The sequence below is a fragment of the Schistocerca piceifrons genome, chromosome 2 (assembly GCF_021461385.2).
Source record: "Schistocerca piceifrons isolate TAMUIC-IGC-003096 chromosome 2, iqSchPice1.1, whole genome shotgun sequence".
NCBI classification, from domain to species: domain Eukaryota; kingdom Metazoa; phylum Arthropoda; class Insecta; order Orthoptera; family Acrididae; genus Schistocerca; species Schistocerca piceifrons.
Genome location: NC_060139.1, coordinates 552,115,085 through 552,403,442, shown reverse-complemented (window position 1 = coordinate 552,403,442; position 288,358 = coordinate 552,115,085). Strand labels below are relative to the sequence as shown.

Here is a 288,358-nt window from a genome sequence, read left to right as displayed (position 1 = left end):
TGAGGATGCAGATAGGAGTGGCGTGTGGTCAGCACACCGCTCTATCGATCGTTACGATGGTTTTCTTTGACCGGAGCCACTACTATTCGGTCGAGTAGCTCCTCAATTGGCATCACGAGGTTGAGTGCACCCCGAAAAATGGCAACAGGGCATGGCGGCCCCGATGGTCACCCATCTAAGTGCCGGCAATGCCCGACAGCGCTTAACTTCGGTGATCTGACAGCATCTAATGAGTTAGTCAAAATGTTCAAATGTGTGTGAAATCCTATGGGACTTAACTGCTGAGGTCATCAGTCCCTAAGCTTACACACTACTTAACCTAAATCATCCTAAGGACAAACACACACTCCCATGCCCGAGGGACGACTCGAACCTCCGCCGGGACCAGCCGCACAGTCCATGACTGCAGCGCCTACACCGCTCGGCTAATCCCGCGAGGCATCTAATGACTTCCGTGTGTGCCACAGGCTTTAAATGTAGTCGCACAGAGAACAAGTCCTTTTGCAGACACAGCCGGTTAGCTTCTGAAATGTTGTGTGGAACATGTTAGGTTGCTGTTTAAACCACAACCTTCCCTGATTTATTCATGCCGGTATGTGGTGTGGAGACGTGAGGTACACCTCAAGTGACAATCATTTCATATAACTACAAACCTTGCATATATTTTTGTAGTGGATGTCCAACTTCCTGCACTTAGCCGTCTCCAATATTTTAGTAATGAAATTTGAACTTAGAAAAAGAAGGAAATGGAAAGCACGCTTACAAGACATAATATAACTGTTTCTCTCACGATGTTGCTTGAATGACAAAGATTATGTTAGTTATCCACTGACCCATGTCAAAAGCGAGGAAACATGAATGAATTGAGAATGTATATATATCTTCAAGGTACATTTCCATATCTATAAATAGGTAAACATTTAATTATTATTAAGGTAATTTCAAGTTTTCCGTGAACACGCAGTTCATCTTCGTTCCCCTCTATCCAACATCTGGTCAGGTTTGGGTATCAATGGTACATCGCCACTTTACTCGGTCTTTCCACCATTCTTCTTCCACAGTTTGGATCCATAGCAGTTTTCTCCTCCTGAAACTCATCTTTATTGTATCAATCCATCTTGTTCTCGGTCTTCCACTTGGCCTCTAGCCCTCAATCTTGAACACCATCATTCTTGGTATACTTCACTCTCCCATGCTCTTCACATGCCCAGACAATTTCAATCCTTTTCAATTTTCTCAGTCAGCTTCTCCACTCCAGTTTCCTTCCTAACACCTTCAGTTTTCACTCTGTCTCTCCTCGTCTTCCCTAGCATACTTATCAGAAACTTCATTTCACTGGATTGTATCCTACTCTCCTCTCTTCTAGTCATAGTTCAAGTCTCTGAGCCGGAAATTAGTATGGGTGAGAAGTAAGTCTTGTATAGCACCAGATTGCACCTCATTGACACTTCCTTTCCCACACCAAGCCCCTCACACACTGGTAAAATGTACTACCCTGTTGTATTCTTTTGCTAATTTCTGTTTCCAAATGAGCATTCTCCATTAACACACTTCCCAAATATTCGAAGTTGTCCACTATTTCAATATCCCGTCCCTTAATATGAATCTGTCCCTTGCCCTCTCTATCCCCTCTGGTTACCACCATGGTCTTGCTTTTCTGTACACTAAATTTCATTCCATATTTCTCGACCTCATCATTTAGGATGTGTATTTGTTCTTGCATCTCCCTACTGCTTGTTCCCCCACACCATAATATCATCAGCAAATTGTTACTGCTTCATCTCCCTTCCTCTATGGGCTTCTTTCGTCTCTTTGACTTTTTCTTCCATCACCATTATAAATAGTGGCGGTGATATCACACTTCCTTGTCTTAGTCCCGTAACATTCTTAAACCATTCAGTTCTTCCAACTGGTGTCTGCATACAACTAGAGCTTTTTTCGTACATTGCCTGGATGACTTCAAGCGTTTGCTTTCCAACTTCCTTTCTCTTCAAGTTTGTCCACACCTTTTCCGTGGGAACACTTTCATATGCTTTCACTAGGTCGAGAAATGTCATCACCAGATGTTTCCCATACTCCCAATGTCTTTCCATTAACTGTCTCATACTAAAGATTTGGTCAACTGTTGATCTACCATGACGAAAGCCATACTGCTCCTCTTCTAACTGCCCTTCCACTTTTTCTCTCATTCATCTTTCCAGTGTCTTCTCCATTATTTATGCTACTTGGGATATGAGTGCGATCCCTCGATAATTGTCACATACTTTCCTGTCACCCTTCTTGAAAATTGGGATTATTATTCCCTTTCCCCATTCTTCAGGTACACATTTGTGGGTCCAAATGTATCTTATTAGTCTAAATAGCCACTGTAGCTCAACTGGTCCAGCTGTCTTTATCATCTCCACAGTAATTTCATCTACCATAGGTGACTTTCCTGTTATATTTTCTCATAGCCAATTGCACTTCTAACATCGTTATATCCTCCTTTTCTTCCAGACCCCTGCCTCCCTGCCGTACTTCTATTCCCTTTTCATTGCCATTCTTCGCATTTACTAATTTATCAAAGTACTCTTTCCATCTTTTCCTTATCTCCTCTGGTTGCATTAATAGCTCTCCGCTTTCCCCTTCCACTAGCTTTGTGTATATTTTTTCCATCCTCATACTCTTTGTAATTCCATATATCATCTTCTTATCACTAGTAACATCTTTTTCCAACTCTCCGGTGAATTTCTCCCAGCTTTTCCTCTATTCTTCTGCTACCATTTTATTACACTTATTTTTACTATCCTGGTATTGCCTTGTACTTTCAGCTGTTCGGTCTCTGTTCCATTCATTCCAGGCTTTCTTCTTTTCTTTTACTGCCTCCTTCACCCTCTCATTCCACCATGGTGTCTTCTTCTCCTTCTTTACCATTCCGGACACTCTGCCACAGGTCTTCTCAGCAGAGCTTACAAACGCTTCTTTGAACTTTCCCCATTCCTCTTCCACATTGCCATACGAGGTGTTAGGGATTTTACGCTTAAGTAACTACTTAAACTTTTCTTGTACCATGTCATCCTCTACTTTCCACAATTTTATTTACCTTTTCCTTTCTTCCTTTATGTCTTTCAATTCGTCGATTCTCATCTTTGCCACCACCACTCGATGGTCTCCACCAAAAGCCTCTCCTCACTCAGTTCATGTGAACTGTTAGGCGAATGCACTGAATTATTTGTGAGACTGCACCATCAACGGTCTTGTTCAAACATTCCACTGATGTTCACGACATCGTCTGCTGCAAGGATCACAGTCAGGCGTAGCGCTATTGCATCACCGCGAAGCGTAACTACGCAACGATAGGTTCCTGTATTATCGTCGTGCCTCGCTGAAGAATACAAGTACTTTTCCACTCTAATGACCTCGTCGCGCCAGAAGCCCTTCCGTTCTTTATTAACTATTGTTACTAATATACACTTCATTTGTTTCAACGATATTAAGATTAAAATTTTGCATTTTAAGAACATCGAAATAACACTAGGTTCAAAATGGCTCTGAGCACTGTGGGACTTAACTGCTGAGGTCATCAGTCCCCTAGAACTTAACCACTAAAACCTAACTTACCTAAGGATAACAAACACATCCAAGCCCGAAGCAGGATTCGAACCTGCGACCATAGCGGTCGCGCGGTTTCAGACTGTAGCGTCTAGAACCGCTCGGCCACTTCATCCGGCATTAGGTCATGAGTGGTTGAGCTACGGCTAATACTTCAAATCCCCGTGTTACATCATCGCTATGCGTTCTTAAAATCCTTGAGCTTTTCACTAAGGAATGTTCTCTTCATTGCATCTGTTGCCGAATCACTTAACGTCTCGTTGCCAGCATCAATCTCTTGAGCACCCATGGCATTCAGTGCGGTCAATGGTGAGGTCTAGTAGATGCACAGATGACCTAGAAACAATACTTAGCTTCAAATACACATTACGTCCCTGGTCAGAAGGAACAGCATCAGAATCCTGCAATGGTCATGTCAGGAAGGCCAACGACTAATTGCCCGTGGATAAGCTATGGACTTGACATCAGTAGGGCTCCGTGCAGTGCTTTGACACTATTCTGCGGTGGAGGAAGCTCGCACTTAGCGTAATTGCAGCGACTCTCACCGAGTTGTGTACGACTTCATACATAATGGTAAAGAGGGATGTACTACAGATTCGTGCAAAGACGGTCATCTAGGAAAACTGGACAGGAGCAGAAATGATTGGTGAACAAGCTAACGCAGTAATCAGTAGAGTTACTTAATTTGTATTTCTCCAGGTGTACGAATACTCATTTCAAATAACGCATCTCTGTGTCAATAAAAATGAGGCTCTCTGAACTAAAGTACAATTGATAGGGTCGTAGATGCTACGCGACATCTGTATAACGTCACATAGTGAAGTGGCTCCGAACGCGAGTGAATCTGTATTGCTGCCATCAGCATTCTGGGGTGTCAGAGCGTGTTCATGGTACAGAGCTGCTGGCGGCGTGGTCCAACGGGTGCACACCATTGGGGCCACAGCGACCATTATTGTCATCTGAAGGAAACTTAGAATTCTGTTGCCAACTTTGACACCTGTTAGATGGTATCAATATCTGACTCCACATCCATCCCCGCCCACCCCACAAACCCCTGCACCACCGTCGTGAAGTATGGAGGAGAGGGCTGCATGCAGGTGACAGTGAAGAGATGGGAGCCGAAACTGAGGCTTGTGCTGAGCTCCCACCTGCGCCCCAGCGTATGCCCTGAGCCCACCCAGAAACACCAGCCCCAAGCGGAGTGCAATCATCCACATTCTGAGGCAGAGCATCAAAGACGAAGGTGCCTCAGTGACTGCAGAGGGGCCCAAGGAGGCGTATGGAACACTCACTGGGAAGAGGGAACCCATCTCCAGGCGATGATAGCCGTCGAGATGGTGACGACTGTGAAGAGACGTAGAATTCCTTCAGCTCTATGACCAGAGACGACATCGTGGGGCCTGCAGGATCTGGAGGCAGCGAGGGCCACTCCTTCCAGGTAGGCAAAGAATCCAAATGCAGAAAGTTTGCAGCAGGATCACATGTGGACGATTTTGGTTCTGGTGACATCTCAGCAGTGCTCTTGGTTCCTGCGGGAGAAAAATAGAACGTCCAAGAAAATTTACAATGGTGCCTCGCTCCTAGCGCCTCTCTCTGCCAATCTTTAAATAATTGTTAACCTTTAAATAATTGTTAATGTGATACTTCTCGTGTCCAGGCGGAGTGGCCATTGCCTGCCATGGGGGTTTAGCAACAGGAGCAAGGTGCACTGGCACCATCCGTGTAACAACTCCTTTGGTGAAATGTCAAATGGCTGGGAACGTAGGAAGACAAGAATAGTAACAGAAATTGATACCATGTGTGGGAGGCACGAACTTTGTCCATCTGCTGCTTAAATGTTCTTACAAAGCGTTCAGCTTCGCCATTAGACTACGGGTGGAATAGTGCGCTCAAGATGTGGTTTAACCTGAAGGCAGTGGAAAATTGTTCAAACTTGGTGGCAACAAATTGTGGTCTGTTGTCAGTCACAATCATTCAGGCAACCCCTCGAGCAAAAGATCGACAAGGCTTTGATTTTGGAACGAGCCGTGGCAGAATGCATAGGAACACCAAAGGAATATTTGCCAATGATGTGAATAATGACCCTATATGCATTCCAGTAATGGGCCATGAAATCAAGCTGCAAATGTTTCTTGAGGTTTCAGTCATGCGAAGAACTGCTGAGACAGGAATTACTGATTACAGCACAGGTCTCGCAAGGAAAAGCCAACTCTTCAGTTTTCGCATATAGACCATGCTAAGTACAATGCCCCCAGTGACCTTGGTGTAGCTAACGAAGCACATCAGGTTTTAGAGCCTGTGGAACAATATCAGTGCGTAGCAAAATGACACTTTCCCGAGCTGCAAGGGCGTCACGATGTGCAAAATATTGACGAGATACAGTGTCACATGTCTGGCTGAAGACGGCCAACCAGTGTGGATGTAGTACAACAGAATCTGCAAATCAGGATCCGTGGCAGTAGCCTGGGCAATTTTTTCGGTGATCAAGCAGAAATATATGCAAAGCATCTGCGTCTAGTGCTTCAATGTAGCAACAAAAAGCAGATGAGTAGTTGAATGTTGATCTGTCCCACCAGGAAGAAACAGCATCTGCTGTGGCATGCGTAGAAGTTGGCCGATACACAATCTCACATTGACAATTTGACGAAAGAAGTGTCTGGCGTGCATTTGTGCTGTGCTAGTTGATTCGACTGAGAGCGGCTAAACAAAGACTGTAGCGGTTTACGGTCACCAAGTAAAATTTTCTGTCAAAGAGATACTGGTAAAACTTACTGAAATCATAAACACTGACATGAACCTGCTTTACAATTTGCGAGTAGTTACATTGAGCTTTGTTCAACAACTTCGAAGCAAAGGCAATCGGCCTGTCAATAGAACCAAATTTATGCGACAAAACTGCACCAATGCCGTAAGAGGAAGAATCCACAGCCAAGATCACAGGTTTGACTGGATCAAAGTGAAAATGGCATCGATGTCTAAGTAAAGCATCTTTCAACTTCCTGACTGAAGACTGACTCTCTTGCGATAAGACAAAAGGAACGTTTTTCCTGGGCAAGTAATGCAAGAGAGCTGCGATTTGAATGGCGTTAGCAATAAATAGGATGTAATACATGAGCTTCCCTAAAACGGAGTGCAATTCCCGCATATTGCGTGCATGTGGAAGGTCACGGATAGCAAACAAATGTGATTGCAATGGGTGAACACCTTCGCTATTAACGATATATCCTAAATATTCAAGTTCTGTGTGAAAAACGCACACAATTCTCTGTTACATTTGAGGCCATCTTCAGACAGTACTTGAAACGGAGCGTGAAGATTGATAATGTGTTCTTCAGGAGACCGATCTGAGACAATGCCATCTAAGTAATTAGAATAAAGAAGAACTTTTGCTGTCAGCGGCTCCACAAAATGCTGAAATAAGGCGGATGGGGAAGCACTGCCAAAGAGCAGTCTCAACTATTTTAAGAGATGAAGATGAGTATTAATGACAAAGACTTCTTGCGACTGCTGGTCCAGACGAATATGCAGGCAAGTGTCGCACAAATCAATCTGGAAACGTAAAGACTGGCACAAAATTTATTCACCAATTCTTCTGGACGTGACAAGGGATAAATTTCAATTATTGACTGAGGATTTAGAGTTCTCTTAAAATCGGCAAACAGCCTGAGTCTGCCTGACTATTGCTTCAGAATAACTGAGGGGACGCCCATTGACTGGCAGTAATGAGTGCTAGGACCCCGTTCTCTTGCAAAGCAGTATGTTCCTGAGCTACCATGTCTCGAAGAGCATGAGGAACAGAACGAACTCTAACAAAGCACGGCAGGGCATTGTCCTTCCTTGTGACATGGGCAAATAAATTATTTGGTTTGCCTAAACCCACAGAAAATAAAGCCAGAAATTACGCACATGACATAGCAACACTGTCCAGAGGATGAAAGGAAGAAAGTACGTTGCCTTGGACGCTTAACCCTAACAAATCAAACGAGTCTAGAGCAACGGGAGGAAAGCCCTGCAAATTTCATTAGTTGCAGGAAGGCTACAATTCCCTCAGACACGGATGTCCTGGCCATTATACGCTATCAGCGTATGGCGAGCTGTGTACAACTTAGGTTCACTAAGCAATTCGTAAGTGCTACCATTGAGGAAAGTCACTGAAGCTGCAGTGTCTAGTTACAAACGGACTGATTATACAGCGGTAGTAAAAGACAAAGAGATTTTTGTCTTCATGTAGCACTGCAGCGGAATTGGGAGCCTTTCCTGAACAGCTATTACACTGTTGTTTTGTGTTGAAGATACTGCGGGGCTTTGAAAACACATTACACACTGTTTGTGACTTAGATTCGCGTGAAGGCGTAGCAGAATGGGGTGCCTCACTATACGTCCTCGTTTTCCGTAAAAAGAGAAAACACCAATTCGCTGCATGCGAGGGGCGAGACAGGCGATCGCGTGCCCCATTACAGCGAGGGCATGACTTCACACCTTGCGACGACCGCGACACGTGTTTACGTACGTGAGCGCTGTGGCTGTGGCCGGCTGAGCCGCTATTTGCGAGCCGGATGAGATGCCTGTTCGTCGCGGCTATCTATTGAACAAACAGGCGCCACGTCGAAACTGTCTACGGTGCTTTTGCAGAAATCTTGATAGTCTAGAATCTGCAGAACCTCTGGCAAAGAGGGTACCGGGTATTTAAGAACCTGTTCCCGAATTCGAGAGTCAGTTAAATTGAGCGTGATATCCGCGCTAACGATTGTATCACTGTAATATTTGCCACAGTCACGTTAGAATCTACTTTGTCTGGCAATGTCTTGCAACAATTCAGTCACACATTGACAGTAAGTCTGTCGTTGTTACTCTTTTTTTTTTTTTTGTCCTCATCAGTCTCCTGACTGGTCTGATGTGGCCCGCCACGAATTCCTCTCGTCATCTCAGAATAGTACTTGCAACCCATGTCCTCAATTATTTGCTTTGTGTAATCCAATCTCTATCTTCCTCTACAGCTCCTCTGAAACCGATAGCTCTTTCAGTTGCGGTTTGAGGTGCTGGGCTATGGGTGTCAAATCTTTTTGAACTAAGGCGCTATCTACATTTGGAAGTTTACAATATCCCACTGGTCCAAGCTGCCTGAAATCCCTTCGCACACTAGATTATTATGCGAGACCAGTGGTGTATTGCTTTGCGAAGGTGAAGGCGATTGCCGCTCTCCTGCAGGAGGATGTAGGTGCAGAAGACAGGTAGGTAATCTTTTGCCACGACTGTATTACCAACCTTACGTGGACATAGTACTGACTCTGTGGAAGACCCATGTATATGTGTCACTTAGAAACTTCAGGAATAGTCCAGTGACCAGGATTCAGCTAGTGTCAAGCAGTAGTCAGACACTGTCCGAATCGCGTAGAAGTGGACGACATCCTCTGCTAACATTGGTGTGTAGGCAGGAATGTTGACTGGCTGGCAGGCTGTGGCTACAACCTGATTACGGTTCTGACCTGCTCTCCATGACGCTGAAGTTCTGAGCCGTAATATTTCCTCCCTCCTAAGATTAATCCACACCACTAGATTACCGCCTAAGAACCGGAGTGAACTCTTCTTTTGTAACTTTTGCCCATTGTGTGCACTCCTTCCCGTTTCATATTTCACTGCATACAAAATCTCACTCTTATGTTTCTCAGACACGGGATCTCTGGGTCCCTAGTTTTGTTTTTGTGGTGTCACCGCCAGACACCACACTTGCTAGGTGGTAGACTTTAAATCGGCCGCGGTCCGTTAGTATACGTCGGACCCGCGTGTCGCCACTATCAGTGATTGCAGACCGAGCGCCGCCACACGGCAGGTCTAGTCTACAGACACTCCCTCGCACTCGCCCCAGTTGGACAGCCGACTTTGCTAGCGATGATTCACTGTCTACATAAGCTCTCATTTGCAGAGACGATAGTTTAGCATAGCCTTCAGCTACGTCATTTGCTACGACCTAGCAAGGCGCCATATTCTTCAAGAATGTATTCTGAACAGACAATATTGTGAATCATGTACCGTCAAAAGTGACGTTCATCACTAATGGATTAAAGTTAAGTATCAAACTAATTACGTCCGCTTTCTCAATTCGAATTCCTTGTCATGTTCCAGACCTCACGTCAGTAGAGTCCTTCCCTCCTCACGCCAGCCTGCGTGAGCTAAAACGCGTGCATTTCGGCCCCCACTAGTAACACGGTGTTGGCTCTTCTGCCAACACAACAGTTTTCACTACTTCGATTTACTCAGCAAGATTGAGACACGGTGCCCATAGTGCCAGTCACCTGAGACACCACACCAGATGTGTCACTTCATAATTCACAGGACAGCACTACACACTCCTTGTACCGCTGACAGAGGTAGCTCAAACCATTCACAGCCACCAATAAATATGGACGCCCTCTTGGCCGACGCAGACAGCGCTGCTATCGAGGTGCGTAAGGTCGCCGCAAGCTACCATCAGCTCCATTCTGTACTGCGATTAACGCCTGCAAGTATTCTGTCTCTTGGACGTGGCTACGGACCTGGAACGCTCTGAGTACTCTGTCCGGCTCTACGTGCATTCGTATTCATTCATCCTTTCCCATTAAGTAAACGATTTCTATCTAACTGTTGTCGTGTCTTTCATTCTTTTCTTTCTGCCTTTAGAACCAACGCTTCACAACAGGATACAACAACAATGACGGCGAGGCTATTCCTTGTTGGTGGATTTTCGCTTTTCTGGGACAGCAACGCTATGGCAACGAAGATAGTATGTGTTTGTTGCAGAGCCTAGGACGAGCACCGTGTTTCCAATCTATTGTGTATTGAATCACGGTCAGTGTTCCGCAGAAATCGTCTCTAAGCCAAGCTTTTCAGTCTCAGGCCCAACAAATTCAACAACTGCTGTCAAGAATGATGCAACTGCAAACAACTCTGTCGGTATTTGTGGCAGCACCCCAAGCTGCGTCGCAAGCACCGCCTGTCTGTACGCCACAGCTCTTAGCAATTCGCCGCACAACTAGAATGGTCTTTTGAATACCGCGCTCAGCTCGACACCCACTTCACTGCACATCATATTCAATGTGTGGATAGAAAAATACATTTTTTTGGCAACAGTAGGGGTCGCGGATATACAAGATGGCAAGTAAACTTTTCCCCACCGGTCACTCACAAAGTGTAAACTATTGAGGACGTAATTGCTGCATTAAACAGATACTTTGATGAACAAGTGAACATGGCTGCTGCTCGTTACACGTTTTTCAGGTTATAGACAACCTCACTGTACTAACAGTGTCTAGCTTATTTAGAAGGCAAGACCAGGTATTACAAGTTTAAGTGTGAATATAGCAGATATTACAGTGACACCGTTATTCCAGAAGCTATCAACCAGAAATTGCCTGGCTCTAGAAACAGTATCCGGACTCAAGTTTGAAGTAGGTGTTAGTTGAGTCACGTAATTCATATGATGCCCCTGCAGTTGACTCTGACTCTCCTCACACTACTGCGGTGCAAAGTAGGGCTCACAGCTAACAAGCTGCTCGCCTGTCTACGCGCCACGTCGTTCCAAATCACAGCCAGGGTAGCGTTGTTGACAACACGACCACCGTGCTACGCAGATGGCACGTGGTGTTAAATCTTGCCCTCAGTGCTTGGCGTAACACAGTGTTTCCCTTGCGGTAAGCACCGAAATATACAAGAGAAAGCCCTAATCTTAACACTATCCTACAAGACACGAAACTCCCTTGCTTTCCCTTTTCGCTTATATTTTCTTCAGTCCGTTCCCCTGTAGCATACTTGCCATTCCATTTATGTAGGGGGACGAACACCAATCTCGACCGAGAGCACTTCCTTACCTGACATTGGCCACTGCTCTAAAACTAAGATCGGTACGGGATATACCTTATTCAGCTCCCCTAGTGGCACCTTCCAGACTGTTTTCACTTACGCCTGAAACGTCTATCTACGCGTTTTTGTTACTGGCCATTACGGAGACCATTCGTTATGCCATACAGACGTTCGAGCTCGTACTGATCCTCTTACACTACCAAAGAGTGTTGCAGAAACTACAACATCCGGCATTTGACAAGTAGACTAACAGATATGCGGTGGATGCCATGATAGACGCAATGACATTAGGCACAGACGTCCGCTTTCTGTGGATAAATGGCCATCATGGCATTCTCCATGATGACACTCTTAACCATCTGGCTGAGGAGCATTAAGAACACCGAATCCCTATACGGATCCCGATCTCAAATCGACGTTTAAGAAAGCTACTTATCACCACTGGAGCTGTAAATGGCACATATACCAACACCAGAACGCTGGCCACGTGGCACCCATACAACCACACGTCTCTTCTCAACCATTGTTCTTCTCGGTGAAGCATAGTAGGCAACATGTGACTCCTGTCACCCGAATGGGGGTGAGACACTTGTGTTACCGCACCCAGCTACACTGGTTAGAAGTTATCGCTTCTTCACAATGCGATAACGGCCCAACGCCACTGCAGGATTTGAACTACATCGTATTGGCTTGTACCAAACAAACGGAAGCACAAGAGACCCTGTACAGGAAATCGATGCAAGGTTTTACCCGCTCCCGACACGTTTAATTGCATTACTTTACCGATCTGATACACACTTCGGTAACAAAAGCCATGACATAGCTCCTAATATTGTGTAGACCTCCTTTTGCTCTGCACAATGCAGCAGCTCGACATGGTACGGGCTCAACAAGTCGTTGGAACTACTCTACAGAAATATTGAGCCACGCTGCGTCTATTGCAGTATATAATTGCAAAACTGTTGACGATTCACGATTTTATCCTAAATCGTCGATGGGTTTCATGTCAGGCAATCAGAGTCGCAAACTCATTCGTTCGAATTGTCCAGAATGTTCTTCAAACTAATTTCGAACAATTGTAGCTCAGCTATTTGACATCGTTGTTTGGGAATATGAAGTGCATGAAGGGCTGAAAATGGTATCCAAGCAGCAAAACATAACCATTTCCAGTGAATGATGGGTTCAATTGGATCAGAGGATCCAGTCCATTCCTTGTAAACACAGCCATAACCATTTTGGAACTACCACAAGCTTTCACAGTGCCATGTTGAAACATGGATCCATGGCATCGAGTGACCTGAGCCGCACTCGAACTCTACCATCAGCTCTTACCAACTGAAATCGGGATTCATTTGACCAGTCCACGGTTTTCTTGTAGTCTAGCATCCAACTGACATGAAGCGTGAGATCCCAGGTGATGCCTTGCAGTTAGCAGAGACACTCGTGTCAGTCGCCTTAACGCCAAATTAAGTTCTTCGTTCGTCTCAAATGGATTTCTACGCTTATTTCACGCGTTATTGCTTGACTGTTAGCACACGCGACTGTTCTCGGTCGTTAAGCGAAGGTCATCGGCCACTGCGTTGTCCGTGGTGGGAGGTAATGCCTGAAAACTGGTATTTTCGGCACACTCTTGACACTGTGGATCTCGAAATATTGAATTTCCTAACGATTTCCGAAGTAATAATAATTTTATTGGAGCCAAATAGCTATACAAGTTCAAAGTACGATTATAATAATACACGGAATTAGAAATTTTACGTATTGTGCTTCGCACAATTTATCGATCGTGTCGTTTTAGTATAGATTTCTAAGTGGCAACGTTTGCATATTCGGTGACACAGTTTACACTCACACATTACGTTAGTTCATGATGTGACGTGTTGTTGCAAACTTGGTAGAGAAAACCGTGGACTGTCATTCTGGTGACCACGTTCTTTTTCTTTCGGTCAATCATGGCGCCTGTGCTGTAAAATTCTGAAGGTACATCTTCGTATTTTTCCTTCAATGTTTTCAGTGCTGGTGTTGGGTCAGCATCTGGTGTACAAGTCTGGATCGTGTTGTTTCGGACAATCCAATTGCTTTCTTTCTATAGGTCGCCTTCACTCTTTCTGGTCTCATAAGATTTTCCATCGTGAGATGCGGTTCTATGATTTGCATGCCGTACGTCTGTACTGCATGGGTTTTGGCTGTGAATTGTTCCTTTGCTGTCTCTAGGCTGAGGGATCTAATGAGTTCTCAGTCATTGATAACCACTATTGCTTGCATTGCTTTCTCTGTTTCATGTTCCGTGAAACATTTTGCACTTGTTTGTATTGACAACCTTAGCTGCTTTAAGTCAGGTGCGATTTACAGCTTTCTCTCCCGTATGAAGAGCGCAGCTGATGCAGATGCTCTTCCTCCATTTCCGAGCACCATCATTTCTGTTTTTGTCACTTTATTTAGATGCCGTGTTCGACACACCAATCTTCTATATCATTTATTGTTTCCTGTAGCTTTGCAATGTCCTTTGAGCCAATTACAATATCGTCTGCATACGGGCATATCCCTCTCCCGTGTCCTCCGTCGCCTTAGTCGCCTTAGTGCGTGTAAGTACAATTTGATCGAGGACTATTTAAAAAGCGCCTGTATCCTGGTTTAAATTATAATTTATTGTGGATGTTGTAGTCTCATGGTACCAAACCGGCTCGAAAACTAGGTTATAATTTTGTGTTTTTATTTTCCATTACGACCTTCTATTTGCAAACTTCCAGTTTGAAACTAAAAGTTGCTATGAATATCGTTTTCCCATGAAAGAAGCCTGGATAGTAAACTGGGTCGTAATTTTGTGTTTTTGTTATACTTTAACAACTTATGTTTGTAGTTCAAAGTCTCATCATTTTGTATTGTGAAATGAAACTTGGCATATTTTAACTGGTCACTTTGTGTTTTTATTTCACATTAAGAACTTACGTTTGTATATTATTGTTCTACTGGGAAATTCAGAACTATGTTAACATGACACTGTAATATTTACTGCTGGCTGTATGTTCATTGCTGCCAAAAGCCAAAACCAAGAATTAAGAAAAAGCGAAAACCACAACCGCAGCTTGCTCCTTATTCAAACTGTTAGTCTATGCACGTCAATGCCATCCTTTCAGAGTAAAGTAGCGCTAATCATCGTGCCAATTCAGGGCCAAAATCAGTGCCGAATAAGTTTCAGAACCCTTGTCCTCTTCAGCAATAAGCAAACAAACTTTTTGTCACTTTGCAGATTGCTAATAGCAACGTGCGCATGCAGTTTGATACGACAGGTTTAGTGAAAATTTTTAACAGACGCACGTATGAACTATTACGAACGCTTAAGTTGTCCAAATCACTAACAAAAACTCTCAGCTTATCTTGTTTGTGGCCTGCCTGCCACTTGTCGCAGAATCACAAAGACAGTTTCATTCACAGTGTTGTGTTCAAATGCCAATCAAAACATTTTTGCATTGATTCATTCGATCTTATTGGATTGAAAATTTAGGACAATGTACTTTGTGCGAGTCTTTCTGTGCATCAGGACAGTTGTTTCTTTAAGCTTTGTACAGACTACAGTTATCTTTTTCAGAATCGACAAGACAAAGCAACCAGTTTTGATGTTTACATTAGAATGAAGGAAAATGTACAACCTCGGTTTTACAGGGCACGGTCCGTCCCTCGCGCAATTACAGACCACTATTAACCTGACAGGACAACTCCGTAATTACTCTAGCAACAGCTGGGCAATGGGCATCTCCTCTTCGTAGTCCTCACGAAACTATCTGGCAAATAAAGATTCTGGGGTGATATCAAGTCGACGGTGAATCCACTGGCTCATTTCCCCTACCACGCCCTGATGAACTGAAGGTTAAGCTAGCAGCGGGTCGCCTCTTTTCTAAAATAGATTTACGGGCTGCCTATTTGCAGATTCCATTGGAGGAGTCACCTTTGTTCTCTCCCTCTAATTGAGATCGAGTACTTCGGTCATTTAATCAACGCTCAGAGCATCCATCACTCGGCGTCCCATTTAATAGAGATGCATGACCTTCCAGCATCTCACAACATAAGTGAACTTCAGGCGGTACTATGAAACCTCACTTATTACATTCGTTACATTCCGAATTCAGCGCACATTGCGCTCGCTGCCAGTGCACAGATTACGCAGGTAAAATGTTCCTTTGTATAATCTCGGGAGTGTCAAAGTGTTTTTCAGCTATTGAAGGACGTTCTGTTGTGTGATGAGTGTTTAATAAATTTTGATTCCGCTTATCTGTGCAAGCGTTCGACGCTTCTCGTTCAGGTTTGGCGCAGTGGTTCTACAGAGAGTTCCAAGCCCTTGAACAAGACTCAGTACAATTATTTCCAACTAGGGAAGGGAGCTACTGCCATTATCTACGATGTGGCAGAATTCACAAAGTATTTTCACGTAGAGGAAGTTTAACTTTGTGGCAGATCAAAATCCACTGCCGTCGTTATTTTAGCTCTTGCTAGCCATTCCCACCACACACAGTGCGGATCTACAATGCTGGTATTTCATATTGTCGAATTACCAGATGAAATCATGTACCGGGTGACAGCCAAACATTCCAATGCAGTTACCCTCTCTCGATTATCAGCTGGTGATCGTAGTGTATCCGACTCGTATGAAGATACTTGTTTCCATACTGATGTGCGGGACTGTGACACTTTCGATGGATTCCCCATCGATATTCGTCACTTGCTCAGGCGATGGCTGTGGACTCCACTCTAAAATTTCTACTGCTATACATCCGCAACTGTTGGCCACATACTGTTGAAGCTGATCACAATGCAGTGGTTCGCCGATACTTTGCGCATCGATGTCTTCTCTGTACAAAAGGGTGTCATCCTGCTTAATCGGATGGCGATTACTCGCGTGTGATGGCTCCGCAGTCTCCACAGAACACAAATGTTCGCACAAAGCAGTCTGGCGCCACTGTACGTGCGTCGGGATGGACTCACAGACGGAACAGTCGACCTCTCATTTTCAGGCAGCTGCGGAGTTCCAACCTGCTCTGGTTGACAGCTTCCTCAATTTTCCCAAGCCCAGCGCCCTTTGTCAGAGACTAGACATTCATTTTGCAGGTCTATCTTGGGACACCCCGTCGGTTAATTGTTGTGAACGCCACCGTCGAGACGGCACCATCGGTGAGGCAGCCCATGGACGTCGACGCCGTCACCATAGGCGTGCTCACAGTAAACATATGTATTATTTAAAGTTCTTTTTTACGCTGTAATGTTGCTGCTGCAGCTTCGACAAGATTTCTTCATTTCACTGTGAATTTGTTTTAGCAATTTGTACCATCAGTGACAGCACATGGAAAAATAAGTCAAGGCTTTCACGATGTTAGATAAAAAATACAAACGTAGGAATTATTCTAATGCTTTCGTACCTCAGTCTGCAAAAACGGAACACTTACAGGATCACTTTGTTGTCCGATTATCTCTCAGTCCGTCTCTTGAGACACTCTTTCTCAGGAACAGGTAGATGGATCAGGTTGGAATTTATGCCACGTACTAAGAGCAATAGCCCCCAAGCGATGTAATAAATGTACTCGTACGCATCTAAGTCAGTAGAAAAAATCAGTGTCATTTATGTCACATATTTCGATACTTGCAAACTCACTCATCGAAACCTATACGGTACTTCTCGTTCACCTAGAATCACGAAATTCGGCAAGAGCCCAGGCTTTGCAGTAAAATTAAAGGAAAAATCTGAAAATCGTTGATTTTTAATTACATCGACAGTCTGTCTGTCGGTCTGTCTGTCTACTAAGAACCCTTTTTCTCATAAATGGGTAGACACAAAGCTTAAATTTGTCCTGGCCCCTTTGCCAGAGCGACCGCTACGGTCGCAGGTTCGAATCCTGCCTCGGGCATGGATGCATGTGATGTCCTTAGGTTGGTTAGGTTTAATTAGTTCCAAGTTCTAGGGGACTGATGACCTCAGCAGTTAAGTCCCATAGTGCTCAGAGCCATTTGAACCATTTGAACCCTTTGCCAGATATCGCCACAGATCCTATAATTCTTTCTTCCTATGCCACACTGTCTGTTGAAGCCTGGATTGCAAACGGCCATTGTGGACATTTTGGAACTACAAGGGCTAACGCGATTATAGCCAACGTTTTTTCTAACTTTGGTATTCAGTGCGGTACTATTTTTTTTCACAAATTACTTACAAATTTGGTCCAAATTTAACACTTAAGTAATCATTTCAATTTAATTTTCGCTTTCAATACGAGTTCCTAGACCTGTGTTTGATGGCAACCTCACCTGATTGAGTGAAGATAAGACGCATCTTTAACTACCTAACACTCTCACTTTAAAGATGTTAGTATTGTGCTTATACGTTTCGACGGCTGTTTCTTTGCGAAATATGAAGTAGTAAAACATATCTTTCTAGTTTTAACGGGAATGTAAATCTCTGAACTAATTTTTGAAATTTCGTGCGGTTTGAAGTATGAGCTTCAGTATCTGTTCTATCATAATAGCATTAATTATTCAAATTTAAAAACATAAATGATGCATCTGCGCATAGGATCGCATATAATTACGCTCACTTTTTCAGCGAATTCGGTATTCTATCCACAGATGGAAACAGTATGCATTTGTGCATCGAAAATCAAGTAGATGTAAAGCCACGAATGTGGTGCTTTAAAAGGTCCCGATGAAATTAAGCATAAGCGTTTTCCAGATACTCTAGTGCACTATTATTGCGTTCATCCTTTTACCCATCGTATTATGCGCAGTTGTAAACGTCAGAACATATACTGATCGGAGCTCAACCACTGTAACATGAACATACATCAAGTAGTTGCTATGTTAACTACTCAAGCACAATTAAAACCAAGTTTGATAAACATACTTAGAAACTCTAAGAATTGCGAGTTAGTTCACCGCACTTTTTGAACATATTTTGAATTTCGTATTTTATGTGTAGGTACTCAGCGCAGTTACATATCGCGTAGGTAATGTTTCCAATATCAACGATAGACATCGTTTTGATTTAATTTCAAATAAAAAGATCATTACAGTGGTTGGTCCTCACAGTTCTACCACACAGTAGCCATACTCAAAAGCTGCTGCAAACACTGGGTTATTCTTCGTGTTTCGTCAGTAAATATCGTTGGACTGACTATCGGACCAAAGTGTACCGATGTATGTATTTTTTGTCACATCAAATTACATTTTAAATATCTTGTTGCCTCTTATGAGAACCAAAAAAACGTTTTACATTGTTAACGACGACATGTCACAAAAACATCTCTAGAAACACTGGAAGAAAAGTCCCTGCCCGACTAAGGAGACACACCAGTCTCTCTGATTGCTGACAGAAATTGTGTTCAGATCGTCTCCAAGTGTTTAAAAATATTAGATTTACAAATGGTTCCTTCTGTTGGAATGTCAGATAATTCAGTAAGAGATAGAACAGTATTTCAACTTACAAATACGTGTGTTTTCCGGTAGATAGACTTACAGAGGCACTACAGAAACTCTCAAAAGCATGTAAATAATCTATTGTAAGATTTTATTTTATGGGAAACTGAGTAATGCACAACTAAATTTTGAAAGAATTTATCACCAACTAATATTTTTTTGCTTCTGAGAACTTTTCCTTTTTTCCTCCAAGCGTTACACTGTTAACAGTCGTTGTACCTGATTCTTGTCCTGTGATTATCGTCTGCCCTATATGTTTACTCTTCCCATCATCCACACACAAATAAAATATCGTGAAATGAAGTGCGTCCATCTTGGCGGCAAATGAATGCCGCAGATGCGGGTGATCCATCGCTCAGGGAATATGGCGTTTCCAATGTGCTATAAATTCGTCAGTAAAGGAATGTTGCCAGTCTTTTCACCACAGACACCATTTCCATTATTAATAATTCGTTTTGCATTACGTTTGCTCACGTGAATACTGTAAATTTTTTTGGTAAAGCTATAGACTCGTAGATTGGTTTCTTTTGGTAAAATAAATATAATTTTCCCCATTAGGCTTATGATGTGTCTGAGAATGAAACACTACAATCAGTGAACGAAGGTTGCTGGCTGGATGCAGGTATGGAAGTATAAACGGTCTAGTTCTGTTAATGTGACCACCTGTTAAAAACTTAAATAACAAAGAGTGTCAATGATGTTCTGAAAGGTACCGACAGGAATGCAGTGGAGTGCTAGCTGCGCTAGGTTTCACGGTTGAGGATTCATGGCGTGAACAGCACCACTGAGGTGGTCCCACAGATTCTCGATTGAGTTTAAATCCGGGCAGTTTGGTGGCAAGGACAGTTCGCTAGAACTCATTCTGGTGTTCTTAGAATGACGCACGTATAGTGCGAACTGTGTCATACGTTGCACTGCTCTATTGGTAGATGTCATTGTCCCATGGAAAAGCAAACGGCATGTGTAGGTAGACATGATCTCCAAGGATAAAGGAATCCATTGTGACTTCCAGAATGACGAAGTCACCCACGGAATGCCATGAAGACATTCCGCAGGCCCTCGCATTTTGGTTGTAGGGTCTCTGCTTTCGGATGGTTCACGCTGTACATGCCAGCGGCAGTCTGTCGGATGGAGCATAAAAAGTGATTCATCTGAATAGGCCACCTGTCGCTACTCACTGGACGTCCAGTTGCAGTATTATGATGCAAATTCTAGCCTACGTTCCTGATGAGCAGTCAGCATGGATGCATGAATCGGGGGCTTACTGTGGAGGCCCGCAGGTAGAAAAATTCTCTGAACGGTCTTGGGGAGAAACTGTTGGTAGCCCCTTTGTTCATATAGGCGGTCAGCCGCTCAACAGTTGCACGCCTATTCGCCCGTACATATCTTAACAACTGACGTTTACCCCAGTCACGTATCGTCAAAAATTTTTCAAATGGCTCTAAGAACCATGGGACTTAACATCTGAGGTCACCAGTCCCGTAGACTTAAAACTACTTAAACCTAACTAACCTAAGGACATCACACACATCCATGCCCGGGGCAGGATTCGAACCTGCGACCGCAGCAGCAGCGCAGTTTCGGACTGAAGCGCCTAGAACCACTCGGCCACAGGGGCCAGCCACGTATCGTTCGTGGTGCACCAGTTGCCTCGGCGCCTGTTTTGGATAGCAACATTTTGCCATGCACTGTATAGTTTAACCACGTCGGCACGCGAACAGTTAGCCATCCAAAAACCCTCCCACCCTTGGCCAGAAAAGCAATGACTGCGACCTTTTGGGCGTCAGACAAATCGCTTTTTTCCCGCTTTACAACAACTACCACACTGTTTTTCGTGTCTCCGACACGCTTTATATACCCACCACTGCTAGTGCTGCCACCTGACGTCTGTGAGTGTTTATTGTACGTTGCCCTCGAACAAAGGCAGTGGACACGTTAATGTGACTGGACCGTGTGACCTCCTACGCATCACAGACATGTTCTGCAGGGCACTCAAGGATCCGTACATTCTTCAATGAGTTTGAAGTGTGTACTGCAGTATGGGGTCTTGCAGTATCCTGCTGGAATATGCCATTTGAGACTCTTGCCGCGAATGACATGACTACAGGGTTTACTATTCTTACCGCATACCTGCAACTATTTATGCACCCTTCTACAAGCAGCAAATTAGTCCTGTTGTCATGTTCAGCAGTTCCCAATATCATGATTCCGGAAGTTCTACCGGTATAGGTCTCGAAAATCGCTGCTTGGTGTGACCTTGGGCCGGGTAGTTTGCGGACTTACTAGCCACTATCAGAACTGCATAAACTGAAGCGAGACTCATCACTGAACGCCATAGAGTGCTAATCAGCGTCGCGGTTGATACCATTCAAGTACTTGTTGTCTGTCGTATCTATCAGCGGTAAACAACGCATGCAAACTTGAGAACTCCACATAGCTTGTAATATCCTCTTCCCGACGGTTCTGCCCATTACTTCCGTCCTGACTTAGAGTGTTGCCACCCGTCAATTCGTCACTCAGTCTAGTAATCCTATTACATTCTAGTGGTACAGTCCTCCTGGAGGGGACTGTGCCTGCTGATCAATGTTCAAAATATGTCGAAAACCTGTATGTAGACGTCTTCTGGGCAACTTCTAACGAGACGTCTGTCTGCAAACTGCCAGTAACGTTAGACGCTAGACCCAGGCCATTCTTCACCTGTAAGAGTGTTTCTCTCTGTACTGAAATTATTGAAGTTATGTTCATGTAATGACAAAATTTTAATCGTCAAATTCAACAGGTACGTACATGCTGGAGTGTCAGTGCAGTAGCACTCGGTCAAGGCGTTAATGATGCAAGATTTTCCATTTCCGTCAGTGTACCAGTTCTGACCTAACGATCATAGAGGGCGTTCAGTGCACAAGGGAGTCAAGTCAAAGAGTTCTGAGAATAGCAGATACATAGTTTAAGGTGAATAATAAATTTGAGGAAAACGATTATATTTTAAAAAGTTTTAATGATACAAAATTTTTCGTATAATGTATTCTCATAATGAAGAAGGGTAAATTTAAGTCTATTATATGGTAACTAGGATATAAAATTAAAATTCTGAACTTAATTCTTTCGTGCACTGAATACGTTGTACTTTTATCTTCCTCTTTATTCTAGCCTTTAGATTCTATTAAGGAAATAGTAAGGGAAATACGTTTGTTCAATACATGATTATAATTTTATTCCTTGTACCTGCTTATAGTGAACGCGGTTCAGGCTCATAGGAAAGTACTCACTTTTGCCTACTTGCCCCTGCAATGCTGAGGATGTCACACCACTGGTTCTTGGAAAAAATGGTGTAATACATTGCAGTAAATCCTCCATGTACCTTTTATTCGCTTTTGTCACTGATCACCGTTGGTTATAAAGAGGGCACCCCCACAGGATGTACAGATATTTGTCATGGAATGGTAGGGCTTCTTCGTAAGTCAACTTCGTTAAATTGCACATCTCCGTTAAAAGTTTGTTTAAACAACAAGGTAAAAGGCGACTGTATTTTATAATGTAACCATGTCATTGTCAGCCACTCGATGGCATACCCAACAACCATTTTTTTCTGTTCAATACTGGATTATCCAAGATTTGTAGGACAGGAAATCTGAAAATCTCATTTCAGTGGCCTCAAATCGGGAGGGCATTACCTTTGCCTGCCTTTGTTTAGTATGCAAATGTGCGAAATTTTCCTGCTAGCTTTCTCCAGTAAACCATTAGCTAAGTAAGAATTTCCTAATATCAAAACTTTGCTATCAATGCCTGAGGCTACACCTCGGATGTTGACATAAATTGATGAGATACATAGCTATTCTAACATTCCTGTTTTGTCCAGTACAAGAGTCTGAATATACACTGAAAAGCCAAAGAAACTGACACAACTACCTAACATCGTGTAGGGCACCCGTGAGCACGCAGAAGTGCCGCAACACGACGTAGCGTGGACTCGACTAAAGTCTGAAGTAGCACTTGGGGGGGGGGGGGGGGAATGACACCATTAATGTGTAAGAGTAGGAGGGGATGGAGATCTCTTCTGAACAACACGTTGCAAGGAATCCCAATTACGATCAATACTGTTCATGTCTAGGGAGTTTGGTGGCCAACGGAAGAAGAGTGTTTCTTGAGCCACTGTGTAGCAGTTCTGGATGTGTGGGGTGTCGCATTACCCTGTTGGAATTGCCCAAGTCTGTCGGAATGTCACAACGGATATGAATGGATGCAGGTGATCAGACAGGATTCTTACGTACGTGTCATCTATCAGAGTTGTATCTAGACGTATTAGGGGTCCCATATCACTCCAATTATACTCGTCTCATACTACTACGGAGCCTCCACCAGCTTGAAGAGTCCTTTGCTGACATGCAGGTTCCATAGATTCATGAGGTTGTCTCCATACCCGTACAAGTCCAACCGATTGATACAATTTGAAACGAGATTCTTTCTGACCAGGCAACACGTTTCCAGTCGTTAACAGCCCAATGTCGATGTTGACGGACCAGAGCGAGTTAAGCTTTGTGCCGAGCGGTCTTCACGGGCGCACGAGTGGGCCTCGGCTCCGAAAGTCCACATCAATGATGTTTCGTTGAATAGTTCACACGCTGACACTTGTTGATGATCCAGCATTGAAATCAACAGCAAATTGCGAAAGAGCTGCACTTCTGTCACGTTGAGCGAGTCTCTTCAGTCGTCGTTGGTCCTGTTCTCGAATGATCTTTTTCTGGCCGCAGCGATGTGTGAGATTTGATGTTTTACCGGATTCCTAATATTCACGGTACACTCGCGATTTGGTCGTGTGGGAAGATTCCCATTCCGTCCCTACCTCGGAGATGCTGTGTCCCATCGCTCGTGCGCCGACTATAACACCATGTTCAAACTCACTTACATATTGATAACCTGCCGTTGTAGCAGCAGTAACCGATCTACCAACTGCACCAGACGCTTGTTGTCTTATATAGGTGTTGCCAATCGCAGCGCCGTATTCTGCCTGCTTACACATCTGTATTTGAATATGCGTACCTGTATCAGTTTCCTTGGCGCTTCAGTGTATGACTGTTTTATCATGTGTAGAGGTTACACACCCTTACTCAACTGAGCCCAATCGTTGAGAAAAATTTGAAGCTAGCTCTTCAGGATTTCCCGAGCCATCGATTTGCGGAGACTTCATAATCTGACCTGATGGAACACATTGGAGTGCAACAGTAGTCACTAAGTTTCCAGAAGAAATGAAAATATGTTCCCTCTCTTTTTCTTTAAGCTGATAGTGACAGTGCTACTTGCTGGAGGGGACGTTAACTGGAAGGCTTTTACCTGGAACTCTTGCGCCCTTCGTTTTCGATTACTGCTGCCCATAATTCCGCTGGCGTTGCCTAATTCTCTTCCACTTCTCAGATTGTCGAGAACGTATTCTTCTTCTGTACTCTGCTCCATCTTGATTTCAGACCTTATTGTCATGTGGTGCAGAAGTACCACCTTCCTCGGCACCTGTGTCCTCTCCTGCAGCAAAGGGAAAATGTGCTAGTATCACGTGCAATGACTGTGAAGTTGCCTTACAGTGAAGTTCAAGATTCCAATCTGGTTATTAGCTCTTTTTTAATTCTCATTTACCAAATTTACTAAGTAATTATTAACTTACCTGAACTAGGACGCTGATATTTCGATACAACATATGCTTCAGATACGTAACTCATGGCGATCCGTCCGCTTCAATTAGAGTTCACACACCAACAAAGCAAACAATGAAAACTGTGACATTGGATTTGTTCCCATTAAACTCTGGACAAAAGATTGCTTCCTTCCATACTCAAAAGTTCTGCCAGTCGTAGAGCAGTTTTTACTACGTCTAGATATGAATCTCTTATGCTTTGAAAGCAACTTAATAAGTAGAACTGGAAAGTGAGATAAGTCTAAAATGACCAAATGGGGACTTGAGTCTCTTGTGTTCTGAACGCCGCATATAATTCTGATACGAAAACCACTCTAATACTGAGGTTTCCTCTGTAAGCAATGAGAACGCTTGTTGTGGATTTTTGGGAGGGACGGGAAAGTCAACATATGGTCACGGTACAGAAGTATGACTACAGAGAATATGAAATTTATCTGAGTGGGGCACGCACCCACGTTAATGGATCGCAGGCCACTGCAGTTCTTCGATGGATTCAAAGAGAGAAGAAACCACGGAGACAGAGACCTGACTGTTGGTCGGCTCTCTCATAATAAAACATGAGAGTGCACCAAGGGTGCCAATAACTGAGCACCCTGTTCATAAAAAGTCCCGAAGAGATCATTATCCAGCAGCCGCTGTCAAATGACTGATGATGCTGACAATGAAAAGCCGAATTTCGATGTCACCGTACATGCTCTTTACGACCATGAAAATATATGTCCGAAAAGGTACATGGGTCTTAGCTTGATCATCGCTTCACTCTTCGAATAAATCTACGATTAGCTCTTCCATCTGGACAAAAATAGCTTAGCGCCTGTGTGAAGGTGTTGCTTTCAATTTATAACCAGTGACAGTGAAAGGATGCAGGGCGCTTTGAGTTAATATTTTTTACGTCGGAAGGCATAGGACACTTACACAGGGTTATTTCGTCACATATTTTCTCAGTTCGTAATATCGCGATCTAAAAAACTTATGTGTACATAAAAATTGATGTTTGTTAAAAGCACAATTACACTCATTCGTATCTGGTTCTCTGCTAGCGAGAAAGCACCTGTAAAATTATGGAGAGATCCTGCCACACAGCCTTTCATCACACATCGCGGCGGCGTATATGAAAATGCGTGGAATTGTTTTACATATTTCATATTACAGCACAGAGTTTGGAATTACAATCTCGTTAAATTCACGTATGAAAATCCCTTGTGGCCAGTCCACTGTTACAGACTGATTTGTTATTCCGCTGTAAATATGCGCGGCTACTGCACGCAACCGTTTTTCCACGTCTACTAAAAACTGAATTTAGCATTCCACCCCAAAAATCCCACGTAACGGAACACTTGCCGAATAAAAGTCACTATATTTTGATGAATGTACTACAAATAAAACATGTATTCCGAATTTGGTGAATCACCCGTAAAACTAGAGAAACCGGGAAGAACGTGTTAGGAACTAGACTAATGAACAGTCTGCTCATGCATTCACCTAATGAGGGAACTCTGATAAATAACCTTTCTTTCCATTTTACATGTGTGTGTGCGTTTGTATTGATAATTTTCCTCACATGGTATGTGGTAATAGATGTAATTAAATGTATAGGATTCATTACCTGTGAAATATTAAATACTACACAATACCATTAAAAGTTATTACCAATAAGATAACTTTCCCAAATTCAGTGAAATATGGCACATGGCTGAATGTACACGTAGACGCGAATTAGGAATTCATCTTATTTTACAGCCATATTCCGTCCTTACATTCCTGAATGATTTGTTGTGTGTATTTTTATTTACAACCTTTTTCTCAGTTATGAAGCCTCCTAGCATCAGAGAGAATCTGTGGCACGAGGATTCAGCAATGATGACGACTGTGAGTGGGTAGTGGGTTGCCGGACGCCAGGACTCACACGCAGGGCCCTCTGCAGAGAGAGGCAGTGGAGAACACCGGCCTCTGCATGCTTAAAGCCAGTTTTCATGCAGTCCGCTTAATTAAGAGCGGATTAACGCGAGATTAGCGAGCCGCGAAAAGGGGAAAATGGACCTCTGGCACCACAGGAATCTTCTCTCCCGCTCTATTTAATTTAAGAGCGACTGCAGGTTAGGTACGCCAAAACAGAGGAATTACTTTGTTTAAAAGACACAATTAGCTTTAACGATCTCACTAAAGTTTTTGGAACCGGACGACAGTTAATCTAATTAACTCTATTTCCTGGTTAGCGATCATTATTATAGCTGAAATATAACCAGCACCTTTTTGAAAGAATTATCCGATATCACAGCGTTGCCTATGGATCGCCCGATTGGCGTAAACATAATATTTACTGAGATCTAATCCTTCACAGCTCTTATGAATGCTGCTGGTGAATATTACGCTCCTGCGTAGGAAAATAGGGCCCTGGCAACAACGACTAATGTGCAGTTCAATGAAGCCATGGTAACTATCACTGGGACTTTTAGAACTACTCCCATTCAGTGGTGACCTGTGCTAGCTAGTATTGGTCCGCAAGATGAAAGGAGAAAAGCATTTGCTAAATGTCATTGTCATAAGATGCACCAACAACTCGTCTGAAATCTTGCAAACCTCCCTAGATTACTCACAAACTGTCAGTTCTTTCGACATGATCCCCAAGTGGCGAAAACGCTCGAATAAATATCCACCCAGCTGCGCTCACCTGCTTCAAGATTCAACAGAGAAGGTACAGTGACTCTAGCTACTGCCCCAAGCCTAGTAGAAACACAGCTTAATTAGGACGTTGGAAGGGAGGTATGGCTACAGCTTGAAAAAGAGGGGTGCCTGTTCGTCTGATGATGCGCCTGCGAAATGGAGAAGCAAAGAATACAACACTTCGCTAAGTAGTACCCACATCGCCCATTTGATGGTGATTTGGGGACTGTAAGTCAACTTACTCAGAGTGCTCTGGACTGGTTGTCACATTTGAATATTTCCGTTTGATTGGTTCAAATGGCTCTGAGCACTATGGGACTTATCTGAGGTCATCAGTCCCCTAGAACTTAGAACTACGTAAACCTAACTAACCTAAGAACATCACACACACACATTCGAACCTGCAACCGTAGCGGGCGCGCGGTTCCAGACTATAGCGCCTAGAACCGCTCGGCCACACCGGCCGGCTTTCCGTTTGATTATAGATACTTTCGTGTACTTGTGAAACCATACGAGAAAGTAAAAGAAAATTCAGATTCTGATATCCTTTGTCTACTATCGACTGTTCGACGCAATCATTGATGATATTGCCTGAGCTATTCTTTGTGTTTATGTTTCTCTCCAAAGTCTGTGTTCTGGCTCTTACCCAAACAACTCATCAATTCTGCCACTGGCGGTAACGTTTGGTTTGAACACTATGGTGCTTTATTAGATATGGTGCTAGAGGTATCAGTACACTCTTGAGTGCCAGCGACTAGAGATTCACTGTAGTCAATAACGTTCAAAGTGAATATGTAAGTCAACTTGGAATCAAAAACACGAAACAATTTACTTCCACACTTAAAGTTTCCTTGAGAAGGTAATCATCACACATGTCAAAAAACGTTAGTATCGACACTGGATAGGTGATCAGAAATATGGTCCTGTGGTTTGACACGTTAGAATTTGACAGGCTACACCTATATTAAATCAATTCCCTTATTAATTCCCCATTCATCAGAACGTACTTCAAACAACTATGAATATTGATTAATTTTTTCTTCATTACAGTTACAGTGAACGTTTGATTTTTAACATCCTTTTACTGCTTTCGTCTGTCCAGCATTTAGTTCCAGCCTTACTCGAAATAAGTCACCTAATATATTTTCTGTTAATGGACACTAACCACTGGATACAAATTTCATTGTTTATTCAGTTTCTGTCACATTTAGATTCAAAAATTTTTATTTGCGGTGACTAGTATCAGACTCCATTGCCCATTCTCAAGCCATTGCCTACAAATTATACATAGCTATTAATGTAACCTTTGAAAATTTTTATATTCCATAATAATTTACCAACTCCAATTAGTGTATTTAGTAATACATACCTTCGTTATAAATGACAACGTGCATTTACACCAGTGCACACATACAATAGCCATAACGGTAATTTTCATAGATGTTCAGAATACTACTCCTTATTCAGGATGCAGGAACTTCACTAACACAAGTAGTGTAAGTTACGTGTTATACCAAAGGTCCATTTTATGACCATGTCGAAGAGACCTCGAAAGAGGTCGTAACGGCTACCTGTGACATTCTTACACGTTACAAAGCTTTGCATGCTTCTTGCTTCTACAGTGTTAATCATCCATTGTTCATTAAGAAGTACTAATCAATGTATAGATTTCACGACATATAATACATCTGATAAACATTTGCAATGTTCTAACTAAAACTGTCAAAAGTTTGGAAGATTTAAAATGTAGCGTCATAGTGAGGTGTCATCAAACATTTGACATGACTGTAATCCGAGGTCGAAATGTAACTATAAAAATATAAAAACGACACGTAGCCAGTAATGAATAGACTAACGCATTTAAAGTATGCCGTGCTATAGATGGAGTGAAGAACGATGGTAGTCGAGTATAGGCTTGTTTTGCGTACAAACGTCACTCATTCTGGGTGTTCGGTTGTATTCTGAGGGCTAATCTCTGCATGCCATAGCCAATGCGAGCATTAAGCGTGATCGTAGCGAGTTAGTTAGTGAATTTTTAATCCATTTGTTTGCAAGCTGTTGTCGCTGATGGCATGTACAATGTTTGTTCCCCATTGCTTGTAAGACGACAGTGCCCCTGTTCACACGGCTCGCATCACCCAGAGCTGGCTGGTTTTGTGAGCATGATGATCAACTGTCACGTTTCTCCTGCCCGCTACAGTCACCAGATCCCTATATTTTTGAGCTTTGGTGGTCTACATTGGTCTTCATTATCATTACCTGAACTTGTGATTATTTTTCAGGAAGAATTGTGCAAGGATTCCCTTTAAAATGATACACACATGTATTTATTCATTCAGAGTCGAGTGGAAGCTGTTTATGATGCCAACGGGTTTCCTACGCCGTATTCGGCACTGTAATGTGTTGTATTTTCGGTGGTTTCATAATTTTTGCCCATCCATTGTGTATCAGGTTTTCACGTCTTGTCGGCGTCATTGTGAAATGATCCATATTGTCATTAGGCTGCAGTGGTTTTCGTGAGGCACAGAACCGCTGAATCACAGAGGCCCGTCAGGGATTAGGATCCCACACAATAGCACCACTTCTGGCTTACCCTGGCCTGTTTATTCGCTGAATTAGAGTTGTAGTCACTATTACATCAATCAGCCGGTTGATGTTTCTCCTGCTAAAATACACTGTAGTACGTCGTGTAACATCTGGTGCGAACCCCAGCGGAAGGTGTAGTACCGTCTGAGTCTATAATGGGTGCTATCGTGTCAGATGCGAGTGCATCAGGACCCAGTCGGAAAAATGGTAAACATATACGATAAATAAATTTGGTAAAGAGCCTTGCATGTTAAAGTACCCCTCTCGGGACCAAGAGGTGCGTCAAACGTGAGTAGTAGGGGAATGGCGGCCTCAGTGCAATTTTGATATCAAATTGATATGCAAATTAATTAAATTGATTGATTAATCACCCCACCCCCCGACCATCCTCACCCACCCTCGACCCAAACCATGCTCACCCCCACCCCCCCAGATAACGTTCGATATTTTTCTCAGCCTGCATGTGTGTCCCAGCCCCCCCTCTCACTCCCCTCCACCACCTCCGTCACCCACCCGACCCATTGTCGGGAATTTCGAATTTTGGCAGAAATTTCAAATTTTGGCAGGAATTTCGAATTTTCGTGGGGATTTCTATCAGGGCTAAGCTGTCATTCCACCCCACAAGCACGCAGGAACTGACGTGAAATTAAAATCGCCAGTACCCTTCCTGGGACTCAAATCCTAGTACTCCTGGGCGGAAATCACAAGTGTACCCCCCCACCTAACACAATTAAACCACCAGAAGCACTTGGAATTGACTGGAAATTAAAGATGGCTGTGACCTTTCTGGGACTCAAACCCGGATTCTGCTGGATGGAAAGCCCAAATGCAACACATAACGCACGGAAACTGTCCAAATGCGGGAGAGGAAGGATAGGTTAGTGTACTTTTTATTTTTGGTTGGCAAACTGATGCAAAGATCGATCCTAATTACATAATTTATCACAAAGATCAGGCCTAATTACACAACTACACGCAGAGTGCTACACAAGGACGACATAAAATCGCAATAGAACTAAAAAACTGACGATACCATACAGCTCGTGTTATCATGGCGGGAAAAAATTTCGCAGTAACACTAAAAATTTGTGACAGACACACTCAAACTTTACCTACACTTACAAGCTGGCGGGAAGAAGGCCGGAGTATACAGTACTATATTTGTTTTTATTGTGGGAAATACATTCAACTGACGAGAGGCTGCTGTTGGACAAAGAGAAGTTTAAAAAGTGTATCAAATGTTTGACGACAAAGTTCACTATAGATCCCTGTCCAAAAACCATCCTTCAGCCCAGGTAATAAAAAACCAACACACGCTACCACAACTGATGGAAAAAATGCATCACAGTTTCAATAACACTTCGAAATTGTTGTGAAATAACCAGAACTCTTAATGAACAGGTCATAATTCAGCACATGTACTGGGGGAAAATCATCATCCTAAAAGACTGCAGAGTGCAGAGGGGGTGGTAGTTGAATGTGCATTCTTCTCGATTTACAATCACAACCTGCCAGAAACCATGGCCTTCTCACTCCCACTCATGCCTCCCCCTCCCCCTGTGTGATGCCCCACCGAGAGCCATGCACTCGGTTTTCCAACATCTGGCCGCTGCCTTAAGGCAATGTGATATGTCTGCGTAAGCAGAAGAAACTAAAGACCAAAGTCCGAAAACAATTTATTGGACTGTTCAATTAACCAAACCAAATTCTCCAAGTGTAACACCAACACAAAATAGGGATCCGTCTTCGAATCACAGCTACATACAAGAATAATATAGAAAACAACTGAAATAATTTCCTACTAGTCTCCGTCAGAGACTTCTTCGATATACCAAGCCTAATCCAAAGATCAGCGAGAAGATCTAAGCCGGGCTGGCGGGGCGGCAGCTATCCGTGTCTGCTGGCGGTCGATGAACTGCCGATGTGCGGTTTTTTTTTCTTTCCTTTATTGTGATTTCATTCCCCTGCCCCATATGGGCAGGGGAGGGCTGTCTGTGGCACAATCCGCCGCTCTTCAGCCGAGTGACATAACAACTGAAAATAAGAATAAAATGTTACATACATAAGGTGAGAAAGGGGAACTTAAAACAGAATAATGGGAGAAAATGGAGGTAAAAAATAAACTAACACGGAGACGTTCATGGAGGACAGTTAAAAGTCACCAGAAAGTTAAAAAACACAGTTCGTGAGTCTTCAAAACTCAGAGAAGACACTGAATCGACATGCACACGTTAAAAGTCGGCCACAGTATTAAAAACACTCTGGAACAACACAGTTAAAACCCACTTGGAGCACACACGACGAAGAATAAAACTGCCAGGCGGGAACTGCCGAGGGAAAGGGCAGAGAGGATGGAAAATGAGGGGAGAGCATGGGGCAGCAGGGGAAGCAGCGGGATGAAGAGAGGAGGGGCATCAGTCGGTTCATGAAGAGGCAGGAGACACGTGGGGCGGGAGAGGAAGAGGGGAGCAGGAGGGAGCGCAGAGACACTGAAAGGAGGCACAAGAGATGGAGGGGGAGTAGGAGAGGGAAGCCACTCAGGAGGGAGGGGTAGGAGAGGGAGCCCTGAGGAGAAGGCAGGAAGATGGGGTTAGAGTTGGTAGGAAGGGTAGATGTCAGGGCGAAGCTCATCATCCGGGAGGGGTAGACAGTGGAAGTTGTGTTGGGAAAGGACATGGAGGGCGTGGAGATGGAGAGAGGGTGGGACACAACGGTAAAGGCGCGGCAACTGGTTGGGGGTGGAGAGGAAGGCAGACACCAGGGGGTGAGGGGGATCAAGGCAGCGGACAATATATAGCGTGCAGATGTGTTCAAGGAAAAGGAGAAGGTGGGGGAAGAGGACGAGGTCGTAGAGGATGTGCATGGGGGATGGAAGGCAGATGCGGAAGGCGAGGCAGAGCGCATGACGTTCGGGGAATTGGAGGGCTTTATAGAACTGGGGAGGGGCGGAAATCCAAGCTATGCTGGCATAACAGAGGATGGGGTGGATCAAGGATTTGTAGGTGTGAAGGATGGTGGAAGCATGCAAACCCCACGTCCGGCCGGACAGGAGTTTCAGGAGGCGGAGGTGGTTGTGAGCTTTGTTTTGGATGGTAAGGAGATGGGGAGTCCAGGTGAGGTGGCGGTCGAGTGTGAGGCCAAGGTATTTGAGGGTAGGAGTGAGGTGGATAGAATGGCCATAAATGGTGAGGTAGAAATCATGGAGGCAGAAGGAGCGGGTGGTGCGGCCTATGATGATCGCCTGGGTCTTGGAGGGATTAACACGGAGGAACCACTGGTTATACCAAGCGGTGAATTGGTCAAGGTGGATTTGGAGGGTACGTTGGGACCGTTGAAGGGTAGGATAAAGGGCTAGGAAGGCGGTGTCATCAGCAAACTGGAGATGAACAGGAGGGAGAGGTTTGGGCATATCAGCAGTGTACAGGAGATAGAGGAGAGGGGAAAGGACAGAACCTTGGGGCACGCTGGCAGAGGGATAGAAAGTACGGGAGTTGGAATTGTGGATAGTCACATAGGAGGGACGATGGGAGAGGAAGGAAGCAACGAGACGGACGAAGTTGATGGGGAGAGCATAGGTCTGGAGTTTGAAGTGGAGCCGATGTGCGACCGAGCGCCGGCCTTTATAGCGCTTCGGCAGATGAGTACCTCGGAACTATTTTCCATCACGTGGTTTGACGTGCGAACATAGTTCCGGGATCTGCTGCGACCTCTTCCTTATGTTTATGTGGGCCGGTAGTGGCTCCTGGTGGCCGCTGGTGTCTTTGCTGTGGTGTTGTTGTTGTGGTTGTTGTTCTGGCCGTTCATCAATATTGCCCGTCGATTGCGTAGTGCTTCGGTGTGCCTGCGAGGCGGGCAACCGCGGCTGCTGATACTCTAGGCGCCGTGATGTCTGGTGGAGAAGGCCACAGCACAATGTTCCTATCATGCACAATAGCGTGTATAGTCAACTAAACAAAAGGAGATAAAAGGACAGTCATCTCAAGTGAAACTTGTTTGTTTAAAATATAGCGACAAAACCCCCAGACAGAGCAGCTGTGTTCAGCGACCACCACAGCAGACACGCCCCCTCTTCCTCGTGCGCAGTAGCCGTATTTAACATCAATGCATCTATGATTAAGCATCTAATAAAACAAGCTAAACACATTTGTGACAGTAATAAATGTCCTCTTTCCACGAAAATGGGTCGAGCCCATTTTCTTTTAGTTTTATGAGCAAAATCGATATAGTTTTCATATTCGACTGCCCTCACATCTCATTATTTTGTGCCATCCAGCGAAGCGTACCGCCACCGATCACAAATGATCAGCAGAGACATGCACACCATGCTTAAAATCAGGGAAAAGAGCTTCGACTGTTTTTATTCTAGAACTACCGATGACCGCAGAATGTACTCATTATTTCGGTACCGTCATCAGAATAAAGAAAAAATGACAATTTAAACTTCAAAGAAAAAAATCTATATTAAGCAATTTCTTCCAGCTTGTAGAACAAATTACATGACCTGATGCGTCTCTCGCATTCAGTGTCTGCAAATAAACTCTCATGCACATGTGTATTACAAACATTTCAGACAATTTTTCAAGCCATTGGCACACATGTTGGAAAAAAACATTCACATGACGTTTGACGTCAACAAGCTTTTTTTTACACTATGACAGGTCCCCTTTTACCAATGCGATGCTATATCATAGTAGTGTTTACGAAACCAATCGGGAGAGCCTATCTCGCCCTGTCTAGGTGGGATATTGAAATATCATTAAAAGATACCGCAACAACGAAAAAAAAAAAAATGCTTGTCAAGAATCATTCCTTGGAGACCTAGGAATCATTTTCAAAAGACAGGCGGCACATCATTGACATCAATGTGATAGGCTAATTAATTATTTTGATCATGAAAGTCACTTTGTATGGGGAGTATTTCCACGTTCTTTTTGACGAACACTATTCAGAAATGACATCTGAAGCGGACCACAGAGTGTTTCTGCAACTGTCAACATACATTTCACGTAAGGACCGCGCTATTAAAAAATACGAACATAACGCCTGTTACCATCAACCAACATAAAAATCGATCTTGATTCTACAGGCACACACAGTCGCTGACTGTTATGCTCTCAGGCAGAAATGCTGTCTGAAATACAGTAGGCCAGCCGGACGCTGTGGCCGAGCGGTTCTAGGCGCTTCAGTTCGGAACCGCGCTGCTGCTACGGTCGCAAGTTCGAATCCTGCCTAGGGCATGGATGTGCTATGTCCTTGCCGGCCGCGGTGGTCTCGCGGTTCTAGGCGCGCAGTCCGGAACCGTGCGACTGCTGCGGTCGCAGGTTCGAATCCTGCCTCGGGCATGGATGTGTGTGATGTCCTTAGGTTAGTTAGGTTTAAGTAGTTCTAAGTTCTAGGGGACTGATGACCACAGCAGTTGAATCCCATAGTGCTACATCTACATCTACATCTACATTGATACTCCGCAAGCCACCCAACGGTGTGTGGCGGAGGGCACTTTACGTGCCACTGTCATTACCTCCCTTTCCTGTTCCAGTCGCGTATGGTTCGCGGGAAGAACGACTGTCTGAAAGCCTCCGTGCGCGCTCTAATCTCTCTAATTTTACATTCGTGATCTCCTCGGGAAGTATAAGTAGGGGGAAGCAATATATTCGATACCTCATCCAGAAACGCACCCTCTCGAAACCTGGCGAGCAAGCTACACCGCGATGCAGAGCGCCTCTCTTGCAGAGTCTGCCACTTGAGTTTATTAAACATCTCCGTAACGCTATCACGGTTACCAAATAACCCAGTGACGAAACGCGCCGCTCTTCTTTGGATCTTCTCTATCTCCTCCGTCAACCCGACCTGGTACGGATCCCACACTGATGAGCAATACTCAAGTATAGGTCGAACGAGTGTTTTGTAAGCCACCTCCTTTGTTGATGGACTACATTTTCTAAGCACTCTCCCAATGAATCTCAACCTGGTACCCGCCTTACCAACAATTAGTTTTATATGATCATTCCACTTCAAATCGTTCCGTACGCATACTCCCAGATATTTTACAGAAGTAACTGCTACCAGTGTTTGTTCCGCTATCATATAATCATACAATAAAGGATCCTTCTTTCTATGTATTCGCAATACATTACATTTGTCTATGTTAAGGGTCAGTTGCCACTCCCTGCACCAAGTGCCTATCCGCTGCAGATCTTCCTGTATTTCGCTACAATTTTCTAATGCAGCAACTTCTCTGTATACTACAGCATCATCCGCGAAAAGCCGCATGGAACTTCCGACACTATCTACTAAGTCATTTATATATATTGTGAAAAGCAATGGTCCCATAACACTCCCCTGTGGCACGCCAGAGGTTACTTTAACGTCTGTAGACGTCTCTCCATTGATAACAACATGCTGTGTTCTGTTTGCTAAAAACTCTTCAATCCAGCCACACAGCTGGTCTGATATTCCGTAGGCTCTTACTTTGTTTATCAGGCGACAGTGCGGAACTGTATCGAACGCCTTCCGGAAGTCAAGAAAAATAGCATCTACCTGGGAGCCTGTATCTAATATTTTCTGGGTCTCATGAACAAATAAGGCGAGTTGGGTCTCACACGATCGCTGTTTCCGGAATCCATGTTGATTCCTACATAGTAGATTCTGGGTTTCCAGAAATGACATGATACGCGAGCAAAAAACATGTTCTAAAATTCTACAAGAGATCGACGTAAGAGATATAGGTCTATAGTTTTGCGCATCTGCTCGACGACCCTTCTTGAAGACTGGGACTATCTGTGCTCTTTTCCAATCATTTGGAACCCTCCGTTCCTCTAGAGACTTGCGGTACACGGCTGTTAGAAGGGGGGCAAGTTCTTTCGCGTACTCTGTGTAGAATCGAATTGGTATCCCGTCAGGTCCAGTGGACTTTCCTCTATTGAGTGATTCCAGTTGCTTTTCTATTCCTTGGACACTTATTTCGATGTCAGCCATTTTTTCGTTTGTGCGAGGATTTAGAGAAGGAACTGCAGTGCGGTCTTCCTCTGTGAAACAGCTTTGGAAAAATGTGTTTAGTATTTCAGCTTTACGCGAGTCATCCTCTGTTTCAATGCCATCATCATCCCGTAGTGTCTGGATATGCTGTTTCGAGCCACTTACTGATTTAACGTAAGACCAGAACTTCCTAGGATTTTCTGTCAAGTCGGTACATAGAATTTTACTTTCGAATTCAATGAACGCTTCACGCATAGCCCTCCTTACACTAACTTTGACATCGTTTAGCTTCTGTTTGTCTGAGAGGTTTTGGCTGCGTTTAAACTTGGAGTGGAGCTCTCTTTGCTTTCGCAGTAGTTTCCTAACTTTGTTGTTGTACCACGGTGGGTTTTTCCCGTCCCTCACAGTTTTACTCGGCACGTACCTGTCTAAAACGCATTTTACGATTGCCTTGAACTTTTTCCATAAACACTCAACATTGTCAGTGTCGGAACAGAAATTTTCGTTTTGATCTGTTAGGTAGTCTGAAATCTGCCTTCTATTACTCTTGCTAAACAGATAAACCTTCCTCCCTTTTTTTATATTCCTATTAACTTCCATATTCAGGGATGCTGCAACGGCCTTATGATCACTGATTCCCTGCTCTGTACATACAGATTCGAAAAGTTCGGGTCTGTTTGTTATCAGTAGGTCCAATATGTTATCTCCACGAGTCGGTTCTCTGTTTAATTGCTCGAGGTAATTTTCGGATAGTGCACTCAGTATAATGTCACTCGATGCTCTGTCCCTACCACCCGTCCTAAACATCTGAGTGTCCCAGTCTATATCTGGTAAATTGAAATCTCTACCTAAGACTATAACATGCTGAGAAAATTTATGTGAAATGTATTCCAAATTTTCTCTCAGTTGTTCTGCCACTAATGCTGCTGAGTCGGGAGGTCGGTAAAAGGAGCCAATTATTAACCTAGTTCGGTTGTTTAGTGTAACCTCCACCCATAATAATTCACAGGAACTATCCACTTCTACTTCACTACAGGATAAACTACTACTAACAGCGATGAACACTCCACCACCGGTTGCATGCAATCTATCCTTTCTAAACACCGTCTGTACCTTTGTAAAAATTTCGGCAGAATTTATCTCTGGCTTAAGCCAGCTTTCTGTACCTATAACGATTTCAGCTTCGGTGCTTTCTATCAGCGCTTGAAGTTCCGGTACTTTACCAACGCAGCTTCGACAGTTGACAATTGGAATACCGATTGCTGCTTGTTCCCCGCATGTCCTGACTTTGCCCCGCACCCGTTGAGGCTGTTGCCCTTTCTGTACTTGCCCAAGGCCATCTAACCTAAAAAACCGCCCAGCCCACGCCACACAACCCCTGCTACCCGTGTAGCCGCTTGTTGCGTGTAGTGGACTCCTGACCTATCCAGCGGAACCCGAAACCCCACCACCCTATGGCGCAAGTCGAGGAATCTGCAGCCCACACGGTCGCAGAACCGTCTCAGCCTCTGATTCAGACCCTCCACTCGGCTCTGTACCAAAGGTCCGCAGTCAGTCCTGTCGACGATGCTGCAGATGGTGAGCTCTGCTTTCATCCCGGTAGCGAGACTAGCAGCCTTCACCAAATCAGATAGCCGCCGGAAGCCAGAGAGGATTTCCTCCGATCCATAGCGACACACATCATTGGTGCCGACATGAGCGACCACCTGCAGATGGGTGCACCCTGTACCCTTCATGGCATCCGGAAGGACCCTTTCCACATCTGGAATGACTCCCCCCGGTATGCACACGGAGTGCACATTGGTTTTCTTCCCCTCTCTTGCTGCCATTTCCCTAAGGGGCCCCATTACGCTATGTCCTTAGGTTAGTTAGGTTTAGGTAGTTCTAAGTCTAGTGGACTGATGTTAAGTCCAATCGTGCTAAAAGCCATTTGAACCATTTTTTGCTGTAAGCAAATTTGGAATAAAGTCTATCTATTCAACCACATATTTGGGTTGGATCCTGTAGAGACAACTTTTAATGCTTACAGCTATTGGTGACTCACATTCGTGGCACTCTCGTATCTCTAAACGAGTCACCTTTCTTCTTTTCGAACCTATTTGCTATGAATCCAATACACCACGAACTCCAGCGCTGTTTTTAGACAGTCTCTCTGCATGTTATAACTGCTCCTCAATCTCTGCCCCGCCATTCTTGTAGCTTAGTCCATGCGTCGTCCCACATTAAGTCTGACCTGTACGAAAGTCGGAGAGTGACATATCTAAGACTTTGTGCATCCTGTGAAAAAACAACAGGACGAGCTGAGTTAGTGAGACAGGAGCGCGTTTTGAGCACTCAGTGGAAATGGGAACATGGCGACACAGCTCCGACAACCGTGTACAGTGTCATAGGCCAGCACCAAACGAAGATCTCCCTTGCAACACGAGATAGTAGAAGAAAGAGTATGATCAGTTACAGTGGTGTTGCTAGTTGGGAAAATTAGGAAGACTACACATCATACATGGCATGGAGGAAGAATGAAGATTTTGTGACACATCTCCAACTTACGTATAGGTAGTCCGAAGGAGATCTGTGTCTCTCAGTGTGCATTCATGTGTATCACCCAAACCTATATGTGGTAATCCTGTTAAATATATGGGTGCCGGATCATCGGAGCAGGTGGTTTGTGATCAGAGTCGCTTCCACAGACTGGTCTTAAGTTTCATCACCTGTACTGTAGGATGACAATATCCAGCAGACTGTCAATCACACGAGAGGGTTCCTGTAATTCTCCTTCATAAGCAGTTTCATACATTGTATTTTTCGGTTGTACCACACCCAATCAGTGTACAACGCCATTCGCTTTGTTTTTTCTACCATGACTTAGAGATCCGTGCTAGCTGACTCACAACCGACATTAACACGTTTTGATACTCTGGCACTCATAAAAAACTGAACACTGCATGGCATAAGCTATACAGCTACCACACTACAGGCTGGTAGAAATAAATCACAGACGCGATATTTCTCATCAAAAATGAGGAAGACATCGCAACTTACGGATACTATAACTATTCGATAGTGATTTACCTGTACACTTAATCGCATCTTTGCATCGGAATTGTAGCAGATGTCTCGGTGCTCCATTTCGAGAAGCACTGTTCCTTCATTTTGCAGTATTGAACATGATTACTATTCCAGTGTTGCCATCGCCGGAAGATGCTGTTCACAACACGCATGAGGTAGTACATATAAAAAGAGATACTTTTATCTTATTAGTGATAAAATATAAGAAAAATAAAAATAAAAGCATGTGTAGGGTATCGCATCATATGGAAATAGGTTCAAATGGTTCAAATGGCTCTGAGCACTATGAGACTTAACTGCTGTGGTCATCAGTCCCCTAGAACTTAGAACTACTTAAACCTAACTAACCTAAGGACATCACACACATCCATGCCTGAGGCAAGATTCGAACCTGCGACCGTAGCGGTCACGCGGTTCCAGACTGTATCGCCTAGAACCGCACGGCCTCTCCGGCCGGCTATGGAAATAGGACGAGACTGTAGCAATGAGGAACGCTTCCAAACAACTGCTTTAAGTTGATGACCTCTACATTTGATCCCATGTTCCACAGCAACAAGTAGCGGATGTCCAGTGTTCCATCAAGGTTCCCTCCATCTCAACGGAGTGGTGTCGGTCATTATGCGCTAATCAACAGCATACTGAGTGGATGGTCAGGATTGGAAAGCCACCACTGATATGGAGCGATGTAAAGTAAGGTACACTGCGGTTGATAGCGAGATCAGTTTTAGAAATTTTACTCAGAAGTCGGAGTGAGCAATAGTCACCACATCTGCAACCTGTGTACAAGCATAGTGAGCTGAGTTAATGCTACATGAGCGTGTTTTGACCACTCGGTGGACTTTGGAACATGTTGTCGTAGCTCTGCCACCAGTGTACGATGTGTAACGGTCAGTGTCAAATGAAGCCTGCTCCTGCAACACGACAGTACGATCAGTTTTGGGGGTGTTCCCTGCTCAGAAAATTAGGAAGACTCAACATCGAAGCAGATCTATGTCCCTCAGGATCCAATCACGTGTATCGCCAAAAATTTTAGCTTCGGTATTCTGTACCATCTAGCAGAGGAAAATTACGAACTGTAAAACCTCTGTTATTTTCATCCGATAGATTTTTACCGCATCTCTTTCTTCCGTTATATCGAAAACTAGTACCATCCACGTGCCGGCATCGAGCATATGCGGCGATCCTATTGAATATACAGGTATTTATCCATTGGAGCAGGTGGAAATTGATCGACGTCACTCACACAGACCGGTGTAAAGTTTCATCGCTTATACTGTACAAGAGCCTTCTCCCACATGTTATCAGTCACAGGAGGGTAGTTCTGCCCTGTAGCTTGATACATCTCATTTTATACTGTAACATATTTTGTACATTGGCATACATTTTTTCCACTACACAATTTCAACGTCTGTGTCAGATTATAAACTGACGTATGGTCCATTGCCTCCCCCAGGGAACTAGACATAGGTGTGAATCACATTATGTGGCAATAAACAGCGTACCTGTACTGTTACGGTGTAAAAGACATCATCGATGTACTGTAATAATAAGCATCGTAGTGGATAGTGTGATCAATTTTAGCAATTTTATTGTAATTTCAGCACTGACCAATGTTGCGGCAGTATGTTTGTCAGTTTCTGTATAATCGCTAAACAGCTCCTCCACTACTTTGCGAGTACCATCACAAACGAAAGTAGATGACAGTGCATTGTTAATTCTCGAACATATACACCAAAGTACACTAACAGTGACTTACATATTTCTAGCACTTCGACCATAGTGCGTAACTTACGATCTTTCTCTATGTGGATGGGAGTCACAGGGCATTCTCGCATTCTTAGGATAAAGATAGAGACCGAAAGATCTCCTCGCACTGTCTTTGACCAAGGCTCCTTGCAGCTGACCAGAAGTAGACCGCTACATTCCACCTTTTGTGTAGTAGTACGAACTGTGGCTGTAACTGCTGTCGCCCACCCATCCAAGAGCACACGATTTCTCCACATGCAAAAATGTCAAGGAGGTTTGTACCCCCTACAGTAGATATGAAACTGTTGTGATGATATAACATACGGTTAGGAACAAGAAACGGGTGGTTTTTAAACATGATGGAGCTCCAGACAGACGGAGTTTGCTACGTTTTACGTAAATCAACTGCGCTAGCAATTCTGAAGTATTGTTCTAGTGTCTGGGGTCATTACCAATAAGGTATTCGTAAGAGGGAAAAGGCTACAGTGTTCTGCACTTGAAACACGCTATTATGTTAGATCATTGTGGTTTCCAACCTGTTAGTCATATGAAATGCAACGCTGTTACTACTTAAATGTAAGAAATATATTTCCATGGCGTTATGCATTCTCCTTGCATGTTCCTCAACGATAAACTATCGTGATAAACTGTAAAATGAAAAACTACTTCCTTGAAACGTAGTTTCCCTGTGATACACGTACAAAACAGCTTTCCAGAGGTGTATAGCCCCCACTATTCACATCCAATCACGGCTCAGAAATTATACTATGCTGGCACCAGCCCTATATAAACTAATCTTTAGGAACGGGGAATTCCTCTTGCAAAGAAAGGAACAAACGCATAGTAGCGGTGTTTGGTATGTGAAATGAAACATCATTCCGCCACTAACTTCGTAAACAGTCCATCTTTCAAGCAGATGTGTATCTGGAGATTGTAGTACCTCACAAACACCTGTCGCTAACTTAGAATCACCGTAGTTATGTAACTGAAGACTCGATTTTATGTTCAAGATGCGGTAGGGGAATGTTGTACATCGCATAAATCTTTGCTCACCTAGAGGAAAGTGTCGAAACAGGATGTAAGTTAAAGATCACAAGTAGACTACAATCTGACCTATACAAGCATGACTCACGCCGCGTCCTCACACCTTTAGTTCTGCCAGTACCTCGTCTCCTACCCTCCAACCTTCACAGAAGCTCTTCTACGAGTTTGAGTCCTGGTCTGGCACACAGTTTTAATCTCCCAGGAAGTTTCATATCAGCGCACACTCCGCTGCAGGGTGAAAATCTCTTTCTGGAAACATCCCCCAGACTGTGGCTAAGCCATGTCTCCGCAATATCCATTCTTCCTGGAGTGCTAATTCTGCGAGGTTTTCAGAAGTGCTTCTGTGAAGTTTGGAAGGTAGGAGACGAGGTACGGCAGAAGTAAAGCCGTGAAGACAGGGCGTGAGTCGTGCTTGGGTAGCTCAGATGTTACAGCAACTGCCCGCGAAATGCAAAGTCCCGAGTTTGGTTGGTTGGCGGGGGGAGGGGAAGGGACCAAACTGCGAGGTAATCGGTCCTTTTTTCCCAGTAAAATAATGACACAAGCGGAAGAAGAAAAGGAAGGAGACGTACAGTACGGTAACAGGAGAAAGGAAGAACCAGAAGAACGACAGAAGGATAACCAATACTAGTATGGACAAAACAGGAAAAGAAAACCACATAGAGAAGGAAGAAACAGGGAGAAAGGGGAAAAACAAGAGAGCAGATGACTGTGGCTGGCCGACCACGAGAATAAAAAGGAACATCCAGCTACTCTGCGTCATATTAAAATGTCCACCCTAAGAGCATTAGAGTGCAGAACACAAAGGGGCAAAGGACATGCTCTAAAACTTATATAGAATGATGAAACACACCGTCACGTATGAAATAAAACTAAATTAGCCGATGAGGCGTTGTCAGCTAAAATTAATGACAACAAGTCCGGGAACTCCAGAGTCTGTTGCAGGGCAGCCAAAGAAAGAGAGCTCACCGAGATATGGGCCACTGCCAGCCGGGCGCAGCACAGAGGTGGGACATCACGGTGCAGGAGGTAGCCGTGTGTCACCCAAGCAAAACCAATGCAGAGCCAGCAGAGAAACACAAAGTCCCAGCGAGAGGCCGGCGTGGAGGACTGCCACACATTCATAGTCTCCTTAATGGCATGTAGTTTGTTGTGAGTGATGGGGTTATGACATTTTGTCTCCAAAAGCTGCAAAACCTTAGCGCGTAGTACTGAATGCAGGTCAGCTGAAGAGACGCCGATCTGCATAAGAGGTTTCCACCATATTTTATCGTAGATAAACCTGCAAGGAGAATGTATGCCCTGCGATTGAAATATATATCTTAAATTCAGGTAGTAACAGCGTTGCATTTCGTGTGACTAACAGGACGGAAATCGCAATGATCTAACATTATAGCGTGTTTTAAGTGAAGAACATTATAGCCTTAGGAGCTCCACTCCAAGTTTAAACGCAGCCAAAACCTCTCAGACAAACAGAAGCTAAACGATGTCAAAGTTAGCGTAAGGAGGGCTATGCGTGAAGCGTTCATTGAATTCGAAAGTAAAATTCTATGTACCGACTTGACAGAAAATCCTAGGAAGTTCTGGTCTTACGTTAAATCAGTAAGTGGCTCGAAACAGCATATCCAGACACTACGGGATGATGATGGCATTGAAACAGAGGATGACACGCGTAAAGTTGAAATACTAAACACCTTTTTCCAAAGCTGTTTCACAGAGGAAGACCGCACTGCAGTTCCTTCTCTAAATCCTCGCACAAACGAAAAAATGGCTGACATCGAAATAAGTGTCCAAGGAATAGAAAAGCAACTGGAATCACTCAATAGAGGAAAGTCCACTGGACCTGACGGGATACCAATTCGATTCTACACAGAGTACGCGAAAGAACTTGCCCCCCTTCTAACAGCCGTGTACCGCAAGTCTCTATTGGAACGGAGGGTTCCAAATGATTGGAAAAGAGCACAGATAGTCCCAGTCTTCAAGAAGGGTCGTCGAGCAGATGCGCAAAACTATAGACCTATATCTCTGACGTCGATCACTTGTAGAATTTTAGAACATGTTTTTTGCTCGCGTATCATGTCATTTCTGGAAACCCAGAATCTACTATGTAGGAATCAACATGGATTCCGGAAACAGCGATCGTGTGAGACCCAACTCGCCTTATTTGTTCATGAGACCCAGAAAATATTAGATACAGGCTCCCAGGTAGATGCTATTTTTCTTGACTTCCGGAAGGCGTTCGATACAGTTCCGTACTGTCGCCTGATAAACAAAGTAAGAGCCTACGGAATATCAGACCAGCTGTGTGGCTGGATTGAAGAGTTTTTAGCAAACAGAACACAGCATGTTGTTATCAATGGAGAGACGTCTACAGACGTTAAAGTAACGTCTGGCGTGCCACAGGGGAGTGTTATGGGACCATTGCTTTTCACAATATATATAAATGACTTAGTAGATAGTGTCGGAAGTTCCATGCGGCTTTTCGCGGATGATGCTGTAGTATACAGAGAAGTTGCTGCATTAGAAAATTGTAGCGAAATACAGGAAGATCTGCAGCGGATAGGCACTTGGTGCAGGGAGTGGCAACTGACCCTTAACATAGACAAATGTAATGTATTGCGAATACATAGAAAGAAGGATCCTTTATTGTATGATTATATGATAGCGGAACAAACACTGGTAGCAGTTACTTCTGTAAAATATCTGGGAGTATGCGTACGGAACGATTTGAAGTGGAATGATCATATAAAACTAATTGTTGGTAAGGCGGGTACCAGGTTGAGATTCATTGGGAGAGTGCTTAGAAAATGTAGTCCATCAACAAAGGAGGTGGCTTACAAAACACTCGTTCGACCTATACTTGAGTATTGCTCATCAGTGTGGGATCCGTACCAGGTCGGGTTGACGGAGGAGATAGAGAAGATCCAAAGAAGAGCGGCGCGTTTCGTCACTGGGTTATTTGGTAACCGTGATAGCGTTACGGAGATGTTTAATAAACTCAAGTGGCAGACTCTGCAAGAGAGGCGCTCTGCATCGCGGTGTAGCTTGCTCGCCAGGTTTCGAGAGGGTGCGTTTCTGGATGAGGTATCGAATATATTGCTTCCCCCTACTTATACTTCCCGAGGAGATCACGAATGTAAAATTAGAGAGATTAGAGCGCGCACGGAGGCTTTCAGACAGTCGTTCTTCCCGCGAACCATACGCGACTGGAACAGGAAAGGGAGGTAATGACAGTGGCACGTAAAGTGCCCTCCGCCACACACCGTTGGGTGGCTTGCGGAGTATCAATGTAGATGTAGATGTAGATGTAGAATGTGTTGTTGCTCTCTCTTACCAATACCTTGTTGGTAATGACCCCAGACACTAGAATAGTATTTCAGAATTGCTAGCGCAGTTGATTTAAGTAAAACGTAGCAAACTCCGTCTGTCTGGAACTCTATAATGCATGAAAACAATCCGTTTCTTGTTCCTAACAGTCTGTTACATCATCAAAACAGTTTCATATCTACTGTACACCGATAATGGGTGCTAACCTCCCCGACATTCCCGCATGTGGAGAAATCTTGTGCTCTTGTATGGGTGGGGGACAGCAGTTAACAGCCTTGGTTTGTACTGCTCCTACATGAAAGGTGGAATGTATTAGTCTACTTCTGGTCAGATGCAAGGAGCCTTGGTCAAAGACAGTGCGAGGAGATCTTTCGGTGTCTATCTTTATCCTAAGAATGTGAGAATGCCCTGTGACTCCCATCCACATAGAGAAAGATCGTAAGTTACACACTATGATCGAAGTGCTCAGATATGCAGGTCACTGTTGGTATACCTTGTTGTATATGTTCTAGAATTAACAACGAATGAACATAACTGCACTGTCATCCACTTTCATTCAGGATGGTACTCAAAAAGTAGTAGAGGGGCTGTTTAGTGGTAGTACAGATAATGACAAGCATACTGCCTCATCATTGGTCAGTGCTGAATTTACAATAACATTGCTAAAAATTGACCACACTGTCAACTATGATGCTTATTATTACAGTACATTGATGATATCTTTTCCATCGCAACAGTACAAAAAATGATTCAAATGGCTCTGAGCACTATGGGACTTAACTGCTGTGGTAATCAGTCCCCTAGAACTTAGAACTACTTAAACCTAACTAACCTAAGGACATCACACACATCCATGCCCGAGGCAGGTTCCTGACTGTAGCGCCTTGAACCGCTCGGCCCAACAGTACAGCTACGCTGTTTATTACCACATAATGTTATTTACACCATGTGATGTCTAGTTTCCTGGGGGAGTCAATGAACCAAACGTGTTAATGTCAGTTTATAATCTGACAGACATTGAAATCGTGGAGGAAAACAATGTATGGCAGTGTACAAAGTGTGTTATAGTAGAAAAGACAATGTATCAAACAACAAAACAATGTCCCCTCTCCTGCGACTGATAATATGTGGGAGAAGGTTCTTGTACAGTATAGGCGATGAAACTTTACACCGGTCTGTGTGAGCGACGTCGATCACTTTCCACCTGCTCCAATGGATAAATACCTGTATATTCAATAGGATCGTCGCATATGCTCGATGCCGGCACGTGGATGGTATTCGTTTTCGATATAACGGAAGAGAGAGATGCGGTAAAAATCTATCGGATGAAAATAACAGAGGTTTTACAGTTCGTAATTTTCCTCTGCTAGATGGTACAGAATACCGAAGCTAAAATTTTTGGCGATACACGTGATTGGATCCTGAGGGACATAGATCTGCTTCTATGTTGAGTCTTCCTAATTTTCTGAGCAGGGAACACCCCCAAAACTGATCGTACTGTCGTGTTGCAGTAGCAGGCTTCATTTGACACTGACCGTTACACATCGTACACTGGTGGCAGAGCTACGACAACATGTTCCAAAGTCCACCGAGTGGTCAAAACACGCTCATGTAGCATTAACTCAGCTCACTATGCTTGTACACAGGTTGCAGATGTGGTGACTATTGCTCACTCCGACTTCTGAGTAAAATTTCTGAAACTGATCTCGCTATCAACCGCAGTGTACCTTACATTACATCGCTCCATATCAGTGGTGGCTTTCCAATCCTGACCATCCACTCAGTATGCTGTTGATTAGCGCATAATGACCGTCACCACTCCGTTGAGATGGAGGGAACCTTGATGGAACATTGGACATCCGCTACTTGTTGTTGTGGCACACGGGTTTCAATGCAGAGGTCATCACCTTAACAAAGTTGTTTTGAAGCGCTCCTCATTGCTACAGACTCGTACTATTTCCATATGCTCCGATACCCTACACATGTTTTTATTTATTTTTAATTTTTTTTCTCCAATAAGACAACAGTACCTCTTTTTGTATGCGCTACCTCATGCACGTTGTGAACAGCATCTTCCGGCGATGTCAACACTGGAATAGTAGTCATGTCATGACTACCAAATGAAGGAACAATACTTTTTCGAAATGGAGTACCGAGACATCCGCTACAATTTCGATGGGAGGATGAGTTTAACTGTACAGGTAACCACCTTCCAATAGTTATTGGAAGCTCTCTACAATACCGCAAACTCTTGCAGTTACCATATGTTGGTCTTCCACATTATTTTCAATGAGAAACTCCATGTTTGTGTTTTATTGCTACCCGCCTGTGGTTAGGTAGCAGTATAGTTTATCCCATGCGATGTTCACTTTTCTGTGAGAGCAAGAGAATCAAGACGTCTTAATGTTGGTTGAGCATCAGCTAACACTGATCTCTACAGATCTCTTTGTGTTGGTAGAAAAAACAAAGTGTATGGTGGTGTACACTGATTGGGTGTGTTACAGCCGAAAAAAGCGATACATTAAACTGCGTATGAAGGAGAAATACAGGAACCAACTCGTGTGATTGGATATGGTCATCCTACAGTACAGGTGATGAAATTTTACACCGGTCTGTGGAAGCGACTTTGATCATGAACCACCTGCTCCATTGAACCAATACCCATATATTAAACAGGATTGCCACATATGTTTGAGTGATAGACATGAATGCACACTGAGAGACATAGATCTCCCTCGGACTACCTTTATGTAGGTTGGAGATTTTTCACAAAATCTTCGTCCTTCCTCCATGTATGTGTGATGTGTAGTTCTTCCTAATTTTCCTAACAAGAAACACCACTGTAACTGCTCATACTCTCTCTTCTACTACCTCGAGTTGCAAGAGACAGCTTCGTCTGGGCTGGGCTGTACATGGTTTGCGGAATGATGACACCGTGTTCCCATTTCCACTGAGTGGTCAAAACGCGCTCCTCGCGAATTAACTCAGCTCGCCCTGTTTCCCCAAAGGTTGCACAAGGTCTTAGATATGGAGCTCTCCGAGGTCTGTACAGGTCCTCAAATTGGGACAAACACATGGACTAAGCTACAAGGAGGGCGGGGCAGAGATTGAGGAGCAGTTACAAGATGCAGTGGGACTGTCTAAAAACAGCAATAGATTTCTTGGTGTATGGGATTGGTAGCACATAGGTTTGAGGTAAAAACGTGACTCTTTTCGAAATACGAGAGTGGGACGAATATGATTCACCACTGCTTGTAATCATTAAAAGACGTCTCCGCAGGAATAGATAGACTTGATTCCAAATTGCAGACTACATTTCGGGCAGCATTTCTGCCTGGAAGGGTAACACTATCTGTGACTGTGTGTGCCTGTAGACTCAAGACCACTTTTTATGTAGGGTGATAGTAACATAGGTGTTACAATCGTGATTCTTAATGGCGCGGTCCTTACGCGAAATGTACGTTGTGAGTTGTAGAATCGCTCTGTGGTCAGCTTCAGATGTCATTTGTCAATCGTGTTCCTCGAAAAGAAAGTCATGTTCCGTCCATGGACTCCATGTTGTCCTTTTTGGCGAGTTTAATCTGACTGCTAAAAAAAAAACTCGCCATACAAAGTGACTCTTTTGATCAATTTAATTAATTAGTCTATCAAACTAATATAAATCATGTGCCGCCTGGCTGGTGGAAGAGATGGCTAGGGTGCCATGGATTGATCCTTGACAAGCGTTTCTTTCGTTTTTCTTTTTTTTTTCTTTGCGGCGATATCTCTTAATTAAATTTCAATCCCCCACCTACACAGGGGGAGATAGGCTCTCACGATTTGTTTCGTAAACGCTAGTATGATATAGCATAGCACTGGTAAAAGGGGACCTGGCACAGTGTGCAAAACAGGTAAGTTCTCTTGAATTACAACTTCTTGCTGTCAAACGTTATATGAATGTGTTTTTTTCCGACATGAGTGCCAGTGGTGTAAAAAATTGTCTGAAGGTTTTGTAATAAAGACACTGAAGGCGAGAGATGTCGTGTAATTTGTTCAACAAACTGGATGGATTTGCTTGGAGTTTAAATTCTCGCTTTTTCTTTAATCTGATGGCGGTTTCAGAGTAACGAGGACATTCTGCGGTGATCGGTAGCTTTCGCATCAAAACAGTCTTAAGTTTCCTGATTTCATGCCAAGCGGACGTGTCTCTGCTAATCATCAGTTATTGATGGTGGTGCACGTCGATGGACGTCACAAAATAATTAGATGCGACTGCCGTCGAACATAAAAACAATAACTATTTTGCTCAAAAAACTAAAAGAAAATGGACTTTACCAATTTTGGTGGAATGAGGAAATTTATTATTGCCCAAATGTGTATTGCTTTTTTTTAACAGATGCTTAATTATAGATGCATTGATATCAGATACAATTGTTCTCCATCGCCGAATGGCGGGCTGCTGTGAGCGAGGATGAGGGGGTCGTGTCAACTGCGGTGGTCGCCGACACAGCTTCTCTCTGTCCCAGGGGCGGCGTGAGGGGGCTCTGTTGCTATATTTTAAATGAACAAGTTGCACTTGATGTGGCCGTCTTTTTGTATCTCTCACTGTTTAGTTGACTGTTCATGCTATTGAGGCCAGATAGTAGAAAGCCGAGTACGGGTAGTGTTCTTAGAGGGTGGTAGCAGGTTCATGAGACGCTCGGCGAAGTATCGTAGAGGAGGGGAGGGGGAATGTGAATGTGAGGGGAAGCGAGAAGGCCTAGGTTTTCGGCAGTTTGTGATTGTACTTAGAGAAGAATGCACATCCAACTACCAACCCTCTGCACACTGCAATCTTTTAGGATGACAATTTTCCCCCCAGTACATGTGCTGCATTATGACCCATTCATTACAAGTGCTAGTTTTTTCACGACAATTTCCAAGTGTAATTGGAACTGTGACACTTTTTTTTTCCTCCTGTTGTGGTTAACATGTATTGGCTTCGATTACCTGGTCTGCAGTATGGTTTTTGAGCCGGCATCTGTAGTAAACTCTGTCATGAAATCGCGATAGATACTGTATTCTTAGAGGTAATACACTTTTTGCGCTCCTCTCTGTCCAACACCAGCCTCTTGTCAGTTGAATGTATTTCCCACCAAAAGGATAAAGATAGCATCTTACACACCCGCCTTTTTTCCCTCCACCTTGTAGGTGTAGGGTAAAGTTTTAGTGTGTCTGTCGCTAGTGTCGAGTGGTATTGAGACATTTTTTTCCAGAATGATAACATAAATTGTATGGTATCGTCAGTTTTTGAGTAGTATTGCGATTTTATGTAGTCCTTGTGTAGCACTATGCATATTGTTGTTTAACTAGGCCTGATATTTGTGATAAATTATGTAATTAGGATCGATCTTCGGGTCAGTTTCCCAATCAAAAATAAAAAAGTACAGTAACCCAACTTTCCTCTCCCGCATCTGGACAGTTTTCATGTGTTCGGGGTTGCATTTGGGCTTTCCACTTGCTAGAATCAGGGTTCGAGTCCCAGAAAGATTACAGCCATTTCTAATTTCCTGTCAATACCAAATATCTCTGGTGGTTTAATTGTGTTTGGGGGGGGGGGGGGTTACACTTAGGTTCTCTGCCCAGGAGGACCAGGGTTTGAGTCCCAGAAAGCATACTGCCAATTTAGTTTCCCACCAATTCTCGGATGGGGTGGGGGGTGGAGTGGGATTTCAGCAAAGCCCTGGGACAAAGAAATCCCCACGAATATTCGAAATTCCTATCAAAATTCGAAATTCTTATCAAAATTTGAAATTCCCGCCAAAGAGTGGGTTTGGTGTGTGTGTGGGGGGGGGGGGGGTTAGGGATGGGATGGTTGCTGGTGGCTGGGGCACACGTGCAGGCTGAGAAAAACATGTGATGTCATCCAGGGGCGTGGGTGACGTGGTAGGGGGCGGGGCTGGGCAGGGGAGGTCAGGGATAGGGGTGATAATTGACCAATTTAATTAATTTGCATATCAATTTGATATCAAAATTGCACTGAGGCCGCCATATCCCTACTACTGGCACGGACAGAATCAGTCCGCGGGGTTAACGACAAAGGTAGCTTTCCTGGCCAGCTTGGATGTGGCTCTTAGGCGGTTTCCAAAACCCACTACGTGGATACTACACTGGTACCCAAGTCACACCTCAGTTACACGAATTGCAAACATTTAGGAAAAGAAACTTTTGCTCACTTTCACAAAAGTACACTACACGCTGACATTTTGTGTACAAGTATGTGGTCATGGGGATAACGGCTTGACGGTAGGAAGCTGAAATACACTCCTGGAAATGGAAAAAAGAACACATTGATACCGGTGTGTCAGTCCCACCATACTTGCTCCGGACACTGCGAGAGGGCTGTACAAGCAATGATCACACGCACGGCACAGCGGACACACCAGGAACCGCGGTGTTGGCCGTCGAATGGCGCTAGCTGCGCAGCATTTGTGCACCGCCGCCGTCAGTGTCAGCCAGTTTGCCGTGGCATACGGAGCTCCATCGCAGTCTTTAACACTGGTAGCATGCCGCGACAGCGTGGACGTGAACCGTATGTGCAGTTGACGGACTTTGAGCGAGGGCGTATAGTGGGCATGCGGGAGGCCGGGTGGACGTACCGCCGAATTGCTCAACACGTGGGGCGTGAGGTCTCCACAGTACATCGATGTTGTCGCCAGTGGTCGGCGGAAGGTGCACGTGCCCGTCGACCTGGGACCGGACCGCAGCGACGCACGGATGCACGCCAAGACCGTAGGATCCTACGCAGTGCCGTAGGGGACCGCACCGCCACTTGCCAGCAAATTAGGGACACTGTTGCTCCTGGGGTATCGGCGAGGACCATTCGCAACCGTCTCCATGAAGTTGGGCTACGGTCCCGCACACCGTTAGGCCGTCTTCCGCTCACGCTCCAACATCGTGCAGCCCGCCTCCAGTGGTGTCGCGACAGGCGTGAATGGAGGGACGAATGGAGACGTGTCGTCTTCAGCGATGAGAGTCGCTTCTGCCTTGGTGCGAATGATGGTCGTATGCGTGTTTGGCGCCGTGCAGGTGAGCGCCACAATCAGGACTGCATACGACCGAGGCACACAGGGTCAACACCCGGCATCATGGTGTGGGGAGCGATCTCCTACACTGGCCGTACACCACTGGTGATCGTCGAGGGGACACTGAATAGTGCACGGTACATCCAAACCGTCATCGAACCCATCGTTCTACCATTCCTAGACCGGCAAGGGAACTTGCTGTTCCAACAGGACAATGCACGTCCGCATGTATCCCGTGCCACCCAACGTGCTCTAGAAGGTGTAAGTCAACTACCCTGGCCAGCAAGATCTCCGGATCTGTCCCCCATTGAGCATGTTTGGGACTGGATGAAGCGTCGTCTCACGCGGTCTGCACGTCCAGCACGAACGCTGGTCCAACTGAGGCGCCCGGTGGAAATGTCATGGCAAGCCGTTCTACAGGACTACATCCAGCATCTCTACGATCGTCTCCATGAGGGAATAGCAGCCGGCATTGCTGCGAAAGGTGGATATACACTGTACTAGTGCCGACATTGTGCATGCTCTGTTGCCTGTGTCTATGTGCCTGTGGTTCTGTCAGTGTGATCATGTGATGTATCTGACCCCAGGAATGTGTCAATAAAGTTTCCCCTTCCTGGGACAATGAATTCACGGTGTTCTTATTTCAATTTCCAGGAGTGTATAACAGCTAGTAGATTCTCACTGTCTTTACATTAAAATTATACGTCGTGTCTTGTTATCATAATCCCAGATCAGGAATGGGAAAATTAAAAGAAAATTGAACGAGGAGATTAGCTTCCTAGCTCACCCGTTCTCCATTCAGGAGCTACAAGATGCCATCAAAGATTTGAAAAACAATAAGGCCGCTGGCCTCGACGATCTGAGATCTGAGCAAATAAAACATTTTGGACCGGGAGTACAAGCATGGATCCTAGAGCTAATGAATAACTGTATTACAACAATGCAAATTCCTAAACTGTGGAGGAAAGCCCGGGTTATTGCGTTACTAAAACCAGGGAAAGACCCAGCTGAAGCTAAAAATTTCCGGCCTGTCTCACTGCTTTGTCATTTATTTAAAGTGCTGGAGCGAATGATCCTCAAACGCATAGCTGATTATGTGGACAAAGTCCTCATTAACGAACAAGCTGGATTCCGACCAGGAAAATCATGCTGTGGCCAAATCCTGAATATCACACAGTACATCGAAGACGGCTATCAGAGAGGTGAAGTAACTGGGGTCGCATTCCTGGATCTCAGTGCTGCATATGACACAGTTAACCATAAGTTGCTTACCCAGAAAGTGTATAATGTCACTAAGGACTACACCCTTTCTATGTTCGTGCAATGTATGCTACAGAACAGACGCTACTATGTAACCTTACAATCTAAAAACAGCCGATGGAGGACACAGAAAAATGGACTTGCACAGGGCAGTGTTTTGGCTCCAATATTATTTAACATCTATACCAATGATCTTCCCACCAGCCACCAGACACGAATGTTCATATATGCTGATGATGCAGCAGTGGCCACACAGGATAAAACCTTTGAACAAGTGGAGGAGAATCTCACAGGAGCCTTAACAGAACTTGCTACCTATTACGACGGCAATAATCTCAAACCAAACCCCAGTAAATCACAAGTATCCGCCTTCCATCTTAGGAGCAAACAAGCCAAACGGAAACTCCGAGTCATGTGGCAAGGGGAAGAGCTGAAACATACAAACAGCCCAAAATACCTGGGAGTAACATTGGACAGAGCACTTACTTTTAAGCAGCACTGTCACAACACTAAAAAGAAGGTCTGTGCCAGGAACAACATACTGCGGAAGCTAACAGGTTCATCGTGGGGAGCTCAACCACATGTTTTGCGCACCACAGGTCTGGTGCTGAGTATCTCAGCTGCGGAATATGCGGCGCCAGTTTGGAGGAACTCTGCCCACGCTAAGCAAGTTGATGTCGCCGTAAACGAAACTGTACGTATTGCCACAGGATGCCTCAAACCAACTCCCACAGACATCATTTACCCCATCATAGGCATAGCACCACCCACTATCCGCAGACAAGTAGCCGCCGAGATCGAAAGATCAAAACAAAAGAATGATCCTCGACACCCGATGTATATGCACCGAAAACAACGTGTCCGGCTGAAATCCCGCAGGAGTTTCATGGAAACTACTGAAGAGCTCGCCACCAAGCCCGTCGCAAGGCGGCTATCTCTCTGGGAAGAAATGGTGCCACACTCCACAATGGAACTACTTGAGGAGGGATCTGCAGGATTTCAACTACCTTTTACAACTTGGAGGTCATTAAACCGGCTGCGCACTGGAGTAACTGGGTGCAAATCAAACCTATTTAAATGGGGTTACAGTGATAGCGATAGGTGTGAATGCGGAGCAATACAGGACTTGGACCACCTACTGATCTGCCCAGACATGTCTATGACATGCACTAAAGATGATATTTTGAAAGTCAATGACAAAGCAATCTACGTTGCTAATTACTGGGAAGGGAAGATATAATTGGTGCATCCGGACACGGAAGAAGAAGAAATAATCCCAAACTGATGAGTATAATCGTGACTAGGCCATGTGAAGTATTGTATCTGTGAAATATTATACATGTATATTTCATGAATTTACTGTGAGAAGGCTATTTCAAGTTTAAGTTGACCTGCTACCTGGCGGCACTATATTTTGCTACTGACACTGTCTAAATCAAATTTATTTTGTTAATTTGTTCTGTTAAAAATAAAAAATGAATGATGTTATTCCAAGACATGTACATATAGAACTGCTAGGTCACTAACTTATGCCAGTTTTTCGAGAGATTTCGAAGTGGCCACCACGCCATTGTACAAATAAGAAGACGCTCTCTTTTGGACAGAGATGTTTGGAGGTGCCAATGGAAGACTTGATCCTTTGTTTGCAGCACGTGGTATAACGGTCGCACAGTGGCGTGATAACTTTTCTTTGTACTGTTGTAACAATTTCAAAATATGAATTAATCATTTTGGAAACTATGAAAACAAATTAATGGTATGTAATTGACTGCCGGTGATCGCATCATCGGGAAATCTCAAATATCTTTTACAGAGCAGTGGAAGAAAGTCTAGTTACAGCGTCAATGATTCTGAATGTGGAACTTCTAAAAGTGCATCAGGGCATCCCATCAGTTAACCATGTCAAATACGTTCACAACCACGTGCCGATGGGTGGCTAAGGTAGAAGAAAAAGAAGGCACAGCCACTCTAGCAAGAACGACTGTGTGCGGAAGGTCTATGGGGATCCATAAGTGTGGAACCATCCTTCGGAAACAATAACAGGTGGGTAAACAGAAATTTGAAGCAAAGTAGTGTTATATTGGAGAATCGGAAAACCTGTGAGGCTATGTTAACAACGTTGTGGTCATTTTGTAAATCACTACTGGATGTGTCCAGAATGAGATTTTCACTCTGCAGCGGAGTGTGCGCTGATATGAAACTTCCTGGCAGATTAAAACTGTGTGCCCGACCGAGACTCGAACTCGGGACCTTTGCCTTTCGCGGGCAAGTGCTCTACCAACTTTTTTTTATTTTTTTATTTTATTTTATTTTTTTTCTTTATTTTTATTTTTTTTTTAATTAAAGAGTGTTCAGTTATGAGTAGGTGGAGACAAGGCGGGCAGGGGTCGGAACCCGAGGTCCGGCCGCGATGTCTCCCCCCTCCCGTCCCTGAATCACTCCCTCAAAGTAGCTTTTATATTTATTTTTATTTTATTATTAAGATTTTTTTTTTAGCAGGAACAGGGTAAATTAACAAAAGATCTTTATTGGTACAAGCTTAAATACAACAGAAATGCCATCCTTCCGGCAAAAATAACATAGGACATTATACTCGTGCCAGGCGAGCAATTGTTTTTTTTTTGTTTTTATGAACAAGGTGTAGGAAAAAAAGAATAATAATCCTGATGTAAGCAAGAGGTGTGAAGCAATATACAGTGGAGTGAGGGAAAATCCACTGTGTTCTGGTATAGTGCATAAACGAAAGGAGGCGCGTGTCCATGCGCCTACTCCACTGTGGGTTACAATATATAAAGTAGCGCGGGGAGTCTCAGATGCCAGCAGGGGGGGCGGGAGTGTTGTCGGCGTGTGGCATCATCCAACTGAGCGGGGGTGACGTAAAGATCGCATGTAGGTAATTGGCGAAGGAGGCGCGGTAGCGCGGTCGGTGTTCGACTTGACTGTGGGCGGTTTGTAAGTACTGCCAGAAATCAAGGCGTGATTTGTCGCCATCATTATACATGTAGGTGATTGTCCACCCCTTGACCCATACAATTGCATGATTTTTGGCGGCGGGGAAATAAGTATTCTCAGGATGGATAAAAGTCCATGGGTCAATCGAGTCCGGCGGAACACGGAGGTAACAGGCAACGAACTGTCGGGCCAGTTTCCAGACGTCACTGGTGGCAGCACAAGTCAGTTGATGGACATCGTCATCCACGAGGTGGCAAATGGAACAAAGTGGAGAGTCCAGTAGTCCGACGGCGTGAAGGCGATGATTTGTGGCGAATTTTTCATTTGCGACTTGGTACCATGTTGCCCGGACGTGGGAGGGAAGAAAAGGCTGGTGGATATGACACCAAACCGTGGGCCACCGCTTGGACGGATGTCTGACTTCAATATTGTTGCTGGATATGGAACGAAGCAGTGGGGTGTAAAAATCTTTAGGTTGAGGAGAACGCGTGGTCGGTAAGTGTGTGTGAGCGTAACTGAAGTCGACGATGAAATCATAAATGTGCGCCAGATGGTGCTTGATGTGTCCTACTGGTACTGGTGGTGTTATGGTTGCGGGTACAAGAATTTCCAGCAAGCTGCGCGTAAGGGAGGTGCCCCCGTGCCACTACTTGTGCATGGTGGACATGTACAAGGACGCCGCTCGGAGTCGCACATTGACAAGGCCGAGGCCTCCCGCTCGCGTGGGAAGGGTGAGCGTGTCGTAGCGGGACCTTAAAGAGCGTACCGGCCGTAAGGAAGTATCCGAAGGCAGCCTGGAGGCTGCGTCCAATTGTTGATGGCAGCGGGAGGAACTGTGCGATGTGGACCATTCTGGACGCCACATACTGATTGAGGTATTGGACACGTTGTAAAGAATCGAGTCGTCGGAGAAGATTTTGTCTCACCGTCGTGCGGATAGTTTGCAATGCACGCCGAAAATTGATGGCAGCGGAGCGGCGCACGGTGGAGGTGAAAATAATACCAAGGTATCGTAGTTTTTGTACACACGGGAGAGGTGCTAAGTCGGCGTGTGAGAGGCCGCGTCCAATGGACATCGCCGCGGATTTAGCCACATTCATGGTACTGCCCGCTGCAGTGCCGTACGTTGATAGCAAATCAAGTACCGTGTGTGTTTCACTCCGTGAGCGGATCAAGAGGAGGAGGTCGTCCGCATACGCACGACATTTAAAACTGTGCTGTCACAGGGTGAGACCAGAAAGGTGGCTAGTCAGACTCCCGATGAGTGGCTCCCGGCTCATGGCATAGAGTAGGGTCGAAAGTGGGCAGCCTTGCCGTACGGAACGCCGGATAGCCACTGGTCCCGCCACACGGCCATTAACCTGAATCAGCGATTCGGCTGTGCCGTACAGGCGCCGGATAACGTCGATAAAGGCTGGTGGAAAACCCATACGGTTCATCACTGAGAAGAGAAAAAGATGCCGCACTTTGTCGAATGCGCTGCCAAAATCAATGGCAACCACTGCGGCGCGGAGTTTGCACGCCGCTGCCAGTGCAATTAAATCGCGATATTCTCCTGTGGCCGTTTGTATATTAACTGAGCCGCCCGGAGTTGTCTGTTCCGGGGATAGAATGCTAGGCAGGACCTTGCGGCATCGCGTTGCCAGTAGGCGTGTAAAAATTTTATAGTCTGCGTTTAGCAAGGTCAGGGGACGGTAATGTGCTGTCGTCACGCCTGGTGTCGGTTTGTGGATGGGTATAGTAATTCCCGTGACGAAGGACGGCGGTACGGCGTTCCCCATCGTCAGCAGTTCGTGGAACATCATTGTCCACCGTGACGCCATTAGTGTGAGGAAAGCGCGAGAAAATTCTATCGGCAATCCGTCGACACCAGGTGACTTATTCAGGGCGCCTTTTTTGATGGCATCGTGGACTTCGTCACGCGTAATTGGCTCCATCATCTCGTCCGCTTCGTCGTTGGTAAGGGTGCGAGTTACGTGTAGTAAACACAGACTCCTCAGCGTGGTTGTCGGTGGTCTCCTCCTGGTACATTGTGCGGTAGTGGTCGACAAAGGCACTGACGATTTCGGCCTGGCAAGTGACGTGCTGGCCGTGACAGGTGTTGATCTCGGTGATGAGTTGTTGTCGTCGATGTTTCCTGTCGGAGGCGATATGATGCATGGTGGGATGTTCTTGTTCCGCTGAATCTTGACATCGGGTTCGCACCATAGCCCCCTGCAGTCTACGGCGTGTCAACGTTACAATTTGCGCCTTAATCCTGCTGCGTTCCCTCTGGGTGTCGGGGGTGGGCGGTTGGGCGTCCAGGTCGCGGAGAACGGCGTAGAAATAGTCGGTAGTGTGCCGGCGCCACGCAGCTACTTCCTTTCCATACTGTATCAAAGTACGGCGAATGGCAGGTTTGGCACATTCCAGCCACCAGGTCAAGGTCGTGCAGTATGTAGGTAAGCGACGTTCACAGGTGGCCCATGTCTCGGTAACACGTTGAAGACATTCGGGATCATTAAGATGGGTGGTGTTTAGCTTCCACGGTGCACGACTACGCCAGACCACTTGTTTGGGGAAGAGAATGTTGCAGATGTAGGCGCAGTGGTCCGAAAAGGCCAGGGGTCAAAGTTCTGCACCTTGGACTGCAGGTGTGAGTTCCCGAGAGACGTAAATTCTATCAAGGCGGCTCGCGGAGTGACTCGTCTGGTAAGTATGTCCAGGTGCGTCGCCGTGCTGAACTTCCCAAGTGTCGCGGAGCAACAGATCTCGGACGACAAGACGCAGTTCTTGACAGGTGTTGTAGTAGGGCACTTGATCTTTAGGGTGCAAGACACAATTAAAATCACCCCCAAACAAGTAATGGTCACAGCGTCCAAGAAACAAAGGAGCGATTTCTTCTGAATAGAAGAGGGCCCTGTCGCGTCTGCGAGTGGAGCCTGACGGATCGTATATGTTGACGATACGCGTCCCCATGACGGTGACGGCCATGCCTCTGGCAGATGGAAGGTACGTGAGATCGGTCACTGGAATGCCTTCTCTGGCGTACATGGCTACGCCGCGTCCCAGGTGGTCACCAGGAGAAGGATAAGTGTTATATCCCGCGACGTCTGGAAGTGTGGCCAAGTGTACTTCCTGTAATAGTGCAATATCGACGTCTGACACCCATATCATCTCTCGCAGCAGTTGAAGTTTCACGGGTGAGCTAATGGTGTTAGTGTTGATCGTTGCTATTCGGTAGGTTTGGAGCCGTACCCCGACGTGGAGGGGTACTCCACCGGCGGAGAACGATGAGGGGCGAGGCAACGGCGAGTCGTGCCGGACGCCACCTGACGGCTAAGCCATGTCTCCGCAATATCCTTTCTTTCAGGAGTGCTAGTTCTGCAAGGTTCGCAGGAGAGCTTCTGTAAAGTTTGGAAGGTAGGACACGAGGTACTGCCAGAAGTAGAGCTGTGAATACCGGACGTGAGTCGTGCTTCGGTAGCTCAGTTGGTAGAGCATTTGCCCGCGAAAGGCAAAGGTCCCGAGTTCGAGTCTCGGTCGGGCACACAGTTTTAATCTGCCTGGAAGTTTCATATCAGCGCACACTCCGCTGCAGAGTGAAAATCTCATTCTGGAAACATCCCCCATGCTGTGGCTAAGCCATGTCTCCGCAATATCCTTTCTTTCAGGAGTGCTAGTTCTGCAAGGTTCGCAGGAGAGCTTCTGTAAAGTTTGGAAGGTAGGAGACGAGGTACTGGCAGAAGTAAAGCTGTGAGTAGCGGGCGTGAGTCGTGCTTCGGTAGCTCAGTTGGTAGAGCACTTGTCCGCGAAAGGCAAAGGTCCCGAGTTCGAGTCTCGGTCGGGCACACAGTTTTAATCTGCCTGGAAGTTTCATATCAGCGCACACTCCGCTGCAGAGTGAAAATCTCATTCTGGAAACATCCCCCATGCTGTGGCTAAGCCATGTCTCCGCCATATCCTTTCTTTCAGGAGTGCTAGTTCTGCAAGGTTCGCAGGAGAGCTTCTGTAAAGTTTGGAAGGTAGGAGACGAGGTACTGGCAGAAGTAAAGCTGTGAGTAGCGGGCGTGAGTCGTGCTTCGGTAGCTCAGTTGGTAGAGCACTTGTCCGCGAAAGGCAAGGGTCCCGAGTTCGAGTCTCGGTCGGGCACACAGTTTTAATCTGCCAGGAAGTTTCACTACTGGATGTGAGTGGGGGTGTTGTTCAGCAGGTTGTAAGATAGTTTTTTTTGCAATAAGGTGCATGTACCTCTCTCCTAGTATCACGGCATTCTCAATTCGGCTTATCTCTACGCCATCAGCTTTCACCTTACCACCAACGAACAAACATCAGTCTTAACTTGAGATCAGAGAAAAGTATGGCGAAAGAAGAGACTCCTTTTTTTGGTGTATGATTAACTATCTATTTGGTGTCACATCACCCAATTACGATTTGAAAAATATGTGTTTCATCAAAGATGGCGATTTAAAAGTTTCTGCCATCTTGGTAACATAGCCTCGAAGCTAGCTGATTCTACTTGACCTGAAAATTTCTGTTTATCCATATTTTTTCGTTGTAGAGAAGTGTTTCCTTTCCTATAGACCATAAAAAAAGGAAGCAAAGCATTCTAGCCCTGATGAACCAATTGGGAACGACTCAACGCCGTGTCATCGTCTGACAAATGCCTCTTTGGATGCGGTATTAAATGGCGAAAGGTCAGCACATCGCTCTCCCGACCATTGCTGACTTCGCAAATTTATTTCTCTGTCAAGTGCGAGGGTTGTTCCGAAAGTAAGGCCAGATCGATCAGGAAATGAAAACCACAGTGCAATTAAAAAATTATTTTTCGCAACACTTAGCCACGCCTTCCAGCTACCTCTATAAATAGTCGCCGCTCCTACCTTGGCAACTGTCGTGGCGCTGTACAAACTTTCCAGTACCCTCGTCGTAGAAAGTAACCGCCTGTGCTTTACACTAGTTCTCTACGCTGGTTTACCTTTCGTTGTTTGCGCCAGAATGTTGTCTTCGTAGCCAGCGGTTCATGTGAGCAGAGATGAACAACGGAAGGAGCCAATTAAGGGGTCTTTGGTGGGTGATCGAACACTTCTCATCGAAAACGTTACAGGAGATCTTCATTATCCCTGGAGAATGCGGCTCATATATATGAGTGTAATGGGCAGGGGCACTATGTATATAGTGGAATATAGTCGGTACAATAAGTTGCAAATGTGGGCCTCACAGGAGGCGTTCCAGGGATAAGTGCCTGCAGTCGCTCTATCCTCCGTGTTCCTCGGTGGCTCAGATGGATAGAGCATCTGTCATGTAAGCAGGAGTTCCCGGGCTTGAGTCCTGGTTGGGGCACAAATTTTCAACTGTCCCCGTTGACTTATATCAACGACTGTATGCAGCTATGGTTGTTCATTTCATTGTATAATTTCGCTGAAAAATATCTTGAAGAAAGAAACGCATGACATTTATGTTATGTGGGCTGCATAGCTTCAGGCAAAATCTCACCAGATCCACATACTTAGCGGAAGACACAGTTGTTTCAGGCATTTCTACGTAATCACTTTGCGCTTTCTGAACTGAAAAGAGCGACGTGAAGCGATCGGCAGGCACTCTAAAGACACTACCCAACACATCTGTGCAAAGTTCCATCGGATTTTCAAAGTGGTTTCCATTTCGCGCCTGGCGGACCTTATTTTCCCAATACACCTCGTTGCTACTCAATTAGTATCACAGGGCTGAGAGCACACAGTTTCAGTGATCCCTCAAGCAAAACTTCGTGGCAATATTTCGAATCGATTTCTTGTCCCCTCAATAGCAGCCAGAGACGCTGACCACATATTTATTGAGGTGGACCTATGGACCAAATGTGTTACTTAATTATGATTGATTTGTATGATTGTTTTATTTCATGATTACATTTTTCCTTTTCCCATCGACTGGCCATGGTCGCAAGGTATGAGTGTTGTTTATTCCATCATATGGGAATTAATACATATGTTAATACGTTGCCCTGATTGAGCCATGGTGCTTGGTTGAAAGTATCGCTCACAGGTTCGTTAGAGAGCTTCGGCGGATTTCGGATGGGAAAGAGTGAGCAGCAACTCGAAGAGAGTGGAAGGGTGCGAAAAGTGTTGAGGCAAGCGAGGCCGCAGGCAGATAGGGGGAGCTCCGCTCTGTGAAGGGCGGTTCTTTGTGGAGTGGCAGCCGAGGCGAGAGGACGCGTGAGCCCAGCTGGGGAGGCGCGCTGTGCTGCTGTCAGTCCGTTGCCGCCTTCCTGTTGGCGTGTGTTCGTGCGTTATATTTGTACGCCGATATCACCGCTTGATACGAGGGCGGAGTGGCAGCCTTCACGTTTTATCCTTTCATACAACTCCGATTTTGTCCATTATAAACGGGTTTTGTGAAAGTCTGCGACTGTGGAAATAGAGGGTTTGTTTATAAATAATTTTTATGCAACCACTCACGATTTTCTTTTGTTCATGTTTCACACGACACCTTTCAGGAAGTGATTCCCATTTTCGATGTGTGAGACTCTGCTTTATTTAATTGACTTTTCTGCGATTTATGGAAAACGCGCAATTTTTGTTTAGTTGTCGATTTTTATACATAGTTACTGGCGAAATTTGGAAGACTTGTGGACGGTGGACATCATGCTGATCATTTCTTGTGCTGGACTCACAACAGTTAAAAACCGACTTCATCGTTGCATTTTATGCTTCAGAACAATTAAAAACCGATTTAGTTGTTGCTTTTTATGCGGTTTCTACCCTCAGGAACGTTGAAAACCAATGTTTCCTGTCCGATGTGGCACGACCATACCAAAAGTTTTAACGCCAAATATGTGCCGTCATGCACATTGCACAGTTCGGATGGCATAATGTGTAACTCACCACAGACGGCCAGGGTGGCCGAGCGGTTCTAGGCGCTACAGTCCGGAACCGCGCGACCGCTACGGTCGCAGATTCGAATCCTTCCTCGGGCATGGGTGTGTGTGATGTCCTTAGGTTAGTTAGGTTTAAGTAGTTCTACGTTCTAGGGCACTGATGACAGAAGTTAAGTCCCATAGTGCTCAGAGCCATCTGAACCATTTAACTCACCATAGCTATCGTATTGCGATTCCTCTGTGATTTGTAGGCGAAATCATTTACATTATGACGCTTACAGTGTCGTGCCGTGGGAAAATTTGCATATTTTTTCCCATTACGTTTCCTCCTTCTTTGATAGAATATTCATTTCAATTCGAGTACTGAGCAACGATTCCTTTTCTTAGAGCGTTTTGAAACTGGACCACTAGTTATAATCAAACTGCTGTAGCAAGCTAGATGCTGACGTAATACGGTATCTCAGTCACTGTACCAGTTCAGTCGGTTTGGTAGTCTCGGCGTCAAGAACGATGGCGAAATTACAGACTCACTGTGGCTTGTATTCTGCAGGTGCTAGCCAAACAAAGTTTCACGCTTGCTGCTGTAATATAAGCTAAAGTTGTTCTAATTGTAGCCCAGTAGAAGTTCATGGATCGAGGTAAATGTGCTGTGCACCGAACCACAACGAGCAGAGCAAATAGTGGCCCTAAATAATGAGACGAGTGACCTGTGTTCCGCTGCCTTTGCGCGCTGGCGGTGGGCACGCGACGTGGCGAGAAGCGACGTCGCGGTCGTCCCAGTTTCAGCCCCCACCCCTACCCCACCCCTACCCCCTTCAAGACCCTCCACCCCCACCTGCCGCAGCCAGCTGGTGCCTCTAATTGAGTTAGTAGACCCGCGACGAAATTTGCTGGAAAATTCGTTCCCCTCCTCCGCCACCGCATCAAGCAGCTAGCGTGGGCGTTGCACCGGCCTGGCCACAACAAGAGGTTTCCAAACTTCAGTGTAGCTTCATCGGCCACCCTAAAAAACAGGATCCCCAGAACCATGTGAATGATAAAACTTTGCGAGACGTTTTTGCTCGCGGAAAAACAGAAGATGCTTTATAAATATAGGTAGCAGGGCCCAGTCACTTACGAATATTCTCTATATCAATTAACTAATTTTCGAGGCTGTTTGGGGTCATCTTGAGTTGAAGCATGAACAAGACGCAAAACGATGTCCGCAGCGCGATGTTGGTTACAGAATCTTACTATTCTGTAACAGGAACATGGGAAACAAATATAATTATCTCGTGTGTTGCTTCTGTAGTGGGTTGTGTCGCCAAAAGGATTTATTTACGTTTTGACGAAATTCCTGTGTAAATAGCACTCACTAAAGGTGAGCACGAGAAAGTCTCAGAGAGTAGTTAATGGATATAATCATAAAAAAGTATTTCGTAAGTGTCTGGTTGCAGTTATCTGTATTTATATTGAATTGATACACGGTATATTTACTAAGATGGTATCTGTTCTTTCGGACATGTCGGAAAGAACAGATACCATCGGTGACCAAGCAGCTCGTTAGAATGGTTCAAATGGCTCTGAGTACTATGGGACTCAACTTCTGAGGTCATTAGTCCCCTAGAATGTAGAACTAGTTGAAACTAACTAACCTAAGGACATCACACACATCCATGCCCGAGGCAGGATTCGAACCTGCGACCGTAGTGGTCTCGCGGTTCCAGACTGCAGCACCTAGAACCGCACGGCCACTTCGGCCGGCCTCGTTAGAATGAAATTACAATGAAATGAACACCCTTAGCTGCATACAGGCGTTGACATACGGCAACGGGGACAGATGAAAATGTGTGCCCCGACAGGGACTCGAACCCGGGATCTCCTGCTTACGTGGCAGACGCTCTATCCATCTGAGCCACCGAGGACACAGAGGATAGCGCGACTGCAGGGTTTCGCGGGAAGGGTGCCAGTGATAAATCCCTGCAGTCACGCTATCCTGTGTATCCTCGGTGGCTCAGATGGATAGAGTGTCTGCCACGTAAGCATGAGATCCCGGTTTCGAGTCCCCGTCGGGGCACACATATTCATCTGTCCCCGTTGACGTATGTCAACGCCTGTAAGCAGCTAAGGGTGTTCATTTCATTGTAATTTAATACACAGTCATGGTGTTTTACAATATCCGCAATGAAGAAACATTTTATGTTTTGTTTTGATATAAAAACTGGCGGTTATTTGCGAAACATATCACCTGACCAACCTGAAGTACGTGATTCACAGAACTGCAACACATGTACCTAAACCCTCAGAAGTCTTGATGAAAGTTGCTTCCCTATACATCTTCTCACCTATGTAAGGAATTTCCACTATTCGTGGAGGTTTTTCTAGCGATATCGGATACTCCATTCGTTTTAAAGAACGCATTTTATTTTGCAGCAAGACCCATTTTGTTCAGCACAGAGAAGCCGACCCTCATCACTGACGCTTTCTACAACTAACACTATCACCTGGATATGGACGAATTGGGATAGAATGTCATGTGAACACCGTGAGGAGTCTCTATAACGTAGTGCCCAGGTTAGGCGGGATAGTCAGACGATCCCGCACGAATGTTATACGTTTAATAAAAGCAGTTCCTCTGCTTGACATAAACGCCGTAAGGGAACAAGTAAAAACTTGTTTAATTATTAGTTTTTACGTAGCCTAAAACGGTATCCAGTCGCAGTCGACATTATAAGATGTGTAACACCAACAGCTTCCAAACCTACAGTTGTTTGTAAACCGTCGGTACACGGAATATACAGGAGTCGGGGCCGCCAGAGTGTTGACAGCAGAACTACCAACTCTGGAGTCTGATATAAGATTGGAAGCTCACTTATTATTCTGTTCGTCAGATCACATTTTCACGTAGTAAACAGGATCAGCCAGCAGTTATTCCGTCTTCGCCTTATATTCTGCTTTGTCGATAACCACTGTGGTACTTTCTTTAGATGCCCAGTGAGCTACCTTATACACTGCGGTGATGAAAATCGTGCGATAGCGATAGCACACATACAGATGGCCATAGCGCCACGAACAAAAGGTATAAAAGGGCACTGTATTGGCAGAACTCTGATATTTACTCAGAACTGATTCATCTGCAAGGGTTTCCGACGTGATTATGAGCGCACGAAAGGAATCAACAGACCTTGAACGCGGAATGGTAGTTCGACCTAGACGCATGGGACACTCCATTTTGCAAATCGTTAGGGAATTCAATATTCCGAGATCCAAGGTCTCAAGAGTGTGCCGAGAATAACACATTTCAGGTACTACCTCTCACCACGCGCGGAGCAGTGGGTGACAGCCTTCACTTGAAGGCCAAGAGCATCGGCATTTTCGTGGATTTGTTGGTACCAATAGACAAGCAACGCTACGTGAAATAAACGCGAAATCAATGTGGAACGTATGAGAAACTTTTCCGTTAGGATAGTGCGACGAAATTTGGAGTTAACGGCCTATGGCCGCAGACGAGCGACGCTAGTGCCTTTGCTAACAGCACGACATCGCATGCAGCTCCACTCCTGGGCTCGGGATCACATCGGTGGCATCCTAGACGATTGGAAAACCGTGGCCTGGTAAAGATGAGTCCCGATTTCAGTTGGCAGTAGATGATGGTAGGGTTCGAGTGTGGCGCAGACCACCGCGAAGCCATAAATCCAAATTGTTGACAAGGCACTGTGCAAGCTGGTGGTCGCTTCATAATGGTGTGGGCTGTGCTTACAGGGAACGGACCAGATCCTCTAGTCCAATTGAACCGATCATTGACTGGAGATGGTTATGTTGGAGACCATTTTCAGTCATTGATTGACTCCATGCTCCCAAACAACAACGGAATTGCTATTGATGACAGTGCGCCCTGTCACCGAGCCACAATTCTTCGCCACCCTGGTCTCCCAACATGAATCCCTTCGAACATTTATCGAACATAATCGAGAAGTAAGATCGTGCACAAAATCTTGCACCGACAATACATTAGTAGTTATCGACAGCTACAGACACAACATGGCTCAATATTTCGGCAGGCGACTACAAACAAATTGTTGAGGCCATGTCACGTCGAGTTGATGCACTACGCTGGGCCAAATGAGTTCCTAACGATATTAGCAGCTATCTCACGGCTTTTGTCACCTCACTGAAATACATTCGGTTCTCTTGGGTTCATTAAGAGCTTTTCTTTGCTTAACAGATGTATTTAGTCTTCTGTGAACATTCTATTTCAGATAATTAGGAAAATGGTTCAAATGGCTCTGAGCACTAACTGCTGTGGAAATCAGTCCCCTAGAACTTAGAACTACTTAAATCTAACTAACCTAAGGACATCACAGACATCCATGTCAGAGGCAGCGCGGTTCCGGACTGTAGCGCCTAGAGCCGCTCGGCCACACCGGTCGGCGATAGTTAGGAAGTTAATACCTGTGTTCAGCGCACTTAGAAATTCTCTTAATATCCTTACCACTGGTTCTGAGACGATAGCAACTTCTATTTTGCCCACTTTCTTCATGACTCTATCGTTTTTCTCTTTTTTATTTCAGTACATTAAAACTGATACATTCCACCACGATTAAGCGTTATTGTAACCATACTGTTTCAGTTCTCAGGTGGGAGAAAAGCAAAAAAGGAAAACTCCGCTTTCTGGACCTGACGGGCCAAGTGGAACCGACCGACCGCCGTGTCATCCTCTGACAATTGCCTCACCTGATACGGTGTGGAGGGGTGTAGGTTCAGCACACCGCTCTCCCGACCATTGTCACCTTCTTGACCTCGGAGCCGACGCTTTTCACTCACGTAACTCGTCAGTTCGCCTCACGAGGCTGAGTGCACCCTGCTCCAGTCCTCTCACCAAACAGGAAAAATATCTGGCAGTGCCAGTAATCGAACTCGGATCTTCCACACAGCGTCCAGACACGCTGACTTCTGACGATTGGAAACTGTCTCTGACAGGCGATATCATCGAGAAATGCAGACGTATTGCTTTAGAAGTGACATAGCTTACATCTCTGAGTTTTTCTTGAATTTTTTCACCATGGAGTATGTTTTAACTAGTTCTCATGAACTTAGTTAAAACGCCATCGTCAAACTTCACACTTGTCACAAAATAGCCCACGAAAATCCTCGATTTTTCTATCGCCACTGATCTTATGTAACAGTTTCCACTTAATAGTTCAGAACATGCTAGTACACTTCCGGAAAAAAATTAGTGCATCTGGAAAGATGACACCGGTTTTGGTCTGATGACAGCATACGCCATCTGGGGGATAGTAGTTGTACTGATAATTGTTTCACGTCGTCCGCCAACAGATAGCGTAGTGGCACACCTACCAGAGCGCCATGTATATCTACCCTTTAATGGGGAATGCGCACAGGCAGAAGGCTCTGGCTGGTGCAAACGTGTGAAGCAAGCAGTCAACCATGCCACGGAGACGCTAGTTTGAAAGAGGTCAGACTGTGGCCTTCCGAGTAGTGCGATGGTCCTTTCGGAGAACTGCTATACGAGTAGGACGTACTGCGTCAGTTATTCAGCGATGCTGTTATCAGTGATCACGCTTAGAAGAGGTTCTGGACGTTCATGTTCACGTTCAAAAGAATACGCTCGCCTATATACTGTCCGTGAAACTCAAGGTGCTCTGTATAACGTGCAGCATCTCCCCTGTCCAGCACGATCTCTGGTCTTGTCTCCGATCGAGCACGTGTGATATATGATGGAGCTAGATGTGACTCGTGTGACCCGTCAACCACAACTCTTACAGAACTATGTGAAAAGATTGAGCAGGCGAGGCAAAGCGTATCCCAGGACAGTACTTCCCCTTTGTACGACCAACTGGTGGCCAGAGTCAGCGCCGAATTGTGCTAAACGAGAAGATGGAAGCTTAGACATGAATGGTGAGGTGCCCTCTGCAGTCACATAGAGACTCTGAATTCCGAAGCGCTATTACCCGAGCTCGGCCTGAAGTGAAGACTCGTACAAACAGATCCCCTCCAAGCCTAACTAATAACTCGTAGCTCTAATTGACGTTGCTGCAGGAGTAGTCACAGGACAACCACGTAAACATTTGTCAACGCTCACCTCCTTACGTTCCCACGGCTGCAGTTTCGTGTTCTGTCAATCACACTCAAGTTGAAGGCCATCGCAAGACAGATTGTAATTCATTCACATATGACCGCATGAAAGATATCTTGTAGGGAAAAGGGGAAAAACGAAAGTGAATGGTTCACAAATCACTGTAACTTCAATTGTGGTATAGAAAAGAAATACTCAGTTTTTCCGCCGGCCGAAGTGGCCGTGCGATTAAAGGCGCTGCAGTCTGGAACCGCAAGACCGCTACGGTCGCAGGTTCGAATCCTGCCTCGGGCATGGATGTTTGTGATGTCCTTAGGTTAGTTAGGTTTATCTAGTTCTAAGTTCTAGGGGACTAATGACCTCAGCAGTTGAGTCCCATAGTGCTCAGAGCCATTTGAACTCAGTTTTTCCAGTAGCCAAATGGTCAAAGGTACTTCTTTCACTCCTTTGACCTGATAACACTCCATTGGTCCTGGGTAACCAAGCATGATAAGTGTTTGCACTTCAGTTGTGAACAGTGGGCGCCCTCTTCGTGAAGATGACAAAAACTACACGTCCATCTAGACTTTCCCTACGAGAGCGATAATACCGCTCGCAAAAGACGCCCTGGTTCAAGAATTTTACGCTGTTGAAAGTATGCTCTGCATGCACTGGGTTATTTAATGTTTCACTGTCACAGAAGACATTTTTCAACTTAAATATTTTGTATTTTCTTATAATAGGTTTTATAGTTCTTATAACAGCACTGTTCTGTGTCACATGTCTTGTGATAACGATTTTCTAACATGGTGTTTGGGATATTTCCCTTCTTTTCTAGGGTTTTCTTAACTTTTACGCTTGTATAAAGCCTGTATCTGTCTTTCTTTCAGGTTGACGGATCGTATTTCTACATGGATCATAATTCATTCATTTCAGGTTGCTTCCCTAACCACTGGGATCATTTCCAAAATTTTGGTCTTTCTGTAACACGCAGTACAGTGGAATAGTGGGGACCGCTACGTCATTTTGTTTTATTCGCGTTGCTGGTTGCATCAAATTGATAATGTCCGGTGGTACTAAATGAGGTGATTGCAAATTAAGTGAAATAATTTTCTTTCTTTTTTTCTTTAAATAAAAAGCAGTCTCTTCTTTCAAGAGAATTATAGCGGCTGTGGACGGAAGTGGAAATATGACTACATTGACTTCGACTTCTACGCGTATCACATTGCACAGAAATAGATATTTCTTCTGCTTACATATTTATCGTGGACACTTTTCCAGTAAGTGGTTCCAGAACTCCAGAAGCAATCTTACACAGCACTTACTTCCACAATGAAAACACGATAGTTTACATACTGTTTCACGCTGCCGCGCCTCTTCATAAAAATGTACCCTCATTGAAGCAGAAGGAAACTTCTAGTGTAAGTGCTAACGACCAATTTTCCGTGTGCTGTTCGCATTAAGACGCAGTTAAGAGGCGAGTATCCCTTCCATTGTGCGGTATTTCAGTCCATGGCCACAAGCGTAAATCCTGCAGCTTCACTGCTGCAACGAAGCGGACCCCTGCAGTTCCAGTGGCGACTTGCAGCGAAGTAGTTCTCAGGTGCAGCTGTGATTACAGTCGTAATCAACGTACAGTTTAATGCGCTCTAACTCAGTCCCTGTCTAGAGACAACGGCGGTACACTCCTGCCAGAGACGGCGAACTCGAGAAGATCCCAACTGACTCGTCTGCGCTCTACCACAGAGACTGTGAGCAGTGACCCAGACGCAGAAATCATAAAATCGGTAACAGAAAACAGCGAACGATCTAAGGCGTTCTGGTGGACCATAGAATTGAAGGAGTATCGACGTGCAGCAAATGTGAAAGATTAGACTGAATGCTTGATTGTTTTAAATTACTCTTCGCTATCGTCAGTCACTGGCGTAATATGACGCGTTCATCCATCTACCCCTATCTGCAGCCGATCTATTGATTTCTGAGTAATGTCTACATGCGAAATCCTACATGAGCAGTTAATATATTACCCTCTGTCGATCGTTCCTCCGTCACTTTCATTATTCGTGGCTACATTGGTACTCACTAATGTCCAGCTAATGTGCCCTTTCCTCTGGACTTCACAATTAAATTTGATTGTGTTTTCCTGTACAACATCTACCCTAAATTTATGGTATATCTTAATTCTTTAAATCCTTTCTCTCCATTAATCATTTCTCTTCTTCCTACCTTGATTACTACAGCAATAAATTGTGGTTTGGCAGGAACAAATGAAGAAATTGTTAAAGCTTCAGTAACAATTGTGAGTTCCAAGCAAGAACAATTACTTTCTTTCATTTAGGAACTCCAGCTCTATACAGTTTTAAATTACGGCTTCATTTATATTTTGATGTATACCACTTATTGAAAATATTCATGAAATGCCGACAGTACAGTGTTTCTTGAGAATAAAATTGTCTAGGTCCAAACGGTTTTACTCACCAAATACCCACAATGATGGTATACACATTCAGGAAATTTATTTCCATTATTAAAAAGTACAATGTTAACGAAGAAACACCTGAAAGTTAGCTGAAACTATATGTAATCACGGAGCATGTGTTAAATGTGACGAAAATTAATATGTTCATTGAAGTTGGTTTTATGAAGAAGAATTCTTACAGTTGCTTCTTCAGAATTATTATTCACAAATATGATACATGCAGTTTTGTGGCTACCGAGGTATTACGTTACAACTGTGAAAGGAGAACAATATCAGAGGCCTCTAAGGACTAAAAAAGCACAAACTCACAAGTCGTCACTTCAAAGAACGAAATGGTACAGTTCCCTACATTAACAAGTGTAACTGTCACATACCGGTGAATTATATGTTTCCCCTCAAATGTAAAGGTCCAAAACCTAGTTTGGAGTTCGAAAAGAACACACCCATACCCAAATTTATCACCTCTTACGAGAGAGGAAGTTTAACACATTATACATTCACTAAAGAAGAAACCCAGTGTGGTGACGCGGCTGTTAGCACACTGGGCTCTCTTTGGGGAGGACGACGTTTCACATTCGCGCCCTGCCATCCAGATTTAGGTTTCCCGTGATTTCCCTAATTTGGGCACGGCCGATTTCCTTCCGTAATCTGAGCTTGTGTTCCGTCTCTAATGATCTCGATGTTGGTGGGACATTAAACACTAATCTTCCTTCCCCTTCACTATAGCAAAACAAGGCGCTAAGCGAAGATTTGATTGTAGCCGAAATGTGGAACAATGAAAGAAATAACACTACTGATAAACTGATGTAATCCGCAACATTTGGGAAGGTGATGAATTTCCACGCTACTGTAGCTCCGCGTTGATTCACCCTCTTCATATGAAAGCTTGCAGAATGGCACTAGACAGTGAATATTGCACCTCTCTCGTCTTAATAAGGCACAAAATCATTTCGAATGCGCTTTAGACTAGGACAGAAAAACAGCAGTACTCAAAACTGGAGAACAACAAAGAGGGTTCAGGAAAGGATCTCCAATGTGTTCTCTCTTATCTGAAATGTAGACGTAAAGAATTTGTGGAAACAGTGGCAGATTTCAAATCGGCTTGCGATTAAATTGCCAGAATAACTCCCCTCGGAATCCTCAAAGAAATGGGCTTGCAAAAAAAAAAAAAAGGGGCTACTACCCCACAGACTGTTGCTGTCACCACCTCCAAAGTGAATTTCATTGCAGAAATTTCAGCTGATTTTGTAATCAGGTTGGGAGTCAGGCAAGGGACTTCCTTCAGACTTTTCAACTATATACTTGAAAAGTCATACGCGAGTGGTGAAAACGAGTAGGTCACACACGTGTTGAAAATGGAATCAGGTTTGGCGGTAGAAACATAAAAATGAATGTTGATTGCCTGGCTTTCGTCGATGACCTCGCAATTTTTTCTCGTTCGCTAGAGGCAGAAGCAGAACAATTCAAAGAACTGATGACACAGGCAGCAAAGGTACCACTCCATATCTCCTATGAGGAAAATGAATTTCTTGTAAGGATCAAGTAACTACCCACCGTAACTGAGTCATAAGAAGAAGAATCGACCAGTGGGAAAAATTTTAATATATAGGAGAGTGGACAGGGCCAAAGCTTTTTGAGAAAGAAACCTTTCCATCACGGATCACAATAAATAGTAACAGAATGTCGAGTAAACAAAAGTGTCTGTAAGAAGAAGTCAGTATTAGTTAATGCCATGGCATTACTGCACAGTAATACAACAGGAGGCCCTATGTGATGCACAATGCCTTTCTGACAATGGAAAAGGTCAGATCATTCAAAAATGGCTCTGAGCACTATGGGACTTAATGTATGAGGTCATCAGTCCCCTAGAACCTAGAACTACTTAAACCTAACCAACCGAAGGACATCACACACATCCACGCCCTAGGAAGAATTCGAACATGCGACCGCAGCGGTCGCGCGGTTCCAGACTGTAGCGCCTAGAACCGCTCGGCCACACCGGCCGGGTCAGATCAATCAATCAGAAACAAGAAAAAGGAACATTTTGAGGAAAATCCTACACCCGATCAAAGAAGTTTTTCCCCTCTGCACCTACTACCATTCCTCCCAGCTCAATCTGTGAGTGGTGTGTGGAAAAATGTGTGTCTATAAACCTTCTCGTTAGCCCCAATTTTCTCATTGCGGTAATTTGGCGAGACGTATCCAGAAGAAGTGGAAAAGCGAACGCCTCTTAGCCTACTTTATAGAATAGCCCTTTCTCCGCTTATTCCTTCCACTAAGCGATCTGCCACTAAAAGTACAGTCTTGGAGATGTAACATTTGTATATTTCTGGTTTTGAAATGCAGTTTGCTCATAATCATCAGCACGTCTTTCTCACAGTTACATTTAATTGCCGGATGTTGTGGCCGAATGGTTCTAGGCGCTTCAGTCTGGAACCGCGCGACCGCTACGATCGCAGGTTCGAATCCTGCGTCGGGTATGATTGTGTGTGATGTCCTTAGGTTAGTTAGGTTTAAATATTTCTAAGTTCTAGGGGACTGATGACCTCAGATGTTAAGTCCCATAGTGCTCAGAGCCATTTGAACCATTTGAACATTTCATTACAATTTGGCGATCTTCCAACAATATACTCACGCCTCGTGATTGTACTATAGTAGAAAAATCCTTTTCTACATCTACAAAATTGGCAGGTTCCTATGACTTCTGCGTGACAGCAAAGAACCCCTATTAGTAAAAAAAAAAAATAATTTGCACTCTGAGGGTCAAGGACCTTCGATAGCAGGGTGATGCATATCTTCTATCATATAATCAGCGCATATGCGCCCAGTGGAGACTTTTTTCAAACAAAAATTCTTATTTCCAAAGCTTGAAACGAATTGCAATTTTGAAACTTTAGGCAGCATGAGGATGGGATTTATCTGGTACACACACATATCAAGCGTCCACATACAGAATTCCAGATCAAAGTTTTAACTGACTGAAGTTTGTTTGAATTATTCATTGGAGTTTTGTGAAAAATACATTTTTTTTCTAGCAACATAATAAATTTCTTGCAGTGTTATAGAGCTGTCCATAGGAACATTTACAAAGGAAAACGGTGCAGCAGCTTCGCAGATCAGCAATGCATGGCTACTGTAAGGGTACCTAGAGGTTGGTGGTTTATTCACAGAATTGTTAATTGCCCCCCCCCCCCATGCTGTTAGAGAGTGGACAGCCCATGAAATTGTATTTCAACAATAGTAGCATATATCTTCTCCCACATGGGAAGTGCGCATGCTTGTAGTGATACATACCTTTAGGTAACAAACACAGTATCTACACTTCGATTCTACTAGTAGTGTTACAGTTTCTACGTGACATGTGGACGGGATTTGCTGCCATTTGTCTACTACACATAAGCCGACCTGTCAGTTCTTAGTGGGTGGGCTACATTCTCTTAAAGGATGCCGGCAAATAAATCTGAGCCCGACGTATTGTGTTGCTTTATGCATCCCACTTCAGTTCACTGCAGATGCTTACTCCTATTATTTTAGTGCAGTTAACTTTTCAGGCGATAGTGCTGAGGATTTATAGTCCTATGTATGTGCAACAGTTACATTTATTTGACTCTCAGCTCAACTACCAGACCCTGCACCACCACCAGTCACCAATTCTCCACAGTCTTCCTGCAATTCGCTACCACCTTCTGAAGTTGTGGGGCACTGCTGGTTTGAGCTTCAGAAACGCTGATATCAGTGTCACCGCTTTCTTATCTGTGGTGTCATACTACAGCTGAGACCAACGTGCGTGTTATATCTCGCTAACTACAGCACCAGCACTTCCTCATACGAAAGGCCATTCCAGAAACCACGTGACAGGGCCAAGTGTAGAATGAAGAGAGAGGACTGGGAGTCATGTCATATCGGCATCAGTACCGCCTTATTTCCTAACAGCCAGGTATGATAAAGTGCCTGAACTGTTTAAAATACCGAAACATTTCTGGATTATGCTTGCTTTATTGACTTCCAAAAACTCATTTAAGGACTGGCACATCAGTTAAATTAGCAATTTTCTACCTTTATTGTTATTTTGACACCTTATACAAAGGAAGGCCAGTAGCGACAATACTACTCCGCTCTTCGGCCACAGATAATATATTTATTACAAGTGGAGATATCGAAAAATGAAACAACACGGTGGATAGACAACAGTAGGCACACAAATTTAAAAATACATGAAGTCGTTCACAAGTGCAGCGTCCAAAGAAAAACGTTCAGCACTCGGGCACTAACAGAAACGGCACACGTGAACGAAGGAGCACAAATGACGAAACACTGAATCACTAACACGATGGCCCATACAAAACACTGGCGACGATCTCCAGCGCGCGAATGTTTCTTCACTTTACGAGTAGGAGTCCGAGGACCTGCCAAAAGGGGAAAAGGTGGGAGAGGAGGGAGAGGGGAGGGTGTAGATGCCAGTGGCAGAGGAGATGGGAGAGGAAGGAAAGATGGTAGGGGGGTAGAGGAAGCCCAGGGGTGGGAGGGGGGAGGAAGGGAGGAGGGAGAGAAGGGAGAGAGGGTGCCCTAAGCAAAAACCATAGGGTGTGGAAGGGGAGGATCAAAGTTGGTAGGAGGGGTAGATGGAGGGGATGAGGCTATCATCATGGAGGGGGAGTTGGTGGAAGCCACCTTGGACAAGGGTATGGAGAGTGAAGAGATGGAGAGCAGGTGGGACATGCGAATACAGGTGCGGCAGTAGACGGGGGTGGGAAAGGATGGGAGAGACAAGTGGGTGAGAGGGATAAAGTTTATGGGAGGTGTAGAGGATCCATATCCATTCGAGGAAAAGGAGGAAGTGTGGGAACAGAGGGAGGTCATACAGGATCTGTATGGGGGAGTGGAGACGGATGTGATAGGCGAGGCGGAGCACATGGTGCTCTAGAATTTGAAGGGATTTGTAAAAGGTTGGAGGGGTGGATATACATGCAGGGTGGGTGTAGCAGAGGTTAGGGCGGATGAGGGATTTATAGGTGTGGAGGATGGTGGAGGGGTCCAGATCCCATGTGCAGCCAGAAAGGAGCTTGAAGAGTCGGAGGTGGGAGCGTGCCTTGGCTTGGATTGTCCGGAGATGGGGGGTCCAGAAGAGGCGACGGTCAAGGGAGACGCCAAGGTACTTGAGGGTGGGGGTTAGGGTGAGAGGATGGCCATAAATGGTGATATAGAAGTCGAGGAAACGGGAAGAAGGGGTGGTTTTGCCTACAATGATCGCCTGGGTCTTGGAAGGATTGATCTTGAGCAACCACTGGTTTCACCAAGTGGTGAACTGGTAAATGTGGGATTGGAGAGGGTGTTGCGAGAGTTTGCAGGGTGGGGGCGAGGGCAATGAAGGCGGTGTCATCGGCATACTGGAGAAGGTGGGCAGGGCGTGGAGGCAGCGACATGTCCGCCGTATACAGAAGGTAGAGAAGAGGGGAGGGGATGGAACCTTGGGGCACACCGTCACAGGGGTAGACGGTGTAGGAATCGGTGTTATGGATGGTGATGTAGGAAGGACGTTGCGAAAGAAAGGACCCGATCAGATGGACGTATTTGATAGGAAGGGCGAAGGTTTGGAGCTTGAAGGGGAGACCAGAATGCTATACACGGTTGTAAGCACGCTGAAGGTCGGAGGAGAGGAAGATGGTGGACCAATGGGAGTTGAGCTGTTTGGAGAGAAGATGAATGAGGTGAAAGAGAAGGTCTTCGGCAGAGATGGACTGTCGAAAGCCACAATGGGTAGCAGGAAGGAGGCAGTGCTGGCGGAGATGCTGGTGGATGCGTCGGGTAAGAATGGACTCCAGGACCTTGCTGAAGACTGAGGTAAGACTGATAGGACAGTAGGAGGAGACAGTGGATGGCGGTTTGTCAGGTTTGAGGAACATCAGGATATGGGAGGTTTTCCACAGGTTGGAGTAGTAGCTGGTAGGGGGGGGGGGTTAGATCTGGTAAGGTGGTGGAAGGCAGACCAGTACTTGGACGTGTTGATAGGAAGTGTAGCATTAAGATGGGTGCATGTCTGTCGCCAGTCCCAGCATTCTTAGTCGTGAGCAAGTGCCTGATGTGTCGTTGTAGTTGCCGGTGGTATCGTAGTGTTTATGGGTCACGCGTGTGAAGTAAGGCATGGTAGAGATGGCGGGATTCATGGAAGAGGAGGACAGCCTGTGGGGGTAAAGTGGGATGGGGCAGGTGGATGTGGATGGTAGGGACGTGGGCCTCCATGGCGTCAGACAAGATCGTTGGAGAAATGAGGCATCATGGGTAACATCATCAGGGTGGTGATAGGCAAGGAGGTGGCTATCGACCTGGGTAGAAAGGGCATCCCGGTAGGATTCCAGTCGACACAGGAATAATCATGGACGTATTTTGGGGGAGGGTCGATGCAAGTGTCGGGATGGGGGCGAAGACCGTCTGAAATGGTGAGGACAGGGAGATGGTCAGTGCCAAAACAGTCAAGGACGTCCACTGCTATGTGACCCCGACGTCAGGAGTGGTACTCGATTTGGGGTGGGTGTGCTGGGAAATGGGAGTGAGGTCACCTTGGAGGGTTGAGAGAAACCGATGCCACCACTGTAACTGGGCGGCGGAATGTTGAGGTCAGCTACAGTCACTTAGGAGGAGAAAGTACAGTCGATGTGGGAAAGGAAATCAAATGGAATAGGGCAGACATAGATGGTGGCGCATGTAATGGTAAGGCTGGGGAAAAAGAGACTGAAAATCAGGTGTTCTGTGGGGTCAGTAAGAAGGGGTTGGAGCCGAACAGGGATCTGGCGGTGGTGGCCGATGACTACCCCCACCACAGGCTATCAGGAGGGGATTATTGGGGTGGTGGAAGAGGTAGGTGTGTACAGTATGCTGGGGCTGAAGAAAGGTTTCGTTGAGGAGGAAGGCATCCATGCAGTGGGTCGTGAGGGGGTGCGGGAGGAGGTTCTTATTGGCTGGAAGGGAACAGATGATATTGCACAAGACACAGTGCTGTCGCACCATGACAGGGATTTAGACAAGGGTGTCGAGATGGGAGAAGGTGAAATGGGCTTGGTTATGGGAATAGGTGGCATAGGTGTTGAGGTGGAAGACGTATCGAGTGGCGAGGGTTATCTGCTGGAAGGTGTGGGGGCGCTGGAATGGGTGGACATTCTGGTGACAAACCTGATGATGTCCTCAGCAGTGAGGGGGGGACGAAGGGAATTGCCAGGAGGGGTGGGGGCGTCTGGAGGGCGGATGGGGATGGTGAGTTAAGGAGTGGTGGGGGGCGGGCTTTGCACTTCTGGGAGTAGGAAGGGTGCGGGAGGTTGCAGGTGTTGCAGCTGTTGCAGGAAGGAGGGGACTGGGATGCTGCTGGAGGAAGTGCGCCTGTTTGCAGTGTGGGCAGATGGGGGCCTTGTGGCACTCAGATGTCTGGTGTGCATTATAACGCAGGCATCTCTGGCAGTGGAGGGATTGAGGAGGGGAGTTGGAGGGGTCGACTTTGTACCAGCGATGGAAAACGAGGGCCCCCTCCTACAAGAGAAGGTCGATGGTTGGGGTGTGTTCAGAGAACACCCACAGTAAAATGGGTGGGACTGGTAGGGTTAAAAATCGGGAGTACCTCCCGTATTTCTAGGTACGGGTGTGCCTTAAGCCCCACCAACACCTCCTCTGCCATGTTCGTCAGACTAAGCTGAGTGATCACAGCAGTGAGGGTCAGCGGGTGATGCAGTGGTTGGGGTTGGCGGGAGAGGGATGGGGAAGGAGCAGTGCTAAGGGAGGTATTGGGGCCAAAGTGGGGACTGAGGATTCTGGAGAGGATGTTGGAGTGAAGGGTGGGGCTAGTGGAGGTGATGAGAATGGAGTCTTGGCGGGGAGTGAGAAGGGAGATGGGGGCTCCGGGAAAGTGCTGGCAGAAGAGCAGGGTGAGGTTCCAGGCTTAGAGGAGTGTGGGATCTGGATGGGACAGGAGGTATTTGTAGGAGAAGGGGGAAGAGGAAGAGGAAAAGGAGGTGGTAGAAGGGGCAGGTGGGGAGACATCCATGGCATCCACAGGGGAGGGGGAGGAGGAAGGGGCTGGGATTTTTGGGAGTGAAGGAGGTGGTGATGCCGCTGGGATGCTTAACCATGAGAGAAGGGTGAGAAGGGGTGTGGGGGACAGGAGTACCTGGGAGATGGTGGGATGTGGCAGGTCACAATTTCGGCGCTGGAGCTGGTGTTCATGATGATAACATGGAAGGCGATGGAGATGGCAATGGCGATGGCGACAGAGACAGTTGTGCATGGTGGTGTGGGCGCCAGAGCTGGTGTTCACGATGATAATGTGGAAGGCGATGGAGATGGCAATGGCGATGGCGACAGAGACAGTTGTGCATGGCCCGCCTCAGAAACGGTGGCAACAGGGTGAGGGAGGGAAGGGAAGGGATCAGACGAGGCGGCAAGGGGGAAGGAGCCGGGGATGGGGTGACAAAGAGTGCAGGAGAGGAGAGGGTGAGAAGTGGGGGGAGGACGGGGGGTGACTGGGCCCACTATGTAATCATGGTGGTGGCGGCGGACAGGGAGGTATAGATGATAGTGGTGGTGGTGGTAGTGGTGGTGGGCGTAATCATGATTAGAAGGGAATAAGAGAAAGACAGGACTGGACAAAACGAAAGAAGAAAAGGAACTCATTAAGACAGATGAAAGCAGACAAAGACGCTGACTGCGGCTGAAGCCCCACTCTGCTGCCGCCAGCGGGAAGGCGACTTAAGGGGCTGCTGGGCTGCTGGGATGGCTGGGACAGCTAGGACAGCTGGGACGGCTGAGACAGCGGGGCTGCTGCTGCTGCTGCTGCTGGCTGGATCGCTGGCCAGCAGGTGGGCTGGATGGCTAGGCTGGCTGGACAGCTAGGCTGGCTGGCTGGCTGGCTGGCTGGACAGCTAGGCTGGCTTGCTGGACAGCTGGCTGGCTGGACAGCTGGCTGGCTGGACGGCTAGGCTGGCTGGCTGGATTGCTAGGCTGGCTGGCTGGACGGCTAGGCTGGCTGGATGGCTAGGCTGGCTGGACCGCTAGGTTGGCTGGCTGGACGGCTAGGCTGGCTGGCTGGACAGTTAGGCTGGCTGGACGGCTAGGCTGACTGGACAGCTATGCTGGCTGGACAGCTGGCTGGCTGGACGGCTAGGTTGGCTGGCTGGACAGCTAGGCTGGCTGGCTGGACGGCTAGGCTGGCTGGCTGGACGGCTAGGCTGGCTGGCTGGACGGCTAGGCTGGCTGGCTGGATGGCTAGACTGGCTGGATGGCTAGGCTGGCTGGATGGCTAGGCTGTCTGATCGTGGAACACCTAACACTTCGATAAATACCTACGCACTCATTTAAAGGCGGTACTCTTCCGAGTTACTGCCAGAGATGTCAAATTGGCAAATTTACCACTGTCACCAGCAGATGACTACACTGTAGGAACGAGTACTCCTGTCACCAGCAGATGGCTGCACTGTAGAAAACGACGGAAGTCCGTTCTTTGTATAACGATTATCTTTGAGGTTACTTCTGCCATCAATAGATGTTTGCACTGTAGAACGATGCACAGGCCATTCTTTTATCAAAATAGTTCTACCTGTCACTATCAGATGGCTCCACTGTTAAAAATGCAACAAAGTTGTAAATAAATTATTACCTACATCTAGTATGTTAAAATATTCTAAAAGTGTGCAACGTTTACACAGGTTATGCTGGACTCAGATGACTTAAACAACATGAAGATATGCTACAAGTCTCAGATCAAGTAATTTGATGTCACAATGTTGCATTCTAAAAGAAAGTGCAAGTTAATTTCCACATATATACACATTCACTAAATAAGTTCCCAAAATTCTATAGTATGTATCTGAATGGTAGTGCTTTCTAAGCCCAATAACAGATGAAATTTTATAAGGCAGGCCTAATACACATTAAATGAAACATTTTTGCTTTTAAATTGTTCTCATGTAGATTCGAAACCCGGATTACTACACTTTCAGCTACTTTTTAATGTCACTGAGCTACCCACTCCCCCCACCTAAAATACATGCTCATAAACCATCGCAAATAGTGAAATTCTTAGGAGTTTCTGTAGGTTAGCGAATAACACAGGCAAATATTCGCTTAAAAATCTTTATTACTACAATTCCTACATATACATTTACGAAATGCGCGAGAAGAGTAACGAGACTGACAACATTGCGAGCAATCTGGCAACGCTGTGTTGTTTTACTTGTGTAGATCGGTGTGTTCTTCCCTTCCATTTGCTCAATCAGATTTTCAGCTCCGAACAGATATTGCGTGAGTTTTGAGAAAGCTATCAGTGAAGTTATGTTTTTGTTGTATATTACGAAAACGGAACAGTGGAATTTAGAGCAAAGCTGTGCCATCATGTTTTGTGTTAAACTTCGGGCATCCACGACTGTGACCTCTGAAAAGTTGGAGCAGGCCTACAGGGAACATTTCTTATCGGGGACATAAGATTTTCGCTGCCACAAATCAGTTTTAGAAGGACGAGGACAACTTGAACCTCGATCAGGGTGACCTTAAACCTCGAAATTATGCATTTTGGTGATATTAGACCGACGTTCGACAGTAAGGATGATGGTTCATCTGTTAAACTTAAGTATTGCCACTGTACATCAAATTTTGAACGAAGTTTTGCATATCTGAAAAGTTTGTGCCAACATTGTGCAGGAAAACTTGACAACTGAGCAGAAAAACAGTTGAAGAAACATGTTCATTGACCACGAGTCGCGTGATGAGAGGTGATGAATTCTGCGTTTTTTGGTATGATCCTGAGACAAGGTGGCAAAATGAGGAGTGGCAAACAGACATCTCCTCGACCGAAGAAAGGTCAAATGAGCAAATCAAAGATTAACAGTATGGGTATTGTGCTTAAAGAGTTTGTTCCTCCAGGACAAACTGTCAACCAAGTGTTTTACAAAGAAGTCCTCTAAAGACTCAGGAAAATCGTGAATCGAGACTGACCGGACATTGCAGACAAATGAATGGTGCACATCATAACGCTCCATATCATATCGAAAATTCCGTCAAGGAATTCTTACTTCAAAACTCATTCTTGTTGTTTCAGGCCACCTATTCATCCCATCTGAGTCCTTGTGAGTTTCTTCTATCACTGAAATTGAAAGCTCCCTTAAAATAACGTCATTTTTGGACTCTGGAGAACATTCAAAAGAATATGACTGTCACGTTAAAGACCCCTTAAACTGAAGCTGTTCAGCGCTGCTACCAAGACTAGAAACAACGACTCTACTGGTGTACAGCTGCCGAAGGGAACTACTTTGATGGGGACAATATTGTTGTTTTTAAAAAAAATAGAAACTTTGATAGATAAAAATCAGTGTCATTACTTATTTTACCTACTTGATACACACTGAAAACAATCCTTTCTTTATGTTTATGCTTAATGCCGTCTAGACTAATTTTCTACTTTGTAGGATGGCAGGTAAAATGAATGTTAATTTGCAAGAGATCTTGTGCGTTGTAACAAGTAGATGGATATACTTCGATGACACTGAGCAGATTTGCCTATCAAAATGTACAGTATGTAATGCAAAGGGATGACAGTCGATTCGGCGGTACTAACACACCGAACCCAAATCTTGCATGTCAAAAGGTGAAAAAAGCTGGAGGAAGAAACGCTTTAGATTGGGGACCGACTCAAGTTGCGCCGTTATGACCCACATACGACAGTGGGCTTCTAACAAGGGTCGGTGACCCATGGCGAGAGAGACAACAAACGCGCTGGGATAAACATCAAGGGGAGCAGGTAGCGGCCCAGCGCTGCCTGCGACGGATAAATTATTTAGAAAATGTCGCTGGGGAATTTCCAGATGGGTACAAACAGGCCAGAGACGCAGTTAAAAGAGAAACACAGTTACTGGCCACGTGAAAGGTTCTGTGGTGCTCTCATGATGTAGGTGTGTAACATTTAGGCATCAGGAGTGGGCGTTAAATGTCTGATTGGCTGAAATAAACTCGGAAGGAGTAGAAGTGGCGATATTTCGGCGCAGTTTAAAGGTAGGCCCTTTGAGATTGGCCCGGGTAGTTTCCATGAGATGAAAGAAACGCTCCCATTGGTCTGAAAAAGCCGTGACGCGAAGCACCAAAGGACACAGGTATAGGACAGTTTTGGGACTCACTTCTGAACCAGCGTCAAGTTTAGAGCAGGGTGCATCACGCTCTGTAAGACACCAAAAGAGGAATTTTGTGTGAACATTGCTTTCCGTTTGGCTGATATTCAGCTAGAAATTAGCTGAAGGGTCGTTGAGCTCCGCTAGCAGAGAAACGAAACAGCCATATAGTTAACTGTTCTTGCGAGAGCTGAGACGGCGTTGAAGTATGCACGCTGCTCCATCCATGCACGTGTATATCGACATATTTTCCAGACTAGGGATGAGTGCGTGTTTTCTCTCCTAATGAGAAACATAGGGCAATTTCAGTGGATAAAATGAGTAATGATTTTGATTATCTTTTTATAGGATTTTCAGAGGGCGAGAGCAGCTATGCAGCTAACAACACGTCGCAGCTAAGCATAAATGACGCTGACAGAGGCGTAAAATTATTGGATCACCAGCTTGTGTCCATTGTGAACGTAAGCAACCTTCAGTAATCTTTTGCACATCTTGTCACAAAAACCAACCATCCTCCGTAGACTTGATTGTCATCCTAAATACTACCGAACTGAGAACTGGCATCAGATGATTTGACGTAATATTGGCCAATTCAGCCAGTGCTTCCATCTCTCGATGTAAGAAAAATCTTGTTGAGAACTTTCTATTTAAATTTAATATTGATGTGTTCAGGGTTATATCTGCTAATCAGGACATAACACGTTATCTTGACAAAAGTCCCCAAATTGTCATGTCACAATCTAAACCAGTGTGCTTCATTGATAAATTACAGAAATTAAAAAATAATTGTACAGCTAAACACCGATGTGCTCTGTCGTAGAACAAGGGTCCACTCCTAATTCCAGTAATTTATTTTAGTCACGCTAACGCACTAACAGGGTGTTTTTGCTGATGTCTGACGAATCTGAAAAGGAGTGGAGTGTCAGAGCATCTCTTTAAATCTACATTCGAATTTTTTCTTCGTCCAGTAATTTGACAGAAACAAATAAGGTACGTTCTCGAGTTCCAATGTGTGTCTATTTCTTTCCCATAAAACATCTGTTTTATGGCTTCCACTATTAATTTCGTTCCCTCTTGAAAATCTTCTAGCTGAGAGTACTATAACACTATGCTGATGCTGACGTCCACACTTTCCAGTCCAGAAGAATTACTGCCCCACTACATTCTGATAGATAACTCCATCATCTATAAACAACCTACGTCTAAATAAATACCCTGCAACCCGCTGTATTGTGCGTGATGGAGGCTATATCATACCAGCATTATCAATTTCCATTCCATGCCCCCTCTTAGCCGGCCGAAGTGGCCGTGCGGTTAAAGGCGCTGCAGTCTGGAACCGCAAGACCGCTACGGTCGCAGGTTCGAATCCTGCCTCGGGCATGGATGTTTGTGATGTCCTTAGGTTAGTTAGGTTTAACTAGTTCTAAGTTCTAGGGGACTAATGACCTCAGCAGTTGAGTCCCATAGTGCTCAGAGCCAGCCCCCTCTTATGCATTGACTAAATAAAAAATGACTGCCTATATACACTGTTGTTGTTGTTGTTGTGGTCTTCAGTCCTGAGACTGGTTTGATGCAGCTCTCGATGCTACTCTATCTTGTGCAAGCTTCTTCATCTTCCAGTACCTACTGCAACCTACATCCTCCTAATCTGCTTAGTGTATTCATCTCTAGATCTCCCTCTACGATTTCTCCCCCCACGCTGCCCTCCAATACTAAATTGGTGATCCCTTGATGCCTCAGAATATGTCCTACAAAGCGATCCCTTCTTCTAGTCAAGTTGTGCCACAAACTTCTCTTCTCCCCATTCCTATTCAATACCTCCTCATTAGTTCTGTGATCAACCCATCTAATCTTCAGCATTCTTCTGTAGCACCACATTACAAAAGCTTCTATTCTCTTCTTGTCCAAACTATTTATGTCCATGTTTCTCTTCCATACATGGCTACACTCCATACAAATACTTTCAGAAACGACTTACTGACACTTACATGTTTACTCGATGTTAACAGATTTCTCTTCTTCAGAAACACTTTCCTTGCCATTGCCAGTCTACATTTTATATCCTCTCTACTTCACCATCATCAGTTAACTTGCTCCCCAAATAGCAAAACTCCTTTACTACTTTAAGTGTCTCATTTCCTAATCTAATTCGCTCAGCATCACCTGACTTAATTCGACTACATTCCATTATCCTCCTTTTGCTTTTGTTGATGTTCATCTTATATCCTCCTTTCAAGACACTATCCATTCCGTTCAACAGCTCTTCCAAGTCCTTAGCTGTCTCTGGCAGAATTACAATGTCATTAGGGAACCTCAAAGTTTTTATTTCTTCTCCATGGATTTTAATACCTACTCCGAATTATTTTGTTTCCTTCACTGCTTGCTCAATATACAGATCGAATAACACTGGGGAGAGGCTACAACCCTGTCTCACTCCCTTCCTAACCACTGCTTCCCTTTCATGCTTCTCGACCCTTATAACTGCCATCTGGTTTCTGTACAAATTGTAAATAGCCTTTCGCTCCCTTTATTTTACCCCTGCCACCTTCAGAATTTGAAAGAGAGTATTCCAGTCAACTTTGTCAAAAACTTTCATAAGTCTACAAATGCTAGAAACGTGGGTTTGCCTTTCCTTAATCTAGCTTCTAAGGTAAGTCGCAGGGTCAGTATTGCCTCAAGTGTTCCGATATTTCTACGGCTTCTACTAGTTTTTCCATGCGTCTTATGTGTATAAATTTTTCATATTAGGTGCATTGTGCTGCCACCTACTGCCAGGTACTCCATATCAGCGACCTCAGTAGTCATTAGACACTGTGAAAGAGCAGAATGGGGTACTTCGCGAACCTCACGGAATTCGAAAATGGTCAGGTGATTGGGTGTCACTTGTGTCAGACGTCTGTACGCGAGATTTTCACACTCCTGAACATCCCTAGATCCATTGTTTCCGATGTGATAGAGAAGTGAAGACGTGAAGGAAGAGGTATAGCACAAAAGCTTAAAGGCCGACCCCGTCTGTTGCCTGACAGAGATCGCCGACAGTGGAAGAGGGTCGTATTGTGTAATACGCAGACATCCATCCAGACCATCACACAGGAATCCCAAACTGCATCAGGATCCACTGCAATTACTATGACAGTTATGCGAGAGGTGAGAAAACTTGCATTTCATGGTCGAGCGGCTGCTCATAAGCCACACATCACACCGGTAAACGCCAAACGACGCCTCGCTTGGTGTAAGAAGCGTAAACATTGGACGACTGAACAGTGGAAAAACGTTGTGTGAAGTGACGAACCACGGTACACAATGTGGCGATCCAATGGGAGGGTGTGGGTATGGCGAATGCCCGGTGAACGTCATCTGCCAGCGTGTGTAGTGCCAAAAGTAAAATTCTGAGAGGGTGGCGTTATGGTGTGTTTGTGTTTTTCATGTTGTTTTGCGTGACACTATCACAGAACAGGGCTATATTGATGTTTTAAGCACATTCTTGCTTTCCACTGTTGAAGAGTAATTGGGGGATGGCGATTGCATCTTCCAACGCTATCGAGAACCTGTTCATAATGCTCGTCCTGTGGCGGAGTGGTTTCACAATAATAACATTCCTGTAATGGACTGGACTGCACAGAGTCCTGCCTGCGATGTTTGGAACGCCGACGTTGTACCAGACCTCACCGATCGACATCGATACCTCTCCTAAGTGCAGCATTCCCTGAAGAATGGGCTGCCATTACGCAAGATACCTTCTAGAACCTGATTGAACGTATTCATGCGAGAGTGGAAGCTGCCATCAAGGCTAAGGACGGGCCAACACCATATTGAATTCCAGTATTACCGATCGAGGGCTCCACGAACTTGTAAGTCATTTTGAGCCAGGTGTCCGGATACTTTTGATCACATAGAGTATTTCCATACATAATCCAATCTCTACTATGCTCCGCTAGAAATACTTCATATTTTCTGTCACATATTCGAAAGGAGTATACTGACCTAATGCGATATTAATAGTCACATGATGTGGGTGATTCATAGGTCAGCCTCAAGCAACTAAGTAACGCGTTTTTATCAGTATAACGGATATAGTGACCGCCAAATTCGACGCGCCTTCAAGCAGAAGACAACACCACAGCCGACACCTGATGATGATCCACCGAAAGCGGCAGCCTACACACCATACGCGGGCAACGTATCTGGAAAAATAGGCAGGATTCTAGGACGTCATATCATCAAATGCGTCTACCGCCAGTCGCCAAAGATCAAGTCCCTTGTATGGACAGTGAAGGACGATTTAGGACTCCGGACATCTGGAGTTTATTTCATACTGTGCGAATGTGGGAAATCATACGTGGGGCAAACAATTCGCACGATCGAGGAAAGGTGTACTGAACATAAACGGCACACCGCTCTCCAACAGCCTACAAAATCTACAATCCCAGAACATTGCCTCGAGGCAAATCATCGTACGGAATACGATAACACAGAAGTCCTGCACAACACATCCCGCTTTTCGGGCTGTGTATACAAGGAAGCAATTGAAATCCGGCTGCACGAGAACCTTATTAACAAGGACAACGGATTTCAACTCAGCCAAGCGTTGAAACAAGGGACTTGATCTGCAGGAGCAGCGGAAACGGGGCACCACACCCGCCAAAGGTGGCATGCGTACTGACGCCCATCAGTCACCTCGTCAGCGCAAGCTACCCCCACCACCGCCGCCTGCACATCCCTTGGTCCACACGCGGAGTCAGTGGAGGGGAGAGGCGACAGGTATATATACCACACCACCCGCCGGCCTAGGACCACACCACCCGCCGACCTATGACGCGAAACTACATCACACTACCGCCGACCGAACCGACGTACATTCCCTACCGGAGGGAACACAGACCAGACGTGTTAGACATGGCCCTCATCAATGGCATAACAACGACACTCAACGTTGCCGTTGAAAACGATCTGCCCTCAAATCACCAACCCGTTATACTGTACATTGAAGAAACACTGCAGCACATGGAACAACGCGGGATGTTAGACTACAGGCGCGCGAATTGGACCCAGTTCAAGGAAACGCTTGACAGTCGCATCCCACCCACCCACGCGACTAACGAGACAGCCCAAATTGACGAGGCGGTCGAAACCCTCACCGGCGCCGTCCAGGACGCAATAGCCGACACCATACCAATCCGCACGCCACAACAACGCAGTGCTGCCCTGCCCCAGGAAAACATGGGCCTAATCTCATTGAGGAACCGCCTCAGGAGACATTGGCAGCGTACCAGGCGCCAGCACTTCAAACAGCACATTAACAGGCTCCAGGGTATAATCCGGGAAAAAATACAAACATTTGAGACACAACAATGGGACCAGAAACTCGAAGGGCTGGACACCACGCGACCTGGCGTGTGCCAACTAGCCCGACACTTCACCAGGGAGAAATTGTACACCCCCACGTTACAAGGGACTGACGAAGCAGCATATTCTGCGGAAGAAAAAGCGCAACTGATGGCCCTCACACTCGCAGCGTCATTCACACCGAACCTGGATCTCTCAGACCCAGCGTTCACACTTGCTACGGACCAGGAGGTCACACACACCTTGGCCCGACCAGCGCGCAACAACATCCGAAGTACAGCAGAAGTCAAATGGACCATCATGCATACCACCGCTAGGAAGGCCCCTGGTCACGATGGCATTCAAAACCGTGCCCTCCAGGAGTTCACGGACAAAGCACCAACACTTCCCCGCCTTTTGGAAGACGGCCAAGGTCCTGATGTTCAGGAAGCCGGGGAAAGACCACTCCCTCCCACAAAATTACCGACCCATCACTCTGCTGAGCGCGCTCAGCAAGATCGTTGAGAAGGTAATATTAAAACGACTCACCAGGCACTGCATCACAAACGACACCCTGAGACCGGAGCAATTCGGTTTCAGGAATCACCACTCAACAACACAGCAACTCCTCCGTGTCGTTGAATACATAACACACGGATACAACACAAACAAGGCAACTGGAGCGGTGTTCCTGAACATCGAAAAGGCTTTCGATCGTCTATGGCACAACGGCCTAATACGCAAACTTAGCGACGCAGGGTTCCCCGACGGGCTCGTACATCTCATACACTCATATCTCACGGACAGGAGTTTCAACACCGACGTGCGGGGCAAACAATCGACACGACATGGTATACAGGCAGGAGAACCCCAAGGAAGTGTCCTAGGGCCCTTACTGTTTAACCTCTACATTAACGACCTCCCAACTACACATAACACGACGGTAGCAATCTACGCGGATGACACTGCCATCCTTGCGCAAGATTGGAAGCCGTCTCATTAACTCACGACTATAGACTGCACTCAGAACGGCGAAGCCTTGGCTGGTGAAATGGCGTGTTAGAGTAAACGTCGACAAGTGCGAGGCCGTTCTGTTCGCTAGAAGACCGAAGCAACTGCGCAAACATCAGCACTGCAACCCAATAACACTACACACACGCCCAATACGTTTCCGCGAGAGGGTCAAATACCTCGGTGTCTGGCTGGACAGGAAACTACTCTGGGGGGACCACATTCAACACGTGACCAACAAAGCTAACGCGAGGCTCAAACAACTCTACCCTATGCTTAACAGGCGTAGCACACTGAACAGGAGGGTGTCTAGGTCCATGTACATGATACTTATTAGATCCCTAATGACGTACGCAACCCCTGTCTGGGGATACGCTACGCCAACTCGCCTGCGCCGTCTGCAGCTCATACAGAACAAACTACTGAAAATCATAAGCAACGCTCCGCGCTACACACGCATCGCGGACCTTCACCGGGAATACCGGCTACATACTATCTTGCAGGTATTCCAAAAACTCTCCACACGACTGTACAATAACACGAGACACTCGCACAACCCGTTTATTCTTTCTCTGGGTAACTACGACCACAACCATAGATGGAAGCATAACAGACCAAAGACATTACTGGCTAGGAACTAAACATCTATGGCCCATAGAACGCTAATACGACAGTACTGGCGAGCCCCTGCAACACAGTTATTACTGGAAACCCAGATGTTCGACTAGCCGAAAAACAGGCAACCGCAGGGAAACCGTACTGTACACAGCACGCAAACCAGCCACACACACCCCCTACACCGCCTGTGAGCCGAACTATGACCGATCGCTCACTAATCTACAACGACCTTGAACTGTTGCAGGGACGCAGCAACTGCAGCAAGCGCCGCAACAAGCTCCAACAACGACAAAGGAACGCAGGAACGCAGCAACTGCAGCAAACGCCGCAACAAGCCCCAAGAACGACAAAGGTAACGATGCACGATACCTCGAACTAAGACAACCACACCTTGCATGCACTGTCGCAGATAGCAAGCCGCTACTGCCCTTACTACCCGTCCTACTGTCGCAGAGGTTTTTTTCCCTTCGCTCTTGCCTTGGCACTTTTTTTCCTCTGTCATTACAACCGCTACCCTTCAATCGTTTTCGACCACCTCTATCTCCTGATGGACCATGTTAATGAGTAATCTTACCCAGACGCATGGACAACATCACAGCCAGCATCCTGTGACGCCTGATTCAAAAACTAACATGTTTACGGAGGTGATAGTAGAACTTTTGGTTTGGTCACCACGTTGGTGTGGGCGTGGAGGGGCCCCATCCTTTGGGAAACGGCCTAGGACGTCAGTCAACAGGAGTAACCTGATGATGATGGCACGTTACGCTGTCGAAAATTCGTTCTACAACGACCAGTCAACCCGGCTGCATGCCCGAGAGACCTTCAAACATGGGGTGCTGTTAGATGTTAGGTAGCCACAAAATATCGTGCTCTATACAAACCCACTAGCTATGGGTCATCTACGCAAAGCCATTTCAATGGCCTAGGTTAGTGGCCCTTTTTGGCGTCACCTAATTCCGCTTCATATGGATTTATTATATTTTCTCGAAATTGATACCACTGCCTCCACACCATTTTCTCATAATATGCCTCTTGACGCTGCGGTAATGCTCCGACGTATGAGAACTGGCAGTTGTGTCGTGGCATAATGTCTCTAGAGCGTCTAGTCGTCTCCTCTTTGAAGTTCAGACAAAAAAAACGCAGTTGATATCCGTTTGACCTATGGCAGCGCCGGCCGGAGTGGCAGTGCGGTTCTAGGCGCTACAGTCTGGAGCCGAGCCACCACTACGGTCGCAGGTTCTAATCCTGCCTCGGGCATGGATGTGTGTGATGTCTTTTACAGGGTGGTCCATTGATAGGAACCAGGCCAAATATCTCACGAAATAAGCATCAAACGAAAAAACTACAAAGAACGAAACTCGTCTAGCTCGAAGGGGGAAACCAGTTGGCGCTATGGTTGGCCCGCTAGATGGCGCTGCCATAGGTCAAACGGATAACAGATGCGTTTTTTTACATAGGAACCTCCATTTATATTACATATTTGTGTAGTACTTAAAGAAATATGAATGTTTTAGTTGGACCACTTTCTTCGCTTTGTGATAGATGGCGCTGTAATAGTCACGTAATATTCCGCAAGTGCGGACGGTATTTGCTTCGTGATACATTACCCGTGTTAAAATTGACCGTTTACCAATTGCGGAAAAGATCGATATCGTGTTGATGTATGGCTATTGTGATCACGATGCCCAACGGGCGTGTGCTATGTATGCTGCTCGGTATCCTGGGCGACATCATCCAAGTGTCCGGACCGTTAGCCAGATAGTTATGTTATTTAAGGAAGCAGGAAGTGTTCAGCCACATTTGAAACGTCAGCCACGACCTGCAATAAATGATGATGCCCAAGTAGGTGTTTTAGCTGCTGTCGCGGCTAATCCGCACATCATTAGCAGGCAAATTGCGCGAGAATCGGGAATCTAAAAAACGTCGGTGTTGAGAATGAATGCTACATCAACATCCACTGCACCCGTGCCATATTTCTATGCACCAGGAATTGCATTGCGACAACTTTGAACGTCGTGTACAGTTCTGCCAATGGGCACAAGAGAAATTACGGGACGATGACAGATTTTTTGCACGCGTTCCATTTAGCGACGAAGTGTCATTCACCAACAGCGGTAACGTAAACCGGCATAATATGCACTATTGGGCAACGGAAAATCCACAGTAGCTGCGACCAGTAGAACATAAGCGACCTTGGCGGGTTAATGTATGGCGCGGCATTATGGGAGGAAGGATAATTGGCCCCCATTTTGTCGATGGCCATCTAAATAGTGCTATGTATGCTGACTCCCTACGTAGTGTTCTACCGATGTTACTACAAGATGTTTCACTGCATGACAGAATGGCGATGTACTTCCAGCATGATGTATGTCATGCACATAGCTCGCGCGCGGTTGAAGCGGTATTGAATAGTATATTTCATGACAGGTGGATTGGTCGTCGAAGCACCATCCCATGGCCCGCACGTTCACCGGATCTGACGTCCCCGGATTTGTTTCTGTGGGGAAAGTTGAAGGATATTTGCTATCGTGATCCACCGACAACGCTTGACAACATGCGTCAGCGCATTGTCAATGCATGTGCGAACATCACGGAAGGCGAACTACTCGCTGTTGAGAGGAATGCCGTTACACGTATTGCCAAATGCAGTGAGGTTGATGGACAGCATTTTAAGCATTTATTGCATTAATGTGGTATTTACAGGTAATCACGCTGTAACAGCATGCGTTCTCAGATATGATAAGTTCACAAAGCTACATGTATCACATTGGAACAACCGAAATAAAATGTCCAAACGTACCTACGTTCTGTATTTTAATTTTAAAAAATGCGCCTGACGGCTCCTAGGAGCCACACAGTGTGTATTTCTGATCGCTGCAGTAGCGAAACGTAAAGAAATGGAGAGCCGTCCACCGTAATCGGAGCGTTAGTTCATGAGTGACGCATTCTTCGACGATCGTTATGTCGGAATGAGGAACAAACATGTCATTGCTGTATATGAGTTTTGTCCTCTTTACGTTTGCGGCTAAAATACCTCTATACAGGTTGTAATAGTATGTCAGGGCGCTGGCAATCTAATAGCATATCATTCCTGGCGATTAAAGAAACATTTTACGATATTAAAATACAAGACTGGTGGCATCTAGCAATGTACAGGGCACGGGTCGTAAGTGGATTGCACGCAGTTGCGCCGTTGTGGTGCTGGGTAGGAGGAGGAGGAACAAGCTTGGAGATAGATGCAAATCCGTTTTGGAGTGCGGTGGGCTGAGAAATGAAGAGGGGAGGTAGATTATCTGTTCCCATGTGTGCTTTGCCATGCTGTGGTCGCTAGTGTCTGCGGCGAGCCGTATATGACCTTCAAGCCAGTGGACTTGCTACGGAAGAATACATGTTTATAACACTTTACTCTCAAGTGGAAAAGCCTGTACCTCCGATGCTACATCGGCGTTACTTTTATTTCTATTATTAGGTGGCTAGATACCTTAGAGCATATAAATTATGCAGAATATCAAATGCACATTGCAAATTCGCGCACAGTTTATGTTTTAAGAGGAGATAGGAGGCAATTTTTATCCTTTTCAGCCAATGCTATTTCACCCCTTGAGTAGGTACACTTTTCAAAACAACTATAAGTGTTAAAACTGTGAAATTTTTACTGAATGTATATAACATATAGTCCTGCATTTACAAGTAAAGTGAACAAAATAGTTCTTATAGATTGGAAATTTTTTTTATTCTTTCACTAATAAAATTTCACTTTTTTAAATACATTAATTATTACAAAACAGTTTCTGTATGGTCAGTGGTTCTCAATTAACTTGTAATAACTTACAACCATTCTTAGTAAAACTGATCAAATTTAATGTTTCTAATCCAATTAGTTTAGAAAATAATGGTACCTTGAATTCAAAAAATATATTTTCGATAAAAGTCAATTTAATGTTTAGTGTTGCAATTTTAGTGTAGTTATTGATGAGAATTACTTCTCATTAATATTTTCCTGCATCATACTGAGTATCATCTGAATCATATTGATCTTTTTTTCTTGTCTTGGTCCTTCTTCATTTCTGTCTAGCTTCTTTTGTGTATTTCAAATCAACAGTTTCCACTTTTCGGATTTTCTCTTTAGCTATTTGCATCGAGCTTTTTGCAGTATTTCCACTAGATTTAATGCCCAATACTTCCAAAACATCCAATTTTCTCGTTACACCATCATTCAAGCATAAAATAGCACCATAAACACAATTTTTGAGTGTTAAGATCTGAAAAAATACCGTTTTCGTTAACCGGGCCCAAATGACAGAACTCGCACAGTCATTTAAATTTTGCGTTTTCCCATGAAGACATTTCATCAACAATGTATCTTTACAAAGACCTCTAAATGTAGGTTTGGTGTCGTTCATTACTGTTGCATGTAAGGAATGTTTGTGGTTATAAACTGAAGAGCCAAGGAAACTGGTACACCTGCCTAATACCGTGTAAGGTCCCACGAGCACGCAGAAGTGCAGCAACAAGATGTAGCATGGGCTCGACGAATGTCTGAAATAGTGCTGGAGGGAACTGACACCATGAATTCTGCAGGACTTTCCATAAATCCATAAGAGTACGAGGGGGTGGAGATCACTTCTGAACAGCACGTTGCAAGGCATCCCAGATATGCACAATACATGTAATTTTCATGTCTGGGGATTTTTTTTTTTTTTTTTTTTTTTTGCCTGTTGAAGTGTTTAAACTCGGAAGAGTGTTCCTGGAGCCACTCTGTAGCAACTCTGGACGTGTCGGGTGTGGCAATTTCCTGCTGGAATTGTCCAAGTTGGGGGGGGGGGGGTGATTAGGTTGTTTGGGGGAGAAGACCAGAAGACCAGATAGCAAGGTCATCGGTCTCATTGGATTAGGAAAGGACGGGGAAGGAAGTCGGCCGTGCCCTTTCAAATGAACCATTAGCCTAGAGCGATTTAAGGAAATCGCGGAAAACCTAAATCAGGATGGCCGAACGCGGGATTGAACTGTTGTCCTACGGAATGCGAGTCCAGTGTGCTAGCCGCTGCGCTCGGTGTCCAAGTCCGTCGGAGTGCACAGTGGACATAAATGGATGCAGGTGATCAGACAGGATGGTTACGTACCTGTCACCCGTCAGAGTCGCATCTAGACTTATTAGAGGTCCCGTATCACTCTAACTGCACACGCCCCACACCATTACAGAGCCTCCACCGGTTTGAACAGTCCCCTACTGACATACAGGGTCCATGGAATCATCAGGTAGTCTCTATACCTGTACATTTCCATGCGCTCGATGCAATTTGAAACGAGACTCGTCCGATCAGACAACTTGTTTCCAATCATTAACAGTCCAATGTCGGTACTGACGGGCCCAGGCGAGGCGTAAAACTTTGTGTCGTGCAGTCATAAAGGATACATGAGTGGGCATCCGCCTCAGAAAGCCCATATCGATGATGTTTCGATGAATAGTTCGCACGCTGACACTTGATGGTGGCCGAGCACAGAAATCTGCAGCAGTCTGGTGAATAGTTGCACTTCTGTCACACTGAACGATTTTCTTCAGTCATCGTTATTCCTGCTCTTGCTGGATCTTTTACCGGCCGCAGCGATGTCGGAGATTTGATGTTTTATCGTGTTCCTGATGTTCGCAGCGCACTTAAATCTTGATAACCTGCCACTGTAGCAGCTGTAACCGATCGAACAACTGCGCCAGACACTTGTCTTATATAGGCGTTGCCGATCGCAACACTGTATTCTACCTGTTTACATACCACCGGATTTCAATACGCATGCTTATACCAGGTTCTTTGGCGCTTCGGTATATGTAGCACTTCTACTGTACTTATACCAAGTATCAGGATCATTCGGGCAAATACAGTAATAAGGTTTTCATTTGTGAAAAGCTTATGGAAAAAGTTAGCACATCCAGTTTTTTTCATGTTTTCTAAATTCCCAACATTTCTTCTTATGGCCAAGCAATAATAATTCTGTAATTTATTTTAATATTTGTCAGGCGATATTTACCACCTATCTTCTTACAATCTTCCAGTATCTTTTTCCCTTTTGATTTAATAATCTTCTCAACATGGACCCCATTCTCCCCTGGACATGCCAAATTCATTCTTATTTAGAAATTGTTACATTAGGACGATAGGGTTGTTCTGCACATATCTGGTCATAAGCCTTGCTGTCACCGTCCCCTACATACTGAGTGTATCTGACACCTCTGTTTTCCAGTGAACGATTAAAAATCCAGACGACTCCTGCTACTTCCATCCCACCACTTGGAAAACTGTAATTCCTCTGACAGTTACGTTCATCCTCTTTCTCAGTTTCACTATCACAAGATTTACATACTTGCTTAGTGTCACTACATCAATTATCTTTCCTGTATCTAATGACATAGCTGTCGCGACACCATTTAGTGAAGTGTAGCCACTACTAGCTACCATCAAAATATGCACAAATACCACCACTTTCCGTGTCATCACTTTCCTTGAGTGCTTCTTCAGCTGTTTCCTTCACTGAGATGGTACAAGCTTCAGTAACATAGAGTTTTCCTTCCCCCATCCCTTTACCAATAGGTCTCCGACCATAAACTAACCTTATGTTGTTCTCATAGTAATTATTATTTGCCATTTATCATGTAGCAACTGCACACATTTTGTACAACATCAAGTATGACACAATCCTTTTGTGAAGACACTAACTCTCTCCCAAGGATACATCGCAACCACCTATTCTGCACTCCAAACGAGTGTTCATCACCACAAGTTGACTGGGAAGAAACTCCTTGAACACTGCAGTTTCTTTCTTGAGGTGCTGATTATCTTTAGGTGTAACATTCTTGGTTCCTTTGACCCACTAACTTCATTTACCTTTATGTATTTACTTCCTCTGACTTTTAATTTAGGCAAGAATTTCAGTACTAGTGGCGTTTTATGAAAACGTGCGAAGTCATAGATAACAGAAGTCAGCACTCACTTCACTCGCACCAAACTTCACAACGTACAACCACTAGCGCTCGAAAATAATAACAAACACGATCGGAATGATGAGTATCGACATTAGATATACAGTAGGAAACCTTCACACGATATAACAATAGAAGCAGGAAATTACAATGAATGAAAAAACGTGTGTATTATCTCTGCATGGTGCAAAAATGAAGACGTGGTGTTTAAATACCAGATCCTACAGGAAAACCATCATAACTCACGAAAAAATTGTCGTATCCAGGCATTTCAAATGCCCAGAAATGTAAAAATCGATATTTTGAGACAGTTTTCCTCCTGTTTCCCCTTAAGACTGAAACAAGGAATACAGGTTTTGCAGATGTAAATGGTATTTACTGAAGACTAATTTTAATGGAGAATTTGTTAAAAGGCGATAATATCGGAAAAAACGATTTCATCAACAACAGAGAGGGTCACTAAACAGGTTTTTAAACTGATTACAGTAGCCACATAATTACAACGAGAAATTGTGTATGTTTACCGACAGACAATTTTTGGACGCACCATTCACGAATGGTACAGGGACGGGTGGCGCTAGCAGCAGAGGAAAATATATAAGCTTGACATATCTTAGGAGTGAAAACTATATCTTTGATCGCTACTATCATGTTCGACAATGCTGTATGTACCCTTATACGCAAAAGGTGGGAACACTCAATGGCTGTTTTAGAGGTACAGTTGTTATGCTGTGGGGATGCATAATGCTGCATGAGCGCATTGACTCCTAACCTTAGAACACGGTACTCTCACAGGTCAACATTCTTGTGAAACTGTACTCCCTCCCCTATGCGACCTTTCAGGGGCTCATGCTCCTGACTGTAGTTTTATGGGTGACAATTAGGTACTGCAGCAAACAGCGCACCTGGAAGAGTCCTTGGAACGAGAGGATCTGCGGTGGAAAGACTGGCCGGCCCATTCCCCCGACTTAACACTAGGATGCATGGTGCCGAAAACACACATGAGTGCATATGCAGGGCCTCCAAGGCCCTGCCCTAACTTAAAATTTTCCTCTTTTCATACAATCATTATTTGGAGTTAAATTTATTTCTGTCAAATTTACTGTCACATTGAAAGATTCCTAAGATACAGTAACAGGATCTGGTGGGCCTGATTAACATTTCATTATTTTTTTAAAAAACTCTAAGAGTGAATTTTTATTAGTTACATCCATTTACATTCAACATATACTAATAATTTTATTAATTCTCCTATAAGTTTCAGTTTACATTTTATAACATTTATTACAACCAATTTCTTCAATTAAAACATACTCATTATTCACAATATTATGTATATAGGCAATATTTTGACAAAAAGTTATTATTCATTGTTCAAATTAAATTGCATTTTCCTTAGTTTTCAACATGTGACAAACAAGAAGCACAAAGAACACCACTATGTTCCTTACAAATGTTGGTTTTACACTTCATGCATGTCATAGCACTTTTCCTGTGTTTATTATATGAACAATAATTGCATCTTCTTCTTTTTTGACAAAAAGTTATTATTCATTGTTTACATAAAATTGCATTTTTCTTAGTTTTCAATATGTGACAAACAAGAAGCATAAAGAACACCACTATGTTCCTTACAAATGTTTGTTTTACACTTAATGCATGTCATAACACTTTTCCTGTGTTTATTATATGAACAATAATTGCATCATCTGGTCTAGCGGTTCTGGCGCTGCAGTCCGGAACCGCGGGACTGCTACGGTCGCAGGTTCGAATCCTGCCTCGGGCATGGGTGTGTGTGATGTCCTTAGGTTAGTTAGGTTTAAGTAGTTCTAAGTTCTAGGGGACTTATGACCTAAGATGTTGAGTCTCATAGTGCTCAGAGCCATTTGAACCAATAATTGCATCTTCTACTTTTTCCTGAAACAGGTAGTTGATTCGACAATATGACATCTTTTTGAACACCACATCTTTCGCATAGAATCAACGATTTTCTTTGGAAGATTAGAGATCTGAATACGAAGTTCCATTAGTGGTCTTACCAATTCCTCTGTAAATCTCTTAGGAACAAATGCCTTTTATCACTTCTTCCACTATGGTATGTCAAATGTTGGGCAGAAAATAAAATTTCACTGTTCATTGCTGCGACGTCCATCATATTCATCCATAATGCAAATGGCCACCTTCTTGTTTGTCTCTTGCGAGTGTAATAACGAATTTTCTGGTGCATTTGATCTACTCCACCCTTCATAGAGTTATAGAACTTTATTATATCTGGTTTCTTTTTTGCATGAGTTTCATCAATGTTTCTGTCGTGATGCATTGTGCTAATGAGAACTACAGACTTTTTCTTTTTGGGAACATAACTCACCATTGTAATGTCATCTCTAAATGTAAACAAACAGGAATGAATCGCTCTTGCGGCAGATGGTTTCATCTGATTAGGAATTTCTGGTTTATTTTGTTTGATTGTTCACACCACTGTAATTTGCTTCTGAAGTGTCTCTTCTGCCAGCTGCACGCTAGTAAAGAAATTGTCAACAGTAATATTTTTTGATGATCCCTCAATTCTTTTAGTAAGATCTTTCACCACATTCAATCCAAAATTTTTCTGAATAGGTTCATGAGGCTTTCTTCCCGTGTAAACAATTCCGTCTAAAGAATATGCAGATGTAGCATCACATAACCAAAATACTTTTATGCCATGCTTGGCTGGTTTAGAGGGCATATACTGGGTGAAGCTGCATCTTCCACTGAATCGGACTAGCTGTTCATCAACTGTGAGCGGATCATTGGGAACCATTCTATTTCTACACTTGTCAAGAAATAGTTCCCATACATAGAGAACAGCTGCAGATCGAGCTTCACGGGTACGCCTGTCATCAAATCTAATCATTCTCCTTATATCCTCGAATCTATTTACTGACATGGTGGCATTATATGTAGGATTTGCCTTTTCATCCAAGAATAATTCTCTAATAGGGACATCTCAACTCTTCTCAAACCAGAAAGCAGTAAAAGACTAAGAAAACCCTCCATTTCAGGAAGCGAAACATTTTTCCACGTTTTACCACATAAAGCAGCCACTCTTCTGCCTTCAATATTTGTGCAGTTGATGATTTCCTCTAGTATTACCTTGGAGATGAAATAGTCCCAGGCATCCTTAGGTTTACAGGTTTTCAAACCACGGGCTGGACCAGGTGCCTTCTTTACGATATTATGAACAGGCGTACGAAAAGTTGCGGGGGGATCTAATTTCCAAATCGTTCCATTCCGACTGATGTATGCCTTCTATACCTTTTTATGGTGGTTCTTCATTTTCAGACTTTGATAAAGTAATATTATCGGAAGGACTGTCATCTGCCTCAATTTTCACATCTGCAGGTTCATTGGCTGATTATTCACTACTTGCATCTTCAAAAATATTTCCTTCCTCGCAAGAATCATCTTCTTCAAACCACTGAGCCACAACATTTTAAAAATTAGCTGCATTTGCACGTACTGACTCTCTTGCTTTGCTTGTCGAAGCCATAGCAAAAGGTTTGTTTCTCGAACAGCAGCTTGTGCAGCACTAAACGAGTAATACTCGTAACAATATGGGCCTTGCAGCAACACACAAACTACAGTAACAATGAGGCTGACAAGAGCAGCACAGGATAACAATACTATGCAATAATAAAATATTATTTTTTAGTTATACTATTACTATTACAGCAACTGCTGCTGTTGGCACTCCTGATGCTGGAAATACCACTACAGTTATTGTTGAATTAATAACTGCTTCCAAACAAATGTTGAAGACAATATAGGCCAAAGAACATTTGTAAATGTGTGAGGGCTTCTGAAGCCCTGCTTATGCATTCACAGTGTATGGGAAAACATATTGAATTATACAAAAGCTTAAAAAGGTATCTCTTTCAGACTTGATAGGAGGAATGTCACAGTGTTAGTGAAATAGTACTGGAAAGCTGTTTGAAATCAGACAAATAATTACAGAATTTTTTTAGAAATGAAGACATACAAGGGCCTCGGAGGCACTGTATATGCATCCTAGGGTTAAATCCTATCGACTATATGTGGGATGCGTTTAGGAGATGTACTGCTGCATGTCAACATGCACCAGCGACCGTGCAGCAGTTGTCGGCCGAGCTGTAGCTGGAATGGAACGCCCTTCCACAAGAACTCGTTATCGACCATGTTGTTAGCATAGGAGCACGCTGCAAACTGTAGAGCAGGCGTGCTCAGCAGGCGGCTAGGTGAGCACAAGAGCTCACACTCGCTCGCCGCCTGAATAGTGAGCTCTCGCAGTAAAATGTTGCTGTTAGACCTCATTATGTAGTACAGTGTGCGCAAAGTGCATGGTTTCAATGCTAGAGACCATTTATTCAATCACACTTTGTTACAGAGACTGCGATCTGATACACGCTGTACCACGCAGCCACATTTACAGTACGTATGGTTTCCTCCTACAGGGTGGTACTGATCCTTATACGTCATACCCTAACGCCCTCTCATTCTATAGTAATTGTCAATGTTGTGTGAGATTCACTTCTCTTGCTGACTCACCTTGTAGAGCTGGTTCGTCCAAACTGTGCCCCTGGGGATTGTCTGGCCATGGGTTGCATTAAACCGCGTCGGACAGACATAAGAAAAATTTTCAGGTGCGTTATTTTTTGCCACTTTCTGAAAAGCCGTCACAAACGCTCTCCTGGGCAGCAAAGTGTCATTAAGAGTCATTCTTTGTTTTGTGTTTTTAATGGATGCGAAAATATATATTGTAGTTTGATCTATGTTTTCAATTAATTAAAACGCAAATATTCCAATAGATAAAAATTTACTTTGCGATCACATTTCGCTGTCCTTTCCAGAGGAACTGGGGAACTGGTGGGGGGGGGGGGGGGGGGAGGGGCGGGAAACGCACCTAAAACCAGTCGTTTTTGTTACTTTTTTTTTTGAGTTTCAATGAATGAAACAATTAATTGTTAAAGTGATAAAAGTGTTTTGAAAACAGGATTGTACAAAATTAACTGTATATTGTTTTTTTGACGTGGTAGGAGCAGGAAACAGGTGGTCAAAGTTTGCCCGGTAGTTACAAATACTCGCTCAGAATTGCGAAAGCAGGGAAACTCTTAGCGGCTGGGAATTTCATCAAGGATTGCCTGGTCTACTCGGCGGCTTTTATTTGTCCAGCACACCTCACAGAAAAATTTGAAAAACTAGCTCTTTCACCGCAAACATTTGCTCGCCTAGTCGAAGATAGGGCCTTAGATATTGGAGCAGCAATTAATGGAGAGAGCGGCAAACTACATTTCATTTTCTATCGCTCTTGACGAGTCCGCAGGAGTTGCGGACATATCTCAGCTCGTCATATTCATTCGAGGTGTCGACGACAATTGCGTGCCACCGAAGAGTTTCTCGACCTTATACCATTAAAAGACACAACCACGGGTTTGGATACTTTTTTTTTTTTTTTTTTTTTTTGCCGCGCGGGATTAGCCGAGCGGTCTGGGGCGCTGCAGTCATAGACTATGCGGCTGGTCCCGGAAGAGGTTCGAGTCCTCCCTCGGGCATGGGTGTGTGTGTTTGTCATTAGGATAATTTAGGTTAAGTAGTGTGTAAGCTTAGGGACTGATGACCTTAGCAGTTAAGTCCCATAAGATTTCACACACATCTGAACATCTGGATATTTTTCTAGCCGTGGAAAACGTGTTAAAGTCAGTGTGTTTAAAATGGGAACGCCTGACCATTGTAAGAACAGATGGAGCCCCTGCGCTACGAGAGATACGCATTGGATTCCTGGGTTACGTCAGGTCAAAAATGGCTGAAGTCGGCTGTTACTTATTCGCGGCAGTGCATTGTCTGATATGCGCTCGCGTGGATTCACATATCGCCAGTTTAAAGAATTTCTGGCTGATATCGAAGCGGAATACCCGGACATCCCCTACCACGCCGAAGTAAGATGGCTGAGCAGAGAAAAAGTGCTTCATCGGTTTTTCTCCTTGAGGGGCGAAATAAATACCTTTTTGGAAATGAAATTACATCCAGAGGACTTACTTTGTGACCCTAAGTGGTTGGCGAATTTGGCTTTCTTGAGTGACTTTACTGGTCACTTAAATACTTTGAACATTTGACTCCAAACTAAGTGGTTGGCGAATTTTGCTTTCTTGAGTGACCTTACTGGTCATTTAAATACTTTGAACATTTCACTCCAAGGCGAAAATCACTCTGTTGTTGATTTAGTGCAGACGATTCAAGCATTAAAAAAAAACTTATTTTGTGGGAAAAACAGTTGCGCGAGAATAATTGTGGACACTTTCCTGCACTAGACAGCGTTAAAGAAGATGTGGATTTTTCAGACTGTGTTCAAATCATATGCGAATTACAAGAACAGTTTGAAAACATATTTTTGGGGATAAGTGAGCTTCAACCGGCCTTAGATATATTTGTTAGCCCGTTTTCCCTTCGGGCAGAGGACGTCTCACAAGTGCTTCAACTGAGCTGATTGACCTGAAGTGCGATATCCGACTGAAGAATCGCTTCCTTATATGTAAAACTTTGGATGACCTTTACAGATGTCTTCCATGAGAGAAATATCCTCTTTTGCACAAGCACGCGGCCGAAGTTCTCTCAATGTTTGGTTGCACGTATATTTGTGAGCACTTTTTCTCTCGTTGCTAAAACTAAGAACCGTTTATTACTTGGCGATAAAAATTTGACTAATTCTTTGGGTTATCAGCCACGGAATATTGTACCATACCTAGACAAAATCGTTTCCTCGAAAAAGAACAAAGTGTAAAATGTTAATTGTCTTCTTTAACAATGTTGACTGTAAGAATTAAAGAGCTTCATAATCTATTTTTAATAAGTTGTCAAACTTGGTCAGTTAAAATTATTACATACAAATCAGCAAACTGAGGATCCAATTTCTAAACTCTGAAAAGGTATACAAAAAGCTGTAGCACGCAGTATAACAAAGAATATTTACTGGTAACTATTAACAGTAAGAATGAGACTCTATATCCCTTACATAAAATTATTTCTAAAATAGAATATTTATGATTCTAGTTCATTTAAGAAACAGATATATTTTTCAGAAGGCGTCTATTGTACATATGACGAGTGCGTATGTACAGTACTAATAGAATCAACCTGTGGGTCAGAAAACTACTGTTGTTCTTCGATTTTTGTTTTGGATATTGTTTTCTAAAGCTTTGCGTAGTAATTCTGCCACACGAACACTAGTTGTTGCCTAAATAGTAAATGGTGTGCTTGTTTTACTGCTCATCGACCACTTTTACAGAGCCGCGCTTCCTCTGTTATTTTGTTTACGTTTGATCTGACTGCGGAGCAGTCCAGCGCAGAGCAGTGCTGTGTTGTGCGGTCTCACACGTTCCGCAGCTGTCTCTCTCGCTCCTATGCCGACACTAGCGACACACGGTCGCGGACGGGCGCTGAACTACACTGCCTTGCGCCCGCGCCCGCCGGCCGGAATTCTTGGATGAGCTTGTTGTAGACCAGGGGCGGGCTGGAGTCCTGCACGTGTGCGGTGCACTTGCACGCGTGCAGTTAACAAGTGTTCTGCGTGCACACAGGGGCAAAGTGGCCACCCGCTTATCTCCCCTCCCCACCATACCTTCTGTCCGCTCCTTCCTCTGTAATGCGTTTTGTTTCCTAGTTTGCTTTATTGAATGAAGGAATATGGTTAGTAGGAGTGCTTGAAAGAAATCATGGATTGAAAGAGTACCTATTACCTACGATAAGATTTATTTAATTATCACAGGTGGAATTTACAATTCGTTTAATATCTGGAACAAAATTCCTACATACAGACAAACGCAAACAGTTACGTAAATTTTCATCACTGATGTTTGCTCTTAAGCGAGACTTATTACTTCAGAAAATGGTTTTCTAGCTCTCGCTATATTAAGCGCAATCTTATAACTTACACGTACCGCTGGGTTATTATTTTTGTCATCCTAAAAAACTGAAAACAGTGCTCCATAAAATGTTAAATCAGTTAGGTGAGAGACATGAAAGAAAGTCCCAGATCTCTCGTGACAAGAACAACTACGGCAGATTCATCTAGTATCGTCAGATCGCTCTTCTTAAGCTCAGTCAATTTTCCCATCCACTCAGAATCCGACGATAAATTGTACTCGTCCTTGTGAGATTTATTATAATGGCCTTCAATACTAAACTTTCGCTGACCAGCGAGAATAAAAAATGGTTCAAATGTCTCTGAGCACTATAGGACTTAACATCTGAGGTCATCAGTCCCCTAGAACTTAGAACTACTTAAACCTAACTAACCTGAGGACATCACACACGTCCATGCCCCAGGCAGGATTCGAACCTGTGACCGTAACAGTCGCGCGGTTCCAGACTGACGCGCCTAGAACCGCTCGGCCGGCCCAGCGAGAATACTGCCACATATTAAACATTTCGAATTTTCACGTTTTTGCACAAAAAAATGGTTCCCCCATTACTTTTTAAAAGATAGCAAATCTCCACTTCTCCGTTTCCTTGATTCACTCTGCATTTTCCGGTTCTTGAAATACAACGTTCACTACGTAATGGTCGCTTCCCATCAACGTCCGCAGCTTAGCCTGGTACTACACTACCGCAACCTGCCGGCTGTCGCCACAGCCCCGGTCGACGATTGCACGCGAGCAGCACACGTGCAGCGCTGTGCGCTCATGAGCCGCGTGCAACGTTTGCCCGCCCTTGTTGTAGACGATGTGATACAGTGTTGTACACAATGGTTCCGTATTCGAATCGAGAGCTTGCCGACATGGTGTTTACTTACGGAAAGGCAAATGTCAATGGCCAGCGGGCAGCAAGGTTGTATCAGAAGACCTGTCCCCACTGACAACAACCACAGCATTCAATGTTAGCAACAGTGTTTCGCCGTTTATCCGATATAGGGTCGTCTCAGGGAGCCGGAAATCATGAAGGACGTACCCGAAATGTTCAGACACCGGACTTGGAGGAAAATGTTATTAACACTGTGGAAGGCGACCGCCGTGTCAATACCAGGCAGTTGGCCCCCCCCCAGTACGGGGTAAAACAGACGACCGTGTGGAACATCCTCCATGACGATTGTTACTACCCTTATCACTTGCAGCGTGTAGAGGGCTTACTAGCGACAGCCTTTCCACATCCGTAGTATTTTTGCCTCTGGTATCTTCATCTGGCAGCCACGATTCCTGGATTTGTATCATCCATACTGGCCGGCCGTGGTAGCCGAGCGGTTCTAGGCGCTACAGTCTGGAACCGCGCGACTGCTACGGTCGCAGGTTCGAATCTTGCCTCGGGCATGGATGTGTGTGATGTCCTTAGGTTAGTTAGGTTTAAGTAGTTCTAAGTCTAGGGGACTGATGACCTCAGAAGTTAAGTCCCATAGTGCTCAGAGCCACTTGAACCATTTATCATCCATACTATTCGCAGATGAAGCCACCTTTATGTGGAGAGGTATCTTCAAGGTGCCTTTTTCCGATTTCCCCCCCCCCCCACCTCTTCCCCTCCTTTTTCCCCTCTATTACTCACCGTGAGTTCGCCGGTTACTCACTAGTGAGAAGTGAGCGTGAGCCGGCTCGATCGGGCAGATCGATGGACAGGTCAGTTGTAGAGCTTATAGTACCGATCATACATCCTATTAAGGGTCTTGCTGCACGTTTGTAACCATCATAAATCGCCGGACTTTAGTGTAATTACTGTCCGTGAATGCAAGTGTCGTCCCACTGCGTATTCCTTTCCCTTGCCTGCTGTACCGCACTGTAGCATTTTGTTCTATGGAAGGACCAAGTTTCATCGAGTATTTTACTGGTCAATGACACTACATGCGAAAGTTACTTTCCGCCTTGAGTTTTGTACACCAGTGGAATTACAATAGGCATTGTCTGCCTCAAATTTTGTGGATAGTAGGGCCAGAGAAGCACCAACGTTAAGAGATTAATTAAAAGGAGATCTCGAGCGTCATAGTCATGTAGTTTTTTTTATTACTTTCCAATGATTGGGAGGCAGACTCATAGCAGATCAGTCATCATTATTCAACGTTTTGGTTACAAAACATAAATGCTATGATAAAATAGTCATAGTGACTGTAAGTAATTTGCACGATAAAGATTTTGGACAGGACAATGAATAAAAAAAGGACAGAGCATGTAAATGCATGTTTAGGAACTGGCGGGTGACAGGATTTTAGTTAGACAATGAGGGCTTTGGTTGGTGATTTCCTACGGATGCTTTAGTAGGATGATGTATGCTATCAGGACTGGGTAGTCTCTGAGATTATCTCATAGGCTGACGAAAGAAGGTAATTACGGTTCGTCTGGAAAAGAATGTGAACCGTTTGGAGGTGATTTGATGGCGAGATGTTCTCCTGTAGGTGCTGCAATGTCAGTGTTTTCAAGAACGAGGGATGCACTGCATTCTTAAGATTCAAGTTATTAAAAAACTAGGCCGCATGAAAGTACTGGAAATGGTAAGCAAAGTTTATAAGCCGTTAACTGGATATAGCTGGAAAAGGCAAAGAATATGGAGGGAGTGGCAAACACGAGAAGAGCGAACGTTCATGCAACGTTTACACAACTAATCGTCATACCATCTGCAGATGGTGTTTCGGGATGTTGACACTACGTTTGACCTATTAGAAGTTTTGTAGTGGATTTCGTTTTCGACAATTTGTAAATTTGGATTGAGTGTTAGTTCGATTTATAGGTTTTAGTTTGATGGATTGGTATTTTGTGGACTGTTAGGCAGCGTTGAATGAGTCGGAATGCATGAGTATTTTTTCAGTAATTCTTGCTTGTGTTTTGGAAAACGTTGATAAAGGGACACCATTGATCACACAATGAACGCTTATTACCGAGATGGAATTAGATCATTCGGTCGAATGATGAATGGGTCCTACAGCGAGATAATCGATGTTTCACAGGCTAGCGGAAATAGTTTTGCTAGAATTTGCTAAAATACTTCTAGAGATATCTCAAAGAAACATTATATGATGGAGCCATGATTAGAGGCTATGTTGTTTTTTTCCAACAGTACATTTTATATTTCGTAAGTAATGTGTTCCAATCAGATTATGGTACGGAATGTAAGTATGTGTGATTAGTAGCGAGGAACACAGCTGATGCATCAGTGCATTAACTGGTATACGGGATCGTGGTTTGTTAGGTGCTGGGATTATCACTCTTGGTGAAGACATCTTAGAAAACGAAAAGATGGGCTTAAGAAACGTTTTTAGGAAGAAGCTGACTCTTAGGAAGAAGCTGACTTTTGCAACGAACAGGCGGTGGATAAAAATACGGAAACACCAAAAACACAACACATTACCATGCCCAATAAGGTGTAAGAAAACCATTGGCATTCAAAAGCTCTTCCAGTCGTCTCGGAATGGGTAAATACAGATCCTGTATGGTTTTCAAAGGGCCTCATACACCATTCTTCCTACAAAGTAATGGCAAGTTGAGGAAAAGATGATGGAGACGGATAGCGGTCACACGCTCTTCTCTCCAAAGCAGACGGCAAAGCCTCGTTAATTTTGGGATCCGGTGACTGATGGCCAGGGGAGACGCCACAATTCACCCTCGTGCTCACAAAACGAGCCCTGGGCGGTGCAAGCTGTGTGAGCAGGGACCACTCAACAGTGACTTTCGACCGCGTTGCAACTTGGAGGATGATATTTTTCCGCATTCCTTGTATATTGTATGTCTCGGAGATGGTGGCTCTTGAAATAACAGACACACTATGTTGGTTACGGAAGCACCCGCCACAATTTTCCCACGTTCAGTTCATTTAGTTCTGATATAATGCGCTCCAAAGCACACAGAACACTGGTTTGACCACGCCTGACACTGCCAATGTGCTGATGACAGATCTGCTAACCACACAGGCGCGTTAGCCACTAAGCCACCTTGCCACTGTGGTTCACAGAACTGCACGGATTAATCTGGAATGCCTCCCTCCCCGATCCAAATTCTCATGCCACCCCAGTGTACTTGAAATTTCCCCTTAAAAATTAACAGAACTGCCGAGGCTCTCCATGTTCTGGAATGGCACCTCAGCATAGAATGTAAAGTAGGCCGGGGCGGCAATAAGAATTTGCGTCGAGGAGCGTGGCGTGGCAGTGCAATTCGTGCAGTTGTGTGAACCGCTGTGAAATGGTGGTTTAGTGGTTGACACCTGCCTGGTAAGCAGGAGACCTGAGCCCGATTCTCCACCTTGGTGCTAACTTTCACTTACTGTTTCAGTCTACATGCATAAAATCATATCTGTATGAGACCAGTGAAGTCTCTGAAATTGTGTCATTTGATTAGCGTCTAGTTACTGTAGCTAAATGTCATCTAAGGTATCATTAATAAAAGTTTGGTTTTGATTAAGAAATATGTGTGGTGGTTCCTCCGGCAATAGAACATTGGTCGGGATCTGTTATTCATTGTTATGCCTATGATGGTAGCTGAAAGGTGAAATTATTTTCCTACTATTTCACATCTGTTTCTCTCAATTATCAATCCATTTCATTGTAACTCTAGTTTTATTATCCTAGTTGGTTTACTGTTTTCATAGCTAATGATAATTACTGTTTCAGATGTAAATGTGGAGTAAATACGGTAACCTCCAAGTTTCTGGAATTTTGGCTCATGACCTAAGACTTTTTCTCGCACCCCTTTTCCCTAAAAACAACTGCGTTTCACATGAGTAGTTGCTCGTTTGTATGACCTTCATACTACAAATGGCAATATTTTATTTAATAAATTCTTTCAGATTGCTACATACGTAATGCCATGAACATCTCTCCGTCTAGGAACTAAAATAATACTTGATGGCTCTGTATTTGTAACCATTTTCCATTCGCATTACATTTAATCGGAATGGATGTACCGTGTAACGTTCGTACCGCACGATCATACCTACTACTGGAAACTGTATTTTAATGTGTAAACTATATTGATCATTACCCACACTTGTTTCAGATACGCAATTAAATGAAGCTATATTCACACTTTATATGGGCACGACATGTTGTAGTCCCTCTGCAAAATCTCTTTGTGCTTTCTGTAAAACCATTAAAATTTGATGTGGATTAAATAAAGTTTCAGTCAATTGCTCACGAATAGCGTGATGTTCTGATTCATGAAAAGTTTCGACCTTATTCCTTACATTGTATGTTCGATCTTTTAGAGTTCTTAATAATGTAGCTATTACCACATTCTCATCTAGTTTACTTAACTAAGTTTAATTTTCTCTACATCACTATTTAAGACATTCATGGTGTCCTGCGCATGTTGTTCTATTTCTGTTGTTAAGTTCCGTACATTTTTAGTACGACTAAGTATCCCATGTTCTATGTTTCCTATGCGTGTTGTACGCCAGTCTGCTTTTGCTTTGTATCTTCCTATAGCTCCTGTAGATATCCAACTGTCTACATTGTTGATATCTTCACTATCCACTGTTCCAAATACAGTTTCTAACAGTTTCCCTCCTGCATCTAACCAATTTTTATTTTTACGTGTTGGCTTTCATGTTAGTATTTCTGTCAGTTGCAGCTGAGCACACAATTCCTAATACTTTCTCTGCATGTTTTCCAATACTCCTTACTTCTCTGCTCCTTTTTGTAACGCTAAAACTCTGTCGTGTAATTTCGCACGTCTTTCCTTATTTCCCAAAATTGAAAACGTAACGCGACTGTCCATCTGAGACTTGTTAGTATAACCATAGCGTCTGGTATAACATCCGTTTGCCTATCAAATAAAATTCCATTCCACAGGTGTTGATTCGGTATAACATCTGATCTGAAAAACTATAGTAGCAGGAGTAGTAGTAGTAGTAGTAGTAACATTATGCTCAGATAATTTCTTCTGGATAATATCTTGGCACGCTACCTGAAAGACAAGTAAGTACTGTGAATTCCTTCTCTTCTTTAAGCAACTACACGAACACAGTACATGACAAGTAAAGAAAATTAAGATTAACCTAAGAAATACATGTGCATTCCATATGAACATTTATATTATTTTCACATAGACCTTAGTAGATAAGGTAGGTTTTTCTTTTTCCGTGATCATTCTTCTCTTTCCGCAACGGTTCAAGTAATTTATGACAACCTATCAATCATACCTCTAAACGGTTTTACTTTATTTACATGAACTCTAGATTCTCTAGTTGGCAACTGCAATTTCACGTCAACTGGCAAAGTACTTTCGATAACTTGGAAAGGCCCATCATATTTGGTTAAAAACTTTTTCGTTTTTCCGTCTGGGGTATAAAGAGTACCTAATAATATCCGTTTTCCCAATCTGTATTGCCCATTCTAAATTTAGTCGCGCGTTGCCCAAAACTTTTTTGCTTCTCTAAAGCTACTGTGTTGGCACACTTTTTCTTTTGCCAAATCTTCTTAAATTTCTTCATAGAATTCTTCACTGGGTCACACTGTAGACCTAGCCTAAGTTGAACTACTTCAAAAGGTGATGAGACTTTCCGCCCATGTATTATACAGTGAGGCAAAAGTCTAGTTCCTGAGTGCCTTCTGAATCACTGCACTGACGACAAAACTTAAATATACGTCTTAACCCGAATGCTGTGCATTCAGGTAGGATGTTTGTCGTCGAATCTGTAACTTCTCCTTGTGTTCCACATCACAACTTCCGTTCAGACTCCACGCAGAAACATATACACTATGTGATCCGAAGTATCCGGACAACTGTCTGAAAATGAGTTACGAGTTCGTGGAGCCCTCCATCGATAATCCTGGAATTCAGTAGGGTGTTGGTCGACCCTAAGCCTTGATGACAGCTTCCACTCTCTCAGGCATACGTTCAGTCATGTGCTGGAAGGTTTCTAGGGGAATGGTTGCCCATTTTTCACGCAGTGCTGCACTGAGGAGAGGTATCGATGTCGGTCGGTGAGGCCTGGCACGAAGTCGGCGTTCCAAAACATCCCAGAGCTGTTCTATAGGATTCAGGTCAGGGTACTGTGCGGGCCAGTCCATTACAGGGATGTTATTGTCGTGTAACCACTCCACCAGAGACCGTGCATTATCAACAGGTGCTCGATCGTGTTGAAAGATGCAATCGCCATTCCCGAATTGTTCTTCAACAGTGGATAGCAAGAAGGCGCTTAAAACATCAATGTAGGCCTGTGCTGTGATAGTGAAACACAGAACAAAAGGGAGTGCAAGCCCCCCCCCCCCCCAAGAAAATCACGATCATGAAAAACACGAAGACAGGTACTCATTTTCATTAGCAGTTTCATTTATTTCATTAAGCATTAGGCAGTGTTTTTCGTTTGGAATCACTAAGTTCTTTTTATTCAACTCTTTTGGGTTTTGACCGAATTATAATTATTTCTTTGCTCAAGCCAGCATTGACCATGTGCCGACAGCCGTGGTGTTATTTCACTTGAGGAACGCTTTGTATTTGTTTGAATATGGTGATTTTTTAAATTCGTGAGCATAAGGATGCTGACAACAGTTTCATTTCTCCGTATAAGGAGGTTGATTATTTCGAGTAATAAATGTCTGACAGAACCAAGCTAAAATTTGCATCTGATCTGTCAGAGCTGTAGCACTCATCGGTTAGCTCGTAATCTTTAATTGAATTGCGTGTTTAGATGGTGAGATTTAAATTTTTTTCCCTCATTGCTGCACAGCTTGACTTCCACGTGTGCAAAAAGCGAATATGCTCTATTCATAGTGCTTAAGAGTGTGTAGGATAAATAATTTCATGCAGAATGAGCCCCAATGCACATAAAAATTTTCCAATGTTAGGGAATTTGGAATAACCGCCTGTGCAGCACAACCTCTTGCTTCTGTGTGATTTAATAGTGATGGCGGAAGTTCTATTCTTTCCTGCTACTATGTTGCGCATGTCTATCTTAAAATTAATGCTGGATTATTCGCCACTTTTTGTGTGCATTCGAACCGTATTATCAGGATCTGATATTTCCATAGTTTGATATTAGGACTTTGATCCAGTTTGAAAAGCATCCTAGGCAGTCGACAATCCACGCATGCTGGCTAAGAGTTAGAAGAAAGTTACCTTAATTACTTGCTTCCTCGTTTCGATACCCCAGGGCAAATATCAAACTCCACGATGTATGGCAGTTTGCTTTACTATTTTTGTGCAATTGTAGGCAGTCCTGAGCACTAGTTTTGTACCTGCTGACACCTTTAAAAGATAAATAGTAATCTTGCAGTTGCCATGATTAGAGTCAAAGCAGTACTTCTGGAGAAGCAGTTAGATTTAGAAGTGTTGTGCATCCAAACGACTTTTCCTTTCAGTAAACACCCTGTTTTACATCTGCACCACAATTACAGCGTTGCACAATGGCTTTCTATTCCTTGGTGTTGAAAATGATATGTATTTTGGAGATAAATAATTTATTCGTATAATTCTAAGGGTTTATCTCTTTTGCGTATGGGCGAAGTGTGCTCTTGCAGTTCATTATATGTACGATACAGTTTCTTTACACATTCGATGTAGTTTTGTTCACACATCACTCTTAAACGTTTGGAGTAATCAGGCGATGCATAAGATGCCTCACTTTGTGACAAATATTTCAGCAAACATGAGCGATTCACAAGGGGACACCTGGGAAAAATATCTCCTAGTCAAAATGGCAAGTCAAAGCGGCTTTAATTAGCTGGATAGCACAAGGGACCCAGGGAATGAGTTTTTTCAGGAGACACACAATGATTTAACAAGGGACACGCGAAGTCCACCCGACCCCAGAACAGGAAGACTGCAGCGTCAAAGCGACGGCAGCCCCAGAAATGTCACACAGAGGGACTCAGGACAGTACCATCCGAAGCGAGATCTCCAGCCAAAGGTGCTTTCGAAATAAACGGTTTCCTAGCGCATAACATGCAACAGCTTCGGACACAGAGTAAGACAGATGAAGTACAGAAAGCAAATCAAGGTTAGAAAACTGAAGAGAACACGGATCTGAATGTGAAGTACATGTATTTATTGCAGAAACCTAGGGTACTACACAGGACATACAGTTTAGATTATATTGTATGTACGAGGGTAAGTCAATTATTATCCGCAATTCCGTTATATTTTTGTTTATTTTGGTGGTACTGTCGTTTAACGTTGATGGCTCATGGCTGCTCCGCTGTCTATTTGCAACAAAGAAGAGCAACGGTCAGTGATCCGTTTTTTTGTGGTCGGAAGGCGTATCAGAAGCCGGAATTCATCGAAGGCTTTCGGTACAATACGGGAACAATATTTTGCCGCAACGGAGTGTCTAAGAATGGATTGAAAAATTCCGAAATAGTCCCACATGTGTTACACACGATGAAGGAGCCGAACGACCGTTTACCGCCACAAATGAAGAAACCATTGAGCGTTCACGTGAAATGATTCTCTTAGACGATTAACTATTGACAAAATGGCACATTGTCTGCAAATTAGTCACGGCTTGCCTATGAAATCATCCACAACAGACTCGGGTTTCATAAAGTTTGTGCAAAATGGGTCCCAAAACAATTCACACAGCTGCATAAACAAACGCACTTGGACATGTGCAAAAAACATTTCGGTCACTATGGTAGCAAGGGGGACAACAAACGCGCTTGGACATGTGCAAAAAACATTTGGGTCACTATGGTAGCAAAGGGGACAACTTCTCTGACAGGATCATTACTGGTGACGAAACACGGATCCATCATTAAGAGTCAGAGAGTAAACGGCAGAGTATGGAATGGAAACATTCAAATTCGCCGTGCAGAAAAATTTCAAGACCCAACCGTCCGCAGGAAAACTGATGCTTACGGCTTTTTGAGACGCACTTGGTCCAGTACTGGAACATTATGGGGAAAGGGGCACAACAATGTACGTTACAGTAAGAGGCTTACTGACAGTCCTGCAATTCTATGCAAACGCCGAGGATTGCTGTCAAAAGGTGTTGTGTTTTTGCACGACAATGCCCGTCCGCATACTGCCGTCCACACTGCTGAAACGCTCCAGAAACTCAAATTTGAAGTACTGGATCATCTTCCAATAGTCTCGATCTTGCCCCTTTTGACCATCATTTGTCTGGTCCACTCAAACAGGCATTAAGGGGCCGTCGATTTGCCTCGGACGAAGCAGTGAAAGAAGCGGTGCATTCCTGGCTCGCAGCTCAACCGAGAACCTTCTTTCATGAGGGCATCAGGAAGCTTGTACAACGATGGACCAAGTGCGTTGAAACGAAAGGAGACTATGTCGAAAAATAATCTTCTTGTAAGTTTCCTACTTGAATACAGTAAAATTTTATAACTAATTATAATAATTGTCTTACCGTCGTACGTTTCTCCCAGATGATCCATAGCTAGGAGATTCTCCAGGATGTGGAACATTTCAGAGAACAAGAGTGAACCATAAATATTTAAAAAATAAGGACTGATATGCCGATGTACCTCATACAGATCCAAATGAAAATCCACAGGATTTGGAAATGGTCAAAAGAAATCTTACTGATATTTTTATTTAAAAGGATATAAAACTTGCACCAAATATTCAATGTTCAATACATTTAGATGCATATGATAATTCTTAGGCTATTGCAGCCATGCATCGTGAAATAAACTAGTAATATTCAAGTAGCACTTGCCAGGCAACACGAAGATCGAGTGAACATCCTGGAGAACGATGTAGCAGTGTGAATGGACAGCACATTAAAAATCTGACATGAGCACGTGGGACCTTCCAAAAAGTAAATAAAGAACAGACTAAACTGCCACAAAATAAACCAGTGCACTGCATGACATGAGGATGTATCAGAGAAGTCTGACGCGGAGCTCAGTTAGATCACTGACAGATTAGAAGATTTGGCATTGTAGTGTGGGAAATTCAGACTGCACGCATCCTATTTACACTAACAAGAGTAATGGGACCCAGTCACTTCTCTGATTTAAAGTAACGGAACTGGATATAAACTGTAGAAACTTCGAGATGCTGTATTAATTCCAGCATAATGTTGATCACAACAGGTAAGCACAAGATGACTCGGAAGACTGTGTGAGTTCACATGTGAGTAGTAGGGCAATATCTATTGTGGTGCATTTTGTTTATGTGGTGTGCATACATTCAGGTGCAAGTATACAACCAGTGAGAAACCTATTGTTTCGTTAAATGATTTTAAAAACCCAGGGGGTTCATTTATGACCCCTTGGGGATGACGTGTCCTTCTGAGAAACTCCTCTCATACCGCCTCACTACTGTGATTACTTCCTGGTGGCATCAGGTGGTGGCAACCCTTTGATACTGAAGTCTGGGAAATTGCTGCTCTCTCTCTCTCTCTCTCTCTCTCTCTCTCTCTCTCTTTCTCTCTCTCTCTCTTTCTCTCTCTCTCTCACCCTCTCACTCACTCAACAAGAGGCTACTTCATAGACAGTGAGCATCTAAGATGTATCGCAGGAAACTACTGTAACCTTGTTTTGTCCTAAAAAAAAATGTCGTGTGACGAGGGCCTCCAATCGGGCAGATTGCTCGCCTGGTGCAAGTCTTTCGATTTGACGACACTTCGGCGACCTACGCGTCGATGGGGATGAAATGATGATGATTAGGACAACGCAACACTCAGTCCCTGAGCGGAGAAAATCTCCGACCCAGCTGGGAATCGAACTCGGACCCTAGGGATTGACAGTCTGTCGGGCTGACCACTCAGCTACCAGGGGTGGACTTGTTTTGTATATATACTGGATACCTGGTAAATCCCCAGCCCTTCCCCAAGTGCTGGGCTGTGGATGGCTTGGAAACAGTCCATTTTCACTAGCCCTCACTGTCAAACTGACTGACTAATTAATTAAATCAATACCCTCTGCGTGAAACAGTTATCCCTTGCTTCCTATTGGTGGACACTAGGCCTGGCGTATTTGTGAAATATTCTGCAGCAGTCCTGGATTAGACCCCACAACTGCCTGGTTGTCAAACCCTAGTCTTCCCCCTTTTGGATTTTCCTTGTCAAATATTTGTGGACACTGATCGTTTGCCGAGAAATCTGCTGCATTTGAGAAGCTCAGTGGTATTTCAGGCCTTAAGCCAGAAATTTCCATTCGTTCCAGCCACCAGTTACCTCTGCAATGCCAATGGACACCATGGACTACTTCCACTATACACCTGGATGCCAAGCAGAGTCGTGCCACAAAACCAGTTACTTCTTTGTCAGCATAATTAAAATTAAATTTTATAATCACAGCAGCAGTCTGGTGGCATTTCACAATCAGCAAGGTATCGGAATACCTTCTCCTGGTGACAGTTACTCTGGAAATAGTGATTTCCCATATAAATCTATAGCCTTCTTATGACTGGACATAATTTTCCAGTAATCTCTTCCAGATCCCTTATGGTTATTGATGCATTGAATTTTCAGTTTCCCCCTTTACGAATGGACATAGCTTCAACCACATCATTTTCTTTACACATGATGGAACATTGACCACAGTTAACTTCACACTACACCACATAAATATTACAGACAAGCAGTGCAGTCATCGTTTATATGTGCATAGCATTCAAAAAAATTCGGTACATCCACATCACCATATTGTGTAGCTGTTTCCAAAGTGAATCCATCATCCCTTATGCTCTGATATACATGTCAGTGCATTGAAATCCCTCTATCCACCACTTATGGCTAGACAGAATAGTAGTATGATCACTTACACTTACATCTTGTGGTATGTTGGAACACTAAGCACAGTAACCTTATGTTCCAGCAGCATAACATTCCCGAAAAGTGTTTATTTATAGGTGAATATCATATGAGAAATTAAGGTATGTCGACACTCACACCAGCTTGGTGTCGTATTGCACGACCTACTATAGCTTCCCATTAGCAAAACCCACCTGCCACAGCTTCGTTATAGCTTAGTCGTCGAGGAATAAAGATCGTAGTTACAGTTAACAAAACCTCGCTTCTTTTATCTATGTTATGTATGTGCTTGGACGATAGTCGACGTTTGCCAGAGCTGGAAGAACTTATATCCTCACCCAACACACAGACCCATGCTAATTCTCTCAAACTCCCATCATGTTTCATCAGCGCTGTTCCATGGCTGGAAGACATTCCAGTCCTCCATCCGTCACTGTCTAGGTAGAGAGCTATGACAACGAGAAAAATAGCACACTAACTTATAGTAGGAAATTCAAAAACACATATAGTATAAGCGGACAGAACAAATAAATTTCGAAACAGAACACCTGTAATTCGTCGATACCGAATCACAATCTATAAATTTACCCGTGTCCTCGTCATAATCTTCTTTACAATATTCCTTAATTACTACGATAGAAATATTACAATGTGATGATGTCAGAGTCTTTGTTAACACCTCTCTCTCTCTCTCTCTCTGTCTCTCTCTCGTTATTTTTGTAATATCCAACAGAGTAAAACCATGAACTACAAAAGCTTCGCTAATGTCTCATGGCAGAGATCTCAATAAGATTTAACTGCATCTCTCTCTTCCCATACACTTTAAATTGATACCGTCTGTATGATGCAGGCAGTCAGCGCTCGAAGTCCATTCCATGGCTCTGTGTACAATAAAGTTTTGCCACCTGTACTGGAGGAAGATCATATCTCAGAGACTTCCAGTCACAATAGAGAGTTTCTTTACTGTAACAAATCTAAGCAGTATATGACTACAGCTGTGTAGACAGACATACATTTTGTTTTTCTACCATGACAATGAGGTCTGTGTCAGGTGCTGAACCAACATTAATACATTCTGATCAATTGATGCTTACAGAAGGCTGAACATCACATGGTGAAAATTAAGCTGATACCAAAATACGCAGAATGGCTGATACAATCACAGAGGTGGTGCTTCTGATTGACAAAAATGTGGAAGACATCTCAGTATATGGAAACTGGAAGAGTTTGCGGGACTTTGAAGCGTATCCAAATAGCTATCCAAAGGTCCACGGTGACAGCTTAGCAAATGCCTCAGTGTTCTGTTTTTTAAGAGACCCAGAGAATTGATTTCTTTTATTGGTGAACATAATGCAACCAGATATGTGATTGCTGTTTCAGTGTCCTAAGTGATAGTCATCCTCACCTCCAAATTTTGAGACACTGCATCTTTCATTTTTATGTCTTACAATGCATAACTGGAAGTGAAACAAGGGGCTATTCTACAGTAGTTGAACCCATAGAGTAAACGTAGTATGCACTATGAGTTGTTAGCCCCACAGTAGAGGCAAGGAATGAATTTCATACACCAGAGCGAGCATGTAAGTACTCTCACCCCTCCACAATTTTGTCATATTTCCACCATTTACTCATTTACCTCAATTTTCGTAAATTTACCAGATTTTCTTCGATTTCAACACATTTTGCCAGATTATTCATAGTCCAACCCACCAATTTCGCCAACCTGTCACTTCAAAAAAATGACACATCACGTCGATTTGGTGATTCTGTCCATGGATGACATTGCTGCATGGCTCTCAGTTTCTATATCATTACGAAACCACTCCCTCCAGTACTCTGTGAGGGTCATATGCATTTGGACATATCACAAACACCGTTACAATATCTACAACACATGGCACAAATACTTCTTAGTGTAGGAAATAGCCATCAGCACAGAGGAGGTGCAAAAACCACGTTCCTTAGCTGAAACACTTTATAAAGCAGATAAGATTTTATTACGACTTGCCATCTCCCCGTATGTAGATGGGAGAAGCAAAATATTCATGTAGTTGTACGATAAAGTCAGAGATTCAAAGATGTAGCACTCTGCCCTCTATTTCGAAAAGAGCTATATCTTCAGTCTCCAGATTTCACCATGAATGCTGCATATTTAGAAGAACAAGGAAAAACGTAGGAGTTATGAACAATGGAGCTCCAAATGGAGAATACATATTTCTATAGAACTGTTATATTGTTTGGATTCCATAAAGAAAGTACTGGGAAGAGAGAATTGATCGTTAAACATAAACACACGCTCCTAAGGCTACTCAGTTCTGCACTTATGCATACTATAATGTTAAAGCAGTGTGGTTTCCAATATTTTAGTTATGAGGAATGATATGCTGTTAATACTCCAATGCTGGAAATTTATTTTCCACACATGACAAACTTTAAGAAGATAAATCTACTACCTTCCACTCCAAAGGAAAAATGTAATCTAGATTACTTGTCACCCCTGCACTATATAGCTTTCCAGAGGTATATAGCACCCACTGTTCACATGAGATTACAGTTCAGAAATTATGCTAAGCTCGCATCAATTCTACAGAATGATCGTTAGAGTCGGAAAATGCATGAAACAACATTTAATGAGGAAACAGACAAACTCTTAGCAACAGAGTTTGATATGTGCAATTACATGCCATGTTGCACCAACTGCATGAAAAGAACACAGTCTCTTCCACAGACAATATCTGTCAGGCAAATGTACACACAGAGACTGCAATACCTCGAAAGCGTGTCACTAACTTAGAATCACCTTAGTTATCAAACTGAAGACTCGATATATGTCCAAGATGTGGCAGGGAAATGGAATACTTGGTATACATCTTCATTCGTCTAGAGAAGGGTGCCAAAGTAGCTTTTCCATTTGTTTGATGGGCATGATGCATCACACATATGTTGGAAGTTCACTGCTGATTGTAGTATGGAGAGGTTTGCTGTTAACGATTGCAGGTAGACAGCACTGTAAGTCACACACAGAAGACACAGTTGTATACGAGGTGAGTGTAGGTTACACCGCACGACTGATACAGCCCGAGAGAACAATGGAAAAAATGGTTAAATGTGAGATAAATGACTTGTTACAACATTCTCCTCTCTCTGGAATGTATCATCAGTCTACCATTAAATCGTACTCGTTACAACCTCTCTCAACCGCTTCCTCCACCTATTTTCTATCATCCTTTAACGTAAACGCATGTTAATTTAGAGGCAGATGGTTCTCTTTTCCTGGAAAGCATTCAAGACAACAGTCAACTTGTATATATCCCTGTTACCTCAACAGACATACAGCATAATGTTGTTAAAAACTATGTAGAAACTCTTCTCTATGGTAATTGTTAGCTGACACCATATGATTGTGAATGCTAGAGAGTTCATGGAAACACTGTGTGAATACAATTTCTTAGAGTTTAAAACATGTAAATTGTCTTGCATGTTTTCAATCATGCAATCCATTCTGTAGTTGGATATTGCTACCCCCAAGCTAGTAATACTATGGTCTTTAGTCAAGAACACTTTATAGAAATCTAGAAAGTGTTTCCCATAACTTTGAGGTCACTCCTGGCCTTGTGATCCGACATATATAAATTTATTACTCTACATTTGATGGTGATCCACACTGAACAATCTATTCCAGCCGTCTTGTCGTTGTCCACGAAAAATTACTGTTTCTCTTTTTCACACTGATACCTTGTCAAGTCTTGCTTCCATATACTAGTTCCCATGTACAAGAACTTTTTTGCACCAAGCACCTGTGTAAGTACTCCATCCTGCTCCCTGAATTTCCCTGCATCTTGGCGTATTTTGCGCCAGTTTATACGTATCTTCCATCAAGTTTAATAGTTTTACTGATTTTATGTCAAGAATTTTGCTTGTAAATATAGTACAGTTGTCAACACCTAGCGCAGTTGCGCCATTTTTCCGTATGTGTGTGTGTGTGTGTGTGTGTGTGTGTGTGTGTGTGTGTTTGTGTGTGTGTGAGTGCGTGTGCGTGTGCGTGTGTGTGTGCGTACAGATCACAAGCCCAGGTGAGACTCCAGAGTTATCAGGAAGTGTCTTTAGCTACTGAGCACTGTATTAGCAGATTGGTGGCCACAAAATGCGACTACAGAATGGGTCACATGCTTGAATCTTTGAAAGACTGTTCATGTGTTTTAAACTCTAACAATCAAGTGGTGTTAGCTAACAAATGCCTTGCAGAACAGTTGCTGCATGGTTTGTTATCAACACTGTGCTGTATTTCTGTTGAAGAAAGAGGGATACACACAAGGTGACTGCTGTCTTGTATGCTTCCCTACAAAAAAAGAACTATCAGTCTCTAAACTGACATGGATCTACGTTAAAGGATTATAGAAAGCAGATGGAATAATCGGTTGAGACAAGTTATAATGAAGCAGACTGATGATGCATTCTAGGGCAGGGTGATGTTGTAGTAGGTCATATATCACATATTTAACCATTTAATCCGTTGTTCTCTTAAGCTATATGTGTTGTGTGGTATAACCAGCATATGCCTTGTATACTATTGCGTGTTCTGTGTGACTTAGAGAACTATCTACCAACAATAGGTAACAGCAAATACCTCCCCCCCCCCCCATACCACAGTCAGCATGTAGCCCCCTCTTCCTAATCGGCCTACTGGATTGCAATATAAGTGACCGTGATCACATATGCGTAATGAAATTTTACCTTGAGTAAGTCTATCGTTATGGAAGAGAAATAATGCCAGTTAGTAGGAGAAAAGTACATAACAGACCCCTCTGAAGTAACAATCTATTCTAAATTTAACCTGACACTTATAGTAATTTTGGAGTGGGTGGAATTTAGTGCGGTCGCTCATGAACCACACAGGGGGAAAAAGATACCTGAAAGTGTACAACAGAGCCCTCTGAAGGAAGAATCTGTTCTAAATGTAATTTAAATACTGATAATAATTTTGAAATGGCTGTAATTTAGCGTAGTCGCTCATGAACAACACAGGGGGAAATAGATACCTTAAAGGGCACAACAGAGCCGTCTGAAGGAAGAAACTATTCTAAATATAATCTAAATACTGATAATACTTTTGAAATTGGTGGAATTTAGTGCAATCGCTCACAAACCATACAGGGGGAGAGGGTACCACTTAACATTTAATACAAAGACAAGTAATTAGTAAAAAAGCAAATAGTCGCCAGCCCACTAGGGCAATGAATGTCCAGAATCTTAAGGGTGTCAATGGCTAAGAAAATTAAGCAAATAATCAATGGTATGTCAACAGAAGGTTGTCACGCTTTTACAAAATAAACAGTTCACGAGAAAATAAATGAGTCACAAAGCATGAGTTTACGGTTGCTTAATCTGGAATACTAAATTTTGAAAGTAAAGTTAAATGAAGTCGCTGGTTAAATAAATGACTGACTGCTACTGAACCTTTGTTACATATAAATGACTTTCAGTGACCTGAGCATAATGTAATGTCAAATTTGGAAGAAGGAAGCAATTTACTTTTAATTATTGAAAGATTAAACTAATTAGCAACTGATTTACTTTTAACATATTAAATGTAAAGTACTTACCAAGCCAGCAAGGGTCACTTCCTAAGCCAAATACAGAATAAATGAAATTGTGCACCCTTAATTTGTGCTGTATATTTAGTGATCAGCTTTTTAAAAAATTTTACGTTACCTTGAGTGAATGAAGTTAATCCTCAAAATTGCACATTCGTTAAGCCTTTGCTATGCAGCACAAGAATGAACTGTTACTGAGGCAGCAAAATTTAGACTGAAAATGGTCATTAGCAAACAAATAAAACTGGTAGTAGATAGTTAATCAGTTTTCTTATTTTATGACGTTCTGTAATTACATGGAAAGGAAAGGCACTCTTCTTCTCAGTAATGACAACACAGGTGCCCTGCAAGTTTTAACTATTGCAGGTTATGATTCAAGAAAGTTAGTCAAAGTTTGTGAAAGAAACGCCACTGGGTAATGCCTGTACAACTTTAGTTATACCCTGTCAGTTAACAGCCTCTCGTCATTGTTGCTGCGGTAGACAATGAAAAATGTAACCAATGACAATGCTGAGCTGCTGTTGCTGCTGTTTGGGAATCATGAGTGGTCTCCAGAGCCTTGGATAGTTATGGAACAGGCCATAGTTAGAACTTCAGCTTCCTTTGCATTTTAATTCCTACTGCACTCTCAGTACTCGCAGGTTAACGAAGTTGGTGCACCTACGCTGACATGATCATAGCCACATGCTTAAGTGCAGAACTGTGTAGCGTTAGGGGTGTGTGTTTATGTGTCTACTTTACAGTAACAAGGAGTGCTAACCTCCTCAGCATGCACACATGTTCTCTCTGACACATCAGGAAGTAAAAGGAGGCGCAATGGCTTACCACATTACAGTACAGTAAAAACAACAAATTCACTTTTATTTAAACAAATACCACTCCACATTTCCGTTACAAGATGTATGGAGAAGCACTCAATTCCATATGCAGATTCAGTCAGCATGTAAACACACACACTTACTCCTCAGTCCAGTCCACAGTAGTTGCCATGATTACATGGAAACTTCTATAGGCCGTTGCCGCCGATTGTCTTTACACACATATCTCCTGGCACCCACATGCTGATTATACCAGGTGCTCAGAGGCTGGAGAGACTGGCACTGTAACAACCAACCTGTCAACGGGTTAGTTTACAATGGCAGACTAGAGTGGATAATCATCCAGCACAAACACTTGCCATATTGATTCTCCTCAAATTTCTACATAAAAAACCTATCACAGTCGCACACACATCACGGCGAAGGCTGTCAAATACATACTGAGTAGTAGTTCGCTATTCACCTGTCCAGAGGGCGACATGGTTAGGATAACTGTACACTCATTCCCCACAGGCCTGGTTTAGGGGCCTAGTGGTGACTCGCGCCTTGAGCCAGAAATTACCATTTGTTCAGGGCATGGGCTACCTCTTGTATGCTCCTGGATGTCAAGCAGACTCATCCCATAAGACCAGCCTCTTATTTATGAGTGAATTAAAATTAAATATTACGATACAGTACCAACCTGGTGAGCTTTGACAACGAATGAAATATGGGAAACACCTTCTGATGACTGTGGCTCTGGAAACATTGATTTCCCATATAAATCTATATTCTGCTTATGATTGGACATAATTTTTTAGAAAACCATTTCACAGCCCTTATCGCTATTGATGTTTTGAATTTGCTGTTTACCAGTTTTCCACATCCAATATATTCCTCCCTTAGGAACATACATAGCCTCAACCACATCACTTTCTTTACACATAATGGATCACTGGCCACAGTAACTTTAGACTACAACACATAGACATTAGAGACATGCAATGCAATTATCGTTTATATGTGTAGCATTCAAAAAAATTCTGGTGAGGAGGGTTTGAGAGGAGGGGACTGGAGAGAGGAGTGATGGGGAGGTTGTGTCGTCTCCTGGTAGTATTGTGAACTAACTGAGTCAGTATCTATACAGCACACCAAGCACATAGAGCAGGTGCTTCCACTGTCCTGGTGTGGGAGGTGTGTGTTTCAGAGTGGAATAGGAAGTGAGTCTAGTATCACGTTTTAAAGGGAGCTTGGTATCAAATTTTAAAGGAAGCCAACATCCAGCATCATGCATTCCTCCCAGTCCAGGACTCTATACTCATAGGGTTGCTGGTTGTCCATCACATGTGCTGTCATGCAAAGACATGATGTCTCAGCTAGTGCATCCCTGGTGGGCATGAAACCGATGCATAATGTGATTGGAAGGTTTTTTCCGCAAGATATGGATTGTGGTGATTCTTTCAAGTGAGCTTTTTTCCTGCAAATTGTGGTATTCCACACAGTAAACAAATCTGATGAAATATTTCCCACCAAATTCGCAAGTGACCAATCAAAAGGGCTGTAACATTTCTGGGGATCCGATGGGTTGTGGGATTAATGCAGTAAGGGTTTTGACCTAACTGCAGCAGTATCAAACATTAGGATAATAGGTGATGTCACAAGAGTGGAGGCACCGCATTTGTGCTGTTTCTCATTAACTATTTTATGTCTTATGTGGCACAGAGTTGTCTGGAGTGGAGGTGGAGCAGTGGGAGAGCAGTAGAGCTAATGATTATTGTGTCGATTGACACTCATTTCAGTTTTGTGTCATGAGATCCTTCCTCTCCATCACAGACTGAGTCTTTGCCGGCCAAATTGTGGATGGGGGTGAGGAGGGGGAAAGTGGGAGAGGGAAATGGGGGCTGAGGGTTCCCCAGGAGGGCGTGGGGGAAAGAAGCTCACATCTGAAAAGTGAATATTTTTCCAGGGAGGTGATGAGGGGAGGGGAGGGATGGTGACTTTCAGACATATGTATTATCCTCAGGGGTTCGGAAAAAACCCCAAACTGTCGTAAATTAATTAACAGAACAATACGTTTGCCCCAGAACGTCTGCTTGCCGCAGAATGTATGCAACCTGCACAAACAAAATGCACCAGAATAGACATAGCTCTACTACTTCCTTGGTCTAGGTGCTGTTCTGTTCTGGCGTTCATAGCAGTCAGTCACGCAATGTTTAGTTGTGTGTGCTGTAGCATATTCTTGCATAACCACAAGTGCCAAAACGAAGAACAAGAATGCAAGACCACAGAAGGCAGTGAAACAAAGTCATTCAATGATGCACTGATTAGAACCGCACCACAATAGGAGCGGCATCTAGCTGAGGAGAATATAAGCGCGGATCCTGCCAGCCTCGGCGGACATTAGTGGAGTATTAGCATGGCCTAACAGACAGTGCTACAATATCAGATTGTAGTGATCCATATCCATTGCTTGTTTGGACATTGTGTATAGCAAGGACTCGGATTTATGTTGCAAGTCGCCCATCGCTTGCGATAACTTTGAATTCTCAAGTTAAGTATTGTCAACCTGCTTTATTGATATAAAACTAATAATGTTATTTACTTCAATTGTACAGCAATCTGAGACTGCAGCATCCTTTAGGCACCCTATATGAGATGAGTGGGCAAGACCCCACATTTGGCAACGAGGAATCAACACCAGTGACGAGGACTCAACATTTTAGTGACGAGGTATTAGAAACAAACCCTGTGACTTTTTTGTGTTTTTGCTGGGGCGTTAATTCTCTCTTGTCTTTACTTTGCAGTGGCGCTTATTGCTTTCGCAGTTTCTTGTAGTTTTTGCTAATCAGTGTTTTCAGGTGTGTTTTACAGAAAATTTCTTGGATTTTATTATTATTTGGTTTCATTACCTTCTCTGTTTGTTACATTTGTGTCTTCGAACATTCCCCCCCCCCTCCACCTGTCTCGCCCACTGCACTGGTGCGACAGCCACAAGCATTAGATACCACACAGCTAATGCAGATGTTTCAGTTTCAGATGCAGCAAATACTACACTGCTCAACACGGTGCAGCAGCTACTCACCAACACTGCGCCCCTGACGGAACAAGCACCGCCCACTACAGCTGCTGTACCACCTTTGTCGGCTGTTTATTGAACAAGGCGATGAATAGCTCGAATGACTGTACCAGTTCGATGCCCCTATGCTACTTCACAACAGCCCAGGTACTGCGAAACTCCATGACTAGTATCCATAGTTGGAAGTGCAGGGTTCAGTTTAATTCAAAAATTCCTAAGCCACTCCGAGTGAACTTACATATGACAGTGTTATCTCTCGACTGAACTACAAAAAAACTGCATAGGCCATGGAAACTCATCCAGTTTTCAACATTTTGCTCAGTGTCAGCTAGACCATCAGAGATAGTGCACCATGAGATCCTGCTACTAATAAGGGCAGTACACCGTTCGCCTGTTAAATATTTTTACGAGTTTTTTCATTTAGCTTTGTAGTTACTAGTTTATTTTTGTAATTTCTTGCGTGTTCAGGTACTTACTGGGCACAACCTTTTATTTCAATAACAGTTTAGTGTACAGTACCACTGTTGCTATTGACCCTTGTATCGTACAGGCTTTTGTTTGTTTGGGTAGAACAACTCTGTGTTGGTTAGACCATCAGTAAGAGAGCATTTCGATTTCATGTTGCTAATAAGGTGAGTACACCATTCGTTTGTTGCATACTTTTATGAGATTCAAACAGGAGCGACTGCAGTAATGAATAGGAACTGTGATTGTTGTGTACAGATGTGAGCTGGGTTGGTGACCCTCTGCTCACAGCTCCAGGCTGCGTTGACTTCCATCACACAGCTTGAGGCTGCTGCCAAGGGGTATCACTGTGGAGGATCGAATGCGGGGATGCAAGGGACATTGAGCACTTCCCACGTGTTCTCCGATCAGTCCACTGCTGTGACCACCCCAGGTACTAACTGCACTGAGGTTGACCCCTCACCCGTGGTCGAGTGGGAGATCATTCCAAAGTCCGTCAGGCAGCGAAAAACTTTCTGAAGGGCCGATCGTTGGGCCTCCCTGGTTCGTTTGATGAACAAGTTTCAGGCGTTATCTGTGGCTGACGATATCTCTGAGCCAGATGCAGTCGTCCACCCTGTTGCAGAGGAAGCATCTCGGCCCGCAAGGTCTGGGCATTCACAGAGGGTGGGTTTGCTGGTAGTTGGTTCTTTTTGTCCAAAAGAACAGTCACCATATCCATATAAGAACATAGTTCTGGCAATACCGGCCACGACCTTCTTCTGTGCAGATGCACACATATTCCCTGAACTCTTACGGGATTTAGTAAGAATGTCTTCCACGAGTAATGAGTGTGTTGGGGTCGAACTCTACTAATGTAGTGTGTGGACATACAAGGTGACAATGTGGGTCTTGCAGGAGGCATCTGCAAGATAGTCCCTTCAGTCGCACTATTCTCTGCGCCCTCGGTGGCTCAGATGGATAGAGCATCTGCCACGTAAGCAGGAGAACCTGGGTTCGAGTCCTGGTCGGTACATACATTTTCATCTGTCCCCATTGATATATATCAACGCCCGTCAGCAGCTGTAGGCATTAATACACAATTCTAATTTCGTTCTAGATGGCTGCAGGTCATCAATGGTGTCTTCTTTCGGACATGTTTGAAAGAACAGACACCATATCCGTATAAGTATAGAGTATTTCCTGTGGCAGGAGACAGGAAACATATTTCAAGGAGTGAACATTACTATTTATTCTGTTCTTACAAGAAACTGAATAAAATTAGCGAAGTGTTCAAAATGCCTGCCTTCATCTTTTCTAAGCTGTTTATAGTAGTTAAATTGCGTTCCTATTTTCTTATTTATTACTAAACCTACTCCAGTGTTACCCCTGTTTGATTGCAGTATGCATCACAGCTGCATACCAGTGACTGATGCAATCGTTCATCGATACTGGACGTGATGCCAACATCTTCATGTGTTGTAGCCTGTGTACCCTTGCAACTAAGTCTTCTACTGACTCTACTGGGGTTTCATACACCAAATTCTATGTGAATGCTTTGCAACACGTGTGTTACAGCGAAAATGCTTGTGGATGGGACTGCATCGAATCTCTCTAAGACATCCCCTTCAAATCGTAAAATGTGTATTCTTCACATGCGACCTAAGCCGTTCTGACATTTGAAACGAACTATTTCACCTAAACGCCAGTAAATAACCACAAACGTAGAATGGTGTGGCTTATCCCTATTTTGAGATCTTTGTCGATGGATATGTAAAGCTGCGTGCCCATTTTCTCTTGACTCAATATAACAGAAATGCATGTCGCCCGCTAGGATCAAGTGAATTTCTTCATGATGCGGCCCAACCCCACAAGAGGAACTGAAGACATGAACGAAAAAAATGGATTACGCCACAGCATTTGTAAATGGAGAAAAATATGGTTGTGTAAATTAGGTTGGAAAATATATATATTTTTTATTCTTATTTTTTAGCAGGACTCCATACGGTATGCACCAGTTATTGTTTCTGATCTGTCATATCCTTTACATTGGAACGTAATATAAAAAATAACAATTACTAAAGAAGAAACATAATGTCTGAAGATTTGTTTTGTACACTATCAAACACCCACGACCACAATTACCACTGACTGTAGTAAAAAGTGCTTTAAAAGGGAAAATTGGTGGTAACACATCACGTATGGCTCAAGGAGATCGAGCCAATGGCCACCATCATAGTCTGATATCGCAAAACAATGCATCACTTGATGAAAGCAATTACCATAACAGAATTAGAAGTTTTTGTATATTCTGAGTCCGTTTTCAGATTTTCATAGACAGTACTAGCCTGTTTAACACGGAAGTTCAGTTTTGCCTCTAGTTCTTTCTTTGTATGACCTTTTTTCTCGCAAGAAATTTGCGTCATAAGGTGATAACAAACTTGACAGGTGCCAATACGTGGCTTGCAATGCCTATATTGAAAACTGAGAAAATATTTTACAATAAATGCCAAGGCTAAGAGGCTCCTTGTTGCTGTCTTTGCACTTATCTCGATAAAGACTGTACATCTTGCCAATGTTAAATCTGCACACAGATACGGCATGTTGGGATTCTTTTTCATGGAATAGTAACTTCACTGCGTAGGAAAAGTATTTACTCGTACAGGAGCCCATGAAAATTCGCGGTGCTTCCCGCTACATTTATTTGGGCGACTGTTACGTCTCCCCCGCTTACCCGCCTTAAATAAAATATTTAGCTTTCAATGACATGTTTCACATAAATCTATCATTGTGATTGTACGTCTAGTGTTTTGTTGCCTAATGAAACGCAGAAACTATCTTCATGAGTTCCAGATGTTTTCCATTGCTTATACTGAAGACTACTAGATAAGCTTTCTTACAAATCTGAGCGCCTACTTCACCTACAATAACCTTAAAGATTTTGGTTGTCTGCCGCCCCTTTCTCTCTCGATCATCAGCACACCTCCGCTTGACAGGATTCATATTCACACATTCAAGTATATAAAAATTTTGAAACTCGTAGTTACTTAGATTTCGGAAATCACGAAACAACTTCTCCCGTATACCTACAGGCACAATATCGAAGCTGTTTCTCAAATAGACTCGATCTGAACTTTGTGATTTTGCCTTTTTCACTGCAGCCTTATAATTACTGTACTCTTTACCACGGGTTCGCTTCTTCTTCTCAAATTCTTTGAGCCAATTCTGTGGAATACGCTTCAGACAGTGATTAATATTAGATATGGATTATATTTCGTGTTTATGCTTTTATTAATTCCTATATAATTACCTTTTCAAATTACAGTTAATTACCTGCTGTCTGTTTATCATGTGGCACAGTACCGGTTATCCTGTTGCACAGCTATTCACCTTCTTTCCGCTGGAGGGAAGCCAGAGTGTAGCAGAAGGTTAGCCCTTTTTCACATTACGGAAAGCAAGGAATAATCCGCACTGTAATACACCCTAATATTATGTTTATGGGTGATGCCAATGTTAATTTCGATAGTTCCTATGCCCAGAAACAGATGGTAGCACTTATCTCTAAGTTTTTACTTTAGGGTTATCCCGTTTTTTCTCGCATGTCTTCAGTCACGAATGAGTGCTGTGTTCCTGACACGTGTATTTAATTTCCCATCTGCCGTTTCTGCAGGTAGCTGTTTCCACAGTGTTGCTCTGACAGGCGTGGACGCGTTCGGTGCCATCTAACGCCCAGAATGTACTCATGGATGTACCTCTTTTTTAGGCTAATATCAGTGTCCAATGAGAGGTTCAGGCAGGCAGGTGCTAGAGGTCCAAAACTCACAAAATTCTCACAACAGGGATGTAAATAATAATTTTACCATATTTAACCAAAATATTGGTGGATTAAAGAAAAAAGTAGATTCTCAGAAAAGTAAAGTAAAAAATAATCTTACCAATTTTCACCAGAATATTCCGGGATAGAAGAATAAGGTAGATGAGCTCCTGGTTTGTTTAGATGACATTGAATCTAATAATCTAATACATATACTGTGCCTGTCTGAACATCATATTGTGTCTCATATGGAAAAGGTAAATATCAGTTGTTATAAACAAGCTGCACATATGAGTAGAGAGAATAAGGTGGGAGGAGGAGTTGCCACATATGTCAAAAGTTACCACTGTGTAGAAAGCTTAGATACAATAAAGTTTTTCTAGAGCAACATGTGCCTGTGCAAGTGCCTGTCAACTTAAACTGAAGGAAGGTTCTATTATAATTGTAACAGTATATAGGTCCCCTTCAGGAAACTTTCATTTCTTCCTGGAAAACTTGGATGCCTTGTTGTGCTATCTGCCAGACAGGGGAAAGCAAATTATTATTTGTGGGGACTTCAATGTTGATTCATTGAAAGAGTGTAATAGGAAGAATGACCTGGAAGTCTTGCTCAGTTCTTTCAATTTGACGTCTGTCATTAATTTTCCTACTCGGGTAGTAAAGGACAGCAGCACATTGATAGGTTACACTTTTATAGACCAAGATAGGTTTAAAAACATAAATTCTTGTCCTGTTGAGAATGGGCTTTCTGATCATGATGCTCAGCTAGTTACAGTATATGACATAGCTCCATTCAGTAACTCAAAACTACCCTCCAAAGTTGTGCATTCAATTAGTGACTCAACAATTAGAAATTTCAGAGAAAATCTTCAGCAGTTAGACTGGGATGAGGTATACAAGGAACCCGATGCTAATTTAAAATATAACTTATTTCATGATGCAGTTGTAAGAGAATTTGAAAACTCTTTCCCCAAGAAAGTAGTTAAATCTAATTATAAGAAACTATGCAAAAAACCTTGGCATACTAAGGTAATAAAAATATCTTGTAACCACAAAAAGGAACTGTATCCAACAACAAGAAAGAGTAGTGACCCAGAAACAGCCAAATATTATAATAATTACTGTGCTACATTAAGAAAGGTTATTAAAAGGTCGAGAAGCACGTGCATCATGTGTGAGATTAATACCTCTGATAGCAAAATCAAAACAATTTGGAATGTTATTATAAGGGAGCAGGACAACCAAGAGTACAGGTTGACGGCATCACCATCAAAGCGAATGGAAAATTGATAAACAACAAGCTGGAAGTCGAAAACATTTTGAATAATCATTTTTTAAATTTTGTACGGAAAATGGGATCTAAATGTTCATTAGAAGAAGCAAGGCAGTTAATGGAAGAGGCCTTACCCACACCATTTGATACAATGGTAATTTCACCCACCTCTCCATCTGAAATTAGGAAGATAATAAACTCTCTCAAGAATAAAAGCTCACATGGGATTGATTACATTTACAGCAGGATAATAAAAGCTTGTTCCCAAGAAATAAGTAGGATTTTAAGCCACATAAATAATAGCTCTCTGAAGAAGGGCATTTTCCAAGATAGACTGAAGAATTCCATTGTTATACCACTGCATAAAAAAGGGGATAAGTCTGATGTCAACAACTACTGCCCAATCTCTCTTCTGACTGCCTTATCCAAAATTCTTGAAAAAGTAATGTATTGTAGAGTAGCTTCACACCTTCGTAAAAATAAAGTTTTAACAAAACGTCAGTTTGGTTTCCAGAAGGGTTTTTCAACGGAATATGCTGTATATACTTTCACTAATGAAATATTAAATGCTCTGAGTAACCAGAAGTCACATGTTGGGATTTTTTATAATCTATCAAAGGCTTTTGATTGTGTAAATCGTGGAACACTTCTAGATAAGCTCAAGTACTGTGGTATGAATGGGACAGTGCTCAAATGGTTTAAATCATACCTAACTCGAAGCGTGCAGAAAGTTGAAATAAACATTTCACATAATATGCAAAAAACTGGTGATTTCTCAAACTGGGGAACAATCAAGAATGGGGTGCCGCAAGGTTCGGTCTTGGGTCCTCTGCTGTTCTTAATTTATAATAATGACTTGCCATTCTATATTCACGAAGATGCAAAGCTGGTTCTTTTTGTCGATGATACAAGTATAGCTATCACACCTGACAGACGAGAATGAACTGGTGAAATTGTAAACGATGTTTTTCAGAAAATCATTGTGGTTCGCTGCAAAATGGGCTCTCATTAAACTTTCACAAAACACAGTATATACAGTTCTACACAGTAAATGGAATGACCCCATTAATAAATATAGACTTCGATCAGAAATCGATACCTAAAGTAGAATATTCAAAGTTTCTAGGTGTATGCATTGATGAGGGGTTGAACTGGAAAAAACACACTGAGGATCTGCTGAAACGCTTGAGTTCAGCTACTTATGCTACTAGGTTCATTGCATATTTTGGCGATATACATCTGAGTAAATTAGCTTACCACGTCTATTTTCATTCTCTGCTTTCGTATGGCATCACATTCTGGGGTAACTCTTCATTGAGTAAAAGAGTGTTCCTTGCACAAAAGCGTGTATTCAGAATAATTGCAGGAGCTCATCCAAGATCATCCTGCAGACACTTATTTAAAGAGCTAGAAATCTTCACTGTAGCCTCACAATATATGTATTCATTTATGAATTTTGTTATTAACAGTCCAAACGAATTCAAAAGTAATAGCAGTGGACATGGCTACAACACTAGGAGAAAGGATGATCTTCACTACTCAAGGTTAAATCAAACTTTGGCTCAGAAGGGGGTAAATTATGCTGCCACAATAGTCTTTGATCACTTACCTAATACCATCAAAAGTCTGACAGATAGCCATATAGTATTTAAAAGGAAACTAAAAGAATTTCTTAATGGCGACTCCTTCTACACATTAGATGAATTTTTGGATATAATAAGTGGGTAATTTCTCAACCTCCACAAAAAAAGAAAAAAATTAGTGTGTCATGTAATATCTTGTATAGACAACTTTTAATAACCTGACACATTCCACATCATTACGAAGTGTCATACTCATGATCTATGGGACAAGTACTAATCTAATCTAATCTAATCTAATTCTATCAGGTCTATTGCAAGGGTTCCGCCTGCGCTCTGTTGGTGTACTTGCTCACATTGACTGCGAAAGGATGACCAACGGCAAGCGCCAGAGCATGCAACTTCGACAGTCTGTAGCGTCATTGCATGTCGTTTCCGGACACAGGTTCCTACACTCAATTTGTTCCTCAAGGCACCCCTCGAAGTTGTAAGTATCGTTTTGTAACACTCTGTATATACACATATATTAATTTTGTTTCTTTTGTCAATATTCATGTGGAGAAAAGGTTTATATGTCGGCCAAGGTTTCCAGTGTCATTTTCATTTGTGCTATTGGTATACATTGGACTGTATATATCATCAATAATATGTGTTTCTTCGATCAATCTCCGTGTGGAGAAAATTTTTTTAATGTTGGCCACTATGCCCAGTCTCATTTTTATTTGTGTAATCACTATACAATGAAAGTGGATAAATCATCATTTATTGATGTTACCTTTATCACTCTCAGTATGGAGGTATTGGAAATAAAGGGAGTTAGTTAAAAATTTGGACTAACTAAAGTCTGCGACTGTGGAAGCTGAGGGTTTGTTTATAAATAATTTTTCCGCGACCACTCACGATTTTCTTTGGTTCATATTTCACATGACACCTTTCGGGAAGTGATTCCCATTTTCCAGTGTGTTTTCTCTTTCTACTACGACACTTTTACATAACGTTTTCGATGTGTGAGATTCTGCTTTGTATTGTTGGCTTTACTGCGACTTATGAAAATCGATTTTCATACACAGCTACTGCCTAAATTTGGATGAACTTGTACTTAGTTTTCTTATGGTCCATCTGTACACCACCTCACACATATTAATCATCACACACAATTTTCAGTGCACAGTATACATCGAGAATAACTTACATAAACAAACAGTTACAAAGATTTTTATAGGTGCAGTTAACAGAGATAATGTTGCAGGTCTTCCACAGATATTCTTTTGTATGGAAGATATTTATCTTAACAATGTGGATTATAATTTGCTTACATCTGTTTTACAGTGGTACTTATTTGTATGTGTGGCTATTTTTATTTGAGTATATTGTCGAAGCATCTGAAGAAATTCACCGATTCATTTTTAAGTTCTTTGTTTGACATTGTGACCTTGTATTTTCTGTAGAGTGAATATAACTTCAGGTCTTCTAACAAATCCATGTCGTATTCATTATTTAGTTGGTAGAACACTTCATTTTGCTCTACTTTTCCAAATAAATGTCCTGTATGACGTAGCGTTTGGCTATTGGTGATGTTGTGTGTCCTTTTTGTCTGTGTGTTTGTCATAGGTAGAACATATAGCATTGCTAGCATGTTACTTTCTGTATGATCACACTTCAAATAATGAATTAGTTTTTGTTGCGGTTTATTACATGTAAAAAAAATAACTTTCACTTTGTTATTTTTTTAAATATTTTCTATCTTCTGTGATTTATTGCCGATATATGGGATGTTGTCCTTTTTAAAAAATTTCTTCTGTGGTGCACTTCGTGTTTCGATCTTTATTCACTTTGTCCAGGACTGTGTCAACCATGTCACACTATAATTATTGGCAACTGCATTCTGTTTGAAGATGTTTATTTCATGTTGTATTTTTCTAGGATCAAAGCTATTTTAGTTGCCACCCGCCCTCCCTGTACAAGCAAAATAACAAAACCAGCCTTGTAATAATAATTGACAACCTCCACCCCCCCCCTCCCAATGTACCATGGACCTTGCCGTTGGTGGGGAGGCTAGCGTGTCTCAGCGACAGAGATAGCTGTACGTAGGTGCAACCACAATGGAGAGGTATCTGTTGAGATGCTAGACAAACGTGTGGTCCCTAAAGAGGGGCAGCAGCCTTTTCAGTAGTTGCAGGGTCAACAGTCTGGTAGATTGCCTGATCTGCCGTTGCGACATTAGCCAAAACGGCCTTCTTGCGAACAGCTGAAAGCAAGGGGAAACTACAGCCGTAATTTTTCCCGATGGCATGCAGCTTTAGTGTATGGTTAAATGATGATTGCGTCCTTTGTGTAAAATATTCTGGTGATAAAATACTCCCCCACTCGGATATCCGGGCGGGGACTCTTCAGGAGGACGTCGTTATCCGCAGAAATAAAACTGCCGGTCTACGAATCAGAGCATGGAATGTCAGAAACCATAATCGGACAGGTAGATTAGAAAATTTAAAAAGTGAAATGAATAGGTTGAAGATAGATATCGCGGGAATTAGTGAAGTTCGGTGGCAGTAGGAGCAAGACTTCTCGTCAGGTGAATACAGTGTTATAAATACAAAATAAAGTAGGAGTAATGCTGGAGTAAATAACGAATAAAAAATAGTAGCGCGGGTAGGCTACTACAATCAGCATAGTAAACGCATTATTGTAGCCAAGATAGACACGAAGCCCATGACTACCACAGTATTACAAGTTCATATGCCATCTAGTTCCGCAGATGATGAAGAGATTGAAGAAATGTATGATGAGATAAAAGAGGTCATTCAGATAATGAGGGAAGACGAAAATTTATTAGTCATGAGGGACTGGAATTCGATAGTAGGAAAAGGAAAAGTTGTAGGTGAATATGGAATGGGGGTAAGGAATGAAAGTGAAGCCACCTGGTAGAATTTTGTGCAGAGCATAACTTACTCACAGCTAACACTTGGTTTAAGAATCATAAAAGAAGGCCGTATACGTGAAAGAGGTCTGGAGACGCTGGAAGGTTTCAGATATATTATATAATGATAAGACAGAGATTTGGAAACCGTGCTTTAAATTGTAAGACATTTACAGGTGCAGATGTGGTCTCTGACTACAATTCATTGCCTGTGGACCGTAGACTAAAAGTGAAGAAACTTCAAAAAGTTAGGAATTTAAGGAGATCGGACCTAGAATAACTGAAAGAACCAGAGGTTATAGAGAGTTTCAGTGAGAGCATTAGGGAATTATTGACAAGAAGTGGTAGCTTTCAGAGATGAAACAGTGAGGGCAGCAGAGGATCAAGTATGTAAAAATACGAGGGCTAGTAGAAATTCTTAGGCAACAGAAGAAATATTTAATATAACTAATAAATGAAATTAAAAAAGCAGTAAACGAAGCAGGCAAAAAGGAATACAAACGTCTCAAACATGAGATCGAGAGGAAGTGCAAAATGGCTAAGGAGGGATAGCCAGAGGAGACATGTGAGGATGTAGAGGCATATATCACTAGAGGTAAGATATATACTGTCTACAGGAAAATTAAGGAGACCTTTGGAAAAAACAGAACCCTTTGTATGAATCTCAAGAGCTCAGCTGGAATACCAGTTCTAAGCAAAGAAGGAAAGGCAGAAAGGTGGAAGGAGTATTTAGGGGTCTATACAATGGCGATGTACTGGAGGGCAATATTATGAAAATGAAAGAGGACCTAGATGAAGATGAAATGGGAGATATGATACTGAGTGAAGAGTTTGACAGAACTTGAAAGATCTGAGGCGAAACAAGGCCCAAAGAGTAGCCTTGGGCGACCCAGTCATGACAAACCATCTGGTGAGCCAGATGAATGAGACAAGCAAAATACTCTCAGACTTCAAATAGAATATAATAATTCCAATCTCAAAGAAAGCAGGTCTTGACAGATGCGAAAATTACCGAACTATCAGCTTAATAAGTCACAGCTTCAAAACACAAACACGAATTTTTGACAGAAGAATGGAAAAACTGGGGAAGATCAGTTTGGATTCTGTAGAAATGAAACAATTGAGGCACCCTACGTCTTATCTTGGAATATAGATTAAGGAAAGGCAAACCTACATTTCTAGCATTTGTATACTTAGAGAAACCTTTGACAATGTTGACTGGAATACTGTCTTTAAAATTTTGACGGTGGCAAGGGTCAAATACAAAGACCGGAAGGCAATTTACAATTTGTACAGAAACCAGATGGCAGTTATAAGAGTCGAGGGGCACAAATGGGAAGCAGTGGTTTGGAAGGGAGTTAGACAGGGTTGTAACCTATCCCCGACGTTATTCTATCTGCATATTGAGCAAGCAGTAAAGGAAACAAAATGAAAATTTAGAGTTGGAATTAAAATCAATGGAGAAGAAATAAAAACTTTGAGATTTGCCGACACTGTAATTCTGTCAGAGACAGCAAAGGACATGGAAGGGCATCTGAATGGAATGGACAGTTTCTTGAAAGGAGGATGTAAGATGACCATCAACAAAAGAAAAACGACGGTAATGGAATGTAGTCTAATTAAGTCAGGTGATGATGAGGGATTTAGATTAGGAAATAAGGCAAAGTAGTAGATGAATTTTGGTATTTGGGGAGCAAAATAATTGATGAAGGTCGAAGTAGAGAGAATATAAAATGTAGACTGCCTATGCCAAGGAAAGCGTTTCTGAAGCAGGAAATTTGTTAACATCGAGCATAGTTTTAAGTGTCAGGAAGTCTTTTCTGAAAGTATTTGTATGGAGTGTAGCCGTGTATGGAAATGAAACATGAACAATAAATAGACAAGAAGAGAATAGAAGCTTTCGAAATGTGGTGCTACAGAAGAATGGTGAAGATTAGATGGATAGGTCACGTAACTAATGATGAGGTACTAAATAGAATTGGGGGGAAGAGGAATTTGTGCCCCAACTTGACTAGAATAGGGGATCGATTGGTAGGACATGTTCTGAGGCATCAAGGGATCACCAATTTAGTGTTGGAGGGCAGCGTGAACGGTAAAAATAGTAGAGGGAGGCCAAGAAATGAATACACTAAGCAGATTCAGAAGGATTTAGGTTGCAGTAGATACTTGGCGGTGAAGATGCTTGCACAGGATAGAGTAGCATAGAGAGGTGCATCAAACCAGTCTCTGGACTAAAGACAACAACAACAATAACAATAATATTGTATTTGAATAATGTCTTGTGTTTGCATATTCCTCATTTAACTTTTCATTCCCCTTCCCCCTCTTCCCCCCATCCCTCCCCTCTTCCACTCCCCAGTAATACACTCTTACACCGCTATACTTGTAGATATACTCACGTGCTAACGGCTTAATGGTTCACTTTAAAAGAGTATATTGTACTGGAAAAAATGGTCACCATGTGTTAATATAATTTTGAATATCATTAGTTTTATTATATTTACTATTGTAGTAACATCCCACCCCTTCCCTATTTGTTCCTTTCCATCCCACTATACCACACTTCTCTCCAGTTCCTTGGGCCTCCACCCCACTGGGTTTGTTTATTTTAATACTGTCGCTTCTCCTCCCTCCTTAACGCAAATAATTCAACATCTGTCTCATCTTTCCTCTGCCTCCCCCCCCCCCCCCCTATGTCTATCTGTCTATCCCCAGTCGACAGTAACACAAATGGAAAATTTGTAATTTATGATGTTTTGTGTTTTAGACAAGGCCCATCTGTGGTCCCAGTAGCTTTCAGATTAGTAATCCATTTTAAATTTGATTCCCAACTAAAAGAGTAGCCTATATGTATCTTTTCAATTATATGTGGGTTATGCACACAATGTTTCTTCTTCAAGTAACATGTATTTGAATAATATTATGGTAGTTGCATATTGTATTTCAATAATGTTATGTATTTGCATATTGCACAATTCATTCCCCCTTCCTCCTCTTCCTCCCGCCCACATTCAGCTCCCAGTAACATGCTCTAATGACACTGTTATACTTGTAAACATACTTCTGGGTTTTCAGCTCAATGGTCTACATTTAAAGAGAATAACGTGCTGAAAGAAACATGGTTATTACTATCACAATGTAATTTTCAATATCATTGTGTTTGTGGAAATGAACCATTCTCCCCCCCCCCTCTTCCTTCTTTGTTCCCTCCATCCTGTCATGCTAACCTTTCTTCCAGTTCCTCAGTTCTTCACCCCAAACCCTTGCCCCCTCCTGCCATCCCTTGCCTATTTTACCACTCTCCTTGCACTGTCTCTCCCCGCCCCCCCCAACTAATGCATCATCTGTCTCATCCGCCCCCTTGGTGTCTCCCCACAGAACTCCCCCCCCCCCTTAATATTCCTGTCTATCCCCAGTCCACCCTGGCATGGTGGTTGGATAATTTACTGTTTTCTGATAAAGTTTTGTTTTTTGAGATGACACATCTGTGGTCTCAATAGGTCGAAGTTTGCTTGCTTTTTTTGGAAAATACCAATTAAAAATTGTAGTATCTTCCTTTATAGTGATAGCCTTTATATTCCTCTCTCTCTCTCTCTCTCTCTCTCTCTCTCTCTCTCTTTCTCTCTCTTGATGAAGTATTTGAACATTGTACCTAACATGCTGTACGATCTTTGTACATGTCCCATGACAGGTTTTGACTCATAACGTATTCTATGTTTTATTTTTTCACTGACGATGTGATAAATTAAAAAAATAAAAAGAAATAATTTAGTAAGGAATGTTTACGTCGTTTTGTATTTTACAATTTATTTTTGTCTTGGAACATCTGGTCCTGGAGTCTGCTGCCTTCAGTCTGTAGTATTTATGTACATCAGCTTTCCTACTTTGTATTTTGTGTAAATTTTTCCACTGTTATCTGATGACGACTACTCAAAACGCGTCATAAATAATTTTTTTAGCTATCAAGACGTTTCCATGGAAACTGTAGAAACTGTAGAACGCTTGGATTCCAATATATCATACGATAACACCTTTTATTTTGGGGTAGCACTGGACGTCACCGTTATGTTTCCGAGACCAAAAGCGTGCACGCAACTGATTTCATATGTGAATACAAGAGTATTTACATGTGCTTGTTGCTAATAATTGGGTACTGTGTGCTTGACAATATATTTATGCCATAACGGAATTTATTATAAATCATATAAAAGTTTTTCTACCCATTTTCTGCTGAACTGACAGAATGAATACTGAGCGTAAGAATAATTCATGTAACACACAATGACGCAAAGTGGTACTCATTTGCTAGAAGTGTGAAAAGTTTACGCATTAGTAAAATTGAGGTTAAGACGAACCTGAAGTATTTATAGAATGTAATATTCTAAACATCAGACAAAATGAGTTGTAAGTAATATTCGTATTCTTATGGACTTAGAGTAACATTATCAACATAAATAACCATTGTAAACCCTCCTCTTCATTACACTTCACTGGTATCATCTATATTACATACATATTTGAATGTCTATGACTGACTATATTAATTAATTTTAAAATTGTTTCATGTTGTTGAGGGTTACCTAACTTATAGTCTAGGCAGTTAACATTAAATTTAAGTGTACCAAATCTTGTGTGAAATATTTATCTTATATATTCCACAACGAATTAACAAAGTGTCTGTTCTAATCTGCGTTGTATCATTATCAGGGTACAGTTTTGATGTATACTTTAAGTCAAATGGAACTGATGGATTTATACACTTAATTTAACTTTTATTTGAATTGGAAAAGGCACAGGTATGTTTAAAATACGTTCTTCCTAATTCCTTCCGAAAGCTGTCTTCCGAGAACATATTACAAATAGTTTGGAGTAAATCATTAGATGATGCGTCTATATACGAAATACATTTTGTGGAGAAGCAACTATGTCCTTCCCTTCGTCTCTAGCTAATGTAGTAAGGTTTCCGTCTGCAGCGACGAATTGTTCTGATTGTGAGAGCCAGCACTCGCTCGTACTGACCGTACTCAGCACAGCCACACGACGTCACAGTCATTGCTCTGTCATTCGAAAGGAATAATAATTCTTTGTGTAATAACTTCACTATCACTACTTTATATTATATGAAGAATTATGGCATTTGATAAATTTTCAAAAAGGTAAAGTAAAATATTTTTCAAGCTATTGCACGTTTTACGATATTTTTTTATGAATGGCAAGAAGCAGAGACAGAAATTTTCAATTTGACATAAACCCGTAATCGTACATAACATATGTCTTCATTAGATTCATTATTCTATATTTACAATACTTATGAACAGTTTCTGTAAAAACTAATGCTACTGAAAATTATGTAGAATGTGTGTACGTTTTAAGCTTCAGGTTTTGCCATACTATTTGAAAATTTTAATATACTCAAGGGCATTGGAGATGTAGTATACTTTTGATTATTCTATCGCAAATTTTTCAGGCGCAGTTAACAGTTGAAGAATCCTTTCACGACTCTCAGACGGTGGCGTTACGTCTTTAATAATTTTCTGTTCAACTTACCTTGCAAGATATGGTGATACTTTTTACTGTGTTTTACTCACAGTAAGTTCCCTTTCCATTTGAAAATTGTTGGGTCACTGCAAATTACGCGATAGGAAAGCAGTTATCGGTTTTTATGAGTATGGTTATTTCATGCAGATGCATGCACTGTACGTTCACAGCTTCCCTATGTCGTGCGCGCTCCTGAACGAAATATACTCCTGTGAACCACTAGAGAGGAAGACGTGGGTATGGCAAGAGAGAGTCTCGAAATCTCTCCACGGCCTTTGGTGGGTAAGCGTTTCTGAAATATTCATTCTGATCAGTAGTGGATTGGAGTTTCAGGATGACTTAGTAACAGTCGTACAAATTAACCGTTTTTCGTAGTACCGTCCCTCTTGGATACTGCATGAAAATTAGAGCTATTTACGTGTGAATAACTGGGTTAGAGTATTGTAGCATACGAGGGAAATCCACTTTCAGACGAGCAATGATGACTGAACTCGACCGATGGCAGTTTACAAGGCAACTTTCAGAGTTATGTAAACGGTGAAACAATCTAATTATGAAAGACGATTGTTTGGACATACCCGAGAGAAACCTTTTCAGAGTATATCCAATTTATCTACAACAGTGTATTAACAATATTAAAAAAAGTGTTTTTTCCTTCCTGTTAATAGACTTTCATTAGAGAGCAGCCCCACAGAGAAGTTGCAACTTTCATGGCAGACACAGGGAAGGAGCGAACAGCACGGTCGTATGGGGATGCTGTTTCTCCCTTTATTTTTCGGATGCCATTAAAACAGTATGTGCTGCCACGTCAGCATTAGTAAGTGTGTAACTGGACAAATGGAGAGCAGACTGGTTACGGACAGAAACGAAGCTGTAAACACCACTAGGCCGGAGAATAGGACGCGAATTGAACTGTTTCGTCCTTTTCTTTATGGTTTAAGTCAAAACGTCCCTTTTTATCTTTTTGCAAATCCGCAGTCTCTCTTGTCAAGTTCATGTTCGTACATCGGATAGTTTTGTCAGTACCCTCTCCTATTTAAACTGCTCGTGGGCATACTCACTGAAACGAGATTGTGCATCTGCGTTGTCTCATTTGTGATGCACCTCGTGTAGGGTATTTAGCTTACTTATGACTGATTCGTAACTCAACCTTGCAAATTCGTCGTTTCTAAAGTAAGTGGGCATATTGAGGAAATCATTTCGCTGGCGCTTTTCTGGCCTATGTCCGAGATAACTGTCTAGCCTGAGACTACAGTGGCGCTCCCGCCAGATGTGTAGCACTGCAATCTGAAACTGAACCGCCACCACTTTGGCTGGTCGCTATCCACTACGGCGGTTTCGGCTGCTTATCAGTAGCCGGCTGGCGGGCGCGAAGCAGTCACAAGGCACGGCCCACGGCGGCGAAGACAGCGAGCGACAGCACGGCGCGGGCGCCGGCAGCAGTAACTGCAGCTGGGCCGAGGCGGCCCGTCCCGTTACACGCGTCGTGCCCGCACGTGTACACGTGGCCGCTGGCCCACGATGCGGACCCGCCTCCGGAGACGCAGCGCCGCTCCACGTCGGCCCCGCGGTCAGCTGAAACCCAACACGTGGTCTATGCACTGCTGTTCCTTACGCCCAAACAAAAGATAAATGCCTGCAATCAGTAGACATAAGGGCCACCTTTAGCACAGAATACTGTTTTCTCATACAGACTCAAATACCAGGTGACCAAAAAGTCAGCATAAATTTGAAAACTGAATAAATCACGGAATAATGTAGATCTCCTCGTACCCCTCTGTGTGTTCATATCGCCATTCCCCCTCTGTATTTCCATTCCCTCCCTCTTCCGTTTGCCCATCCCTCTTCCCTCCTCTCTCTAACCTTGAACATTATTTATTGGTATCGCAAAAGAAAGATTGATTTGAAATCGCTTAAAATCAATGGATAGATCGTCTAGGATCATTAGTATACAGGCTTTGAGAGAGACCTTTGCAGCTGCTGGACCTGTGACAACAGAAACTTCAGCGACAGTATTTCGCACAATTTTAATCTGCGAACGTGAAGCTGTACAAAGTTTCGGACGATTCAGATTCGGTAGTAGCGCTTTAATCGTAGGCCCATAATCCAGAATACAACATCCCTACTCTCTGTTAAAATTGACTGAGACGAAGAAAACAAGACAGTAAACTGTTGTCCGCAGCTCGTGGTCGTGCGGTAGCGTTCTCGCTTCCCGCGCCCGGGTTCCCGGATTCGATTCCCGGCGGGGTCAGGGATTTTCTCTGCCTTGTGATGACTGGGTGTTGTGTGATGTCCTTAGGTTAGTTGGGTTTAAGTTGTTCTAAGTTCTAGGGGACTGATGACCATAAATGTTAAGTCACATAGTGCTCAGAGCCATTTGAGCCATTTTTTTGTAAGATGTTCTGTATAGAGTTTAATACGGCTCTAGGTTGTGCAGAGAATGTAAGGATGATTTGCGGATGCGCAGAAACGCAGGTATAACTTTGGTGCCACGAGACACTTTCTGAATGAAATCGGGCCAGGGAGGACCTACCTTTCATCAGATGACTGTAAATTGTTCGTATCGTAATCTGCATGATTCTTGTACTTGTTTCGCAAAATGTTTTTATCATTTTGTTACACTTATGTCCAACAGAAGTAGATTTATTTTAAGTAACTGTGTATTTGCAATTTATGAAGTGTGCATTCTTTGTTGTTTGAACTCCTTGATGTATGGCAAGAAACTTAGTTTTTTAATGTACATATGAAAACAGCAAAAGAATATGTTGAAATCCTAAATTACTATAATATGAATATGTTTATGTAAGAATTATGTTTGTTAAAAGCTAGTTTACGCTTAGGGCACTTGTATTTGTAACATGTAAACGCTGTAGGGAAGTCCCTCCGCAAAGAAAGTGGCATGGTGCGATGTAAAAGGTGGCTTTGGCGGTCGAACTGAGCTGCCCCTTTGTGTGAACGGCACGCAGTATGTGGCTAGCCTTAGCACGCTACACCTCGACGGTGCTAAGAGAGGCAACTGGAAGCTGCATTAGAAGGGATTTGCCTCGGATGTGGATCTGGCTATTATTTGATATTCAAGCAATAATTGAATGGCTCTAATATGTTGAAAATCCGACGCCAAGAAGAGATTTTATAGAGAATTCACGCATCAAGAGCCGTGAATACAGTTAGCTGCCATTTCACCTGCCACTAATCTTCGCCACTGCTTTACAGACTTCATTCATTCAGTTATGTAATGTATATAGGCATGAACCAGTTAATTTGTGAGTTGTTTTGATAATAATCACAAAAAATGTCAATTCGTATTCGAAACCATAGCTTCAAACTTGATCACGAACATACGCAGAGTCCTGAATTAAGTGCTATTAAAACAGAGTATCCTGATTTAAATGACAATTCTGGCATTCATGTATTAAAAAGTGATTTTTTGTATAAAGTAAAAGGAGGAGCAAAAGTTAAAAAAAGAGCAAAATTTGGAAGCTTTGTATATGGACTGCTCCATGTGAAATTGTTAAGGTAGGAAGTTGAAGTACAAAAATTTAAAGATCAACCAATAAGAAACTGAAAACCTTAATTATTTAGTGGCTAAAAACCATAAAAGTGAAGTTCAATAGTCTTTTGCTAAAGTATCCTTAGTTTATTATAAAATATTGCCAAGAATACCTGCTTCACAGGTGATTAAAGTACAAGTACATATAAATCTTAAATGTACTGATTTGTGGTAGTACTATTAGAAGTGAAGTTATGCACATGTTCAAATATAGTGTAGTTTTGGTACCTATAATGAATGGTTCTTTTGAAGTTTATTAAGCCCGATGTTGCATTTTATTACCTTGCAAGGTAATTTAAGTGAATGATTAGGTTTATGAAATTTTACTTTTTCAATAATCAAATAACCTTGGCTACTGAAACTATACCAGTTTATGGGTCCACATCATATTGTCCTCCTATTAAGAAAAAATGAACTATTAATGTTACTATGGAAAACTGCTATATGTAGAGGAGCTTAACCAGTGTATTTAAGGTGTTATTCATCTTTATTTGCGTTATTCATGTCAGTCAAGATAGAAGCATTTTGATTAAGTAATGCTAATGATTATGGCCGTCATTAGTATGAGCTCGGTGCAGTTTGCTGCCCGTAATTGACTGGTGTTTGTGTTAATGGTAACTGCTGCTACACAAAGTACAGAATGCACCGTGTCAGTTTATATATTGTTCGCTGTTCAAAGGGAAGTCTCAACAAAAGGAACTTCAGTAACGAATATCCAATTTTCTCAAATACATATTTCCAAATTAATGTGCCTAATTAGGCGGGCGACCGTTAACTTTTTCACTTACTTACAATTTCACCACTTCTGTTAACTCCCAAGGTTAAGGCCCGTTTTGTTTTACTGTCGACTTCACAAAATATTAAATTATAGTTCGATACCCTTTTTCATTAGACACACGTACAGTTGAACTTTGAAATGTTCTCAGTGTGTAACTTTAGCGTATTTCACGGTACGTTAGTATTATAAGCAGCTTTTCCCGTGGCAGAACTAAGGGTTCAGTCATTAGGGGGTTGGGTTGGGTTGGGTTGATATGGGTGGGGGGGGGGGGGGGGGGAAGGAGACCAAACTGCGAGGTAATCGGTCTCATCGGATAGGGAAGGATGGGGAAGGAAGTCGGCCGTGCCCTTGCAAAGGAAATCGTCTAAAAATTGAAAACACATTCTAGATGTATTATTGTCCCAGAATTTAGATTAACTGGTTTTCCTGGAAGCTTTGCGTGTGTAACGGCCAATCAATATTTCGACAATATCTATGGCTTCCACTATTCGTTCGTTATGTCCTCGTATACCAACTCTCTCTCTGTCTTTCAATGCGTAGTATTCGATCATGTGTTTGTGTACTTGTGATCGGACCGCCACTGCGTTTGTTCCGTTCGTCTCAATATACCCTACTGGAGAAAAACAGTACACCTGGAAAGATGATGTAGATATAGATCCGATGACGGCATGTACCATCTGGGGAATAGTAAATATACTGATAATGGTTTCAACATCATCTCGCAATGTAGAGCGCAGAGGTGTAGCTACTGGATCGCCATATGAGTCTACCCTTTAACAGGGAGTGCTCATTGCTAGGAGGCTCAGTGTTGTGTAGACGTGTGTAACATGCAGGCGACTATGCCAAGGAGATGCACTCGTGCTTTCTACAGCCAACTGAGCGGGTTGGAAAGGGGTTTCAGACTGTGGCAGGGTTGTCCTTTCGGAGAACTGCCACACAAGTTGGGCGTACTGTGTCAGTTGTGCTACGATGCCGGTACCAGTTGTCTCTTGAACATTCTCACACCTGTAGACGCGGTTCTGGACGTCCGCGAAGCACAGACGTCAGCTGGGTTCATCGTACTGTTACGGCAGTTGTGGCAGGTCGTACAGCTACCGGAGCAGGGTTTGTGAGCACAGCACGAACTGTTACGAACCGGTTATTTGCAACGGAACTGCGATTACACCCAACTATAGCCCGTCTTCCACTCACTTCACAGCATCGACCTGACGGCTCCACTAGTGCCATCAGAGGAACACCTGGAAGATGGAATGGCGCACCGTAGTCTACAGCGATGAAAGCAGATTCTGTCTGCAAACAAGTGATGGTCGAGTGCGCTTGCAATGTGGATTTGGTAGCGCTGTCTCGAACAGTGCATTCGTCCAGGACACACTGACTGAAGCAGAAGCATATGAAATTTTAATTTAAAAAATGCAGTTAACGTAAATTATGTAATTATCCGTCGGAAACCAAGAAGCAAGAAAAAAGTAAGGACGTTGCAGGGTTTCAGACCATAGTTTGTGTCTACCTTCAACTGTGTGCCAGCAGTTTTTCAGTACCTCCATGACATTCTTCCACAGGTCAAACAAACGGAGGATCATTTCTGCAGCCATTCTCTATACACATCCGCTATTAGTCGTATTTGATACTGGTCTCACACACGTGAGCAATTTTCTAGGACACATTGCACCATTCTTTTGTGAGCAATCTGCTTTCTAAACTGATTCCATTTTGCCAGTAACATGCCTCTGAACAGAAGTCTGCCACCATCATAGTGCGACGATGGTAGTAGCCAAAACATGCTACGTGAAGTAAAATATAAAAGGTCATTAAGCGATATAGATGGTATAATTCATAAAGTTTATTATGCTCACATACTCTTACCACGACTTGTTTCGTTTTTTAATAAATCCAGTTCATTAATTATCGTACTGCTTACCTGCTCAGTAGTCTTCCTTAGGGTGACTGAATATTTTATCGTACTATCTTTAAAATAATACAGTTTTGGCGCTATGTCTTCACTGCAAACTGTAAATCTGCTAGAAGAGCTCTCACCACGAGTAGACGAATTTTGTTTTGGAATAATGACATCACACAATGCTGTAACCACTGCTTTTCTTTTGCTTGAACTTTTATGTGAAGATTTGTTGGTACTAATCAAAGCTGTAATTGGTGACCCCTAATTATGTTTATTTTCCTTTTATCTTTTGTGTGCAGCGGTATTTATCTCCTCTCCCTTTTGTTGAAATAGCCACATCGTCTGGTTTCCCCGAGTTCATTTCATCGCTTTTCTTCTTCTTGTACTCCTCTCTCTCCCTCTCTCTCTCTGTGTATCTCTCTCTCTGTCTCTTTCTCTCTCCCTCTGTCCCTCTGTTTCACTCTCTGTCTCTCTCTCTTCCTGTGTGTGTGTGTGTGTGTATACGTGTGTGCGTGTGTGTGTCTGTCTGTGTCGGTCTGTGTGGTGATAAACATGCGCGCAGTCCGGAACCGCGTGACTGCTACGGTCGCTGGTTCGAATCCTGCCTCGGGCATGGATGTGTGTGATGTCCTTAGGTTAGTTAGGTTTAAGTAGTTCTAAGTTCTAGGGGACTGATGACCACAGCTGTTAAGTCCCACAGTGCTCAGGGCCATTTGATAAACATGTATTGTATCGTCATTTTTTCAAGTGGTTTCGGTATCTGATGCTGCCTTGCCTTTGGTTATAATAAGACGTGAATACAATGAAAGTAAACTTGGTGTTATAAGAATAGTATTTAAATCTTCTAACGTATAAACGCACTTTTTGACAAGGGCGAGGGCTTAGTGTCACAAAACCTATATGTACATTGTTGTAATCACCCACATACGACCCCGGCTGCATATACTTAGAGACTACATTCACAAACATAATTAAAATACTGGAAGATGTTATGAAATATTCTCCGTAATAAATGTATTTCTCATTTGTAACATTTTAAAATTAAATATAGTTTCTGTTGTACTGATAGAATTTGCAGACTGGGGAATATAATGATCGAATATAAATATCAAAACTCGCCTGAGAGAACATTTAGCAGTTAATAGATTGTTGAAATGGTTTGCAATAAATAACAACTATATTAACTTCGCCCTCAAAAACAAACTGTCCTACAGGAAGTGTTTACCAACATGAAAACGTTTACATATTTATTTTTCTTTTTTTGAGAGAATGGAGAAGAAGGTAGTCAATATTTTATGTTTAAAAAAATGGTTCAAATGGCTCTGAGCACTATGGGACTTAACATCTGTGGTCATCAGTCCCCTAGAACTTAGAACTACTTAAACCTAACTAACCTAAGAACATCACACACATCCATGCCCGAGGCAGGACTCGAACCTGCGACCGTAGCAGTCGCGCTGTTCCGGACTGAGCGCCTAGAACCGCTAGACCACCGCGGCCGGCTTTTATGTTTAGCAAGATACCAAGAAACTCATGTTTCTAGACAGATTTGCAGTTAATGACCACTACGAGATTACTTTCATCCTGAAACGTAAACAATGTTTCCATTAGCATGCAGACATTTGTGTGATTACGTTTTCCAAGATGCTATATTATTATTGTTTCGCAGGGAAACTGATTCTAAAGAACTGAAACATACAACTTGATTCAGCTAAGCGCTTCACCCCAGATATTTTCTGAACTGTATAAGATTTCATAATTCTGTTGTCACCTGTGTGAATTCTGCAAAAGTCATCATTACAATACCTGAAGTCTGTTTTCATAGCTAAACGAATTACAGAGGTATTGGAATCAAATTGCCTTTTATAAATGGAGCTATAGTGGTTTCTGCTACTTCTATTTTATTTCTAAAAGACTTAAATGCAATGGCGTTTCACTCGTCAAAATCCGATTAGTAGTTTCGGAGAAACTACAATATTTAGATCTTATGATTTGTCTGTTTTCAATATGAAACAAATCGTTGTCTTACGTGGAAGTTCGTGTAATTAAGACGAACTGTCGCATTAGGTTGTTGCTTCTCCAACTTGATGTAGGTAATAAGAGTGTTTAAAAATTGAATACTGGAGAAAATACTAATTTGAAACCAATACTAGTCACACTTGACTGCATATGGTTGGACCGACACACCAACTGGAAGGAAGAAAGGACGCGACATTAACAGCTCTTCTCCTGTCAGCGTCGGTTAGACCATCAGTGAGACAGTACCCCGTGTTCCTGCTGCTAATAAGGCGAGTACAGCGTTCGTTTGTTATATATTTCTGCGAGCTTCAAACAGGACCGACTTACTTCCTGTATCTGTGTAGTCAGCAGTTTATTTTTGAAAATTTTTGCGTCTTTGAATCGTTAATTTCGTGCGTGTTTTCATCAGGCACAGTCCCACGTTTGTTAACTGTTTAGTGTATATCTTTCGCCGTCTTTAGTATGGATAGGGACTGTGACTGCAATGCAGAAATGCGAGCTGAGTTGGTGACCCTTTGCTCACAGCTTCAAGCTGTGCTGGCTTCCGCCACAGCAAAAACTGACATTGTTATTGTAAATTGACGTAGCTGTGTTGGGAAGGAATCAGTGCTCCAAGAGCTAAAAGAAAGCACTGAAGCTCAAATCGTTATAGGTACGGAAAACTGGTTAAAGCCGGAAATAAGTTCAGCCGAAATTCTTTCAAAGGACCTAATCGTGTTCCGAAAGGACAGATTAAATACATTCGATGGTAAAGTAGTTATTGCTATTAGAAGTAGTTTACCTTGTAGTGAAATAGAAGTAGATAGTTCCTGGGAGTTAATATGGGTAGAGGTTATACTTGACAACCGGAATAAATTAATAACTGATTTGTTTCACCGATATCCTGACTCAGATGCTGAAGTTGCTGAACAGTTCAAAGAAAACTTGAGTCTTATTTCAAATAGGCACCGTACTCATACAATTTTAATTGATGATGGCTTTAATCTGTCCTCGATATGTTGGGAAATGTATATGTTTAAAGCCAGCGGTAGGAGTAAAACATCCTCCGAAATTGTACTGAACGCTTTCTCGAAGTGTAAATGATTGATAAAACATACTCAACCTATTAGCAACACATAATCCTGAGCAAACAGAGAGCATCATGACGGATACAGAGATTAGTGACCACAAGGCAGTTGTAGTGAGACTGAATACCGTAACATCCAAACCCACTAAAAATAAAAATAAAATAAAACAGATAGAAATTAGCTAGACGCCTCTCTGAGAGACAGTCTCCACTCCTTCCGATCTGACTATGTACACGTAGACCAGATGTGATTTCAATTAAAAGAAATTGTATCGATGGCAGTTAAGAGATATAAGTGCCACATAAATTAATAAGCGATGGTCCTGGTCCCCCCTGGTACACTAAATGGGTCAGAACACTCTCGCAAATGCCAAATTTAAAAGAACGTAAAATCCACAAGACTGGCAAAGTTTTGCAGAAGTTCGAAAGGTAGCGCGTACTTCAATTACGAGATGCTTTTAATAGTTTCCACAACAAAACTGTCTCGAAATCTGGCAGACAATCCAAATAGATTCTGGTCATAAGTACACCAGCCGCAAGATACAATCAGTGCCTTCACTGGGCCATAACAATGGTTATGCCACTGATGACAGTGTCAATAAAGCAGAATTACTAAACACGGTTTTCCAAAACTCATTCACCGAAGCGAACTAAGTAAGTACTCCAGAATTCGAATCTAGAACAACTGTCAACATGAGTAGCTTAGAAGTAAATATCCTCGGCGTAGTGAAGCAGCTTAAATCGCCTAATAAAGGCAAGGCCTCTGGTCATATTGCATACCAGTCAGGTTCCTCTCAGAATATGCTGATACAGAGCTTCATATCTAACAATAGTATACAACCACTCGCTCGCGGAAAGATCTGTGTACCTGAGGACTGGAAAGTTGCACAAATCACACCAATGTCCAAGAAACGAAATAGGAGCAATCGGCTGAGTTACTGACACGTTTCATTAACGACGAATTGCAGTAGGATTTTGGAACATATTCTGTGTTCGAACATAACGAATTACCTCGAAAAAAAACGATTTATTGGCTAATAGTCAGCACGGATTCAGGAAAAATCGTTTTTGTAAAACACAGCTAGCTCCCTATTCTCACGACGTAATGAGTTCTGTCGACAGGGATCGTCAAACTGAATCCGTATTTTTATATTTCCAGAAGGCTTTCTATACCGATCCTCACAACCGTCTTCTAATCAAGTTGCGTGCCTATGGATTATCGTCACAGTTGTGAATGGATTCGTGAGTTCCTGTCAGGTAGGTCACAATTCGTAGTAACTGGCAGAAAGTCATCGAGTAAAACACAAGTAATTTCTGGCGTTCCCCAAGGAAATGTTATAGACCGTTTTCTGTTCCTGATCAACATAAACGACATAGGAGACAATCTGAGCAGCGCTCTTAGACTGTTTGCAGATGATGCTGTAATTCACCGATTTGTAAGGTCATCAGATTATCACAACCAAATGCAAAATGATTTAGACGAGGTATCTGTATGGTGCAAAAAGTGGAAATCGACTCTATATAATGAAAAGTGTGATGTTATCCACATAAGCATGAAAGGAAATCCGAAAAATTTCGGTTACACGATAAATCACACAAGTCTGAAGGTTGTAAATTTAGCTACATACTTAACGGATTACAATTACAAACAACGTCAATTGCAACAATCACATAGACAATGCTGTTGCTAAAGCAAACCTAAGACTGCGATTTACTGATAGAACACTTAGAAAATACAACAGATCGACTAAAGAGTCTGCGTACACCACGCTTGTCCACCCTCTTCTGGAGTACTGCTGTGTCCTGTGGGATCCGCATCCGATGAGACCAAAAAGGTCAAAGAAGGGCAGCTTGTATTGTACTTTAGTGAAATAGGGGAGGGCGTGTAACGGACATGATGCATCAGCTTGGGTGGCAGTCTTTAACACAAAGGGGGTTTTTTGTTGCTGCAGAATCTTCACATGAAATTTCAGTCACCAACTTTCTCGTCCGATTGAGGGAATATTCTGTTGGCTCTCACTTATATAGCGAAAAATGATCATCATGATAAAATAAGACAAATCAGAGCTCGCATAAAGTGATTTATGTGCTTGTTTTCCCGGCGATGTTACAGAATGGAACCGTAGAGAAATGACTTGGAGGTGATTCGGGGGTTCGATGAACCCTGTGCCACGCACTTCATTGTGAACAGCAGATTAATCATGTAGATTTAGATGACAGTGTTGTCGACGTGACGTTAAACTCTGATCTTCTTTCCTCTCACGTCACCTCTGGCTTCTGCTAGAGTCTTGAAAGAAAGGCGCATGACGAAAATTCAATGCTTTTGTAGAACAAAGAAATTAATTATAAGGGTTAGCAATATTAACTTCAAGTCATGAATTAATGTCAACAAACACACTCATATTGCGAAGTTACATTGGCAACTACAATAAAAAGAAAACTACAGAAGGTTTGGTTTTGTGTCCTTTGCTTTTTCACCTCTGAAGGATATGGTGGCTGTAGGAGAGCGCCATTAGACAGTTGGGTGCTTATTTGATTTTCTATGATTTTTCATTCCATATGGCTGGAAGAACTGCGGAAGGCAACGGAATACCACCGCAGATTATCTTCCCTGCATAATGCAGTCTCCATTTTATGCACAAAAAATGGCTTCCTCTCATGTTAAATCAGTGTCCGGAGGTAAAATAGTCCCCCATTCGGATCTCCGGGGGGGACAACTTGAAAGGAGGCAAAAAATCAAAACGAGAATTGGTACCTGGAATGTCAGAACTCTGCTACAAGCAGGAAAACTAGAAAACCTTAAAAGAGAGATGGAAAAGAATCATATGGACCTCGTAGGAGTTGCTGAAGTAAGATGGAATGGACATGGAGAGTTGCAGTCAGATGAATATGTATTCTACTACTCAGGAGGAGAAGTAAAAGGAATTAATGGAGTAGGAATGATTATGACAAAGGAATTGGCTAAATGTGTGGAATATGTAGACTATGCAAATGACCGGGTTATTGGTGTAAGGCTGAAAGGAGCACAAAAAGATTTACTGATTGTTCAGGTGTATATGCCAACTTCAGAACATGATGACCGAATTGTAGAGGAAACGTACAATGTAATAGAGAGAATAATGGACGAAAATAAAAAATGCTGCAAAATAGTAATGGGAGACTGGAACGCCATTGTGGGAGAGGGGAAAGAGGGAAACATAGTAGGCAGTCATGGTCTTGGAAAGAGAAATGACAGAGGTGAATGGTTAATTGACTTCTGCAGGGAAAGGAAGCTGATAGTGGCAAACACATGGTTCAAGAACCATAAGAGGAGGCTCTACACTTGGAAATCACCAGGGGATAAATATAGAAACCAAATCGATTTTATACTGGTAGAAGAAAGATACAGGAATGGAATCAAGAAGGTGCACACATTACCAGGTGCAGATATTAATAGTGACCACAACTTACTTATGAAAGAAATAGAAATAAGAATGAAAAAACTGAAAAAGGCGACAATGGTGAAGAAATGGGATCTAGAGAAGATAAGGTCCAACAAAGAGCAAATTACAGAAATGCTGTCTCGGGACTTTCTAAACACATTACGAGACAAAGAAGCACCTGATAATGCCAACGAGTACTGGAATATGCTGAAAGAAGGTATCATTAAAGCAGGACAGCAAAATATAGGATATGTAAAAGGGAAAAGGTCAAAAAAACCATGGGTCACACAAGAAATGGTTTCCAAGATGGAGGAGAGAAGAAAATTGAAAAACAAGAACACTGAAGATGCAAGAAAGATATACCGAAGGTTAAATAACGAACTGCGAAGAGAAACAGAGCAGGCTAGGAAAAAATGGCTAAAAGAGGAATGTGATGAAATTGAAGAACTGGACAGGAAAGGAAGATACGACTTACTATACAACAGAGTAAAGACTATGACATGGGAACAAAACAGAGCAGGAAGTGCTACTATGCAAATTTTGAGTAAAGACGAAGAGGTAGCGTATAAAGATCGTGACGATGTCCTCCAGAGATGGGAAGAATATATAAAAGAGCTATATGACACAAATAGCAAACCAGAAACTCTGGAACTTGAATCACACAACAGTGTAAGTGATGAAGAGAAAGGACCGACCATCATAATGGAAGAAGTAAAGTCTGCTATTGCTGCAATGAAAAATGGCAAAGCAGTAGGTACAGATACAATACCGGGAGAAATACTAAAATGCTTGAACCACAATGGAATAAGAGAAATATTGAGGTTATGTAATAAAATATATGACAGTGGTGAATGGCCTGAGGACTTTTTGACAACAGTAATGATTCCATTGCCGAAAAAACAAGGAACCAAGAAATGCAGCGAGCACAGGACAATCAGCCTCATTTCACATGCAGCCAAAGTGATGTTAAGAATAATTAATAAAAGACTTGAAAAAGTAATAGAGGAGAATCTCGGCGAGGAGCAGTTTGGCTTTAGACGGAATACGGGCACCAGAGATGCAATAGGGCTCCTACGAATCTTAGGGGAAAGGTTTATTGAAAAAGGAAGAGACCTATATATGTGCTTCATCGATTTAGAAAAGGCATTTGACAATGTGGTTTGGGACAAGCTGGCGACTATTATGAGGGAAAAGAGAGTGGAATGGAAAACCAGAAGACTTATAAACTCATTGTACCTTAATCAAAAAGTATCAGTTAAAGTGAGAGGAGAAAGTACAAACTGGATCAGACTAGGGAAAGGAGTAAGACAAGGATGCTGTTTATCACCTACTCTTTTCAACCCGTACTTGGAAAATATGATTGACCAATGCTCATTAGATGACAAAGGAGTAGAAATTGGAGGAAGAAGAGTAGGGTGCTTGAGATTTGCTGATGACATGGTCCTTCTAGCCACAGGGGAAAAAGAATTACAGGATTTGGTGGACACCATTGCAACTAACGGAAAAAAATATCGAATGAAAATTAACACAAATAAAACAAAAGTATTGGCAATAGGAGGAAATAAGGAACTAAAAATTGTGCTGAATGGAGAAAAACTAGAACAGGTGCAAAATTTTAAGTATCTTGGAAGCAGGATAGACACCGACTGGAAGTGCACCACAGAAATTAAAACAAGGATAGCAATGGCAAAAGAGGCGTTTTATAAGAAAAGGAGAATCTTCTGCAGCGGTATGGACAGAGAACTCAGAAAGAGACTCATAAAATGTCTTGTATGGAGTGTTCTTCTATATGGCGCTGAAACATGGACTATGAGGAAAAAAGACAGAGAAAGGCTGGAGGCTTTTGAGATCTGGACATGGCGGAAGATGGAAGGAATATGTTGGATGGACAGAGTAAAAAATGAAGAGATACTGAGAAGAGTGGGAGAGAAAAGGCAGTTACTAGATGTAATAAAGAGAAGAAAAAGAAATTGGATTGGGCATATATTAAGAAAGAATGACGGACTGATAAAAACAGTTTTAGAAGGTTATGTAGAAGGGAAAAGGAAGCGAGGAAGGAAGAGATTCCAGATACTGGATGACATGATGGACGGTACAACATACAGCAGCCTTAAGAAGGAAGCAATGGATCGCAGAAAATGGAGAGGCAAAGGACCTGCTAATATAGCAGATAACTGATGATGATGATGGCTGGAGAGTTCAGAGGAAGATCTTGTTCGTTGAGTTTCCTTCGTTCCAAATCCCGGGATTTGCCTTACGGCTGAGAGAAAAACCTCTCGATCGAAAAAGCCGTAGCTGGGATTGGTAGCCTGTTGTTCGGATTATACATCTTATATTGCTTCAGGGGTCTTGATAATTTGTGATCTTGGAATTGTTTTGATGAAGATTTCAATCTAATTCCTTAAAAGGTGAAAAAACTTGAAAAACTAGTCGATGTAGGGAATATTCTCTTCTTCTGTAGGAGTTGATTTAAGTAATTTTGCTCAATAAATTGTTCTTTCTATCGCGTTGCTACATTACACCAAATCCCTGTAGGTGTTCTTGGTCTCATGACAGTTTCATTGATTTCTTCAATTCCCAGAAGATTCTATTAAAGTGAATTCCATACTGCTTCGAAAATGATGTGGGGAGGAATGCATATTTTAATTTATGAAAATTAAATATTCTAAGATCATGTTGCCAGAGTGATTTTGTAAGTCCGTTGTTACGTAGTACGTTGAGCCCAAATGTAGTGATTTGCTCTTTTATTCTGTCCAGCATGTTCTTGGTTTTAAGTGTTTCCTGAAGGGAGTGTTTTAGGAAGTCATAGTGTAGGTCTCTGGCTATTCGAAGCATCCTTCCGTAGGCAGAGAATTTTTTTTTTTTTTTTTTGTTTGATGACATAATCCATGCTTGAGATCCACAGTCGAGAATAGATCGGACAAATATTTTGTATGTGAGAAGGGCAACTGATTGCTCCACTCCACATGTTCGGTATTCCTTGAGACGTACTAACTTAAGTCCAATTTAAGGTTGTTTAGTCATTTATGCCGTGTTTTTCTGCCATTTTAGGAGTTCATCTAGATACATTCTAAGATATTTAACGTTTGGTTGTGGAGTGGATTTCTTGTCTCCAAAGTCGAGTGTTGAGTTTCTGGTGATCTTGTTATTGTCGATTAATAATATTTCTGGGTTTGAACTGGATAAGTTACATTTCGGTTGGATTAGGTCGAATTCTCCATTTACTGAGACAGGTTTCAAGTTTGCTGATGTAACTGTTGACTTGTTCAATGATTGCATTGCAGATGGGTGCATGACACCATTAACTGGTGTCACCCGCGTACACAGCTATGTCTTCATTCCAGCAACTGGGTCTTGGAATGCCAGCTGTATATATCGTATATAACAATTAGGAAATGGTGGAAACTTAGGGGACTCCCGCTTTGGGTGTGAGGTAGGACGGTTTTTGATCCCCAACTCGTACTTCCCTATTTCCAGTGAGGTTTTCTATTAATTGTAGTATTTCGGATTGGTAGTTATATGTTATCATTCTGTGAAGAAGTCCTGCATGTCATACAGTATCAAAGGCGCGTTCTATGTCCAGAAAGAGGGCACCAGACGCGTCTTAAGTTGCAGGCTTCTTCTACATTCCTAGTCCTAATAGCGGATTATCAGTGCTGTGACTGTTTCTGAAACCATCTTGTTCATGTGGAATAATGCTGTTCTCTTCTGCAAACTGTTGTAATCTGTTATTAATTATTACTTCAAAGATTTTGCCAAATACTGGAAGAAATATAATTGGACTGTATGAATTATGGTTGTTTTTGTGTTTCCCACGTTTCGGAATCATTCAAATACGCACATGTTTCCATTTAGGTGGTATAGTTTTCGGAGTTAAGGCTGCATTCAATAAAGATTTCAGTGTTTGAGGAACTTTCTTTGCTAGAAGTACTACTAGATGAAATCGTTTGATGGTGTCACTTCCGGTAATTTTTTTGCCGATTAGTATGGCAGAGGCTATCTCACACACTATTATTTCTTTCAAGATAATAATAATTTCCACGCAGTTGTCATCTTTTGAATGATGTATATTTTTTGAGTACATCGCGGAACATTTCAGCCTCCTCCCTTTGGTTCGTCATGTGGTCATCGGTTTGTAAAGCCTGTCCTTCGGTGACGATTTTACCCTTGATTCCTTGAATTTATTTCAAAAGAAATACGTGGGTAACTTCCTTGTGATTCAGGTTCCCATCTGTTTGGGCTGAGTTGGCGAATCTCTGATCTAGCTTGATCGTTAAGAAGATCCCATTTCGTTTTTGTCCTTTCATTAGATTGTTTGATTTATCTATAAATTCTTTTCCTTTGATTAGGTTAAGAAGATGTATAGGAAACCTGTCCTTATGATCTGTGATCGTTTTCTTTCGTAAATTGTTAGTGACAGAAGATTGTATCGTTTGGACGACTAGCTGGTTATAGTTGTCAAGGTTTTCTGTAGTGTTAATGGCTGTCGAGTTCGGATTTTTGTGTGAAACTTCTGTTCTGATGTTTTCTATATTAAGCATTTGGTATCGCCGAAAGTTTTCTTGTTGCGCTTGTCGTTTTTACGTGCGTAATAGCCGTTGTTTTCATGATGATGTGGAGATAGTCACTGGAAATGCTATCTCGTATTTCCAATCCACTGCAGTGACTGGCAATCTGTGGTGTGCAAATAATGTGATAAACTCTAGTGGTTCCAGTGTGAGTGATGAAAGTAGATGAACATTTTCTAGGTGGATCAGAATATCGTTTAGAGATCCACTGAGGATATCGCCGTTTTTGTTGTTGGTTTATGTCACCAAAAACAGTATATCTGGCGTTAAGGTCCCCTGTGATGATTGCTGACCCAAGAAAAGAGATGTCACGAAAGAGATCTATTGCAAAATAGTCAGTGAGAGGTGCATATACAGTTTCGAAGGAGACCGGTTTCATGTATTTTCCTATTATTTTTAGGACAATTGCTTGGTGGATGTTCAGTTTTTCTAGTAAATCAAGTCTTATAGTGGCCAGTTGTTTTGTATGTAAGATGGCGACTTCTCCATGTGAACATCTTGCTCTGCCAGTTTTGGATTTGTCTAACCTGTGGCATACATAATCGAGAACTCTTATGTCTTTGCCGGAGCATTTCGTTTCGGCAATTCCAATAATTGTAACGTTTTGTCCTCGAACTCATTTTTCTAGGAGCACTTTTCCAGCACACAAACTATTTGCGTTGGAAAAGCATATAGTTGAAGTGTCTTTTCTAGAGGTAAATGTGAACAGATCACCAAACCCGTAGAGCGTAGCAAGAGGTTTGAATTGGGGAGTTGAGTCTGGCCGTTTGCCGATATAGACGTGTAGGCTGTAATTTTAATAGCCCGCTGGAGAAACTTTCTGGAAACAATTTTTATCGTTTCAGTAGTGAGGGTTCTACGTTCCGGAAAAATGTTGAATACCACAGTGGTGAACACATGCAAAAATTTTCAGCTTGTGAGTATTCCTGCACAAGGTAAGTGGGTTCGTCAATGTAGTCGATCTTCCCAGTTCTGTCGCCAGAGATTGATTGTTTCAGCCTTTATGAGCAGCTTCGATCGGTAGCGAGGTGAGTACCATTGCAGTAGCTGCATTTAAGTGTTTCTTTTTCTGAATCTAGAAAATCAGGTGATGTCCACTACGTTTCTCACATTTGGGTTCGCTGGGACAGTTTTCGGAGGTGTGCTGAAAACTGTTGCATTTTTTGCATTGTGTGGATTGCGGAGGTAGTGGGCTGGATGGTTCAGCCTTATGTATTACGCAATGCACCCTGAAGTGGCGTGCAAGAAGCTTGCTATGATTTCCTTGTGACCAGAGATGATACGTATTTTTTTGATGGGTCGTTTTGCGAGTCGCGTATGGATGCGCGTTGCTTTTTTGAATTGGCATCTGCATCTTTAGTTCTCCTCGACTACCTCATTCGTCATGATTGACATTAGCGAAGGAAACAGTTAGGAAGAGTCTATGTGGTTTACAATGAGGTTGTGGTTTACTATGTGCGTTTATTGTCTCGATAATAGCTGAAGAAACTGCATAAAGGTGGGAATTAGAGGAGATGGGACCTGGATAAACTGACAAAACCAGAGCTTGTACAGAGTTTCAGGCAGAGCATAAGGGAACAATTGACAGCAATGGGGGAAAGAAATACAGCAGAAGAAGAATGGGTAGCTCTGAGGGATGAAGTAGTGAAGGCAGCAGAGGAGCAAGTAGGTAAAAAGACGAGGGCTAGTAGAAAACCATGGGTAATAGAAGAAATATTGAATTTAATCGATGAAAGAAGAAAATATAAAAATGCAGTACATGAAGCAGGCAAAAAGGAATACAAACGTCTCAAAAATCAGATCGACAGGAAGTGCAAAATGGCTAAGCAGGGATGGCTAGAGGACAAATGTAAGAATGTTGAGGCTTATCTCACTACGGGTAAGATAGATACTGACTACAGGAAAATTAAAGAGACCTTTGAAGAAAAGAGAACCACTTGTATGAATATCAAGAGCTCCGATGGAAACCCAGTTCTAAGCAAAGAAAGGAATGCAGAAAGGTGGAAGGAGAATAGAGGGTCTATACAACGGCGATGTACTTGCGGACAATATTATGGAAATGGAAGAGAATGTAGATGAAGATGAAGATGAAATGGGAGATACGATATTGCGTGAAGAGTTTGACAGAGCACTGAAAGATCTGAGTCGAAACAATGCCCCGGGAGTAGACATCATTCCATTAGAACTACTGACGGCCTTGGGAGAGCCAGTCCTGACACAACTCTACAATCTGCTGAGCAAGATCAATGAGACAGGCGAAATACCCTCAGACTTCAAGAAGAATATAATAATTCCAATCCCAAAGAAAGCAGGTGTTGACAGATGTGAAAATTACCGAACTATCAATTTAATAAGTCACAGCTGCAAAATACTAACACGAATTCTTTAGAGACGAATGGAAAAACTGACAGAAGCCGACCTCGGGGAAGATCAGTTTGGATTCCGTAGAAATATTGGAACACATGAGGCAATACTGACCTTACAACTTATCTTAGAAGAAAGATTAAGGAAAGGCAAACCTACGTTTCTAGCATTTGTAGACTTAGAGAAAGCTTTTGACAATGTTTACTGGAATACTCTCTTTCAAATTCTAAAGGTGGCTGGAGTAAAATACAGGGAGCGAAAGGCTATTTACAACTTGTACAGAAAGCAGATGGCTGTTATAAGAGTCGAGAGACATGAAAGGGAACCAATGGTTGGGAAGGGAGTGAGACAGGGTTGTAGCCTCTCCCCGATGTTATTCAATCTGTATGTTGAGCAAGCAGTAAAGGAAACAAAAGAAAAATTCGGAGTAGGTATTAAAATCCATGGAGAAGAAATAAAAACTTTGAGCTTCGCCGATGACATTGTAATTCTGTCAGAGACAGCAAAGGACTTGGAAGAGCAGTTGAACGGAATGGACAGTGTCTTGAAAGGAGGATATAAGATGAACATCAACAAAAGAAAAGGAGGATAATGGAATGTAGTCGAATTAAGTCCGGTGATGCTGAGGGAATTAGATTAGGAAATGAGACACTTAAAGTAGTAAAGGAGTTTTGCTATTTGGGGAGCAAAATAACTGAGGATGGTCGAAGTAGAGAGGATATAAAATGTAAACTGGCAATGGCAAAGGAAGCGTTTTTGAAGAAGAGAGATTTGTTAACATCGAGTTTAGATTTAAGTGTCAGGAAAACTGTCAGGAAGTCGTTTCTGAAAGTATTTGTATGGAAGTGAAACATGGACGATAAGTAGTTTGGACAAGAAGAGAATAGAAGCTTTTCAAATGTGGTGCTACAGAAGAATGCTGTAGATTGGATGGGTAGATCACATAACTAATGAGGAGGTATTGAATAGAATTGGGGAGAAGAGGAGTTTGTGGCACAACTTGACGAGAAGAAGGGACCGATTGGTAGGACATGTTCTGAGGTATCAAGGGATCACAAATTTAGCATTGGAGGGCAGCGTGGAGGGTAAAAATTGTAGAGGGCGACCAAGAGATGAATACACTAAGCAGATTGAGAAGGATGTAGGCTGCAGTAGGCACTGGGGAACTTGCACAGGATAGGGTAGCATGGAGAGCTGCATCAAACCAGTCTCAGGGCTGAAGACCACAACAAAAACAATAACTTCCGGTCTGTAAGTGGCGGCAACAGGTTTTTTTGAGTTTGGCTTCAAAGTCAGTTTGGTAAGTGGTGAATTTGACACTGTTCCTTTTGAAGTTTATGTCAATCACAAATTGTGGAAGGCTACATTGTTTTTGTGCTGCACGAAAAGACTTAGCGGTTTCCTTGGGGTCCAGATTTTCAATGATTATAATTCTAGGTTGAGTGTTCAAATAAAGTTTTAAAGGGTTCTTACCGGATTCTGTGGACGCAGCGGAGTTACATTTCGAGTTACGTTTTGAAAACTTTCGTCGTTGTGTATCTTTAGAAATTCCGTTTCATAAGGAGAAGCGTTGGTTTGACAACGAATGTTTGTCTGTGGGTCGGACTGAAATTGTTGAGGTTGCTGAGATTGCTCCCTAAATCTCCGTCCTTAAGTTAGGATGTCCAGATTACTAAGCCTAACTATTTCTCAAGCAGCGGCGACGCCGACGATGTATATTGAACAGAATGTGTCGACCCTTCTGGACGCCGTGCGCCAAATATTACAATCAATGCAGTATAATACACCTGCGTGCGCTAGGTGCTCTGTGAAGGAACAGTGTAATTGTTCTTTGCTAAGCTATCCCCTTAGAGGTAAAAAAAAAAGAAGGTAGATGGCGCTATAGACTTACGCTGTAGGTTGTTTTGAAGCCAGACTGGGCGGGGCATGCCGCCATCTTAAATAGCTCAAAACATTAGCAGGCTACTGTTTGCGATTGCTTCTTGCTCATTATTTCTATCGTGTGCACGCGACATCTGTCTCTAATACTAAAAATTACGGTGCTTACATGAACAACATCGTGTAAGGACGGCAATTTCGAGCGTTTTTCTGTTACTGAATGCGTATTTGCTCTAGTAATACGACACATTTGGCCTCGTTAATGTAACTTGTTTTTATTGTTATACCAAGTAACTAAGAAGAGAAGGATGTGATATGAAAAGGATGCTTTCGAAATGGATTTTATTCGACTTGTACTTTATTCATAACGATAGCAAATGAAGCTGGAACTAAATAACCAAAGCTTGTTTGATTACTGGCACTGCTTCTTGTTCGTCACATTTTCAGCTTTCAACTCGTACGCACAACGTTTTTAATGCTCACGTTTGCAACAATCTTACCTACGTTTTCTTTATTAGCTCATAAACGTGTGCAGTGAGGGAAGAAACAAGGTGTGCTTTCGCATCTTGTGAATGCCAATAAGGTGAACAATTATTAAAATGTCAAAGAAACAGAACTGCGTAGAAAGTATATCTCCATACAAAATACAGTTCTTGTTTTATTATACTGTCAGTGCATTAGTCTCATTGTAGTTTCTTACACTTTGAAATCTTATCTTTGACTTGTCATTCAGTGTGTAGGCTCAAATGGCTATGAGCACTGCGGGACTTAACATCTGTGGTCATCAGTCCCCTAGAACTTAGGACTACTTAAACCTAACTAACCTAAGGACATCACACACATCCTTGCCCGAGGTAGAATTCCAACCTGCGACCGTAGCGGTCACGCGTTTCCAGACTGAAGCACCTAGAACTGCACAGTCACACCGGCCGGCATTCAGTGTGTAGCCAATGATAGCAATTTACAGGGTAAAAAAAAGATATAGTACTTTAAACATCTTCCATCATTGTCGAATGCTACAAACGTGGTTAAGGGAATGGTCTCAAAACCCAAGACCCCATGAAACTGATATTTTGCTTCAATTCTATTAGTACGTAAGTGTTTTTTTTTAGTAATGATAGTCTAAATTGTATAAGATGTAGGCCTATTGTTCCTGATCTATATTAACGACATAGGAGACGATCTGAATAGCCGTCTTAGATTGTTTGCTGATGATGCTGTCATTTACCGTCTTGTAAAGTCATCAGATGACCAAAACGACTTGCAAAATCATTTGGATAAGATATCTGTTTGGTGCGAAAAGTGGCAATTCACCCTGAATAAGGAAAAGTGTGAAGTTATTCGCATGAGTACTAAAAGAAATCAGCTAAATTTCGATTACGCGATAAGTCACACAAATCTGAAGGCTGTAAATTCAACTAAATACTTAGGGATCAAGATTAGAAATAACCTAAATTGGAACGATCACATAGATAATATTGTGGGTAGAGCAAACCAAACACTGCGATTCATTGGCAGAACACTTAGAAGGTGCAACGGTTCTACTAAAGAGACTGCTTATACCACGCTTGTCCGCCCTATTCTGGAGTACTGCTGTGCGGTGTGGGATCAGCATCATGTGGGACTGACGGATGACATCGAAAAAGTACAAAGAAGGGCAGCTCGTTTCGCATTATGGCGAAATAGGGGAGAGAGTGTCACAGACATATGTGGAGTGGCAATCATCAAAACGCGTTTTTCGTTGCGACGGGAACTTCTCATGAAATTTCAATCACCAGTTTTCTCTTCCGATTTCGAAAACATTCTGTTGGCACCCAACAACATAGGGAGAAATGATCATCACGATAAAATAAGAGAAATTAGGGCTCGCACAGAAAAATTTAATGCTCGTTTTTCCCGCGTGCCGTTCGAGAGTGGAACGATAGACAGACAGCTTGAATGTGGTTCATTGAACCCTCTGCCAGGCACGTTATTGTGAATAGCAGAGTAATCACGTAGATGTAGATGTAATCCTACCTTTCCAACAGTAACCTATTTCCTCCATTTCCCGGAGTATTTCCCGCCAGTAGTTCTGGCAGTTTGTCAGGAGTACCTAACGTAGCACAATTGGAATGTGAGTCTACTTTGATCATTTGATTGATCTTACTTTTGATTTCGTTTTGTGGTTTTCGAAGTCCGACTATATAAGCCCATACAATGATTTGTGTTATATCAGTAGTTAGTTAGTTTCATGTTCCAAGTATAATTTGCACTGCAACTCCTAAAGATGTGGAACAATCCATCATATATTGGCATCTTTTTTGTTAATATGCCTCCATGCTCATAATTTAATAGTTTTTTCGTTTTTTAATTAAAGATAAACTGATGGTAATCATTAATTCCTACCCATCACCATTTACACATTACAGTAACAGACAATTTTCTGGGGAATGGAGGGAGTTATCAAAGAGAAATGTTTTCAATTTAGTTTCAGACTTTACTTTGCTGTCTGTCAGTCATTTTATCTCAATGGGTAAGTGATCAAAATTTTTGGTTGCGGCTTTGTGAGCCCCTGTTTGTGCTACATTTTTTCCTTCTCGTATTGTACTTATTTACTTGACTGTTCGTGTAGAAATACAGTAGAAGAAGAATGGGCAGCTCTGAGGGATGAAGTAGTAAAGGCAGCAGAGAGTAAAGTAGGTAAAAAGACGAGGGCTAGTAGAAATCCTTGGGTAACAGAAGAAATATTGAATTTAATTGATGAAAGGAGAAAATATAAAAATGCAGTAAATGAAGCAGGCAAAAAGGAATACAAACGTCTCAAAAATCAGATCGACAGGAAGAGCAAAATGGCTAAGCAGGGATGGATAGAGGACAAATGTAAGGATGTTGAGGCTTATCTCACTACGGGTAAGATAGATACTGACTACAGGAAAATTAAAGAGACCTTTGGAGAAAAGAGAACCACTTGTATGAATATCAAGAGCTCCGATGGAAACCCAGTTCTAAACAAAGAAGCGAAAGCAGAAAGGTGGAAGGAGTATATGGATGGTCTATACAAGGGCGACGTATTAGAGGACAATATTCTGGAAATGGAGGAGAATTTAGATGACGACGAAATGGGAGATACAATACTGCGTGAAGAGTTTGACAGAGCACTGAAAGACCTGAGTCGAAACAATGCCCCGGGAGTAGACATCATTCCATTAGAACTACTGACGGCCTTGGGAGAGCCAGTCCTGACACAACTCTACAATCTGCTGAGCAAGATCAATGAGACAGGCGAAATACCCTCAGACTTCAAGAAGAATATAATAATTCCAATCCCAAAGAAAGCAGGTGTTGACAGATGTGAAAATTACCGAACTATCAATTTAATAATTCACAGCTGCAAAATACTAACACGAATTCTTTAGAGACGAATGGAAAAACTGACAGAAGCCGACCTCGGGGAAGATCAGTTTGGATTCCGTAGAAATATTGGAACACATGAGGCAATACTGACCTTACAACTTATCTTAGAAGAAAGATTAAGGAAAGGCAAACCTACGTTTCTAGCATTTGTAGACTTAGAGAAAGCTTTTGACAATGTTTACTGGAATACTCTCTTTCAAATTCTAAAGGTGGCTGGAGTAAAATACAGGGAGCGAAAGGCTATTTACAACTTGTACAGAAAGCAGATGGCTGTTATAAGAGTCGAGAGACATGAAAGGGAACAGTGGTTGGGAAGGGAGTGAGACAGGGTTGTAGCCTCTCCCCGATGTTATTCAATCTGTATGTTGAGCAAGCAGTAAAGGAAACAAAAGAAAAATTCGGAGTAGGTATTAAAATCCATGGAGAAGAAATAAAAACTTTGAGCTTCGCCGATGACATTGTAATTCTGTCAGAGACAGCAAAGGACTTGGATGAGCAGTTGAACGGAATGGACAGTGTCTTGAAAGGAGGATATAAGATGAACATCAACAAAAGAAAAGGAGGATAATGGAATGTAGTCGAATTAAGTCAGGTGATGCTGAGGAAATTAGATTAGGAAATGAGACACTTAAAGTAGTAAAGGAGTTTTGCTATTTGGGGAGCAAAATAACTGAGGATGGTCGAAGTAGAGAGGATATAAAATGTAAACTGGCAATGGCAAAGGAAGCGTTTTTGAAGAAGAGAGATTTGTTAACATCGAGTTTAGATTTAAGTGTCAGGAAAACTGTCAGGAAGTCGTTTCTGAAAGTATTTGTATGGAAGTGAAACATGGACGATAAGTAGTTTGGACAAGAAGAGAATAGAAGCTTTTCAAATGTGGTGCTACAGAAGAATGCTGTAGATTGGATGGGTAGATCACATAACTAATGAGGAGGTATTGAATAGAATTGGGGAGAAGAGGAGTTTGTGGCACAACTTGACGAGAAGAAGGGACCGGTTGGTAGGACATGTTCTGAGGTATCAAGGGATCACAAATTTAGCATTGGAGGGCAGCGTGGAGGGTAAAAATTGTAGAGGGCGACCAAGAGATGAATACACTAAGCAGATTGAGAAGGATGTAGGCTGCAGTAGGCACTGGGGAACTTGCACAGGATAGGGTAGCATGGAGAGCTGCATCAAACCAGTCTCAGGGCTGAAGACCACAACAAAAACAATAGCTTCCGGTCTGTAAGTGGCGGCAACAGGTTTTTTTGAGTTTGGCTTCAAAGTCAGTTTGGTAAGTGGTGAATTTGACACTGTTCCTTTTGAAGTTCATGTCAATCACAAATTGTGGAAGGCTACATTGTTTTTGTGCTGCACGAAAAGACTTAGCGGTTTCCTTGGGGTCCAGATTTTCAATGATTATAATTCTAGGTTGAGTGTTCAAATAAAGTTTTAAAGGGTCCTTACCGGATTCTGTGGACGCAGCGGAGTTACATTTCGAGTTACGTTTTGAAAACTTTCGTCGTTGTGTATCTTTAGAAATTCCGTTTCATAAGGAGTATAGATTTAAGTGTCAGGAAGTCGTTTCTGAAAGTATTTGTATGGAAGTGAAACATGGACGATAAATAGTTTAGACAAGAAGAGAATAGAAGCTTTCGAAATGTGGTGCTACAGAAGAATGTTGAATATTAGATGGGTAGGTCAAATAACTAATGAGGAGGTATTGAATAGAATTGGGGAGGAGTTTGTGGCACAACTTGACAAGAAGAAGGGACCGGTTGGTAGGACATGTTCTGAAGCATCAAGGGATCACAAATTTAGCATTGGAGGGCAGTGCGGAGGGTAAAAATCGTAGAGACCAAGAGATGAATACACTAAGCAGATTCAGAAGGACGTAGGTTGCAGTAAGTGCTGGGAGATGAAGAAGCTTGCACAGGATAGAGTAGCATGGAGAGCTGCATCAAACCAGTCTCAGGACTGAAGACCAAAACAACAACAACAACCGATTTTTTCAGACTAACCAGCACTCAGTACATACAAACAGCACGGATAGAATGAGAGCTGATTTCCCTGTGCCCCATTTATAGCAGTGTTGTGGCGCTGAAATACCGATTCTTCCTTATTCGATGTGACATGTTTTCTTATTTGGGTATTTAGTTGTGAATCTGTACTACTACACGGGTAGAATCAGCTGCTCTGTCTGAGTTTCGTGAAACCAGCAAAGCATTTAAAAATACAATGAGTAAGAATTTCATATTCTCTCTCTTACTACAAGCAAACTATTAGACCTACAGAAAAGATTGTAGGAATTTTACTGTAGTTACATTTCTTACAGGGCTACGTTTCCGCTAGAGGGCATAGTTTTCGAATTATTGAAGAAAAACGCGCAAAAGTGATCTTCAAACGCATTTTTCTTCAACAACTCGGGAAACTGGGGTCTCCGTCAAAAACATATTCTAGTACAGAATGTAAGTACATTATATTTCCTACATTATATTTCCAATTCATTTTTTTTTTTTTCATTTGGACTGATAGTTGCCACATAGCTAGCGAGAGAGTTTGAAAACTCGCATGTGGGTTTTGGAGGGGTTATGGATTACATAAAATTCATATACAGGGGAACCTGACCCGTTTAAAGTAAAGTCGTAGTTTAACGTTATTACCAAATATCTTAGAAATTTCTTGACTAACTTGCTTTACTGCAGTAAACGTTTAGGCAGTCATAGGTTACACATTTTAATATATATTTTTGGCAAAAACCTCGGAAAGTTCTGGACTGATTTAGTTCAAATTTTTAGGCAATACTCTAATAAACTTTTGGGGGATAGGCATGGGCCACATATTCATCAGTACGTCCTTATTTCTCGAAATCTAAGATCTTGAAAAATTTGCCTGCACGTTTAATAGCCTGCACGATGTCATTAACGTGATCTTACGCAGATTTATTATTTTTTTTCTTTTAATCTTTTGGCACTTACGACCTCTAGTGGTAGTAACATTCTAGAACACACTGGAAACTTTATTGCAGAATGTAGAGATTTTATGTGAAGTAAAAGCCACCAATTTCTACACAAAGTGTCAACACTCACATAAAAATCTTCAGACATAGTGCCACAACTCACACTCGGTTTCCAAAATCATTTACGCTGGGAGGCTGCACTTTTTGAGAACTGCTTTGGAAAAGGTACGCCAAAGTTAAATAACAGCAAAACTTTCCCAAATAGGAAATTTGGAAAGTATTTCATAATCACTTAGCCAAATGAGCCACACTATTTCGGTTTAAAGTAATAGTAAACAAACGAGCAGATTACTGGAATTAACACGACGAATTTATTAAAGTCAAACGGAATCAAGTATCTTGAATGCTGCATCGTTTCCTGCTGGTTTATTTCACTCCAGAATGATACTTCTGAGGACAACTTACTTTAACACTGTTTGCAGTTAACTGTACGCCAGAGATAATCTAGAGTCACTCGTCTCTGTTGTCTGTCCTGGAAAGAATACACTGTACGTCCAAAAAGTTTAGAGTCTGATTAAGTCCCATTTTAGAGTCTTAATTTATTTCTGGCGTTTGAGAAATGTCAGTGTCATGGTGACAGCTTGGCGTAGCAGCTGTAGGCAGCAGACGTGGATCATATTAGTCAGTTGTGAGCAAGCAGTGTTAAATAGTGGACGTGTGGTCGTAGTGTGTCAACGTTATTGTGCCACAAATACCAATGGAGCAACATCTATAAATCAAGGGTTCAAGACATCTCCAGAATGTTTTGAAGAAGAGAAAAGTGTCTGCAAAATTCGACTCTGGTACAAAAACAACGACGAGCGGATGCCTCCCGCACCTCGCCTGAAATGTAAAACGCGAGAAAAGCATCACGGGCGTCGAGACTTGGTGTTATCGATACAAACCTACCACAAAACGACAAAGTAGAGATTTTCACAGGAAGTTTCACCGACTTGACGATATAACCGACATTTAAGCCCCTGTGATGCGCGAGCTTAATAACATCCCAAAGGACTATACTGACGGCTTCCCTTGATTGTTTGAACATTGTGTATGTTGTACTCAGTTGGGTGGGAGCTATGTAGCGCGCCTGAACCATTAAAACCACCGTTATAACTTTTTTCCGCTTTTTATTAATTCACCCTCGAAACTTTTTGAACTGGTGGAATAGACTAACAGCAACACCGTGTGCTCTTTTTCCCGTCAAATATGCCGACTCTCTCTCTGCACACTCACGGCGTGTGTGTTGGAAGTTGAACTGACAGTACTTTTTGTCAGCCCGTTTCATGCCAGTACACCTATTTTTTGTTATCTTCTTATGTTCTTATTCGTTTTTTGAAACGCATAGATACTTTCAATTCTTTCGTTCAGCATGACTTCCATTTGTGTCAGGATTACCTGATGATAGACTATCACCTGTCGTTCGTTTCATTTACATGGCCATACATGTCCCTCGTCACAACGGCTGAGATTCGTGCACACCATGTGTTTGTGAATCTTGTAAAACTTGAGTACTTGTAGTTCAAATTTTTGTGTGCTCTGTTGTATCAGCTGATGTAAATATAGCAAGTCGTCTAAAATTATAAACTGAGTGGTATACAAAACCAGCGGTCGTAAACCTGGAGCACGAATTTGCTCCGGGTCTTTCTCACACCCTTGCCTCATAAGGCCGTTGGCCGCACGTTGTCGATATAGGAAAAGGCTACGTATATATTTTTACTAAACATTTAATGTTGCATTTATACTGTTCCAAAAATGTCTTACCAACGTAATTGCTGTGCCAAGCCATTTCTTATAATTTTTCTTCAAGACAGCACGAAGACGTTCCTTATTTATTTGTATAAGGTGGTTTCATTTTAGTAATTTGTTCATCGTCCTCTTTTCAGCGTCAATATTATACTGGTGACCTTCCTTCTGCCACCATTAATTTAGGGATATCTTTCCCATTAAACTCCCTTATGCAGTATAACTATTCGTTTAATGGCATTTTGGGCTACACTATGCGATCAAAAGTTCCGGACACCTGGCTGAAAATAACTTACAAGTTTGTGGCAACCCACCGCGGTAATGCTGGAATTCTGTATGCCATACGTTCAACCAGGTGCTGGAAAGTTTCTTGAGGAATGGAGCCCATTCTTCACGTAGTGCTGCACTGAGGAGAGGTATCGATGTCGGTCGGTGAGGCCTGGCACGAAGTCGGCGTTTCAAAACATCCCAAAGGGATTCTCTAGCGTTCAGATCAGGACTCTGTGCAGGCCAGTCCATTACGGAGATGTTATTGTCGTGTAACAACTCCGCCACTGACCGTGCATTATGAACAGGTGCTCGATCGTGTTGAAAGATTCAACCGCCATTCCCGATTTGCCCTTCAACAGTGGAAAGCAAGAAGGTGCATAAAATATCAATGTAGGCCTGTGCTGTGATAGTGCCACGTAAAACAAGGGCTCCAAGGCCCCTCCATGGAAACCACGACCACACCATAGCACCACCGCCTCCGAATTTTATTGTTGGAGCTACCCCACACTGGCAGATGACGTTCACCATACATTCACCGTACCCACACCCTGTCATCGGAACGCCACATTGCTATCGTCATTCGTCAACCCACACAACGGTTTTCCACTCTTCAGTCGTTCAATGTTTACGCTCCTTACACCAAGCGAGGCGTCGTTTGGCATTTACTGACGTGATGTGTGGTTTATGAGCAGCCATGAAATCTACGTTTTCTCACCCTCCGCATAGCTGCCTCAGTACTTGCAGTGGATCCTGTTGCAGTTTGGAATTCCTGTTTGATGGTCTGGATAGATGTCTGCCTATTACACATTACAATCCTATTCAACTGTCGGCGGTCTCTGTCAGTCAACATACGAGGTCGGCCTGTACGCTTTTGTGCTGTACCTGTCCCTTCGCTTTTGCACTTCACTATGACATCGGAAACAGTGGGCATAGGGATGTTTAGGAGTGTGGAAATCTCGTGTACAGACGTATGATGCAAGTGACACCCAATCACCTGACAATGTTCGAAGTCCATGAGTTCCGCGGAGCACCCCATTCTGCTCTCTCACGATATCTAATGACTACTGAGGTCGCTGATGTAGAGTACCTCGCAGTAGGTGGCAGCATAATGCACCTAATAGGAGAAACGTATGTAACGTATGTTTTTGGGGGTGTCCGGATACTTTTGATCGCATAGTGTAGATCCGATGTGCTAACCATCAGCAGTGGATTATTTCCATTGAGACGGCTTTTTTGTCTCTATAAACCACGAACGTCTGCCACACATCTCACACTCATACACAGGCAATGGGCAACCTATATGTTGTTTTCATTTCGCTAATAAATTAAACTTAATTGACACAACACTTTATTTGAACTTCAAGAAATGATATGAGCAGTGAAATGAACTGTCATTGCGGTTTCTTCACAAATGAATCACTTTTCTGTATCGCTATACAGGGTGTCTTCGAAAAGTAATGAGACTGATTTTTTTATTTCCGTACCGAAGAATTTCATTCTTTTTAGAGATCAAAGTTATCTTCTTGATAATTGACAGATACATACCAAAAAAGGTGATTCGTAGAAGTTCTGGAATTCTGTAATATCTGTCACGTGCTCGGTTACGCTCTTAGAGATATTATACGTATAAGAGGCAGTGAAATGAAAACGAGACAGATGGGGGAAAAATAAGTAAACTAATTATCTCTTCGAAAGTAATCGGTGTAACTGGTAATACATATCCCACTGTGCGACAGGACGGTCAGTGTCTTCATGAAAAATATTTGCCGTTGTCTAAGCAAACATGATGTACCCAGGCGTGCACTGCTCCATCCAAAGCAACTCGACAGCCACGAATGTCTTTCTTCAGGGTGCCTAATATATGGAAATCGTAAGGTGACAGATCGGGACTGTGGTCCCATCCACATGTTGTCAAGATACACTACTGGCCATTAAAATTGCCACACCAAGAAGAAATGCAGATGATAAACGGGTATCCATTGGACAAATATATTATACTAGAACTGACATGTGATTACATTTTCATGCAATTTGGGTGCATAGATCCTGAGAAATCAGTACCCATAACACCCACCTCTGGCCGTAATAACGGCCATGATACGCCTGGGCATTGAGTCAAACAGAGCTTGGATAGCGTATATAGTTACAGCTGCTCACGCAGCTTCAAAACGAAACCACAGTTCATCAAGAGTAGTGACTGACGTATTGTGATGAGCCAGTTGCTCACCCACCATTGGCCAGACGTTTACAGTTGGTGAGAGATCTGGAGAACGTGCTGGCCAGGGCAGCATTCGAATATTTTCTGTATCCAGAAAGACCCGTACAGGACCTGCAACATGCGGTCGTGCATTATCCAGCAGAAATGTAGGGTTTCGCAGGGATCCAATGAAGGGTAGTAACACATCTGAAATGTAACGTCCACTGTTCAAAGTGCCGTCATTGCGAACAAGAGATGTGTAACCAATGGCACCCCATACCATCACGCCGGGTGATATGCCAGTATGGCGTTGACGAATAAACGCTTCCAATGTGCGTTCACCGCGATATCGCCAAACACGGAGGCGACCATCATGATTCTGTAAACAGAACCTGGATTCATCTGAAAAAATGACGTTTTGCCATTCGTGCACCCAGGTTCGTCGTTGAGTAAACCATCGCAGGCGCTCCTGTCTGTGACGCAGCGTCAAGGGTAACCGCAGCCATGGTCTCCGACCTGATAGTCCATGCTGCTGCAAACGTCGTCGAACTGTTCGTGCAGATGGTTGTTGTCTTGCAAACGTCTCCATCTGTTGACTCAGGGATCGAGACGTGGCTGCACGATCCGTTACAGCCATGTGCATAAGATGCCTGTCATCTCGACTGCTAGTGATACGAGGCCGTTGGGATCCAGCACGGCGTTCCGTATTACCCTCCTGAACCCACTGATTCCATATTCTGCTAACAGTCATCGGATCTCGACCAAAGTGAGTAGCAATGTCGCGATACGATAAACCGCAATCTCGATAGGCTACAATCCGACCTTTATCAAAGTCGGAAACGTGATGGTACGCATTTCTCCTCCTTACACGAGGCATCACAATAACCTTTCACCAGGCAACACCGGTCAACTACTGTTTGTGTATGAGAAATTGGTTGGAAACTTTCCTCATGCCAGCACGTTGTAGGTGTCACCACCGGCGCCAACCTTGTGTGAATGCTCTGAAAAGCTAATAATTTGCATATCACAGCATCTTCTTCCTGTCGGTTAAATTTCGTGCCTGTAGCATGTTATCTTCGTGGTGTAGCAGTTTTAATAGCCAGTAGTATAGTTTCGCTACAGAAATTACACTGGGAAGCTCTTACACATCCCCTTCCTCATGCGATTTCCACATTTGTGGAGTCCTGAACTCATTCGTGGCCGTCTGTTTGCTTAGGACGAAGAGATGCGCGCGTGGATGCATTCATGGTTCCTTAGCAACAGCAGACATTTTTCCATGAAGGGATTGACCGTCACAATGAGATGAATGTATTAACATCTATGACGACTACTTTGAAATAATAATCAGGTTACTTATTTTTTTAGAACTCTATCGGTTTCATTTGATTTCCCCTTACACAAAGCACCGAAGTTACGGCCTTTCAAATGGTTTTAGAGCCGGGTGAACATACAGAGGTTACAAGGACTACGATCTGCTGAAATGGGAGCTGAAAAGCCCCAGGAATGCCATTTCTTTCCAAAAATTCGCTGATGCGGATTGCCGTGTGGCAGTACGCTTTCTCATGGTGCAGCATTTAAGTGCGTGCGGCCACCCTTTCTTGTGAGTCAAGGGACGTGTTTTACTGTCAGTTTGCTCTGGAAGCGCATATACTATATGGATGATACTCCTGATTATCGAAAAGAATGAATATTGCGTTCGATCATTCTCGCTTTCTTGGAGCGAAGAGAGTTTGCATTATTCCACTCACGACAATTTTTTTTTCCGCGGTCATTTTCAAATGTCCATGACTCTTCACCTCTGATTCTGGCTCCCTCTGAAGGTGGACTAGAGATCAGACAAATGTTCTTCCGATTAATATGAAAGACTTTTGGGTATGGTACTGGGTCATATTGTAAATAACTGTTACTGATAAAACCAAAGTTTCGGCAGCTGTTTAGATTACGACGTAACGTCATGCTCAGCATAGCAATTATGACAAAATACACTGAACGTCAGAATATATTAACAGATCCAGATGAAGTTCAGTGTAACCGTGGCCGAAACGTTTGTTTCAGGAGCAATAGCATTTTTTACAGTGTGACGTAGTACCACACCTACACTCATGCTCATAAATTAAGGATAATGCTGATACATGGTGAAAAAACGCTCTGGTGGGCGGTCTGCGGGTTTAAATCACCTCGGGGTGTGACCATGCGGTGCATCTGACCTGCCGTCGTCGCACGGTGGCGCTGGCAGCAATCCACATATGCAGAGGTGTGTTGGTGTATGTCAGAGTACGGTGCAGCGAGTAAGTGTGCGGCCATTTCAGACGTGCTAATGGTGACTGTGTGTTGAAAATGGCTCAGAGAACACATATTGATGACGTTATGAGGGGCAGAATACTAGGGCGACTGGAGGCTGGTCAAACACAGCGGGTAGTAGCACGGGCCATCCGTGTGCCACAAAGTGTGATCTGAAGATTATGGCAACCATTTCTGCAGACAGGAAACGTGTCCAGGCGCTACAGTACGGGACGTCCACAGTGCACAACACCACAAAAAGACCAATATCTCACCATCAGTGCCCGCAGACGGCCACGAGGTACTGCAGGTAGCCGTGCTCCGGACCTTACCACAGCCACTGGATTAGTTGTCTCCAGATACACAGCCTACAGACGACTGAACAGACATGGTTTATTCGCCCGGAGACCTGTAAGGTGCATTCCACTGACCTCTGGTCACAGGAGAGCCCATAAAGCCTGGTGTCAAGAACACAGTACATGGCCATTGGAACAGTGGTCCCAGGTTATGTTCACGGACGAGTCCAGGTATAGTCTGAACAGTGATTCCCTCCGGCTTTTCATCTGGCGTGAACCAGGAACCAGATACCAGCCCCTCAATGTCCTTGAAAGTGACCTGTGTGGAGGTCGTGGTTTGATGGTGTGGGGTGGGATTATGATTGGTGCACGTATACCCTATCATGTCTTTGACAGAGAAACTGTAACTGGTCAGTTGTATCGGGACGCCATTTTGCACCAGTATGTCCGCCTTTCCAGGGGTGCAGTGGGTCCCACCTTCCTCCTGACGTATGATAACGCACGGCTCCACCGAGCTGCCATCGTGGAGGAGTACCTTGAAACAGAAGATATCAGGCGAATGGAGTGGCCTGCCTGTTGTCCAGACCTAAACCCCATCGAGCACATCTGGGATGCCCTCGGTCGACGTATCCCTGCACTTCTTCAAACCCCTACGACACTTCAGGAGCTTCGACAGGCACAGGTGCAAGAATGGAGGGCAACACCCCAGCAGCTGCTCGACCACCTGATACAGAGTATGCCAACCCGTTTTGCGGCCTGTGTACGTGTGCGTGGTGATCATATCCCATACTGATTTAGGGGTACATGCGCAGAAAACATTGGCGTTTTGTAGCACATGTGCTTCGTGACGGTTTTCTCAACTTATCACCAATACCGTGGACGTACAGATCTGTGTCGTGTGTGCTCCCTATGTGCTTTTGCGACGAGCGCCAGTTTTGTGTAGTGCCACATTGTGTGGCACCACATTCTGCTACTATCCTTAATTTATCAGCATGAGTGTAGAAACCGTTTATACCAACTGATTCAGGTGGCGGAAGATTATGCAGCTACATACTTCCTATTGCTGTTCTGCTCAGTCTTGGGGTTCATTCGAACCGCGTATGCGCACTCTTGTCGTTTGTCCAAGTGCCTTGTTAAAATATGAGGCACTCTAAATATGTAGGAATTTAGCACACAACTAATAATCTTCACCGTTAATCGTCGATTTGACTCCATGACACATTTAACATTTTCCACATTGTCACCCCCTTGTGGTAGAAATCTTTTCTCAGAAGCTTCGCTTTTCGTTTCGTCCCGAACTGTTAACAAGTATGTTGTACATTCCGACACACGTGTCTTGTTTAGGGAGTGTTCTCCATAAATCATGTGTAACTTTTTCTAAGACACAGTAGTAAACTCGCCAAGCATCACACAAAATTTTGTGGCGTGGCGTTGTCCGTTCAGTGTTCGTATCTCATTTGCCTTACACAACTCATTTCAAACGCTGTCATCACTCGTGTAGCCCGCCCGATTAGCTTCCTAACACACTTCATGTTAACCGCAGAATGCAGGCTTTCACGGCCGGTATTTACAAAACAGCCGATAATTCTTTCATGCTATAATTTTATGTGTATAAGGCTGTGGTTCAAGGCAAAAATTCTCTGCCTAACGCTACATCCTCCAACGCTGGAGACATAATCAGAGGTTTCAGCGAAGGCAATAACAGACTCGAACAAGTTTTGCAAGTCGAACTGTATATAAATAAGCGAGCAAGTCAGGGACTGATGACCACATCTGTTAAGTCCCATAGTGCTCAGAGCCATTTTCGAGCAAGTCAGTTCGTGACGTTTTCAGACCGCTGCTTAAGGTCCATAGCATACGCGGGCGCAACACCGCGATCGTAGGCAGCTGTCTGATGACGTCACAAACCGACCGCTGCGTGAATACATAGAAAACCTTCGGCTTACTGAACTTGATCGAGTCTGAACTGCTTTCCGAATCGTTTAACCATCTGATGACGACTTCAACATCAGAAGAAAAAGCGTTAGGCAGAGAATTGTGCATTGGATCACGGCCTTATAATCATAAAATAAATGTCAACGTCAGCAATTACACCTCGTATTAACTCCCCGCTTGCTCTGAACACTGTGCCCCATTCTATCTACACCCCTCACCCCTCCTTCACACCACCCGCCTGTAGACTCTTTTCTGCACCATGCACTATGCGATATGCAGTAGCTTGCCTGTACATGGTAGACGTTCAAATTCTACACCATTCTGCTCATTCGTTATCGTAACAAAATACATCTTCATTGTCTGTCATCACCTAGCCTTTCAGTTTTAAATGTATGAACACCTTCTGTATTTTATGTGAATCATTAAATACTGCCCACACAGGCGAGGTAAAGGAATGTTTCGCCCAGTTCGGTAGCTGCCATTAACTGTGTCCGCCATATCTTTGCTGTATGAGGGTAAATTTTGTGCCCGTGTTCGGTGGCCGATCAGAGCAGTATAACAGAGATCAGTCCACGCTTACATATTCGGGGCAGGAAGAAGTGCCCCAGCCGGCAGAAGTGACCGAGCGGTTCTAGGCGCTACAGTCTGGAGCCGCGCGACCGCTACGGTCGCAGGTTCGAATCCTGCCGCGGGCATGGATGTGTGTGACGTCCTTAGGTTAGTTAGGTTTAATTAGTTCTAAGTTCTAGGGGACTGATGACCTCAGAAGTTAAGTCCCATAGTGCTCAGAGCCATTTGAACCATTTGAACAAGTGCCCCAAAACTTTAAACGTCATATGTATCTTTCAGTCATCATCAGTTGGCAACATGTCTTGGAGATAATGTTATGACAGAGAGTAAACAGTAGTACTGTGTGTGTGAAATCTTATGGGACTTAACCGCTAACGTCATCAGTCCCTAAGCTTACACACTACTTAGCCTAAATTATCCTAAGGACAAACAAACACACACACACACACACACACACACACACACACATGCCCGAGGGAGGACTCGAACCTCCGCCGGGATCAGCCGTACAGTCCATGACTGCAGCGCCCCAGACCGCTCGGCTAATCCCGCTCGGCAAACAGTTGTACTGCGGCGCGTGTTGCTCGTGTTTTGTTATAGTTTTCACAACAGTGATGTAGAAATATCGTGCTTAATCCCGTCTTTATGAAGTTTTAAATTCACGAATAAAAAATGAAAACGCGTACCCGTAGCAGGCGGACTAGTTGCGCAATTAACCTTCCCAGTACCCCGAAGCAAGGAGTATCAGGCGGCTCACCCCACAGTTAATTAATCTAGCCAAACACCGCTTGGGCGGTTCGCCCTGCAGCCTAGTTGTCGAACTGTGGAGAACAACGCTGGCTGGTTCACAGGGTGATTGAGATAAACTGTTCAGTTATTGCGAGACAAACATATCGTAAATTTCGGCAAACAACTCTCCACTGATGGACATAGTGGGTCTTTTCAGAGCTACATTAATTACAGTGATTCGGGTAACAATTTCGCTTTTTAAAATATAAGTATAGTGATTTCTGTTGATATCAATAAACAGTCGAAATCGGGTATAGTGATGTCAGAGGGACCGACGGCTTACGGTCGTTATTGCCGATAGTCGCACAAACCGAATTTTTCCTCCGATATTTGATAAAAATTTTGTGAATTTTTCCTTTCACTTTTGAAAAAAAATTTGTATCTGTAAATTTTAGGCTGTCATGAAGTTAACTCTTCAAAAGTAGGAGAGATACAGTACTCCTACAGTGTTTACAATATAGTATTTGTGGAGAAGGAATGAAGGGAAATTTTTGTTTGTTTATGTAGTACGTACAGCAATAAAATACCAGCAGAATGTGAAAAACCTGTAATAAGTGAAGAAAGAAGCAGCAACAATGTAAATTTTCACTCTGCAGCGGTGTGTGCGCTGTTATGAAACTTCCTGGCAGATTAAAACTTGTGTCCCGGACCAAGACTCGAACTCTGGACCTTTGCCTTAGGTCCCGAGTTCGAGTCTCGGTCCGGCACACAGTTTTAATCTGCCAGGAAGTTTCATAACAGCGCGCACACCGCTGCAGAGTGAAAATTTCATTCTGGAAACATCCCCCAGGTCGTGGCAAAGCCATGTCTCCGCAATATCCTTTCTTTCAGGAGTGCTAGTTCTGCAAGGTTCGCAGGAGAGCTTCTGTAAAGTTTGGAAGGTAGGAGACGAGGTACTGGAAGAAGTAAAGCTGTGAGGACGGGGCATGAGTCGTGCTTCGGTAGCTCAGATGGTAGAGCACTTGCCCGCGAAAGGTAAAGGTCCCGAGTTCGAGTCTCGGTCCGGCACACAGTTTTAATCTGCCAGGAAGTTTCACAACAATGTAAATTGTTCAGTAATGTCAAATACTCTTTTTGGTAATGAACCAGATGAAATGTTGAGCCTGTTTGAAACTTACTGTAAGTGTGTACAGCATAAGAGTCATCGATGATGCAACTTCGTTCCATTTATGTATTACAAAAATTAATCATCAGCAGCAAATGAGAACACAGTTTTTTATGCGTAAATCATAGGAAAGTTTACACTTTCTCCTATACCTCTCTTTAAAATGTTGTACAAATGTGATGCACTGTACCTAACACATTGATGACATCCAACACACACAACCACAAAACATCAGTAACGAATGCTTTGTCAATCCACTTCCGTACCTTCAAAAAATAATATATTGGCATTTAATTTTCTAGTTTACTAGAGTCTCAGCAAAGGCAGTGTTGTTTAGTTTCCAAAAACCTGTTTAATTTTAAAATGTAATGCAGTAACACACAGTAGTTCTGTTCCATTTAAGATGGTCCGTTATATTTGTTTGTTTTTAGCATCTAAGATGTGTGTACGCATCTTGCATTTAACGACATATTCATTTTAACGGCCGATTTGAAACCAACAATTCTCAGAAAACAAGAGCTTGAAAATAAGCGTTATATTGTTGTTACTAATACCAAATGCGCAATAAATCAACATTGGGCGTATAGCCCACATATTTCTCCGAGAACATAATAAAAAATAAGTCGTTTTATATGGTAAGTCGCTATAAGCGATGTCGTACTACGCGATTTTTTTTTTAAATACAGCGTTATGTGGGATTTAGACGGGACCGTAAGATTTCGCTGTTACAGGCAACACCTCTTTAGAAGCGATGTCACCGCAAACGGTATCGACGGTGTATCTGAAAGTCAGGAGCTGAAGTAGATGTCACACACCAAAAACCGAAAGAAGATTCGGATAAAATTATGTTATTTAAAACTTGGGGTTTATCCGTTTTGAACACCAAACCAGTAGCTATCATCTGATAAAATTTATGATTTCATATTAAAATAAGAAATACTCCACGACAGATAAGGACCAAAGCATATGATGCACCACCATGGTGTTTGTCTAGAAAAATGGAAATGTAGAAGTGCAGATTTAATTCTGTGTATGTCACTCACGTATATCGATTATAGGTTACTAAGAAAGAAAACATCCAAGAGAAATTAGGTTACCGTATTTCATTAACTTACGGAGAGTGCAGAAGTAACTATAACAGAACAGCTGAGTTTCGCGCACAAAAGTATCCTGGTCTTGTCCCATAGATGACCTATCAGGACTACAGAAGACGCAAGCAGTTCTGTTGTTCGGTTCCGATAAAAGGCCAGGACAAGGAAAGCTACTGAAAAATATTTTACAAAACGAGGAGCGTCTTCCGTGGCCCATAAAAAACAATTTATGAGCAAATCAATGAGGTGTTTTGACTGGAGTGCTGTCCAATATGTCGGTGTAACACGGGAACTGTGATAGAAAGAGGAGGTATATTTAGAGAGAGAGTGCAACACGTGAAATGGACATATGAGATAAGTAATTACGTTGCGTTACACAAGGTGAATTGGAATGGATAAATACTAGAGACAAGATGGGGAAAGGGAATTCGCTAGAATACTGTCTGACAAGAGGATCCACTAGGACTGGCGACTGGGAACAGGCCCAGAGGAAAAGAAGGTACCAGCTAATTGGCGAAATCAACACGAAAGCATCATCTGCAGCTAGGAAAGGGATCGCCGAAAACTAAGTGTATTGGAGGATGGGGAACTTGCAATACCTACCTAATAGGCAGAATATGTCACCACCACCACCACCACCAATAGCAACACCAACACCATCAATACTATAGTCGTAGCCACTGCCATCATCGTTATTATTCAGAACATGTGTCATAAAGTTGGGCCCAGTACCGTAGATGCATTCCAATGATACAAAAATCAATATACAGAGAAAGAATTATATGAACACCGAAAAATATTGCTGTAAGTCTGTAGTACGTTACAAAAGAAAAAACAGCAGGTGACAGGTAAATCAAGCGATGACGGAAGACACGTTACGACTTAACGTCGTCAAAATAATTAGAGACGTTGGGAAAGAAATTTGAATCATACTGTCCCATAATTCATCTTTTACTAGTTAGGAAAAGCGTAGTAAAACTGGATCACGAAATGGAGTATTTTCCGCTCTGTTGAAAAGCGAGTGCCGTTTCTCAATCAGTATGCCACAAGTTATTCTCAAAAGAGGGTATTAAAACGAATTTTAAGAACTCTGACGGTAGTCACGTCCTTGCATCATCCAATAGCTAATAGTAGACGATGCATTCTGTGGCTACGATACGCGAATTTCGTCGCCTGACCTGATGTTATCATGCCATATGCACCCATACAGCAACGACAATACTGTGAACAAATAGTGGCCTTGGTGTTGAACTTTACTATCGAACTACAAGTAACGCAGAATTCAGTGGGTGCAAAAATACGAGCTGCCAGCGAAGTTCTCGTGCCGTGCAAAACAGATCCCCAGCTGGACGTCTTCTGTGTTTACGACGCTGGCATGGAGCGTCGGCTGTGAGGCGCTAAGTGGTGCGAGAAGGCCATGCTGACGTCACAGCGACAGCGTGTTCCTATTCGCCATGTTGTTCTCTCGAGCACCGGCAGATGTCTCCATAGACAGCCGCCTACGCAGTATCCATTCCGCTCGGCAAACAGACGTCAATCACACGGAAACCAGAGCAAACCTACAGCACTGCAAAGACAGAGGCCCATCTCCGTAGTCAGAATTTAGACTGCGTGATGTTACAATGCGTCGTTGCAACAAAGACAGACTTTATCTAGAATGTGTATCTTGGGCCCTTGTGTTCTCGCATGATCTTTTTTTAATGAATCCATCTTTGTTATGCAGGTATTAATGAGCCGATCACCCGCTTTGATCTTATTTTCTTCTGTGTTAATGCTTCTCAACAACGTGTACTACACTCAGTGGCCTCGAAACCTGTTTTATACATTCTGTTCGTCATCTCCCACTTTCGGTATGCACATTAACTGAACACTAATGCTGTGCTCTTCACGCACATAATCAAAGCCTTTGTCCAGAAAATTATTTCCGCTCTCTTAAACTAGTGTTCTCAGTATCTCCATACTTCCATCTTCTATGCGATATATTATGTCTCCACATAAATGTTATTAACTACATCATTGTCTCTCGCCGCATTTCAAATGTTTCAAGTTCATTTTTCGCTAGTTTTTCACTAAGTCATCTTTCATCTCGACAGAATGCTATCCTCTAAAGGCGAAATTTCAGGAACTTCCTCCTACGTTCCATACCAATACTGATACAAGTAGGATGATTCACCAAAGCTATTTCCACCCTCAACAGTACGCTTCCATATGTTTCTTTCCTAAACTACCCACGCAATTCTCCTTCCTGTGTTGATTATCTGTATTGGTTATGCAAGTCTGCAGGCTTTCGTGGCCATTGGCACTGAAGGTAAAATCTTCTGGGTTATTAGGTCATGTCATGTTTCTTCTAAAATGTTCGATGTTTCGACCCCTCTGCTAGCATCCTCCTCAGGATCTTTTGGTGTCCACTACTGCTAGAACACTGTCAGAGACGATTTTTTTTTCTTTATTGAATTTCGAATCCCCCAGAAGGAGGCGGGCTGGCAGCAACTTATTACAGTGCTCTACAGCCTACAGACTTTTTAAAAACGTAAGAAGAAAAGAAACAAGAAAAACAGGTGATAAAATGGTGACTTAAATTGTAAAAACTGTGGAAAATTGTGGAAAGTTAAATCATAAAGCAAAGGGGTGGAAATGTAAATAAAATACACAGGAATCAGACAAGTAACATAGTAGACACACAACTAAAACAACATGGCGACAGTCTGGTTTCTGTTCACCAGAGATAAAAAGTCACACCCAGCGACAGTATGATGGCCATTCGCAACAATTCCCAAAAGACACACAACGCTGAACACCCACTGTAAAACACTCACTGTAAAACACTGCACAAAAATGTCGGCACAAAGATGGCGCTTCCTAGCCAAGGGCAGATGGGGGGGGGGGGGGGGGACCTGGATGAGGGGGAAAACAAGGAGGGAGGAGAGGAAAAAACGAAAGGGGGGAACCAAAGGAGGGAGAGGACTCATAAGGGGGGAGAGGGGCAGGACAGATGCGAGAGGGTATGGGAAAAGGCAGAGGAGGGAAATGCAAAAGGGGAGAGAAGGGGGCCAGAGAGAGGGTAGGTGGGGAAAAAAAGAGGATGTAAGAGGGGGAGAGGGAGCCTGGGAAAAGGACAGAGGAAAGGAGGGGGAGTGAAGATCAGAGTTGATAGGAGGGATAAATGTAGGGAGAAAGGGCACCATTTGGGAGGGGGAGTTGATGGAAGCCACCTTGGGAAAGGAGATGAAGGGTGTAGAGATGGAGGGTAGGGGGGACACAACAGTGAAGATGTGGCAGGGGGCGGGGATGGGAGAGGAGAGGAGCAACCAGGGGGTGAGGGGGATCAAGGTGGCGGGAGGTGTAGAGTATGCAGATATGTTCGAGGAATAGGAGCAGATGGGGGAAAGGAATGAGGTCATAGAGGATCCACGTGGGGGGCGGGAGGCATATACGGAAGGCGAGGTGGAGTGCATGACGCTCAAGGATCTGGAGGGACTTATAGAATTTGGGAGGGAGGCAGATATCCAGGCAGGACTGGCATAACAGAGGATGGGACGGATTAAGGATTTGTAGGTGTGGAGGATGATAGAGGGGTGCAAACCCATGTCCGGCCAGAGAGGAGTTTGAGGAGTCGGAGGCGGTTGTTGGCTTTGGATTGGATGGAGCAGAGATGAGGGATCCAGGTGAGGTGACGGTCAATGGCGAGGCCAAGGTAGGTGAGGGTGGGGGTGAGGCGGACAGGACGGATGCAGACGGTAAGGCAGAAATCCAGGAGCCAGAAGGAGCGAGTGGTACGACCTATGATGATTGCCTGGGTCTTGGAAGGATTGAATTTCAGGAGCCACTGGTTACACCATGCGGCAAAAGGTCAAGGTGATTCTGGAGAAGACGTTGGGACCGTTGGAGGGTACATTTACATCTACATGATTGCTCTGCAATTCACATTTAAGTGCTTGGCAGAGGGTTCATCGAACCACAATCATACTATCTCTCTACCATTCCACTCCCGAACAGCGCGCGGGAAAATCGAACACCTAAACCTTTCTGTTCGAGCTCTGATTTCTCTTATTTTATTTTGATGATCATTCCTACCTATGTAGGTTGGGCTCAACAAAATATTTTCGCATTCGGAAGAGAAAGTTGGTGACTGAAATTTCGTAAATAGATCTCGTCGCGACGAAAAACGTCTTTGCTTTAATGACTTCAATCCCAACTCGCGTATCATATCTGCCACACTCGCTCCCCTATTACGTGATAATACAAAACGAGCTGCCCTTTTTTGCACCCTTTCGATGTCCTCCCTCAATCCCACCTGGTAAGGATCCCACACCGTGCAGCAATATTCTAACAGAAGACGAACGAGTGTAGTGTGTCTCTTTAGTGGACTTGCATCTTCTAAGTATCCTGCCAATGAAACGCAACCTTTGGCTCACCTACCCCACAATATTGTCTATGTGGTCTTTCCAACTGAAGCTGTTCGTAATTTTAACACCCAGGTGCTTAGTTGAATTGACAGACTTGAGAATTGTACTATTTATCGAGTAATCGAATTCCAATGGATTTCTTTTGGAACTCATGTGGATCACCTCACACTTTTCGTTATTTAGCGTCAACTGCCACCTGCCACACCATACAGCAATCTTTTCTAAATCGCTTTGCAACTGATACTGGTCTTCGGATGACCTTACTAGACTGTAAATTACAGCATCATCTGCGAACAACCTAATAGAACTGCTCAGATTGTCACCCTGTTCATTTATATAGATCAGGAACAGCAGAGGTCCCAGGACGCTTCCCTGGGGAACACCTGATGTCACTTCAATTTTACTCGATGATGGGTAGGAGCGAGGGCGAGGAATGTGGTGTCATCAGCATATATTGCAAGAGGTGTACTGGAGGGGTGGGGGTGGGGTTGGGGCATATCTGCCGTGTACAGGAGGTAGAGGAGAGGGGAGAGGACAGAGCCCTGGGGCACACCTGCAGAGGGGTAGAAGGTGTGGGAATTGGCATTAGGGATGGTCAGAGGCGATTTTTTTTCTTTATTGTTATCTTTAAACCTGTTGACAGGCAGGCCAGCAGCAGCATACTACGCTGCTCTTTGGCCTCAGAGAAACACAAAAGATACAAATGAAGACAATGTGAGATAAAAATATGGGGGACATATAAACGGAGATAAACACTTTATAAAATACATGGAGCCGTTCACAGGTGTAGAGTCCAAGATAAAATGAGTTCAGACACTTGGACACATACATAGACGAAAATTGTCACACGTGAACGTAGGTACACAGAACGAATAACACTGAACCACTTAAGCACAAAACGACGGCACACACAGAACACGAGGCGTTGATCTCCAGCGCGCGAATGTTCACTAACCGTGTATGAGTCCAGGGACTTGCCAAGAGAGGAGGAGGGGGGGTGGGAGAGGGAGAGGGAGAGGGGAGAGCAGATGCCATGGGCATGGGAGATAGGGGGATGGAGGAACGGGGAGGGGAAGCCCAGGGGAAGAGGGGTGGAGGGAGGGGATGGGGGAAAAGGAAAGAGAAGGGAGGGAGAGTGCCTAAAGAAAGGACACAGGAAGTGGGGGGAGGATCAAATTTGATAGGAGGGGTAGATGGAGGGCAGGAGTACATCATCAGGGAGGGGGAGCTGGCGGAAGCAACCTTGGGAGAGGGTAAGGAGGGTGCAGAGATAGAGAATGGGTGGGACGTGGGAATACAGGCGCAGCAGCGGGTGGGGGTGGGAGAGGATGGGCGAGACAAGTGGGTGAGGAGGATCGAGTTTGCAGGAGGTGTACAGCATCCATATCCTTTCAAGGAAAAGGAGGAGGTGGGGGAACAGAATGAGATCATACAGGATCCGCGTGAGGGAGGGGAGGCGGATGCGATAGGCGAGGCAGAGAGCATGGCGTTCAAGGATTTGAAGGGATTTATAAAAGGTTGGCTTGGATTGTCCGGAGATGGCGGGTCCAGGAGAGGCGACGATAAAGGGTGACGCCAAGGTACTTGAGGGTGGGGGTGAGGGTGATTGGATGGCCATAGATGGTGAGATAGAAATCAAGGAGGCGGAAGGAAGGGGTGGTTTTGCCTACAATGATCGCCTGGGTTTTGGAGGGATTGACCTTGAGCAACCACTGGTTGCACCAAGTAGTGAACCGGTCAAGATGGAATTGGAGGTGTTGGGAACGCTGCAGGGTGGGGGCAAGGGCAAGGAAGGCGGTGACACCGGCAAACTGGAGAAGGTGGATGGGGGATGACGGTGGCGGCATGTCCGCCGTATACAAAAGGTACAGAAGGGGGGAGAGGACGGAGCCTTGGGGCACACCGGCGAAGGGAAAAAAGGTGTAGGAATCTGTGTTATGGATGGTTACGTAGGAAGGACGGTGGGAGAAAAAGGAGCCGATCAGACGGACATAGTTAATGAGAAGGGCGAAGGTTTGAAGCTTGAAGAGGAGACCGGATTGCCATACACGGTCATAAGCTAGTTCGAGGTCCAGAGAGAGGAAGATTGCAGAGCGACGGGAATTAAGCTGATCGGAAAGAAGATGTGTGAGGTGAAGGAGAAGATCGGCAGAGGAAAAGGACGGGCGAAAGCCACACTGGGTAACGGGAAGGAGGCAGTGCTGGCGGAGATGCTGGTGGATTCGTTGCGTGAGGATGGATTCCAGGACCTTGCTGAAGACCGAGGTAAGACTGATGGGACGGTAGGAGGAGACGGCGGACGGCGGTAACCAGGTTTGAGGAACATCAGGATACGGGAGGTTTTCCACAGGTCGGGTTAGTAACCAGTGGACAGGACTACATTGTAGAGCCTGGCCAGGGTGGAGAGGAAAGAAACAGGAGCTTGACGAAGGTGACAGTAGGTGACACGATCGTGACCAGGAGCGGTGTTGCGTTTTGTGCGGAGTGTAGCAATGAGATCCTGTGTAGTGATAGGGGCATTGAGTTCCGTGTGTGCCATGTTGTCCAAGTACTGCAAACCAAGTGTGAGGGGAGGGACAGAGGTGTCAGTTCGATCGCGGACTTCCTGGAAGAGGGAGCAATCGAACTAGGGATCATCAGGGATGGAAAACACATTGGAGAGGAAGGATTCAAAGTGATTGGCCTTATAAGGGTGTCTGGGAAGGGCAGATCATCATGGAGAAGAGGATAGTAGGAGGAGGGTTTAGTTCGAGTAAGGCGACAGAAGGCTGACCAGAACTTGGACGAGTTGATAGGTAGGGTAGCATTTAAACGGGTGCATGTCTGTCGCCAGTCCCGGCGTTTTTTAGCCGCGAGCAAATTACGAATGTGTCGCTGTAGTTGCCAGTGGCGTCGTAGTGTGTCCGGGTCACGTGTGTGAGGAAAGGCACGGTAGAGATGACGGGATTCACGGAGGAGGAGGACGGCCTTTAGGGGTGAGGTAGGACGGTGGGGGTGGATGACGACAGTAGGGACATGGGCCTCGACGGCCTGAGACGAGGTCTGCTGGAGAAAGGAGGCGGCATGGGTTACATTGTTAGGGTGGTGGTAGGTGAAGGGGTGGCTATCGACCTGGGTGGAGAGGGTATCCCAGTAGGCATTCCAGTTGGCACGGAAATAGTCATGGACGTCCTTGGGGGGAGGGTCATTACGAAGGTTGGGGCGGGGGCGACGACCGTCTGAAACGGTGAGGAGGACAGGGAGGTGGTCGCTACCAATAGGCTCCAGGACATCCACCGTTATACCGTTATACGGCCAAGGAGGTTAGGGGAGGAAAGGATAACATAGGGAGTGGAGTTGGATCCAGGACTGTTGTGCTGCGGGAAGGGGATGATGTCGCCTTGAAGGGAGGAGAGGAACCGATGCCACCGCCGTAGCTGGGCGGCGGAACGACTATGGATGTTGAGGTCGGCGGCGATCACGTAGGAGGAGAAGTACGGTCAATGAGGGAGAGGAAGTCGAAGGGAAGTGGGGCGTTGGGCGAACATAGATGGTGGCGCACGTGACGGTAAGGCCGGAGAAGAAGAAACTAAGGATCAGGTGTTCGGTGGGGCTGGGAAGGAGAGGTTGGAGCCGAACGGGGATCTGGTGGTGGTGACCAATGGCATCTCCGCCACGCGCAAACGGTAGGGGATTATCGGAGCGGTGAAGGAGGTAGGGTGAAGTGTGGACGGTGTGGTGGGGTTGGAGGAAGGTTTCATTGAGGAGGAAGGCATCCACACGGTGGGTGGCAAGGGTGTGCAGGAAGTGGTTCTTCTTGGCGGGAAGGCAGCGGATGTTGTTGAAGTCAGAGGCGAGTGTGGCGTCCACTTATAAAGGGTGAGTTTTCTGGCGTTTGTGCTGGAGTAGAGAAAGTATTGGTTAAAATTCATATGACTACCATTGGTGGGCCGTAATCATAGGCTAATGCAGAAGAAGGGGCGTTGGTAGCTCATCTTTTGTGGATACCATTGGCGGTCATCGTCATTGGACAGAAATATTTTTCTTTTTTTTCCTTTATTGTTATTTTTAAACCTGTTTACAGGCAGACCAGTAGCAGCATTCTACGCTGCTCTCTGGCCTCTGAGAAACACAAAAGTTACAAATGAAGACATTGAGAGAAAAAACATGGTGGACATAGAAACGGAGACAAACACTTTTTAAAATACATGGAACCGTTCACGGGCGTAGAGTCCAAGATAAAATTTGTTCAGACACTTGGTCACAGACAGAGACGAAAATTGTCACACGTGAACATTGATGCACAAAACGAATAACACTGAACCACTTAAACTCAAAACGACGGCACACACAGAACACGAGGCATTGATCTCCGGCACGCGAATGTTCACTAACCGTGTACGAGTCCGGGGACCTGCCAAGAGAGGAGGAGGGGGTGGGAGAGGGAGAGGGGGGAGCAGATGCCATTGGCAGGGGAGATAGGGGGAAGGGAGGAAGGGGGAGGGGAACCACGGGGGTAGAGGGGTGGAGGGAGGGGATGGGGGAAAAGGAAAGAGATGGGAGGGAGAGTGCCTAAAGGAAAGGACACAGAAAGTGGGGGGGAGGATCAAAGTTGATAGGAGGGGTACATCATCAGGGAGGGGGAGCTGGCGGAAGCAACCTTGGGAGAGGGTAAGGAGGGTGGAGAGATGGGGACTTGGTGGGACGTGGGAATACAGGTGCGGCAGTGGGCAGGGGTGGGAGAGGATGGGTGAGACAAGCAGATGAGGAGTATCAAGTTTGTGGGAGGTGTACAGGATCCGTAGCCTTTCAAGGAAAAGGAGGAGGTGAGGGAAGGGGATGAGATCATACAGGATCCGCGTGGGGGAGGGGTGACGGATGTGATAGGCGAGACGGAGAGCATGGCATTCAAGGATTTGGAGGGATTTATAAAAGGTAGGGGGGGCAAAGATCCAGGCTGGATGGGCATAACAAAGGATAGGGCGGATGAGGAATTTATAGGTGTGGAGGATGGTGGAGGAGTCCAGATCCCACATACGGCCAGAAAGGAGCATGAGGAGACAGAGTCGGGAGCGTGCCTTGGCTTGGATTGTCCATAGATGGGGAGTCCACGAGAGGTGACAGTCAAGGGAGACGCAAAGGTACTTAAGGGTGGCAGTGAGGGCGATAGGACGGCCATAGATGGTGAGATAGAAACCAAGGAGGAGGAAGGAAGGGGTGGTTTTGCCTACAATGATCGCATGGGTTTTGGAGGGATTGACCTTGAGCAACCACTGGTTGCACCAAGCGGTGAACCAGTCAAGATGGGATTGGAGAAGGTATTGGGAGCGCTGCAGGGTGGGGGCAACTTCAAGGAAGGCAGTGTCATTGGCAAACTGGAGGAGGCGGATGGGGGGTGACGGTGGCGGCATGTCCGCCATATACAAAAGGTACAGAAGGGTGGAGAGGAGGGAGCCTTGGGGCACACCAGCGGAGGGGAAAAAGGTGTAGGAATCTGTGTTATGGATGGTTACGTAGGAAGGACGGTGGGAGAAAAAGGAGCCGAACAGACGGACGTAGTTAATGGATAGGTCGAAGGTTTGGAGCTTGAAGAGGAGACCGGAATGCCATACACGGTCATAAGCTCTTTCGAGGTCCAGGGAGAAGAAGATTGTGGAGCGATGGGAATTAAGCTGGTCGGAAAGGAGATGAGTGAGGTGAAGGAGAAGATCGTCGGAAGAGAAGGACGGCCGAAAGCCACACTGGGTAACGGGAAGGAGGCATTGCTGGCGGAGATGCTGGTGGATGCGGGGGGGTGACGATAGATTCCAGGACCTAGCTGAAGACGGAGGTAAGGCTGATGGGATGGTAGGAGGAGAGTGGGGACGGCGGTTTGCCAGGTTTAAGGAACATCACGATACGAGAGGTTTTCCACAGCTTGGGGTAGTAACCGGTGGACAGGACTACATTGTAGAGCCTGGCCAGGGTAGAGAGGAAAGAAACAGGAGCTTCACGAAGGTGACAGTAGGTGACACGATCGTGACCAGGAGCGGTGTTGCGTTTTGTGCGGAGCGTAGCAATGAGATCCTGTGTAGTGATAGGGGCATTGAGTTCCGTGTGTGCCATGTTGTCCAAGTACTGGGAACCAGGTGAGAGGGGAGGGATAGAGGTGTCAGTTCGATTGTGGACATCCGGGAAGAGGGAGTAATGGAACTGGGGATCATCGGGGATGGAAAACACATTGGAGAGGTAGGATTCAAAGTGATTGGCCTTACCATGGGAGTCACGGAAGGGCAGATCATCATGGAGAAGAGGATAGTAGGGGGAGGGTTTAGTTCCGGTAAGGCGACAGATGGGTGACCAAAAGTTGGACGAGTTGATAGGTAGGGTAGCATTGAAACTGGTGCATGTCTGTCGCCAGTCCCGGCGTTTCTTAGCCGCGAGCAAATTACGAATGTGTCGCTGTAGTTGCCGGTGGCGTTGTAGTGTGTCCGGGTCACACGTGCGGAGGAAGGCACGATAGATACGGCGGGATTCACGGAGGAGGAGGACAGTCTGTGGGGCTAAGGTAGGACGGTGGGGGTGGATGGCAACAGTAGGGCCTGAGACGAGGTCTGCTGGAGAAAGGAGGCGGCATGGGTTACATTGTTAGGGTGGTGGTAGGTGAAGGGGTGGCTATCGACCTGGGTGGAGAGGGTATCCCAGTAGGCATTCCAATTGGCACGGAAATAGTCATGGACGTACTTGGGGGGAGGGTCATTACGAGGGTTGGGGCGGGGGCGACGACCGTCTGAAACGATGAGGAGGACAGGGAGGTGGTCGCTACCAATAGGCTCCAGGACATCCACCGTTATGCAGCCAAGGAGGTTAGGGGAGGAAAGGATAACATCAGGAGTGGAGTTGGATTCGGGACCTGTGTGCTGGGGGATGGGGTCGCCTTGAAGGGAGGAGTGGAACCGATGCCACCGCCGTAACTGGGCGGCGGAACGACTATGGATGTTGAGATCGGCGGCGATCACGTAGGAGGAGAAGGTACGGTCAATGTGTGAGAGGCAGTCGAAGGGAAGTGGGGCGTTGGGCGGACATAGATGGTGGCGCACGTGACGGTAAGTCCGGGGAAGAAGAAACTAAGGATCAGGTGTTCAGTGGGGTTGTGAATGAGAGGTTGGAGCCGAACGGGGATCTGGTGGTGGTGACCAATGGCATCTCCGCCACGCGCAATCGGTAGGGGATTATCGGAGCGGTGAAGGAGGTAGGGTGAAGTGTGGACGGTGTGGTGGGGTTGGAGGATGGTTTCATTGAGGAGGAAGGCATCCACGTGGTGGGTGGCAAGGGTGTGCAGGAAGTGGTTCTTCTTGGCGGGAAGGCAGCGGATTTTGTTGAAGTCAGAGGCGAGTGTGGCGTCCACTTATAAAGTGGGAGTTTTCTGGCGTTCGTGCTGGAGTAGAGATAGTATTGGTTAAAATTCAAATGGCTACCATTGATGGGCCGTAGTCATAGGCTAATGCAGAGGAAGGGGCGTTGGTAGCTCATCTTTTGTGGATACCATCGGCGGTCATCGTCATTGGACAGAGAGGCGCTATTCCACATTTATGCTGCAGAAGGGTTATTGGTTGGAATGACTGCTAGCGCTATTGGTTGGTCGTTATCAGTGGCTAGATTCGAAACGGACAGAGCAAGAGAGGGGGAATGTTTACCCAAAATATTATTGTCCGCCGAGGTGATTTGCAGCGCGTTGTTTACACCGCGGTCGCGTATTTACTTCCTTGATGGCGGGGAGCCACGATGCCGGAAGCCTATAGCCGTCCTCTCTATTGAAATTAGATACATTCTTAGAAATTTCAACCGCTTCTCGGACCTTTCTTCTATAAATGTTTGTTTCTTTAGTCAGTGCACGTACGTTACTAAAATCGATGTCAAAGCCACAGTTCTCGTGATGTTCCGCTACTGCCGATTTTGCAGTTTGTTTTAGCCGCATGTGCAGTCCTGTTCTTTAATTCGTTCTTTAACAGTTGGTCCTGTTTCACCTATGTACACTCTGCCGCAGCCACATGACACTTGATAGACGCCTGCATTGTGTAGGTAATCAGGTGCATCCGTTTCCCGTCGGAAAAAGTCTTTTGCTTTGGCTAAAGAAGGATGTCCAAATACAATTTTTCTTTAAAATTTTGCTTATGCGGTCAGTGACCCCAGAAACGAACGGTAACCTGACAGAGTGAGAAGGCGGTTCCTCGTCATTCTTATTGTTGTTGTTGTTGTAGTAGTTGTTGTCTTCAGTCATGAGACTGGTTTGATGCAACTCTCCATGCTACTCTATCCTGTGCAAGCTTCTTCATCTCTCACTACCTACGGCATCCTACATCCTTCTGAATGTGCTTAAATATTTCTCCGAAAAGCCCTATCGATTGAATAACTATCATACCCACTTGCCTTTAATGTCCTCTTTAAAAAATTCAACTCCGATTCTCAGTTGTCGTCATCGCTGATACGGAAGGCACGTGAAGACAGTGTTGAATACTGCTTGCTTCTGGACTCGGTGGTGGTGCGAAGTGGTATCTAAATACCTGTTTTGTTAGTCGGGTTTCGGTACACTCTGCGACCTAGAGTGCTATCAGATCTTCTGTGTACCAACACATCTAGGAACGAGAGACCGACCTCACTCTCAACCTCCAAGGTGAATTTTATTTTGGGGTGAATTCCATTTAAGAAATTGTGGAACGCATGAAGTCCTTCTTCGCCGTGTGGCCAAATAACAAATGTATCGTCCACATAGCGGAGCCAGCAAGAAGGCTTCAAAGGAGCACTACTTAACGTTTGTTGCTCAAACTGTTCCATAAAAACGTCATCTACAGCTGGCGAAATAGCAAGGCCGTCAGCCCGTTCATAGAATTCAACATTGTATTTAAAATAGCTCGAAGGAAGACATAGTTAAATTAAGTCACAAACATCTGGAGCAACATTCTCTCTTATGATCTCGATTGTATCTGATACTGGGACGATAGTAAATAACGATGCCACATCGAAGCTAACAAGAATGTCACCTTCATACATCCTCGGTGTGAGTATAATTTCTAAGAAATGTTTCGAATCTTTTATAAAAGTATTTGTTTTATCAACTAGATGTCTGTTTGCCAGATAAATGATGTGCTAAAAAATAAGTCGGCGAGTTAATCCCACTGACTATAGGCCTCAAAGGAACCGATTCCTTCTGTATTTTTGGTAGTCCGTGCATTCTGGGTGAGACAGGTATTCGAGGTGTTAGATTCTTTGTACTAGAGCTGTCCAGTCTGGAGTCTGATATCAGGTTTTTCACTTTCCGAACGATTCTGTTCGTCGGATCGCTTTATAAGTGGACGCGACACTCGTCTCTCACAGTGTTCTAGCAATAGTGGACACCAAAAGATCCTGAGGAAAATCGCAGCAGAGGGGTCGAAACGTCGAACATTTTAGAAGAAACATGACGCGGCCTAATAACCCAGAAGATTTTATCTTCATCTATATTGTTTATTAGAAAGTAGACTTTTTCTCTTTGTTGCTTCTCGTCACTTTCGTATATTCGTTTATTATCCTCTTTTCCCAAAATACTTCCCAGTTATTCAACAAATTCTCTATGTCTTCCTAATTTTTACTGATAAAGATTACTTCGTCTGAAAAATTTAGTATTGGGTTCTCCCACACTCACATTTTTATTCCCGTTCTGATGTTGTTTTGACCTCCCATGGTGCTTCTTCAGAGTGAAAAACCAATAACGTCGTCCATAACCTTCATCACTACTTTACACGTCTCTTAACCTGTTTCTCTCTCTATCTCTCTTTTAAATCATTATTATTATTATTATTATTATTATTATTATTACTATCGAGCGAAGTGGCGTAATGGTTAGTGTAATGGACTCGCATTCGAGAGTACAACAATTCAAATCCGCGTCTGGGTTTCCTCTGAGTCCCTTAGATTGTTCCATTGAAATGCCGACATTATTTTTATGAAAGCATACGGCCGACCTTCCCCACTCTTTAAAGAATCTAAGCTTGTGCTCCATCTTTAATGCCCTCGGCGTCGACGGCACATTAAATCCTAAGCCTCCTTCGTTCTTTCTTATTACTCTTTCCTCTTTTTCTCTTTCTCTCTCTCTCTCTCTCTCTCTCTCTCTCTCTCTCTCTCTCTCTCTCTCTCTTACTCACTCACTCTATCTGCCTCTTAAAAAAATACACATCGGACTCGTATTCGGAATAAGGGGATTCACATACACATCCATGTACCGTGGTTTAGGTTTTCCTTGACTTTTCCTTATCAGTTGAGGAACACTGAAATCTGTTATGTTCCACATAGTTGTTCTATCTGAGTTTCTGTTCCATGTCTAATGATGTTGTCGTCGACAGGACGTTAAAACCTAAAATTTCTCCCATATCTCCCTTGGACACCACTTCATTAGCTAATATAGTAGTTCATCCTCGTTCTTGATCCCTACCAGACGTTTCGCGCTACGCTGTCGAAAGATTCATCTAGCTCAACAAATACTACATTGATATTCAAATTTTCCTAAGTTGTTCCCTCCAGCACTAAGGGCAGCGTTCTTCCTGCTGTATATTTATCCAATCGAAATCAATGTAATTGTTATTATGTTTCTCCTAGTCTTATTTCTTTTACTTAAAAAAAATTGTTCTATCCAGTTAATTAATTTACAGATCTCCGCTTCAGTTTGTACTAATATTTATTCAAACCATGGCCAGTTTCGGGATATTAAAATCGCATCTTCAGGTGTATGAAATGATTGTATTTGGTAGTGGTTGGCGTTCCTACCGTGCGGCTGCCCGGCGGCGGACTGGAGCTCTTGCAGTGACTGAACCGACTGCCTGTTAAGTGTTACCAAATACAATAATTTCATACACATTCTAACACCGGATTTTAATATCTCGAAACGTGTCGAGGTTTGAATAAATATTAGTACAGTTGAAGAGGCTCTCCTTAAATTAAATCTCATGCATCTCAGTTGCGGATGCCCTATGTACCAAATCTTGTTTAGCCACTAATACATAAGTGAGAGACGTCACACAGATTAGTGGGCAGTTCTGCACAGAAGAGCCATAAAAACTGGTACAGTTGCCTAATATCGTGTAGGGCCCCCACGAGTACACAGAGTGCTGCAACACGACGTGGCATGGACTCGACGTGTGTCTGAAGTAGTGCTGGAGGGAACTGACACCATGAATCCTGCAGGGCTGTCGATAAATCCGTAAGAGTACGACGGGGTGGAGATCTCTTCTGAACAGCACGTTGCAAGGCATCGCAGATGTTCTCAATAATGTTCATGTCTGGGGAGTTTGGTGGCCAGCGGAAGTGTTTAAACCTAGAAGAGTGTTCCTGGACAACTTGTGTGGTATCGCATTGTCCTGCTGGAATTGCCCAAGTCCGTCAGAAAGCCAAATAGATATGAATGGATGCAGGTGATCAGACAGGAAGCTTACGTAGGTGCCACCTGTCAGAGTCGTATCTATATGTATCATGGATCCCATATAATTAAATTGCACCGCTCCACACAATTATAGAGCCTCCACAAACTTGAACAGTCCCCCGTTAGCCTGCAGGGTCCATGGATTCATGAGGTTGTCTTCATACCCTTACTCGCCCATCCGCTCGATACAATTTGAAACGAGACTCGTCCGACCAGGCAACATGTTTCCAGTCATCAACAGTCCAATTTCGGTGTTCACGGGCCCAAACAAGGCGTAAAACGTTGTGTCGTGAGTGATCAAAGGTACACGTTTGGGACCTCGGCTCCGAAAGCCAACATCGATGATGTTTCGTCGATTGGTTCCGACGCTGACTCTTAGTGATGCCCGAGCATTGAAATCTGCAGCAATTTGCGGATGGGTTGGACTTCTGTCACGTTGAACGATTCTCTTCAGTCGTCGTTGGTCCCGTTCCTGCATGATCTTTGTCCGGCCGCAGCGATGCGTAAGATTTGCGTTCAAACTCACTGAAATCTTGATAACCTGCCATTGTAGCAGCAGTAACCGATCTAACAACTGTACCAGACACGTATTGTCTAATGTAGGCGTTGCCGACCGCAACTTCGATTACATAACTCTGTATTTGAATACACATGCCTACACCAGTTCTTTGGTGATTCAGTATATATTAAAACTGCGGAAGCCTCAGTATGGTTTATGGTGGAGGGCACTTCTATTAGCTTTATTATTTTCACCATTCTCTCAGCCACTTGTCAGTGATGTGCAGGAAGAACGAATGGCGCTAAACTTCCTTATGTTTTGTTTTCCACTGTGGTAGTTTTGGGAGACAATCGTGGGATGAATTAATATACATTCCATCTCTTTTTAGAACACATACTCACGAAATTTCAACAGCAAACATTGCACGATACGCATCTCCTCCTTTGTAGCGACTACAATTGGAGTATCTTGAACGTCTCATAACGCTGAAATGTTTGCTGTACGGGCCCCTGTCGAATAACTGCCGCTGTTCGGGGCTTCTTTTCTATCTCTTCTGCTAATCCTACTTGGTAATGATCCCACACTGATATTTATCGTTAGGCAATCTATGCTGGTTGTTGTAAAGAAGGTTTCGTTCTACAGGAACGTCATAATGCGTGAGCATGAAACATGTTCCGTAATTCTGCAATACCGATATTGACGTTCAAGGTGGTCTTAATGGCTTGGTCAGTAGTCTCATGAAATAAAGGAAACGAGAGTTGCAATACCATTACTAGCCTTCAAAGTATTCGCAATAGCTAGAACACACTTCTGACACTGGTAAAACTGTTGGAAATGTTTATTGTCGAATCGCTCGAAGGACTGTGGTCACGCGCGCATTGTTAGATACCCACAAGGTGTGTGTGCTCAGCTTCCTCGTTCAGCACAAGTTGACTGACGCGTAGCACGCTCGCTGTTCTCACGATTTATCGCCGGCAGACTACTTCCTGTCTCCCCCTCTGAAAGGCTTACGCTTCGCAGACACTACTGGTGACAACGGTGCTTCCAGCAGTTCCACAATGAGCGTTTTCTGACAGTTTCTAGCAGCTGAACGACCGAAAAAAAAAATGGTTCAGGTGGCTCTAAGCACTTTGGGACTTAACATCTGAGGTCATCAGTCCCCTAGACGTAGATCTACTTAAACCTAACTGACCTAAGGACATCACACAGACCCATGCCCGAGGCAGGGTTGGAACCTGCGACCGTAGTAGTCGCGCGGTTCTGGACTGAAGCACCTAGAACCGCTCGGCCACAGCAGCCGGCTTGAACGACCGATGTCAGAAGTTTGTTGTATCTAATGGTGATCCAGCAAGGATATTTTGTTTGTAACTGTTGTTTCCTTTATTTTCTTAGACCAGTCACCGAACATTTCAAGCGAACCTTGCATAATTACGTGTATCATTTCGACGACCTTTCTAAAGCGCGAATGACCAATGTTCTTTTCTTTCCAATCGCTTGGTACATCTTCATCTGGATATAGACTCCTCAAGCCAACATACGGTACCCTGTACCACGACTAATAATTTCCTTTCCTGTTCCACTAGCAAACAGAGCGAGGGAAATACGACTATCTATATACCTTCGTATTAGCCCTAATTTCTGGTATCTTATTTCCGTGGTCCTTACGTGAAATGTTTGTTGGCAGCAGTAGAATCGTACGCCAATCAGTTTCAAACGCCGGCCGTCTAAGTTTTCTCTGGAGTGTTCCTCTAAAAGAGCTTCGCTCCTTCTCCAGGAATTGCCACCTGAGTTGCTGAAGGCTCTCCATAATAGTTGCGTATTGTTCAGATCTACCAGTAACGAAACTAGCAGCCCGCCTCTGAATTGCTTCGATGTCTTTCTTTAATCCTACCTGATACGGATACCAAACACTCGGAAAGTACCCTAGAGTAGGTTGCACTAGCGCGTTGCAGCCCACCCTGTCCTCGAGATAATTTATGTATGTAGTAAATAAAAGTGGTCCTGTCACACATCTAAGAGGCACTCCTGATGATGACCGTGTCTGATGAACACTCGCCTTCGATGATAACATACAAGTTTCTATTACTTAAGTCTTCGAGCCTAGGAACCTCTTCCATATGATCGTACTTTCATTAACAGTCTGCACTGGGGCACGGTGTCAAATGCCACCAGGATATCTAGAAATATGGAATCTGCCTGTTGTCCTTCATCCATAGTTCGCAGTATGTCGCGTTCGGAAAGGGCATGCCGAGTTTCGCAAGAGTGATACCTTCTAAAAGTATGCAGATTCGTGGCCCTGAGCTTCACGATCCCAAGGAAATTTATTGTATTCGAACTGAGAATACGTTCAAGGATACTGCAGCAGACCGATGTTAGGGATATTGGTCAGTAGTTCATCGGGTCCGTTCTTTTGCCCTTTTGATGTACAGGAGTCACCTGCTCTTTTCTCCTTTTGCTTGGAAGTTCGCCCTGGGCGAGAGATCCGCGATAAATTGAACATAGGTAAGTGGCCAGTGCCTCTCTGTAAAATCAACTTGGAAACCCATCCCGAGCTGATCACTAAATTCTTTTCAGCTCACTCAGTTTTTTTTTCTATGCTAGGGATGCCTATCACAAAGAAGCCCATTCGGGAGTCTATTCGATGGTCAAAGAATAGTAAGTTTTTACCATTTTTCTGCGTGAAAGATCAGTTAACCATGAAATTAACAACTTCGGCTTTCATTTTGCTATCTTTGACTGCGACATCAGACAGGTCAATGGGTGACTGGATGGAAGCCTAAGACCTGCTTAGCGATTTTACTAGAACCACAATTTTCTCGGGTTGTCTGCCTTATCTTTTGTTAAGGTATGCGGGTGCTAGTTGTGTGCTTTGCGCGCAGATCTTTTCAGAGACACCCGAATCTCTATTAATCTCTGCCTGTCTTTATTTGCGCGTTCTGTTTTGAACCCAGAGTGGAACAGTCTCTGCTTTCTGAGTATTTTGCTATTTTCTTTGTTAAACGATGGTCAGTCTTTTCTGTCCTTGTTCTATTTACTGGATTACTTGAACTAAGTGGTGTCAATTCATTGTCTGACTGAAACACGCATCTTTGTTTCAGCTACCTACATAATGCTGCTGATAGAAGGGCGAAAAGTTCTTTTGCAAAATGTCTATAGAATGTTCAAGGTGCCTCACCCGGTGCACATTTCAGTATTGACCGATTTCAGTCGATTTGCTATTCCATGAAAATCAAGCTCAATATTAACCATTTTGCTGCTCGAGCTATAGTTGAAAGAAAGAACCATGTCACGATTTTGCGTGGTGGAACGATTTCAAAATGCTGTATTCAGTATTTCGTCTCTCTCTCTCTCTCTCTCTCTCTCTCTCTCTCTCTCTCTCCTCTTCCATTTCGGTGGCGTTACGATCACTGAGTGAATGAATATATTTCGATCCGCTGACTTCAAGTAAGACCAAAGTGTCTTATTATTTATGAACACGTCCGTTGACAAAATTTTACTTCCGGAGTCATTGAACACATCACATATTGCTTTTCTTACGCTCATTTTCTCTTCTTTCCTCTTTTCTTTGTGACCTAGCCTGAGCTTATTCCCTTCAATCTTTGATGAAGCTCTATTTGCTTTCCTAGTAGCTTTATAACAAGGCTATTTTACCACAGCAGTTGTTTAACAACACGTCACAACCTAGCACGGCTAACGTGTATTGCACAATGCTTCTGAATGTCATCCGTTTTTGCTCCTCATCTTCGTCCTTTTGGTGTTAACTTCTAAACTACTTTGCCGATCATTTCCTTGTTACGTAAAACCGCCTCCCTACCTTTCTTCATACACTACTGGCCATTAAAATTGCTACACCAAGAAGAAATGCAGATGATAAACGCGTATTCATTGGACAAATATATTATACTAGAACTGACATGTGATATCATTTTCACACAAAATGGCTCTGAGCATTATGGGACTCAACTGCTGCGGTCATTAGTCCCCTAGAACTTAGAACTAGTTAAACCTAACTAACCTAAGCACATCACAAACATCCATGCCCGAGGCAGGATTCGAACCTGCGACCGTAGCGGTCTTGCGGTTCCAGACTGCAGCGCCTTTAACCGCACGGCCACTTCGGCCGGCCTCATTTTCACACAATTTGGGTGCATATATCCTGAGAAAACAGTACCCAGAACAACCACCTCGGGCCGTAATAACGGCCTTATACGCCTGGTCATTGAGTCAAACAGAGCTTGGATGGCGTATACTGGTACAGCTGCCCATGCAGCTTCAACACGATACCACAGTTCATCAGGAGTAGTGACTGGCGTATTGTGACGAGCCAGTTGCTCGGTCACCATTGACCACAGGTTTTCAGTTGGTGAGAGATCTGGAGAATGTGCTGGCCAGGACAGCAGTCGAACATTTTCTGTATCCAGAAAGGCCCGTACAGGACCTGCAACATGCGGTCTTGCATTATCCTGCTGAAATGTAAGGTATCGCAGGGATCATATGAAGGGTAGAGCAAATGGTCGTAACACATCTGAAATGTAACGTCCACTGTTCAGAGTGCGAACAAGAGGTGACCGAGACGTGTAACCAATGGCACCCCATATCATCACGCCAGGAGATACGCCAGTATGGCGATGACGAATACACGCTTCCAATGTTCGTTCACCGCGATGTCGCCAAACACGGATTCAACCTTCATGATGCTGTAAAAAGAATCTGGATTCATCCGAAAAAATGACGTTTTGCCATTCGTGCACCCAGGTTCGTCGTTGAGTACATCATCGCAGGCGCTCCTGTCTGTGATGCAGCGTGAAGGGTAACCACAGCTATGGTCTCCGAGCTGATAGTCCATGTGGCTGCAAACGTCGTCGAACCGTTCGTGCAGATGATTGTTGCCTTGCAAACGTCCCCATCTGTTGACTCAGGGATTGAGACGTGGCTGCACAATCCGTGACAGCCATGCGGATAAGATTCATGTCATCTCGACTGCTAGTGATACGATGCCGTTGGATTCCAGCACTGCGTTCCGTATGACCCTCCTGAACCCACCGATTCGATATTCCGCCAACAGTCATTGGATCTCGACCAACGCGAGCAGCAATGTCGCGATACGATAAACTGCAATCTCTATAGGCTACAATCCGACCTTTATCAAAGTCGGAAACGTGATTGTACGCATTTCTCCTCCTTACACTTGGTATCACAACAACGTTTCACCAGGCAACGCCTGTCAACTGCTGTTTGTGTATGAGAAATTAATTGGAAATTTTCCTCATGTCAGCACGTTGTAGATGTCGCCACCGGCGCCAACCTTGTGTGAATGCTCTGAAAAGCTAATCATTTGTATATCAGAGCATCTTCTTCCTGTAGGTTAGATTTCGCGTCTGTAGCACCTCATCTTCGTGGTGCAGCGGTTTTAATTGCCGGTAGTGTATTCCTTGTAACTCCTGGAGACAATGATGCTGTAGCAGCCTCAAAATCACTAATGCCCGTCTCCACATAAACTGATTCGGAAAGCTGCAGTCTGTTACTAGGAGGTCTTAAGAATGAGTTTCACGAAACGGTTATCTATCTGCTCGAAGTAATTTTCCTACAAATCGTACGAAACAAACTCACACGAATCTCTCTCCCAAGTACAATTTCTAATCACACAACACTGCCCTTTTACCGCTGGCAAATTTGCGGTATTTCCCTATTACAATGACATGGTTGGGAAAATAACTCGGCTGTTTTCCTTCTCTGAAGCGCTCTATCGCAATGGTTCTTCTTACAGATAGTTTTTAAAAGCGTCTGAGTACCATGTTTGGCCAACTTGTGATGCTTACCTTTACCCAGATTCTGATTGTGAGATAAACTAACTAGATACTATAGAGTTTTTTAGATTTCTGGGCAAAAGAGATCTCAACACAAGTTTTCTGGGTTGACAAAAAAAAAAATACAACATTCACAACCTCTGCTTATTGTAATTTAGCGTAAAACACGTGGTTCATGGGATGTCTATTAATGTAAATTCTAAGGTTAACCCAGTCCGTTGGCAGCTGGTGTGCTGAAAACTCATTGTTCGAGCAGTTCGCCGTTTAAAGCAGATAAAGGTTACATTAAGCAGAGTCAGAATCGCAGTGGTACCAAAAATGAGACACTCATGGTTATGATTTTACTGCGCTGAATATCGTAGTACTTCCTCACATGTTGTATCATCTGCGCCGCGCTAATATGGCCATTCTGCATGGCTATAGGTTCATACAGTAAATCGGGAAGATTTGAATGTGTTCTTTGGATAGGTTAGGTTCTAGGTTGGCAATATGTCCAATGGTTTTTCTGGTCAGCACAATGAGGACTGTGTCAGATATATTATTGTGATCCCAGTGCTAGTAGATGCAAGATAGAAAGTAGTTACAGCTATATCACAGACTGTTCAACTATCAATTAAACCGCTACCTCGGAGTTGAAACCTAGTCATTTCCTTCCTTCTGCCCTCGATATGCTACTCTATGAACGTCTGCTCGAGCCTTAGCACTTCATTCCTTACTTCCCATCCATTGTACATCAACCTCAGCGTTTATTGCTGACTGTTTAGTACGACGCACTCCTGCCTGGAGAACAGTACTCATATCGTCTCTACTCCTTGGTATGGCACCTGATAATGCTAAGAAATTTCTCATACATCTCTTAAATTTTTCACAAAGTTTTATATAGGCTCTCTCTTCCTCCCATTTAAGGCCTTATAATTGTGGAAAGTGATAGTATGTTCCTTCCATACACAACCTTGAAAGGTGACAGCCCACTGCTATCATACATTTCTGAGTTATATGCAGTCACGAAACGAGGCAGATAAATGTCCCAGTCGTTATGGATACTAATTATACACTCCTGGAAATTGAAATAAGAACACCGTGAATTCATTGTCCCAGGAAGGGGAAACTTTATTGACACATTCCTGGGGACAGATACATCACATGATCACACTGACAGAACCACAGGCACATAGACACAGGCAACAGAGCATGCACAATGTCGGCACTAGTACAGTGTATATCCACCTTTCGCAGCAATGCAGGCTGCTATTCTCCCATGGAGACGATCGTAGAGATGCTGGATGTAGTCCTGTGGAACGGCTTGCCATGCCATTTCCACCTGGCGCTTCAGTTGGACCAGCGTTCGTGCTGGACGTGCAGACCGCGTGAGACGACGCTTCATCCAGTCCCAAACATGCTCAATGGGGGACAGATCCGGAGATCTTGCTGGCCAGGGTAGTTGACTTACACCTTCTAGAGCACGTTGGGTGGCACGGGATACATGCGGACGTGCATTGTCCTGTTGGAACAGCAAGTTCCCTTGCCGGTCTAGGAATGGTAGAACGATGGGTTCGATGACGGTTTGGATGTACCGTGCGCTATTCAGTGTCCCCTCGACGATCACCAGTGGTGTACGGCCAGTGTAGGAGATCGCTCCCCACACCATGATGCCGGGTGTTGGCCCTGTGTGCCTCGGTCGTATGCAGTCCTGATTGTGGCGCTCACCTGCACGGCGCCAAACACGCATACCACCATCATTGGCACCAAGGCAGAAGCGATTCTCATCGCTGAAGACGACACGTCTCCATTCGTCCCTCCATTCACGCCTGTCGCGACACCACTGGAGGCGGGCTGCACGATGTTGGGGCGGGAGCGGAAGACGGCCTAACGGTGTGCGGGACCGTAGCCCAGCTTCATGGAGACGGTTGCGAATGTTCCTCGCCGATACCCCAGGAGCAACAGTGTCCCTAATTTGCTGGGAAGTGGCGGTGCGGTCCCCTACGGCACTGCGTAGGATCCTACGGTCTTGGCGTGCATCCGTGCGTCGCCGCGGTCCGGTCCCAGGTCGACGGGCACGTGCACCTTCCGCCGACCACTGGCGACAACATCGATGTACTGTGGAGACCTCACGCCCCACGTGTTGAGCAATTCGGCGGTACGTCCACCCGGCCTTCCGCATGCCCACTATACGCCCTCGCTCAAAGTCCGTCAACTGCACATACGGTTCACGTCCACGCTGTCGCGGCATGCTACCAGTGTTAAAGACTGCGATGGAGCTCCGTATGCCACGGCAAACTGGCTGACACTGACGGCGGCGGTGCACAAATGCTGCGCAGCTAGCGCCATTCGACGGCCAACACCGCGGTTCCTGGTGTGTCCGCTGTGCCGTGCGTGTGATCATTGCTTGTACAGCCCTCTCGCAGTGTCCGGAGCAAGTATGGTGGGTCTGACACACCGGTGTCAATGTGTTCTTTTTTCCATTTCCAGGAGTGTATAATGGCTTAACAGTTTACCAATGGTAATGTGAATGCACTTAGTTCTCCCATTCGTTTGTGGTTGCTGATGATTACTTCTGTGCTTCCAGATTTTCAGTAGGGGACATAATTCCTTCATTGATCTGCACATGAGGTTGGTACCTTGATCCTTAATTACTGTACAGAAAACACCAAACTTCAATAACTAGTTATTCACCATCGCTTGCAGTACTGTACTCCCTTACTTTGAATGGCAACCATTATCATGTAACAAAAAGGATAGTTCGGCGATATTTAACATGTAATGGTTATCCACCTGTGCTAGGTCCAATAGTCCCAAGATGTCCATCCCCGCCATTTCAGATGGATTGGCTGCCTCTCGTAATGCTTGAACTGGTACATGTTGATGGCTCAAATGGGTACGTGGTGCACATGGCATGCAGATCTTCACATACGAGTCATCATTCCATTTTTACACCCTGCACTAGCATCAGTCAGTTATCCTATGAACTCTTATCCTTCATCGTCTGCGTCCTAATAAGACAAGATTGTGCGCTTCTCCTAATGATTCTGCTTTTAGTACTGCAGGTACTACAATCCATGGCCCAGACTTCAATACTCTCACGTAGTAGCCCATTGTGCATAATTAACTGCGGCTCTGGTTTGATTAGCTGTCAGTCCCTGTCAGCAGCTTGTGCCTACTACCAATCTGTAAAGCTTCATCTCAGTGCTTGTACAACACCAGTCTTGCTGCTTAAACCATCTGCATTGTCATACTTCTTGCCTGGTTTGTAAAGTACCCCAAAATCGAATTTGCTTAATTTCAGTGCCTGTCAAGTCAACCAACTCAAAGGATCCTTCAACACTAATAGGCATTTTAATGCCACATGATCATTTACAACTCTGAATTTTCTGCAATACATGTAAGAATGAAAGTAAGAGATACCATATATTACACCCAACATTTTCTTCCCTGTGGGCCAGTAACTTCAGTCAGCTAACTTAACTGTCAGGATGCATAAGCTATTGGGAATTCTTTCTCATCTACTATCTGGTCTAAATGCATCTTATAGTCTGGTTTCTCATGCCACAGGACAGAAAAAATTATTCTTTGTAATTTGGAAATATTAAAGAACTAGTTGTTAGGGTCACCTTCTACTTCTCGATTGTGGGTTGACAGTCAGTTGCCTACTGGAATTTTACACATCTCCTTAATGCGTCAATGGTCTGGGAATGTTAACAAATCCCTCACAAAGTTTCAATAATAATTCAATAATCCTAAATCTGACTGTAATCGTTTTATAGTCTATAGTGGGAGAAGGTCAAACAGTGCACGTATCCATTTTAGGAAAAAGACACTACCTGATAATCAACGTAACGTCTATCACCTGCTGAATGTTAAACACTTCATATATCCATTGCACAATCTCTTCCAGTCTTTGGAAAAAAAATCATGTTATCTAAGCTGACCATACACTTATATAATTTCAACACTTTCGATACTCTATGTACCAATTTTTTGAATGTTGCCAGCACGTCGTTAAGCACAAGTGACATCTGTTGATATTTTTAGTGACCCCAGAGAATGGTAAACGCAGTCTTCCACCAGCCATCCGGTACCACTTCCAACATCTGGTAACCACGTTTTAAATACATTGTGGAAATGCACTTGCATTGACACAAGCTATTGTTTCTGTCATATTAAGTGTAGTATAGCATCCAAAACTGTTCTAGTAATTAAATAACGGTAACTGCAACACGGCCCGCGTTTTTTCGTGCCATCTGACGATGTTTTGAGTAAAATGACAACTACTACTCCCCAACGATTATTACTCTCTTCAATAATATCATTCCACTGCTTATTGATAAATTCGTCGATTACTGACTCTGAATGATGAAGTATTCTGTACAGCTGACTTGTCCCACATAATGATTCTGTGTCATGTTTTTGATGTCACTGGCAATGGTCCACTAGGATTGAACAAATATTTGAACCTTGTGAGAAGCTTCTCCAAAACTACTTTATCTTTTCGCTTCAAATGCAGTACTTTCTCACATAATGCAGATGTACTGCCATTTTGTATGTAGTAGGGTCCCACACTTCATCCCTTTCAAATTTGTTTGTGTTGAGAAAGTCCAACTTGGCTACTAATAACCCTTTTATCAAAACCACCTCACTGGTGCTGAAATTATCCTCATAAACCAGCACCATATTTTCTCCATTCACTTCCAACAAACATGCCACAATTCTTTGTATAAAACAATGCAATACATCCAGTTTGTCACTGTCTACCAAAGGCTCTACTATACTGAAAATATTAGTTGGTAGGTCTGGACATCCTCTAACTGTAGTACTAGCATATTACAGGAACAACTAATGAATCAATCGTTTCCCAGAAATTTCTGGCTGCTTCCTGATCCTCCACTTAAAATTACAGCGTTCTCAGTCTCAAAACACAGTCCTTGATATCTTCCAAGCATCTCCTGACTGTGTGAAATACAAAAATCTATGAAACAAGTGTTTATTTCGTGAGGACTCCTTAATTAAGGACAAGGAAGCCTACAATACATTTAGCTGCAGTGAAATATCTTTTAAATAGTAGAACAGTATCGATCACTGTGGAACAGTACGGAAGAACCGCTAAGCTGGAAGAAAATATATATGTGGAAACATCAAGTAGCTCGGAATTCGTGATGAGACGTAATTGGCGAACTCACGGAAAGGTGTGAATTAACGTGACCTATGTAAATTCAGAGATGGTAGAGTTGAAAATTTTACACAGCAACGTAGAATAACTGGGGTGTTTCAAAAGCTGTAAAGAAGTGTCCATGTATTTAATGTCGCTTGAGCGCCATTGGTGAGAAGACGAAAACACAGTCTACCACAATATTACTGAGGCGTTCGTGACCACTTGTCGTCATATCACCTCCGAATCTTCGGCGGACGCTTTTAAATTATTTTTCTGACATTTCTTCTGCACTGGTTGCTGGCATTGTCACATAATTTCCGTCACCAGCAATGGAGGATGAATCTTTACCAATACTAGTAACTACTGCTGATGAAACATCATGAAAATCGTTGAACAAACGTCAGTCAAAAGTCCCAAGACGGAAATCAACAAGTGATGTACCGTCTGCTTTCCGGTATCCTTTATTGAAAGCCACGCTAATTTACAGCTCCGAAGACACTTGAGAAAATGTTCTATCACAGTATTTTCTAATAAAACTACAAATACATATTAAGTGGATGAGTATCAAAAATAAATTAACAAAAGATAAATATATCCTCGTTTACAAACGAAATGAGAAGTATCAGGGACTTGTACTAAAGAAATATAACAGTAATAGCATAAAAACGCAATTCCAAACTAAAATAATGAGGATGGAATAACATCTCTTAAAACAAAATATTATAAAAGTGTCTCATTTTCTGAAATTCTGATTGTCAGTCTATTCTTTGCGAAACAGGTTGCCAGTACCTGTCCTGCTGAATGTAAATCTTATATGAGTTTTCTGTCTAAACGATATTGTCATAGGTTTATACGGACAAATATCAGACCAAACACAAAAGTAAGGGAAATTAATAAAGAATGAAATTAGACGAATTTACTGGGCTGCAACAACGAGTTTGTGATAAAGAGACGCTGTGTGATTAGGGAACTAAACTCCTGCCCCACCATCTCTTGCATCTATGAAAACTATTTGCCTCAGCCACAAATAAAGAGTAGGACACAACAGTTTACCTATTTGAGGCATACTTGTCATGCACACATTCTACATCGTCGGCGCTCATTTGAATTTTGTTAAATAGAGTCGGAATTTTTCAGTATCCTCAACTAAAGTAGTCTTTTATGTGTTTTGCGTATCCAAAACACCTTTTACTTGAAGGACAAGATCACGGAGTTTCGTATCTCAGATGACAGTTCTCAATGTGAAGACTATGGCGTCGTAGTGGAGATCCGTAGTGGTCACACCAAGGCTCCGTCCGAAGAGTTCAGTCCATAGTAGTAGCAAAGTTGCGCTGTTTAAGCACTGCACACAGTTCTGGAAATGTATGCAGCCGAATCCATATGCGTACCCGTGACATGATAGGTAACCAGTATCGTAAACCAAAGTACAGTCCGAATCAGAGTCCTAAGTAACACACAAGAGTGGTAGTAGCGGCTTCATAGTGAAAACAGCACAGTGACGTACAGTAGAAATCTTTCACACCACTACCAAGCTGTGACACTGAAGCGAGCCCCGACGGTTAACTCTGGATATCGTACGATTTCTTGTGGTCTGCTGGCCAGATCATTTCCCATACTTCTATTCACTGCACACTTCGAAGTGAGGAAATTTAGAAGAACACCTACTGACTTATCATGAATAGCAAATATATCTATGTAAACAAACCAATCTCCTAAAACTTGTAAACGTAAGACTTCTGTTATTAAATGAGTTGTGACCGAAAAAGTGAAACTGGACAATCAGGCTGTGTATTAGCCTATGTATTTCCTACAGGATGCGTTTCAGTTGTCTTCGTCATTTTCAATTGCAGGAAAAATCGTGGGTTCATTCGTAAGTAAATTGGAATTCTTGTAGCAACTAGTGTGTTCCTGAGCAGGAGGGGGAGTACTCTGCCATGAAAAATTACTAGTGATCGTTGCATTTCCATTCATCAATTAATGATCGTATAAGATTTGTTTCACCTGAAAATATGAGTCTTCCGTAGATGAACGCTCACTGGAACCTTTAAGAATACACTGGTCGGTTTGAAGCGCTGCAGGACGTGTAGAATTTCCACCAAACTGTCCCGTGGCCCAACGCTGCTGACGTATTTCATGGAAGGGTCGTGTTGTTTATGTGTGAGTCGGTTATATGGAAGCAGCGCCGACAAGGAGGCGTGAAAGGATGGCACTATTGTGTATGGATGGGCGTATGACAGCAGCTTTAAAGAGGTTTCCCCGATATACTGACCAGCTCGCTTACAAGGAATGGTGCACCACCCGCAGCCATGTAAGAGCAGTGATCGTACAAAAATTCTAACCGATAGGGAATAGAGACAAGTATCGCTCCTCGTCAATAACAATCGGTTTCAAAAGCGACAGAAATTGTTGTCTTTGAATACATGCCCATATCAAACAGTTTCCGAGAAAAGGGAACCGCATGGAAGGAACATTTGGGAGTCGGGAACAATGCAAAAGGCCACTTCTCACAGCAACATATTAAGCTGCACATCTTCACTGCGGCAACTAACAAACTGCACAGTAGTAGACTGGCGGCACGCAGTGAGTCCGAAGAACCGCGATCTTACATCTTTTCAGTTGCTGCAAAGGCCTTGACTACACCTACACCTACACCCTAATTAGACGTTTGAACTGCAGTGTGAAGAGGGTGTAGTCCAGGCCCGAGGTGGTTGCCTGATGTTTTTGAATGTGTTTTCCTTAATATGACTTGCGTCCGGTCATTCAAATTACTGCGTACGTTGGGCAGGATGTTTATTTCAACATTCTCGGTGACCAAGAGGCGCTGTTTCCATCGTATTCCTGGATGGCTAATGTGATCATATGAGTCTATCATTAACGGAATTGCTTAAAATTAGTTTTCAACAATCGTGACATCAACGAAGGAGCACATGGAGAAGGTAGAGCAACACCCCTAAACTAACTCTAACATTGCATTTTGGCTTAAAGATACGTGTAATCTGAAGAGCTGGCACGTCCACTCACCGACGTGTGTGATCTTGCCGCAGAGCTGCTCAGGGCGAGAGCAGTTGACGAGATTGGCCAGCTCAGGGGAGAACGGGTCCCCGCAGCTGGCGTTTCCCTTGGAGTTGCAGTAGTAGCAGCGCAGCGCCCATCCTGTAACACCCCAACGACAGCTCGTGCCTAATAACCAGCTGACACTCAGTTTGACACATTTTAAAACAGCTCCCAACTAACAATTTCACTTAAAATGGCTACAGCAATAGGCACGTAACTTCAGTGAATCCAAGAAAACTGGCCGGCCGGAGTGGCCGTGCGGTTCTAGGCGCGACAGTCTGGAGCCGAGCGACCGCTACGGTCGCAGGTTCGAATCCTGCCTCGTGCATGGATGTGTGTGATGTCCTTAGGTTAGTTAGGTTTAATTAGTTCCAAGTTCTAGGCGACTGATGACCTCAGAAGTTAAGTCGCATAGTGCTCAGAGCCATTTGGGATTTATTCTTAGGCAACAACCGTTGTTGGGTTAAGAACCACGTAACTAACATACGTCAGGAGATATTACGTCATAAACGCACCGAGGTGTGAAAAACTTTCGCATTGTCCATGACGTTCAAATTTATTGCTTCTTTACTACTAATTCTATTTTCATCACGATTCACGGACACTGTCCACATATGCCGCTGAACATACCTGCAAAATTATATCATTGTATGACACATAGATCAGGAGATATGACGTATAAACTGCCGCATCATGTTTGATGTTTAAATTTATTACTTCTTTTCTACTAGTTCTGTTTCCAACACATTTTGCAGGCAAATATCCACATATGCCGCTGAATATACCTACTCCAATACATCACTGTACGACACATAATTAAAGAGATGCGACGTTATAAACACCGAGATGCGTCAAAAATTGCATGCAGTATTAATGTACACTCCTGGAAATTGAAATAAGAACACCGTGAATTCATTGTCCCAGGAAGGGGAAACTTTATTGACACATTCCTGGGGTCAGATACATCACATGATCACACTGACAGAACCACAGGCACATAGACACAGGCAACAGAGCATGCACAATGTCGGCACTAGTACAGTGTATATCCACCTTTCGCAGCAATGCAGGCTGCTATTCTCCCATGGAGACGATCGTAGAGATGCTGGATGTAGTCCTGTGGAACGGCTTGCCATGCCATTTCCACCTGGCGCCTCAGTTGGACCAGCGTTCGTGCTGGACGTGCAGACCGCGTGAGACGACGCTTCATCCAGTCCCAAACATGCTCAATGGGGGACAGATCCGGAGATTTTGCTGGCCAGGGTAGTTGACTTACACCTTCTAGAGCACGTTGGGTGGCACGGGATACATGCGGACGTGCATTGTCCTGTTGGAACAGCAAGTTCCCTTGCCGGTCTAGGAATGGTAGAACGATGGGTTCGATGACGGTTTGGATGTACCGTGCACTATTCAGTGTCCCCTCGACGATCACCAGTGGTGTACGGCCAGTGTAGAAGATCGCTCCCCACACCATGATGCCGGGTGTTGGCCCTGTGTGCCTCGGTCGTATGCAGTCCTGATTGTGGCGCTCACCTGCACGGCGCCAAACACGCATACCACCATCATTGGCACCAAGGCAGAAGCGATTCTCATCGCTGAAGACGACACGTCTCCATTCGTCCCTCCATTCACGCCTGTCGCGACACCACTGGAGGCGGGCTGCACGATGTTGGGGCGTGAGCGGAAGACGGCCTAACGGTGTGCGGGATCGTAGCCCAGCTTCATGGAGACGGTTGCGAATGGTCCTCGCCGATACCCCAGGAGCAACAGTGTCCCTAATTTGCTGGGAAGTGGCGGTGCGGTCCCCTACGGCACTGCGTAGGATCCTACGGTCTTGGCGTGCATCCGTGCGTCGCTGCGGTCCGGTCCCAGGTCGACGGGCACGTGCACCTTCCGCCGACCACTGGCGACAACATCGATGTACTGTGGAGACCTCACGCCCCACGTGTTGAGCAATTCGGCGGTACGTCCACCCGGCCTTCCGCATGCCCACTATACGCCCTCGCTCAAAGTCCGTCAACTGCACATACGGTTCACGTCCACGCTGTCGCGGCATGCTACCAGTGTTAAAGACTGCGATGGAGCTCCGTATGCCACGGCAAACTGGCTGACACTGACGGCGGTGGTGCACAAATGCTGCGCAGCTAGCGCCATTCGACGGCCAACACCGCGGTTCCTGGTGTGTCCGCTGTGCCGTGCGTGTGATCATTGCTTGTACAGCCCTCTCGCAGTGTCCGGAGCAAGTATGGTGGGTCTGACACACCGGTGTCAATGTGTTCTTTTTTCCATTTCCAGGAGTGTATTTATTCTTTACTCCTAAGGTCCTCGTACAGTCGAGTCAAATTAAGAAAATCACTGACTCTTTGTAGTGCTTTTGACAGCTTAGAACTGCAAAGCGCGAACAGCTGTAGGCGAAAACACCAGCCATCTATAGAATTAGGGAGGCCTTACCTTAGTGACGTTTACAATATCGCTTCACTCAGCGTACACACACTGCCTGGGGTCATGTATCTTAATTTGGACACTTTGCTAACACATTTGTACATTATGCATATTTCTTTCCGCAACTGTTTCATAATTTCAAAGGTGTTTCCATAAACACGTTTGAATGAAATTTTTTCAAGTCTTCAGTACAAAAAAATTCATTTTTTTGTTTTCATTTCTGATTAACAACCGGCAAAATGAATACCCTGGCAATGCAGAGTTTGTATGGTAGTGCTGTAATGCGTCTTATAACGCCACAACCTTAGCAATGCTAGTCACGCATCGGAACGCACAAATGTTTCTTCGCGAGAGGTCACAAACAGACGAAAAAACCCTAGATAATTAAAAATCAATACATATCATTAAAGTTTACGGACACATTTGTAATCATTGTAGAACTTGTTACTGCGTTACTAAGTTTACTTCAAGTCCTCCAAACATCAAATGCAAATTTGCCAATGATTAAAGCTCAGACGGCGGAGACCGTAACATATTCCTGAAATAGTGAGGAACAGTGAGGGGAAGTCTAAATTTGGATGCTATCATTCTTAATTGATTTGACTATTTGCTTAAGAAGGCAACGACTGTTAAATTCAGTAAGAAATCCAAACGACTCTTCCTCTTCGTGGAGGAGTCACAGAGCTAGAAACACTGTTGCAGTTAAGAAAGAATGAGAAGCCTCTGTGTACGAAAGATGTTGTATAGTTGTATGTGCTGCAAATCCCGGCCAGTAAACCGTGACTATTGCCACATCTCCCCTCCCCCACTAAAGATGGCACTATACAAGGAAACTAAGTTGACACTCGGCGCGATGGCTGATGGGAGCGACCGTAAAGATATTTACCATTCAAAGTCGCTCCCATCAGCCGCCGTGCCGAGTGTCAACTTAGTTTGCGCGTGGAGTACTACTCATAAGAATTCAAAGTGCAGCCGCTCCATCCTCAGTTTGTCAGCTGCTTTTGGGACCAACAATTGCAGCTAGACGACTCCCACGAGCCCGCGATATTCTCTCCGCATTTACCACTTCGAGTCAGGTGAAAGTTCGTCTGTTTATTGTTTTGAGTAAGAGACAGAAATCTGAGATAGAAATATCGGTCGATCATAGGCATCACCGTTTGGAAACGGATAATGTAGCTACACTCTGCTGTTTGCAGTGAGACGACAGCGTCCCCCCTGTGGTAAGCCATCATCGAAACCACCCCGTTTTGTTGCCTTAGCCGCTGCCTCATGGGTTCAGCTCTCTCTGTAATGTGTTAAGCATCTCCTCACAAGAATTCAGTACTATACAGCACTTTAAAATCATTGGTTTGTTTAAGGTCTTTGGATAATTTTATATGCTGACTTCTGCGTTCATTGATTACTGGGTCTGTATGTCTGTAGCTTACCTTTCCAGTGAAACCTGGTCTCGCCTGTATGATTGCAAATTCTGGGAGAGAGCTCGTATGATACATCACATTAAACATTAATCTGTTTTAATTATAGTTGTTTACCCTGTCCAGTTTTCCCAGTCTCCTTATTAACTGGGGTCTCCTGAAACCTGTAATGATGTAGGTTGCGTTCCATGGTAGGGACTGAGTTATATCTCCATTAAATTCCCGGCAATTTGCAAATTTCCACCCCAAGAGGCTGATTAATTTGCTACGGCCTGAGAACTCTGTGGCGAACCGTTTAAGACCGGCAGACGAAGGTGATCACGTCAGACAATCTTTTAAAACAGTTCCTCTTCCAGGCTGTTAAGGCTAAGGGATGTCTACCGGCCGCTGTGTCGTTCTCTACTTTACTTCTACTTCCGTCTTGCGGATGTGGTCAGCACACCGCACTTCCGGCCGTTTTGCCGACTTTCCAGATCCCGGAGCTGCTACTGCTCTATGATGCAGCCCCTCATTTGACCTCACGAGGTCGATTGCACTTCGTACCATCCCCCGATACAAGTAAAAATCCTTGACAGATCCTGGAATCGAGGTCAGGTCCTTTGAGAAGTAGCCATCTATGCTGTCCATTCAGCTACGGAGGCAGACTACGGCAGACAATAGAACAATCATTTATTCTGCAGGTAATAACCTGCTATTGTGAAGTTTCGTTTGTTCTTATTAAGCAGGTAGCAATTTATTTTTGTACTTTTACTAACCAAAAAAACTGGTTTCACTTTTGCGATAGTCTAGGGGCAAGAACTTTCAAATAAAGAAAACTAAAACATAGTTCTCTAATCTGATTAAGGCTATAAACGTTTTACATTTTCATCAGATTAGTTCCTATTTTACCTTCAGCTTGCCAGTATTTCCTTTCTATCCCTTCCATATCCCATGTAGGCTCTTCCACCTATAGTGGGATTAGTATCCTTGAGGCAGCCACGATCATAAGATAACATAAGGGAGGGAAGTTCAGCGCGCTATCTGTCTATAAATCGCGGATTATGTTCTGTGTGTTAGCGAATATGTGTAATTAAATTATCATCTTATTAAAGCTCTATTTGCGGGCATAGTGCGTTGCGACCGAAGTACTAAGGATATTCGTTTATTAAGGTCCGATCGGTCGCTAATTGGAAACCACGGTGAAAATTCGATGACGCTTTGCACAGTTGTGTTCGACAGTGTCTCTAGTACGTCCATAGAACGCTTTATCTCGCTCTTTTCAGTTCTGAGCCCACAGCGAGGACGTAAGGATGCCTAGAAAGAATTATCCCCCACCAACTACGAGTGCCTGCTGAGTCATTTCACCTATTTCATGCAGCCCACATAACATACGAGTAAATGGCATGCACTTACTGCCTCGTGACAATTCTTGGCCGCACTCTGCAGCGGCAATAAAAATGCTCATGCAGCCTTTCCAATGGGAACCGTTTTATCACCCACCATACATTCGGGACGTGGCTCCCTCTGATTTTCCTCTTTCATCACATGAACCGCTGGCTATGAAGAATGCCCAGTCAGCGAGATGCAGGTCAGCGTAGAGAATCGGAAGAAAGCACAAGCCGCAGCCTTTTATGCCGAGGATTGGTTGGTTGATTCGGGGGAGTTGACGAAACAGCGAGATCATTGATCCCGTTACATTAGGGAAGGATGGGAAAGGAAGTAGGCTGTACCATTTCAAAGGCACCATCCCGGAATTTGTCGGAAGCGATTTACGGAAATCATAGAAAACCTACATCAGGATGGCCGGAAGCGGCTTTGAACCGTCCTCCTCCCGAGTGCGAGTCCAGTGTGCTTACCATTGCGCCATCTCGCTTGGTATGCCGAGGGTATTGGAACTCTGGTAGAACGCTATGACGAATGTGTAAACTGGAGTGGCGACTATGCCGAGAGGTTTCTGGAAAGTGTACCTACTATTATATACTAAGATGGCATTTGCTCTTTCGCACATTTCCGAAAGAACAGATACCATCGGTGACCATGCAGCTCGTTTGAATGAAATTACAATGAAATGAACACCGTTAGCTGCTTCCAGGCGTTGACATACGTCAACGGGGACAGATGAAAATGTGTGCCCCGCCCGGGACTCGAACCCGGGATCTCCTGCTTACATGGCAGACGCTCTATCCATCTGAGCCACCGAGGACACAGAGGATAGCGCGACTGCAGGGATTTATCTCTGGCACGCCTCCCGTGAAACCCACATTCTTAACGTATTGTCCAGCATTACATTCGTAGTGCCCACGCTCATTATACTCATTACTCGCGGCGCGTTGCCGATTCCCGTAAGAGTTCGGGCATGGTCACCGATGGTATCTGTTCTTTCGGACATGTCCGAAAGAGCAGATACCATCTTAGTATATAATAGTTAAAGCTCACCGGCCACTTGACCGTCTTCTTCTTCAGTGCGAATGCACAAACAGCCCCCGAACTCTTACGGGAATCGGCAACCTGCCGCGAGTAATGAGTATAATTGCTAAAAAATGGTTCAAATGGCTCTGAGCACTAGAACTACTTAAACCTAACTAACCTAAGGACATCACACACGTCCATGCCCGAGGCAGGATTCGAATCTGCGACCGTAGCAGTCACGCGGCTTCGGACTGAGCGCCTAGAACCGCTAGACCACCGCGACCGGCGAGTATAATGGGCGGGGGCACCACGAATGTAGTGCGGGACAATACGTTGAGAATGTGGGTTTCACGGGAGGCGTGCCAGAGATAAATCCCTGCAGTCGCGCTATCCTCTGTGTCCTCGGTGGCTCAGATGGATAGAGCGTCTGCCATGTAAGCAGAAGATCACGGGTTCGAGTCCCGGTCGGAGCACACATTTTCATCTGTCCCCGTTGACGTATGTCAACGCCTGTAAGCAGCTAACGGTGTTCAGTGTGCCTAACTGTTGCAAACAAAGCATTTCTGGTTTCCATTTCGCGACCAATCGGATTTTATTCATAGGAACACCCTCGTATACCATAGTAAATTTAAACGATTCAAAGTGTCCTCGGTGGCTCAGATGGATAGAGCGTCTGCCATGTAAGCAGAAGATCACGGGTTCGAGTCCCGGTCGGAGCACACATTTTCATCTGTCCCCGTTGACGTATGTCAACGCCTGTAAGCAGCTAACGGTGTTCAGTGTGCCTAACTGTTGCAAACAAAGCATTTCTGGTTTCCATTTCGCGACCAATCGGATTTTAATCATAGGAACACCCTCGTATACCATAGTAAATTTAAACGATTCAAAGTGTTCGAAGAAACGTACGTAAAGATTGATCTGGTGATGTCAACAGCCGAAACTAACCACTAGATTCCTGTCTTGACATTATAATGAAAAAAAGATGACTTTTTCTTGCGAAACATTATTGACTAAATCCTGAGAGCCAGTGTTCGAGGGAGATTTCCAACAGTTCAGCTGCCCATGTGTCTTACTCAGTGATTTCTGAATGTAAAGTTTTAGTGCAGGGCCGGCGTTAGTGGTGGCTAAGCCGGGTGCAAGTGCCCTGGGCTGGGGCGTGCCTACTACGCTGAAGCGCCAAACAAACTGGTATAGGTACGCTTATTCAAACACAGAGATACGTAAACAGGCACAATATGTAGCTGCGGTCGACAACGCCTATATACGACAACAAGTGTCTGGCACAGTTGTTACATCGGTTACTGCTGCTATGAAGGCATATTTTCAAGATTTAAGTGAGTTTAAATGTGGTGCTATAATCGGCGATGGGACACAGAATCTCCGAAGGAGCGAATAAGTGGGGATTTTCCCGTACAATCATTTCACGACTGTACCATGAATATCACGAATCCGGTAAAACATCAAATCTCCTACATCGCAGTAGCCGGAAAAAGGATCCTGAAAGAACGGGATCAACGACGACTGACAACAATCTTACAGCATGACAGAAGTGCAACCCTTCCGCAAATTGCTACAGATTTCAGTGCTGCGCCATCAACAAGTGTCAGGGTGTGAACCATTCGACGAAACATCATCGATATGGGCTTTCGGAGCCGAAGGCCGACTCGTATACCCTTGACGACTGGCTGCACAACACAAAGCTTTACGCCTCTACTGGACCCGTCAACACTGAAATTGGACTGTTGACGACTGGAAACGTGTTGCCTGGTCGGAGGAGTCTCTTTTCAAATTCAGTAGAGCGGATGGACGCTTACCAGTATGGAGACAACCTCATGAATTCATGGACACTTCATGTCAGCAGGGGACTGTTCAAGCCGGTGGAGGCTCTGTAAATGTGTGGGGCGTGTGCAGTTGGAGTGATACGGGAACCACTGATACGTCTAGATACAACTCTGACAGGTGACACGTACGTAAGGGTCCTATCTGATCACCTGAATCCATTCATGTCCATTGTGCTTTCCGAAGGACTTGGGCAATTCCAGCAGGACAATGCGACACCCTATACGTGTAGAATTGCCACAGTGTGGCTCCAGGTACACTCTTATGAGTGTAAACACTTCCACTGGCTACATAAATTCCCCAGACATGAATATTAATGAGCATATGTGGAATGGCTTGCAACGTGCTGTTTAGAAGAGATCTCCACCCCCTCGTACGCTTATGGATTTATGGACAGCCCTGAAGGATTCATGGTGTCATTTCCCTTCAGCACTACTTCAGACGTTAGGCGAGTCCATACAACGTCGTGTTGTGGCACTTCTGCGTGCTCACGGGAGGCCTACACGATATTAGACAGGTGTACGAGTTTCTGTGGCTCTTCTGTGTAAATAGAAATGGAACGCAAGTTTCAAAATCTGCACGTATGATTCTGAATAAAAGGCGTGAGCGCTGCAGTACCAGTCTGAATCCGCGGGATATTTAACTAGCTATTAAATTAATGCAAAATACTACAGCTATACATAAATGTCACGACCAATCCATCAGACACCGCAGAGCAATAAATATTATTTTTACATATACGCAAGTATTGTAATGTTTTTGGTCGAATTTTAATTTCCGTAACTGATATCAGATTTTAGTCGAAGTATAAGAGTTTTTTAAAAATCAAAGTAAGTAAAATGGTATAATTATGAAAGAAGTTTATTTCTAGCCATATCGAACATGTATGTTATGTAATACGTTCAAGTATTCATTTACGGATCTTAAAAACCTCGCCCCTGGCCAAGTTCTGGTTTCGCATAGTGACTTAGCTAAAGCGCTTGTTTTGAAACTTCTAAAATATTTTGATTACTTTCATATTAAAATAATGTAAGTATTAATGCAGATTAATTAGTGAAAGAGACAAGTGTCTTAAAACGAATTTTGAGTCGGGTAGCTTTCCGCAATGGTAACACCGGTTCCCGCCAAATCACCGACGTTAAGGGCTGTCGGCCTTGGATGAGTGACCGTCCGGGCAGCCGAGCGCTATTGGCAAGCGGGGTGCACTCAACGTTTGTGAGGCCAATTGAGGAGCTACTTTATAAGGAAGTAGCGTCTCCTGTCACGAAGACTGACAACGGCCAGGAGAGAGGTCTGCTGACCATATGCCCCTCCGCATACGCATCCTGTGACGCCTGTGGACTGAGGATAACACAGCGGTCGGTCGGTGTCGTTGGCCCTTCAAGGCCTGTTCGGGCGGAATTTAGGTTAGTTTCAGCTTTCAATTTACGTCCGGATAAAAATTTAATTAATTGACATCTATAGTTTTTCTATTTCATATCTTCTTCTTTTCATTTCAAAATGGTGTTCGCCTTTTACAGAATTAGGACGATATCGTGGACAAAAATACTTATGTTTCATTCATTTTAAAACGGTTTACGCTTTCACTTTCATTTGGCCAGTTGAGCTTCTTTCGGTTAGCGTCTGATATGAGCCACAAGTTTTGTGAAGCCGATATTACAGCAATGAATTTGCTGTCTTCGTGCGAATGTTTACATGCGAAACTTAATCTGTTTTCTTTTGTATTGCGGTTTATCATTACTCATTAGTCATAAGTAGTACTCATTAGTCATAAGCAGTACTCAGATGTCAGTCGAGCTGAATAGCCTGCTGCACGCTCTACGTTATTCTGTGGTTGTGTAGCACGTTACGTATTTGTATCGTTGCATCACACAGTTTTAAGACTTAACAGATTACCCGAATGGAAAAAAAGCGTTACAGTGCTTCATCAGGTTATCAAAAAGGAGAAGGTAAGACCGAAAAACTCAGTGCTGCGAAAAAGGGACATATATTGGTCCCTCTGCGACACTCGCTAAACCAATAGTGTCGGGGGAGTCAGAAGGACGTGCAGATGACTGAGGATCCCTAATTGTTAGTTAATAGGATCAGGATTCACAGAGACGAGATTCGTCGTTAGATAGGTCCACTTATACCTGATTAAGGTTGTTGTGTTGTAGGTACTTAAGAACGAACCGCTTGTTCAAAAATTATTGCCATTTTTCAATTTTTTTTCTTCTAGACCCCAAAGAGAGATGTTCGAAAACAAAATAGTGGATCGTCCTTTCAAGAGCTATCGGAAAAAGGGATAGTCTGCGTGGACAGATTCCTCCATTTGCTAAGCATTTGCCTGGATTACAAAAGGCTTTTGGCTATGACTGCGGAGGCTTCTATTCAACTAATGGACATTCAGAAGTATTTGAAATCATTTCATTGTGTCTTTATGTCTTCAATTTACCGTAGGTATTAGCTGCAATAAACTCACATTACATTGGGCTTCAGGCGAGGAAAGCCACAGTAGAAGTTGAAAGTGCCAATATTAAGATTTCACTGGAAGAACTAAATAAATTGAGAAATGGTTCGGATACTATTTAGGCAGACAGTTGCGAACCAACAGAAAATATTGGAATATCACCACACTAGAATGTAACGATTGGCGGCACAGGTGAACCGAAAGACAAAAGAAAACGTTTTGCAACAGAAGATTTGATCCTGCACGCAAACGACAGTTTGAAACGAAATGTTTTCAATGTGAGTCTAGATACAGTTGTATAAAACTCAACTACACTGACGGAAAAAAACTGCAACACCAAAAAACAATTGTTGTAGAGCAATGAAATTTCGTGAATACTTTTGTCTAGGCAATCTATTTAAGTGATTAAATTGTCAGATCACAGATTTATGGAGGTGTGAGATAAGACATTGCAAACGTGAAATGCTGGTACATTAATACCTGGTGTAACTGACAGAATTTTGCGTCTCCTCAAGCATGAAAACGTGCGTGCATTTTGTCGGACAGGTGCCGGATGTCAGTTTGTAGGATTGACTTCCATGCCAGTTGCACTTAGTAGTCAATACAGGGGCAGTTAATGCTGTTCGTGGCTAACTCTGGAACTGTCGTCCGATAATTTCCCATACGAGCTCAACTGGAGACTGATTCGTGAGCAAGCAGAGGAAGACAACTTGTCGACACTCTCTAGAGCTTGTTGGATTCCAACAGCGTTATGTGGTCGAGCGTTATCCTGTCGGAAAACACCCCCTTGAATGCTGTTCATGAATGGTAGTGCAACAGGTCAAAACACCAGATTGAGGTACAAATTTGCACTCGGGTTGCGTGGAATAATCGCGAGAGTGCCCCTGCCGTCGTGCAAAATGGAACCCCAGACCAGAACTCCGGGTGTAGGTCAGTGTATCTACCACGCAGACACGTTAGAAGCAAGATTATTGGGCTTTCCGTCGTATGAAAGCTGCGAGTACCCTTGGAAAGGCATTCACCTAGCTGTGTATTAAATGATCAACTTATGAGATGAGACCTATTCTTTGAAAGAGATTTGTTTTTACATAATTTACGTTACTGTAAAGACGCGAATCTAGCGCGAACGCTGATACATCGATTGCGCAGTCAAAGAAACATTTTAACAGAAGCTGAACTGAGCGTACCGATTCGATCTATATAAAATAAAACACCTTTGTAGATCTTCAGTATTTACCGGACTTCTGCTTGTAATGTGAAAGCGTAAAGAAGGTCGTTTTTAAGCCATAAAAGTGAGCGGTCCTGCCAGCGTCCAGACAACAGTTATTAATTAATAAAATTCAAGTAATTTATGTTCGATACTGTAAATCGGCAAGTTATTGTGATGAAGGTGTTGAACGGCGCAAGAATTGTCTCGAAGACAGGAGAAAAGTAATGACTGTAATTTGTGACAAAAACGTGAACCAAGAAGCTAGCACAGGTCAGGCTGAAATCTGATCGCACCATACAGTCAGAAAATTACTTATGTACTATTTATAAATAAGCCCTAATTGCTTGTGGGAATTATTTGAATATATGTAATGTATAACAGATTTCTTATTACATTTCAAATGGTTCAAATGGCTCTGAGCACTATGGGACTTAACTACTGTGGTCATCAGTCCCCTAGAACTTAGAACTACTTAAACCTAACTAACCTAAGGACATCACACACATCCATGCCCGAGGCAGGACTCGAACCTGCGACCGTAGCAGTCGCGCGGTTCCGGACTGCGCGCCTAGAACCGCTAGACCACCGCGGTCGGCCTATTACATTTCTTTTCCTTTTTACCTCCATGTCATATTATTTTTATAAATGTCAAACAGCCTTTACTACAACAGAGAATACTGCGGCATCCTGGTCGTAGACAGAAGGTCGCTCCTTGTCTTCTGTACAACTCATAGCTGCCCCATTATTAATGATTTCATCTGCAAATGCAATGTTTTTTATTGCTCATTGTTAAAGGTCCCTTAGGTAATTATAAAATTCATACTGATTACGTAAAGGAATCCGAGTTATTCTTTTCCCAATAAGAGATGCCTTTGCGCAATCAAATGTAGCCTCCTTCAGACAACCATCGGGAGCCGACCAGAAGACGGACGTCTTCGACCGCTTTCGTGTTTCCTGTGGCAAAGCTGCGCCAAACTGAGAACACGAATTCTATTATGAAACACAATATACGAGGGCTGTCCAGAAAGTAAGTTACGATTGATCGCGAAATGAGAATCACAGTGAAAATCAGAAATGTTTCATTTGTAACAGTTAGTTACACCTTTCAGCTACTTCTCTACGTAGTCGCCGTTCTGACTCAGACATTCGTCGTAGCGTTGTACCAACTTTCCAATAGCCTCATCATAGAAGGCAGCCGCCAGTGCTTTCCGCCAATTCTCTACGCTGGCCTAAGGCTCGTTGTCTGTGCCAAAATGTTGTCTTCATAGCCAGCGGTTCGTTTGAGCAGAGATGAAACTCAATGGGAGACAATTACGGCCGGCCGCGGTGGTCTAGCGGTTCTAGGCATTCAGTCCGGAACCGCGCGACCACTACGGTCGCAGGTTCGAATCCTGCCTTCGGGCATGGATGTGGGTGATGTCCTTAAGTTAGGTAGGTTTAAGTAGTTCTAAGTTCTAGGGGACTGATGACCACAGAAGTTAAGTCCCATAGTGCTCAGAGCCATTTGAACAATTACGGGCTGTATTGTGGGTAACCAAACATTTCCAATTGAAAAGATGCAGGAACATCTTCATTGCCCCTGCAGAATGAGGCTGAGAATTGTCTTGAAGAAGAAACCACACGACAGTTATGTAATGTTGGTTGCATAGCTTCAGGGGAAAATTCTCACCAGGCCCTCGTACTTGGCGGGAGACACTATTTTCTATAACATCTTTACGTGCTCACTAAGAGCTAAGGATTGAAAAGAGCGACATAATTCTACCTAGAGTCATACTAGAGACACTGCCCAACACATCTTTGCAAAGCTTTATCGGATTTTTCATAATCGTTTCCATTTCGCGACCGATCGTAACTTACTTTCTGGACAGCCCTCGTATATGAGATTAAAATTGAAAAAAATTTAAATACATTGAATTTATAGTCACGAGAGTGTCCCCGCGGTCGTCAAAAATAGAGCCCCAGACCATAACTCCAGGTGTAGGTCAGTGTAACTACCACGCAGACACGTTAGTTGCAAGACCTCAACTGTCCTCCTTCTAACCAACACACGATCATCATTGGCACCAAAGCAAAGCCGCTTTCATCATAAAACACAATAAGCATCCATCCTCCCATCCAGCGAGCTCTCGCTTGACGCCACTGAAGTCACAAATGGCGGTGTCTGTGGTCAGTGGAATGCTCGCTACAGGACATCTGTCTCGGGACTGTCCTCGAAGTAACCAATTCGCAACAGTTTGTTGTGTCACTATGGTCGAAACTGCTGCTCAGCTTGCTGCTGCAGATGCAGTGAGTTGCGCCAGGACCATAATTCAGTGATCTTCTCTCTCGGTAGTGTCACGTGATCATTCAGAGTACGGTCATTTCGCAACTGCGTATTCTCGTGACCACAGCCTCCAGCGATCATTTACAGTGCCTCCGGTATCGCAGAAGGAACATCCAGCTTCTTGTAGCCATATTAAACGACCTCGTTCAAACCCAGTGAGGTGTAGATAATGCCATCATTGTTGCCTTAAAGGCATTGTTGACTAACTCAATTTACAATGTCCAGTCTCAAAGGATCACGACCGTTACAGAGCGTATCTAAAGCAAACCTGATTTGCATCCTCATAGCGACGCTACTAGCGCCTATCTCTCCTATGCGACTGGCCCGAAATCTGAATACACATTAGCTTTTTAGATACAGAAAGACGTCTACCATCTCCAGCTTATCACGCACATCACATATTTGGTGACGCTGTGTTTTTTTTTTTCATTAGTATATAAGTTGTGGTGCCATAGATAACGCGGACACATTTGATTTCTTAGGAAACTACATGAGCGTATACGATTCTACACTATCAGAACGCGTACAAAACATGGAAGAAATTTTGCAGTTAAAAAGATCCTTGCACCTAATTAATGGCCTGAACCACTGCCTTCCTCCGTATATTGCCAATGCTCTTCATAAGTGCAATTTTAATAACATATTTCCAAATATGATGGCAGTTTTATAGCTTTTTCTGAACTATGGTCTCAAAAGCAGAGCCGTCATCCAGCCTTCTTCCAAAAGTTAAATAATGTTTGAGAACTACAATGTGACAAGAGCGGCTTCTTAGATTACTTATGACTGCAGTGAGTCACAGTTAGCCCGCTCATTACTTTATACGAGGTTTATAAGAGTTTGTCTCATCTAAAAGTGCTAGAATGAAAGTGTAATATAAAGATGCTATTCATGTAAACTGAGAAAATTGAAGAAAATCTTAAAAAAAGGGCGCTGTTTCATTTTCTTTACTATAATTTTCTGACATTACCGAAGAAATAAAAGTTTCAAACAAAAAGCTTGTTTGAAGGGACAAATGCCGGTTTTCTAGGGCCAGCCCAGATTCAGAGTGATGTTGCAATCCGTTTGGATGTTGTCGAGTTGTAAGTGTGTGATTTTACAGACAATACGTTTTGATTAACTTGATAGGATGTTTCAGTTCCAAAATGTAGAGCCTAATTGGAAGAGGGCTGTATATGTTTCATTTATGAGGTAAGCGAATATCTCAGTAGGAGAAAATGTGGTACCGCCTTCTTGCTGTATTCAGTGTGTAGTGTTCAGTGTTCTTGTCTGTGGATTAGTTGACATGTCTTGTGTAGCCTGGCAGTTACTGTATATTGTCTTCGGGATAATTGCCCTTGTGTCAGGATTTTCTTTGTTGATGGGACATTTGTCATAAGTTTTATGTAATTTTTCTTCTACGCATATTGCAAATTTCACATGGAAGATTTATACATCTTTTATGTGTAATGACATTTCTTTTACCTTGGTGAAAAAATATTCATGGTTCTGTATGATTCTTCTATAGACAGATGTTGAATATATGAGGTTGGAGTATCTGCAACATTTTAACATATTATGATTGACGAGGAAGTTTTTAGTGTTCTTAGATGTGATATTTGATGAGGAATGTGAATAGTCGTTTCCCATTCGGCACGTGTTACCATATTGTCATGATATGCTTCCTGTACGTTCGTTACTGTATTTATCTTCTATGTATATACTTCATGGCTGAGCTAAGTATGTTCTTTCTTAATGTTGTTTTGATATCACGAATAGGTAGTGACTTTTCATGCAGAGATTCAGATTTTGAAGATTTGTCAATGGTTTGTTTTCTCACATGATCTTTTGACTAATATTTTTACTGCAGTACTACTGAGTTATTTGAACACTGTGTAGTGTAGTGAGATGATACAGGATGATGACTTTCGCTTTCGTGGTTCTCGAACTTTTAGATCATAAGTGAGCGTTTTAACCGATTGATGAGTAGTGCAAGTGAGACTGAATTATGTGTAAGAAATTTTATGCCAAATATGTTTAGCCTTTTTCTTAATGTTTTGTTTTCTAGGTTGCTGAAATTTTGCTGCAAATAAGTGACAATACTTTTCTCTTAAATAGCGAGTAGTTCTAATTGAAATTTATAGTTAGACAGAGTCTTCTAAGTATATATTTGCAGTTTTGTTGAATGCTGTGTTCTGACTGGAACTTATTCACCTGTTGGAGGAGATTATTGTTCTGCTCTTGCATCCTGTCAAGTTAGGTTTGGATTCTGATATTGGTTGCCCGTTGGTCTGTGGATTACAGTGGGCAAGGAAGAGAGCTTCGATAATTTATGCTATTGCACAATATTAATGAGTTGTTGCAAACTTCAGATGTGGATCTGTTCTCCTCCAAATTCGGTGCCAACCAACAGATGATGTTCGACGACGTCAGCATCATGAGACTGTAAGAGTGACACTTACAGTCATCAGTAACTTAAACTGCAAATCTCAATGACCCTTCTAAAAACTGTTATAGTATTTGGTGTCAGTATAGATTATGTGTGGCATTATTGGCCTACGTCATTATTACTTGGGATATGTTCCTCATTCCAAGATTCCTATTTGCATGCCCGATTATCATAAGAAAATAACAGAGTTTAATAGTCATATCAAATTCTGTAGCTTCGAAAAATTGTCGACCTAATTTAAACTAAGTAACTGCCAGTTTTCATAATAACAGGCCTTCCACCTAGTATTCATTTATTTTAAAGTAATTATTTAATTTAATTTAACTTGAATGATGTCACTAAGAAAATATTGAAAGAAATTTGCTTCTATTTCCATATCATTACGGTGTTGACTGCTTGTGCCCATTATTCCATAGTTGTATCGACTGTCGCTATTTCTTAATGAGTTACAGGATTTTGAAAGATTTAATTTTATGATATGATGAATTCATCTAAAAATAAATTTGTGAAGGTTAAGTGCTAGTGCAGTGCTACGTTTCTGTGTAGTCGTCTTCACGGTCATTTCAAAGTTACGGTGGCCTCAGTACGTTTTACCGTATGAAGAAAGTTCTCTCAAGATTACAAACAGTAACCGCAGGGAATATTTACATCAGCAGGCATGATACTAAATTAAGTAAAAGCGTTGTACATGTAATCGTATATTACATGATTACATATCCTACTGCTTAACCAATTGATTTAGCTGTGAGCTTTGTCAGTTGGACTGGCAATCGTTTTATTTCAAAATCATCGATGTTCAGGCAACTGAATTATTCACCCAGTGTAAACATTTATTTCCGTAAAACATCAGCACCAACTTCAATCCTTTTATTGGTTAGTAATTACGTATCGAAAACATTGAACTTAAGCCACTCTCGGTAGTGAGTTGTACGTTTTTTTCATTTAGATTCGGCGGTATTCGGAGCAGATAGCCATGCTTCCGAAATCCACTGGTACACGTCACACGTTCAAGTGATTTGACCGGAATGTAAGGACATGACAAGATGCTTTCAAAAAGCATTCCCAAAGTTAAGGAGAACAAAAATCGTAGTACCTAAAAACCTTTAATATTTTGTCCCATTATATCTCAAACAACAATGTAAGGAGGGATCTAAATTAAGTCAGTGCTTAACTATGTCTGACGATGCTAGCCTTGTTGGCTTTAATGTGCTCAAAAATTTAGAGAAACCGAGACTGCCTAAAGTGGTCCAACCAATACGATAAGAAACGTAGGCAGACCAAGAAAAAGATAGAGTAACATGTAAAAGTGAATCACATAAGCAATGTCGTGATTCTGATGACAGTGGTGACCGTTAGGATTTTTAGGAGCTTTAAAGCGAATAGTGATCCTGCCTTGTCTTCTCTACCCGTTTCACATGAGAGACCTAATCGTCTTCGAGAAAAAAAAAGAAACACCGTTGAGAGACGCTGTTTTCCTGCGGGAAGAGATTTAGGTCGCGAGCTGAAAGTTAGCAACAGCTGCTCGCCGGCTGCCGCACAGACACCTAAGGAGTCACGCGTGCGAGGGCAGAATAGGTTGCATACGGCAGAGGCATACCAACAGCTGCTACAAGTGTTGCGTACCATTTGTGAAGTTCCTTTGTCAGCAGTGGCAGTGTACCCTAACAATCTTTGTAGTAGCTTGGTCTGTAAATGTCTGAACTGAGTTACAAGTCGATAAGTGGGAAGGAGGATTTTTCGTTAGGTAACTCTAAAAACCAATGTGAATGTTACAGTTTTCAATACCCAGACAAAATACTAATGTTTCCTAAGAACATGGAACAGGTGCCCAACACATAAAATAAAGTGATGGGTATGGGCTTCATTTAAACTGCTTTTCACTATGTTTGCTTCTGGTGGGGAAAAAAACAACATTTTCAGTAAAATGTAGGAATTATTGTTCAACTACAAGAATGTTTTAATATTTGATGTCACTGAAATTGCGCAAGATTGTGGGCAGATATATAACCTTTAATAAAGAAACTATTTTCCCGTCCACTGCTTGACGTCAAATGTTTCTGTTTCATCAGGTAAGACAGCGAAAACTCCATACAAATTCAGAAGTTTAAGTTGAACGTATCGTAGAAGAGGCTTTTTAATTTTATCCATTGTTTTTCAGTGTTTCGTCCGCGACTGTTTTACTTTCGACACAAGTTGCGTTTATTTACTGCACTATGCATTTCGAGCCCTGGAGGCTCATCTTCAGGTGCTTTTTAGTGATTTACATCAGGTTTTATAGTTGTTTGCCTGTTGATATTACATTTTTTTGTTACAACATATTTTAGTATTGGATACCACTTACCTCACACAGTGAACACAAACAAGCCAATAACACAACACAGTGAAATACATAAATTACAATGTAACAGTTGCCCTGCATTTTGCGTAGGAAAAACTGGAAGAACCTTCCACACACGGTATAAAGAACAGACCGACGCCTTTCGACTAAACCATTTTGAAGAATCTACAATAGCTAACCACTTGTATATTAATAAACACAGACTTGACGACATCCACAACAGCCTAGCTGTACTTCACACAGAACCCAACAGTAAAAAACTTAATCTACTAGAACAGTTAGAAATAATGCTACACAAAGAAAAATATTCCGAAAACTTGTTGAATGAACAAACAGAGTTTAACAGCCACAATTTTTTCTACACCTTTGAAAGTTTATTTTTTTCCTGAGGAATCAAATCTATAATAGTACAAACAGCTGACAACCTACAACATGGTGCCAAATAATTATTTTAATAATACCTGTGTACTAGTAATACTACACTCCTGGAAATTGAAATAAGAACACCGTGAATTCATTGTCCCAGGAAGGGGAAACTTTATTGACACATTCCTGGGGTCAGATACATCACATGATCACACTGACAGAACCACAGGCACATAGACATAGGCAACAGAGCATGCACAATGTCGGCACTAGTACAGTGTATATCCACCTTTCACAGCAATGCAGGGTGCTATTCTCCCATGGAGACGATCGTAGAGATGCTGGATGTAGTCCTGTGGAACGGCTTGCCATGCCATTTCCACCTGGCGCCTCAGTTGGACCAGCGTTCGTGCTGGACGTGCAGACCGCGTGAGACGACGCTTCATCCAGTCCCAAACATGCTCAATGGGGGACAGATCCGGAGATTTTGCTGGCCAGGGTAGTTGACTTACACCTTCTAGAGCACGTTGGGTGGCACGGGATACATGCGGACGTGCACTGTCCTGTTGGAACAGCAAGTTCCCTTGCCGGTCTAGGAATGGTAGAACGATGGGTTCGATGACGGTTTGGATGTACCGTGCACTATTCAGTGTCCCCTCGACGATCACCAGTGGTGTACGGCCAGTGTAGGAGATCGCTCCCCACACCATGATGCCGGGTGTTGGCCCTGTGTGCCTCGGTCGTATGCAGTCCTGATTGTGGCGCTCACCTGCACGGCGCCAAACACGCATACGACCATCATTGGCACCAAGGCAGAAGCGACTCTCATCGCTGAAGACGACACGTCTCCATTCGTCCCTCCATTCACGCCTGTCGCGACACCACTGCAGGCGGGCTGCACGATGTTGGGGCGTGAGCGGAAGACGGCCTAACGGTGTGCGGGACCGTAGCCCAGCTTCATGGAGACGGTTGCGAATGGTCCTCGCCGATACCCCGGGAGCAACAGTGTCCCTAATTTGCTGGGAAGTGGCGGTACGGTCCCCTACGGCACTGCGTAGGATCCTACGGTCTTGGCGTGCATCCGTGCGTCGCTGCGGTCCGGTCCCAGGTCGACGGGCACGTGCACCTTCCGCCGACCACTGGCGACAACATCGATGTACTGTGGAGACCTCACGCCCCACGTGTTGAGCAATTCGGCGGTACGTCCACCCGGCCTCCCGCATGCCCACTATACGCCCTCGCTCAAAGTCCGTCAACTGCACATACGGTTCACGTCCACGCTGTCGCCAGTGGTCGGCGGCAGTGGTCGGCGGAAGATGCACGTGCCCGTCGACCTGGGAGACGTGTCGTCTTCAGCGATGAGAGTCGCTTCTGCCTTGGTGCCAACGATAGTCGTATGCGTGTTTGGCGCCGTGCAGGTGAGCGCCACAATCAGGACTGCATACGACCGAGGCACACAGGGCCAACACCCGGCATCATGGTGTGGGGAGCGATCTCCTACACTGGCCGTACACCACTGGTGATCGTCGAGGGGCACTGAATAGTGCACGGTACATCCAAACCGTCATCGAACCCATCGTTCTACCATTCCTAGACCGGCAAGGGAACTTGCTGTTCCAACAGGACAATGCACGTCCGCATGTATCCCGTGCCACCCAACGTGCTCTAGAAGGTGTAAGTCAACTACCCTGGCCAGCAAGATCTCCGGATCTGTCCCCCATTGAGCATGTTTGGGACTGGATGAAGCGTCGTCTCACACGGTCTGCACGTCCAGCACGAATGCTGGTCCAGCTGAGGCGCCAGGTGGAAATGGCATGGCAAGCCGTTCCACAGGACTACATGCAACATCTCTACGATCGTTTCCATGGGAGAATAGCAGCCTGCATTGCTGCGAAAGGTGGATATACACTGTACTAGTGCCGACATTGTGCATGCTCTGTTGTCTGTGTCTATGTGCCTGTGGTTCTGTCAGTGTGATCATGTGATGTATCTGACCCCAGGAATGTGTCAATAAAGTTTCCCCTTCCTGGGACAATGAATTCACGGTGTTCTTATTTCAATTTCCAGGAGTGTAGAAGTAGAACATCTGTATGAACGAGAATTTTTGGCATGTTTGCGTTCTGCTACTACAATGTGCAAAAAAGTGTGTGACTATGTATATATCCCAGTATATACAGCAAAATTAAAGGTGTGTATTTTGTATACCAACTGCACAACAGAAGCAGACATCATACAATGTTAAACTGTAAGTTGGTTTCTTATTTTTAACGCTGTTAAACTTATATCTTCAATATACCATCTTGTAACACAAAAATGTAATATCAACAGGCAAACAACTAAAAAACCTGATCTAAATCACTAAAAAGCACATGAAGATGAGCCTCCAGGGCTCGAAATGCATAGTGCAGTAAATAAACGCAACTTGTGACTGAAGGCGGTTTGTTCTTCATTTTACGAAGAGGCTTTTGTTGTAACACTGCTGGAAGGAAGGACAGAAAGTCAAGATCTAAGTTCCAGTCGACGACAAGGGGGCTAGACACGGCAACGGCTGGACAAGGATTTAAAAGGAAATATGATGCTTTCTCTTCAAATGATTCTTCCACCCATTTATTTTTAACGATTTTAGTGATAAACGGAAATTCTAAAATTTCTGTGTCCCGACGGGAGAGTTGTAGCTAGGATTTCAACTACAGTGTGTACCATAATTGTGGAACCACAGTTCTAAAACCAAAGAATTGCTTATACAGAAATTTAAATTGAAGTAGTATTAGATGGGGCAATGGGAAAACTTCTAAGGATATGCTACGAATGTGGTGATTGTTTTTGAAAGAAGTAAGGTAGATTAGGGGTTTACGACCCATCGACATAGAGGTCATTGGTGTCGGACAGTTTTTGAAGCCACCATTCTGGAAACAACTCGTAATGCTCAACTGGAAATGGGGTCGTGTAACATTTCAGACAGATAGAGGACTACACGAGACAAGCTATCGTGCTTTTCACTTAAGCGTAGCCTTATTCCTTCTCCAGTTATGTCACATATAGTACACAATATGCTCGCAATTGGATTGCTTTGTACTCAAATTGTTGCTGTCGATAATGAACTTTAGGTAACTTGTCATTCTTTAGATACACGAACCATTAAGTATTCTAATAAATTAAACAATTCGTATTAAACCATTCATACCAGTTGCTAGAATCCGTTTTTTTTCACATAATTCTCGATAATGTTAAAATGTAGCGTTATCTGCCTTTGTAAGAGATATAGGTTTCACTCTGGAAAACGTTACTGATGCGTATGGTGGTGCTACAGTGATATTGTCTATATGATTTCAAGGAAATGGACACGCAAACGATGTCTTGGTTGGCAACTACAGTTTTGTATTTTCATACAGAATATGACATTGACATACTGTTGTAATTTGTATTTACCTTTACATCTTTCTCCACTAAAATATAATTTAGTGCTATGGGTCTCTACCCAAATCAGCAATTAATAACACAAAAAGGCAAGATTCTTTATTCCTGCATTCCATGAAGTTCATTCAAAAGGAACTTTGTTCTTGTACCTTCCCCGACAATACAAGAAAAATCATTTTTAATCACGCAAATTACAGGTCAGTAATCATCTTTCGCAGGTTTATGGATCTAATAATACACTTAATTATGTTTCTTTAACTGGTAATTCTATATCATGCGAAATTTTCGTTGTCGTGAGTATATATAATTCAAGATCTTCATTTTAATTTGAAATGTTCTCTATGTTATTGATCATATGCATACTAAAATCAAATCAATTCTTGAAATATTATGCGTTTCGATACTCCAAAGTCCACTGAACCTCCCCCGAGTTTACGTCCATCGATCATTACTGTAATAAAGTCCGCATATATAGAGAAACTCCTCTGAGTAAACCCGCGTAGAGCATAAATAATTAACTTCGATATTACTACAATATTAGTTTACAGGCAAAAAATTTTACATAATATAATGGAGTAATAGAATTCCGTTAAGTACTCAGCGCTATGGGACAAAGGACACGAGAGTCGTGAGGCACCATTTCGGTAATGGATGACGGCACTGAAGCTGCCATATAACGTGCGACCATAGCCCCATAGCCATCGGCAGCAAACCCGGGATCATCTGTACACGTACGGACAGTGTCATGACATAGTATTGACCCTTAGCCCGGGGAGGGGGGGTGGGGGAAGTGGTGGGAGGAAAGGAGGGAGAGGAGAAAGAGTCATGAAGCACATTCATATCAGTGCAAAAGCGTCGATGGACTTAGAGAAAACCGTGCTCCTATTCACTGAGCGCCATTTTACTGCCACAATTACGTTAAGTGACGCCATAAGGGTCTACAGTACAAAGGTAGAAAAACGAAAGAACAGTTGTGACGTGAAAGATTAGTACAAGCACTCTGATCTAACCAACACTGTGCTGAAACTTAAACGACTGACCCTACGTCACATATTAGGGAGTGTCTGACAATAGTTAGGGTTATGTAACTGTACAGCTGCACATACTCTAAGGACTCAGTAAAGTATGAGGCCTCACGTGCCTCATTCAGAGAACCTAAATGCATAGCATGGATCGAAGAAAACCTAGGTATGTTTCTTGGGGTCTCCCATCCCCACAGTCTATGTATAAAACCACAAAAGATCAACAATGGAGGGTAGAAGACCGTGACGAAGATGTTGCCGATCAGCCATATCCCAAATGTGACTGTCTGGAACCGCGCGACCGCTACGGTCGCAGGTTCGAACCCTGCCTCGGGCATGGATGTGTGTGATGTCTTTAGGTTAGTCAGGTTTAAGTAGTTCTAAGTTCTAGGGGACTGGTGACCTCACATGTTAAGTCCCATAGTGCTCAGAGCCATTTTGAACCAAATGTGACTGACGGGCGACATATGTGCAAAATGTACAGGTCATAGAAGCAGAGCAGTAGTGTAACTACAATGGTGCCACCCCACTGACATCACCCAAGAAAGCGGGGGTGACGTCAGTTGATGATGCAAGTACCATTATCCGATATGGCAGCCGTGACGTTACCTGATGGCGCGAGTACCGTCATCTAAGACGGCGGCATTTGGAGGGAAAGTGCCACGCCCTTGCCATGCCCCCCTGCTGGGAAGCTTGAATTTCTGCTGGAAATTGAATTACGTGCTTCTACGGGTCACCCACCCCCTGGCATGTCCCACAAGGCTGCTGATGCAGTAGCTCCCTCGGTCTTCCATTCCGTAGGTGAATTTTCGGCAGTTTGTGATTATACATTAAGGAGAACGCAAGTTCAACTGCAGTCTTTTAGGACGACGATTTTCCCCAACACATGTGTTGTATTGTGACCCAATCAATACAAGTGCCGTTTTTTTCACAACAATTTCGAGGTATAATTAGAACTGTGACGTATTCTTTCGATCAACTGTGACAGCATGTCTTGGCTTCTGTTAGCTGGGCTGTAGGGTGATTTTTTAGTGGGCGTGTGTAGTGAACCTGACGTAAAACAACGATAGATGCTGTATGCTTGCAGGTAATATACTTTTTAAACTCCTCTGTCCAACACCAGCATCTAGTCAGTTGAACTTATTTCCTACTAAAAAGAATAGAGATTGCATCTTACCCCCAGCCTTTTTCCCCATAACTTATAGGTGTAGGGTAGAGTTTGAGTGTTTCTGTCTCTGGTTTTGAGTGGTATTGCGAAATTTTTTCGCAGCAGGTTAAGACCAATTGTATGGTATGGTCTGTTTTTGCGCTATATTGCGATTTTTAGCCGTCCTTGGGTAGCTGTGTAATTAGGACTGATCTTAGTGATTAATTAAGTAATTAGGGTCGATATTTGCGTCAGTTTCGAGTGGTATTGCCAAATAGTTTCCAAAGAGGGTAAGACCAGTTGTATGGTATTGTTAGTTTTTGCGAATTTAAGCCGTCCTTGTGCAGCGCTATGTATAGTTGTATAATTAGGACTGATCTTTGTGATTCATTGCATAATTAGGATCGATAGTAGGGTAAGACCAGTTGTATGGTATTGTTAGTTTTTGCGACTTTAAGCCGTCCTTGTGCAGCGCTATGTATAGTTGTATAATTAGGACTGATCTTTGTCATTAATTGCACAATTAGGATCGATAGTAGGGTAAGACCAGTTGTATGGTATTGTTAGTTTTTGCGACTTTAAGCCGTCCTTGTGCAGCGCTATTTATAGTTGTATAATTAGGACTGATCTTTGTGATTAATTACATAATTAGGATCGATATTTGAGTCAGTTTCCCGACAAAAATAAATAGTGTGCACTGAGTTAAAATTCCTATCCTGCATCTGGACAGTTTCCATCCAGTAGAATCAGGGTTCGAGTCACTGATAGGTTGCGTTCTTTTTTTGGGTGTACTTGCTTGAGTGTTTGTGCACTGCATTATATTCGGGTGTTTAAGCATGGTGAGCGTGTGTGCATGCATTATTTCGGTGATCTAAGAGGAGTTTACACGTCTGTATGCTGTGTACTGGATTATTCTGGTAATTTATGAGTTGTCTCCGTCTCTGTACATAAGTGTACTGCATTATTTAAGCGTAGTTTCCAGGTCTGTAAACTGTATGCTGTAATCTCAAGCACGTCAGAGTGAGTGTTTTGTATCAGCGTAATAAATAAACTACGTGAAATCCGTCCCTAAATAAATTGTTCCAAAAATATATAAAGTACACCCCTTCCTCTCTCCAGAAGCCCAGAACAGGCTGATTCCTTTTTCCAGCAATTCCCCTCTCCAGACTGCATCGTGATGCTGTGCTCCTATGGACTGAACTGCACAATCATGTGACCTATCGTGGCGCCCTCTAGTGGTGAACTCGCGAACTAGGTCAGTTCTTTGGTCAGGTGTATCGGAGGCAGTTGTCTCTCATGTGGTGGTAGCTTATACATAGGTTTAAGAAATGATAGACAATTCCAGCAGGGGCAGATGTTTCTATGCGTTGTGAATTGCATCTTTAATTCAAAGCATTTATTTGCAGGCCTGTATTCTTCCTCTTCATATGTTCAAGCATTAATATTCGATTCCATTCTTCATACAGTGACCTGTGGATGCACTCCTCAAGTGAATGAGTGCATGTAATACAGCTATTAAAACTCGCTCTGTGTGCCATCAGCATTTCCTCATGCTCCTTCCACACCGACAGCTCATCAAGCACCGATTTCTCAGCCTCTTGTGGTGAAAACACCAAACTTACCCAATAATGCTGTAGGTAGATAATAAATTTAAGGTAATTTTTACAAATTTAAACAAATTATATTCGAATTGAATGACATCATCAACAGTCTCTAGTGGCGGCAACACCGTATTAACTCCCCTCAGATGCAGGAGTAAGGTCTCCAAAGTTCGAAATTCCTACCATACTAACTCCTCTCAGCTGCAGGAGTTAGCTCCTGCAGCAAAATTCCCTCCAAAATTCGAAATTCCCGCCATACTGACTCACCACAGCTGCAGGAGTAAGTTCTTAGAGCAGACTTCCCTCGAAAATTCGAAATTCCCACCCATTTTCCAACAAGATGACGCACCATATCGCAAAAAAGTCGAAAAGTTGGGGTGGGTGACCCATAGAAGCACATAATTCCATTTACCGCCAAAATTCAAACTTCCCGCCAGCAGAGAGTAGCAGGGGGGGGGGGGGGGGGGGGGGGAGTGGCACTTTCCCACCAAAAGCTGCCATCTCGGATAACAGTACTCGCATCATCAGCTGACTTCACGGCCACCATCTTGGATAATGGTACTCGCGTCGTCAGCTGACATCACGGCCGCCATCTTGGATAACGATACTCGTGTCATCAGCTAACGCCATGGCCGCCATCTTGGATAATGGTACTCGCATCATCAGCTGATGTCACAGCCTCCATCTTGGATGATGTCAGTGGGGTGGCACCATTGTAGTTACACTAGTCAGAGCTACCCATCATTCTGTGAAGAGGTACTGTACATTAATCACTAATTTTTAATTCACTTCTTACAGAACTACTCAACAGTTACGATGTGTACCAGATCGATATTCTACAGTTTTCCAGCTCCTTTTATCAGTTTCTTTTTAATTTTGTCCTCCGTTACACTTTTAGAAGATTTTCAAAATTTTCTTTCAGTTTATTAATTGTTTTCAGACTACCAGTTCAAACAACATTGGCGATGAAGTAAAATTCTAACTAACATCATTCTAACACTTCTGTCACTCTCATCAGGCTTTGAAAACAGTGCACATAATCATCGGACTCCGTAGGGTACCTTCACACTGTTTTGAAGAAAGCTTAGACATCTCAGTTCACTTTAATTGTAGTAAATCATAATTAAACACAGAAAGATCTGATAATTTCACGACCATGCGGGAAATATTTTCTTCTGGCTCAATCACTTTCGCCGGCCGGAGTGGCCAAGCGGTTCTAGGGGCTACAGTCTGGAACCGCGCGACCGCTACGGTCGCAGGTTCGAATCCTGCCTCGGGCATGAATGTGCGTGTTATCCTTAGGTTAGTTAGGTTTAAGTAGTTCTAAGTTCTAGGGGACTGATGACCTCAGAAGTTAAGTTCCATAGTGCTCAGAGCCATTTAAACCATTCTTCAATCACTATCTGGTTAGTGAGATCTATCAGCGATATCTTGTTTACTTGTACAAGGGCGTGCTGAAATGTAATGCTTCAGAACTTTTTTATTTTAAAACACGTAAGGATTTTTAAGAGGCAGCATCTTTGATTAGTAATCAAAACGCCCTCGCTCCCGGGTCGAATCTCGCCACTGCTTAAATTTTGATTAATAATAAGCATTGACGGCCGAAGACTTCCGGCATAAGAAGTCACCCAATTCTGCCAACGGCCTTGTCGGGAGGACGGAGGAGCGGACAAAGGTTCAGGGCACTCTCTTGTCCTAGGGGTGGGGAAACGCTCCTAAAGGTGGAAGAATTAGCAATGATCAACGGCATGAGGATGCAGAAGGCAATGAAAACCACTGCATTAGAGACACGTAACGGGTATCCACAGGGCATTTGGCCTGTAACTGAAAAAGTGTCATGTTGATCTCTCCATTGGCAAAAGATTCCGGAATATTTCGCAATTCAGACCTCCGAGATGGGACTGCCAAGAGGGAGGTGAGCATGAAGAAAAGTCTGAATAATCAGCTAAAGTATAATGTTCGACGGGTTGGGGCGTGGAATGTCAGAAACTTGAACGAGGTAGGGAAACTAGAAAATCTGAAAAGGGGAAAGCAAAGGCTCTATCTTGATACAGTAAACCTCAGTGAAAGAAGACAAGGATTTCTGGTCAGATGAGTATAGGGTAATATGAACAGCAGCAGAAAATGCTATAACGTGAGTAGGATCCGCTATGAATAGGAAGGTGCGGCAAAGAATGTGTTACCGGAAACAGTTCAGTGATAGGGTTACTCTTATCAAATTCAGCAGCAACCCAACACCGACAACGATAGTTCAGGTATACATGTCGACATCGCAAGCTGAAGATGAAGAAACAGAGCAAGTATATGAGGATATTGAAAGGGTAATACAATACGCAAAGGGAGATGTCATAGGGGACTGGAATTCAGTTGTAGGGGAAGGAATAGATGAAAAAGTTACAGGAGAATATGGGCCTGGAACAAGGAATGGGACTGGAGAAAGACTAATAGAGTTCTATAAAAAATTCAGCTAGTAATGGCGAACACTCTGTTCACGAATCACAAAAGGAGGAGGTATACTTGGAAAAGGCAGGGTGATACGGGAAGATTTCAGCTAGATTACATCACAGTCAAACAGAGATCCCGAAATCAGATACTGAATTGTGCGGCATACACAGGAACAGATATAGACTCAGATCACAATTCCGTAGTGATGGAGAGTAGGCTGAAGTTTAAGAGATTAGTCAGGAAAAACCAATACGCAAAGAATTGAGATACGGAAGTACTATGGAATGATAAGATACGCTTGAAATTTTTTATGGCTATAGATACAGAAATAAGGAAAAGCTCAGTAGGCGGTACAATTGAAGACGAAAGAACACCTCTAAAAAGGGCCATCACCGAATTTGGAAAGAAAAAACATAGGTACAAAGAAGATAATTGCGAAGAAACCATGGGATGTAGAAGAAATACTTTTGTTGATCGGTGAAAGGAGGAAGTACAAATGTGTTCAGAGAAACGCAGAAATTCAGAAATGCAAGTCCCTGAGGAATGAAATAAATAGGAAGTGCAGGGAAGCTAAGACGAAATGGCTGCATGAAAAATATAAAGAAATCGAGAAAGAAATGATTATTGGAAGGACAGACTCAACATACAGGAAAGTCAAAACAACCTTCGGTGAAATTAAAAGCAGGGGTGTCAACATTAAGGGTGCAACGGGAATTCCACTGTTAAATGCAGAGGAGAGAGCAGAAAGGTGGAAAGAATACGTTGAGAGCCTCTATAAGGCGGAAGATTTGTCTTATGTGATAGAAGAAGGAACTGGAGTCGATTTAGAAGAGACAGGGATCCAGTATTAGACTCAGAATTTAAGAGAGCTTTGGAGGACTTAAGGTCAAATAAGGCAGGAGGGATAGGTAATATTCCATCAGAATTTTTAAAATCATTGGGAGAAATGGCAGCAAAACGACAACTCACATTGGTGTGCAGAATTTATGAGTCCGGCGAAAAAGCATCTGACTTTCGAAAAAACCTCATCCATACAATTCCGAAGACTGCGAGAATTATCACACAGTCAGCTTAACAGCTCATTAATCCAAGTTGCTGGGAAGACTAATACAGAGAAGAATGGAAAAGAAAATTGAGGATGTGCTAGATGACGATCAGTTTGGCTTTAGAAAAGGTAAAGGCATCAGAGAGGCAATTCTGACGTTGCGGTTGATAATGGAAGCAAGAATAAAGAATAATCAAGACGTGTTCATAGGATCTGTCAACCTGGAAAAAGCGTTCGACAATATAAAATCGTGCAAGATGTTCGACATTCTGAGAAAATAGGGTTACGCTATAGGGAGGGACGGGTATGATACAATATGTACAAGAGCCAAGAGGGAATAATCAGAGTGGACGACGAAGAACGAAGTGCTCGTATTAAAAAAGGTGTAAAACAGGGATGTATTCTTTCACCCTACTGTTCAATCTGTACATTGAAGAAGCAATGTTGGAAATAAAAGAAGGTTTAGGAGTGGAGCTAAAACTCAAGGTGAAAGTATATCAGTGATACGATTCGCTGATGAGATTGCAATCCTGAGTGAAAGTGAAGAAGAATTACATGGTTTGTTGAATGTAATGAACTATCTAATGAGTACAGAATATGGATTGAGAGTAAGTGGAGGAAAGACGAAAGTAATGAGAAGTAGCAGAAATGGGAACAGTGAGAAACTTATCATCAGGATTGATGGTCACGAAGTAGTAGAAGTTAAGGAATCCTGCTACCTATGCAGTAAAATAACCAATGACGGACGGAGAAAGGATAACATCAAAAGCAGACTAGCAATGGTAAAAAGGGCATTCCTGACCAAGAGAAGTCTACTAGTATTAAAGATAACCCTTAATTTGAGGAAGAAATTTCTGAGAATGTACGTCTGGAGCACAGCTTTGTGTGGTAGTGAAATACGGATTGTGGGAAAACCAGAACAGAAGAGAATTGAAGCATTTGAGATGTGGTGCTATAGAAGAATGTTGAATAATAGGTGTACTGATAAGGTAAGGTGTAAGGAGGTTCCGCGCATAACCGGATAGGAAAGGAACATGTGGAAAACAGTGGTAAGGAGAAGTGACAGGATGATAGAACATCTGTTAAGAAATGAGGGAATGACTTCCATGGTATTACAGTGAGCTATAGAGGGCAAAAACTGTAGAGGAAGACGGAGATTGGAATACATCCAGCAAATAATTGAGACGTAGGCTGCAAGTGTTACTCTGAAATGAAGAGTTTGGCACAGAGGGGGGGGGGGGGGGATTCGTGGCGGGCCGCATCAAACCAGTCAGAAGACTGATGACCTCAAAAAAGGCTTTTTAACTAAAACATACGTCATTAATATTGAACATCTTCATTCTTCATGTCTAGATATTTATTTCTCACCATAGTCACCCCGGCGACGAACACATTTCTGCCAATGAGAGTCCAGTGTGTTGCCACCGTCACTGTAGAATGTTTGATTTTGTTAATGGAGCCACAATCAGATCTCTGCTTGCACCGCTTCATCACTATAAAAGTGAAGTTCTCGAAGCTGTTCTTTAAGATTTGGAAACGGGTGGACATCGGATGGGACCAAGTCGAGACTGTACGGAGGATGATCAAAGACGTCGGACTGTTGCAGATGTCGCAGCGCTCGTGTGTGGCCGAATGAGAGGGGGTGCTCCATGTCTGGACGAACTCTTCGAATTCGGAATTCGATTACAGCACGCTGTTTCTCACGCACCGACACAGTTACGTTATATATCGCCACTTCATGCGCTACAACGTAGCCCTCTAGCTGCAGAGGGCTACAAATGTTAGACACGAAGAATGAAGATTTAGAACGTTGATAACTTTTGTTTTATTTAGAACGTGTTAAGTATTTTCACATAAAAATCGGAGGTATAACTTTTCAGCACGACTTTATAATTATGAGGTGAATGAAAGAGAAGAAACGGCATAATCCCACTGATTTGTATCCCACCAAGGACGGCGGCAGCAATATTTCCCATAAGTAAGAATTTTTAAAATAGAGATATTCTGCAGAAATGTCTGACAGCCCTTTATAACAGAATCTATGATTCGTGTATTTCTCCGACTTGCAACAGCACGTAAAACATGTGATAAGGTGATAGATATATTCTGTGCTCAAAAGGGTCTTGCAGGTATTAAATATTGGTATGGGGTTGTAGAAGACGTTACTAACATCGTACGTTTGTGGCTTAGCGTTTAAGACCATAATAGACGGTAAGATAAATCTACGGATCTCCTCACTAGAAGATGGGAAACGTTAAGCTGGGAATCTGCTAAGCCACCCGAGAAGAGAAAACATGATAGTTGAAGTTGGAACAGAACAGATGAATCGGAACATTTAAAATAAGTTTGGAGGACATTTGCTGCGACAGATAAACAGAGATGAAAAAAAAATAACTAACGGAAAAATAGCTAAAAGTTGGTGACACACATAAACAGATTATGAGGCAGCACTCGTGACTTTGTTTGTTCTACTCGATTACAGTAATTTGTTCCATGACTGTAAGGTATTTCCTGAGTTAGAGAACATATTAAATGTCTGTTAGGCAACGTATCTGCTCGCGTTGGGAGCCCACCAGACCTACCATATGCAAGAGGTGAAATGAGCGTTACGTTTCCACACTGAATACGTTACCAATAGCCTTGAATAGGATGGACATTCCGCATGACCTACGCATAGTGTGTACTTGGTCCACTAAACATCCTAACAGATGTTAACACGTAAGCTAACGGCTTGAGTAAATTCGGCTATAGTGCACACAGATGAGATATTAATTAACGATATCTCCGCAGACTGCAAATGTACTTCGACAGTTAGCAAGTCAGAAACGCAGTGCATCGCTTATTTAAATGCAACAACACAACTAGATTTAGCATAGCGAAATTACGTTAAGTAAATCAACGTACATTTCACCGAATCTTTTTCTTTCCACAGCCTTTTCTGCTCCTTCGACGGCACTTTACATGGAGTATATTCACAGTTTATGTAAGTCCTATGAGCAGATACACAGAAATTTTAGCATGTACGTGTTCACATCGGAATGCGTAGTCCACGGTCTATATGCAAGTTATAAAGTTAGTAATATTTTCGGTGCTTGATACTGAAGTCAGTAAATCCTCTAGATTTGGGCACGGGTTACACAGCGTTTTTATCATTACTTGACTGATATGACCATAGAAATGAGAAGCCGTGACGTATATTTAATAATAAGTGTGCCAACTTCATGTTAATCAAGATGTTACTAAGTTATACATATCGTGATAGTGCGGACAATAACTGCAGCAAAGGACAACTTCCCTCTACTCATTAACTCCCTGAGTAACTAAACAAGAATCTTTAGGTTTGTAGGAGGTACTGAAATTCTGAGCTGTGTCCTCTAACAGAAAAAACATACTTCGTATGTCAATCGAAAATGGTTTTGTTATTTTTGTGTTCTCCTGTCCGAAGGCTGGTTTTATGCACCTTTCCCCGCTAGTCCAACCTGTGTAAGCCCGTTCATCTCTGCAAGACACAGAGCTATGACGTCAGTTTCTTTCTATTTTTTTTCTCTCTAAGTTCGATTCAATATCTCCTCATTTGTTAGTCGGGCTATCCATCTAATTTTCTGTAGTCTTCTATAGCTGAGATTATCTTCTGTCATGTAATTACAGCCCAGAAACTAAACACAAAATTACTGTTCCATGGCAGTATTATAGAACAGAATGTGTGTGAACGTTTTATATATAACTTCTGACAAGTTCAGACATCTCGTCCAAAATATGTCTCCTATGGGAAAGACACTATAGTAGTCTCATGATGGAATGAAAAAAAAAACAATCATTAAAGTTCCCTGTAGGTTGTAATGAAACTGGACATTACCTGAATTTATTTTGTCTTACAGGATCTGTCTAGAGAGAGATTTTTTATAGAAGTAATAGCAGATCATTTCTAGTGCAGCCTTATTTATATGTATGCGCCCTTTCCGAGTGCTTTCACATGTTTTGCTTGAATCCGATAAGATAACTGGCTCACGAAAACTTATCAATAGCTTCATTTTCAAAGCATATATAGTATGTTACTCACAAGTATTTTATATGTCCTTTAATGGAAAGCTAACATTCCCTGCAAAGTTAGATAGCACGCTTACCCCAATTAGCTAACAATTATTATTTTTAGTGAGCAGATTTTATCAATACGTTGTATTTAAAGTTTCGTATTATTTGAAAATGAGCTCGGCATTGTGTGTATGTTTTATATGAACTTTAAAATAAGATTTCCTTCTAAAATTGCGACGTATAAGATTGCTATTGTCTTTTTATTGATAATAGAAGAAATTAAAACTGGTCATTACAGTTAATACTAAGTAATTAAAATTCAAATATTTTCGTTAAGTACTGGAGAGAGTGTTCGCTGTAGCGCCAGCTTACATCAAATTATTCGTTATTGGTTTAATGTTATTTATTTTAAAACTGATTGTAACAAGAGAAACAATAATTTGTGTAGATCAAATTAATCCAACAATTACGAATGAAAGAAGTTATATCAAAAATTTTATTATAAAACACTAATAACTGAGAGCACCTCTCGTGATCTCTCGCAATTCGTAACTTTTTCGCAGCGCTTCCTTTCTGGGCTCCGCAGTATAGGTCACGTATGAGAAATAAATGTGTGTAAATAAAAATGTGTGAAACAGACAATGCTGCACGTTGTGAAAACTGTTTCAAGAAGAACGAAGTAAGGAAAACCTATAACACATCATTTGCACAAGACGTAATAGCCCAATAAACAGTTTACAACCAGATGCCATCCCCTACAACACGAAAACAGCGAGAACAGCGAGTGCAGAAAGAAGAACCACATTTCAGAGACATAGAGAATTCTCATTTATCTCGATTAAAGATTTACCTTTTTTTTTTCAAACAAAATTTTAAATGCTCGTGGTCTCAGAAGGATACCGTGAGAATGCAAATTTATTTATAAAACGTTTTAACAAGTACAGATGTAGATGTAATTATGGAATTTGGCAGATATACCGAAATGTGGTCTCTAGAAATGGGCTACTTGCGGGGAAGGAAAGTTAGACGTCAACCTTTCGTAGAGAGCATAGTCGTTTGAGGCGGCGCACGGTTTTTAGAAACACTGGCTAAGGAAATAGTCGTGTTCTATTTCAGGAAATAAGTAAAGATACGGGAAACATAATGCAGTTCAACCTTTTCAGTGTAATGTTACGAACTTATGTCCTTTAATATGTGAAAATAGTTTACTTTATTTGCATTTACGATCACCTGCAGCACTGAGATCCACTGCAAGGAGACCAGGTGTGAATAATTAATGAGTGAGGTCGCCTACGAAACAGACGTCTGATCGGTCTCACATTTTTTTATCACGATACGTCGTCCACCAAGATGGACTAACGGGAAAAATAAACAGAATTCAATTATGTGGTTCGTGAGTGTTTGTTCGGTCATGACAAGTGTTACAGAAGTTTTAACAATCTATAATAGAGGATATAATGTGATAGAAGAAACGCAAAGTACCCGGGAACGTACATTAGAGAACGAATAAAGAGATATGTTATTTTCTCTGAGATAAAACACCTAATGATAATGTGTTGTGTTTTGCCTTCAGTTTGAAGACTGGCTTGATGCAGCCCTCCATATTATTTTCTCTGAGATAAAACACGTAATGATCATGTGTTGTGGTTTTGCCTTCAGTTTGAAGATTGGCTTGATGCAGCCTTCCATGCAAGTCTGTCTTGTGCAAGCCTTCTCATATTTGCATAGCTACTACAATTTGTATGCATCTGAACCGGCTTACTGTAGTCAAACACTGATCTCATACCGGAACATTTACCTCTGTCATTTCCTTCCAACAGAAAACTAACGATTCCATGAGACATCAGGGCAGTGCTATCAACCGGCGACTCATTTTTGATCAAATTGATGATGGACTTGAATATTCGGCCTTAATCTAGGGTTTCCCGAAAGTAAATCTTGTATTGCACTACTTATTGAAGGAAATAAGAAAGGGATGAAATGATGCTAGTGCACTGTGCATCCTCCGCTACACTCCGTACAGTGGCACGCAGCATCCATTATACACTGATGGGCCGAGGGCGTGTGACCAGCGCCCACAGCAGGATTGAATAACGCCTCATGACGTTGCGGAAAAGTGACGTAGTGATATATAAATATACAAGCGGGGCAGAGACGAATGTGGAATTATTCTAGCGACGATACAGACAGTAAATTGGGAAATCAAGTAACAAGAGCGACTCTCACGAAGTGTAGATTTATGTGGCCCAGCGCCTAGGAGCGAACCCCTCGGACACGGCGAAGCTGGTCGGCTGTTCAACGGCTGCCGTCGTGACCATGTACGGAAAGCTGAGGTAATAACACGTAGCTGACAAGGTGTTGGACGTCAATGAGTCATCACAGAATGTTGAGGTAGGCCGATCTGCAAAGCAGCGGCGATCTGAAGCAGAGCTGACGGCAGAGTACAGTGCCGGTTCAGGCACAAGTGTTTCGAAGCATACCCTTCAGGGCACATTGGTGAACAAGGGTTTCCGGGGCTGACGACTTGTGCGTATTCCGACATTGGCCCAACGGCATCGTCATTATGTGGCCATGGAATTATCGATATTGAACTGCGTACCAGTGGTAAGAGCTGCCTGGTAGGATGAATCGTATTTCACGTTACATTAGTTCGACGTTCGTGTTCGGATACGCTGTCATCCAAGAGTACAGCTGTTCGACACAGGCACCGCACACGGAAGCAGGTCGATGGAGGCAGTATTACGTTATAGGTGACTTTCACCTCTGCGTCCGTGGTACCTGTGTGATAGTTATTGCCAATCACCTGTATCCCTTCTTGCGTGACCTCTTCCGTGACAGCAATGTCACCTTCCAGTAGGAGTCCTGTCCATATCGCAAGACCAGATAAGTGCTAAAGTAGTTTGCTAAATAAAATGTTGGCCTATCGAATAGTGTTAAGCAATGATTCTCCATTTACCAGCAATAAAACCTCTGTTACAAAAATTATTTTGCTAACATAGACCACCTTTTGAACAGTTTCTAGAGTCAACCACTGTAATTCACGAGAGGAGTACCTGCCAGGCGGGCAGTATTTTTTTAGAGAAAGAGTAACAGGAGTAGCCGAGCAGCCTGAGGCGCCTTGTCACGGTCCGCGCTGCTTCCCCCGTCGGAGGTTCGAGTCCTCCTACGGCCATGGGCGCGTGTGTTGTCCTTAGCGTAAGTTAGTTTAAGTTGGATTAAGTATCGTCTAAGCTTAGGGACTGATGACCTCAACAGTTTGGTCCCACAAGACCTTACCACAAATTTCCAAACAATAACACCGAAAGGGGTTGGTCAGGTAACTTCAAACTGGCTCAAATGGCTCTGAGCACTATGGGACTTAACTTCTGAGATCATCAGTTCTCTAGAACTTAGAACTACTTAAACCTAACTAATCTAAGGACATCACACACATCCATGCCCGATGTAGGATTCGAACCTGCGACCGCAGCGGTCGCGCGGTTCCAGACTGTAGCGCCTAGAACCGCTCGGCCACTCCGGCCGGCCAGTAACTTCGAAGTGGAGTAGTCATTGGATGACACCTGAGTGTCAGGTCCATCGTGGGTGATTGTGAAGCAGAAACGCGTAGGAATAGCTACATATAAACAAAAAAAAAACACAGACCTCATGAACTGACGGACAGTGACCGTTGAACTTTGCGGAAGCTGGTTGTAGAAAATAAGACGAAATCGGTGGAAGGAATCACTTGTGAGTTTCAAATTACCACCAGCGATTGTGCGTAGGGAGTTAAAAAAGTTATCAACGGCTTATTACTGCAGCGTGCTCGGACATTTCCGCTGAAATGCTAGCACGTGTCCAGCAGTCGTTCCATACCAGACTGAGAGCAGCTGCGATGGTCATCTTGAACACAACCTGCGATGGTCAATTGTCTCGTTGCTGGCCAGAATTCACCTAACTTGTCTATGCACTACTGTTGTTCTTCAATATGTGCTACAACAGTTATCGTACAAGTGTCGGTGTGGGTACTTTTTAAAATACGGTATCTCGTAAACGACTCCCACTAGAAGCCTGCTAGAAACACCACTGACACTCTAATTTAACCTACTTTTCGCTTGTTAATGTTAAACAGGCATCGTTCCATTTAAAGAAGTGTATGTTTGCGCAAAAAATGCGCTATTACAATTCGTTGATTGGCTAACAATTATTTTTTTTTTTTTTTTTTGTCATCAGTCTACTGACTGGTTTGATGCGGCCCGCCACGAATTCCTTTCCTGTGCTAACCTCTTCATCTCAGAGTAGCACTTGCAACCTACGTCCTCAATTATTTTCTTGACGTATTCCAATCTCTGTCTTCCTCTACAGTTTTTGCCCTCTACAGCTCCCTCTAGTACCGTGGAAGTCATTCCCTCATGTCTTAGCAGATGTCCTATCATCCTGTCCCTTCTCCTTATCAGTGTTTTCCACATATTCCTTTCCTCTCCGATTCTGCGTAGAACCTCCTCGTTCCTTACCTTATACCTAATTGTCGACATTCGTCTATAGCACCACATCTCAAATGCTTCGATTCTCTTCTGTTCCGGTTTTCCCCACAGCTAACAATACGAGCCCCTAACTACCAATCGATTCTGTGAGAACCGCACATTAACAGCACTTTCCATTTCACGGTGCAAGTTTTACATGATTCAGTCTATGTAAGGAGACAAGTCGACAAGAAAGTAAGAGCCTACGGAATATCAGACCAGCTGTGTGACTGGATTGAAGAGTTTTTAGCAAACAGAACACAGCATGTTGTTCTCAATGCAGAGACGTATACAAATGTTAAAGTAACTTATGGCGTGCCACAGGGGAGTGTTATGGGACCATTGCTTTTCACAATATGCATAAATGACGTAGTAAATAGTGTCGGAAGTTCCATGCGGCTTTTCGCGGATGATGCTGTAGTACACAGAGAAGTTGCAGCATTAGCAAACTGCAGCGAAATGCAGGAATATCTGCAGCGGATAGGTACTTGGTGCAGGGAGTGGCAACTGACCCTTAACATAGACAATGTAATGTATTGCGAATACACAGAAAGAAGGATCCTTTATTGTATGATTATATGATAGCGGAACAAACACTGGTAGCAGTTACTTCTGTAAAATATCTGGGAGTGTGCTTGCGGAACGATTTGAAGTGGAATGATCATATAAAATTAATTGTTGGTAAGGCGGGTACGAGGTTGAGATTCATTGGGAGAGTCCTTAGAAAATGTAGTCCGTCAACAAAGGAGGTGGTTTACAAAACGCTCGTTCGACCTATACTTGAGTATTGATCATCAGTGTGGGATCCGTACCAGGTCGGGTTGACGGAGGAGATAGAGAAGATCCGAAGAAGAGCGGCGCGTTTCGTCACAGGGTTATTTGGTAAGCGTGATAGCGTTACGGAGATGTTTAGCAAACTCAAGTGGCACACTCTGCAAGAGAGGCGCTCTGCATCTCGGTGTAGCTTGCTCGCCAGGTTTCGAGAGGGTGCGTTTCTGGATGAGGTATCGAATATATTGCTTCCCCCTACTTATACCTCCCGAGGAGATTACGAATGTAAAATTAGAGAGATTCGAGCGCGCACGGAGGCTTTCCGACAGTCGTTCTTCCCGCGAACCATACGCGACTGGAACAGAAAAGGGAGGTAATGACAGTGGCACGTAAAGTGTCCTCCGCCACACACCGTTGGGTTGCTTGCGGAGTATAAATGTAGATGTAGATGGTTCGAGTCGATAGACTCTTGCTGTTGCTGGCGACAGATCACAGTTTCAGTGTTGTGTCCACCTTGTCAGTTACATGCGTACGGGTTGGCCTATCTCGGGGGTGACTGACCTTGTGAGCAGAGCGCGGCGCAGACGCAGAGGGCAGCCGCCAGCAGCAGCGACGCTCGCGGACGACCCATCACGTGCCCAGCCAGGTGGAGACTGCAGGGGCCCGCCGCGCCGCGGGCGCAGCCTCTGCCCTGCCGCAACGCCACGCCGCCGCGGCCTCTCCTTACGGCTTCTGCCAAGGTCACCGCGGCTGGCTCACCGTAACACCCTCCCACTTCCAGATGCTCTCACCTTTCAGCACACTAACAGAGTGCGCCCTGTGACTCTTGTGACTCGACAACAATATGGTAATACAAAACACACATTACCATACCCAATACGCCGTAGGGAAACCGTTAGCATTCCAGTCGTCTCGGAATGGATGAATAGAAGTCCTGTATGGTTTGCATACCGTAGTAAAGCTGTCGGAGATTTACAGGCTACTGAACAACATAAGGTCAAACAAAGCTGCTGTAGTTGATTATATACCGTAGGAGTCGGTTAAATTAGGAGGAGGTGAGCAAAGAGAAGGCTATTCGTGACAGCGTCAAAAATCTATGCAACGCGTAAGATACCTTTATATTTTGAGAAAAGAATTGTCATTAGTTTAACGAAGAAGGACATCCGGATGAACGTGAAAATTGTTGGGCTGTTAGTCTGACAATTCATGCTCGTATCCACCTGACCACAATAATACAGAACAGATGAGAAATGTAGAATCACCGTGTAGACGACGATCAGTTTTTGTTTCACCAACCAAGATACCAGTGTACTAAATCTAACGTTGTTCTTCGTAGTAGAAAACAGCCTGAAGAGAATGTACACAATCCTTGGAAGGTTGGAGTTTAAGTGCAGAGAGTGAGAGAGACACGAATAAGCGGCCAAGAAAGACAAATCCGTGCCACTGTTGTTCAACTTGTACGGCGGGGAACCCTAAAATGTAGCAAAAGGAAATTTCGGAAAAGGAAAAAAGTTCAGTGGGGACAGATAGCGATGTTATGGATCGTAAATTATACAGCCCTTCTGATTGGATGGGCAGGAGACTTAGAAAACCAGTTGAGTGAAGTGGACAATGTATCTATCACTGTAAATGGGTTAAGATAAGGACGAGGGTGATGTAGCGTTGCAGAATGGAGAATAACTACTTGTTTAACATCAGAATTGGGAACGACACGTTATCGGAAGAAATACAACAATTCTCATATCTAGGAAGCAAAATTAAAAGGAATGGCCAAAGTAAGAAAGATAACAGCAGCGAATTTCACTGGTGAAGAAAGCCTTCAATATTAAAAAAATAAATAATAAATAAAATAAGAAACACTGTTGGTACCGTATACTGTTATGAAACTCCAGAGGAAATTTGTGAATGCCTCGACCTCAACATTTCACAGAAGTGAAAAGTGGATCTTCGGAAAATCTTGAGAATAGGAAACTGTAAGCATTTCAAGTGTGGTGCTGTGTAAGAACGTTTAAAAATTAACTCTGCAGGTAAAATATGAAATGAATAAGTTCTACGTATCGGAGGGAGGAAGAAGTTTATGGAAAATCCTCAACAGAAGAAGGGACAGACTAACAGAGTATCCGCTGAGACATTCGCTATTAGTAAAGGTTAAGCTGAGTCAGGCAGGAGCAATAGGGAAAGAATAGTGGTAGCTATATCAGAATATCCAAAGAGGTTACAGAAGTTTTTGGATGTAGTAGTTGTATAGAGACAAAATGATTATTGGAACAAGTGACAAGAAATGGTGACCCAGTCGGAAGGCTGATGATTTTAGAGAAAACCCGTAATGCGGTGTACAGCGGTTTCATAAGCAACCCGTCTTGTACACAACGTAGTTTGCAAGAATCCCACCAATAAACCGAACCCTGTCATTTTATTTATCTTCCACTCAGTCCGCGTAATCATTCCATTTCATACCCCCACATTAGGTAAACCGAGGTGAACAGCTGTACTGGGAAGCTGTTTCCTGTCACCTGCCTTTCGTTCTCGACTTCGTATTTTAAAGTAAACGTCAAAGAACGGGGAATATCATAGGCACATAGTGTACTAAGTGAGGAAGGACAGCAGTTGTGAAGCAAGTTCAATTGTCTATGTTTCTCCCTAGAATTCGAAATTCAAATAAATCTACAAGACGGATACGTGGAGAAAATCCCAATATCTTGCGCTGAAGGAACAAACGAATCTTACGCAAACAGCATAGACATGTCTCTTCAATTGCGTGTTTCGTTAAAAGGTGAAACGGGCAGGATAAAACAATTTTGTGAACTAACGCTTAATCAGAACCGAGCCAGTATCATGTTATTAATACTGTAACCGAGACGACAAGCCTTCAAGCTATGGAGATACGCGAACAGGTATAGTTTTTCTTAATTTTTCTCAGGAAATCAGCATGTTTTATAGCAAGTGTTGAATAAACGAACTGTAAATTTCAGTGCCAATAATACAATGTTGTGTAACTCGAATGTTCTGTACTGTTGATAGCTTCTCTTCAGTATACGTAACGAAGTGGTTCTAGCAATTATGGTACATTCTGGCGAAGCCCGTACTCCTAGCATAAGACATATCTCATACTTTCAAGTTCTTATTCTGGGGTGTGGTTAAAGTTAAAATATGTGGCAAAAATTCTCGAAAATATTAAACAGCCGTCCATAATTGTTGTCTCCATGTTCGAGACAGCCTGTTAACAGAGAAATGTAACGAATATTAAAAAGTGAAAAACCCCATAAGAATTCTAAAACAGACATCCGCGAACTTCTTACTATGCTAAACGTTAACTGGCTTTCGCGCTACCCTGCACGGGTATTCATGCTACTGCATGCATGCCTAATATATTCCAAAACTCCTCGCCTAAAAACGGTGCTTTCCAGTGCTTATGCCTCGTATTCTGCTTGTCATAAAAAGGTAGGGTGAAGTATTTTGGATAGCCTTTAGGCTAGAGACCATTTGCATACACAACAGAAGGATTGTCTTAGTGTCACTGTCCTATAGTACAGGGTCCAATGGAGATAATCGGTTGGTTCTTTTTGCATTTAATGCGGTCTATGGCGGGCTAGTTGGGGCTTAAGGAGGCACCATTAGTTCTTGGGTGGTCCGCGGAAAAGCCCATAAAAAGAGATTCTTTAATACATTTTTGCCGTCACTGGCGGACCAAAATCCAGCCGAGGATTACAAGACGGCTATGCACAGCAAATATCTGTAATTGTTACAATGTATTCCTAAGATCTGATATCGAAGAACCTTGAAAATTTTTTTCGTATCTTTATCCGTTGCCGAGATACAGGTAAACTACACACCTAAAATTCAGCGTGAGACGAAAGCGTACTGTAGTTTATAAAGTGACATACCACAGAGAAATATGCTGTAAAGTGTCTCCGTTGTAATCTGGGAAGTCCATGTTCTAGTACTGAACAACATGCAAATATTTCTTGTGCGTAAAATCCAGTCTAAGATGTGAGATTAGTTTTGCGTTATCTCGGTTTCATATAAGTAAACTACACTCCTGGAAATTGAAATAAGAACACCGTGAATTCATTGTCCCAGGAAGGGGAAACTTTATTGACATATTCCTGGGGTCAGATACATCACATGATCACACTGACAGAACCACAGGCACATAGACACAGGCAACAGAGCATGCACAATGTCGGCACTAGTACAGTGTATATCCACCTTTCGCAGCAATGCAGGCTGCTATTCTCCCATGGAGACGATCGTAGAGATGCTGGATGTAGTCCTGTGGAACGGCTTGCCATGCCATTTCCACCTGGCGCTCAGTTGGACCAGCGTTCGTGCTGGACGTGCAGACCGCGTGAGACGACACTTCATCCAGTCCCAAACATGCTCAATGGGGGACAGATCCGGAGATCTTGCTGGCCAGGGTAGTTGACTTACACCTTCTAGAGCATGTTGGGTGGCACGGGATACATGCGGACGTGCATTGTCCTGTTGGAACAGCAAGTTCCCTTGCTGGTCTAGGAATGGTAGAACGATGGGTTCGATGACGGTTTGGATGTACCGTGCACTATTCAGTGTCCCCTCGACGATCACCAGTGGTGTACGGCCAGTGTAGGAGATCGCTCCCCACACCATGATGCCGGGTGTTGGCCCTGTGTGCCTCGGTCGTATGCAGTCCTGATTGTGGCGCTCACCTGCACGGCGCCAAACACGCATACGACCATCATTGGCACCAAGGCAGAAGCGACTCTCATCGCTGAAGACGACACGTCTCCATTCGTCCCTCCATTCACGCCTGTTGCGACACCACTGGAGGCGGGCTGCACGATGTTGGGGCGTGAGCGGAAGACGGCCTAACGGTGTGCGGGACCGTAGCCCAGCTTCATGGAGACGGTTGCGAATGGTCCTCGCCGATACCCCAGGAGCAACAGTGTCCCTAATTTGCTGGGAAGTGGTGGTGCGGTCCCCTACGGCACTGCGTAGGATCCTACGGTCTTGGCGTGCATGCGTGCGTCGCTGCGGTCCGGTCCCAGGTCGACGGGCACGTGCACCTTCCGCCGACCACTGGCGACAACATCGATGTACTGTGGAGACCTCACGCCCCACGTGTTGAGCAATTCGGCGGTACGTCCACCCGGCCTCCCGCATGCCCACTATACGCCCTCGCTCAAAGTCCGTCAACTGCACATACGGTTCACGTCCACGCTGTCGCGGCATGCTACCAGGTTAAAGACTGCGATGGAGCTCCGTATGCCACGGCAAACTGGCTGACACTGACGGCGGCGGTGCACAAATGCTGCGCAGCTAGCGCCATTCGACGGCCAACACCGCGGTTCCTGGTGTGTCCGCTGTGCCGTGCGTGTGATCATTGCTTGTACAGCCCTCTCGCAGTGTCCGGAGCAAGTATGGTGGGTCTGACACACCGGTGTCAATGTGTTCTTTTTTCCATTTCCAGGAGTGTATATAAATTTTTATGACCAATACATTTGTTTTCGTATGAGTTACATGCCCGGCTGATGCATGCTATTGGAGCAGAAAAATGCGAATAAGTTCTTGTTTATTTAAAAGACACTGACTGAAAAGTGGGCCACCCAGCAGCCTCCTTATGTCTTCCTCAGCATCATTAAAAATGTTCCCAAAAATTTTGGTATGAGAACATATTTGTGCTTTTTTTTATTCTGAGAGAGTACAGCGACAGTGGTCAAGAGACGAAAAAGTAATAAATACGGAAGGTAGTACATAGTAGTTGTGTTATACAAAGAGCGAAGGAGACAATGGCAGTGTGAGACAAAGAGAGGGACATAGCGGCAGTGGAACGTAGTTGATAGTGACGGAACAGTGGCAGGAAAAGTGTTATGGAGACAATGCCAGTGGGGAAGGAAGGAAGGGGAAGAGAAACAATGAGAGACAGAGTATATGACAATGACAAGAGGAAGAGAGAAATACTAACAATGAGAAAAGACAGCAGCAGTAGGAAGGAATGACATATCAGCAGTAAGAGAGAGCAAGAGGGAGACAGTGACAGGTGACAGGGGATTTTAGTAGTTCGACAGAATGGACTGTGGCTGTGACGTAGGAGACAATGGCAGGGAAACACAAAGACATAATGACGATGAGTTGGGCTGAATGAGTGAGTGAGAAAGGGCAGCTGAGCGACTTGCAGCAATGGGCTAGTGGGTGTGAGAGAGTTACAGTTAAGGGAGTTTGTGGAAGTTTGAGGAGAGTTGCATGTTGATAAAAGTGCGAGTAAGTTCTCATGCCAAAATTTTTCGGAGGTGCTGAGGAATGTAGAATGAGGCCGGTGATACATCACTATTCAGTCAGTGTCTTTTAAATAAACAGGAACATATTCGCATTCTTTGTTCTCCGATACGAGATTTTCTCTGCTGGTAATCTTTAGCCAGTATCGTTTGTGAAATACAGTATTTTTCTTTGCAAACAACACATAGTACCATTTTAATCAAGGTTTCAATTGAATTTCATGAATTAAGTAAATTTGATTTTTGTACAATTATCAACCAAAACTCTGTTTCTGTAATACTGGAGATATATATTTTACACTCTCATGCAATGAGAATTAATATCTGAAATTCTGTTAAGAGTTTAAAACCCGTAATACTGAGCCAGGTGTCGCAGTGATAAGGTCCCTGAATCCGCTTTCGTGAAGGAAACTGTTAGGTCCTCGTGACAAGTCGCGCATTAGGTTTCCTGCGGTTTTCTTAAGTCATTAAAGGAATGCGATTTCCGTGCCTATTGTCAACCAGAGGCGTGTTAATCTCCTGATCTTCTTTCCTCTATAAAATAATAAAGGCGGAGTACGTCCATGGATATATGAAGTTCTCAGCCTTCCATCTCACCTTAGTCATGACTGTAATTCACCGTAGTTAATGAGCTCCTCGCCTCTGTGAGTGAAACAGTATTAAGAGTACATTGAGAAATTCGTGTTCCTTGAATTATAGTCTTTCGGTACATTTGAACATTGGTGTATATAACATTTAGTGGTAACGCCTCCCAAGCACAGAGCATCCTACCACTGAGATATGAAATGATCTGTTGTGTTTATTGAGATCATTTATTTTACCCAGGCACTTTGTATGAGGCCTTCGTACGTCTGTCGAAGAGTTCATCTTCAGTCCGCTTAGAAAATCAGAATACTTGTGCTGGTCGCTAGTAAACAACACAGATAACATTACGTCCTCTAGCACTAGAAGATAATGAATGCAATAGAGATACCGGGAATGTCATGAATGATGACGTTTCCGTTCGTTGAATATAAGGAATCATGACGATATGTTGTGTGGTTTTGTTTAGAATGACCTTTGATCTGGCCCTTCGCTTCGATCTCAGTGAGACACGGCGGTGAAATATTATTCCTGCCTTGATGTTTCAGCTAGCATAGCCTTATCCTATTCAAACAAGCCATAAACTGCTGCGTCGAATCTTCTCCAATCGTAGTGTTTATAAATGCGAAGGTAGAGGTGGTGTAGTACATGCCTCTTAGGCTATGTGTTCTCAATATCCAATCTCCAACAGTCCCGCAGTCCTATCATTGATATGTCTTAGTTCCAGGAGCTGTGTTATTTGTTGTTTAAGCTAAGGACTTACGGATGTCACAACTAATTTCATTCATAGAACAGACCTGTGCATGTGGCTTTCCGAACAAATAAACAGACACATTGAGTGAACCTCTATACTGTCGGAACCAATTTTGTTGCTGTCGTTGTGTCGTTGTTGTTTGAGAAGCTTTTAACAACAAAGGCTTTTGCACTGTGTTAAACTTTTAAGAAAACATAGTCTTCATCTACTACACCGTTATCACGAATCTTTTATTTACACCAGTTTCCGTCATTCTGACTTGGTCCTGAGCTCATGTGTTCCGGGTGAAATACCTACCCACTGTCAAGGTTTTGACGTTAATGACGCCGTAAATTTATCTGTCGTGTTATTGTGTAATACAATTTATCCTGCCTCGTGCAAATTTAATTATATCAATACTGATACAAAACTACATTAAGTTCCCATGAAAGTGTGTAGATTAAAAACATTGTGTATCTACTACATGCGTAAGGCCGAACGACAGTGGACGTATTGAATCTATCAACATCAGTCATCTGCGCTGACTCATGACGTCATTACAATGCCAGGCATAAAGCACTGGGTGGCTATAATTAAAGTGCAGCTACTCACCCATTAATTCGAAATCGATTTACGCTGGGAAAAACATTTGTTCCACCAGGTGCAAATGTGGCGCTGCGAAAGCAAAAAGTCGTATAGAAATGTTTCCATATGTAATGGATTAAGAAAGGGACGTAGCAGAAAAGATCAACCAAATGAGAAAGGCATAATATCGATTTTACTGTTATCTGTCGCTTATACTATTTATTCAATATGAGCACCAGAGACTTTTACTAGATGCTGTACAGCGCAAGATTCGTACCTGGTGGTGAAAAATGGAAATAATTTTTTTCCAGTATCAGTCCGTTCCACATTAACGCATTAACATATCTATCATACAATAATTACTACCGACAATGGGCGTCCGTGAGTAGCTGCACTTTAATTATAGCCATCCGTTACTTATCGAAATTGAAAATGCTTAAAATAGTCTAATAACAAGAAGTAAAATTACGCTTGTGATATGACATTAATTGTCTTTGCCACTGCACCAGCAAACGGTTACCTTCCAGCTTAACCTTGAGTTCGGGCTATTGCCAGTGTTCTTTACCATCTCTCTTTGTGCACATATGATGTCACACGGCACATCATTACGTCACTGGTCAGGGTTAAGTTCTGGTGTTGGGATGTTCTATACACTGCATTGCGAGACGCTTTTTATTACTTGTGCTGTTACTTGTACTCGTTTCACATAAAGGCAAACCATGAATTTATTAGAATGGACAACGCCCTCACATTTACTGTCATTATTGCTTGTTGGCTTCACACAGTGTCATCAATAAATCATTTAAGTTTCCCTAAAATATCCTGACTATGTATTATTTCTATCGATAATTTTTTGTTAGTCTCTAATTTCCGTATTGCGAGACATGGCCGTTTATACTGAGCCTAAAAATCGTTTTCACTGTTATAGCTTGAAAGGGACTGTGACTACAAAATTCGAATACAGACAAAGACATTAAAAAAACATTTCTTTCGAGTCGTCAGTCTTCTGGTTGTTTTGATGCTACGCCTCGAATTCCTCTCCTGTGCCAATCATTTCATTTAAGTGTAGAAGCTTCATCCTATGTCTCCAATTATTTGCTGAATCTACTGGAGTCTCTGTCTTCCTCCACAGGTTTTACCCTGTACAGCTCCCTCTAGTATGATGGAAGTTATTCCCTCATGTCTTAACACATGTTCTATCATTCCATTCCTTCTTTTGTCAGTGTTTTCCAGATATTCCTTTCCTCGCCGATTCTGGGGAGAATCTTCTCATTCCTTATCTTATCTGTCCACCTAATTTTCCACATTCTTCTGTAACGCCACGTCGCAGATGTTTCTATTCTCTTCTGTTCCGGTTTCGTCACAGTTCATGTTTCACAACCACACCTTGCTGTTCTCTAAATGTACATTCTCAGAAATTTCTTCCTAAAATTAAGGCCTATTTGTTATATTAAGAGACATCTCTTGGCCAGGAATGCCATTTTTGAAGTGCTCGTCTGCTTTCTATGTCTTCCTTGCTTCGTCCATCATGGATTATTTTGCTGCCTAGGTAGCAGAATTCCTTAACTTTGTCTACTTCGTAATCCTCACCTCCTATGATAAGTTTCTTTTTATTTTCATTTCTGCTACTTTTCATTACTTTCGTCTTTCCTTTATTTACTTTCAATCAATATTCTACACTCGTTGCACTGTTCATTCCACTCAACAGATCCTGTAATTATTTTTTCACTCAGGATAGCATAAGCGAGTCGCAGCGTTAATACCGTTTCAACCTGAAATTTAATCCCACTCTTTAAACTTTCGTTTATCTCCTTCATTGCTTTTTGATGTATAAATTGAACAGTAGGGGCGAAAGACTTAGTCCCTATCTCAGACCGTTTTTAATACGTGCAGTTCTTTCTTGGGTTTTCGCTGTTATTGTTCCCTCTTGCTTCTCGTGCATGTGTTCTATTACCCATATTTCTCTATAGCTCATTCCTATTTTTCTCAGAATTTCGAACAATGTGTCTTGATTTGTCATCAGTCTTTCTTCCATTATCAAGCGCAGGGTTGTAACTGCCTCTCTGGTGCCTTACGGTTCCAAAATGCAAACTGATCGTCATCTAATAGATCTTCAATTTTCTTTCCATTCTTCTGTATATATATAAGACATATGGAAAGTGAAAACTGCTTGCCTCATCACGTGTATTACAAACGATTCTGTTTGTAATGTATGTGCACTCTGAAATAGATTCACTGATGCACTTCCTCGTCGACAGTGAGACTAATATCAAAATGAACACTTTTAGACATTACTTATAGTCTAGGCAGGAATGAAAGAAGTAATTTCATATCTTAACTGAAACTGATATACAAAATTAAATGTTAGGAAGGTGGTCATCAGGAAACGACGATTTAGCTCCACGGTTAATTATTATTTAGAGACAATATCAGATTGCCTCAAAGTTGTAACTCTAGTTGTAACTCTGAATACGTAATAATCATTAAAACTTCAATGACAAAATCGTCAGCTGCAGTCTACAGCTAATCCTTTGCCAACTGAACCATAACAGCACGTCATTTTGTTAAACTCATCTTGCCATTGGGTCTCCAATACTGCCAAACTCTACACCCATAGTGCTGTGGGATTTGATACAGTTCTAAAGGAACCAAAGGCAAAATGAATATCAGATATGACGCATGTCCTACTAGCGCAATGAAAAAGCACACACGGAGAAGGTACGTGTCCCGGCTAGAGTCACAATCCAGAAAGCAGTTTTGAGCACATTCTCACTAACTGTAGAGGTAAAACTATTCGATTTCAGTGCCTTATGTGACGCTCACGACTTCCACAGTACCTTTAATTTCATCTCATAGTTCCCTTAAGACATTCTTAAATGCACAAGGACAGTATATGTTGTATACCTGTACACTGTATTACCGTAAAACATTATCAGTTCATGATATAACGTCAAAATAAAAAAAAGTAAATGTATTTCAAAGTAACCTTACTTCGCTGTTTCAATGCGTTGTTTGGCACAGTTATTCTTTACTAACACTGTTAACAAATCGTAGTCATCTCACGCAGTATAATCGGAAACAGAAATTGCAGACTATACTGAGCAAGTTGGTAGAGCATGAGAACAAATAAGACTTCGTGATTCGCCGCAAACAAGCTTTGTACGTCATAAGAGAGCCAGTGAGCAGGCCGTGTCTGCGCGCTGCCACATAGTTGGCAGCTGTGTGTTCTCAACGAATTACCCGTCGACATGAGAGAATCGGTGCCGTATGTGTTTTCTTGTTCGAACGGCAGCGCTAAAAACGTGACTAATGCACCCTACCCTGCCCCATTCCGTTAATCAACCTAGTGGCGGTACCAGCATGATGTTCGTCGCTGGAGGTAGCGCCGACATTACCACAGCAAAAAGTCGCACTGCGCTGTTTACTCCGGCGTTTTTCATAAAGAGGCGTTAACCAAAATAGTGAACAACAAAGCATTTCGCTGTGATTGCGCCACAGGAGAAAGCAAACGAAACAGCTCCTCTAGTAAATATGGGGGCAGAGGGAATGATAAAGTACTTTGAAATAAATGACAATTCTACATATGAAAAGCGTTGAGGCAAAATCTTCCGTCATAGCACAATACCTGCAGCTAAATATTAATTAAAAAATGGACGTCCTGAAATACTTAACGAGTGCAGCACTTAATTTAGTACTTGCAGAGAGTTATTAATACCGACGTTGCGAATGGAAGAATACCAAAAACTAATGTAAAAATGAAAATTGTTAAACTGATAGCCATGTTATGGCAATGTGGTTTCACAGGAAATGTACTGGAGAAAGGGCGAGAAAGAGAAACGTGTGTATGTGGGAGCAGCTAAGTATACTGAGCTTAGATAAAAGAAAGGTTACTCAAAGAAGTGGTGAATCCACGTAGAGAGGGTGCGCAGCCAAATGTCATTTAGAGTTACTCTGCACTATGAGGTGGAAGGAAGAAGAAAATTAGCAGACCAAAGTGGTGATGAATTTGACGGGAGCAAAGCTAAAGCTGTAAAGAACTTTGTGGTCTTCTCATTGACAGCAGATATATCACGGGCTCATTGAGTATTCAGAACGACCGATAGTGTGCAATCCCTATAAAATAGTTTTGTTGATTCGCAAGTCAATTCCTTCGGCTCTCTCACATATAAAGAACCTTCTATGTGCTGTTGTCCCTTAATAATTACAGATCATAATCCCATTTATTCAGTCCCAAAGCGAGAGGAACTGTTTGAATGTCCTCCTTTGAGCTAGGAAATCGTGTAGTCTTGTTATTGGTCTACGTTAACTGAATGATCACAGAGCTCAATTATTTCTGACTTGAATTGCAGGTACCTCACCAGCGCTACTGTGTGTCCCTATGTACATACCTGCAACTGGTATACGGGTGCTTTTCAGGTGGCAAATGAGCAGTGGCTGCCGTTTCACAGGAAAATCCGATATGCCATTTGAGTACGACGTAATAGAAGTCACATTCAATGAACTTTGCAAAAATAGCTGTTTAGTGTAAACACCTGAAACATTAGTCAGCTCTGTCCCATCTTCTCGTGTTCTCTTCTATCGGCACATCAACAACACGGCCTTAGCAATATACTGCAAGCTTGTGCTCTGTAATATGTAAATCTTCCTTTGATACTAAATAACTTTGTTTCAATAGGCTTTCGGGTCATCCGACACTATCCCTCACTATGACATTTATTTATTTATTTAATATGATCAGATTAGAGCATCCTCTCATACATGGGGCAGCGTTTTACAAATACAATACTTTTTACATCACGGTTAAAGAATGACAATGATTTTAACACGAGACATAGCAATGAAATAGTAGTAATAGAGTTAAAAGTTATAAATGTATGACATCAATTTATCTTATCAAAACTGGAGTAACAGTACGTTACTGACTTAGATCTAAGAGCAGTAATGCGAGGGATACTGTTATTGCTGCTAATGATAATGGTAACAATAGTGACAGCAGAAGATACAAAATTGCAAGAACTTATTTGTGTACAAAAACGAGATTTTATGAGAGAGAGAGTACTGAGATAGAGAAAGTCGGATTGACCGTTCTATACAGGGGCTTTGGGAAGTCAGAAAGACGTAGTGGGAAAGAAGAATACTTCAGTTACTGAGACCAGCAGCTGTCACCTGGTGGCTCCGGCGGTGATGTGCAGTCTACCGTCACCTATCAATACAGTCCCCTGTGTTCGGCTTTCTCAGTGTACACTGCTGTAAACCACCGACAGCCATTAACTATATAGGATTCTGGCTGCAACAATTTGCATTGACATTTTCCATACGGGGCGATTGGTGCAAAGGAAATATTGAGAAAGTGAATACAATTTCTGGGAATACATGGAGGGAACGTCATAAGGTTTCCACAACTGAGCATATGACTGCACAGACAGAAATTCACATGTGTCATAGGTAGCCAGTAGCTTGTAAAAAAGGGGAACTGCGATAGCCTCATCCTATTACTGCCTGTTATTAACAAGTGACATCACTTTATGACGTCCTTAATGAGCTGCTGTAAATATCGACTGGTATACCAGGGTTTCTTTACATAGGAGGTTGATTACGCAGCATATGCTCAGGCTTCCACGAAAGCTGATAGCCAGATAAGATGAGAAATGGGGGGCGATCCCTCGGAGGGTAGATGGCAGAGGGGCGAGTCATGCAATACAGTTCCACGTGAGTAATCTTTGCCACCGGCAATATAACGGCAGGACAGCAGTTTTCGTAATTAAATGTGCAAAGATGTTATGTACAACCGAACAAAAAAGCGACACAAGTGCAAACACACACACACACACACACACACACACACACACACACACACTCACACACCGGCGCGCACGCGTGCGAGCGCGCTTGCAAGCAGGCACGCACATCTATTCAAAATTAAAGAAGCAGATCCGTGTAGCTAAACGTCTAATGAAATATACAATGAAAATACTCGAAATCAGTACTGACAACACAACGACATTCGTGGCAATTTGCAAATTTCGTTCAAAAGAATAATTGAATTATATTTTCCACATTACTAGGGCTTAAAATTATAGTTACTGAAATACGTTATAGTCTAAAGGTGTATAATGTGTGAAATGAAAGAGGATTATTTTGACGCCGCTGTCTTTCATGCCACGCGAGATGATTTTGTGGAAAAAGGAACAATTTTATTAATTTTTCTTTTATTTATCGTATGGAAATAAATACGCAGTTTACAGCAATATTTACGCAATACAAAAGAAATAGGTATTTATACATAACAATAGGAATGTACAAGAGTTATGGTCACTAATTATATCACAAAATTATATCCAAAGGGTCTCTCCAATGCAGTGCTGTTGGCGAGGCGTCGATTATGTCGTTCCAGCCTCCATTAAAACAGCTATTGGAACATTCCTCTAAAGAGTGTTCAACAGAGTGTTCTGCTGCTCCATAGTCGCACAACGGGGAGTCTGAGAGTCACAATTTGTACATGAAGGACTTCCATGTCCATTTCGGATTCTGTTGCGCACACACCAGGTTCTTCTAGGTAGTTGGAAGCCTGGTATGCACGTAGGCTCTTCGTGGCCACGGGAAAGTATGCTGGTGTCGTTTTTGCATGTCTTCCTCCACACATCTACAGTCTTGAATGGCTCGTGTTCTCGAGCTGTCCAGAATGGTTTTGTTGATTTGAGACGCATGCAGGGTGGATTGAGCAGTATTTCCTGGGCGGGTAGCTTTAGTGAAAGCTTTACCTTATTAATCTTTTTCCGTTCGCGGGTCGCTGCTTCTTGTCGTCTCATATGTGGTGGGGCGATTCTACTGCCGGCCGAAGTGACCGAGCGGTTCTAGACGCTACAGTCTGGAACCGCGCGACCGCTACGGTCACAGGTTCGAATCCTGCCTCGGGCATGGATGTGTGTGATGTCCTTAGGTTAGTTAGGTTTAAGTAGTTCTAAGTTCTAGGGGACTGATGACCTCAGAGATTAAGTCCTATAGTGCTCAGAGCCATTTAGAACCATTTGGGCGATTCTTCTGAGAGCAGACAGTCAAGGTAGTGGGATTGTTATCAGGGTGCCCGTTACAACTCTCATGGTGTCATTCAGCTGAACCTCAGCTTTTGTATTGTATTGTATTGTATTATATGGAACTGGGGACCTAGAAACGACGGAGAAGCTTCGTCCACGCCTTAACTCTCAGTGGTTCACAACCTCACAAAAGCTACAGCAGTCCACTCAACCCACCGCCGCCCCACAACGAACCCACGGTTATACGTCAACCTTACTGGCATGCACACTCCTGTACCAGACAGGTGCGCAATAATCAGCCACAGGATACACGAGAGACAAGGCCGCTGTACGGAGAGTATCAGCTTGTGCACCCCAGGAAGTTCCAGCTAGTTTCCGAATAATGTTGTTCCTGGTCTTTAACTTCTCTGCTAGTGATGTGAGGTGAGTCCTGTACGTAAGTGATCGGTCCAGTGTGATTCCAAGATTCGTAGGATGATAGTTGTTTTTAACTGACTTGTTACAGAAGGTGACATTTAGTGGCTGGTTTGCTAATCGGTTGTTGAGGTGGAAAGCTGTCACTTCAGTTTTTGTGGGCTTAGGGCACAATCTCCAGTTTCGCTAATAGTCACTCTAAGGTCTTGTGTGAGTACATTTTCTCCCTCCTCTAGGTGCTTGCTTTGATATGGAATGACGGTATCGTCAGCGTAGCAGAACTGCCTAGATATAGTTTGTGGCATGTCAGTTAGGTAAAGGTTAAAAAATAGTGGAGGCAGGACAGAGCCTCGTAGTAGACCGTTCTTAAGTTTATATGACTTGCTCGTTTTGTCATGAAGACCGACTCCGAAATAACGGGTTTTTCAGCATGTTGGACAGCAATGCTGTTAGTCTTAAGCATGGAACAGTTCGCTTTAGCTTTAACATTAGTCCATCCAGCCATAGAGTGTCGTAAGCAGCAGTTAGATCTACAAATGCTACTGAAGTTTTCAGCCCTTTCTGGAAACCAGTTTCGATATACGGAGGGAGCGCCAATACATGGTCACAGCAGCTGCACTTTTGCCTGAAGCGTGCCTGGTAGGGAGGCACTTTACTGTCAACTGTTTGGTAGATCCTGCTGTAGATTAGCCATTCCAGTAGTTTGTAACAGACAATTGGACGATAGCTTGAGAGGTTGTCTTTCAGTTTTTCTGGTTTGAGGACTGAAAGGATTTTTGCTATCTTAAAATCTGCTGGTGCCTGACCCTTGCACAAACAGTCTGTAAAGAATCTCTGCAGCCACGTCCTTCAATTTTTGCCAAGGTGGATCATAAATTCTGGGAACACTCTATCTAGAGCTGCTGGTTTCATTAGCTTTAAGCATGTTATGGTTTTCTCAACTTTGCTGTCAGTAAAAGGATAGCTGAAGGATGACCCTCCGTCAGAAACAATGAAAACGTAGTTTTCAGAGCAGTTATTCATGTTGCGCAATATTCAGACTCACTTACAGCGCTAAAGATACCCTTCAAATGCTCAGCGTTAACTGATCACGCACGAATAGCTACAATGGCGATGTTAATGAAAACTTCCACTACCGCAAAGACTTGATACTTGCCAGTATTAGCATTTAACGTCTTGTTAATTAATTTCATGTACCGAACGGTGCCTCAAAACCTAGATTGGATCGTGTCACTCATCGGAGTTTTATTTTGTGCAATATTGTTATCATAGTTTACATTCAAGACATTCAAAAATTTATCCTGCACAGATAACACTGTTAGGTAATATCAGAATACAAAGTTTTTAAAGTAAGTGCGTAATCAGTTACAAGAACTACCATCATAGAAGGAATCGACATGTGAATACTTCGTAACGAAGTTGTTAATAAATTAAGGCAACATTTTTCTACGCTGCTCCAGCAACTAGGTAAATGTGAAATGCAACTACTGGCTGGAATACTCTCTCTGAAATTCTGAAGGTAGCAAGGGCAAAATACGTACAACCTGTACAGACATCAGATGGTAGTTACGAGAGTCGAGGGGCATGAAAGAGGAGCAATGGGTGAAAGGGGGTGAGACAGATTTGTATCCTATCCCCCATGTTATTCAATCTGTATACTGAGCAAACAGTAAAGGAAACAAAAAAATTTGGAGTGAGAATTGAAGTCCAGGGAGAAGAAATAAAAACTTTGAGGTTTTCCGATGACAGGAGAGGATTAGGAAGAGCAGTTGAATGGATGGGTGGTGTCTTGAAAGTAGGATCCAAGATGAACATCAACAGAAACAAGAGAAGAATAATGGAATCTAGTCGAATTAAACCTGTTGACGCTGAGGGAATTAGATCAGGAAACGAGGCACTTAAAGTAATATATACATTTGGCTATTTGAACAGCAAAATAACTGATGATCGCTGAAATAGGGAGGATGTAAAATGTAAACTGGCAACTGCAAGAAAAGCGTTTTCGAGGAAGAGAAATTTGCTAACATCGAATATAGATTTAAGTTTTGGGAAGTCTCTTCTGAAAGTACTTGTGTGAATTGTAACCATGTTTGGAAAAAAACATCTACGATAAACAATTTAGACGCGAAGAGAATAGAAGCTTTTGATTTGAGTTGCTACAGAAGAATGCTGAAGATTAGAAAAGCATATCATGTAAATAAAGAAGAGGTACTAAACGTAAGTTAGGACAAAAACAATTATTGGTGCAACCTGACTACAAGAAGGGATTGGTTGATACGACAGTTTCGTATTGGAGGGTAGTGCCGGGAAGGGGGGAAGGGAGAGGGTTGGAAAGCGCAGAGGCAGACATAGAAATGAATATAGTAAGCAGATTAAGAAAGATTTGAGTAGCATTAGTTATTCGGAGATGAAGAGACTTGCACAGGACAGAGTAACACGGAGAGATGCATCAAACCTGTCCTCGGCCTGAGGACCACAACAACGAAACAAGCTACTTATAAAACATCGCTTTAACAATTTAGTTACTTGCTCCAGTCGATATACAGTACATACACACATACTCTGCAAACCACCGTGAAGTGCACTGAAGAGGGCACTTGGCGTGTTAGGCTTCCTACCCTTTCCCGTCGTGTATCATGTGCGGGAAGAATTACTGCTTGAACACCTCTGTGCGTGCTGTAACATACCTCATTTTGTCTTCGAGATACCTCCAAAAGAGACTCATGAGGGACTGAAGAACGTCTCTATATTCCCCAGATAATACAGGTTACTGAAACTCTGTAAATACCCTCCCTCGCGATAATTAAATACGATGTAAAAAAGGTACTGTATGTGTAAAACCCTGGCCGATGCAAAAGAGGGCCTGATAGCCTTTACCAGTTATGGTTAAGTTTAGTAATTTGTCCATCTTCAGCAACTGCAGTCGGTTACAATGTCTGCATAAAATACTGTGAACTACATGACCATGTCATTCTGCTGTATGCACGTCATTATTGACACTCGCAAAAAATGCGATAGGCACAATCTTTTGAAGAAGGGCACTAGGTGTCTGAAACCGGTCAATAAATTAAATTTCTTATATGCAACTAGTTGCTTATTATTTCATTATATATATATGGTTAAATAAATAAGTAAATAACTGCCGTCTGCTTTCAAGGTTCTACCGGTTCAGGTTTTTCAACATTTCCTTGACCCCCCTCTGGCGAGTCAAACTAACCTGTGGCCATTTGTGCCGTCCTGTTTTGTACACGTTCGCTATCCCCTGTTAATCCTCTTCGATATGGGTGCCACTTGAACAATACTCTGCGATGGGACAAACAAATATTTGCAATCAGTCTCCTTTGTTTATTGACTGCATTTTCTTTTGCCAATGAACCGAAGTCCGCCACCTCCATTACTTATGACTGTGTCTATCTGGTCATTCCAATTCATATCTCTACAAATAGTTACACTGAACTACTTGTTCTAATCGAGAGATTCTATTTTTGAGTCAGTGACAATGCAGTGATAGAGTACTATGGTACTTTACTACGCTGTGGGAATTTCTGGATATTTAAAATAAACTGCCAATCTTTGCTCCGTTTTGAAGTCATATCGAGATCTGAGTGTCTACTTGTGCAGATTCTTTCACGTGGTACACCATTATAGATAACTGCATCATCAGCAAAAAGTCTGACGTTACTATCAGTATCGTCTGCCTGGTCTTAAAGTACAGTATAAACAACAAGGGTCGCGACACGCTTCGCTGGATCACACCTGAAGTTATTTGTAGTTTTCTTGATGAATCTCTCTCCAAGATAAAACGCTGCTTCCTGCCTACCAAGAAATCCTGAACCCCCTAACGAACTTGGTTGGATACTCCGTATTCTTGACTCAGTATCACGATAACGTTAAGTAACGAACGTACGACCATACGGGGTAATAAACGAAATTTGTGACTGGACTGAGGATTTCTTCATAGGGTGTACGCAGCAAGTTATCTTGGATGGAGAGTCATCGCCAGAGTTACCGAGTGAGGTGGGGCAGTGGTTAGCACACTGGACTCGCATTCGACCGGATGATGGTTCAATTCCGCGCCCAGCCATCCAGATTTACGTTTTCCGTGATTTCCCTAAATCGCTCCAGGCAGATGCGGAGATGGTCCCTTTGACAGGGCATTGTCGATTCTCTTCCCCGTCCCTGACACCATCCGACCTTGTGCTCCGTCACTAATGACCTACTCTGCCTTCCTTTATTTTGAAATAACTTCAGATGTGGCCCAGCAAAATTTGTTGGGACCCTTTTTGTTTACACTATACATTTGGGACCTGTTAAACAATGTTATACCACCCACAGCATTTTTTCACATGATGCCATTATCTATGAAAAAGTTCTATCTGATGAAAGTTGCTCAAATTTTCACATAGTGCCCCAGAATGATAATTTCACTCTGCAGCGGAGTGTGCGCTGATATGAAAGTTCCTGGCGGATTAAAATTGCGTGCCGGACCGAGACTCGAGCTCGGGACCTTTGCCTTTCGGTGCAAGTACTCTACCGTCTGAGCTACCCAAGCACGACTCACACCCCCTCCTCACAGCTTTACTTCCGCCAATACCTCGTCTCCTACTTTCCAAACCTCACAGAAGCTCTCCTGCGAACTGTGAGGTTTGGAAAGTAGGAGACGAGGTATTGGCGGATGTAAAGCTGTGAGGACGGGGCGTGACTCGTGCTTGGATAGCTCAGATGGTAGAGTACTTGCTCGTGAAAGGCAAAGGTCCTGAGTTCGAGTCTCGGTCCGGCACACAGTTTTAATCCGCCAGAAAGTTTCATTCACACAGTTCTTTACAAGATTTCAAAGTGGTGCAAACGTTTGAACGTAATATCCTATGACTACGTTATAATTGGAATCAATCCGTCCATAAAAACAGTTCTTTCAAAGATAGTAATTCACACACAGCTAAAAACTCTATAAACAATGACATACATGATTATTACGTAGTATCTTCGGAAATTAGACCGAAATACACCATTTTATGCACTGAATCGCCAAAGAAACAGGTATGAGTATTCAAATACCGAGACATGTAAACGGGCAGAAAATGGCGCTGCGGTCGATAACGCCTATACAAGACAACAAGTGTCTGGCGCAGTTGTTACATCGGTTACTGCTGCTACAATGGCAAGGTTATCAACTTTTAAGTGAGTTTGAATGTGGTGTTACATTCGGCACACGAGCGATGGGTCACAGCATCTCCGAGGGAGCAATGAAGTGGGGATTTTCCCGTACGACCATTTCATGAATGTACCGTGAATATCAGGAACCCCGTAAAACATCAAATCTCTGACATCGCTGCGGCCGGAAAAATATCCTGCAAGAACGGGGCCAACGACGACTGAAGACAATCGTTCAACGTAACAGAAGTGCAACTCTTCCGCAAATTGCTACAGATTTCAGTTCTGGGCCATCAACAACTGTCAGCATGCGAACCATTTAAGGAAACGTCTTCGATATGGGCTTTCGCAGCCGAAGGACCACTCGTATATCCTCGACCGACTGCACGAGACAAAGCTTTATGCCTCGCCTGGAGCCGACAACACTGACATTGGAGTGTTGATGACTGAAAACATGTGGCCTCGTCGGACATGTCTCGTTTCAAACTGTATCGAGGGGATGGAGTTGTACGGGTATGGAGACAACCTCATGAACCCATGGACTCAGCATGTCAGAAGGGGACTGTTCAAGTTGGTGGAGGCTCTGTAATGGTGTGGAGCGTGTGTAGTTGGAGTGATATGGAACCCCTATTACGTCTAGATACGACTCTGACAGGTGACATGTATGTAAGCATCCTGTATGATAACCTGCATCCATTCATGTCCATCGTGCTGTCCGACTGTCTTGGGCAATTCCAGTACGACAATGTGACATTCTACATGCCAGAATTGCTACAGAGTGGCTCCAAGGACACTATTCTGAGTTTAAACACTTCCGCTGGCCGCCAAACTCCCCCAGACATGAATGTTATTGAGCATATCTGGGATGCCTTGCAACGAGCTCTTCAGAAGAGAGCTACAGCCCTCGTACTCTTATAGATTTATGGACAGCCCTGCAGAATTCATGGTGTCAGTTCCTTCCTGCACTACTACAGCCATTAGCCGAGTCCACGCTGCGTCCTGTTGCGGCACTTCTGCATGCTCAAGAGGGCCCTAAACGATATTAGGCAGGTGTATCAGTTTCTCTGGCTCTTCAGTGTAGGATAATAACCGCTTAATAGATTATTGCTTGAGCAGCAAGAGACAGCTTTACAGTGTTGGAAAACTAAGAACATAGTCGCATTTCAGTGATAATGAAGACATGATTGTGCAAAGGTGGCGGCAAAATATACAAACAAAGGTGACTAATATTCAAGATTGTTTTGAAGTGAATCGTTTATGACAGGAGATCTGAAAGATTCTTTTCAGCAACGAGCCCAGCTTTGCACCTCCTCTGTTGAAAGGTTTTCACGCTGACCCTATGATTACGTTCGACTGGCTATGTTCAAGCATTCTTAAAACACGAGGGTTGTTCAGAAAGAACGTTCCGATCGACCGCGAAATGTAAACAACAGTGAAAATTAGACATTTTTATTTGGAACAGTTAGCAACACCTTCAGTTACTTCTCTACATAGTCGCCACTCCGACTTAGACATTTCTTGTAGCATTGTTTCAATTTTTCAGTACCCTCGTCAGTGCTTTCGGCCAGTTCGCTGGTGTGCTGCTCTTTGTCTGTGCCAAAATGTTGTCTTCTTAGCCAGCGATTAACGAGTGCATTAACGAAAAGCAGAAGGAGACACGTCCGGGCTGTATGGTGGGTGATCAAAGAATTCCCATCGAAAACATTTCAGGAGTGTCTTCACTTCCGCTGTAGTGGGCGGTCGAGAATGTCATGAAGAAGAAAATGGATGAATTCAGACAAAATCTCTCTACAGACACCCATACTTGACGGGAGCCACTACTTCCTAGGCACCTTAAGTGCTCACACTCCTCTCAGAATTGGGAAGTGCAACGTGACGCTGTCGACAGGCATTGCCCAACAAATATGTGCAAAGGTTCCTCGCATATTGACTTTGGTTTTAATTTCGCGACCGATCGGGACTTAACCCATTATCCTATATAGCCGACTCACAGTGGGCCGCATGTTCGAAGTCCGTTACTACATAGCCGGCTGTGAGATGGACAGAGCAGCTATGGCTCATTCTTAGTGTTCCTTCTTCTCTGTTAGCGGATGATATGACACGTAATCGATCTATTTATTTCCATATTTTGCGAACTATAAGCAATTGTTTTCAGGTTTTGTTAAGTTAACTGCTACAATCTCATCAAGAAAACAGACTCCAGAAATTATGTAGTGTACAAAGCAAGAAAGACGAAAAGTGATGCACGGTATGAGGATGAGGAATGTCTAGTGGTGTTGCACATGCCCGTATTTTTCCGGGTGTTCGACACCATAAGGAACTTCTAAAACAGTATTATCTCCACTTCTCATCGCTTTAACACATAATAACGATAGACTTACAAGGAATTCGTATCAAAAAAAATTATATGATTTTGAGCAAAGTGTGTAAAACAAAATACGCTGATTTTCGTAAATTTAAATAGTAAATGTAGATGTGACTATAGAAAAACACATTCGTAAGGCAATAGGGTGATATGGTGACGAAAATCATGTTAAGAATGTAAAAATTTTTCTTTCTTTTGCTTGTCACCAACACGTGTACTTTACGTCCGATAGATATAAATGGACACACGTGTGCATCAGAGCGAAACACTGACTATAATGAGTACCGTTATGTATCATTTAATCCGCATCAACCTACAAACTCCGCAAATCACAGCATGGTAAGTGGTAAGGGGTACGTTGTAACACTAGCCATTTCCTTTCCCTCTTTTACAGTCGCTTGGGGCTTTGCGCTGGGCGAGGGATTCACGATAAATCCAAGCCAAGTAAGGGGCAGTGTCGCAGAATGTTCTCTGTAGAACGCTGCGATTAAAACCTGATGTGATGACTTATTTATTTTCAATTCTTTCAGTTGTTTCCATACGTCAGGGACACCTACTAGTTTTGTCCTCCATGGGAGAGTCTGTGACAGTCATTATATCATCTAGAAATTATGTCTAAGCCATTTTGTATCCTCCCAAGGTTACTCAACGACAATACATTCCCACACACAGCAATATCATCAGCCAACAGCCGCAGATCGTTGCGCACCCTGTCTATCAGATCTTTTATGTACCGTATAGAGAGAATAATAACGGCCCTATCACACTTCCCTGGGGCACTCCTGGCGCTACATCTCTCTGATGTACACTCGCCGTCGAGGACAAAGCACTGGGTTCTCCTGCGTAAGAAATCTTGGATATGACTGGGAAACTATCCCGTATGCTAGTACTGTCATTAAATCTACCGTGGGGCACCGCGTCTGAAGATTTCCGGAGATAGAGCAATATGAAATCTGCCTGTTGTCCTTCATCCATGGTTCGCAGGATATTGTGTGAGAAAAGGACAAGCTGACTTAGCTCTAGCGATGCTTTCTAAAGCCGATTTGATTTGTGGGCAGGAGTTTTTCTATCTCAAGGAAATTTAATATTTTAGAACTGAGAACATGTTCAAGAAATCCGTAGCAAATCGTTGTTAAGGTATTGGCATGCAATTTTGCGGACCCGTTCTTGTACCCTTCTTATATACAAGAGTCACCGACGCTTTTTTCCAGTCGCTTGGGACTTTTCGTTAGGCTAGAGATTCGCGATAACTGCAAGCTAAGTAAGGACCCGATGCCGTAGAGTACACTCTGCAAAACAGAATTGAAATTCCCTCGGAACCTGACGACTTATTTATTTTCAGCGCCTTCAGTTATTTCCCTACATCACGAATGCCAATTACTATCGCCCTCCACTCGCGAGTCTGTGCGACGGTCAAAGGACGGTATGCTTCTACGACGTTACTGCATGGGTTATTTCTTAAAAGATAAGTTTAAAATTTAAAGCTTTCCTTTTACGTCTTCTACTGCCACACCAGACGTGTCACCGAGTGACTGGATAGAAGCGTTCGACCAGCGTAGCGATTTTACTTTGGAACAGAATTTTTTCGTGTTCTCTTTTACTAAGGTATGATCATGATAGTTTTATGCTTCGTGCATCGAGCTTTTTGCACACGCACGAATCTCTAATAAATTTTGCCTGTCGTCATTTGTGTGTTTTTCTTTTATGATCGAGAGTGCAACAGTCTCTGCTTCCTCAGCATTTAACGAATTTTCCTGTTAAACCACGATGGGTCTTCTTCGTCCTTAATCCACTTACTCTGTACACATTTGTTCAGAGCGCGATTTACAGTCCATTGAAACTTTGCCCATAATTCCTCTACGTTCATAATACTACAATAAATGGGATAATGGAACTATGTGGCATGTAATAATTGCTCATCTGCTCTTTCTAGGGAAAATACTCTTCTATCCTCTTGATAGATTTATTAACTTTTTTATCCATTATCGCTATGGAGACATCATGATCCCTTTCACTATACTGACACTATCAATAAGCTCAAGCCTATCTGAGACTACAAAGTCCATATTCTTTACGGGCCGTCGAACTAGCTCCTTAAGACAGTTTGCGGAAACCACATTCAAAAGTACTTCACAACACTGCCTGTCTGTATCATCTGCAATGAAATCATAGACGTCCCAGTTTAAATTCGGTAGGTTAACGTCGCCTCTAATTAATATTGTGTGATCTGGATATTATCGCTCTACTGGGAGAAGACTTTCGTTGAATGTTTTTGACTGTACCGTCAGAATAGGGTGGCCGCTAAAGACGTCCAACGATTAAGTTAAATTTCGCCTAAACCTTTTATAAGCGTCCATATAACTTCACAGTCAGACCCAATTACGACCTCGATAAAGACAATATTTTTGTCGATTGCAATGAACACTCATTCTCCTATCGCGTATAATCTATCATTTCTATACACGTTCTATCACTCGCTAAATATGTTAGTGCGTTATACTTTGGGTTTAGTCAGCTCTCGGTTCCAAGAACAATTTTTGCATGAAGACTTTCTTGGAGGGTAGAGAAGTCAGAAATAATTCGACAATTTGCTGATAACAGTGTCTTTACTCTGAATACGTTCTCATTTCGCTGTCTTTCCGTCGATTAGCGAGAATTCATCAGATGACCTCAAACTACCGCCTAGCCTAAAAAAAAACCCTTGTGCATTCCACAAGTACTGCGCTATGCTAGTTGCTGCTTCCTTTATGTATTGCATCCATCACCTATCAAAGGCACTCGTACAATTCTCGACCCCATAACGCATTTCGAAAAATCTGCAGGCAAGATCGTCACAGAATCGACGAAGCCTTTGACTGAGAAACTCCAACAGGGTCCAAACGAAATGATCCCAGTCAACACTATGAACGATGCTACAAACTGCAAGCTCTGTATGAACTCACGCGCGAGGACAGCAGTCTTCACCACGTCCGCCAGTCGTGGCCTTAGAATCCAAGTGACAATAGTCACTGGTGCCGACGTGAGCCACAACCTGGAGACGACGGCTCCCTGCACACTCTACAGCCAGTCAGGACCTCCTCTGCATCTCGGATGAGGCCCATGGCAGACATATGGAACGCTATTTCCGTAAGGGTCTCCAGGACACGCCTAACACTGGACCTCCCAATAACCAGCAAACCCCTTCCCCATGTGACTGTTCAGACAATGCTGAAGGAGGAGCCACATGTCCACCGATAGGATGAATGGGTGAGACCAGACAGCCAGCTTCCAAATTGAACCTCCGCCCTTACAACACGAACGTGGTACCATCTGCCAGTTACCCAGCATTGAGGGCAGACCCACAGTGTCGTGTTCATTGCATGGTGCTTCGACAGCAAAACCCGTGGGCGAAACAAGCGTCATACGAGGTATCTCATGCGGCGTGCCTATTTCTCCATCAGCACTACAGCTCAAGGCAGCAGCCTGATGAAAGCCAAAAGGGTCTTTAGCTGTTCGCGTGTGTTTCTGCTGACAGAATGCAAACATCCTGTCCATCCTAGGACGACTAATTTAGGAACTAAGCCATAAAAGTACTCAGAGAAACCTAAAAATGCAAGCTGCTATCTTCCTGACGTGTCATCAGTGGAGGCCGATGCCTTAGTGTGTTGTGTAGCTGGCCGTCAAAAAGGAATGAAAACTGCTCTATTGAGCGACTCTACTCTTTACAGATACTAAAACGCGTGATTACAGCTCTTAAATACAAGAACACACACGAAATTTAATTACCAAAAACACAGAAAAAGCTAAGTATGTAATTTGCTCCTCTGCTGGTGCTTGAAAGGTGGCAGCCCGATACTGACGTATGTTGCATAGCTATAAGAATTCTGGCCCAATTTATACTTCATTTGGCCCGCAGGGTCATCATGTGATTACGGTCACGCATGACATCATTAATGACCTTAATCCTGGTGACATCACGGGAGGTCAGTTAACTTTGACCTTGATCTTGGCACATGCGTGTATGAACTCATCAGAAACATTAAAAATGTGAGGTCATCAAGATGTAGGTAGTCTGGAAGTTTTAAACATGACGTAAAAATTGAAAATATGTAGGAGATATTAAGAATTATGGTGGGTGCTAAATTTAAAATATTACATGTTTCTTTTCAACTAGTCACGTGGTAGATTGGCGAAAAATTGAAGACTGCGCAGTATTACTTTTTCTGCAGTACGTATTTTAATATACTAGAGTAGATTGTTTGGCGCCATTGTAAAAATGTATTGACAATACTATATGATTTCTCACCAACTGCGACATTGTCGCGTATACAAACAGTGATCCAATACTGTGAAATGTTTTTTTATTTTTCGAGTCTTTGATCACAATATCAATTTATATTGTGATCAAAGACTGTAAAAATAAAAAACAATAGGATTTCCATGTTTATTAATTTTAATTGAGTAAACTGGTGCTATTCAGCACACACACACACACACACACACACACACACACACACACACACACACACACATGCATAATGCATCACCTACCTCCCCTCTCCTACTGTCAGAGTCTGTATTTTAGCAGCCATTAAAATGAATGAGCCAAATATGATGTAACCGAAGTATCCAAATTATTTGTCAAAATTTATGTATGCGGTATTCCCACAGCTAAAAGAGGTAACTCCTCCTGAATTGCGGAAAATGGCTGCAGGCTGAAAAAACGGTTGTAAAGCTATGTTCTCATTATTGATAGGAAAAGATCGTTTATGGACTGAACCACCTGTCGCATCTGCAAATTTTATTACAATTTATTTATTTCTTTCGTAATGAAATGCTACAACGAGTATAAAACATATTCTCCATAAATAGTGAAAAACCAGTGTTTGGTTATAAATTGTAATCAGTGATACGTAGTTGTCAAAGATGAGGTTTAATGTGAATGCTATTTTACAAAAGTTCAAAGACGTGTAAAAAAATCAATCACTGATTCATGCAACTGTTGTATAGCTTTCCCAAGAGATTGTTGAGCTAGCAATCGTTCAAATTTTCAGTTATGTACCGCAGCATAAGACACAAGAAAGGCTCAAATTTATTACTTAACACATCCTTGATGCTTCTCGAGGTGATACATTCCGTACTAGGCACAATTCGTACTCTGGCGATTGACGTTACAAGGACAATTCAGTGCGTTTCTGTCTTTAATAATGCACGCAGCCAGGCCGGTGTATTTTGGATGCAGTAAAACGAAGTATTCTTTTTTCAGCTGTATTATAAATTACTTAATCTTCTTCAGATGGCTTATTTCTTTGATATAAATGACGGTGCTAGTCTGAGGGACCACGCTTCGTACGAAGAATTCTTCGAAATTCGTTTATACACTGATCAGCCAGAACATCTAACCTACTATCGATAGCGTCACGTGGCAAGGAATGACTGCTAGCCAGACACACGCACGATGCACGTAGCATCAGTGAGCGTGCTGTCTGTGACAGAGCGGGGGGTGCACTCGATCTACCTGAGTTTGACCGAGGGAATATTGTGACAGGCCGGAGGCTCGACACGAGCATTTCGGAAACTGCATAACTTGTCTGATGTTCGAGGAGTGCTGTGGCGAGTGTCTTCAACAGGTGGCGAAACCAAGGTGAAACCACGTCCAGACGTCGTGGGGTTGGGCGGTGACCTCTCCATTAGAGATGTCAGACATCATAGGCTGGGCAGTCTGACAGAACACGCCAGGCGGCGAACTGTGGTGCAACTAACAACACAATTTATTGCTGGACAGCGAACTAATGTGTCTGAACACAAAGTGCACCGAATACTCATAACGATGGGCCTCCACAGCCTATCACCCATGCGCGGGCGAATGTTAACTCCATGACATTGACGACTACGGCTGAAATGGGCACGTGACCATCGGCACTTGACGTTGGCGCAGTGGTACGGCGTTGCATAGTCTGATGAATCCTGATATCTTCTTCATCATGCAGGTCGCAGGGAGCGAATCCGCTGTCTACCAGGGGAGACTTATACTGGCGGACGGAGTAATCTGGCGACGGCTCCAGTATGCTCTGAGGAACATTCACGTGGGCATCCATGGATCCAGTGGAGCTCATGAAAGGCACTGTGAGGCCAAGGAGTGTCGTACACTGGTTTCAGACCACGTACACCGTTTCATGATGATCGTGTTTCGCTATGGCAGTGGCATTTTTCAACAAGATTATGCGCCATGTCACAAGGGCAGGAGTGTGATGGAGTGGTTCGAGGAACGCAGTGGCGAGTTCCAGTTGATGTGTGAGGCCCTCAAATACCTGATCTGATCCGGATGGAAACACGTCGGATATGATTGAACGTGGCGTCAGATCTCGTCGCCGCCCTACATGGAATTTAGCGAAATTAGGTGACTTGTGTGTGCAGATATGGTACAAACTTCCACCAGTTACCTACAAAGTCCTCGTTGTTTCCATGCTACGACGCGTCGCCGCTGTTATCCGTATCAAAGGTTGACATAGCGGCTAATACGTAGGTGGTCATAATGACCTGAGTGATCAATGTATCTTCCGTAATGGAAAATGGATTCCAATTTCTCCCTGTGTACAGTAGGATTGTTTAGTCAGCCTAGCCGAGAACGGACTGCCTTTAAAATTTCATATAAATCGACGCCGACGTTATAGTGTTGCTTTCACCTTTTCACCAAAAGCAATGACAAATCGCAGCTTGAAATACGATTTGGCACAGATACTAATTGACATCTCTGCTGTGTAACATTGACATGTGTCACTTTAATTTGGTTTCCTCTTAAAAAGTCAGTTAATACTTCAGTGACAATGTAAAATTTGTTACTCTTTAGAACTCCTATATCCATTTTAATGTCGAATACATCTATAACTTAAAACTGTTATTAACTAATCTTCTATGAATGTGGGTAAAGTTTGCCTAAGGAGATTACTCTTGAATTACCTCTGAAATCAAATTTTACCTCAAGCAATTATTCAACCTTCCAAAACTGTAATTCTGACAGTTTTTCAGAAACTGGTATGACTTTCAATACACACTGACGGAAAAAAATTGCAACACCAAAACGTAATAAATGTAGTAATGAAATTTCGGGAATACATTTGTCTAGGTAATATATTTAAATGATTAATATTTCAAGATCATAGGTTCATGTAAGCACGATAGTATCCATTGAAAATGTGAAATGCTGGTACATTAATAACTGGTGTAACCGCCAGAATGTCGAATCCAAGCATGCAAATGTGCGTGCATTCTGTCGTACAAGTGCTTGATGCCGGTTTATGGGATGAAATTCCATTCCCGTTACATTTAGTCGGACAGTACAGGGACGGTTAATGCTGTTTCTGGATAACGCTGGAGATATCGTCCAATAATGTGCCATGTGTGCTCAATTTGAGACAGGTCTGATGATCGGGCAGGTCAAGGCAACACGTGGACACTCTGTAGAGTACATTGGGCTACAACGGTGATATGTGGGCGAGTGGAGCTGCCCTTGAAGTAATCGATTTCTAAGAGTTCGTTGCGTCACTGTGGTGACAATTGATGCTCAAACTGCTGCTGCAGATGCCGTACGACGCGCCACAGCCATACGACGAACACGACGATCTTCTCGGTAGTGCCACGACGCCGTCGAGAGCCCGGTCTTCTTGCTACCGTTTGTTCCTGTGACCCTCGCTGCCAGCAGTCACGTGCGGTGGCTATATTGCTGCCAAGTCTTTCTGCAATATCGCCGAAGGAACATTCAGCTTCTCTTGGCCCTATTACATGACCTCGTTCAAACTCAGTGAGGTGTTGACAATGGCGTGGTTCTCACCTTAAAGGAATTCTTGACTAACATCAACTCACCACGTCCAATCTCAAAGGTAACTAACGCTCACAATCATTACAGCATGTGCAAACCTGAAATGTGTTCCCATAGTGGCGCCATTAGTGCCACTAATATTCAAGTGGCTCGAAATTTTAATAGATACCATCTTTCAGATGTAGAAATACGCCTACCAACTTTCTTTTATGTCCCGTAACTTCTTCTTGGTGTTCTGATTTTTTTTTTCGTCAGTATATATTCCGACGTACATCGCAATTCCAAAAATAACTTGCTCACTAATATTTTCAAAGCAGCGTAGAATGATCAGCAACAAGTTAAAATTTAAGTATTTTTCCTTCAATTATAGACAGCAATCGTAAGTATTTCTATGCCATTCCGAAGTAACTAACATTAAAATAATTTCTGTCTTGCTCGTTGGTACAAACATTAAACTTCTCAAGAGATGAAATAACACACATTTCAAATAGAATTCATTTTATGCATAATAGCATCGGAATAAAATACATTAGTCATTACAAGCTCATAGCTTTTTGTGGGCTGATGTATTTATATAGATTCATTTCAAACATCAATGTTATAGTACTGCACAGAGATGATGCTCGTAGTGACGACACGATGTTCTCACTGTCGCAGACCGTCGTCATTCTTGTGATTAATGACCCGAGTTACCAAATGCTGCATAGCGGAACACCATTGGATCATCAGCTAGGATCTTCCCCGTGCAACATAAAACAGTCAGAAAAAACCCAAAAGCATTTTAGTACACACATCACACCAAAACATAAGTAATTAAATCATATTCTTTTCTGACCTATCTTTGTTTCTCATGCTGAAACTAGGACGGTGCTGCTCACTAAAATCTAGAATACCACAACGTTAAATTTTACAATATTATTTCCCAGTCTAAAGTACATTTTAACAAGCGTTCCATAACTGTTACTGAATTGGTGCGGCCAGGTTCAGCAGATACTGCCAAGGAATATCTGAGGCCAGTCATTACAAATAACTTCAGTGATATGAATATTACTCTCAGTACCCCACCAGAAGTAATGTCCACCGAAAAGTGTAGTGGCTGTAATAAAAATCAACAAAGTTTATGAAAGAGTGTAGCAACGTATCTGCTTAGCTGTGTCATTTACCACTGGAAAATTTTCTGAATGGCTGAGACATGCTGGAAGGTGAGCCTTTGTTTAAGAAAGGAGATAAACAAACACTGTCAAATTTCCATTCTGTTTCATTTTCGCTGGTATTTTCGAGAACTTTAGTCGAGGGAATATACAATCATCTTCTTTACCATCTGACAGCAAATAATATACTTAAGTCACGGATCGAATTTACAAAGGGTACTTTCATTGAATAGGCCATCTACACATACATAGGGAAAATTCATAACGCATAGACAGTAAATTAAAGGTTCCTGATGTATTTTGTTATTGCAGTATTTATAACATTCTTTTAAGTAAATTGGAATATTGTGGTGTAACACTGAATGTTGCCTAATTGTTCAGATCCTATGTGTCTGACAGGAAACAAAGGCTGGCTTTAGGAAAGAGATAGATATTAAATTATTGGGCATCATCTATTTGGGAACTAATTACATGTTGTGTTCTCCAAGTTCTCCTCTTAGAGACATTACTTTTTCTGGTGTATATGAATATTACTAGATACCAAGTTTGCTTTGTTTGCAGGTGAAGTAAAGACTGAAATAAATAGCATATCAATTACAGTCTTAGAAAGATTGGTTAATAATTTTTTCCCAGCCAGCCACTCTTTGCTACTAAACTCTAAAAACGTGAAAGAGGTTTCCCATCAGTATATGACTAAAATATTACGACAAACAGACATAACAGAGTGACAGTCTTAAATTCTTGCCATTCCGGCCTAATAATAAATTCACCTGGGAGGAATACACCACAGAACTAACGATGCGCCAAAAGAAATCTCGATTCCATAGTGGCACAGAGGATTATTTTTGGGGTAAAACATCAAACCAACCATTTTTTCTGCATAAGAAAGAGTGAAACGAGAATTGTTTGTGGGTGAGCTCAAGAACATCCTGCACAGTCCTGTTTAGAGAATGAGGGACACTAACTCTTGGTAGCCAATATATATGTGCCGTAATGACATTAGTCATTAAAAGTATTCCTCTTTTTGAGATCAATAACTCAGTGAACGAAATAAATAATAAAAATAAGAATAATCTTCACAAAGATTTAGTAGGTTACTGTGGTCTAGAAAGGTGTCAATTTTTCTGGAACACACATTTTCAGTAAGTTGTTACAAACTGTAAAAGGTTTAACCATTAATAAAATTCAGTTTCAGAGGATGCTAAAGGATTTCTTGGTGGCCAAGTCCTTCTACTCCACTGAGTAACTTGTAAGTAGGATCAACTAATGTGTACACGTGTAAATAACTAATAACGTAAAATAAATAGAATATTAGTACAATTTTGCTACTGTACAAATTCTATGCAGTAATGGAATCAATCTAAACAAGTGTTCTAAAATAATTTTTCTATTTGATGGTAAATGCCTATTATCATACTCACCTCAGTGTATTCAAGATTTATGTCTTTTGTGACAAGTTATTTATCACCATTTAAATGAAAATACCCCTAAGAATTTTTTGACTCATGATGGTACATCCATGAGGACTGTTTCACAGCTCTCTGTGGAAGCAAATTAGCGTATTTGTCTTTCTTTGTAACATTTATGGTGTATTCTTGCTTTCTGATATGTTTAAAATCCTGTAGGATCTCCTCGTTAAAGATCAGTTGTGATGAAACGTGCAAATAATTTGATCGAATCTGCAAAAATGAATCAACAACACAAAAAGGGCAGTACTTACAAGGAGTATCACAATGTCAAGAATCACAACCCCACACCCCATACACCCACACATACATCCGTCCAATAGGTGTTTAAAACGTAATTGTGAACTCTAAACTGCGCTATTTCAGGGCCTAAGTATGTATGGTTAAAAAAAGTAGCAAACAATTGTCATTTAAAGTGAGGACCAAAAGCTCGAAAAATATAATCAGTGATACTGACTAGTAAGTGTTACAGATGAGCGTAGTCGAGCTAAAGTAAAAAACAAACTTTTACATTCAGAACTATGACTTACTAAATGACTAAAACATTTACTAGGCGGAAATAACGCTTTCTAAAACATTTACCGGCTGTATTTCCTATAATTAATCACTAAATAAGATCAACATGTAATAGATATACGAGATGTAGACCACTACACTCATTCATACACACACACACACACACACACACACACACACTCACACACACACATACACACAGAGACTGGCTATTATCGTTATATGCAACTAAAGCTACAGATCTGTATGAAAATTTGAGCAAAATAAAAT

At 43.2% G+C, this 288,358-nt stretch overlaps 1 protein-coding gene and 2 non-coding genes across 3 annotated transcripts; 1 reads left to right on the top strand and 2 right to left on the bottom strand.

The window, feature by feature from the left end:
* Positions 1-60,683: 60,683 nt before the first annotated feature.
* On the top strand, positions 60,684-60,758 carry Trnas-cga. Its single transcript has one exon. It is a non-coding gene; the product is annotated as a tRNA-Ser (tRNA).
* An 82,804-nt stretch (positions 60,759-143,562) lies between these two features.
* LOC124777080 lies at positions 143,563-254,710 on the bottom strand. Its single transcript, XM_047252359.1, has 3 exons — positions 254,601-254,710; positions 214,833-214,964; positions 143,563-145,924 (listed from the first exon to the last, which is right to left on the bottom strand). Exons 1-3 carry the CDS (start codon positions 254,668-254,670, stop codon positions 145,728-145,730), a joined length of 399 nt encoding a protein of 132 aa, XP_047108315.1. The 5' UTR covers positions 254,671-254,710; the 3' UTR covers positions 143,563-145,727.
* Trnat-ugu lies at positions 220,831-220,904 on the bottom strand. The gene has a single exon. It is a non-coding gene; the product is annotated as a tRNA-Thr (tRNA).
* Positions 254,711-288,358: the final 33,648 nt, after the last annotated feature.

Excerpts from the sequence above, each read along its gene's own strand:
- LOC124777080 (XM_047252359.1), bottom strand. The coding sequence starts at position 254,670 with ATGGGTCGTCCGCGAGCGTCGCTGCTGCTGGCGGCTGCCCTCTGCGTC. Across the intron at positions 214,965-254,600 it reads CGCCGCGCTCTGCTCACAAG|GATGGGCGCTGCGCTGCTAC; the intron begins GTCAGTCACCCC and ends GGGGTGTTACAG. Across the intron at positions 145,925-214,832 it reads CGGCAAGATCACACACGTCG|CTGACCGCGGGGCCGACGTG; the intron begins GTGAGTGGACGT and ends GTTGGGTTTCAG.